A 288,358-nucleotide genomic window follows, 5' to 3' on the forward strand; every position below is an offset into this window, starting at 1 on the left:
CAGCTATGAAGTTTTCGCCATGTTACTTTGTGTTTTACTGTGCAATTATTTCTTTTTTACGGTCAAGGACTGCATTTTAAAGATATATTTGTATATTTCCTGTCCCCTATGTATTTTTGCACTTGATTCATGTGTTCTCTGACTGCACAAACCAGAAATTGATTCTCGTGGATGCTTTCAATTATAAAAAAACATTTAAGCAGAGGGCATGGGGCAAGGATATATATAAAATAACTGAAATCGCAGATTCTTTTTCAAGTCGGAAGCTGTTCGGTTTTTCTCAGAATATTTGTTTGACGTGGGTTCCATCTAGTGGTCGGACGAGGGGTATTCTGAAGTGAGCGTACATGGAGTGGATTGCTTGAACAAATCTTTAGGGAAACAATTTCTAAGATTTGTTAAATCACCTTGCACTTGAGGGACATTTGATCATCGATTTAGTGGTAAAACATTCAGTTTTGCCGCATCGGCACAAACAAGATTAGGTTTTATTGACACCGTAAGCATGACGTGGGGTAAAATGGATCTGAAAATGAAATGAACTTCTTTTGCTTAGTAAATGAAAGACAAAAATATGTTAATGCGTAAGCCACAGATATTGATGGGCATGTCATTTTATTGATAAAATAAAATATTTGTTCTTGTACAAGACAAGTGTCACATTAAAAACGAAATAAGCTAATCACTAAAGATAAAGCAAACAAATGCTTCAACATAAGTCGTGCAAACACACCAGTCAAGAGGTAGAAAACTACTGTAAAGCTCAGAACACATTGTTGAAATCTATCAATCTATGTCTTTATTGTTTGAACTCTTTGAAAATGACCAGAATGAAATAAGTAGGCTCTCCATATTTGATACTTAATAATGTTATTACATATATTGTTATATGCACTTTTAAGTAAAGTGCTCCTTGTGGAAAGATTCAGTCACTCTCATCAATTCGGAACTGCCATTCGGTATTTGCCGTTATATTTATTCAGTATGCCAAGCCTGTCTCTTAATAGGCACGCCATGCTGCACAAGTTCCCTGTCTCCCTCTTCACTGCGGGGTCTTACTGGCAAGATCACAACCCTCTGAGATCCAGGCAACCTTTGTGCCGTGTCGGCGGAATGACATGTCATCGAATTCCAGGCTCTACGTCTCGGAGCTCCCACGATTCCAGAGTTTGCGCTGTCTTTTCTTCCATCCAGCGCTGAAAGAATTCGCTTACTGAAAGGAAAGCTCGGACCCAAGAAGGAAGATTCTGATTGGGTACCACGTCGGCGTGGAAGGCCTTTGGAGGTGCCTTGAAGAGAAGATGGACTGGAATTAGATTCCAAGAAAGCAGCAGATGGGGTTTGAGCGTGTAGTGGCAGCTTTGGAGTTGGGGTGCGTCCCTTGGTGGTTACTTGTTGAGAATGTTTTCTTTGGGAAAATCTTTTCTGGGCTTCTTCGAGTTGCAGCTCAAATTTATATACTTCCTCAGTCACCTGGTTGACGCGGTCGAAACAAGCTAAAAGGCTATCGACAACAGGCACCAGGCGGTCCACGTTTAAGTCCAAACTGCCTGAATTGACAGTGATGTCAGAGGCTATGGATGCAGGTGATGCCTGGCGGGGTCCCATAGGACTGGTGAAGTTGGAGGCTTGAGAGTCCTGAGAAGATCTGGAGGGAGGAGGAACCATTCCCTCAAACTTGACTCTGTGCCTAAACTATAAAACACACAAAATTAACTTTTTATCAGAACTTTATTTTACATTTTTATCATCAAATTGATGTCCATTCAGCACTTACAATTATACTCTTTTTATTTTCAGAATTAATTATTTTAAGTCCCGCACCTACAGCTCAAATACTCATTATTTTATTGCATTTTATAACATAATTTCTATTCAATACAAATCCAAAACAAAATCCTTCCTAGAAAGTATACCCTCAAACCTGCTTAAGCACCCATTCTAGTCTGTTTATTCCTAGTTGGGAATCAGTGTTCTGAATAAATCTTGTTTATGGCCTTTAATGTTGATTGATGATTTATTTCATACATTGGATAAATAATCTGTAATAGTCAGACATGGTATTTGTACCTCTTTGGTTTTGCTGAGGCCCATCCATAGCTTTAGACGTTTAATGAGAAACTGTACCATCTCATAGTCCTGTGGCTCGATGGGCGGCCTGTTGATGTCTGCCTGTACCATTCGGTACGTTTGAATCAATAAAGCAGCACACAGACGCCCAACTACCCAGAAAGCAATGCCTACGGCACACAGGCAGTAGAGCGGGCCCACCACTGGATGTTCCTCAAAAAGTCGATGCAGGCTGTTGTGTCCCCTTAACAAACATAGCAGAGAGTAACTCGCCTGACCCAATGTCCTAAAGCCCTCCACTGAACTGGAAAAAAGCTGAAAGAGAGAGAGATGCATGTGCTCCCTTTATGATGAGATCATACTGTATGTTGTATTGTAATGACCATATAGTTTTAATTTACAATACCCGTCAAAAGTTTTACAACAGATACACACATTGTCATTCGTATTTTGTCACATTTTAGATTTTTTTTTAAACTAATCTAAACTGGAATAATACAAAGGCAACTATGAGAATTATGTTGGGATTAAACAATCCGAACAACAGATGAAACTTATATTTAAAACATATATTTTAGCATCTTCTGTGTAGTTTTAGGGGTTTCTAGGTGCTTTTTAAAACAATATTCAAGGAGTTTCATCTTTTACTCTGATTGGCCACTTTTTCTTCATTATTCAGTCAAATTCATTCATTTTAAAGACATTTTTAAATAAAAAGTATGAAATACAAATTTTACATTTAATAAAATTTTTGGTGCAATGAAAAAATATTCTTATCACTTTTTTTTTTCGGTCAACTTAACCAATTTAAGACATTTAAGCATACACCTTCACCTTTTTAACCCATTTCACAAAAAGAAAATGACTCAAGTGTTCTAAAACATTTGACCGGTAGTTTATACACTATTAATGTAATGGAAATAGTGGAAAAACACTATACCAAAATGCCTGTATGAGAGAAGAGAAGTAACAGGAGCAGCAGCAGAAGGACTACGGTACAGATCTGAGGGAATACTTGTCGAATAACCCGTCCCAACACCAGCCATCTTCTGACAAACCTCAAGACCCCCACCATCTGTAAAACAGCACCTCTCAATGGAAGAATGCTTGTAACTAAACAGTCCTTGGCCACCATTGACTCCCATAGGACTCCCATCATTTTTCCTATGGGAGTCAAAGGTGGTCAAGAACTGTGCATTTTTTCAAATACCTTTCTCTGTGTTCTGTCCTTTTAACAGTATTCTGTGCACTTTTCTTTGTTTCCTACAAGACGTTCACATCTATTTTTAGAATCATGCTTATTTTAGGACCAATACCTTCAAAACCAAGAGGGTTAGTAAAACAGCTGAGAGCTGACTGGATTTTCTGGCCAGTGAAGCAGCACTCTGGAAGTCTGTAAAGGAGTCGGGCTGCAAGCGGTGTCTGGAGAGACAAGATTCTGCCGTGGAGAGGAAACACAGTCGAAGGACAGCTGACACTATTGTCAGAAAGGCTAACAGAAGCTGAAACCAGCAGCAGGTCTGTCTCAGGTAATGATGTGGCTTCCTCATCAAAGTCCATATTTCAGCACTCAGAAAACACAGGCCAAACAACAGAAGCAGAACCTAGGAAAGATCGTAGCATTGTAGCGTGTGACCCATAAAATGTAAGCAATGTATTAAAGTAAAAAAAGGTGTAAGCCATCATTAAAATGATCACATTTAACCAACAGTTTGCAATAGAAACAAGACATTGTTATCATAAGACAATTTGTGTTTTAGTGCACAAAAAGCGTGCCAGTACCGTTAATGTGGCGTGCAAGCCTTCACCAGAAAACGGAGTTACGTGAAAAGGCTGGATGGAGATGAAAGCAAAGATTCGGCCTGTCTGCTTCTGATCCAGAAGAATAGAGATGGGTGCCAGGATACTTGTCTCTTTGTGATACTGAGTGAACTCAATCAACACCGCCTGCGTCCTGTTCCACAAAACAAATCACATTTATTCCAAAACCAGGATTCAGCTGATGTGATTTTTTATGGAGGTGAGCAAGATCACATATTCAATAACTGACGCTGTGAGCTTGTGACTTATTCCTGGCATTATAAAAATGCAGTGGAGTACAAGACTGGAAATGTTTGGAATAGCCGTGGTATTTCATTCTGCATTGATAGCTTGCGTGTAATGACATCATGCTCACCCTGTTGTCATCCAGTTCGATATCTGCAGTTCCGACAGGACCCGACGTGCAGATTCACTGCTGTTTCCAAGAAATACTTTTTCTCTCTGATCAGACGCGCATAAGACGTCCTTAGATGACCTTTTCAGAAACGTTGTAGCAAAAATATTAAACGGTATTAAAGGGATAGTTCACCCAAAAATGAAAATTGTTTTCATTTCTTCCAAAACTGTGTAAATGTCTTTGTTCTGATCAACACAGAGAAAGATATTTGGAAGAATGCTCGTAACCAAACAGTTCTTGGCCTACATTGACTACCATAGTAGGAAAAATGGCAATGTAGTCAAAAGTGCCCAGTACTGTTTGCTTTTCTACATTCTTCAAAATATCTTATTCTGTGTTCAACAGAACAAAGACATTTATAAAGTAATTTTTCCTACTATGGTGGTCAATGGTGGCCATGAACTGCTTGGTAACAAGCACTCTTCCAAATATCTTTCTCTGTGTTCATCAGAATGTATACAGATTTGGAACAACTTGAGGGTGAGTAAATGAAAGCAGAATTTTTATTTTTGGGTGAACTGTTCCTTTAAGAAAATTGTAAAGACATCACGACTACCAAGCTCTTCTAGTCCGGAAATGACAAACAAATGGAATCATAGAGCCACAATGATTTAAAATCACAGCTGACCAAAAATATGAAGTAAGCCTGAATGGCATAGTCTATATATACCGACTATAAGTAAAGCATGTCCACAAAACAGATCAATAGAATAGATCTTCTCTTTAGTTACACATTGACAGGTTCTCTGTTTCTCGCCTGTTATCTCTCACCGAGTTAATAGAGCTGGAGTGTTCCTGATGGATTCTGAAGATCTCTGGTGTCCAGGGTTGGCATGGGATGAAAAGTGAGAAGCCAGCATCAAAGGAAGTCGACCAGATTGGAACAGATCTCTGATGTTTTGACTGCAGACTTTGAGAAAACGAAAAAGATTCAGCTTTTCGGGACAAACAAAAAAGCACAGACAACTCCAAACAACTTCACATTTTTAGCTATGTTAATGAAACTCAAGTAAATCCTTACAGTCCTGAGAATGAACTTTCTGAAGACGTGGCAGACCGATCAAAGAAAGAGAAGGGTTTTTATACAAATGCGATGTTAATTTCTTGTCAATCCACTGCTCAGCATTCATCCATCTAAAAGGAAATAATACAAATTCTTGGAATACTTTAGCAATGTAATATATTTCAAATTGATTAATCTATTATATGCATCATTGTTGTATTTTACATACATTATAAGACATATTGAAAAAGCCATGATTTTGTAGTATGAGACATACCGTACACATACAGTATATGTGGATTAATAGTGAATGTATAAAAGCGGGATGGATTTACCCTGATAGTGCAGTGAGAGCGGGCTGCTCTGGTGAAGCAGTGATCAGCGTGTGTTTAATGGCTGAGTGAAGCAGTCTGCTGCTGGTCTCCTGCACATTTTCCTGGTAGTTCACCATAAGAACCACTAACAGGAACAGCATGTTGACTAAGCAATTCTGAGTATCAAGATAAAGCATAAGAACAGACCATTAGAATAAAAAATGAACAGGGGCATAGAAGAAAAACCCTGCTGTTATCTGTTTCTGAGGAATAAACGAGGGCTGGATGAATTCTGGGAAAGTGTCAGAAATGTTTTTATTTGATTTATTTCATATTTAGTTCCTAGAAATGGATTATCAGGATCATTTCTACTTTTTCTGACCATATTGGACCACCATTTATGTTGTATTGACTTTTGTAATTTAAATAAAATCTGAATAATTGAAAAATCACCCAAAAATAAAACCCTCGAGTTGTTCCAAATCTTTATATATTTCTTTGTTCTGATAAAAACAGAGAAAGATATTTTGAAGAATGCTTGCAACCAAACAGTTCTTGGCCACCATTGACTTCTATAGTAGGAAAAATTACAATGACAGTCAAAAGTGCACCAGAACTGTTTGCCCTCATCTTCTTATGTGTTCAACAGAAGAAATAATTACAAATGTTTTTTTTCTACTATAGTAGTCAATGGTGGAAAAGAACTGTTCAGCTACAAACATTTTTCCAAATATCTTAATAATTCATACAGATTTGAAACAACTTGAGTAAAATATGTTCTGTAAAGAAAGACAGGTGAACTGTTCCTTTAAGTGCAAAGTTAAACTTTTGACTGTTCACTGTATGTCTTTTAGCTTCTTTTTTAGGACACTTAATAGACATTTTTTTTCTGAATAAATTGAATGGAATAATTAAAACAATTGCAGAAGATATCCTTTTACAGCCCCAACATCCAGGCCATTTTTTGTCACATTCTGTGGCATTTTGACACTGTGCCCTGGTTCATTTCTTTAAAAAGCCCTGATCTGTGCTCACCCTCATTAAAACTCTCAGCTTTTTCAATTTCCTTGCTTCCTCTTTCGCCTGCAGGAGGCCGTATCCAGAGGGAGGGTGCACCTTATCACCTACATCATCTTCAGTCCTTCTCACTTCTGTCTCTTGAGCCAAACGCTCTTCCACCTCAGGGTCCACTGGTCTCACCACAGCAGCCAGATATAGTGCCTGAACACATATCTTTAGACAAAAAAACTTGTTTTGATACACCATTTTTGTCTTTTATCCGATCTTTCCACAGAACTGAAATTGACTGATAACTCACTGCAAATGGTTCCAACAGCAGGGAGGAAGTGAGGAAGGCGGACAGGGCCGATACAAGCCACATGAGAACCACAGAGCTGGAAAACCTGCTTCCATACAGTCCCACCAGAGCCAAGCATGTTCCCAGCAGAACAGCCACCAGGAGATGAACAACACGCAGAACCCAGGCCGGAAGACTCGAGGCATGGACACCACGAACAACACCTGAACAAACCCAGTCAAAAGATCACCTACTGCTAATTTCACATACAGTATGTCAGAAAATCTCAAAATCATCAGGGACATGTGTGTGGTTTCCACTCACCGATGCGTGTGTTGGACGTGGTGCTTATAGAGTCAGGTGGGAGGCTTGGAAGGAATGTACTGGCCTCACTGAGAACTGAGAGAGTGGAGCAGGACTTGTGGAAGTCAGTTTCATAGGTAGGATTATCCAGGCTCACATCAGACCAATCACTACACAAGCTGTCCTGACTGGAGAAGATGATAAAGACAAGTGTGACCTCCCATCCAGGTAAACTATAAGACACAGCCTGAACACAGCACTCACTCTTCCGACAGGGTGCTCTCATTGGGCGTAAAATGGCCGCTGTCAGATACTGCTGGTTCTGAGGAGAGAGTGTTAGTGGGATCCATGTCTCCAGATAGAGACCTAAGATCTTCCTCTAAAAAACAAATGTCCCATATTTAGTAAGATTCTGAAGATTTGTGTTGTTTGACAACACATTAATATTGTAAAGTACAATTCTAACCAAACAGATGAGGTTGTTTCTTTAAACCTGGAGACTTGGTTGGTTCCAAAGTGTCATGGTCAGAGGTTGGAGTAGACAAATGTAGCTGTAGGAGGGCTTTTTTTCTCTTCAGGAGGTTAGTAGTTCCTGGCAACTCAGACAGGCCAAAGATACTGTCACATGATGCCCAGTGATCCAATCTGTGACAAGTTTTAAATGATTATTAAATTAAAATATATATTTTGATACAGACTGTATCAATATAATTTACGAAGAGAGTCCACCCGAAAATAAAAATGATCTCATTTATTGTTGAAGAATGACTGTGGAACACAAATGAAGAAGATGTTTTGAGTAATATCTGAGAGGTTTTGTGTCCATATACAATGGAAGTCAATTAGGTCCAATGTTGTTGGGATACCAACAATCTTCAAAATATGTTCTTGTGTTGCGCTACAGATTAAAGTCATACAGGTTTGGAATGACATGAGGGATGAGTAAAGAATGACAGAATGTTGGTTTTTGGGTGAACTGTCCCTTTAAATACTGTAACAGCAGAGTAGACATCTTAGTACCGGTCATCGCTGTGATCTGAATCTTTCCAAAACTCCGAATCTAGATTCTTGCTCTGCAAAGAGTTCTTAAGGGAACAAATTAACAGTGATGCCATTTATTATATTTCAACAGAATTACAATCTTTGTTCCATGAAGAGATGAATGTTTGGAACACCATATGGTTGAGTAAACTGTAACATAAATGTGATTTTGAGAGGAACTATTCCTTCAAAAGTGGAGAGTGAATGACTTTCTCTCACAGTGAAAGGAGACGGTCCATCATATATGGAGGAGTCAGGGCCAGTGGGCAGTGACAGAAAAGAGGAGCAGGAGAAATTGGGGCCATTGAGGAATACATCCATCTCCACGGTGTGAGACACAGGTGATGGAGGCCGAGACAACTCCAATGTTACCTGGAACACAATCCATCAATTGGTTATTAATATCTCATGTTGCCTCCATGAGCATCAATAACTGCTTAAAGCTTTTTGAGAAAGTTTTGGACCTGTCCCTGCTTTGTTTTAAAGGAATAGTTCACCCCAAAAAAGAAAACCATTTATTCACCCTCATGTGATGACTCTTTCTTCTCTTGAACACAAAAGAGGATATTTTGAGAAACGTCTCAGTGGTTTTGTGTTCATACAATGGAAGTCAATGGGGTTCAATGTTGTTAGGTTACCAACATTTCTTTCCTGTTTTGCAGAATAAAGTCATACAGGTTTGGGATAACATGAGGGTGAGTAAATGATTTTGGGTGAACTATCCCTAGTGAATTACGGTTAATTATGGTAAATTATGGTATTGTATTTTGCTAAATAAATGCTAATATATGTTTTTAAATAACATCATCATGGCGATACTAAATAAAAAAGACGATAATATTTATTATAAGGGGTGGTGAGATTTGAGCACAATTGTACACACCTTGCTTTTGGTTTTTTGAAACAGCAACCTGAGAACGGTTTGTAGAGGAAACATTAAAGCCGCGACCGTCATTCCAACCAGAATAGTCTCTGCATTCATCAACATATGTGTAGAGACTGGGCCACTACAGTCAAAACATATAAACAACCATTTTCATTCATCTCAAATCAGAAAAAAAATATTCTTCTTGAGGATTAGTGACAAATAATATCTTTTTTTTACATGAAGCAATAACACAGACTTGTAGTTTGGTTGAAAAACAGAAACTGCTTTATTCTACAAGATGTAATTACAGTATCTGTGACTCTGTCAGTACCCAAGTATCTGTAATTTAAGCTCAATATGTTATCCATTCCCTTTGAAGTTCAAATCAATTACCTGCTACCCTTTCTGCCCACTGCTCCATACCACACTGCCCCAGCTGCCAGGTACAGATGTAATAAGAGGCAGCAGCATGTGACCCTCTGTGCTCGGCTAAAGCTGCTGTGGGCCGGCCGTTCCCATAATGAGATCCACAGATGGTGCTCTCGAAGCCCGAACAGCAAATGGGCTTGTAGGACCCTCCTAAACTGCTGCAGCTCCTGAGGACCTACATGAAAGACAAGAGTGTGGAATAAACAAACATGGGAAGCAATCTTTAAAATTCGGTATGCAGAATTGACTATGATGAATACGTACAAGAAGCTAAAACAACTTTCTCCACCCTTCCAGAGTTCCTCTCATTCTCCACAGATAGCCAGTCCTCCACGAGGAAGAAGAACATGTTTTCTGTCTGTAAATTCCAGACTATGACATGTTGCAGGTACCAGGATGGGTCCAAACCTAAAAAACAGATACGGTATATTTTCTGTATATTCTTCAATTGAAGAATCGCTTTTTAAGGACGCCGTGTAATCACTCACCTGTGTTATCATGCCAGATGCGTATTTTCCAGATCTCTCCAAGATTGGCATCCGTTTCAATTTGGAAGTCATCCAGTCTGTTCCTCTGGAAAGCTCCTTCTCTGTGGAGGTGATGTGAACCACTTTTATTCAGTCCGTGCAGGCTAATGCCAACATGAGCAGTGGTACCTGAAGAAGTCGGGTGTCTCATTACATGGTATGTTCAGTTTTAATGAGTTGCATTAATCATTTTAGAGGACGGGAATTCCACTCACCAGACCCTCTTTTCCAGCCTGTTTTGATCAGAATCCGATACTGGTAGCTGCCTTTTTGGCCACATAGTGGCACACAAGACAGGCGCAAACTTTCCAAGTGATCCAGTTTGTGGGCGATAAGACCAACCAGCAGATGAATCAGTAGCAAGACTCCACAAACTATTCCCACCATCACGTTTTTCACCGGCTCCTCTGACTAGTGACATGGAAAATGTTCATCATTATGTGTTTCATTTCAATAAGCTGTCTTGACTAGTGTACTACTAAAATATTTTCTACATACTGTACATTTCACTTAACGGTGTCCATTTAATTTCAGCGCCATGAGCGGCACCAAACTAAATTGCACAGATAACTCCTAACGCATCACCCCCATGTCTTCAATTGCTTGGATGAACAGGTAGCCCCCGACACAAGGAGGACACTATGGTCAGCCTATTTGTCCCATAGGTCAGTGGTTCTCAAATGTTTTCACTGTAAGCCCCCCCCCCCCCCCCTCTGTGTAGGATAGATAGCTTTGTGGCCCCCTAAATTAAGACTTTAACTTAGAATTTAAATGAAAGCAAAGACGTATTCATGTATGTAAGGCTGGAACCTCAATTCGTTTGGTTAGTAGTCTTATTGTTCTGATGTTTTATATGATCAATTTTACAAAATGCCACAAAAAATCAGGGGCCCCCAGTTTGAGAACCACTGCCATAAATTATACATCAAGGCTCTGCATTTTTAAAGCACTCTGTTTGTCCGATCATACAAAGATGTGGAAAATGTGTGAGACTTTTTTGCAATAATGGCACAGAAATGACATATTTTGTCTTGAAACAGACACATACAGGTGGCAGCAACAGAAGTGTCTCTGGATGAACGAAGAGACTTGCTCCAAACATGGTGAGATGCTGGGTGAGGCAGCGGGCAACGTGAGGGCTGCTATTACTCATGGGTCTCAAACCCTTGGTGCTCCAGCGCTTCTCATCCACACTGAAGAACCGACACAAAGCGCTGAACACGAGCGCAGAGATGGACACATCTGTATCAATGCTGCTTTTCAGGTTCACAAACAGATCTTTAGCAGAACCGTTGAAACTGTGAAAATTATAAGCAAAAGTTTATTCACTAACAATTTATTCACACTGACACAATATTCATGAGACAAAAGCGTGTTTACGGCACTCTCTAATAAATGTAAAAACAGAAAGAGCTCACAGTGGTGTGAGAAAGATGGTGTGCTCCAATGGTGAAGTCTCAGATGAGAGAGAAATAGTGACGGCTTTAGAATGAACATGATGAGATGAATGATCTGATTGGTGAGAGACAGATATCCAGACTAGTCCAGAGGTCGTCTTGCTAGGTCCTGCTTAACAACACAAGGTTACACTTTAAAAGAAAGGTACTTCACAGAAATGTCACAGAAGAACCATTTTGGTTCCCTGCTCTCCATCAAGGATGCATTGCTTATTCTGGAAAAGTGAATTTGGATTTATGTGAATTTAGATTTTTTTTATCTTTATTTACTGAAGGACATAGCATGGAATAATAAAATATGGCGAGATTGAATTTTATGTCGGCATAAAAGCGGGAAACCTCTCATTTATGAAGTAATAAAAGTTAAAATATTACTGCCTTATTAAAGTCTAACACCATGTCCTAACCAAACACCAAAAGCGTCCGGTGAGGCATCACTAAAGTCATAAGAACAGGATGCATCTCTATACATGTGGACTCTTCAGCTGCAGCTCGAGAGGGTGCGTGGACGGACAAAAACAGTTTGGATGTGTTTTGTGATTGATTGTCGCGTCCGGCCCAATTTTTTTCAGGTTCAGTATGGATAAACAAATTGCTTATCGCAGGAATCGCAGGAATTCGCGTTTGGTTAGGATCCGGTGTAAGATAAGATGTATGGCTGGTGTACCTCACCTGGTATGAGACTGAAGTTAAGTGAAACATAGACGCCAGCCTGAGGGTCTGTTTCCACGGCTTTGACTGTAAAATTTACACTCCCTTTAGTAGGCAGAATAAACTTTTTCCCAAGCAACCTCTCATCCTCCGTCTCACTTCGTTTTTTGTGCAAGGTAAATTGTATCGCAGTGTCTGAAGTCAGATTGGCAATCGGGATGGGCTGACCCTGTGCTGTAGCAAACTCCATGGCTGCAAGCGTAGTAGATATAGGCAGTTCTGCATCTGGAATGAATGGGTTTTCATCAGCTGCCATTTCCAGAAAGATCTGCAAAACTTCCTGGTTTTTTTCCTTCAGCTGAGAGCTCAGAGCTAATGGGACGTAAAACTGGCAGCGGCTGAAGGGATCAGTGCAGAGCAGATCTTTAGTAGGGTCACCCCGTATGCCCACTGCCCTGATCTTGGGAACGGCTAGGGAGAGAGCCTCCTCACCATGTATCCGCGACATCATTAATGAACGCATGAGCTCTGAAATCTGACTTAGCGCCGTTGCGTCCGTCTCTGATGTATGCCATTGCTTGAAGGCAGAATGACTTCTGTGGCTCTGATCAGCAGTCAGTGTGCTACCTGCAAGGATGGTATAGCCGTGGTTAGTTTACAACTTCAGACTGAACCTCTTAATATCGCTCTGAATGCGAAATCTGCGGAAGGCTGAACGCATTTACTTAAAACGCTCAGAATGTTCCTGCCGGTGTCTGTGGGGTCGATGTCACTCTGTCCTGTTTGTTCTCTCATCACTTTGATCATCTTCTCTGTGACTTTCAGAACCTGCGCGTGGCAGCTCTCGCACCGCGCTTCAGAGGGAATTGCCTGCAGACAAAAAAGCAAATTCCATTTTTCCTACTACTTAAAAAAAATGTGTACTTTTATTATCATCAGTATCAAGCAACATCACATGTGACAATAATTTGTTCTGAGGTAGCACGGATTTCTTCTAGATTCCCTCTACACCTCATTATGTTCAGTCCCACTGAGTGTTTTCACAGCGTGTTTTCACAGCATGAAGTCTATATTCAGTGATGAGCCCTTGACTCCCATGTCACATTGTATGATAGCGCCGTGCTGGATCTATAGGAAGCTGTTGACGTGCTTTGCGTTTAGCTCTTATTTATGCTGAAGGTGGAGGCACGGGGGCTGCCGTGTTTCACTTTGGGCCGTATGTGCTGTCTCTTTCCATGAGCTTTGAAGGTCGAAGACTTACTGTGGATTGAGCCAGGGCTGAGCTGATCTGAGCTGCATCTTGGATGGAAGAGACCGGCAGAGACGCCAGGGCCCGAGTCACATTTCCTCGCATCTGAATCTTGTCCTCCAGCTCTTGAGCGCTAACGGTTTTAAGCTGCTGATAATGAAAACGCAAAAATTGAGGACAACAGGAATGTTCTGGGTTCAGTGCAAGTTGACATGAAACAACAGCGTTTGAAAAGTTGTGGTAACAAGGCATTTATAGTTAAAGGGATTAGGCAATAACATCTTTTTTACTAACATTTTTACCAACAAGGCTCACATTTAAAAACACAGGCGCAATATCTCATTCCCATAATGACTAATCTACCAAGAGCAGTGCAAATTTAAAGGGCTTCAAACTTGCTTTTTGGGGTGTTAAATAAAGCCTATGACGAGCCCAAACCTTAGTAAATGGCGTTGCATGATTTATTTAAATACTCCAAATAAGTTTGGGTCTGAAAAGGAAACTCCTACAAATGGATTTGCGATAAGGTCAGTAACAAAAACAGCTGTATCCACGCTTTTTCATTGCTAATTTTTATTGCTTGTAAATACAGACAGCAGTTTTTTACTCCAAACGAGGCGTTTGCGCTGCTACAAGCTATTCGTAAATCTGGCCCATAGTAATAATATAGTTATTGTGAATGCGTAACACACCAAAACATTTGGTTGTAATTGACCGTAAGCTCAAATTGCATTTAATAAAGAATACAGTTACCTGGTTAAGTTGACTGGTCAGGGCAACAGAATACTGTATGATATCCTGCGGGTTGCCTTGTTGAAGTAAAGCCCTGAACTCAGATTGGCTCCTGTTCATCAACCATTCAGTTGAGTGACTTTCACAAAACAGCACTGTCAGGTTCCTGCAGAAGATGCCAAAAAAATACTTTGAAGCTGTGATGTGATAAGATTTTAACAAGCATCATGGAAGTGAAATATGTTTGTGCAGCCACTGATTAGCATTGACTAACTTTCTTACTGCGATGACAGAAGCCCCCATGTTGTCCTCAATCTTCACCAGCAGGTGAATAGCAGATCTGTTTTCCGTCTTGCTTGCACTACCCATTGGCACCAGGGAACCAAACATACTCTGAGTGCCTCTATAAAGGGTAAGCAAAGGACATAATGGTCCAAAATCTTCACACTGTGCCACCTGCAGTGAAAATATCAGCTGAGCTGACTCATCATCATCCATCCAACCTGCCATTGAGAAAAAAAGCAGGAAAGTATGTGTCAAATAAAAGAGCTGTTGCTTTGGTACAAAATAGCAATCTATTGAAACCACACTACCTGAGCAATTGTAAGAGGCCAAGGTTTCCAAGAAATGAAGCGAGTCATCTGGTGACAGAGTGCAAATACCCCCGTAGGGAGGGCGGTTGGGAATTAAGGTGATGCTTGCTGACCCCCAAAGCCCAGAGGAGGGTTCAGACACATTGAGAGTAAAAGCGTATTCATGACCCTCCATCAACACCCCTGGTCTAATGACAAGGTGTTTATAGTGTTTTCCTGTGGAGGTAGTGGCATCGTTCAGAAGCAGAGCTTCACCTCTCTGATTCTCTGCGACCCATGTGTACTGTAAAATGAAATGATTTAAAATTACTAGTGTTCTGTGTAACATTATGGGTTTGTTTGAAATGTGGGTCACTTTCAATGACTTTCTGTGACTTTCAAAGGTATAAGTTAGAGACCTAAACCTAAAAAGTATTTATTAAAAAAAGATATATATAAATATACTGTATATCATTGGTAAAAAGTTAAATGCTTATTTTCACATAATGTTCATAATCAACCTTGAGGGTGAAAATATGTCTTTTATGAGTTGTGATTGCCAATTTTCCTTTCTATTTTTCAACATAAATATTTATGGTTTTAATTAAATAACCATTTTAAATAAAAAAATTCCTTTCATAATGTTTCTTTCAAATAGTTTTCTACCCTGTTATGAAAATTATGAACATTATGCAACATTGTGTTTTCAGAACACATCTAACAGTTTTAAACCTTTCCTTCTTATTTTCAGGCAACAACCATTAAAAAAGAAATAATAAAACAACACTTTTAAGAAAAGGTGCTTCATCGTGTAACTTCTGAAGAATTTTCCTCTCTCACTAAAGGTTCTTATTGGTGAAAAAAGTCTCTTTAGATTATAAAAAAGTAAGAAAGACATGGTTCTATAAAGAACCTTTGTCTGAATGGTTCCTTGTGGAACAAAAAGAAAGTTCTTCTATGATATGGCTGTGAAGAATCTTTTAAACACCTTTAATTTTAAGAGTGTAATGAAAAAGGTTTCTTGCAATAATAGTAATAACAGCAAAAACATCAACAGGGTTAAAGAATTTAACATTCTTAAAAAATATTTAATGTGTTTAAAACTGGATCACAGTTTATCTAACTTGTCTTGTAGTAACCATTGGATTTGAATACCTGTACAGTGTCTTTACAGGAAGAACAATGGCCAGCCAAGACAACATTCCGGTTGGGACTCACATGGAACGAAAACAGAGAATTACAAGATGTGCACTCTACAGCCACAGGTAACACAGCGGTTTCGTACACTGTGACCTGAAACACAGATTTCAGAAGACTGTAAAAACCCAATATGGTTACAATGAATTATCAAATGGCTAAAAGCAAGGTTTGTAAAGCTTTTAGATTAAATAGTCCAAAGCAAGGTGAAGTAAAATAAGCACGCACTGTAAAATAAATAAAAGAAACACTCACTGTCTGTGATGCAGAAACAGGTTGCCGCGCATCTTTGTAAAGGGTGAGGGTGAAGTGATACACTATTCCTGGAAATAATGCACTTCTGGGAATAAGAAGAATACTGCCATTTTTTGAGATAGGTTGATGAAATGTGGAAAAGATTGAAGATGATGTTGTGGTGTTCTGAAAATACATAATCATTGAGTGTATAATATACAGTAATAAACTTATAAGAAGTATTTACTGTGTCTGTAATTCACCTGTATGGTGTTATCCCAATGAAATCGAAACAGGTTGTCATCCTCTTCTGAATCTGGATCATAAGACTCGGTGGCATCCAGTAACAGGTCTTTCTGACTTGACCAGATTCTGTGAGAACCACCTTTGATCAGAGGAACCAGTTGACTGTGGACTACTGTGATGTTTGTGGTTTTGTGGTGTTTTAGAGGAGTTCCCTGAAGTCTGGTGGTAAATGTCAGACAGTAGTTTCCTACTTTAAGACTGTGCTTTGGCAGAAAAAGAAGGGGTGTGGTTACATCGACCGAATCATTTACGGTTATCTTGACCATCGCTGAACAATCAGGGCCCTTGAAGATCTCCCACAGATATAATGCTTTACGTGTAATGCAACCTTTAAGGTCCACTCTTGCTTCAAATAGGCTTGATCTGGATTTAACTATGTGAGATATTTCTTCCACAAGGTAGACGTGAGGCTGTGTACATTCTAATTTTGTTACTTCAACTGTAATTTTCGTTGAGATCTGACTTATGTTATTGAAAGCTGTTAAATGCACCACAAATCGACCAGTTACCTTATATTTGTGGTCTTGTGTATTGGATACTGTAACCAGGGTTCCTCCACTGGGTTCACCAAAATCCCAAATGAATTTTAGGTCACTGCCTCCATCAGTGATAGCTACAAAATGTATTGGATAGTCTAAAAAAGCTCCACCATGGGAGCTAAGAAGCTTAACTTCCCTCACGTGCTTCTGGACTGTGGCTGTAATACTCAGGGACTGCGAGCAGAAGCCATTATCTGCTTTCAGTGTTATAGACAGGGATCCATTAGTAATAGGTGTCAAGTGAACATTTCTCCCGATTTCCTGTGAGGAAAAGACTCCATTTAATAGGAAAGTCCAGTGGTAATTGACTTGCGAGGTACTGTTTTCTACAGCTTGAAATGTAATGTTTTTTGATGCTTCAAGGACAGTGGAGCAACAGTTAATCAAATGCAAGTCTTTAATTTTTTCCACCACTTGTACAGTTACCGTTGCCGTTTGCTCGCTGACTTTATTTTTCGCTGTTGCTCTCACCAGGTGGTTTGCGACTGAAAGAGCTGAAGTGGTGAAATTCTGCTGAATGTCCATGCATAAACTTTCATTCACAAATTCCAATGTAAAGGAAACTTCACTTCCATGGGAGACCGATAGTATGAAGGTAACCAGATCATTCTCACAGACCACACTGTTGCTGACGCTTAGCAAAAGTCCTTGGATGGCGTCCTGAACCATAACAGTATATGAAACAATTTGCCAGCTAATGTCATTTGATGCATTAAGTGAAACATGGTGATCTGCAACATCCACAGAAGAATATCTGACCGTTTGGTTGTCAGATAGAAAAACAACAGTATTGTTGCTAAAGGTTATAGCCCACTCCCAGTGTAGCACATTTCCTGTCTTTGCAAAGCCTCGGAGAAACAGCAGGCTATGTGATGTCACAAAAAATGCTTTGGATTGTTCGTTGATCGTAAAGTCCACTTCAGAAATCCTTTCTTGAACATTGAGTAGCTTGGTTGCGTCAGCAGACCCGAACATATTCGAGACTGACACTTTAAGCTTGATCACACAAATAACATTGAAGGTACGCAGAATAAAGGGCACGTCTGATATTACAGGACTGTGCTCAGAGTTGAGAAACCACGAGTACTGAAGGTCTGTTCCAGATGCTACACTGACAGAAATCCTCACTGGCTTGTCTTTTGTTAAAACATTCAGTGGTGATGAAATGCTTACACCTGAAACAAACTCCACAGCTCTCAATGAAAGTTCACTATCTACCGATCCAATAACGTTGGCTACCAAGACTTTGACATGAATGTCACCGGGATTGTTAGTCAATAGCTCAAATTGTTTGCTATTGCTTACAGTTTTGTAAACACCACTTTGATGTGTTAGCCACTCATATGTTAAGTTAGAACCATGTGCTACAGATGCTGTTAATACAACAGTCTTATTGGTTAGGAAATATTTTGCAGACTGCAAGCCCTTGCATCGGATCTGAACTTCATGTATTCTCTCTATGACCTCAATATCAAATTTGGTTTCCAAAAGACTGACAAGATTTTGTACTGTGACTTGAACCTGAAATACCCCTGCTTTAGGAAATACATACAAAAACTCTGATGTTCCAAGTGTTGGAGGTAACAAAGAGTTCACAGTCCAGTGAAACTTAACATTGTCAATAATATCAGTCTGAGCTTTTATGAGTATCTCTGTTCCTGCCTCTGCAAATGGCCGACTGGTATTAACTGTAAGATATGTCAGTGGAGCCTGCACCTCTGCGTCCACAGAAACTGAATCTGAACTCACTGCATTCGAGGCAGTGACAGTCACGCGAAACCTCCCAGGAAAATGAAAAATGTGTGATTGATTTCGGCCTACGGTTTTTAACGTACCATCCCCAAAATCCCACTGAAAATCATCTATCCTGCCAGAAAACTCGGCCCAAAAGTGATAGGACTGATTTACAGTCAATGCAACATGATTACTTTCATATTCTATGGATAGATCAAATATGGGCCTTTGAACAAAGATTGTAATTTTTGCAGATTTATTGCTGACTTTGTTACCAGACAGGACTATCATTTCATAAAACCCATCTGCTGAAAAAACAAAGCAATGGTGTGACAAACCTATGACTTTGACATTACTAGAAAAGTTGTTGTTCCACCAAAACATATAATCCCCTACTTTGGGAGTCACAGATACATCAAAGCATATTTCCTCGCTCACGGCAACAGTACTTTTGGCTGACTGCAGTTCAACATCTGTTATTCGGCCTTCAACACATATGCTGGTTTGATAATAGACCGAACCCACTGGGCTACGAGCATTTACACCAACTGTAAAACTCCCTGAAATTAGAAAGGTATGAGTGACTGTGGCAGTTCCTTTAACAACAGACGTTGGCGTACCATCTCCGAAATCCCAGTTAAAAGACAACATAGGAATAAAGCCTTTTACCAAGACTTCAAAATCAATCTCAGTTTCACTCGCAATGCAGCCTGATGGCAAAATGTTACTTATAAATAACTTATAGACTTCCACATTGAGTGACTGCTGTTCCTTACTTACAGAATTATAAGCGGTAACATAAACCGTGTAATTTCCAGGAGACTTGTAAATGTAAGAGACTGAGCATTCAGAGTAATCTTTAAATACTGAACCATCTCCAAATTCAAAAGTCCATTTTAGACGTGTGCCTGAAGACACTTTGCCAATGATTTCAAAGATGCTGTTGAGTTCAATCGAACCAGTGTAATTAAGCCACAGACCAGAGACAGGCTCAACTATCTCCACATCTGTATAGTTACATAAGACGGACAGGGTATTGTTAGAACAGACGGTGACATTGTATGTATCTGGTCTTTTAAAAACATGGCTGACTTTACTGTTATATTCCTTAATTTCTTTATAGTCATCACCAAAACTCCAGAAGTTAAGCACTCCGTATGAAGAAGGCCATAGAGTGACATCAAACAAGATGGTGCGGTTGACTTGAGAGACATTGGGAGATGATGACACCAGCAATCTTGATAGTGGAGCTCTTGCTTTAACAAACACAGCCATTTCAACATGGTCATATTCGTTGTAAGCCTTTATTTTCAGCATGTAGTCACCTAAAATGTAAATGTGGTAGATAAATGTTACCCAAAGTTATGGAAATGTTATATTGTTAATATGCTTAAAGGTGATGAGTGTAATTTCTGCACCACTAAATAAAACTGCAGTAGTTATGAATAAAACATGTTAGGTTGCTCAAACAGATAACATATTACTGAAGTCTTTGCATTTCAGTTAAATTAACCAAGAATGGTTTAGTTTAAGCTTATTTGTTCTCATTCAACTGCTACAGGGATACAAATTAACATCAAAAGATTATACACATCACCTTGAAATAGCTACTGTATAGGGTCAGAGTTTACTTTTTTATATTTCTTCTATGCGACTTGTACCTTGGAAAGAATAGGCATGGTCTGCAGAGTCCTGGATATAGATGTGTTTGACAATTTGGTGTTCATAGCTGTCTTTCATCTGTGAGGCAGCTGAAACTGTGTGACTGACAGAAGTCGTATTATCACCAAAATCCCAACTGGAGAGATAAATCATTTCATAATTTAGCTCCATAAAGCATAATATTAAGCGTCAAATTCAATCTAATAACGTTAACTTAAATTCAAATGAATAATTAGAGATAATTCATTCAGAGATATTAACCTTATTGTAACACCTATAGAGATGTCAGCTTTAACTCGAATAGTGTAGACAGATGAGGTGTGTACAGCGATGGCCTCTGGCATGGAAATTACTGCCAGGTCAGCAAGTGGGGTCATTAGATCAGATGTAATCTTGACCTCAATTAACTGAGAGCTCACAGGGTTCCTTCCAATCAACTAGTCAAGTAAAAGCAGTACAGATTTGAGGAAATTGGGAAAAAATCATTTGTAACACCAAAAGGATCCAAAGACATTTTATGTAGCGATTTGGATTTTGCCTCCTGAGATATTTCATTAATATTAAGAGGTTTACCTTAAGGTTGTATTCTGCCGGTTTCTTAAAAACCACACTGTAAGAGTCTCCTGTGTGTGGAAACTGTGCCAAGTCATCAATAACCCACGAGAAGCTCACAGATGAGCCAGTGGCTACTGAAGCAGTAAACAGCTGTAGATGAAATTCATTAAATACTCAAAAATGATTTCAAATGTAATCGTGGCATTCTAGATGACATTCTAGAAACCTTTCCCACAAATACCATAAGCCGTCATATGCTAAAAGGTCAATGGCAAACTTCTGAGGTAAAATTACCTTGCAAAATGACAAAACTGTGTTGAAATTTGTTGTACCTGTGGAACGTCCACTAGAACTCTGCTGACGCCCTGAGGTTGGATGATCAGCCCAGTAACAGGAATATGACCTACAAGTCTCACGCTTAGAGTCTGGAAGTTGTTGCTGTTTGAAGCTGTGATGTTTAGCAGATGTTCCCCTTCATCCGAAAGCACCATGTACACGTGAGAGAACCATGTGTCTGGAGACCTCACGCATCCTACTTTAGTCTCAGGCATCTCAGCAGGGCAAAAGGAATGGAACACGACTTTATTCTTATAAACAGGGGCCGACCAGGAGCTGGTTGCGTTTTCTCCTGAAGTAACTTTGATGACAATAAGTGTTGGGGTGTTGATGGCAACATGCATTTGATTGTTTTCGTCAAGTTTTGGATGTAACAACTGTAACTTTGTGACAGGACTATGTGCTTTGTTCGGAACGTTGGTTTGTACAGTAGTCTGCATTGTGCTGGGTATTGTTGGAATGCCATAGTAAGACATAGAGTCCTCATAAATCACACGGATGTCACATACTACACCGTCTAGCCACTGGCCTTCTCCTGACTGGGCAGACAAAACCCCTTCGAACCAGCCTCCCCATTCAGGCCCATGGAGTGAGAGGTAACTCTGGCGCCAGGCCGAGCTGGTGCTAGCAACACAATTAAGAAATTCTCCTGCTCTTCTATTATGTTGCACTGCCAAAATGTCATCGGGATAGACTGTGATGTCTTTGTCTTGAGTTGTAACCTGCACAAATAAAGTTAGTTACAACTTATATAGTGGCATTGTTAAATATTATATAACAAGATACAGCAGGTGCACACTACATGTTTTTGTGGTCAGAAAGATGATGGTCGGTTAAAAGTATTGATGCTAGCTTAGTAGATTCTCTTTACAAGTTAATTTCTCATTTTTGCTTTTCCTGTCAAATTATCATTGTAAACATTAGCCCAAGGGCTTGTTTGGGTTTGTGCAATACCACATTCATTTTGTGTATAATTGGGGATGTCAGAACATACAGCACGTGGTCTCAAAAGAGACAATTGTGTGTGCTAATCGATACTAACATACAGTATATCATTCAGTGAGGACTCAAGGCCCAAACTAATTTGTAAATTAAGCCACCTTTTCCCAGCACAATGACAAGGTTATATGCTGAAAGAACCTCGTCCCAGGGCCCAGGACATTTCTGACGGTCGCCATGGCAATGGTTATGTGGACAGTTTTCCTGCATCCCAATTGGCATACTATCCATCCTAAATAGTATTTCAAATTAGAATTAGTAAATTTCAAATCATAGTATCAAAGATATTTGATACTATGATTTGGAATTTACGTACCATTAACAAGATGCGCCACTGCCATTACAATGAATGGTGAGGAATGTAACGCTCAATATGGTCAAGCTAGCGAAGGAAGTCCCGCCTTCAAGTAAAACGAGCCAATCGCCAATTAATGAAGACTGTTGATTCTCTGTGGTGGGGTTTTCGTGATACAGTAAACTGCTTATTAAAATAAAAAAACTATACTTTACTGAGTTTTAAATGTAAGTAAACATAAGAAATAATGAATAAATAAAAAGTTTTTGCTGTGCGCTATATTGTTCATAACAAAATCAGTACATACTTTTAGGGCATAGTGTAAGTAGGCAAATTGGGATGCAGTTTTTGATTTAAAAGACACTGTTTATTAATGTTGGACACTCTGTGCTTTCACCGAAACATTTCACTGGGGTCATATCATTTGGTCCAAACGATCAGAAACAATTACAAAGTCTACACCAGATTTAAGTCAAGTATTGCCACTTACACTGATATATGTGTGGTCCATGCTTGGTTCCAGTTTCAATGCCATGTCTGCCATCAAGTGAAAGTATGGTGATGTGGCAGGGTAGCGGGGTGGGAGTGGGAACAACCGGCCACTGTTAGAAGAGTGGTAAGGACTGCATGGACTGGTGACGGGTAGACAGATCTCCAGCAGATGACACCAGTACTGCCCACTGGCACAGGCACCAGTAGTGTTACACATAGGCATCAGAGTACAGCAGCTAAAAGCGTTCAGCAGAGAACTACAACCTAAGAGTCAGTGGGAGAGTAAATGAGGTTTGATGAAACACACTTTTTGATAAAATGACAAATTTTCAGCTGAAATGTCAGAACTCACCCGGTGGAACTAGGTGATGAGTTAAGCTGCAGTAGGGCCGTAAGATTTGCACTCTTGCAAAGGTCACCTGATCACTTGGCTGCGCCACCAAATCTAAAGATATAACTTGACCCTCATGACTGAACCAAAGACCTGGGAACAACATAATCTGTGTGCACACACACCTTTTGTTGAAATAAGTGATAAAATCAATCAGATAAGTTGTTTAACGGGCACCTATACCTAGTCAGTGTATGCAATTTAGAAAGTGTTTTCTTTTTATATTAGACACTTTATAAAAATTGTCCAAAACATTCCAGTAAAAAAACGTTAAACAAAATCAGACACATGATTATAAATATGCCGCTTAGGTCTGAAGTAGGCCTATTTGTCGCTTTGGAGTAGAAGTCCAATTTATTTGTTTACTTTTACCTCAACCCTGCGTTGTCCTGGGTCTGGTGGAGAAGGTAGCAGTTGAATCTGGGACACTGTGTAAATGGCTGACATTAGTGGTACACCTGTCACATAGCTCTCCAATGATGGCAATGACTCTATATAAAGAAAGTAACAATCATTTCTGTCAGTTAAGATCTCTGACACATGGCGTGAGTGGAGACTAAGTTGTAAATTAGTTTTTCTTCGTAATGTGCTTTGTCACCCCCTAGCTGCCTAAAGAAGACTAAACATAAAGATTGCAGTGCCCAAGGGAACATGTTTTCTATGTAGAAATATAAGTCATATCTGGTTCCCTTTAGTGAATTATGAATAATTTATCATTCATTGCCATTCACATATGCCCTCTCTCTTCAGTTTGCAAAGTTTAAGTAATTCAGTTGTCACAAGGCAAAAATCATAAGATAGAAATAAAATATCACTACTCTCATCTCTAGCCTTAAAGTGTTATTCATGTTTGTTCAGATTTTATGCAATGCCTAAGTTTATAAAAAAATACCCAACCTGAGATTAAGCACTACTAATAGTAGTGGAAAAGTCTACTAAAAGTAGGGGTCGATGTCCATCCTAATCAAATGTGTGTAAAACAATTTTAGCTCACCTGATATCTGTTTCTGACATATAATTAGATATCCGTCTTCACAATTTTTATTCATCCACTGTCCAGTGGCCAGAGCCATTGAAGTACACTGCTTTATTGCCCTGTCATCAGGCTGAAAGGTTATAGCATCCAAGTCATCAAACAAAGCCTGTGCCAATCCATTTCTCAGCCAGACCCAAATGGGGGCTTCCCTGGAATTTAAAGAGTGTAATAGCAAATAATGGATGAGCCCTGTTACAATGCCCTTTTTTTAGATTTTACTGAACATGTGTCTAACACACAATGTAGAATTTTTTTTTAAATCAATGCTATCAAAATTGTATAGTCTTGCAACCTCCTACATTTGAAATGAATTTTGTATGAAGGTCTGAACAGTCACGCTGTCCACCGTGGCAAGATCTCCTTCATTCACTCTTTGACAGATGCCTCTTGCTTCCAGCCAAGTTGATGTAAATGTTGGCATCCAGTAACAACGCAAGCCATCACGGTCAATTTTTGCTCCCTTTGGGCAATAATATTCTACTGAAAAGCATTTAAGAATCCTCACAACATTGTATTAAGTGACATCCAACAAATAGCAAGCATAGGCCACGCAAGGTAACGCTCTGATTGAAAACAATAACAAATAATGATATCCATTACTGAGGAAGACGGATAAAACATCTCACCACTGAAGCAGCTTGTAAACAAACACAGAGTCCAAATAAGAAGCAGGTGCACAATATTTGCCATTTTATCTGTTCCCATGGTACGACATAATAAGTATGGAAAATAATGAATCATACATGAGAGCAACTAGAAGAAAAATGTCCATGTTATGGTCTGGCTGTTTCCATCCATTAGACTCTTCTTTAACTTTCCCTTCTGTCTTTTTTGTCAATGCAATGCCCTTTAAATATATTTCTCACTCCCGGCAGCCTCTCTCTCTCCCCCCCCCTCTCTCTCTCTCTCTCTCTCTCTCTCTCTCCTGCCTCTGGCCTTTGTGTTTCTCTCACTTCTCCTTTTAGTGCTTGGTGACTTATTAGCATTGTCCGTTTCAACACATAGTCGTGCCCCCCATTAAACATTCGAATGACTTTTGGTGTGTCTCACAGCAACAGCAGAGAGGGGACAGACTGCTCATTAACATGCTGTAAAATCCCTCTCGATGAATAGGCTGTAAAACCAGTCATCCAGTCATCTACTTTATTACTTCAAATATACATTTTGATAATGCACAAAAAGAGCATATTCTCATTTAGGCATCTGCCTTTACAATAGAACGGCTCTTCAACCTTAGCAGAACCCTGCAATTCGTAAGGCTTTATGCCGGCAAACACTTGAAAATATATATTCAACCTTCAAACAACTGCATTTTCTAAGATGTTCAGAACATGCCGTCCTCTCCAATTTAAATGTATGAAAAATAAGAGAGTGAAATGCAGAAAGCAGGAAAAAGTGAATTCTTCTCAGGAGACGCAGAAGCTGTTGCTAAGCAACAAGATAGAGCAAAGGCTGACAGTCATTCTTTTCAAAGCAAAGCAGACAGACGTAACAAGGGTTCCTTGGCAGTACACAAGGGCATAGCTTTCAGGAGTGAACAATGGAGGAGCATCTAATAGTTTTTAGGCAAAGGCCAATGAGAATTAGATGATTGGATTCACATGACCTTTCCGCAAGGCTCTGTACAAGGGATGCTTTTGCGGATCTAGAGTTTACATACATATTACAACACATGGATAGGTAAAAATAAAAAAATAAAAATAGGACAGAATTTAACGTCTATTATGCATGTGGCAAGAATTACATTAGCTTATTTTCAAAATCATAAATTAAAATCTGATGTCAAAACACCCCTGTGCTTTCGCATTAGCTCACGTTGCAATGAACTTTGCAATAAAGGCTATAATAGGGAAGAGGAGGTTGTGAATATACCAGAGGGCAAAACAATTTATCCATGCTGAATCCCAATTAAACAGCTATTCCTGCTCCTGATGAGCGTGACAATAAAATGAATATTGGATTAAAACAACATGAAGCATAACAAACAGCGACAAGTCAAGATGAATAACGCTTCCTAACATTCTTGGAGTGAATTCCTGAATAGTCTTGGAGACAATTTTATTGAGAACTGCCTAGAATCACTGATTAACCTGAAAATTCCCTCATTCTTTTTCATCCATTTTCTATTGAACTGCTTCAGCTTTTTTTCTCTAATGTAAATAAGATGCAACAAAAATTCAGTTTTCCTTGTTTACATACATTATAAAAAGAGTTTTGAGCTTGAAGTGGTACTTGCTCAAGGTTCTCTGAAAAGTTTCCGCACAGTTCATAATGAATCCTCTCACAATACACAGAGAGATCTGCAGCTCCTCATTTGACATTTTTCTACACTGTAGTGGAAAAATCCCTCTTATTACTCCTCGGCCTTCTCCACCCTGAGAAAACTCTCCGGCTTCATTTCTCCTAATCCTGCCGATACGCATGAACAGCACGCTGAGCCCTAAGGAGCAGCTACAAAGATAGTCCTTGTCTAAATCCTTAAAGGCTCTGGATGTGCAGACGTATAGGACACACAAATAGATATGGAGTCAATAAAAAAGATTAAAACAACTAACAGGACAATGCTTATACTGTTTAATGGTCCATGAAAAGCAGATCTTCAGCAGTTGCTTGCAGCTCTCCATTGATCGGTTGAAGTACCGAGCTGCTTGGAACTAGTTAAGCAACATCTGTTTTAGATGTTATTCCTCTAGAGTTTTCTACTTCTAGACTGTAACATCACCTTATCTGTGTTTTTAATGTAAACAAGTAAATAACGCGGTGTTAGATACAACATTTTATTGGAGTAGCACATAACTGTATAAATACAAAGAAATTACATATTATATATGTTTTTTAGCTATAAAATACTGCAGACTCAGAATGGTTTACCAATCTAAAGAATCCAGATCAAAACATAGTTTGAGGGAAATTTACAGCGAGTTTTAATCAAACCAAGTCCACAAGTTTAAATGTATTTTCCTGTTTTGTAGGTATGACATTAATAAAGGTCTTGTACAGAACGGCACCCTTGGGAAGTTTTGGAATCACATCCCGGGCTTCAGCACTCCGTGGTGGAGGGATGTACACTTCCTTGGTGAACCGAACAATGCCATCTTCTAGGGCATAAATTGTTTTGTTGGTTCCAATACCAACCTGTGAAAATGGCAGAAAATTAGATGTTAATACAGATTAGCCAAATTCTGTCGACTTTGAGTTTCAAATAGTTCAGTTACATTGCATTACGGGGCATTTTCACTGTCAGGACCGTAGCCAGCCTTGTAGACGTGGACCTATTTTTTAATACCCCCACATTTATTATTTAATTTAAGTTCAAATACGTGTATGCTCTAACACCACTGTTTATGTGAAAGCCCCACTCTCCATACTGCTGCTGTTTTCATAATAAGAGTTTAAAAGGGGACTATAAAGCGATCTTGAATTCCTGTACAGATGACATAATTACTCACAATATTTTTTGGGGAGTTAAACTAGAACTTTAGGGGGGCTTTAGCTCCCCTTAAAAAGGCAACTTTTGCCCAGATTTTATGTGTGGACTTGTTGCAGAAAGTCTGTGGCAGTCTGCAGAGTTGATCAGTTAGTGTGTGTCTGTCTGAAACTTTGAAAAAGTCTGCAAGTGTATGATATCTAGTTTTTAAATAAATCTGTTCAGATTTTAAAAGTCTTGTAGTGTATTCCAGCCATTATTGCTGCACCATTGAAGCTGCTGATAAAGTGGTGTTGTTTTTGCACTCACATATTTTGAGTTTCTGATGCACATAATCCTTATTGGCAGTTTTTATTTACAAGGACACATTTTCATTACAAAAATTCACAAAAAATAACTTTCATTCTGCACCTTTGACAGTGAGGGCTGGGTCGTTCGAACCACCCGAACCCCCACCTGGCAACGGTCCTGACTGTTCAGAAACAACTTTAACATTAATAATGAAGCAATACCCAATCTCTTTTTCTTAAAGTAAGTTGCATTCATGTGATGTTATAATACATTTTAAAACATTTAAAAATCCATAAGAACTTATTAAATATTGCATTGTAGGCCACTGTTGTCTTATCGTTGTAGGTTAAAAACAGTTCAATAACGCTATTATCAGGAAAACAATACTGATAAAGTCTTACATGAGCTCCGGGATGCCAGCGCATTAGACCTTTACGTTGTGTTGCGAGGATGTTGCCAGCATTAACAAAGTTTCCTTAAAAAAAGGAAAAGACAAAATATGACACAAGAAGGAAAGCTAATGGGAAACTTTAAACGACATATTGTGTACACATCAAACGAAGGCCAGTAATGAGTAAAACCGTACCATCATGTTTCTTGTAACCATATCGTCGGCCAGCACTATTCCCTCCCAGGTTTTTGCTGCTTCCTCCGGACTTCTTTGATGCAAACCTTGTCAATACTACAGTAGGTGTCTGACTTGACAGAACAATACCTAAAAATCAGCACAGATTATTACTTGCAACGTTTGATGTTTATAACCTTCCGTCTCTTCGACTTGATATATCGCATGTGTGCGGTGAGAACAATAACAGTACTAATCACTAACGATCTGCGTTAACTTTGAAAAAATCTCCAAGTTATCAGTTTAAATGCAGTTGATGCTGTTGTCAAAATCGCATGCTTCCAAACCACTGCCATTATAAACCGCGAAACACTTGTTTAATCCACGACATCCGTTATCCATTTACAGAGTACTACGCATTACATGTATTAAAAAACAAAAAGCATATCATGTATCTTAAACTTACACGTTCTGGACTTGAGCATCAAGGGCAAGAGCGCCGCCATGTTGAACGACGTGCATCTGACGCAGCTGCGTCGACGTGCTTACGTCATCTCTCAGAAGCCGCGAACTGCAGGATTTGAATGGCGTGAGTAGAACTAACAAGTTTACAATAATGTTCATATGTAGACAAACGCAAAAGGATATTGAGTTAAAAGATCAGCAGTACAGCGATAGATGTATTTCATTCTTTGTTGTCGTATTTCTGTCTTTACGTGACGCAGACGCTGTTGTTCTCGTGTGGCTATGAATCAGTGGCTAAACAAACCAGCTTCCTTTCTCTTAATTTGATATATTTGGGTGATTTATCAACAAAATGTTTATGTACGATTACTTTAGTTAAAGTCTACAAAGCGGTTCTTTTATTTAAACATGATGAATTTCCATTATTTGCCACCGCAATATTGCAGCAATTGCAGCAGTTCTTACGTAATGTGCTACTTAACGTATGTAAGGATGCTACCTTTCTGTATGGAGTGTCTTCATTTTGTCTCTATGTCAGTGCATGAACCATCGATGTTTGTATGATGTGACAGTTCACCATGACCTGCATCAGCAGACCTGGATTTCTCATAAGTGACGGTGACTCCAGTGATTCAGAGCAGCTGCCTGTGTTTGATTTCTCACAGTCAAAAATCAAACAGACTGAACTGGTTGTTTTAGACCATTCAGACTCCGAAATGGCTCCTGTCTATAAACCGGTTTCATCAGAAGTGCGTGGAGCTGCTGGAAGTGATGTCTTAATGGTGAGCAGTGACAGCGAGGAAGAAGAGGCCATGATTCCTTTGGCTGTTAGACTAAAGCAGAAACAGCGTGGTCTGGCTTCAGCAGTCACTGGTCCTGAAAAGACCCGGGCTTCCAGTTCACTTTCCAATGAACGTTCACAGCTCTTCAATGTTCCGGTTACGTTACCCCCACCGTATATATCTGAGTTGGAGGACCAGCCAGAAGAACGTAGCGAGATCTGTACCAATATAACAAGGCAGTTCGGCTGTGACTACAATGCACCATACCTCACCAAAGAACCCGCAGGGGAGAATGGCCCGCACCTGGCCAAACGGAAGAAGACCCCTTCAGAAGTGGAGGCTGCCAGACAGGAAGCCCTGAGGAAAAGAGCAACGAGAGAGCAACAGCAGGAAGAGAAAGAGAGATTGAAATTGGAGAAGAAAGCTATGGCTGATGCTGTTAAAGCTTTAAGGCCAGAGGAGTGCATCAAACACATGGTGGTGACAGTGGACCCAGGTGGGTGGGCCAGTTTTGTAAACATGCCTGTTTTTAAATACAATAAAAGGACATACCAGACTTTCAGATGTATGGGTCCGATACTAAGCTCATGTGCTTGTAAAAATGCACCGATAGCTCATGTGACATAACTGAATGAAATCTTTTGTGAAATTTACGTTGAACGTTTGTGAAAAGAACATAAAATTATAAACAAAATTCAGAACGAGTTGTTTGTAATTATGAAGCTATTCTATTTCTATAAGTCTCACTGTGTTGTGAAAGGTACAGGCATCGGTACTGGCGAGTACTAGAAAAAAATATCGGTACTCATACTCTGCCTTTAAAAAATGGTATCGGTGCATCTCTAACCTGAACATCATGTGTTGTTTATTATCATCAGTATTAAATAAACACGTTGCAAGTTATATGAGGATGACGTTAAACTTTTTCATTTTTTAAAAATCTAAGTATTCGGATGTTTAAAAAATATTGCAATCTAGTTTGTGTTAAGCATATATGGCAAAAACATTTCTTACTAAATAACAACTTAAATGTAATGACATAATCGTAACTAGAATTATTACAATGATTTCTTTAAAATGTTAATATTGTGAATATATAACGGCATAAAAATATACAACATAGCAGGAATGACAGGAATTTGGTGTGACAAGTATTTTCCTGCTCTGTACTCTTTTGAGTTGTTAAAAAGCAACGGTATGAAGTATTAAGCCGCCTTTGCTGAATAGATTAGGATCGATTAACTGTCTCTCTCCCCACAGGACTGCTGCAGCTGGAAGGCGGAGGTGCTCTCCTGACATCTCTGCATGCCATGGGGTGCAGTTGTGCCATAGAGAAGCAGTCTCTTCCTAGGAGTGTTACTTGGGCTAGACGCTCACCTTGTCAACAGGCATGATAGTCCCGATTATGACACATACACAAATGTACACAACAAAACACGTATGAACCATGTGTCTTTGCCATGAGCTTTACGGTGGAGCGCTAATGGTTGAGAAAAAAGCCACTGATATATTGTGTTGCAAATGCCTCTATGATGTCTTGTTTCTGGGCAGAAATAAAGAACTAAACCCCTGTCACTTTGTTTTCTTATTATGTGCAGACCGGAGAGATGATGACTATTCCGGAGTCACATACTGTCATCCAGGTTCCGCTGGATGACTTTGTGACCATGATTAACAACTTCTGCAAGGTTGGCACATAATGCTCTAGCACAGTGTCTTTTCTTATTGGACCATTATAATTACTTAATTAACCGTTTATAAGATAATTGTTTGATTTGCTGGCTGTGACCTTTTTGAATGATGTGGCAACTGAAGATGCAATTAAGAAAGTTTGTTGGCCGAAAGGGCAATACCAGTAAAATGAGCAGTTTTGACCTTTCAAGAAGTGTCAGAGTGATTAAATGTAATGAATAGAATTATAGGATCACAACTGAATTATGTAAAATTATCCAGTAAGTCTTTAAAGTACTTAGTTGAATTCGTACATAGACTACCTGAGAGCTTTTCTGGGAATAAAGACCACAGTGTGGTTTTCTGTTTTAATGTACAAGCAAACTGACGCTGTGTTGACTGAAAGTGGCATATCTCTGACCTCCTGGACCCGAGGCCTAATGAGCAAGAACCCAGGCAGGACTCTCAGTATGGTCGTGATTGACATAGAGAAATACTTTAAGTGAGTAGTTTGCCAAGAACTGGCTTTGGTTTTAATATCAAATAATTGGAATGAGTAAAAATATGTGTTACATTTCAACTTTTTTTTTCCTATGTAAGAGTCGTGGTTTATTGCTTTTTTATATCCAAAATGATAAAATTAATTATCCAACAATTAACAAAATTTATTGACAGTCTGGTTTATTTTCAATGCACGACTTACCACTTTACCCTGTGCTGCTCTGACATGTTTGCATATTTTTACAATAATACATGCTGTTTTGAAGATCCCGGAGTACAAAATGTCAGAAGAAATACCGTGAGGCAGTGCTGGGCGAGGAGAAGGATGCGGGACTTGAGGGAGGGCAGAAAAAGAGAAGAAAGAAAGACTATATCAAGCAGCTTCCCGATGTCTCACGAGTGCAGGTGGAGGAGGTGAGCTGAAGAACCTCATTGGCAGTCGAATCAGGTCTGAATTTGCTTTTATACAGTGGCATGTAAGGTTTTCTGAGTTTGCTCTGCCTTTCTTTCCCTTCACCTTTCCATCAGGCTTTGGTAGACTTGCAGCTGCATACCGGGGTGCAGGTCCGTTTCCTCTCGACATGGAAGGACTTTACTGATTTTATTACCATGTCGACCAAGGCAGCAGCAGAGGCGCCATTCAAGTGAGCGGAAAACCAGTATTTCCATATTCATCACTTTCCAAAGCAGCTTCTGCTTTGTGGCTCATTTATTTATTTATTTTTTGGTTTGTGTTATTTTTCTCTCAGGCGTGAGCGAGAGAACACAGGTTTCACTTTTTGCTTGGAGAGTGAGTGGTCAGGTGGTCATAAGGTGGACCGGGCTGGGAATGGCCTACTGCAGGTTTGGAAGAGGCAAATCCAACAGCTGAACCGCGTCAGCCCTGATATGGCCAGTGCTATACTCAGCGTCTATCCTTCTCCTCAGCTTCTTGTTCAGGTTAGCACCCAGAAACAAAGTCACTGTTCTTCTGATATGGATACCTCTTATGGCTAAATTACACCACAAGACTTTTGCTCAGATAGACGGTTTCATCATGCGCCTGACCCAGAAGTTGACTTCCGGTCTCTGTTTGGTAATAATATATACATTTATTTTATATAAATTTATGTTGACATTGATTCATATGAATATTTTATGGTACATCAATTGATTGAAATTAAAATCAAATAAAACTACTCGACAGTTTTTAGCAGTGGTCTACCAGAAGTTAACTTTGGGCCACATAATATTTATTTACGTATGTTGGTGCTGCTGAAACTGTCTACACTCCCAACCTATTCAACAACGCACAAATGGCACAAGCAGTTACGTATATCAATGATGTTTTATATATAGTGAGTTTTGGTATGGCTGTGTGAGATCTCAGGTCTCAAATATATATATTGTTTATCGTAGGCATATGCACGGTGTAAAACGGAGCAAGAAAAAGTTGGCCTGCTGGCAGATATGCTTATTCGAAGAGGAGAAGGCGTTACATCTACAATACGCAGAGTTGGTCCGGAGCTTTCCAAGCGGTTGTATCTTTTGATGACATCATCTGATGCCCAGCAGCCCCTTGATTCCACTGTGTAGGTCTTTTTGCATATGTGAGGACAACCATGGAGAAATATCAAAGACACCTCTTTGTGACTGTTCTGGTGTTCATTGTGGTATATATTACAGTGCTTCAATTCTGGAAGTTTTAATCGTTTGTTCTTACTAATCATGTGTTGTTGTTGGTATTAAATATTTCTTAAACTACCTAAAGCATTTCACTTTCCTTCATTTGAACTAGTTTTCCTTGAATAACCTTGCTTCAAACCTTTAAGTACTTTTCTACACTGAAAAGAGCAACCTTGAAAGTTTCTCCAATCCTGAAATACTTCCAGGCTCTTTGTTTTCATCATCCCATTGGCAGACAACCTTGGACAGCAAGAATCCTTTTCATCGTGCTTTCATGCTGTACACTAAGTTTTTCATGTGACACCGCCATGGCTTGTTATGAGCTACAGGTCAAGGTGATTCCTCATGTTGTATCTCTAGCGGTGTTAACAGGGAATTGATTATTGCAGGAACAGAAGAGTTTCTGTTTTGGCTTCTTTGTGTATGACACTACAGCATGCCTTTCGGAACCAAAATTGCCCCTTGAGCATGCTGTACCGACTGGGTGAGGACTGTCGAGCCTCGTGGCTCCTTTCCAGCATATTAGAGAATGGCACCTGACCAAAAAGTGTCGTTTTGCCTGAAAGAAGCGGTGGGGCAAAGAGCCGTTAAATGTGCTTAAGAGATGAGCTGCATGCTTCATCCCTGTCTCTGAGGGACGGCATAACTATGGCTAGCAGGTGTATGCTTGAGCCCAGGGAAACTCTATCAGAGGAATTACAGCGGCTTGAAAAGGGATCACCTTGGAGTCATTGTTTTGCTGAAGAGTGCAATCCATATTTGTTAACTCTGAATGCAGATATTTACATTTAGTCATTTAGCAGACTCTTTTATAAAAAGCGACTTACAAAGAGTTCGGGGAGCAATAAGCGATATGTCATAAAAGAGCAATAGTACATTAGGTGCTAATACAAAGTTATTAGTTTCAACAAAAGCTGTTGAGAGAAGAGGGTTAGTGTACTTTTGTTTTCATTTGTCTGTCAAGTATTCACAGAAGAGATGGGTTTTAAGTAGTTTTTTGAAGGTTGTGAGAGATGTGGTTGACCGGACCGCGTTAGGAAGAATGTTCCTCCAGGAAGGTGTTGTGAAGGAGAATGAGCGGGAAAGGGGATTTAATGCACTTATGAGAAGGCAATACAAGGCGCCACTCCTGAACGCAGGGTTCTTGATGGGGTGTATGAGTTGAATAGCTTTACAACCTAAAGTCTGCAGAGCTAACATCTCCACTGGCTTGTGAACAAGTCAGGATTTTAAAGGTGCTTTGTGTAATTTTTGTTGGAGGCTCTATTGACAGAATAGCTATATAATATACATAACTATGTCTTCAGAAGTGTATAAAGACCTTACATATGTTTATTATTACCTTAGGATGAGCTATTTCTGTCTACATACAGCGATGGTCCCCTTATATGGAATTCGTCTTTTTGTTTCAACAGTAGCCCTAAACGGTCAAACTGCTCTTCAAAGTTTTTCATTAATATGTTATCTCCTTTGGCAAAAAAGCAAAAACTTGATGACATCTTAGTCCTCTGTCAGCCACTATAGATCTTCAAAGGGAGGTGTGAGAGCTGGAGTGAGCCGTTGGTTGCTGTTCGCAATGTAATGGATGTCAAAAAACAATCAAGTTAATGAACTACATGTTTTTGCGGAAAGAAAAGCATACTCGCTGTTCAGAATGCATAAAAACACAAGTATCTGAATGCAATGAGTGTGTTTCTCTTGCAGTGTGAAATGTGCATATATGAGTCATGACTACTCCACATGATAGATTGGACTCCTGTAAGCCATTTCTTTTCATCGGAGTAGCAGCAAACTCTCTCATTTCTGGTGCGCATCTGAGATTCCGCCTGCTTCTTGGAGATTAATAAGGATTGGAAGTGGCGGTGGGCCCCCTTCACTCAAAGTCAATAGAGTGGGTAGCAAAGCAGAGCTGTTAGTCACTGTCCCTCTCTGGAAATTCTCAACTCAGCTCATCTCGCAGAAAAATGCGTCTTCTTATCGGCTGCCACACAACACTGAGTGCCAAAGGCAGTGCTGTTTACGGTTTTGTAAGACCATTTTGTTAGTTTCACATTTATATTCTTGGGATGTGGGAGCACATCCAATTTCTCGCGCCCTGCCAAAATAATGCCACCTGTAGTCAGATGGCCCTTTGTCAACAGTGGCGTATTAAAATTTAAAGCCCCAGTTTCTCAATGGAAAATAAATAAAATTTTAGGCAAACAGTAGCCCGGGTTATGACAAGGCAAAGCATCCGATATTATCTTTATTGCGTTCAGTGTGTTTTACCTCTGTGTGGATTAAATCATAATTCACTCGGAGCCGCTCACTAAAACTAAAAGAGTGGGGATGTCAAAGCTTCAAACTATCTTATTTCAGAACATCATAAGCGGGCTGGCTGCTGTGGTATTGGTTTTCTTCGCCGCCAGCGTTCAATCAATGTTTTCTTATTCTCTTAAAAAGCAAATCATTATACTGCTCTACATTTTATTTTATTTATATGCAAGAGAAAAGTGATTCACATGCTCAGATCCAATTCTACAGGGAAAGGACACAGAAAACCCTCAAGAAAATGGCGTAACAATCGTGTATGCTGCTGGAGCTTGAGGCATTTTTAACCTCAAAAGAGAACTGTTGCTGCTGAATTATCTTCTACGTTGTCCTTTCTCACTAGTCTTTGAGATTACATAGCCGATGTACAATGTTTTTTTCCCTCTTTGTGGATTTCAGTTTTTTCTTCAGTCAGTTGGCTAAATTTTGATTGCCACATGAGGGCAGAATTGCTTCACAGTGACTACATGCTATCTAGACCAGGGGTTCTCAACTGGCCTTGCTACAGGACACATTTTCCATTGGACATCAAATGACGATACCAAGAATGATCATCCATGTTCAGATATATGCAACATTGTATATATGCAACTGAATGTATTTTATGGTTATATGATCTTTTTTTGCCTTCTATGTCATTGGTTCTCAAACCTTTTCATTGTAAGGCCCCCTTTGTGTAGAGTGCATCACTTTGTAGTCCCCCAAATGGATGAATGTAATTAAAATGATAAGTTTATTAAAATGATAAGAATTTAGAATTTTTATTAAACCAAAAACATTTTGTTTGGTGGTTTAATTTCTCTGGTGTTTGACTGCATAAAATCATCAATACATTTCTATATTTTATAAACTCAATGGAAAACCAGTTTGAAAACCACTGTTCCTTGTTCTTTTAAAGAATAAGGGCATTGCAGGCAATCTGTTTATGGAGGTATGTGGGTTGTTGACAAATAAATGTGTCCTATGGTGTGACAGCAATGTAGAAAAAACTAACAATGAAGACAAATCTCTAATGCTATATGATATTATACATTTTCATATTAATAATATACTATCATTTATTATTAACAGTTCTTGTTCAAACTTTTTTGCTGTCACACCACAGTAAACGTCACTCTAAAAAGTGCTGGGTTGTTTTTGAACCATGCTGGGTAAATATTGGGCAGTATATGTGTATAATTTTACAGAAATATCCTACCATCTTAGTCAAGAAACAGTTTTAAAAAAGTGCATGGCATTTGAGTCTCCTGTATCCTGCTTTGTAGCTGTTGTGTCTTTTTGGCTTCCAGTACCAGTAAATCCACAAATATAATTTGACGTTCTTCGTGTGATGCATCATCGGTTGTGTGTTTCATTATGTGCCATCCGGGTAACGCCCCTTTCCAAGTGCTTGGTCATTTCTGATCATCCTGTACCAGCGCAGGTACATTTAAGTAGCATTCATTCCATCCATCCGCATCTCAAGCACATTCCGTGTCCAATTTAAACATCCACGCCCTAATCTAACTGGCGGTTAAAATCCATCTTGGAAAAAAATTTGATCATTATTTCTCTGTTTTCTACTCCCTCTCTTTCGCTGTGGGAGCCTCTCCAAAGGGTGCTTGAGATTTGGTGCTGCTGCATGGAATCAGGCCAGGGCTCTATTTACTTTATTCCCAGACCTCAGCCCTGCAGGGATGCCCAATCAATGCCCGCCTCTCTCCCCCTTGTGATCCCTCTCCCGTAGCGCCCTGATGCGATGGCTAATTGGGCTATTTGTGTGGAGTCGAGCTGGTCGTTCCTTCTTCCCGCGTGTGATTTATGATGTATTCGAGTCGTTTACGTATTTACTTGAGGCATGCACCCTCTGGAGTCTGTAAGGTGACTTGATGGACTGCGTCCCACAGGGCTCTCGTCTTGGTACTCTGCTCTTGCGCTGTTGTGCCCAAGACACAACCGCGGTTCTGCAGGAGCATCTCGCACGCCTCAGCTCGGCATTCATTACACAGCATCACCCTCTGGGGCGTTTTTATTAACATTCCAATCAGCGGCGTGCCAGATTGCTCGATCTGCAGTTACAAATTGGGAATAGTCTTTGATATAAGGTCTGAAAACACTCCGACAAGAGAAGACACACAAATATGAATTCATGTGCACGGCACATATTGAGATTTAGTCAATCAGTCAAGTCAGGGCCATTACTTCTCCATTTTGTTTTCAAATGGCTTTACACACCAGTGGCACCTGGTGTATCGGTTTCACATTGCGCTCCAAAAAACGACCTGTGGGAAGCTGCTGGTATTTCCAAAGTGATAGACACTTTTACAGTTTACTCTTGTGCTCTATTGTGGTCTTTATTTCGTGTTTTCCCCGCAGCTGACTGATTCTCAGAATGGAGGTGGCTGACAGCCACAGTCGTCTGCAAAATACACACTTTATTCTCACAGGAAGGTGATGGCGAGATGGGAAGATGACGGAAAGACAGAAGGTGTCATCCATCACATCGCCGATTTCACAGGTCTGTCACATTCTCCTCGAACCCTGAATTCACTGAAGGCTTCGCAAGGCTTAGTGCCCTAGATTCTTTGGTCAACAGATATACTTGAGGTTTAACACCAATAAAGATTGTATATGTGTGTGTCTGCTTCCTTGCTACGTGTCATTCACTGTGTCAGGTATGAGTAATGCTTCTCTTGACAGGTCTTAGGATCAATCCTCATTCATGTCAGGAATAGCTTGTCTGACTGAAGTCGATGTTTGTGCGTTACACAGACACCCGTGCTCCACAGGATATGATCTGCGATGTTGATTCATATTAGAGGAATGAAAAGATAGGGTGAGAAAGGAATCTGGTGATGGACTCTTCAAGGTTACATTGAATCACTTTTAGAAATGTAAGACATCTGAAATTGATGTGTATGTTGCATTTTATTTTAAATGCATTTTTCTTAAGCTTCAAAAGGAAACAATTGCTTGAGCACTTGAAATTTATAACATTTTTTAACAGTCGATAACAAAGAAGCATTTACAAGAAGTATAAGGTATAAGGTTTTGTTTTTTGTTCTGCCACCTTTGTTCATAAAGGTATGATGAAAAGGATGTAGCAAGACAGAAGACACTAATGTCACTAAATCTGCTGTTCGACTAATGGCACCGGGGTCCCTCGGCTTTCACGCATTTCTTCTATTCAAATGTCTGAATATGTGAAATTATTGACCTTGAGATAAATATGTCGGAGCACTTCAAATAGGAGGAAAGGACAGTATACCCGCCAGTATTTCCATTAAAACACCAAAAAACTAAGACATGTTGATAGTGCTCCGTAAACCTTCATTCTATAGGAAGGGGAGTCAGAAGCACTGCAGAAAATGGATGTTCGCCCTATATACAAAAGAGCTTCTTTCATTTCAAAGGCCTTCTTAGCTGTAAACAGTAAACATGATGAAGCGCGTCCGGCTTTTTCATCATACATCAAGCTTCTGTGCTATTCAAATGCCTAAGCTGGTAAATAATTCAGGGTAGATGAGGTGCTTCATATTTCCTGAGCTTTGGGATTTATGTAATTTTCCCAACACCAAATGGTGATTGATAGACAGATAATGATGTAATTATCTTAGCAGGACTTGGTGCACTCCCATTAACGGGCATAATGTTGCTGTGTCCTTATGGAATTCAATTGCTAATTTTACCCTTTAAAACTATTAGGAGACAACAGCCGATGTCCTGAAATGAAGGGATCGTTTAAGGTGCAAAGTTTGATGCCGGTTGAAGTAAATTTTTTGAGGCATCTTCTGAAGTTCAATATGGATGCTTGCATGGAGCGTGTGAAGGATTACAGGCGCACATTGTTGTATAAAATGACTAAAAGGTCGCATGGCTTAATAGAGAAACCAATTACTTCTGCTCAACTTGATAATTAGAATGTTGATCAGTCCACGTTGAATGGATTGAACTCTCATTTGTCAGAATTTTGTTTATTATTTTGATTTGTATTTAGAAGTTTAATGAATTATTATTTTTACAGATTTTTACTGATAAGAAGTTTGGGTGTTTTTTATGCATATGCCAGCATACAGTTGAATCGATGTGGCATGTCCCATCCGAATTCAGTTGAATCTTGAATATATGATTTATTATCTCTTATTAACCCGAGCCCCAAATGACTAGACTTTTAGCTGTTTCAAATCATTTGAAACAAAGTTATATTGGTGTCCAATCCTGCTCTTATTGTGCACTACTGTCCTGCAGAGTTTAGTTGAAACCCATCAAACACATATATAAAAAGATATTTAGGAAATTATATGCAGTAAAACTGAACAGAATTGCAATGAAAGTTAGTAATTTCTGGCAATATCAGCTACAACTATAGTGACACAGTGTGCGGTGTCATGATGAAGGAATAGGAACCAAGACTGGGGGTCATGTAATCCATATCATGTTGATACTGTAGTCAAGTGAAGTTTAGACGGAGATGTTACTGTGAATTATTTTAATGTTCTTGTTTGTTTCTCCCCAAATACAAAGACAATCAAAAGAAATGATGTGTGAAAAATCCTCACAGGAATTGTCGGCATTCGTGAGTTTAATTCATGCATTGATAATCATTCATCTTGTTCATGATATGATACCTGTTGCACTGCTGCAGTTTATATTAAAACACTTTTCCCTTCAGAATGTTCCTTTTAAGTGGTAAGAAAACCAAGATTCCCTAATAAATAAAAATTATGTTTTTTTTTCCAGCAATAGATTTTTGAAAATCTGATTTTCGAATGCAGTTCTGCTACCTATAACATTAAGACATCCAGCAAAGGGAACACCCTTTGGCCAGAAACTTGATATTGTTGAGTAATGCTGTGGCCACACCAAAATATTTTTTTATTTTATAAGAGTTTAATCTGCGAGAGACCACAAACTTGAGAAAAAATCCTAGATTTAATCGTTTTGCTTCTATTATCTGTGGTGCGCCGTGATGTGACGAAGACAGCATACAACCTTCCCTGACACAGTCCTGACTGTGAGCATAGGAAATCTTGCAAATTCTCTCGAGATTTCAGAATAAGTTTTTTATTATTTCACTGTAGGCTATGTTTATTATACTGTATATGTGTTCAATACAAACAAATGTGTAAATATAAGCTTTTGTGATTTTTTAAAATAATTTTTATTGTTGAGAAATTGCTCAAGCAGCGTCATCATAAGCATTTAAGGTGGCACAGCACTAGATTTCATTTTAGTGCAACTCAAATATTGTTGTGTTTATGTCTTTACAGTCATTTAAAAAGAATATTAATACTGTTTTGTAAAAATAGCTGCCGACATTGTCACCCGAAAGAGTGTCTCCACTACCTCCACTGGACCTATTTTTTCTGTTCTACCTTAAAGCATCAGCACCTTCAGACTCCTACCACTACCGTCACTTGCACTAATCCGTTGTTTTTAATAGAAATTATTCGTAATTGCGACTATAGTGTTTGGAATGCTTTGACAGGAAAATCTGATTAGTTCATTTTTAGAGCCTTTTAAGATAATCTGGATTTTACCTAGGATTGTCGGAAGGGGAGAAATCAGCCCAATAATCTTGTGGTTCAGGCCCCGGTTTAAGGATAGTCATTTTGTTATAAATTGCTTGAAAATAAATAAAATGGATGCTCATGAAAGAACTCTATGGTCAGAGAGGCATCCTTATTTGTGATTCAGGGCCGGGGTTTTCTCCAACCCGCAGGTCCCGCTTTTATGAAATTATTTTGCAATACTGTATCTATGTTTACAACTGCCCCGCACCCACGACCATTAAATAGATATACTAGGCATTGTAATGTATATTAAAACAGACTTTATTTCAGCCTAAAAGTGCTTGGCCATTAGATTACATCGCCCTCTAATCTGGCAACAACACACGCTTATGAACCAATGAAACTTGCACTTCACGAAGCCGATATACTGCTGTTGTCTCCTGCTGCAACTATTTCTGAGAACAGGTCGAAACCATTTGATTTAGCAGTTTGACCTTCTTTTCTTTAAATGATGTAAATACCCTACCTTGATTTTACCCACACCTCATCTTCCATCTTCGTTTTTATGTCTTGGCGCTTTCGTGATGTGTTTGGTTTGGGGACTGCTACGTAGGCCTACTTAATGTAACCTTATCAAAGAACCTAATAAAATATGAAAATATATATTCCCAAATATTAAAATAGTCATAGGGAATTGCACGCAACACTTTTTTTTATTTTGTTTTTAATGACCCGCCCCGCAACTAAAGTGACAATTTCTTTACCCGCCCCAACCAGACACGTGGGTTACCCATGGGGCCCGCGGGTTATGAGACAACATGCACATTACTAATCCATTTAACTTTTTAAAAATATATTTTATCACACTACAGTTTTCCCCACAAGTTTAAAGAAACTTTATACTAGAGGATAAACTGTAAATGGGATTCGGGAGAACTGATGACATTAACCTTTTTTATCCATTGTGTAGTATCTAATAACATTTAGTATAAAACTAGAAAATAGTTTTCTGGCAGGATTATATAAAGATGCTTGATCAGAGAAAGACATCCATACGTGCATATTTTGAAGTTGTCCTGCCATGGATCACTTTGGGACTTCATTATTTTGCCTCATTGACAAAACCTCTACAATTGTTTTACCTAGAGATCCATTGATTTTCACCACATTTAACCAATCCGGTTTAAAAATCAGTTTATGCTGGGTTATGGTGTTTCTCTAGATAATCAGAATTCCTCAGGCAGTGCATAATGGCATGCGTGAAACATCGTGCATTTGATTATTTATGTTTTAAAAGGCCCTCAAAGCATTTTTCTTTCTACCTTTTCTTAAAAAAAGCAGCACCATAAAGCCAGTTCTAAAGATAAGATTATGTTCATGCTGGTTCAGCCTGGTTTATGCTGTTTACCAGCCTTTACAGGTTTTTTTTGCTGGTGAAACTATTCAAGCGGCCTGGTGGCGAAACTATAGTTAACAAACATCGCTTGCAAGGGACCAAAACACAACATATACTATAGTGGTGAACTGTTAGTGTCACTAATATTTTCATGCATAGAGATGACTACAGTGCACAGCTTTCAAATAAATAAATAGTTGTTTGCTTTGTTGGTATAGTTGAAGATCAACGATTGTATCGCATATACGCTGTCACTTCAAGTGAAAAATAGAGTGAAATTTGCGCACAAAAAAATATATTTGTCATGCCCTACGAGGAACAAAAACTAATTAACAACATCCTGGCTTAGGTTGTTATAATTCATGAATGAAAGGTGTAATATGGAAGATCCCACATTTTTCTCATCTCATTAAAAGCAGTGACATTTTTTGGTGACAATTTTGATCATTTAAAAAAAGATTTTTTAGAAAATTAATACCATGTCACCGTGATGAAAGTATTTCTCCAGTTATATTTCGAGCTTGCGTAGTATCTTAGACTTGGAGTCAATCCAACCCATATACACACAAAACATCTATTGGTGCACATACTGGGTAGTTTAGTCCAATTCACTGCAAACATTTCTATTAAAGTTTGTATTTCGAGGGTGAGTGAAAAGCTTCAACATTAGAGGTATTGTATTCTTGATGTGTATGAATGCACTACGTTGTGTTTGGTACCTTCCCTTGTTATCCAATTAGTTGACAACAATTCATCATATAGAAGCTTGCCACATGACCGAGAGTTGTTCAAACATCAGACTGGGGAGGAAACATGATCTATGTGATAATGACTGTGGAAAGATTGTTGGCGCCAGACGGGGCAGATTGAGTATCTCAGAAACTGCTGATCTCTTGGGATGTTCCCACCAACAGTCTGCAGAGAATGTTGTCGGCTCAGAACAGAAAACTGAAGCCACTGTGGAAACAACTGAAGATTAAAAAAATAAATAAATTAAAAAGTTGTGTATTATATTGCCGTGAAAAGAAGATGATAGGGTAAAACTTTGGCGTGATAAAAAAAGGGATGGATCTTGGCTTCCATATGGTGGTAGTGCAATGGTGTGAAGAATGTTTTGTTGATGTACATTAGAGCCCTAGACAGTAAATGAGCGTCGTTTAAATGCTACAGCACACCTGAGTATTGTTGCTGACCACATGAATCCCATTATGGCCACGTCTTCCTGGCTTCTAATGGCCACCTCCAGCAGGATAATGCACCATGTCACAAAGCGCACGTCATGGCAAGCTGGCTTTACGAATGTGAAAATGAGTTCAGCGTGTTTCAATGACTTCCAGTCACCAGATCACAATCCAATAAAGTACCTTTTGGACATGAAGGAAAAGCGGATTCACAGCAGGAATGTGTGAAGCTCTCATTGGACTGGGTTCAGTCCATATTGCGACCAGGCCTGTGAAAAGAAAATGTGAGAAAATAACATTGATATCTTTTATATTGACGGAATAAGTCTATGTCAAAGAATGAAATCATAGTCAAATGAATGCTTGAATTCAAAATGATGCTCATTATCTCAGAATCAGATCATAAGACTTTAGCCTGGATTTCACAAATGGGGTCAGGTTGGTAACGCTTTAGATTACGGCCCGCAATATACTGCATAATTAAACAGAATTTACAGTGTAACTAGTTGTAACAATAATGTACATCTACAGTAAATATCTGCAGGTAAAGGGGAATAATATGCAAAGTTTGGAGAATAAAGGAAAATTGTAACAAATAAACATCAAACTGATGTGATGTAATGTAAGTTTAGTATTTAATACTAAGTATTGTTAATTTAGCATAAATGTGACAAGTTGTCAGTTTTTAATACAAATGACATCTATTGTTAGGGCTGCTAGAATTTGATTTATTGTGTGTCTGATATTTGAACTGTGTTTTGACTTCCATAACCTTTTATGTTTTACTTATAGTCAGCTGCTTGTACAATGAAAATTGTAAAAAGCAATATATAAATAAAGCTGACTTGACTTGACTTGTTGCACAGCTACTAACATAATGTTTATTCAATGTATTGTAAATGTCTTTGACCATATTCCCTTTTTTTTGTAACAGTGCTGTTTGCAACTTAATTCCTTAAAGGCCCGGTGTATGAAATTCAGTGGCATTTAGTGGTGAGGTTGCGAATTGCAACCATTGGCTCACTCCACCCCTCCCTTCCGAAGCGGTATGGTGGCAGACAAAGGACTCAGATGTCGTTACGTTTTCTCTTCTTCCTCGAAGGAGATAACGTTTTTAGGTAACGCGTTATGTACAGCAGTATGTCCGTTTAGAGCTACTGTAGTAAGAGGACCTGTAGTGTATGTAGATAGAAATAGCTCATTCTAAGGTAATAAAAACACAACGCTTCATTATGTAAGGTCTTTATACACCTCTGAAGACATGGTTATGTATGTAATATAATATTTCTGCCAATGGACTAATAGATTAAATGTGTACAAAAAATGACACATTGGACCTTTAATATAGCTTTAACCCAAAACATCTGAATGTCTTCCATGTAGTTCAGTGTGTTTTTTGAAGGCATCTCCTTCTGTGAGGGTCAGCCTGTTCATTGTGATTGTGTAACGCCTTTAATGGACCTAAACAGAAACTAGTGTGCTTTAAAATATTCTAAAATGATTTTATAAGAAATGATTCAAGTAAGCTATATGATTTTTCTATAAAGATGAGAAAGTATAATTTTGGTCCTGATTTTACAGTATACATCTTAGAAATATACATACAATTGAAAATCAAGTTTTTAATATTGTTTAATGTTTTTGGCTAGCCGTGCATTAAAGGATTTAGGCTACCACTGTTCACACCATTACACTGTTCAGTGGTCAGGCCTTGATGCTCATCTTACACTGATGCTTATGTAAATTGTTATTTCCAACGGTTTCGCTATTTTGACCTCCGTTTATGGACGCTTACCAGTTTATCACAGTATATTGTGACACCCCTAAGTATACTTAATAGAATGTACTTGAAGCATACTTGTTTTTTATGTTGATGACCGCTGAATGTAATCTAATTCAAGATCAGGACTGCTCATTTAACTACAAAACTTTGAGGAAAGCACATGCATCACAGATTTAACAGTAGGGATTTTTGAAAACAGCTGACATGGTAGTGACATGCTGATAGAGGGAATATGTAGCCAGAGGACAAATGTGGCCGCTGCTGATGCATTAATTGAGAAGGCAGCTGTGGTGCTCACAGATCGTGCTGGGATCTCTTCCTCAGACTTATTCAAAACACACGCAGACAGGCACCTGCTGCTCCTACACGCGTATCGGGTGGAAGCGGGCGCAGGAGGAATCTGGAGGCTCTGCTTCACTGTTTGCCGTGTGTTATCTGACCGAGCTGACAGAAAACAACACAGTGTTTTCGTTCGTTTCTTTTCCCGCACCCTGCAGTTTCAGAATACTAGTTCCTTCTGAACGACCTGACAATAGTGATAAGTGCTGATCGTCTGACTCGGTCTCAGATCTAACTATATACACCACATGCAACAGTTTGGGGTAAATGTCACACTTTCACAGTACCATTGGGCTGGTTCATTTGAAGAGGAAGAAGCTGGTTTCTCACCAGACAGTCACAGCTAGAAGCCTTTAGTGTGATATATTCTCCAATACAAAATGGGTAACACATAATTGCAACCCAAATCTGAGTCCCAAATAAAAAAATCCTTTAAGATTAGACTTGTAACTTGGAGTCTTTTTAAAAAGTATGTATTGGGGGGGGTTTCCCGTACAGGGTTTGGACTAGTTGTCGACTAAAATAAATGTAAGAGCTGTCCAAACTGAAAACAACTTGCACTGACAGATGTAAAAATACATCAGTGACTTTGTGTTTCTCAAAATGGACACCAGTTATGTTTTTTGTTAGGCATGTTTGTAAGATACAAACAAGGCCTTGTCCTGGTTTAAGATAATCCTTGTTATTATCTTAAAAGTTAAACTTTATGCTTGTTTAAATGTTTATGTTCATCTGTTTATTTAAATTATTTTGATGTAATAAGTAGAAAATATTTATTTTGATAGATTACACTTGAGTGGAACATTTTCATTTCCAGGTTTGAAAAACAAGTTCATTTATTGATCATCGTTTTCAAACCATGTTTTTGTATCGAATAGCTGATAGGTTCTTGTGTTTGTTCTCACAGATGGGTACTTTCAACCTGCTTCCTTTAGCAAACTGCTGACCAAGAAAGAAAACAAAGTAAATCCAACTCAACAGACAAGTCTTCACACATTATTTTAAGGTAAGTAAACACCTTAATGTTAATGTAATTTAACGTAACATGTTATGCGACAAGCGTGAAGAAAAAGCTGGTGCATTGGCAAGCCTGGCCGTGAATCTAAAAAACAGCACATGTTTAATGAGATGCTGAATTATTGATTTTCTCATATAGCTCAAGAAAGAACACCACAATAAGTGTGCACCCTCAAATAATGTTATTATTGAATTAAATCATTTTGCATAACAACAGGCAAATTCAAGCACCAAAACAGCCTAACAGGTATTAAAATGCACTCCAAACAACAAACAAATCCAATAATGTATCTATCGACTGCCCTTTAGGCACATTGATTGTACATTGGAAGTCACAAAGCTAACAATTTATATCATGCCAACAAATGCTTTGTCTATACTATGGCTTAAACCCTCAGACTTCAAATCCTATTAAAGGTTACAACAGCAAGTTGATTCCGTAGGATAGCTTTGCTTTTTTTAGGAATACCTTGTAGAAACAAAATGCTTTTTGAGTCATAGGAGATGAAAGGAATAAACCAAAAATTGAAATTAGTTGAAGAAAAATCGAGGCTTCCAGACATTCGATTTGCAGACACTATCTGGGGAATATAACAGTGACAAAGGGTCTCTATTCAAACTCCTGATGTCCTATGCAAAGAAAAATCAAACAATAATAGGTTGGTGTCTTTTCAAATGTGCATTGCCACTTCAATTTGGCTGCAGCTGGGCAACATCTCTCTTTCTTATTACATGTGTGACTTGTGACACGCTCTGCAGGGTCAGCTGTCTATCAAAAGTTGCTCATCAGAATTTTACTGAAATTAATATAAAATATAAAAAATTGTATTATTAGCCACTAGTCAGACCGATAAACAAACATGGACCGGAAGTCAATTTCGAGTCAGACACGTGCATCTGATGAAACCGTCAATATAGTGCATTGTAGTTTCGTGTGATTCCAGTTTGATGCCGTTACCCTCAGTGAGATTTTGCTTATGGTTGTCCCCAGAAATGCTGTTTAGTTAATATTCTTTAAAAAAATTAAGAATTACTTTATGAGTAGAAAGCTTTTTTGAGCTTCCTTAAAATTGTAATGCACAGTATATCTTTCAGAGCCGTATTTCCAGAACACTTTCCATCCATTTACACCTGGCACCTAAAGACAAAAAGCAATGCTGTTTGCACCTAGTTTTCTCACTTTTTGTGGCAAAAGAGAAGCTCTGCTCTTGCAGTATCCACAATGCAGTATCCGTCATCATAAAACCTTATCTAGTTTTCAAGGGGAAGTGTGACCAAAAGAAGAGGTCAGCTGGCATTAATAAGATCACAATTCACAATTTCCAACAGTACCTTTCATGTTTAAGCCTTAACCATGCAGCACGTTTAACTCACATGCGTTATGTGAGTTTATTCCAAGCTCACGATAGACCTGGGGTAGCATGTGATATGCACATTACTTTAAATGTTAAAGCTGATGAAATGAACAGCTGTAAATAAATCAGATCCTATATTAAGAGCAGACTCATTTGGCAGGTGAGGAGGACAGACATGTTAGATGTGGTGCGACTTCTTATGTGCTCTTCAAATGATTGGAGCGGAGGGCATTACATTGGCTCGGCTTCAAGCTCGAGGTTGATGCTAATCACAGCAGCTGTGATCTTTTAGCTCCACCCAAATCTGACACTATCTTCTCTTACACTACCTGTTCTATTTCACTTTGGCCGAGCATATACGGTGTAGTAATTCAGGGCTGATTGCAGTAAAGGATATGGCCGCTGATAAGAGATGAAGGGGCTGTTCGTGGAAAGTGCACGGCACCGGGCACTCAGAGGATGGAAATGTCTCGTGGGAAGTGGGCATGTTTCCCACTGTGAGGCTGATTATGGCAGCCAGACCCTTCATAATAAACAGATGGCTATGGCAATCATGGTCACTTTATTTATTTATTTTGCCCTACAGCCACAGGATAGAATCGAGAAACATTTTATCAGGATTGTAATATAGCATAACATTCAACTTGACCTAAGCAGAAGTGGACATTTTTCATTAAATGTACACTTGATGTTATCAGAATAACAATTTTGGTAACACATTACAACAAGGTGGCGTTTGTTAACATTATTATTGTAAATCGTATTATTGTAAAATATGATTGAATTGAAAATATGATGTTAAGCAATGTAGCGTGTATTAATGCTTGTTAATGTTAAGTTTAATTGTTCAATTGTTCAAGTTAGTACATGGTGCATTAACCTTTTCCCAACTTTTGATTTAAAAAATCTATTGTATGCTGATATAAGAGAAATGAATACTGTTGAAGAATTGTTTTTGTTTATGTCAGCTAACTTGTTAACTGATGTTAACAAAAACAACCTTATTGTGAAGTGTTACCACAATTTAAGACAAAAGTACTTCTGAATACACTTATTTGAATAGAAACATTTTGTGTTCTAAGATCCTAAAACTTTATTTTTGTTTATTTTCAGGTTTGATATTGATTTTCATTATTATCTTATGTCAGTGTTTTGAAGCCAACTGTGTTTGTTAAGTAATAGTTCTAACCAATAAGAAAAGAGCAGTTCTTGTATTCTTCCTTTTAATTTTTCCCATATATCACGGAAGATACTGTGAGCTTAAAAGGACGACCGGCAGGACTGTTGACGAGTGAGGACCAGGCCTGGATTTTATGTTGTGGTTTGTGTTTATTTACATTTGATTTAAATTGATTCAAAGTTAGTTTACATTCGCCGGTTCCCATCTCCTTCCTTCCTTTTATGAATCTTATTACATTCACATATGTTTTTTTATAATATAATAGATACTGTATAATGGCTCTGACTTATACAGCTCCACCCCATGATTCAATCTAATCACAGGTTATAGAGAACACAAACAGACATTAGCAGTAGGACCCTGTGCATGGGGCGGCATGCTGGTAATTACAGGTTTATGTTTTGTCACAGCAAAGGTTGCAATTACTCAGGGTGAGGAATTTGAAGGAAGCTATGGCAACCTGCCAAACATTTTTTCTCCAGTCTTCTCAGGGATGTTACATCTCACAATTTTAATTTGCGTGCTTGTTTGTGAAAACGACTAAAGCAACAAAACATCTCATTAAAATAGAAAGAAAAAAATGATCATAACTTGGAATTTGGTGCAGAAGGTATTGCATAACTGTAATTTGTTTTTAATGTGTTTGTTTTGTTTACTGTGATGATTTTGGTGCTTTTGTTTTGTTTTTTAGTCTTGAAAGCTACACTTCCTGTTTAATGTAATTGATGAAAACTATGAGCACACATAAAAAATTTCATTTTTTGTGTTCCAGAAGAAACTCACATATGTTTGAAACACAATAGGGAATAAATGCAACATGTTTCTTGGAACCAAATGCACTCCAACAATAGACAATTTCGTTTAAACTTTGTTTCAAAAATGTATTTTCTGGTACATCCTTTTTTTATGCAAAACACAAAAGGTAATTTTGGGAACAATTCATGAAATTCGCTACTTGCACAAGATTGAAGAAGTTTTTGGGACACCAGTGTCAGCAGACTAATTTCCGGTTGTACAAGTATAACACTGTATTGGAAAAAATATAAGCGATACAACAGATCCTCTTTACTTTACTTTACTTTTTTCCTTTAACAATTTTGTTAAGCCAAATAAATTCAAAAGTGTTATACGACCAGAAATTAGTTTGCCATCCAAGGCGTCGCAAAAGCCCACCGACGCCATCTTGTGCTACTTGCCCATTATTTGACACTTGTGACTGAGTGTTTGCTCTTTCTCCACTTTTACATTCCATTGCAAATACATTACGGTGGCATCTGTAATAATGTGTGCTTGCAACGTGTAAAATAAGGCATATGTCATTTTGCATTTACATGCACAACCGCAGACAATTCTGAATGGACTTCAAAGATACTCAGTCTTAGTGCTTAATCAATATCCTTTTTTTTAACATGGCCTATCAAAATAATCCACATAATCCAATTAGTTTGCTCCATTAGTACATGAAATTGTAACCAAGTAATATTGCTCTTTGACCTATGACATATTAAGAACAACCTGTAGGCATTGATAAAAACATAATGCTAAACTGTATGCTAATTGTCATAATCATTGTTGAAGGTAGTGAGCCTGACAGAAATCCATTTATATGCACTTACATTTAAATAAGGATATCCGCCTTAAAGTTTTCTGCTATTTTTATTTGATAAACTTGAAATTTTCCTGTGGCATCATGGGATAGAGTAGTGTCCATCCAATGCACACTCACAAATCTCGGCAGAAGCAGTAGACAATCCGGGTATTTCTCGCCCACTCTTTTTTCCATATTGAAGTTTCGGACCTTCGTGACTCATACTTGTTTTCGCCTACTATATAGTATGGCAGTAGGCAATTTCGGACTCAGGGCAAGAAATTTGAAACACCACAATCTGATTCCCTCTGCAGTTGCTGTAAAGCGGCATGCATCACGAAAACAATTGTTTGTGTTTGGTTAGGCTGTAAATCTGACCAACAGAAATGTTTGGTACAGAAAGAAGACATCTCGTCCCGGGGATTCGCCTCACACTGTATTTGAAAGTAATTGTTTCTCCAGTTGTGATTGTGTGCGTCTGTGTGTGTGTGTGTGGTCATGAACTCCTGCTGCCCTCCTCAAAACCTTTTTCTGTGTTAACTGCCTTGTCCAATAGCAAGTTGCTGGTATGACACACACACACACACATTATGGCGTGGAGCGCTAGAGTGGGTGTGTTATTAGTTGAGGTCAGTCAGGTACACATCGCAGTATCTCTGAAAAACAGCAGAGATCCAGAAAGACCCCTTGACTGGATTTCAGTTAGCCAGACCACATCCTTACATGTTGCCAATAACAACGAAGGGGATTCAGGGAGCTGTGGATTATTACACGGTACATTGTACTATTGTTTTCTTCCTTGGGCATCTTGTATTCCAAGATACTAAGTGCACGAAACACTAAACATCAATCGGTGGGCCTCCCTTGGCCGAGGGTGTCTTGTGATACAGGGCAGTAACACCCAATGAGGCTGAGGTGCACAACTGACGATGTGTCGCATTGATGGGAACCATACAAAGGCCATTATCAGCAGCACCTCACCAAAAGGCATCTTTCATTCAGGATAATGTGATGAAATTGGGACACACAACTCATGAGATGTCTCTCTGATAACAGTAAAGAAAAAGGGGATGCCTACCCGACAGACCTCCTTTCCTCTATTCATATTCTTAACTGCTTCCCTCTGCATAAGGCGTGGGAAATGTCCCATTGGGCAATTCAACTGTGCTGAAATTGTGGATTTATAACACCTTGTCCTATTAAGCGAATCTACTAGCTTTGTTTTGCCCTTTGGTAATGTCAGAAAGTATTTGAATTATTAGATGATAAGATGATGGGATGTTCACGATTAAACACATAGAATGAGATACAGCACTGTTCCATTTACTGTTGTTGATGTGATGCCCACTAAAGTGCTATCACATTTGTGGTAGGTTTTGTAATTTTTATAATTAGTGTTTGAATGTTTAATCCAGGGTAACCAACCTGTTTCCACTATCCTTGCACTCAATTATTTTGTATAATTGTCAGGAGTAAATGTGGGGTCGCCAGCAGGGGGCAGGGTGGCGATAATTGTGTAATATTATAAGTATAATTGACATGTCACTGAATGTTTTAATGTCTGTACAAAAATGCTGTTTGGTGAATATGTGAACGTGTCGTATGCGAAAATGCAGCTAATGCTATGTCACCTGTTGCTATTAAAGTCACGTCAGTCAGAGTTTTATTTTTAGCTCCTTTAACATTTCTAGTAAAGTTTTGATCGTTTTGAAATGTAAGATATTGTGTAAAATGTGAAAAGCTATTGTTAAGAACAAATGTTGTATATATGAGTAAAAATTATTTCAGTTGGAAATGGAAAGTGAATTTGGGAACGATATAAAAGTGGTAACATACGTTATGTTTTAGGTATAATTTGAAAAGAGACAACTCACAGGGTAACAGTGGTTACTGTCATTTTGATTTAATTAATCACACAAAACTTGTAATGCAGTATTTGCTGAAAGATTGTAAAAAGACCGATTGTATTTTATTTTGAATGTGTGTTTTTCATAGAGAACAGTGCATGTTTGTAAAAGAGGATTTCAATGGTGAATTTCTTAATAAATCCTCTTCTCCCTCTTTCTGCTGAGCGAGATGGCCGTATAGTTTGCTTTGTCTCACTTCTTTCTCCTGTTTCCAGAGAGAGCATATAAGCTGTTTACGTGGTGCCAGCCGGTACCTGTAACATTAACATTCACAATTTTTTATTGAAAACATGTATTGTATGCTGGAATAAGATAAATGAATACTGTGTAAAGTATTGCTTTTTGTTTGTGGGGACAAAGCATTCATATTTTAAGGTATTTATTGGACAATTATTTTTGGTAAATTACAGTTAATCAGGAAATATAGGATTAATTCTTATAAATAAAAAATGCCTAATAACGCATGCTGGAAATCATCCATGTACTACAGTATTATCAGTTATTAATATTTGTTGATCTTCTTGTGTAGTAACATTTTCTAGTCATTCTCTTGGTTCATGACTCAGTAAACTTAGTACACGTGTTGTAGTTTTTTGCCAAGTCTCCGAAAATGATTTTTAAAGCTGAGCTTTAGATAACACCCTGTACAAAGATGAAATATGAATACAAAGTTTTGATAAATCTTTAATAATATATATGAAGACATTGATTTTTCAAAGGTGGAAATCGCTGTATATAGACCACTTCAGAAGATGTAAACGAAACTGGTCCAGAAGAACATTATTTTAAACATTACACAAAATGTTAGAACAAAACACAACAGCAGGACATTTATAGTCGAATCAAATTGTTAAACAAATTTTTTTAAGACTTAACTAGATATTTCAATTTTACAAATTATAATAATAAAATAGAAAACGAAACCAGAAGTGCTTGTGGACCAGTGTTTACATCTTGCGAAGTAGTTTTTAAAAACTGTTGTTCATTAGTGACCCACACAGTATATACACAAAGATGAACCTATATAATTACCTCTACACCTTTATTCACCTACAAATTAAAACAAAAGGTATGCGTGTCTTTTTCTTGAGCTTCATACCCATGGTCACTATGCATGTGCTATACTGTATGATAAAAACTGTTTTAGACTGTTTTTATAGTAAACCTAACCCATAGTACATACCATATAGTGTTGAGTAAATAGTACATACTGAACAGTATAATAAAATAAAGTGCAACTGCAATGTTTCTTGCTTCCAGAAGCTCCCAGAGCACAAAAGACTCACAACAAAAACAAATTAGTAGCCTATTTTTAAATTGGCATAAACATTTATTTACACAATGCACAAAATAGCCTATGTGCATATTGTGTAAATATGTTTATTGACAATAGTCTATTTTTATATAGATTATTTGATGTTTAGGTTGAGTCAATGTTTAAAACTCGTTCTGACTTCACAGTGTGATCGTGGCATAGAAAGTGGAGAATTGGTAAACATTATGTCTTTAAATTGCACATCACCACCGCTAGTGCATAGTTCTGCATGTAAGCCAGAGAACATACAGAGTCTAAGGAGAGCAGCTTTAGATCAATGGATGAGATGTGGGTTTGTGGGATTGAAAGACCGCTTATGCCCAATGCAACAGAGAGTAATGGTATGGGGAAAACTATCATGAACCTGATGGGTGGACAGTCTGTTTCCACTCGTGTCCCTGCCTCTCTTAAAGTGAACTGATCTAACTCTGTCTGTTCGGTTTCTCCCCTGCATTTGTCATGGTGATGATGGTCTGACAGACCAAGCTGGCCGCCTGGAGATGAGACTGCAGCAGCCTATTGTCTGCCTCCATTTCTCCCTGCTCCTTTAAGACAACAGGAAGGAAATGAAAGATAGAGGGTGCTTCCTTTTCTTCTGTATATTTTATACCAATTTACTTTAGTTGTCCTCCCATCCTCCTCCCTCTCTCTGTTTTCCTCCACATTCTCACAATTTTTCTGTCTCACTTACAGTTCGTGTACAAACATACTTTGTAAGAGGAGGCTCTGAATGGATTAAGTAATTCCCTTTGTAAAATCCAAAGGTTTTTTCTTCTACAAAGGTTAGAGAAAATGCAGTCCAAAACATCTCCCAGGAGCACTAAAACATTCAATAAAGGAAAAGTTTTTCTCCAGCAGTCATACTTTTTGGTCCCAGAGGACTTTATGGGTAGCTGTGAGAGCAAATCACTGTAAGACAGCAAATTAGGTGACTAATAAAATCATTGAGGGCTGACGTAAGGTTGAATGCAATACATTCGGATGAATCACATTTTTGTTTGTCTGGAGCATAAAATTATATTTTAAATCCGGTATTCCATCAAATATTAAACTATTGAATTACAAAGTTCGAGAAAACTTTTGCTCCTTCAGTCTTATAATGAAAGCAGCTGTGACTATCAAAGTTAGTTCATTTAGTTTAGCTTTGTGCCGCATCTCAGATAGTGGAATTTCAGTTTAAACAGGTGTCGGTTTATGGGTCACATTCACCGCCAGCTTATGAGTTGTGGGTGGTTTTTAAGTAGATCTCTATATCATCTTCCTCTCAGAGGTTCTTCGCGGTATCTTCAGCATCACTCCCCACTACACTGCTCAACGTCCAGCATCTTGCTGGTAACAAAATAAAGCCACTTAACAGACGTCCAGAGAAATGTCTCTGTGATGTCAATTGCGTAACTTGCTGGAAGTGTCCTTATGATAAGAGAAGATATTGAATAAAACATGTTCAATAGCAGTCAGGGCTGTTATATTATTAAAGCGGATTCCTACATCAAAGCACATAGTGGCTTAAAGCAATGTATGCATTGACAATGAGCCTGAACGCAATGGAACTGTTCAGACATTAAAGTATCTGTGTCGCCCCTTATCATATGTAAACAACAATCAGAATCTCATTATAAGAATCAATAAAAGAGAAATATGAGTTTGATTCTCAGGGAACATATATAATGGCAAAATGTACACTGTAGAAGAAATCCTGAAATTTTCTTTCAGCTGGGGCTCCAGAAATATTCAGTAAAAAAGAATCCTGTACAATTACATGGTTTCCTGTGTTTTTCCCGTAAAATTACATGCTTTTGCTGTATTCCTTTTAAATTGTCTTTGACGGTTGTTGACCGAAAATACGTGATAAATCTATAAATAAAACAGTTCAACTCTGTTAAAAAAGGTTTCACAGTCTTGAAAGCTTTCGCCTAATTCATAAATCTAAATCATAACTGTATTGTTGGCGCACATGCTCACGCGAAACGCACCATCAGGCCAATGCAAATGAGCATTTGATCTGTGAGTTTATGAAGGTAAATGTTGCGAGCAAAACTGCATGTGAAATATTTGTTGTATGTACGACACAATGCCCTTTTTGCCCTGGCTACTTTTTAATTGGAACAATGAACAACAGATAGGGGAAAATAAAGAGTTGGGAAGGTTGCTTTGTTAGTGCATCAATTAGTTGGTTGAAGTGCCTCGGAGTCTGGTTTATAAGGGTGGTCCGCAGAGACTCAAGGATGTATGTCCGCTGGAGATCGCTTATTCAATTATTAATATTCAATTCACATGCACCTGTATGTTTAGGGAAAGGAAAACGCTTGAATGAAAAAGATGATATAAATTCTGGCATTTTCTGGTGTGTTTCACAGACTGAGACAGGAATAGGTTAGAGGGGAGGGTGCGCAGGGTTTCATTTCTGTCAGGTAAATTGGTAGCGGCATTGAAAACCCTATTATAATATCACAACTGGCCAGACATGGAGCTCTCACCAACCCCGTCCTTATATGAATGAACTATGCTGTATAAGACAGGCCTGAATATTTATCAGATACCTGAGGAAAATGTCTGGCCTTTGAAAAATAGCTTGGAAACTGGCCTTTACGCAACAGTTAATTAATATTTATCAGAATAAGTGTGCGGGTCCACTGGAAATCCTTTTTTGCGGACTCAAGACTTTAAAGGCCAAATAACATTTGTGTAAGAACAACATGAGGTTGAAGGGAAAGACTGCTGGATGTCACATCTCTGTTCTTCTTCATCTTTTAAATTCTGTTTAAGGGTTTTTTAGACTTGTATAACATAGAGTTAGTTGGAATGAGTGTTTTGTTAATATCAAATTGTATGTCTATATAGTCTGTCACAATGTACCGGTACTGTCAATAATGAAAAGCCATGATTATTGAGACTGGTAATACTTTTACACTTTATACTTAGTATAAATATAATTTAGTGCTATAAAATATACTTTTTTCCATGAATGTCCTGTAAATAGCATCTGATTGATCTGATTTATTTTCTTAAGCATGTACAATATCCAAAATGTGTTTGAACCCTTTGATGGACATTCAAAGTTTAACATCACCAGTATTTTGCATCACCAGCCCTCGAGTTAAATAAAAATAACCATGTAATGTTCAATACTTAATGTGCGTGCATCTTACACTGTCAATGTCGATTGAAAACAAACAAGCGTGATGGGGTGGGCTGCCGGGTAGAGAGCTTTGGTTGACTGTTCATGTCACTAACCCCCTGCCCCCTTGACTTTCAGAGCATGCCAAAACTGGAGGAAACAACATTTGTTATGCAACTACAGCAGATAGTACAGTAAACAGTACTCCTGGAACAGGATTCCTGTGAACTTTGTTTCCCCTGCGCCACTGTGCCATTTCACAGCCTTCGTTTCCTGTCATCACCTGAGACGAAGACAGCGAGAGTGCAGTTGTGTATCTAAACAAGCGTGACATTGATGGCGCACCTTAAAATCTTCCCTCGAATTGACCGTTCAGCTGTCCTCAATCATGTCCCTGTTCATTACTCTCACCTCACTTCTTCCGGCCCAATCTCGTGAAGAGGTGCTTTACCTATTGTGCCCGGTGTCAATATTCTAATGGGCGGCAGGGGGATTATGCATGTGGATTAAACACAGGCCAGATTATCCAGGTGAGTCGCATCTAAGTAAATGTGAATCACTTTAGAGAATTAGACAGAGAGGACAAACAGTGTTCAACCACAGGACAAAATGGCAGCAGACGTTTGTTTAAAGCAGCTTTTTTAAGTTTTAGTATAGCTGTAGTCACAATAAGAGCAGAGTGAATTTTTGTACAAAACTTTAGATGCAGATATTTCTTAGATCTGAAGTGACCTTCATAGAAAAGTCAAATTAACTGAACTTCACATAAGGCTTAGTCTCTATATGCAGAACGAAACTTTCATTGACAGAGACCAAAGCTCTAAAACATCCCTGACTCTTTGCTGGGCTGAAGGGGGATATACTGTACTTTACTATAAATAGTGAGACTTCACAAGCGCAGCTGTATAGCAGAAAAGAAACTGCAACACCTAAACAAATGTATATAACCAGAGGAGAAGTTCCTCTTTTATTGCTCAGGAGAATTCATGGAGTTCTCAGTTATGTTTCATTTTAGTATGAAGTTAGACATTTCTCATAAACAAAAATAGAAACAGAAATAAAATATACCACGGAGCTGCGAAATATTTGTAGATTTGGATACATTTTGTATAATGTTTGAGTTCATATTGAATTCTTTGAAAGTATATTTAGTTGCAGACTTGGTAAATTTAAGCTTAGTGACATTGTTGACTTCTGAAACTGGAAAAATTTGTGCTATTTCTGGGCATTTCTCTCAGGAGAACACATGAGACTTTCCATTTGTTCCCTTAGTCTCATTGACGGACGGATAATTGAGATCTTAAAGAGATTCTAGTACGGGTATACCCTTAGTCTGAGGTTTTGTGAGGGATTTTTGAATGGGAAGTCACACACATTACAAATTCTCATCATCACAAATTTGACCAAATCCACTTGTAGGCATTAATCAGATCTTTATTCAGAAATGTATAACAGCCATACATGCCCACCATATACACCCTCTCCGATGGATTATATGTACGCAGGGCCCCGCTTCCACTCTTGCGGGAGGGCCTTGAACATAATTCAATGTGCCTCTTCGTTTCCTCGTTCCTCCGTCCTCCATCCTATGACCCGGAAACCGATCGACCTCAGCCATCTTTAAGGACATCTAAATTCTGTAATTGCATCGTGAGGAGGCGAGGAGAGAGGAGGCTTTCTGGGGAGTCATGAGTGAGGATACACATGTATTTCCTTTGCAGAAGTGTTTTATTGATTAAATCTGAAGTGCGTATTATTATCCTCCCCCTGCGCGTCGTCACATCCTTAGATCATATTCAAGCATGCATAAATGATATGATTCAGACAGTATGGTTAATATTCATATAGTTTATTTATAAATATAGTTGACATACCTTACATACATTTCTGACCACTTTTAAGCATTTTTTACTCATTGTATTGTAGTGGGGATTATCTGATTACATGCCTTAAGTATACTGTAAAAAAAGATTTGTTGGTTCAACATAAAAAAATAAGTTACCTGGTTATATATTTAACCTGGTTACCTGGATATTTATATGTATTTAACTTTATTTTTTATAATTCCTCCATCCTCGCATCTTTTCCTTTCTCCCTTCCCTCGCATCCCGAAGGGGTGGAGCTAAAATGCGAGGAAAGGAAGCGAGGATGCACAAATAAGAATTGAGAAGCACACCAGGTTTAAATCTTTCTCCTTAAGTGTTGCCATAGCATGACTCATCTGACCCCTGCCCTCTGTGTGTGCGCAGGTAAATCCCAAGCATAGGTACACAGTAAATAGTTAAAATATATTGATTCAAGTTGAAATACTACCATTTGATGAGATGATTTATCATTTGGCTATGGCAGGACACAATATAACTCTAATGAGGGGGCAGCGTCAAAGAGATTTTCTGGATTTATAGCTGTTTAATTCCAGCATGGGGACAATCTGAGATTTGTTCTGAAAAAAGAGGGCTCTGCCTTTTAGCGTCTGTTGCTAACACTTGGATTAAAGTATTATGCACAAACCAATGCTTATGGCCTCATTAGTTTATCAGGTAGGGGGTCAAAGCTTGTCCTTTTGGTTTGAATAACAATTCACACCTGGGGGGCATGAACTTATTGCTCTGTGAAGTGATGCACTCACAATAATTTAGAATAGATCATTCCGTACGCGTTTCGTGAATAATGAGCACCGTTCGCTTCTACAAATATCGCCTTGTCTGTTTAATTGTGCACACGCCGCTCATTTAATTAAATGAAGCTAATGCGCTCTGCATAAATATTATTTCAAAGTCTACGGCGTACATTTACTGAAGAATCTACACCAATTCATTCATCGTCTAGATGACTATAAACGGTTACACTTCAGAATAGAGGGCACGTTTATGAGTGCACTATGAAACAGATGTAGCAAACGTGTAGCTCTGACACAACGAAAAGAAACCGAGGAAGGACTAAGTGAAAAACGGTGACGAAAATATCTTGCTTTAATGATTGTGCTACTCGGTTACGTGTACCTTTCTTGTTACTCTGCTGTGTTGCTAAGCAACCGTCTCCAAGACATCTACTTTCTCCAGAGATGAATCTTATTAGTGTTTATTATAGCACATTTTTTAAGATCAAGGTCGTAAATAAGCATTTACATTTATGCATCTTTGAGGTGAGAGAACTCTCAGGAAGCACCCGAGGAACTAGAAAGGTAACAACCATCAAAACACACCTCTGCAATTCAACAACACTGTATTTGGGATTAGAATAAATTCAGCAGTTTTAAGGTCTCGTGGGTTTGATGAATACTCTACTATACTAACTGTAAACCTGTGTTATAGTCCAGGAGGAAATGTAACATTTGAGGTTCAGATTAATCTATAGCTATGTAGGCAATAAATATGTATGTGTCGAGGAAACACAAATCACAATGACAGTGGAGCATCCCGGCATTGAATCAAAGGGAATCCTCGCAGGGATCAACCAACCATCCATTTAACAGCCATGAGCTGTAACCAGTACATCACACCACCTTTAAGACCTCACCTACCGTGTAACACACCCATTAATGTAAGAGGTCTTTAGTTCCAATTGTTTGCACCTCTAATCTGAGGATTTCTACCTGGACACACACAGCTGCCCTGTGAGTTCAGAATCAGTTATATTGTGTGCTTCGTCTAATGGTGTTAAAGGGCACAGTGACATAACGACCAGCAGGATCGACTTCCTGTTCCAGGTCTCTTCTATTACAATTTCCCAAAAATCTGAATCGGTTCGACAGTGTCATCCTTATTCCTGTGATATTGGCTTATTGTACTAAAGACAAAATACTTTTTCTTATAAACATACAGTGCCTTGCAAAAATATTCATCCCCCTTCATGTTATTCACATTTTATTTTTCTGCCTCATCTTAAACTTTTTTAAATTACATTTTATTTTCCATGCACAGGAATGACAAAACAAAAAACAGATTTGTCAAATTAAAAGCTGAAATAAGTACCTTTTTCTGTGACACTTGAAATTGAGCTCTGAAGCAAACGTTTGGCTTGTTGATGTTTCTACACTTCAAGTGGAGGTAACCTGTGGCAAATTATATTTAATATGTATGATTTGGAGCAGCACATACCTCTCAATAAAAAGTGCAACAGCTGAAAATAATGCATGAATTAAAAACCAAGACATGAGGTCAAAAGAACTGCCAGTAGAGCTCTGAGACAAGATTGTATCAAGACACAGATCTGGGAAAGACTCCTGAAAAACATCTGCTGTATTGAAGGTTCACAAAAGCATGTAGACTCCATTAATACTTAATGAAAGAGGTTTGGAACCACCAGACCAAGAAGGGTCTTGGTTAGACTGGTGTCAAAGAAGCTGATTATCACTCTGGTTGAGCTCCATGATCTTATATGGAGATGGCAGAAGGACAGACATCAACGCAACACTCCATCAATCTGGGCTTTATTGTAGAGTGGCCAGACTCAAGCCTTTACTCAGCGAAGACACATGAAAAGTTTAAATATGCAAAAACGTATTTCAACGAACTGCCAGAAACAAGATTATCTGGTCTGATGAATCTCAGTTTCATGCATCATGTCTGGAGAAAACCATTCACTGCTCAACACCTGTACAATACCATTGCAACAGTAAAGTGTGGTGGATACAGTATCATGCAGGGACATGCATTTGTAAAATGAGTAGAAGTGCTCAACGGCACAAAATACAGAGATAATGATCATAAAAACCTCGCCCAGAACATTCAGAACCTCGGATAGGGCAGAAGGTTCATTCTCTAACATGACAATGATCCTTAGCACACAGCTAAAACAATGCAAGAGTGGCTTATGGACAACTCTGTCAATGTCCTTCAGTGGCCCAGCTAGTGCTTGAACCCAGCTGAATATTACCATGAACCTGAAAATGTCTGTTTACTTATTTGAACTTAAATAGAATAATGACTTATAACATAAGTTCTAAGTCACAGGTGACCACATATCTGTGTGACTATCACCTACAGTGTAAATGGAGTTGTCTTGTGGAGATGGAGGCAGGCGAGCTCTAACCTCGCAGTCTACTAGAGGAACTTCCCAGTGAGACTGGAAGTGGGGCAGTTGGCGGGAGCGAAAAGCCAATTAGGCAAAAGTGACATGTTTCCGCCTCCCACCCTCTGCAATGCAACTTTTTCATCTGGCTGTCTGGGCAAAGGTTGCTCATTTCCTGGAGGCAGATTCATCTTAAGAGCGATGCTGGTGAGATCCGTACACACTCTCTTTGAGTGGTGTGCAATGCACTTTTAACCGCCAACCAGCAAGTTCATCTGTGGCTTGAGACATTCCAGGGAATAGTTTATTATCACAAACATTGGATATTTAGGTAGATGTAATTTAGAGATTTTGACGACAGACCACTTCACAAGACACTGTTCCAGAAGCATTTATCATTTCATTTCATTTTTGGTTTATTTTATTTTTTAATCTTAGATATTTAGTTCAATCTTAAACATATTCTTTAAACATTTTTATTTGGTTCTAAATGTTCTGTTGGTTGTATTTTGTAAATTGAGTGTTTTTAACAGTTTTTTTACTCTGCAATACCCTTTTATGGCCATGAGTAATTTACAGAAGTTAAAACTGTACGAAAATATACTAAATAAATGTACTAATGATGATTACAGCACAGCCCTTACAAAAATAAATTCACATATTTGTAATGTATAAACACACATGACCAACATGAAAGCCACTGATTTTGCACTCGCATGTCTTCTGCAAGGGGAAATGCATACATTTTTAACAAACAGATTTATTATTCATTTTATTTCATCTTATTGAAAGCAAAGGTAGTATTTCAACCCCACTGCTCCCTCGACGCCCATCCTTTTCCAACGCTGTAGCATTGTTCTAATATGCTCTGTATGTTGGCATTATAAATGTACTGGGCAGTCGGTGTTTATGTTTGTATGTGTGAGCTAGCACGATGGGCTTTCATGTCTCTGGAGAGGCACCGGATGAAAATGACCAGGATCAGCACATCTGGCAGGGCTGCGGCTTTCCCTCTGTTTAATATGCGCAGGAATCCGCATGGATTGGGTGTAAAAACTGGAATGAATAATTGATGCGGCGTGGTGCCACAAAGCACTTTCTTTCAGCTAATTGGATTTAAAGAGACTGAGGGATGAAATATTATCATTCAGCCTGGCGTGTGCTGAAACGGTCGGTGAGGTAGAATAAAAGCCCCCCCATCCCGGATCATTAATCCAGGTTGCCAACTTGTTAGATGCAGTATTTGATGTTTTAAGGGGTACTGGCGCGTTATATTTTGGGATAAATGCAGAACTGTGATGACACCGTTGACCTCTTTTACATCATGTGGCAACTAATTTGTTGAAGCATATGACTAACGCTTTATTCTTCTCGATTTGCGTCACACTCGAAAAGGAATTACGGCTTTTGTTAAGATCCCTACTAGCGAATCGTCTACAAAATAGACAACAAAGCTCTCAGATGTAATGCCCGGGAATTAACTTTAAGAAAATCAGCCTGGAGACGACTCAACCCACTACATCTCCGAATAGACGCAGTTTGTGTTGAGTGCTTTGGCAAAACAGTGCAGTCTGGGCAAAATAATGAGACAAACAAAGAGATGGATGTAAGTGGGTGGAGCGTTTCTCTATATGTTGAGAAGATAAACAGGAGAATATACATTCTGAGCTCTGTTTGGATGTAAAAATAAAGGAAAATCCTAGTAAATAGGAGGAATACATTCGTAGCCATGCTCTAAAATATTTCTTCAACATATGTGCTGGCAAGAGCATTCCATTTGTTGACTCATTCCAATCGCTAGTACACTGATGCAAATCTGTATACTGTTTTCACGAATTTGGGCAAGCAAAGGCCTCAACTCATGACGCTTATGACTCTTTGGCACGATTATCAGGTTGCAGATTAAAATGAAGCTGCTATTTATATTATACATGACATTGTGCATCTTGCCTTAGGTGTTAAAAAGTACAGGGTGATTATGAAATGTGCGCTAGTCTTGCATTTTTATTAAGAAAAACAGATACTGTACATATATTATAACATTCAGAAATGAAATGTTATAAAAACTCGCAAAACAGACATATATTGACATACATACATATTAAGGAGAAAGGGTTTGATCTTATAGCAGCTCTAACTTTTGGTAAAACATCATTTTGTAACGTTACAGTTTCCTTCTTCCATGCGCTTTACAAATTGAAGGTCATAAAATGAATCTCTTTCGAAACAAGACAGAAAATAAGCTTTACACACGTGCTAGTGTTCTAACAACTCGGGAGACATGACCACATAACGGGAATTCCTGACTTTTTGATAGTATAGCTAATTGAAGCGAATTCGTACAAAATGTATGATGTTTTTATTAAATGCTGAGGCCCTTCCACTAACCGCACCCCTAAATCCAACCATCACTGGCGCAAACGCATGTATAAGAATAGTAAAATTGTTACAAACTCGTGTGAGCTTGTGTTGGGCTGACTAATTCTCATTCTTTTGTATGGGAATTTTTAGGTGGTATACGCTTTAGTGTTCATGATTGATTTTGATAAAGAAATGACCTAGAAATTTCTCCCTGGCCAGTGTCAAATACTGAAGGAAACGGATTGAGATACACTTATTTTACTCCACATAAATATCTGGGACATTTTTGCCATAAGCCTTTAGTTATATTCTGACCCGGTTTTATATTTCAGGTGTAAAACTCATGTAGTTCGGATGTGGATTGTTGTTGAAAGAGATGTTACAGTTAAATAAAGGGCCGTAGCTACTAAAACAACAGATCACAAGCACACAGCTAAAAATGTAATCTATGTTTGACCTTTCTGAAGCATGATTTAATAAGACAGGAAAAGTGGAGAAAATAACAGTAGGGGAAATGTCCATGATGTTGTCAAGGGCAACACTTTTCAAAACACTTCATGTTACCACGATGGGATTTTCGGGTTAACTGTGTGGTGTATTTAGGAGGGTGCATTAGTGTGACTATATTGACCCATGGTGTCTCTGTTTTTGTTGGATTACAGAGCTGGCAGAAGTTTGTCATTCAAACAACAACTATGAGCGAAAACATTCTCACAAACACAGATAAGATTCATACGGTGAAGGCCGTGAGAATCACAAAGGTGGGTGTCTGCTAAAATGAGAAAAAAAAATATTTTACTGTGTATAGAATCACAAGAGTTTATGGATTGCCATGAACAGATGATTTCATCGGACGCGTCGCTTGGCCCAAAGTTAACCTCCAGTCTGTGTTTGGTTATAATATAACAATTGTATTAATATTAATTCATATTGATATATTTATTTTATATTAAATGTATTCAATTAAATTAAAACTACTCAACAGTCATTGAATCTTCGTGAGGGTCTGTTGTTTCCTCTGAAACCGTCGATATGGATTTTAAAGTAAATAATGTGATTCACGCAATAAAGAAATTGGGTTCAATTATGCCACACTACTAGGTTTTACAGTATTTACAGTATTTTCTTTATGCAAAATCAAATAAAACATTACCTTTACATTGTGTTTTGACCAGATTTACACACAGGACTGGATGAGAATGAGAATAACTGACAGGTTATAGTCATCCAAATTATACCCAAGGAGAGGCCTGAAGTCTTTGAAAATGACAGCTGTCAACAAACAATATTGTTATTATGGGTTGTTATAGATGTTCCTTTGTGTCCTGTAACTCCTGTCTGACTGAAATCTCTGACCCTTTGAGCATCTGTTTCTCTACAGACTCTTTAAACATCATTTCACACAGCAGCTGTTACGCTTGAAATCTCTCAGAGCCAGAGACCTTTTCATTGCCTTATTAATGGAATATTATTAATATCCTCTGAACATCTGAGCGCCTTACATCTGGTTTTATGATATTTATAGTCCTTGGCAGGAACAGGAATCACATGCAGAAAAAGTGAGTCTGCCCCACCGAGATATACTGCATCACAGGTGTTTGGAGGCCCCGGGGTGATTATTTGTCAGGAGTGAAACACTGGGAGTATTTATCTATCAAAAGGTTCAATTTTGTTTCTTCCACTGCAGGCTTGATAGAAAAATGGCCACAATAACCACGAGCTCGAGCTGTTGAAACTTTCTGCCTGTCCTTATCTTTTTATTAGCCATCTGCAAGGTAGGGAGATAAAATACCAGACTCGCAGGCGGTGTTTTTCCTCACACCGGGGTTAAAACAAGAGGCATGCTTCATTGATTGAGATATAATTAAAACAAAAGGTGGGGGATCAATTCTGCCTCCATCTGCTTAAGGCGAGTAAGTCCACAGCAAATCAACACGAGAGAATGCCGCAACGCTTCTTTCAGCTGGATTCCACCTCATTAAATGCTGCCATTAGAAATCAGCTTTGTTTGCACTCAGACCTATACCACAACTGAATGTGTTTCGCAGCAAATAAAAATTAAAGTAGCTAGATATTCCGAAAAAAAAGAACGTGATCATCTGAATATGAGCATCCCAAAACAAAGACAAAGACATTGAAAATATTTACAAAAGTGAACTTTCCAAACACATTTATTGGGCCGATAACATTAATCAAACACAGTGTATGACCATTGTAAACAATGAAACAAAAAAGGCATCAGCTTTTCGCCGGAAATTCAAAGTGCGCCAAGCGTAAAATATTCAACTTTTTTCATTTATTTTTCCCTCTGATATTATTTTTTTAAATGTTTATTTGTATCTTTACATATTCATTTTCAGCATGAATAATTATATTTACAAGGCCAAGACACTCATTGTATCACAGACAGTATCAACCCACATTCTTCTCTAGCATGGTGTCGGCGGTCTCTCCCCCACAGAAAGATTAAGAATGCAGTGATGCTTTGAGGATGTCGCTGTATAGGGTTCAATGTCCTGTCCCTTTGTTCCAGATTTGTAGCAAGTTGTCCATATGTACAAAGGCTAAAAACATCCAGTTCCATTTGTGGCGAGGCTATGAAATACATGTTGTTTTTTTATTGTTTTCTTCCCAAAAAAGGTATCAAAACATTTGAGTAGTTGTTATAACTGTATGTCACTAGTTTTGATTGGATGTATGAAATTGGATCTCTTTGCTAATGGTGCAAAGTCTCTCCTGGGGTTACTATATTCTTTACAACGTCATGACTTTATCTGGCAGGATATATGTCAGTCTTGACTGCCCCATCAGCATTTCCCATCATTCTTTTTCTTGTGTTTCGTGTTCTTGGGCTGATCCGCATCCTGGCTTTATTTCAGCAGCCACTCGTTCACTGTGAAGGGAAAAATATGATTATGATCCTTGGTATGTACAGTGAGGGAAATACTTATTTGGACCCTGCTGATTTTGTAAGATTGTCTGCTTACAAAGATATTAAGGGTCTATAATTTTTATTGTAGGTTATTTTAACTGATAGAAACCGAATATCAACCAAAAAAAGGGGAAAATGTTTTTATAGGTTATAAATCGATTTGCATTTCAGTCAGTGAAATACGTATTTGATCCCCGACCAACCAGCAAGATTTCTGGCTCCACAGATTGGAAATGTGCCTATATGGACCACAGATTAGTCCTGTCACCTTAAGAAAGTGCTCCTAAATCAGCTTGTTATGTATATAAAAGATGCCTGCCAACACAATCTGTATCTTCCATTTCAACCTTTCCACCACCATTGTCCAAGACCAAATACATTTCAAAGGATGTCAGGGACAAGATTTTAGACCTGCACAAACATTGAATAGGCCATAGACAGAGGTTTGGTGTGAAGGAGACGACTGTTGGAGCGATTCTTTGGAAATCAAAGAAATACATAATAAATACCAATTGCCATTGGTCTGGAGCTCCCTGCAAGATTTCCCCAATGGGGTAAAGATGATCATGAAAAAGGTTAAAGATCAGCCCAGAACACGGAAGAAGCTTGTTAAGGATTCCAAGACAGTTGGGTTAGAAAACAAAGTTAGAAAGCAAACCATTGGTAACACGCTATGCCACAATATATTGAAAACCTTAAGCACCCACAAAGGTCCTCCTGCCCAAGAAGCCTGGCTTGTGTGAAGTTTAACAGAGAACATCAAAATGATTCAGAAAAGGCTTTCGAGACAGTGCTGCGAGACCAAAATTGACTGTTGTTTTTGGAGGGAGAGAAATGCTGACTATGATCCCAAGAACACCATCCCTACAGAGAAGCACAGTGTTGGAAGCATTATGCTTAAGGGCTTTTTCTCTGAAACGGGTACAGGGAGACTTCACCGCATTGGTGACAAACTATCGGAAATGTCTGACCTCTGTGCTTGCCAAAAAGGGTTTCTCCACCAAATACTAGTTATGGTTTGGTCGGGGATCAAATACTTATTTCAATGACTGAAATGCAAATCAATGTGTAACCTTTATATAACATTTTTCCCCTGAAAAAAAAAAAATTCTGTCTCTGTCAGTTAAAATAAACCTACCATAAAAATGTATAAAAAAATTGTTGTATGCAGGCAAACTTTCAAAATCATCAGGGGATCAAATAATTATTTCCCTCTCTGTATGAAACATATTCAGCAAATAAGCCCTTGAAGGTAAAATCAACTAAAAACATGAAAATTATTTCAACATGTATTCACCCTCATGTCATTCCTGTATGAAGAACACAGAAGATATTTTGAAGAACATTGGTAACCAAACAACATTGGCCCCCATTGACCTCCATTGTATGGACACAAAACCACTAAGATATTTTTCAAAATATCATAGAGTCAAAGAAGTTTTCAATGATATGAGTAAACTACCCCTTTAACACACTATCAATCAAATTCTTACAAAGCACTAAACTGAAATCTGATTGGCTCTCAGGAAGACACCTTTTATGATGGCACACAGCCCATATGCTGTCATTCTTTAGTGGAACACAAAAGCAACACCTAGCTCTTGATATACCTGTTCAACAGCCGTTTGTATCTTACGAGCTCCAAAATACCAAAAATACAAAGTAAACCACCATTAAGGTCCATGACTGTGCTATAATCCAGTTCTTCTGAAGCCGTACGTTAAAGAGACCAAAATTGAAGATCTTCACTGCTGAAATGCCTAGACCACATCCAGGAAAAAAATCCCATTTCGCAAAGCGCTAATGTTGAAGCAACGTAAGGCAGAAAAGACATGACCGAACTTTTATTTAGGCATAAACTATGGCTTTTAAAACAGCGGAAAACAACAGTTCATTGTTGAAGTTTCCGCAGTTTAAGTTTCATCACCCCAAGCTACATTTTAACATTCAATTATGCCTGGAGACACCTCACTGTGCTGGTTTTTACAAAGGATACATCGCCTAGCTTAAGACACATGACCTCAGATGCCTAACTTAACGCTAATTAAATGCTTCGTTCTGTTCCTTCACCCTCAAGATATTTTTATCTTTTAACAAGTTTATTATAATAAAGGAAGGAAGGGTTTTGAATCGCTCATTCACCCCCTGGGATGGTAAATTCAACCTCGAGTTCGATCCGTCAGTTCAAGGAAAACCCCATAATGAAATCCTGTGATAAGAGCAGGCTAGATAATATGAGTTCTTTATGTCCAAGATTCTGGAGTGCTACAGGGCTAAAACAGTTTCGGAACAGCATCACAGGAGACGCATAAACATATTGTGTGCATCTCAATCTGCTCATGTCTGCGAGGGCGACCTGCTTCTATACTGTTAAAGAAGCACAGACAAGAAATGCACATTTAAGATAAGCCTTTCAGTAATTATCTGAAGCGTCTAATATGCTACTCTACAGTATATAAAACTGTTTCTCAGAGTATGTGACACGTGATAAAATGGGATACAGATGTTTTGAGGCTAAATATTTGCTTGTGAGTTGTTGAATAATGAATTTAATCATGCTTGTTTATTTGTATGCACTCTCTCTTGCTTGTTTGCAGAATGCTTGATTTTAAACTCGCACTGTATCAGGTTCGGTGTAGTTGTTTTAGTTATTTGTGCTTCTTTCTTCCATTTTAACACTTTTTTCTCTTTTAATAACTTTTAAGCCCCTTAATATTATTTGTAACATCAGTGGTTGTCAACTGGCAGCCAATGACCCACAAAACACGTCTGAAAGCTAAATACTTAAAGGGATACTTTCCTAGCAAATCAAAATTTCCCCATTTTTCACTGATTTGCTAGTAAAGTTTCCCTTTAAATGTAAATATCAAAAAGCTTAACATATATAATCATGTACAGCTGTATGTAAAAGAAATAAGAAATGTTTACAAAATATTACCGCCTATTCAAAGCGAGTAATATTGTCATATTGTTTATTGTTGAAGTCAGAGACAATGCAGCCAATCAAATTAAATGTTTTTTTTTGTTTATCCAGGAAAGCTTTCTTTACAAAAAAATGTGCTACTAGTTCCCAGAACGTTTCTACTGGGGTTGTCAAATTTAACCATTTGATGTGTAAATTCTTGATTATTTTACAAAAAAGAAATCGTATTTAAATCTTATTTTTACAAGAATATTATTTTCAGATAAAAGAGAAGTTGTTTTATTTACTATTTTACAAAGAACATGCTTGCAAAATATAACAATGACAGACGGTACTTTGTGGTTGCAAAACAACCATCCGGGAAGTTGCGTTCTGTATGTTATTTTACAATTGCAAAAAGGAACCAAAAAAGAACCATGAGGGAAAGTTTATACTGCAGCTCAAGTATAATGGAGCGTTTTGCTAATAACGCCAGTGTTATGTCATTTAAATCCCACGTCTGGATAAAAGTACCCGAATCTTCAGCTCCCTAATTCTTCCTCAATAGCATAATTTAACATGTTCATTGTACATTGACCAATGCAATACATTTATCCATTTTGCCTGGGCATCAATGTTATCTTTGAGAATTGGAGGCATATTCAAGTTCAATGTACTGCCTTGCTCTCTAACTCAAAGCAGGCGGCGCATATGACAGAACAGAGACTGACCTCGATACTGCAGTTTCTGTGCCCTGTTGTTGGGACAGTCCTTGCCCTGCATGCTGAAATTGATGTTGGTGCGGATGCAGCGGTTGTTTAGTGGCTGCACCGGGCGCACGTTGTCGCTCATGCTCAGGAATATCTGTGACGGCTGGTTCTGACTCAGCAGCCGCATGGAGTGCATCTGCCGGAATAACACGGAAGGGGCAAACATTTCATTCCGGCTCTCTGATGGCAGGTCAGACAATTATCGCACAGTCAATCCAATCCTAGCAGACTCGCATCAAAACCAGTCTAGGGAGCAGATGTTTCCAAAACCGATTTATTACGCGACACCCACCAGCACACCTGTGGTTGTTTCTGCTACGTCAAGCTCTATACAGAGGAGTTATCTGAGTCCTTATTCATTTACCTGCATCTTTGTGACGTATATCGGCTTGTTCATCAGAATCCATGTTGCGGTCTCGTAACAGGGTGGGATTGTCATCGATCCTTCATAAGTGATAAAACTCGATGTCTCCGGATACACCTCCTCAATGTTTAGCCCCGAGAGAAGATATGCATCGTCTACACAAAACAAGAGAACATAACTTTAGAGCCATTTTATAACAACAGATTTGTTCTTTCAGTCATCACAATATATCACTAACCCAACTCCCTACCTTTCTGGCACCCTTTAAAAACGTCTTGAAATAACAGCAGCAACATAAAGACTCGAGATAATTTTACTGCATCTTTGCCCGCAGACGCTCCAGCCTCAGCGTTCTGTTCATGCTTCGTCTTTGATTTGTCGAACGGCCGGTGACAGCTCGTGTTATTTTGACTTCACAATAGCAGGTCTGCATTAGATAATACGCCGCTGAATTTATGAAGAGCAGGACATATTGAACTCACCTTTCGCTGACAACAGACAAGTAATGGGTTCCGACTCACGTCAGCCAGAGGAAATAGTTCATTATTCTGCCTCTATCCCATTGATTACCACTCTATCTGAGGCTGGGAAAAATCCCCGAATGTTTGCAATTCCATCGGCAACAACGCGCTGAACTTTGATAGCTTTGGTGGCATAAATAATTCCTTTTGGCTGTGGAGGAGGGGAATAGGTTAAAAAATACATGCGCTAGCTCCATAGCGCTGAAGTGAGGGCTGCTTGTGCGTTTCCAGAGATTCAACTGGGAACAGAGCGGGAGGCCGTAGAGACACGGTGGGGTGTTCTGACAGCTGTCAAAGCCCACGCTCCTCTGCCCTCCCACGGTAAGACTGTTGAGTCGTCCCTGAGCTCTGCTGGCCTATGTTCATGCACCGCTGAGGCCTCTGGGATATGCACCAACCACCAGGGGTCAGAAGGTTTTAACTATTCATCCAAACTTTCCTCACCCTTATTAATTCAATTATGAAAGGCCTTTTTACAAAAGTCCCTTTGGTGTGTAAAATGCCCCGGAAGATTTCCACTACGCTGCATTTCTAGTGTAGGCTATAAAATATTCCAAAACCAAGATGTGGTTCCCTGAAGCAGATGCGGTTTTTACTCAACACCTTCGCCTCGCTCTCACAGAAGTCTCATGCCGTCACACTGTTCTTTCAATCAGTAATGTTAAGGAGGAATTTGATTAACAAAACTGTATATATAGAACAATGGCGAAACCTTGTGCCGCGCATACACAATTGGCAAAAATGTTGTTTGCTTAATGTAAGGAAGTGTTGCACTAATAAAGATCATGTAACAATGAGTTTTAATCTAGGAGTTGTTGATTTAGGTTTCATTTTAATGTTCGCCGTCTCGCTTTATTAAATTTTAAACAAGGCTTAACCAATGAGTGATTAAAACTTGATCCTGCGATTAAAACCTTCACCTGCGATTAAAACCTTCACTTGTGATTCATTTTAATATTCTGTCATGATGGATAGACCACTGCAACTTCACTTTGTTTTTACCCATTACAAAAATCAAGTCTATAGAATGTATAGATCACTTTGGAAGATGTAAACAACGCCGTTCCAGAAGAACTTTCCGTTTAAATTATTAACACCACTCAAACGTTTGCACGGAATACAACCAACAGAAAATTTATAACCGAATCAAAATGTTAAACAAGTGTATTTTTTATATATGTAAGATTAAAACATATTATTAAATAAAAATGAAACCAGACGTCTTTCTGGACCAGTGTTTACATCTTGCGAAGTAGTCTATTAAAATAATCTAAAAGACAAATGCGCATACCTTTGTATAATGTTTACTGTTGTCTCCGAAAGCAAGATATCTTTCAGAAAATATTCATTTATTAAAAATCTTCATGTGAATTGGATGGAGCAACCTAAAATAAGCTGTTTTTAGCCGGGGGGGGGGATTTTGGCCGTGACACCCGATTTTATTGCTGATTTAAAATAAGGGTCTTGCATTATAGGCTACTGGTACTGACAGTAACCGTGATATGAATAATTGTAATAACTAATATCACATTGAAATTGAAAGACAACGCAGAGTTTATCAGAGACCGGTCAACAATATCAATCATGTTTTACTTACTCTTATATGTTATTCTTGTGATGGTGTCTCTGTTCAACATTCGATTCAGAAATGAGTTTGAAGTCTCGGATATCTGAAACAGAACAGGTGTCAAGAGAGGAAGGGAGGAGGACAGTGATAGAGAGGAGTAGACATGGGAAGAGGATTGAGAGAACAGAACAGATCATTAGTGACAACTTGATTTCTGGAAGGAAGACAACATGACTGAAGAAAAGAAATAGGAGAAACAAAACATCTCTTGAGAAGTGTAAGATATAATTTAGTTTTCACAATCATTTACCTGGAAAGAAAACAATATCTCAATTGAGGTGACAGCATTGAACTTTAACAGATACACAAAATAAACTAGAAAACACCTTAATTTATGTGTCGGAAACAGCAGTTTGTTAAACAATAACTTATGAGACACTAAGGTAATAAAGTTGTTCAATAATGGGGGCTGCTTTTAAGAATTATTAGTATGACAGAGTTGACCGACCCAACAAGTACAAGTTCTCTAGCTTTTCTTCGACTCCGCTCCTTTCATTGGTAATTTGAAACGCTCTCAATTTCAGCGATTTAAAGAAATGTGCCTTGGGACTACAACACAAATGACTTCTCCTTTGACCTGTTCATCGAGAGGATGCTGAATATTACAGTTTAAAAGTCTTACATCTTTTCGAGACTTTCTGAGAAAGAACCAGAGGCAGCAGCAGGCCATTATCTCTTCCAATAAATAATTAGGGTCGACTGCACAGCGTGTGAAAAGAAAAGAATGTGGCTATGAAAAAGGTTCGTTTTTACTATCAGTCACGATCATTGTTTTGCCTTACCGGGAACATTTTTGCTTCAGCTAACAATTTATTCTCTACAAGTAGCTGTTTATACCACAAGCAGAATGTGTGGTTCACACTCAACCTCCTCCATTTTGTTGCTTCCCCCTACAATGATGGTGCACATTTTGGTATCGCTTCCATTCATACTATTAGACTCAGATGGGAGCCTTTCCTGAAGGTGTGACGCCATAACAGAGAACACAGCGTGTGGGACCTTACAGGAAGGGCTTTGGGGATGAGTCATTTCTGAGAGAAAAAAATATGAGTGGAACGACTGTGCTTCTGTTCTGTCACATCATTGACAGGTGAGGACAAACAGTGAGCCAATCTGAAATGATCCTCAACTCGAACATAAAGAAAGTCTCTTATGAAAAATACCCCCAAAAGTAATTTCTTAGTCTTTTTGCTAGAAACATCCTAACTACTCTTCACCATAGTAAGAACCACTTCGCCAAAATGTTGCAATCTTTGTGGATCAAACAACATTTTCAAAAATGTACACAACGTAATGAAAAAATACATCAAATTTTTTTAATAAATTACAGATTAAGAACATGTGGATAAGGCTGTGTTCAGATTTTACTTCTTTTTTTAAGCTGCTTGTGTCTGTTTTACATCAAAATCCTATGGAGTAAACCGTGTTTAAAAAAAGTATTGAGCGCTTTTTTAAATGGCGGTGTCATCGTCTTTTTCTGCGATTCAGAGGGTCTTCTCTGTTGAAAGTTGAAAAAAGCTCAACTTTGTGAAAAAAAAGCCCCGCGAAAAGCACCTTTTTCACAGCTAACCAATGGCAAGCGAGTATCGAGACCTGTCGCTTCCAAAACAACACGTGAGGAAGATGATTGGTCAAGCAGGATTAAGCTTGAAATAATAAAATAGTGGATGAAATGTCGGCTGGAGCATAGTTTTGAATAAATGTATATCATATTTTTTGATCATCATTTCTGTCTAGCGAGAAATTTGTATTGTAGTTTTTAAATATGCGACCAGTTATTGTAAAGACGCTCTCTGTTTACTATAAAGTGCAAAAGCGCTGCCTCCGAAGTCATTGCAAGCTGCTATTTGTAACCCCAACGCTGTACAAAAAAGCGCCATTGTCAACAAAATGTCAGCCTTATAATTCCGATGTGATGATTTCAATGTTTCTGAGTATATCTGAATATTTCACGAGGGTCTATATCAGGTTTTAATGGCAAGGCTACATAATTCTTCGTACTGAGTGATGGAGTGAGTGCATGAACTAGGCACAGTCCATATGTTCAGGCAGCAGAGGTGAGTGCATCAGGCTCACATCCAGGGCAAAGATGACTGCGCCTGCCACTGACATTGAATGGGTTAATTAGCTTAGCTTGAACTCCAGGCCTGAGGGGGAAAATAAGGTAATGGCCTATAACAGCTCTCCAGACGCGCATCTCTTCACAGACATTTAACAAGGAGGAGAAAAGTTATTTGGTAACCTTGTCCTTCCAGAGTGACAGGGAGTTTGCCAGCAGTATCCTAATTGCATGGCTGATTGTGTCTGGAGTATTTATTTATTTATTGAATGTATTGAGATTCAAATCGAGCTATAATTTGTATTCATCGCAATAAGGATTCAGACATGCATTCCTGTCAATCCGTATTCACCTTCCTGTGCAACAAATGTCCAATAATACAACCTAAAATACTTTCTGTAGTGTCACTTTGAATAGGCATGTACTTACCTTCATAAATATAGACACTATCACCAATCCATTTGGACTTTTAGCAGCTTCTGTGTAGTTTGTGTACAGTTCATGGTTGTAATGTATAAGCTGCACCTGTGTGGACAAAATCAAAGGCAATTATTGTCTTTTTTGTTCTTGGAAATCAAGGTTTGTTTGTTGAAAGCATAAGGCATAGTTTGCCTGCAGTTCAACACAATGGTCATGAATTGAATTTCCGGCAAATGCACATACTAATAAAATGTAAAGACTAAGTGCACCAATTAAGACTCTGCCAAATTCCTAAATGTAATTTGAACACCATCACAAAAGACTGTCAGCATTAATACAGAGTTAACAATGACTGGCTATTTATGTCGATTCAGTGTCAGATGTTGTGATATGAAATACATACTTGAGGAATTTTGAAATAAGAAAAGCATAATTGGGAATAATTACCGATTAATTATAATTTGTTCTATAATTACAGAAAATCCCGTTTGTTTCTCAAACAAATATATGAAAAACCAACACGTCAGTTGAAATGAGTTGGTCTTGTGCCAAGCTAAGAGTCAGTTTGGATAACAGCCGAAGTTTGAGTCATTACAGATGGCTGCGAATCCCAATCGCGCGTAAACAGCTGCCTCCTTCTTTGTTTGAAAACGTCTGTCAAACGTAAATGTGAATTCATTGTGAGGCGCTGGCAATCTTCCTTAAGAAAGAGTTTAAAACGCAGGAGGGTTTAGCTAGGTGAAAAGGTCTCTTCAGGAGTCTGTTAAAAACAAGTGCGGAGACACAAAGATAACATTGTGCCGAGAACAACTCTTGGAAAATAACAATACAAATATGCATTCAGTTCGTATTTTTTTTAATGTCTTATCCATCGACTGCATGTTGTAAACAAATGTTTTTAAGTCGATCTCCTTTAAGCCTGCTGGGTGGCTTTCATTAAAAAAATTAAAAACTGTGTGGCTGCTCCTAATTATGAAATATGCAAAAGAAGACTCAGGCAGTGACAGATCGTCTATAAACTTAATCAGATGTGGAGAAACGTGATTACGGCGCGAATATGAATTTGATTCGATTCTTTGTGAAGCTGGTGTTTTCCCCAAACTTTCCACAGAGATAAGGAGTGCAGAAGATACATTTTGGGAAGCAGTATTAGATGTGAGATTTCCACCCGAGAGCCGTCTTAATCCATGGATTTAAACCCAAGGGTACACACTGGACAGGGAGCAAACTGCTCTGGGGAAAAATATACAGTATTTGTTTACGTAATCTAAATGACTTTATAACAGAAATAAGTAATGTCTTATCTGTCTGTCTAACAAACTATCTATCTATCTGCACACACACATTTATAGAGTTTATGCATAACTTTGGTTTGAGAAGTGGAGGGGGACACAAAATGGGGGAAGATGTTTTTGAAACATCAAATTAATGGATTTTTTAGGCTGTAGTGTTAATATAGTTACAAAAAGACAGGCATTGATGTAGGTGTGTGGATCTGTTAGTTTAAGAAACCAGATATATGTTAATGGTATAAACAAAACAATCGTGTCAAATTCTTTGGAGAAACCCAAGGCAGATGCTACTGCGAAGAAGGCAAGCCCCAGTCCCTTCTGTAAGTAGACAGTAGCATATGTTTAATTGTGTAGCAAAAGTTGATGTTTATGAAGGGGTAAAATGCGAGTATTGACTGAGAAACGGAGGAAAAAATGGCTGTAAACCTTAATCTGCGGTCGGGAGAAGACGAGCTGAATGACTTTCTAAAATGCTTTATTTATCAAGGGCTTGATCTTTTAACAGAAGCTAGGAGACATTTGTTAAGTTTGTGTTTGTGTTTTATGGCCGGCAGTCTACCGTGAGGTGTCTGCCGCTCTTTTACTACCGTGTTTATTGTTTGTTTTATTTGATTAAAGTTTTGTTAAACGTTTGCCGGTTGCCGCCTCCGTCCTTCCCTTTTATTGAACCTCATCACACTAGTTTATATAATGTAAGGTTTGACACAAATTTGGGCTTTCCTGGTCGTTGTTCACATCGTTAAACATGAGTTCTTTGAGTTTCTCATGTTAAACATGAGTACTTTGAGTTCCCTATCAAAAGCTACTCTCGATGCTGCGTTTCAAACGCTATGGGAGAACGTCTTTGTTCGACCGGTTGTGAAGCACGTGTGTCAAACACGGCAAAAATTATTTTGGCTTTAAATAACCTCGGCAGGTAATTTGGTTAATTACACCAACACCTGCAGGTTATAAATTCGCATGGCGCGAACGCGTCTTCAGGTTCTTTTGTCTTCAAGGACCGCATTGTATGCATGTGTCACCCCGCACATACACAAAGTGCATGGATGCAGCTCTGGCTCCTCTGCGACTCCAGGGCATCCACATTTTGAATTACATAGAAGACTGGCTGATTTTAGCTCAGTCTCGGGAGCTAGAGCTTCGACATCGGGATGTCGTCCTAGTTCATCTCGAGACTCTTGGGTTAAGACTCAACGTTAAAAAGAGTGTTCTTTCCCCTACACAGAATACAACGTATCTGGGGGTTATATGGGACTCGATCGCAATGCAGGCACAACTGTCACCTGCACGTGTCGAATCCATTCAGAGCACCCTGAGGAGCATCAGGTTAGGCCAGAGAGTGACAAATCATCACTTTCAAAGAGTTCTAGGTCTCATGGCGGTGGCTTCCACAGTAATACCTCTGGCTTCCACAGTAATACCTCTGGGCCTCCTGCATATAAGACCGTTTCAGTTGTGGCTCAGAGCCAGGGGGTTTCATCCAAGGGCCAACCCCCAGAGGCAAATAAGGGTGACGCACCAGGGGCTTCGCACCCTTTCTATGTGTTTCAGACCTCAGTTTCTGACTCTAGGTCCCACTCTCGGTCCGTGTTGTCGTCGCAGGATGTTAACAGCAGACGTTTCAGTAGTCTCGTACATAAATCACCAGGGTGGGCTGCGGTCGCGCCACCTGAACAAATTGGCCCAGCAGATCCTGCCCTGGGCAGAGGGCAAATTCCTGTCCCTCAGAGCGATTCACATCCCGGGGCATATGAATGTGGGAGCAGACTTTCTGTCCAGACAAGCTGTGACGAACGGGGAATGGAAACTCCACCCGAGATAGTGAGACAAATCTGGGAAAGATTTTACGAAGCAGAGGTGGACCTCTTTGCTACACAGGAGACAGCACAATGTCCCCTATACTTCTCTCTGAGTCATCCAGCTCCCCTGGGTCTGGACGCTATGGCCCACACGTGGCCCAGACTGCGTCTTTACGCATATCCTCCGATAGCTCTGCTCCCGGGAGTCCTAGCGAAGGTCCGTCAACAGGGGTATCGCCTCTTATTGATAGCTCCCCGTTGGCCAACCAGAATTTGGTTTTCGGACCTAATATCCCTCCTCGACGACACGCCATGGCCGATCCCAGTCAGGAGAGATCTTTTGTCTCAGGAACAGGGAACGGTGTTTCATCCCCATCCCGAGCTGTGGAACCTCCATGTCTGGCCCCTGAAGGGCACCAGCTGAGAGGTTCAGGGCTTCCGCCTGATGTAATAGAGACTATTTTAAGTGCTAGGGCTCCCTCCACTAGAAGGAGCTACGCCCTTAGATGGAGCGTTTTTGAAAGATGGTGCATGGTTCACCATGCAGACCCAATTCACTGCCAGATTGTTTCAGTGCTGGAGTTTCTGCAAGAGAAACTGTCCTCAGGGACAAGCCCTGGTACTCTCAGGGTTTATGTGGCCGCTATTTCGGCTTGCCATGCCCTGATTGGTGGGGTTTCTGTGGGAAAACACCCATTAGTCGCCCGCTTTATTCGTGGAGCGAGGCGGCTAATGCCTACTTCTAGACGGACTGTTCCGTCATGGGACTTAGCAATAGTGCTCGAGGGTCTGGTTAGCGCCCCTTTTGAACCTATGGAGTCAGCACCTATCAGGCTTCTGACCTTTAAGATGGTTTTTCTAATGGCAATCACCTCTCTTAAGATAATTGGAGATTTGCAGGCGCTCTCGACCTCACCGTCCTGCTTAATATTTGCCCCTGGGATGGTCAAAGCTATTCTGCATCCTCACCCGAGTTATCTGCCTAAAGTTCCGTTCTCCACCGTGCATCCGGTTGTTCTTGAGGCCTTCTGTCCTCCGCCGTTCACGACGTCGGAGCAGGAACGATTACACCTACTGTGTCCAGTACGTGCTCTTCAGAATTACATCCACCGCACTAGCCAGTGGTGTAAATCGGAGCAGCTTTTCATATGTTATGGGAGCCGCAACAAAGGGGCGGCTACCACCAGGCAAACAATGTCACATTGGGTAAGGGATGCTATTGCTCTGTCCTATGAGGCGCGCGGTAAAACTTCACCTCTGGGTATCAGAGCTCATTCAACAAGGGGGGTTTCATCTTCTATGGCCTTAGCAAGAGGTGTCCCCTTGCAGCAAGTGTGTGATGCGGCGGGCTGGTCCTCTCCGCACACATTTTTCAGATTTTATAGTCTGGATGTCCATGCTACTCCAGGCTCACAAGTCCTGGAGTCTACATCCCAGAGTCACGTCTGAGGCCTCCTCTTGGCTTGTGCACACATACCACACAACCTTGGGGGGTCCAGACACCTCCAGTGCGGCGGCGTTGGTATTCTCGTTCCCATAGCGTTTGAAACGCAGCATCGAGAGTAGCTTTTGATAGGGAACGTCTCGGGTTACTTGGCTGTAACCCTGTTCCCTGAAAAAGCGGGAACGAGATGCTGCGCCTCAATGCCGCACTGTAGGCATGCCGGACGTCCTTTCAGACAAAATTGGAACCTGAAGACGCGTTCGCGCCACGCGTATTTATAACCTGCAGGTGTTGGTGTAATTACCCAAATTACCTGCCGAGGTTATTTAAAGCCAAAATAATTTTTGGCGTGTTTAACACACGTGCTTCACAACCGGTCGAACAAAGACGTTCTCCCATAGCGTTTGAAATGCAGCATATCGTTCCCGCTTTTTCAGGGAACAGGGTTACAGCCAAGTAACCCGAGACGTTTCTCATGTTAAACATGAGTACTTTGAGTTTGTCATAGTGAGTTCCTATGGAGAAAAACGTCCATATGATTGAAAACAACCTCTCAGTGAGCTATTTTTAGAGTATGCACGCGACACCTGCATCGACACAGGCAGACTGCTCTGTCCTACTTCTCCATGGCGATGACGGCGTGCGGTTAAAAATCATAACAAAAGTGGAGGGGACATGTCCCTAGTGGATATTACGCCCCTGTACAAAATAAAGCCACAATGGTCTAAACGCTAAAATCAGTCAACAATCCCTTCTAATGGTAGATGAATCTCGAATGCATTCACAGAATGAATTTAAAATGAAATCAAATAACCCAAAATGTACTTATTAAAATAACAAAAGTGAAATTAGTGCCTGTATTTCTAAACATTAAAATCATTTAGCTTGTTCCTCAGCCAAAGGGAAACAAATGTGAGAGATGAAAGCGAGTGGTCATCTGCAGGTGCCGTTGGTAATGAAGCAAACTGAGATCCTTAATGACCGTCAAGTTCTTCAAAAATGAGTTTTTATAGACTTAATGCCTTCTCAAATATATACAGTAACTGCATATCCACAAAGGCCTTTCTTAACTACCCGTTTGAAGCTGTATGAAACTTTTTCTAGGATCTATGGACAGAAATGTAATATAATACATATAACTTATTTCTTCGGTATATAAAGACCTTACATAATGAAGTAAGTTGTTTGTTGCAATTCGCAACCTCACAGTGAGATGTCACAAAATTTCATAAACTGGACCTTTATAGTCACTACTAGATTTTATGAAATTGTTACTTTACTCACCAAGAATGTTTTTTTTAAAGACATTTGTCATTTTTTCTGTCACTGCAGTGATGACAGGTGATGCTAGGGCTGTGGACGATGAATCGCGATTCACATTAATTATACCCGTGTGGAACGATTCTGAAGTTACAAAGGCTTTGATTTTGTGTTTTATGCACAGCTCATCCATGAACTACGGCTCTTTGATCAGTAGGAAGTGATGCTCGATCTAAAATCACTACGAGATTTAGCCATTTATAACGTGCATTTGAAAAAGCAACCCTCGTCAAACATCCTCATTATAAATGTACTTATTATCATAAAAATATGCGAAAAGGTTTGAAGAACAGCGAAAAATACGCCCTTTGACCTTTTGTGGAACTTTTTGTGTCCCAATTTGGAGGCTGCGTGCTTCGAAGCCTGCATTTCAAGGACGATTGTGTCACAGCAGCGCGACTGAAGCCTGGTAAGGCTGTCCCATTTCGAAGGCTCTCTTTGAATGGGACTTTGTTTCCACGGGCTGACAAGGCCACAACAAATGGATCCTTAACCGCCGCTGCTATCCCGACATTCATTGTGGCTGTAACGGCATATTGTTAAATATAAATTCGAAACTTTAGTTAAATAAACGTATGTAATCTACAGAAAATCCTTTTAACTACAGTACACAAGAAGCTCTGTTTTTCCCCATGGCCCATTATTACTAACGCACAGCATGCTAAACTCTGTACATGTTTCAGGGCTTTCAAGTCTCACACATTCACCGTGAGACAAACGCATTTTAGTCTGCTCACACGCTTACAAGTGATAGCTTATTGAAATGGTGACCTGCTAACTCTATTTTGCGTCTGCGCTGAATTAGGACATGAACACATAAAATTCATCTCCAGAGTTGCTCTGAGAGTTTATTTCACAAACATATTTTGTATATTAAACAGTATTTTAGCATTTAAAAAGTACTACGTTTTTTAATTCCCTGAAAAACAAAAGGACATCAACGATATATTGTTTTCACAAAGAAGGGAATCGGAAGAGTCCCCTATGAAAAACTGTACCAGACTTCCCTTCTAGCTCGGTAACAAATTTGTTACCAAAATATTGACACCCAGCTAAGATGCTTTTCTTACCAGATCCATTGGTTTTGTGTTATTTGTCGACAGAGGGGAGGTGTTCAACAGAAGCAGGAAATGTTTTTCAAGAGGCACGCACACATGCAGGCGGATCTGTCAGACCGATGAGAGGTGTCTCTGCTACGATAGGAGCATGTGCCTCTGGTGGGCCCTCTGACAAGCTCTTTATTGTGTGATAGCTGGCTTAGACCTACGATGGGCGAAATATGAAGACAGCAAGTCGATAGGAGAAAGAGAGGTGGACGGCGCTAACTGGACAAATGAAAAGCAGTCGCCTGGAACCGCCATCCGATAGCAGATGAATCAGAGCGTGCACTCATAAAGCAAATAAACGGAAAGCCTGGGAGTACAAAGAGCCATGTGATTTGATTACGTGAGAGTTAAGCTACCCTGTAAAGGAGTATGTAGCGTATGTGCGAGAGGACCAGAGCATAGGGCATGACTTCAAGAGAAATGTCCAATTGCCTATTACTTAAGTGGTACACAGTAAGAATGTTTTTGAAGAAGGGGATGTGACGTTTACAAAGGAGACGTTCCTTTGTGCAATTTAGTCTGTGTGACATCATAAACCAAGGAGAATTTGTTACGCTGAAAGTTTGATGATTTCTTTCTGACTTTTTGACGTGGTACCTTGCTATATTTAGCGCGTGCGAAAATTGGATTTTAATGAGGAAATTTACTTGGGCTGCTGAGAAGTGAACAGTGACAGTAATGTGTTATTTTGCTCCCATTGATAATTGGAAATTAATGAAAGGGTGAAGGAGGAGGTACTAAAACAAAGTGTGTGGGTTTCTGGACAATTCAACAAATAAATTTTTTCGAAGAAACATTATCTATTTAATGTTTATGTATTAGATTGTTCTGTTTATTTAGTCACATAATTTTTAGCACCGTGGTTTAATATACAACTGTTCTGCAAAATTGCGCGTTGAAATGGTTTTCAAATGAGCACCATCACCACAAAAATGCATCTCTTATAATGAAACAAATCAACTGTGGTAATTCAATTAAAAGTCCAAGCTGAAAAGCTGCTATAAAAGAATCAATAGATACATCGATGGACGGATGTATGGATTTTTTTGTGCATTATGATGTACACAAACTACTTAAAAGACCATGCAATATTTTCAACAGAGCGCTGGCTCAGTCTGTAATAACACTAAGCACATCTATTCACCCAATGTGACTAGTGACTTTATTGAGTGGTGCTGAAGCATGGGAGATGGAATGGGAAACATAAAACAGACAAATATCAAATCACAGTGGAAAGATTTTCAATCGTTTGTCGGCGCTTCCAAGATTAACTAAAATGTAGTGCAGTTTTAATGTGCTGTTACGTTTTGTTCCTACATTCTTTTATTCAAGGTACCGGGGGAATAAAGAACTTAAACCACTTATGCAGGATTTTAAAGCAACATTGCTGAAGATCTTTATCTAAATCTACTGTATCATTAAACAAGTACATAAAAATGATGTGTTCAAAACTATTTTGATATCCAGATTTTGTACGAATAACAATTAGTGCTTTCAAATCGTGATTAATCTATTCAAAAATAAACATTTGTGTTTATATAATATATACAGTATATGTCTGTGTAGTGTATATAATGATACACAAACATACATATTTAAGAAATATGTGTAATATATATATATATATATATATATATATATACATATATATATATATACATGCTATAATCTAAAAACAGTTTTAATCGTTGTGCTGAGCCATCGGGTCTGATTTGCCTTGAGATTTCAGATGTGCTTTATTCGTTCTTTAATGTTTATGTCATGTTTTTAAGTGAGGAAAAAACGTCCAGTGTGTGACACTTTTGTGTTGCTGAGGCAAACAGAAGAGATGTCAAACGATTAATCGCATCTAGAATAAAGGTTTGTGTTAACATAATATACAGTATGTCTATGTATTGTGCATGTCCATTTATAAACACAAAACATATACATATTGTACATGTACGTACGTATATTTAGGAAATATTTAGATGTATTTATTTACATTTACTAATAATTTAAATTATATTTAAACATTTATTATTTTTATGTTTGTTTGAACATAAACATTCGATGAACATCGACAGCCCTACCAAACAGCATCATTTTCTATATTAAGTTTTGCATAAAATTGCGTTGAAATTTAGTTCACTAAATTGGGGTTTGAGCGTCATGATTTTTATGAAATATATTAAACATACTGATCTATCAAAGCCATTTATTCTTCCAATGAAAGCAACCAGCAATTTTATGTCTTAACTACAGATGACGAAGGCGAGGCCAAAGTTTCAAACAGCTTTAGGAGAAATTTCTAAGAAATGCCTTGCATATTTTGGCACTCATTTCATATGTGGTGTTTCATTTGCAGTTTCTGAATGAGTCTGGCCTCACGGTTCGGGGAGAATGAGCTACGCATTAACTCTGAGGTGTTGCAATGCATCTACAGCAAGGCAACTTTCCCCTGGGTTTCATGAGCACGAGTCAAATGTAATCTTCAGAACAGCTACTTCAGAAGAGCTAGGTGGAGATGTGTTGAATGTTACAGAGACAGACATCCAAATAAAGCTTAAAAGCTTGCTTGCTTTTGAATGCAAAACAGCCAGCGGTCGTGAGACATTGCGAATGTGTTTGTCGTTTTAAGTTTTAATATTCTTTCTCTCTGTTCTCATTTCAAGGACAGGCACGGTCAATTTACATTCTCAGTGCTTTGTAAGCGTGTACAGAAAGTAGTTCTTAAAAGCGCAGATTTTGGATGCATTTGCTTTCAGACCCAACTGTGACCACCACAAAAAGTTGGATTTCTTTAGAGTTTAAGTCTGTTCCTAAATTTAAACCACTGTTTGTTATATCTTATTTTACAAACTTGGATTGGAATTTCTCTAGTTTTTACTAAGATTGGGGGTAAATGTCTAAGATTATGAATAAGGAATGATTTAAATGACTAAAGTGACATTGAAAAAAAGGATCCATACTGAAAATACAAATACTGTTTCCCAGACACTTCACATAAAGGTGTACCATTTTTTTGCATCAATTATGACGATGTTTGCAATGGTCAAAATAATAGACAGTATAGTATACCACAATCACACTCATTCTTATCGTGTCTATAATTGGAGGTTAAGGTAAAAGGTTTAAAATCACCAAGTACTTAAAACCACAACGTACAATTACAACAGCAAAAACATTATTTGAGAATAAAGCCAAAACAATCTGTCAAGAGAAGTAATGTTTTAAATACAGTGTTGGCCCTCCGGTGTCAGAGTAATGCTTCGGTTTGCCCTGAAAGACCGTTGACACTTAAGTTTTACTATTGTTGGATTATCAGCTTGCTGCCGAAAGGGGAGAGAGGAAATTATAATCATTAATTACTGCGGATTTGCCTGTCAAGCTCATGCTTATTTTGTTGCCACACAAATCGTTGTTCTTATTATCTTCAGAAAGAAATGTCAAGGCTTTTCTGACTGGTGACTTTATCAAATGATGAAGGCTGCAGCGCCGTGCCAGTTAAAATTACACCCGGAGCGTAATTGAGACGCATTTTCCAGCTATTATGGCTCTGATAGTGGGAGACTACTTAAATTAGAGAATGAGTCAAATAAGTAATTATACATTACTAATACAGCCAACATATTAGCATTTTTCAGCATGTTCATTGTTCAGAAATTGCAAACAGGGGCTGCCTTTAAGTTTCTTTTTGCAGACTTTTATTTATAAATCTGATGCAAACCCGTTAAACATTTCATGAAATTCATGCTCCTAGGCACAGTTTTACTGTTAACCAATGCGTGACAACACCAAAAGGTATTTATTCTACAGCAATACTTTCTATTGCCTGCTAAGCATTGTTATCTGCCGTCGGCTACCGGTGACCTCAGAGGCCAGATTTATTTTACACTCTCCATAGACAGTGACCTCAAAATAAAAAAGAAAAAAAACTCAACCAGCGGCAACTTTTGGCCCCTGTGATCTGGTCTGCTGCCCACTCATGATGCAGGACACACAAGTTTCAAAGCTCACCTCCCCAGAGAAGGCCTGGCCGTTGAGCAGATGCTCCGAGCCCTGTCCATCCTCACTGCCAAAATGTAACCTTATCTCCTCAAGGCGGTGGCTGTATGTAACTGGTCCACCAGAGATGTTGACTAGATGCTCTTTATCCAATCGGAGTGATACATGGCGGCCTGTGTTGTACATGGTCCCTCCCACCTATAGGGGAAAGAAAATAAGAAAATGGTTAAGAGTAGAAGTATTTAAACTGTATTGCAGATACTCTGCATGTACATATATACAAATACAAAGATCATTTTACAGAAAATAGACAGTGGGAGGAAATTCATTCCAATACCACTGTAACAAAAAAAAGACTTTTGGAAACCGGCGTGACAGACGCGGGAATGAAATCAAAAGAACTTTGCCCTCGCTGCTTAAGAGCGCAAGAATCGGCCTGGAATCGATTACATCGGAAGCTTTGAAAAGAGAGCACAGAGATGCAAGAACTCCGGATAGCAATCTTTATCAGTGTATCCACTTATTTATTTATATTCAGGTTGTGGTCCAAAGTGAGCTATTGATATTCTAAACACAACGTTGGAAAAACTTCCATCACTCTTATCTATCTTTCTTTCTGTCTGTCTCTCTTTTTTTACTTTACGACTTCGCCTTCAAAATGATTTTCTCTTTCCAAATTCCCAAAGAAAGAGGCCTGCCCACACATCGTAAATATTTTATGGAACCACTGAAAAATCAATGATTTGTGTAGGGTAGAGGGACGAAGTGAATAAGAAAGAGAGAATGAAAGAGTGGGAATTGGGAGAAGGGGATATTAACCCGAGAGGAACGGGGTGAGCGGGGACTGTGTAGCCCAATTTAAAGGATTAGCCATCTGTAGGGTTACCTAGACTCCTCCAAAAAAAGGGCATAACCAATATTTTTTTAATAATTTGAAAACCCAGAAGAAGACATTGATTTACAACGATTATTCATGAACTACAGATGGCACAGATAAAAGAGACGAGCAAATTTCACAAAATGAAAACCCTGTTGACGGTACACGACATTACAGCCGATGTAGTGATAAACTAAGATGTGTCAACTACTGCCAACTACCGCACTGAATAGACCTCTGTATCACAAAAGCTTAGTATCTATTCAGCTATATGTTGATAACATGAGAGCGTTATTCTATTATTGATGGACAGTACACCATGGCTTTCTTTATGCCCCTGTATATGTACAAACTTCAATATTGTGTGTTCTCTCAGGCAGTTTTCCCCAAATGATTTCCAACATCAGACTACACACAATGCATATGAGCAAATCCAAGCAAATGTCAACACTGGGATGAAAACATAAAGTTTTTACCAAAGGTTTTATTCACCATACTGATAGGTCATATGTCTATATTTGGTGGTTTAAATACCCATGAGTTTTTAAGGCATAGTCAGGTAATTGTCACATCCATAGCTGTCCATATTCCTCATAAATGGGCACATTTATGTATAGTATTCGATGTCCAATAATAAGTCATCCATTCTCCATTTGTTAGGTATTATTTCTCTTGGTTTATTCACAGAAATACTACAAAGTATATTGTGTAGTATATAAAAATGTGCATCCCCATATGTCATATCCGTAACGCATAAATTTTCCCTCTTTTAAAATAGAAAACTCGTGCATAGACTGATATTTTTCTGATGTCTGAACTCTATAATCAGGGGGTTAGTAAAATATAAACAGATGATTCAAAATATTGGTAATAAATACATTCAACTGAAAATGTCACATCCATAACACTGTTTTCAGATTGAAGCAAAAACCTGTCTGACAGGACATTTCCATTTTCATGTAAATAGAAACATTTACATTAAGTGTGATTATATCTCTACAACATGAAATTGTCTATATAGTCATAGCTTTCAAGTTAAACCGAAGGTATGAAGTTCATTACTTGGAGAACATGCATGGAAATTCTCATAGCTGTGGTCGGTATTTCGTCTTCCTGCATTGTCCTGAATGTATTGAGCTGTTAGAACTTTCTCGATTCACCTCATAATTCGAAATCATGCTAGTTGATGCTCTGCTGCAATTTCATTCATTGATATGACAATACCGCGGTTAACACGTCGCATCGTTTCAACAACAGTCGCGAAACACCTCCCAGCCCGACACTTTGGATAGTTGATCTGCAGCTCTGCCTACATTATTATAGAGACAGCTGACAGTAGCAGGAATCATATACATAACAAAACACACATGAGAAAGAATAAAAAATAACTACTGCACACAGCCTACAGGCGCTCCAGCTGGGCCGCTCTGTGGCATCGACTATGAGCAATAACTTTGAATCTTCTATCCCAAGCCTGTTACATAAAGATAACGTAAACACAGGTTTAATTTATGGAAATATTGTTTCTGCGAGTATCAAGCTAAGAGCTGACTGTAAGATGCATGTTATCCTCTCTGGTTAGGTAATTATGATTGCAGGGTTTGAAAGCAATATCATGAATGTTATTGTTATGCTCTAGTGAGACCGCAATGAAATAAAGAAATTAGAGAAGCGCATGCTTTGTCAAGGGGTTTTGCATTATGAGCTTCTGTAAGGCTTTCGAAAGGCTCATATCTGGATGAAAAGGATGTAAACCGATTTATTCCACAGTCTCCAATGAGTAACACTGGTCGGACAGTGAATGAGTTATGTAAGCCTCACAGAACATAATACTCCAAACTCATGAGAAAACAAGGTCTTCAGAAACACTTTATAAAGTTTAGAGGAAGATAGTGATGCTTAAACATGTAGAAAAACTTTAAATAAAGAAATATCTGTAAAATTGACAGTAAAAATGTTGGGGAAGCTCATTTCCTAATGTTACTTATAATTTGTAGTAGTTAAATGCCATGGAAAGTACCTTAAAAGTACACCGCAGTTATTGAAGCTATCTACAGGTTCTACAAGTTACAGAACAAAAGTAGATAAACAATGGTTCAGTATAATGAAACTGGAACAGAATCCCTACAATGAATCAAACATTTGTATGACTGTTGCACAGCTCAATGTGCTGATGCCTGTGTGGCAAATGCAACAAAAAAGCTAAGCAGTACAGCTACACGCTACTATTTCTGATTTACTGTCATGCTGAGGTTTTAACAAACCTCAATACGCGCAAAATTTGGCTGCATGAATTCTGTCTGGGGCCAGGTTTAGTGATCATATTACTCCTGTCTTAGAGTCCTTGCATTGGCTTCCTATCAGGTACCGTATTGATTTTTAAATCCTTATGTTAACATTAAAGGCTTTGCATGACCTGTATCCCCAGTACTGGTCTGATCTTTTATCGCCTTACACACCATGTCGCAATCTGCGTTCTTCTAAAAGTGGTCTCTTAGTTGTTCCCAAGACACAGCTTCGCTCCATGGGTGATGGAGCTTTCTCTTCTTATGCTCCTGAGCTCTTGAACTCTCTCCCGTCAGACATAAAGGAAGCAAATTCACTAGCAACTTTTAAAACATTTTATTTTACGATTGCTTTTGCTTGATTCTTGATGTTATTTTGTATTGTTTATTGTATCACTTTTATATTTTTAGGGTGTTCTTATTGTTGTATTTCCTGATGTGATGTTTGCTGTAAAGCGCTTAGAGAAAGCAACTTTTAAAGCGCTTTATATCCCTGGGATGGAACCAATGACCTTGGCGTTTCTAGCGACAGGTCCACCGAGCTACAGGAAAGCCCAAAGATTTCAAACATCTTTTCTATTTGACGCCACACTTACAGTAACAAGTAAAGAGCCTGCAACTGTCAGTCAGCCAGAAGAGCCACACAAGAGTATTTAGTCACATGACTTGTAAATTGACTGGCTCAAAAACATATCTGCAAAGAATTATGTGCCAGTATGCAAAGTCTGCATCAATGTGTTTTTTCAAAAAGGTCTATGAGCTGAGGCAGCTGCCTTTGAAATGCTAATAGATAGCTGTCTACTGGTACAGCATTACAGACCTCCTTGTTTTACACCAACACAAGGTCATTACCTGCAGTGGATTGTGCTCTCTACAGATCTTCTGCATGGCTTCAACTGCAATAAACAGATTTTACTACCGTTTCTGCCCCCAGAAATTAATCGGGCTAAATCCATGTGTCTGAAATAATACGATTTGTGTTTCTTTTATGAAGGTGAGAGGCGTACAAATCTCTCACACATCACAGCTCTGGATTTGCCAGAGTAATAGTGTCAAATATGTGGAAGCCATGTCTAAACTGTCAAATTCATTTCACCTGCAAAGGAGCCTGTTAGTCGAAGCAGCGGCATAATGCTGTTTAGTGACACCACACTGGAGCCTTTTAAACCAAGTTTAAAATGTCAAAATGAAAGATTGCCAAAGGAAAAAGCAGAAAAGCAGAAAATAGCAAGACTTTGGCTGGGATGCAAGTGTCAATGTGAGGGACTGTTTACTATCAGAACATTTTGATTATAGCAATATTTTAAATGGGCTAAACTTCAATTATAGTTGCAAAGGAACCGTTTTAAATGATTTGGAGACAAGACAAACAAATGAGCTACATTTGCGACACATGTATTTATCATAACTTGAATATGTGAACAGCAATTTTGTGCATTGTGCTGTAGGACAGTAAAGATTTTTGATCTGTTGTTCCATGAAAACTTCCCAGCTTGGCAATTTCAAGACAAATGCTGCAGTCAATTTTTTACGATTAGTTAATTGTGTTCTGGAAATGATTTATTTGAATAGCTTTACTGTTTGGTCAATGTGTAGTACAGACGAACAAGCCTTTTGCTTTTCAGTCCACACATGATGTCCCTCTCTGAGATATGTGCCTTCAAATCTAAGTGAACTAAAAGGAGTGTGCAGTTTTCGCCCATGCTTCGTTACACATAAATGCAATTCTGATGTAATTGGACCATGGGTCGAATTTAGAGTTGATCCAGTTTCTCAAATGCGGGAAGTTTAAATTGCTAATATACAACTAAGCGGTAGCTTACACAGGGGTCTCAGCATGCCTCAACATGCCACACCATGACACAATTAAATGCGGACCGACCAAGCCCACAGATTCACCATTTCTCGAATTGTTGTACTATTTCAAGTCAGGTGTATCTGCTTGCTTATTCGCTTGCCTGATCTTTCTCTTTGTTTTATTATTTCAGCATCACTTTGTTCAAACACTGACTTCCAGACGTTGCACGTGTTTCTTGATCAGAACGGTTCGCAGGTTCTAGTCCCTTTAGAATCCGTTCACATGTATTTGCTACAGTACATGTGTATTTAGGCTGTAGGATTGCCTTCTAGTTGGTGTTGTTTGTCATTTTACATGTATTACATCGGGTAAAGGCATATGCACAAATTCCCTACCGCCTTTGCTTTAATGGTGCTTTTGTTGCAGAGCCGGTTCAAAGAGTTTAATAATGAGACCCTTCAGAGGAGAAAGAGAAACAGAAGCACATGAGGGCCGTGAGGGTCTAGTGGCTGTTCTGAAGCTGCTCACTCAATAAATGACTCGAAGCCAGGTGTCCCTGATTCAAGGTTCAGCTTTCAGGAGTATCATCATACCGCTATGAATCGCCATAGAAATACACGGGAATAAACACACAGGCGTTACATTCATTACATACAGACGAGGATGAGGAGGATGTGGTGGTGGAGGCAGATGAGATCATGTGGGAGGACTATTATAATTTCTTCTGGAATGATGATGTGGAATGATGATGTGCATGACGGGCGGTATATTGTGCAAGGGTACATGTACACTCGATTCCCTCACCCCAGGGTTTTATCCGATACTGTATTCTAAATAATAACCCACCAGCATATCTCAGCCAGACATCCATCGGAGACTTCAGCATGGATGATAGCCAAGCTGGAGCTTTTTAGCAGCAATGATTGCAGACCAGGATAATTCAGGAGGAAGTAAGGGTTTTATCCGATATAATATATGATAACAAACCAGCATCTCTAAGACAGACATTCACCTGAATCATACCGCAAGAAGATTTATATCGAGCACCAGCAAACAGTCCAAAGGCTTTCGAGTGACATAACTGTGGCAGACAACAGAAGGTTTGTTTTTAAATCACGCTGTAACATTCTGTGATAATGCCAAGCAAAAGCCACGCCTGTACGTAGATAGTTGTTACGTGGAGCGCATGGCGGAATAAAGTTGTTACTAAATATCCTAGCATCTCTGTCTAATGGTTACTTTCAATGCGAAGTGCAAAACAAGAACCATCACACACGCTTTCTCAAATACTCTTCATCCTTTTGCCATACAGACTAAACAGCCTTCATATCAACACCCATATCAGGTGTGTAAAATCCAGCACGCAATCTCCTTATACAAACCTTTTCAACAGAATAGGGGCATTTTCTATTGCCGCACGACAATGACCCCGTGAACACAAAAAAATATGTTAAGTGGTGATTTATTGAGTCTGGTGTAGAAGAACTTGAGCGGCCTGCAGGAAAAATTTAGATGTAAACCCCGGTGAACATCTTTGGGATGAGTTAGAGGACTGACCGTGAGCCGGACATCATCACTCAACATCAGTCTGACCTCGCTAAAGCTCTCGTGTCTGAATCTGAGAAAATCCTTGCAGCCATGAACTAAAACTTCAGAGTTTATTCTCTTTTAATGCCCACAGGAATTTAATGTTTCTTAAGCATATGTTGTTGTATAGAAGTGTGTATTCTTCTGATTATGTAGGCTATATATAGTGCATTTATTGTGTAGAGTAATAAGTTCTGTTTGTGGCAGACGGTAGTTATTAGGCACATCACAAGGAACAGCCCTGAGAAAGAAATCTGAATCCAAGCTCTTAGATGTCGAGTTTATCTTGATTATGCTGACAAACTAGATTAAGATTTCCATATTAAATTCAAATAGAGAAATAAAAGCCTTTAAAGTTGGTTTTACTACCCTAAACATTTCAGTGAAAACCATCAAGTGTATCGAGTGTATATCTTAAAACCATGCAGGAAAATAACCGAAAGCTTATATAATGTGTCATGAGAGGTGGGTGGAGGCGTCGTGTAAACAGTCACTGGGTCTGGTAAGAATGTTTAAACATGTGCTTGTTTTTGGTGATATCAGTTATTGGTTTCAAAATGAGATAACTAATTATTTATTATGTGATCATGTTTTTGTTTTATTTTTGTTAGTTAGCTGTATGTTTTAGTTATTATGGCTTAAATCAAAACAAACCAACCTCTGTTTAATTGATATTATTTGGAATGCACAATAAAAATAAATTTTGATACCAAACTCTTCAAATACACTATTACTACTAATAATGTCATAATCACATTTCATGTTAATTTCAACATTCATTTATACATTGTTAAAAAAAATTGAAAAGATTCTAACATTAACAATAGTTATTACACAGTGAAGTAACACAACAACTGCATTGGGGCAATTTCATGCAGATGTCAACCTTAAGACGAAAATATATAAATAGACAGAAATATAAATATCTAGTTTTTACCAAGAATTTTCACCAATTGTCACATCCATAATGGTTCATATTCCTCATAAATGAGCACATAATATTGTAATAAAATAACAATCTAATGTTCTTTGAAATGCCATCCCTTCTGAATTTGCTTCTGGTCTGTACGTTTTAAATACAGAAAGCCTACAAAGTATGTTGCCTAAAAACGTGCATCCTTCTTGGTCACATTAATAATTCTTCTCTTTTAATATCAGTCTATGCAGAAATTGTCTGATGTCTGGACCCTATCAACAGGGGTTTAGTAAAATAAAAACAGATGATTATATATTGGTAATGAATACATTCTCTGACAATTTATATTTCAAGTTTTGACAAAAAAAGTCCCATTAATAATGATGGAATTGTCCATCGGCATTAACTAGCCAAAATATAGCTTAATAAATGCAGAAAATATCTTGCTTATTGATAGTTAATGCTAATGTGTTTGCAAATGTTTACAAATAAAAACAAATAAATATACATAATATAAATTATATAAATCAAAGGTGTGCACTTATAATTATACATTTTATTTCTTTTTGTTTTGTTAAAATGTAAGAATGCTGTTTTGCATTCAAACATGCTTTTAAACTAAAGATTTCCGTAACGTTTGTACCATAATAAAAAGTAAGAGCAATCATTTCTGTTCCGAAAATGGGATAGACCTCCGGGACCAAACCTCCGGGACAGTGCACTGATTAAGCAATAAAATCTGGGGTCACAGGTGTGTGTTTATCTGCATCCTAACAAGGTCAATCCATAACAAGCGACAACTGTTTTGACAAAAAACATCAATGCGAAGCTATATGCGAATGCACAATTCAAATTAGGCAAATGAAAAACAACTTCAAGAGTTGTGGGAACGTTTATGCACAAGATTAAGTAGCCACCTCTGAAGTCCATCTGTTCCCGCTGCGTGCTCACCGCGCATACGCCAACACAAGCAACCGGACGCCGCCCTGCCGCAGTTGACAAATTAACACTTAAACACACCCTTGGCTCGCTCACAGCCCGAGAGGGCCGGAGGGGGTGGAGAATTCAATTAAAGCGCAGAGGAGCACGTGGCGAGACTCTGGCAACTCGACGTGAGAATCTTGGCCCTGCCGCTGACAGCGGAGCGGACTCATTGCTATGCAGGAGCAGGGGTGAGCTGTAAAACCGATGTCTTGCCACATATCATGGTGAGTCGGGGACGACAGGAACACATTTTCACTAGGACGTTTACAGTTCTAAGATATTGTATGCGGCTACGAGGGGAGCACTGGGTGGGTTGAGGATGTAGCCCGGAGCTTCCGCTGTTCCTGTAAACCAGCGCTCAGACTCCCCTTGTGAATTTACTGTCATCCAATGAATAAACAACAAACAGGTAACACTTCAGGGGACGCGTTGAGTAAATAACCAATTCTAAGTGGCTTAGACAAGCGAGATTTCATGTGGAGATACAGCAGATGCCATTACACAAGCATATTCATGGGCATAAAATACAGTAGCTCTTGAAAAAGATCTTAGGATGTTAAATTGCCAGGTGTGGCTTTAAAGTACGCTTCCATAGCTTTGCTTCTGTAACACGTCTTTGTGAAAAATCTTACCGCATTCTGAAACAAAATGATAACAGATGCCTGCAACAGATTCAGAAAGTCTTATTAATTAGCAAGTCTAAAGTATAAATAAGTATAAATCACAGGGTTGATATTCAGTATAAAAATTGCTAAGCATTGTATTCCGCTATGAAATTAGTAACACGGTGGAGACAGTTTCTGCTGTGCCTGTAGACTTTGTCTGCATTTTTTAACATTTGATTTATTTATTTGCCTTGCTGTTCAGATGAGTTCATTCTTCAAGGAACTGCCATTCTTGGCCCGAGGGTTTTTTTGAGACGGCACTATGTATTGTGGGCTGTTTTGAGTGGGAGAAAGTGGCAAATCTAGAGGGAATTCAACAGAGGTACACAACATTCCTTTTTGACTCACTACCGTTTTCAATATTTTCAAGCAACTCTGAGGGTTGAATAATCAGCAAGATTTCAGTTCATTGTATAACAATCTGATTAAGTGATTGATGGTTAGTAATTAAAATGTATGTAAGTATTAATTTTCAAGCATACATAAGAAACTAAAAACAGCTAAACAGAAAGAATACGCTACATCGATTAAAGCCTTAAGCACATCTTTTTCATGCCTAACGTGTACGGGTCATGCATTAAAAAGTGTGCTTGTGTAATGTTTAATTAAAAAGAAAATCAATAAGAAACTGGTCCATAACAGCTTCCACTCTTCAAAGGCGGCTTTCCATTACATATTGAACATGACTGTATGGATTTGCTTATACTAAGACACAAAAGCATTAGAATGAAACAGTGAGAGAATTAGAGAAGATCATGTCAGAACTGCTCCTCCTTTGGTTTTCAGGCATCAAAAAACGGAGGTTGGTTACCATGGTCTAACTTAAGAGTGTTACAATATACCAGTACTGTTAATTACTGTGACATTAAAAAAACATGATTATCGAAATTGTAATAACTCTAAACATGATAATACTGTAAACAATTCAGCACCTGTTAAAAGTTTTACCTTAAGAGCCACAATGGTTAAAAACTCTCTAATCGCTACACTCGAATCTTAATTCTGTCAGGACCACTGTCGTCAAATATTCAAACAATAGCAATATTTAAGGTTGGCCTTGCATGGACATAGCGGGAGCACAGCAATTCATGTCCCCTTACCTGGGTAACCAGAACAGTTCATGACGCGTAACAGGATTAAATAAAAAATATCCGACAGATACTATCAGTTTTGGAGGAGATGGGGATGGAGGTGGGTTTTGAGTGCAGCACGATTAAGCAGCTGATAAGGAGCAAAGACAGGCAACTTAAATAGGACACAGTCTAGTATGTGTTGTATGAATATTGGTTAACGTTGATTAGCTGCACCTGATGTGATTGCCTGATGCAAGCTGGACTCACGTGACCTGCCAGAACTGACGCTTGATATGTGATTTGTTGAAGAATGAGAAAACACAAAATTATATTAGTATTAAACTAATACAATAGTATTATTTGTTCATTTAAAAAACAAACATTTAAGGATGATATTGATACTACGAATTATTTTGGTCACGATAACTGTGAAGTGAAAAACCTGATATTGTCTGAAACAAACCGCGGCCAGCGCATCGCAAATAAAAGAGAAAACAAAAACTGTCCGCCATAGTTCATCAAATGTGAGTCATTATATGATTCTTGGATGCTTAAGAGCTGCTTTAAACCAAAGTACAAGGCTGCCGGCTAGATGAGGTGGACATGCATGAGAAGACAGTGGACACGGGGTCTAACTCTTTGTTGCAAGTGCGTGAGTCACAACCGTCCACATTATCTCCCTGAGATGAAGACTGTTTTAATGGGTAGGATGTGCGGCACTTGTACTTTTGTGAATAATATAAGCCACAACCTGGAATGAATAAATGCAAAGGGAGGACGAGGGAAGATTTAATGTCCTAAAAGAGCCAAAACGGTCAATATCTTTTATATCAATGCATGTCTGCCGGTTTCATTATTGAAATTAATCACTAAATGTCTAATTGATGGGGTCTAATGCAAGCATTACCTGAGATCAATGGATGATCAATAAAGGGGAATTATGGGTGTAATCATGTTGGTGTGGTGCCCAGGGGTAGTCTGGGTCAATAGATGTTCTTGCGGACATATGAATTGGAATTTGGGCCTGGACTGATAAATGTTACACGGATCAATCTGACAATGATTCTCCTCTTGATCAATATTTTTGCAATGTGCTCAGTCATGGTTGAAAGCAACTGAAGTTGAACTAGAAAGAGGAGAAAAACATATGCTTTGTTAGAGCTTATTATCAAAAACAGGTTTAAGTTTAAGAACTTCCTGTTTTTTAACACTACAGTCGTTTTAACAAAATACAACCAAATCAAAATGTTATATCTTTATGATTTTATTAGATAAGTAAGACTTAAAAATGGAATAAGTAAAAATGAAACCGGAAGTGATTCTGGACCAGTGTTTACGTCTAGCAAAGCAAATAAATGTTGCGATGCAAATAGATGTTTGTAGTGGGAGATTGTACAAGTACAAAGTATACAAAATGTTCTAAAAAAAGTTAAAGTCTGTATAAACTGAATTAAATGCAGAAGTTAAAAAGATTCTAAATAGAAATGTTTAATTCCAAAAGTTTAAAATTTTGATCAAACCCCTAACTAAGAACGTTTGGGTAATATTATTACAGGGCTGCACTTGACCGCATTGTAATAAAAAGTATAGGAAGATTCATATCTATACAATATTCTCTTCTCAAGTTCTAAAATGTTCTAAATTATTTTCACACTTTCCTCTGAATTCACTTTGAACTCACTTTGAAATAAAATATCACTGCAGTTGGTTGGGTGGGAGTTCACATGGGGTTAAGGATCTTTGAACCCATAAAATAGTCAAGAATCAATCCACCCACAACCACCATCTGCAACAATCCTCCGATATATATACATTGACCATAACATCACTAAACAAGTAAAGACTCACTCAGTCACATTTATCAATTGGGAAAGAAACCGATAATCTGCACACTGGAGAAAGATGTTGACTCCAGGAACCTGCTTGCATACCTGACACCTTAATCTTGGTTGTTACCTTAGAAAATAAACATGAAAAGTGGGTCATTGTAAGTCATGCCAGATGCCCTCTGGGAAATCTTCCCCTCGACTCTTTCTGACATGTTGCTTCCTTGGCAATGTTTCATCCCCGCTTCAGCACTCTCATACACAACACAAAAGCAAGAGCGCTGGCTATCAGGTAGGTATATCAGTTTATGGGTGTCCATTCTTTTCTAGAGCAGGTTAAAGATTAACTATGTGCTTCTCTCTGTGTCATGCTCTTGGGAGATAGTGACCTGCTGTTTTAGATGGATAAGCTACACTTTATTCGATCTCAAATGCCAAGGGAAGAGCGAACCTTTGAAACGGCTGACTGAACTCGCTCGCCGACGTAGCGATGGGAGTCGGCCTCAAAGAGAGCGGGATATTTGAAAGAGGCCGGGAATGTCAAGGAACAGCCTCTTCGTTCAAACAAAGTGGAATAAAGAAGTCAGGGTTCAGAGAAAAAAGCGTTAACAGATCTCACTTCATGATAGGCCTTTATATTATGAATGATTGTGTTCACTATAACATTTCACGAATACACTTTGATGTTCTTTTACTTGTTTTTAAAGCATTAGAGACACGAATTTCAAGCTTTTGAGTTGTTGAAAGAACAAGTAAATATGTTAGATAAAGAACTTTATCTAGAATTAAATCATTTTAGATGATTCCATGATCAGTAGATCTGTATCAACCTCTCTGAAAATGATTTTTTTTTATAATAAACTGCCCCATATTTTGACTATACATTTTTTTTATAATTTAATTTAATAAATTATTAATTCATTTTGTTTATTGAGCTTTTACAATGGTGACACCCACAAAATAACATTATGAGGATGCGTTTTGCAGCAGGTAAAGCAAAATATTTTATTTTAAAAATGTACTTTAAAATGATGCACTTTTTGCGAGTTTATTTTAAAATTCGAATTTTATTTTTTAAAGAGTGTACTTGACTCTGTAGATATCACCTTTTTGATTTCTTAAAAGTCCAAAATGTACACAGCGTAAAGAAAGGACATCACATGATATAAAAAAGCTTTCACAGAATAAGTTTGCAAAAAGTTGATGAAATGGCAAAAGAACCCCCAGATATTTCAGTCAAAGTAACAAAAACTGCAAACCTCATATAAAATGAATAGAAAACAAAGTTTGACCTCTTATGGTTGATTAGCCTCTCAGACTTAAGCACTTTGCACCGCTGACCATTTGTTTTTCAAGCCCTTTTTTGCACGCTTCTCATAGAAAGGACGATGAATGTGATCACCCTGCAACATACGAGTCTTCATATGTCTCTGCAAATGATTCAATGTCCTAAAAACACGATCCTGTACATCTGAGAAGCTCTGATGCCACGACAGCAGCTTAAAAAGCTGGCGAAGGGCCATATTAAATGTACAGGCAGCTTTTGGCTCAAAGTCGTAGAGATTTTCCATAGCCCAAGCCAGCTGTTCTTGTCTGCTCCCCATCTTTTCCAGATGCTGACAGCCATACTGCCTTTCAGATGACTTTCACCAGGGACTCATAGCTGTCACACACTGTGTATAGAGGACCTCCGCGCCTGACTCTGTTTAATCCCCCATTATAGAAACCAATGCTCCCGAGATCTGCTCATACTGTGACAAAAGGGATATTTGTCTGCAATGTGGTGGTTAGTTATAGATTTTTATTGTTATTTTTTAAAGTTTTATAGTTATTCGAAAATCACCACCACTTGCCTGATGATTTCAAGCATTTTAACATTTATAACAACAAATTATTAGACACTTGAAGACATAAGAGAACTTTGGGAATTCCTTACTTGTGTTTAGGAGTGCACAAGTTGATTCAGAACTGAAAATGTAGAAAAGTAAATAAAACATTGTTTTAATTGTTTCACCAAAAATAAAAAAGAATGTCATTATTTATTCAGCTTTATGTAGTTTGGAACCTGTATATATTACGACTATTTCTTCAGTAGAACACAAAAGAAGATATTTTGAGAAATGTCACAGTGGTTTTGTGTTCGTGCAATAGAAGTTTATAGGGGCTCATTGTTGTTTTATTTACTAACATTCTTCAAAGATATCCTTTTGTGTATTGCAGAAGAATGTCATACAGGATTGGAATGACACAAGAATGTGTTGAAAGGAATTTTCTATTTTAGGTCAACAATCGCTCAACTATCCCTTTAGGTCAAATTCCCCATTAAAAAGCAATAATTATCATCTCTTCTTTAAACAAGCACGTTTGAATTCACATCATTCATTTCACCATGAGGTACACAGGTGATGTTACATAAGAAACATGAATCACATTAATAAATAAACCATAGAAAAATATCACACAATCACTTTACCACAAAACATCTTGCACTGCTTGACGCAACTTTGGCTTGCAATGTGCAATAAGCGAGCCATAAACTGGACCATTTTCATTTTGAATGTTAAATATGTTTTGGTCTCTTGTGTAATGTGAGATGTTGTAAGAAGACACACAAGCAAGAGTTAGCAATAGAGGGAAAATGTAAGCAAATTGTAAGTAAAGGGATAATTCACCCAAATAATTTTTCTCATCCTCTTATCACTTCAAACCTGTACGGGTTGTGTTTTGCTGAAGAAAGAAAGTCTTTCAAGTATTAAAATGACAAGAGGTTGAGTAAATAATGACCATTTTTATTTTTGGTGGAATGCCTTTAACATTTAAAATGACAGTACGATTTTTTAAACTTTGCAAACCCTCAATGAACTACAGTATATGCCAGGAAAGCATTCACATCACAAAAAAGGCAAAGCTCTTTAGTATCATCGTCAGGCTATTTTCTTGATCTTATTGTAATTGTGAATTTGAACCGTTATTACTGTACAACATCAAGATGACAACAGTAATTTTGGTGAGTATATGAGCATTTATGATGGCAGACTGCTCGCCTCCTGAAGTGCAACCAGACATAACCACTGGAACAGAAGAATTAACAGGTTTTGTGTTCAGTATTGCAGCAGATGAGACTAGAACACATCATCAGAGACTTCACAGTCGGAGCCGTCATAAAAACTGAAACGGAGTCGCTGCCAACAATTAGCCCGACTCCGACTGCATGTGATTTTAAAGCTTGATAACTTGCACCCACATTGTATTCCCAGCTGTGGGTATTTTTAGCCGGAACTGCAAATTCCTGAAATCCTGAAATGCTTGGCAGCTAGGAGATCAGACACGCATTGTTTGAGCAAATAAATTCTTGAAAAGTGTGCATTGCTGTACCACAGCATCAGAGTACTTGCATTAGATAACCAATACAATTCAGATGTCAAAATACAGAAATGTTAGATTTATCTCTTTGGATCTTTGGTTTTACAGAAGATTCGGCAAGCAGAAGAGAGTTCCTGTTTTCCTGTAAACTCAAGAAGCATGGACACATTTTACTCTTATTATAGCTTAAGCATTACAAATTCATTTAGATTCCACTGAACAGTGAAGTGTTGAGAACATTTCCACAAAACAAACTATGCAAATTGACTATGAAACCATGCCAGCCAAACTCATTTGAGCAGCGATGTAAATCATTCATTAATGTTTTACAACGAAGAAAAAATCATTTTACAATTCACAGTTCGGAGTAAACGCCGTGAGTCAGGTTAGAGGGGCACAAGCCAGTCCATGTGTGACAAGATTCGCCACTGTTCAGAAAACAGTAAACACACTGCTACTTCTAAACAACCTGAAGTGAAATAGATTTTTACCCGCATTATTCCCCCTTTCCTCTGCATTACTCTGCTCTAATCAAGTTAAGCATTACATAAGAGGCAGACGTGGTCTTATTACAGCATTTCATAACAAAAACTTTCCGAAGTGGGATATTATTTTCAGATTCCACCGGCATCTCTGCTATCAGTGGTACTGGATTCCATAAGATTTTTGCATTGCGGTAATGACTAAGCATTACCGGGGCTAAAGTTTAAGACTGGTGTTCAGTTCTCATATGCATGCTTGACCCAGTGTGCACTGTGATTGATTTTCGACGGAGCAGAAATGCAACTGGGACTTTCCTTTCCAGCTGAACAGGAAAAGTGATAATCGTTGATTCCAAAACCATTATGTTCCAGCGCATCCTCGATTAATGTCCACGTTCATCTAGGAGTTTTAACACATAGGGGGAATGTGGAGGAATAGAACAGGACACGAAAACATCATCAATAATAAAATGAAAAAATGTTTAATTTGAAATGTTAGCCCTGGAGGGTTTGTTATATCAGCAAGGAGTCTTATAAGAACAGAAATAATGGAAAAGTGGAAATGAAAACAGAGTGGATTTAAAAAAAATCCTGGAAGTCTTTATATAATATCTGTCATATTTACAGACACATGTAGGGCCTTTATAGGCACAGTTCACCCCAAATTGTAAATTTTGTTATAAGTTGGGTCTACTGTGTCAGGTGATTTAACTAAAGGTTCCCCTGCAGTCGGTCTCTCGACGTTGTGTTGAGAGACTGACTGGGGTTTGATCTTGAGAACCTACCTTCTCCGAGATAATTCATTATAAAACGCCAATGGGCCAGTCTCCGCCCCGTACATACGGGTATAAAGGAAGATGGCGGCGGTCATTCACTCATCCTTTGTTCTTCGGAACCTGTGTAATGATGACGCTATCTCTGTCGCTGCGTCGGACAGCTGCCTGCTGGCATCGGATGCGGAAGACTCCTCTGATCTCCTGTCGTCAGGCAGTCGAGCTCCGGAGGAGACTGATGCTGAGATGTCGGCCATGCTTTCCCATGCAGCTCACCAAGTCCTGGAATGCGCCCCTTTTGGCGCGTTTCAGGCAGGAGGGCTCGGTGGCTGTGACTTCCCTGGTTGGTGGGGCGGCTAGAGGCTATGTTGACATCCCCCGGGTGGAGCATGCAGTCGCGGGCCACTTGTGCCCGCAGACGGCTGCCCCTTGGGGGCGTCGACCTAGACTCCCGTCCAGAGCATGTAAGCTCTCTTCGACACTCGTGTCGGAGGCTTGCAATGCTGCTGGACGAACCGCCTCTGCTCTCCACGCCATGGCGGTCCTCCAGGTTTTTCACGCAAAAGTGCTGAAGGATTTGGACGGCGGGAAGTCCAACCCAACTCGTATGAGTGAGCTGCATACTGCCACAGACCTCGCGCTACGAGCGACGAAGGCCACGGCACGTGCCCTGGGTCGGTCGATGTCCACAATGGTGGTCCAAGAGAGGCATCTGTGGCTTAGTCTTGCGCAGATGGGCGGCGCCCAGAAGGCCCGCCTTCTGGATGCGTCCGTCTCGCAAGCAGGGCTGCTTGATGATACCGTGGAGGACGGCAGTTCTCCGCGGTCTGGAAGAAGACTGAGGCGATCGAACAGATCCTGCCACGCCGCAACGTGCCCGCCAACAGGTCGGCATGGTCTCGGGCGCAGCCTGGTTCCCAGCAGCCCTGCCCTCCCGTGGCGGCCCTCCGGTTCCAGGATGGACTGGGCCGCCGACTGCAATCTCCCCCGGACGTTGCGTCAGGCAGCCGGAAGCAGGTAAACATACAGAGCCGTCAACCTCCCTGGGGGTCCCCCCTGTGCGAGGTGACCGCACTGTCAGCCACCGAACCAGCCTCCCCCGGCACGGTGAAGCAGATTGTCCCTCTGGTCCCGTTGTCGCGGTTCTTGGGCGCTTGGCAGCGCACCAGCCCGTCACATTGGATAGAGAGGACAATCCGTCTCGGTTACTCGATCCAATTCGCCAGGCGCCCCCCCAAGTTTCGCGGCATTCTGTTCACCTCGGTGCGAGGAGAGAATGCCTCCGTACTTCGGCAGGAGGTTGCCGCCCTTCTGGCAAAGGGTGCGGTCGAACCCGTCCCTATAACCGGGATGTCGTCCGGGTTTTACAGCCCGTACTTCATCGTGCCCAAAAAGGGCGGGGGGCTGCGTCCCATTTTGGATCTACGACGCCTGAACAAGCACCTACACAAGCTGCCGTTCAGGATGCTGACGCAGAAGCGCATCCTGGGTTCGGTACGTCACCGGGATTGGTTCATGGCAATCGACCTGAAGGACACGTACTTTCACGTCTCTATTCTCCCCCGACACCGGCCGTTCCTACGGTTCGCGTTCGAGGGAAGGGCGTATCGGTACAGAGTCCTGCCATTCGGTCTGGCCCTGTCTCCATGGGTTTTTACCAAACTAGTGGAGACTGCCTTAGCTCCTGTCAGGGAGAGAGGCGTGCGAGTGCTAAACTATCTCGACGACTTGCTTATCTTGGCACACTCGCGAGATGTGTTGTGCACGCACAGGGACCTTGTGCTTCGGCACCTAGACCGTCTAGGCCTTTGGGTCAACCAAGAGAAGAGCAAGCTCTCCCCTGCGCAGAGCATCTCTTACCTCGGTATGGAACTAGACTCTGTCCGTATGTCAGCACGTCTCACCAACGAGCATGCACAGTCGGTGCTGTGCAGTCTGCGGTTGATCAGGGAAGAATTCCTCGACGCCGCTGAAGAACTTTCAGAGGCTCCTGGGGCACATGGCGTCCTCGACAGGGGTAATCCCTCTCGGGTTGATGCACATGCGGCTGCTTCAGCACTGGCTACAGAGTCGGGTTCCCTGGACCGCGTGGCACGCCGGCACCAGGCGAATTACGGTAACGCCTTAGTGCCTTCGCACTCTCTCACCCTGGTCAGACTTGAACTTTCTCCGAGCGTGGGTTCCGCTCGGACAGGTTGAGGCGTGTCGTGGTAACGACAGACGCCTCCCTGCAAGGGTGGGGTGTGGTGTGCAAGTGGGCACGCAGTATCGGGTCGGTGGACGGGTCCCCGACTGCATTGGCATATCAACTGCCTAGAGTTGCTGGCAATCCTTTTGGCACTGAGGAGGTTCCAGCCCCTCATGCAGGACAAACACGTGCTAGTCCGGTCGGACAGCACGACTGCCGTGGCGTACATCAATCGCAAGGCGGCATACGCTCACCGCAGTTATCACAACTCGCTTGATGCCTCCTCCTTTGGAGTCAGCAGATGAAATCCCTGCGGGCCACGTTTCTTCCGGGCAACCTGAACCAGACAGCCGATGCGCTCTCTCGACAGGGTACTCCCCGCGGAGAGTGGCGACTCCATCCCCGTGCAGCCCGGCTTATATGGGAAGCGGTTTGGCAGGAACAGGTGGACCTGTTGCCTCCTCGGACTCCACCCATTACCCGCTCTGGTATTCCCTGACCGAGGGTCCCCTCGACACGGATGCCCTAGCACACAGCTGGCCGCGGGACAAGCGGAAGTACACCTTCCCCCCAGTGAGCCTCCTTGCACAGGTCCTGTGCAAGGTCAGGGAAGAGGGGCATCAGGTTCTGGTCAGTGGCACCAGACTGGCCCAACCAGACCTGGCTCTCGGATCTGGTAGATCTGACGAGGGCCTCCCCCTGGCCCATTCCCCTGACGAAGGACCTTCTGTTGCAGGGGAAGGGCACGTTGTGGCACCCCAACGCAGGCCTCTGGAACCTCCATGCCTGGCCCCTGGACCGGACTAGGGCTTGCCGTTAGCGGTCCGGTAGACTGTCTTACAGGCTAGAGCCCTACCTCTAGGCAGGTATACGCTTATGAGTGGCGCCATTTTGTCCTGGTGTTCTCCCCGGGAAGAGAACCCGCGGAGTTGCCTGATCGGATCAGTGCTGACCCGCAGGTAAGTATCTCCGTCAGCACGACCTTGTCACCAGGTTCCTCAGGAGCATGAGAAGGGTGTATCCACCTTGACCGTGCTCCGTACCCTCTTGGGACCCTAATGTGGTCCTACATGGCCTTGGTACGGCCCTGGTGAGCCCCTAAGAGTACCTATCTTCCTCAGTTGTTGATGAAAGATGCACTCTTGGTGGCGCTCACCTCCATCAAGAGGGTGGGGGACCTACAGGCATTCTCTGTGTCCCAAAGGTGCCTGGAACTCAGGCTCAGTAATTCTCACGTGGTCCTGAGATCCTGTCCCGGCGACGTGCCAAGCTTCCCACTACTCCCTTCCGGGACCCGGGGGGGGCTGTCTCCAAACAGAGGTGGCGCACTGGGTACCAATCCCAGGATCGCTGTGCCCGCTCGCAGTGAGAGCCCACTCCACCCATTGGCACTGGCACAGGGCGCCTCTCTGGCAGACATTTGTAGAACTGCGGGTTGGGCTACGCCCAGTACCTTCACAAGGTTTTACAATCTCCACGTGGAACCAGCTGCAGCACATGCCCTTAACGCCGCCAACGTTTAGGTTGGGCTCCTGGTTTGGGCGTACGCCTGCGAAAGCGCCTTCTCCCCTCCTCAGGTGAGATTAGTGTGCTATTTTAGCCTCCCTACTTTCTCCTCTCGCGGCGAAGTATAGGCATTCCATCCATCACTAAGCATTTGCACTTGGTAACAGACTGAGCCGAGCCGTCTGTTGGAACCAGGTCCGGTATAGGTAGAGTCATCCCTGCACAGGTAGACCCCTGTACTAGGACTAGTGCCCCATACGTAGTGACTCCCCTCTCGGTCATCCCGTGTGTTGAATTCCTCACTCATGATTTCCCGATTGGTGAATCTGTGACCTCCCTGCCGGTGGTAATCCCACCTGGATTTGTTCCCCTACTCGGGCTGACACCTTTTTGCGCATGTTGTTCTCCCCGCCGGTGAGACCATGTTAGTGTCTCCACATGTAACCTCCCCTCCGGGTAGGATGTGGCCTCCGTAACACACTCTTCTAATAGGAGAGCAGTGTTTCCCCATTGTTCGGCTCCGGACAGCTCCTCGCTACTAGAGGCGTACGCCACTGTCCGTGATGCCGTCAGTATAGGCTTCTCAGTATGACCAATACTATGTGACTGGAAGATTACATCTCGCGGTAGCACTCTTGTGACTCGCTAGCCTAGTCAGGGTCGCTCCGCTAGAGGTCGTGATATCGGTGCAAGCGCTGGGGCGTTTAGATAGATCCCCAGTCAGTCTCTCAACACAACGTCGAGAGACCGACTGAAGGGGAATGTCTCGGTTACGTCTGTAACCTCCGTTCCCTGATGGAGGGACGAGACGTTGTGTCTTCATGCCCCAACGCTGCGCCGAATCACTGCAGTGACCAGGATGCCCTCTCAGGTTCCTCACTACAAAGGGTGAATGAATGACCGCCGCCATCTTCCTTTATAGCCGTATGTACGGGGCGGAGACTGGCGTGCGCGTGCCATCCACCAAGCCCATTGGCGTTTTATAATTACTTATCTCGGAGAAGGTAGGTTCTCAAGATCAAACCCCAGTCAGTCTCTCAACACAACGTCTCGTTCCCTCCATCAGGGAACGGAGGTTACAGACGTAACCGAGACGTTTTCACTGTACTAATGTCAATATTTGGTGGTTTAAATAAGTCTCTCTTAAAGTTCAAAGCACTTTTTATGTTTTTCCATAGTCTGGTAAGTGAACTGTCACCTCCATAACAGATATGTCACTTCCACCATGGGCCATATTTCTCATAAATGGGCACATGAAAATTAAAACTTTTTTTGCGGTCTATGAGGAACCATCCCTTCTCCATATGTTGGGTATTACTGCTTTAGGTTTTTACATTTTAATTTAAAAAAAACCTACAAGTATGTTGTCTCTCAAAAACGTGCATCCTTTTTGTCATTTCTATAACGCATTAATTATTTTCTTTTTTTAAATAAAACACTTGTGAATAGACTGATATTATCTGATGCATCATTAGGGGTTTAGTCGAATACACACTTTGTATATTTGTAATAACACATTCTCTGAGAATTTATATATTTCAGGTTTCGACTGAAAATGTCACTTCCTTAATACTGGACAAAAAAAAAGCTGTTTGTGAATAAAATGCCATTTAATGAGATCCAATTCACAGGATTTCAATTGCGACATAAAATTTGGTACATTATGATGTAGGTCATACAGTCTGACACATGTAATCCAATGGCACTTTACACCTGATGTGACACTAGTCACAGTTCATTCTTCACTATTCACTTCATAATACATGAGTTACTATTAATGATGGAAGTTCTATATTTTTGTTAAACGTTTCTCTATGATTCCCTCAATAGCTCTTTGTCTTTAAGGGAATAAATATTACAAGATGCTGCAGCACATTAACAGCATCAGCAAATTCATGAAAATGTGCCCTGAATGAAGGGTTGCATAACCAGTAATTGAGTTTGGTTCCATACAACTAGATAGGAAATAAACCAGAAAGTAACGGCATCACAAATACATTGCATAGTGAAGCAAAGTCATATTAAATCCCTGTTCTAATAAAACGCGCAGAAAGATTTGTTCCTTCTTTAAATGCATCACAAGCTGGGCTCCAATGTTCTGACATTTCAGCAGAACGCTGGTCAATCTTCAGTGGTTGCCAGCGATCACATTGACAGGCGTTGGAAGTTAAATGTAAAGTGGGGTACGGTACCTCGGAGGGGTGAGCCCTTAACAAATAAGCATATTCATGCGATGGGAATGAGCGGTCCGTGAGGTGGACCATGATGATGGAGATGTGTGAACTGGCACAAAGCAGTTCTGCTGGCTTCTAATTAGCTACCTAGTGATTTTGAGGCCTCCATTGCTCTGCTTATCTATACACACTTTATTCTGTCATATTATAGAGCTTTGAAAAAAATTGAAATATGGACATTGGGGGATGCATCATTATGGGATGGGCAGATCGCTTCCATTAATAGAGCAAAATGTAATATTTAACGGGAGCAATGAAGGGGCGTGCACTTTGCAGTCTTTAACACTTTTGTTGGTAAAGAGCCAGTGATTATATGCTTCCTTTCTCTTTACAATAAAATGAATAGCTTTTTTATCATTCTACATTGCGGTTACGATAACAACAAATTGACTTCAAAATGCAATGAATGGCTAAATTGCAGCAATGAAACAATCACAAATGAGTGAATTGTACGTTCTGTTTTCACGTTGCATCTTTTCACTGCAAAGGAGCCCAAGTAACAGAGTTCACAGGATGTTTCTGATTCCTCGTTCAGATTGGGTAATGATGCCGGCAGACTTCATTGTTGATTGAACTGAAGGATACTCTGGAAAAGGGTGAGACATCAGAGCCACCCAAAAGCTATTTCAAAACAGCCGAAACAGACAAGGATCCTAATGACACACTGTGACACTGGCAATGATGTGTGCCATGTCAAGAGTGGAGACGCTTAATTCCATTCTGTGTGACCGCATTTGGAGGTGTTGGCAGGCAACTATAGAACTGAAATACACCAGTAGACCCACTGAGAATGGATTTTAGTATAAATGTTGCCCTGCCAACATTTTCACTGTACAGTTTGATTTTCTGTATTTGTAATAAAAGTGTATTTATTACATTTAGTTCAATGTTGAGATGAAGATTTCTAGAATCAAAGGGATAGTTCAACCAAAAAGGACAATTCTGTCATCATTTACTCGCCATCTTGTCATTTCAAACCTGTATGACTTACTTTCTTCTGCAGAATGCAAAAGAAGATATTTTGAATGTTGGTAACCGACCAATGGCGGTACCCATTGACATGCATTGGTTTTGTGTCTGTACAAAAGAAGTGAATGATAATTCTTGGTAATACTTTACAATAAGGTGCTACAAGTTAAAATAAGTAAATGTATTGGCTAACATTAGATAATGATGAACAATTTAGTTTTCAGCATTTTTAATCCTTTAACTAATGTTGACAGTGACCACGATTGCTTTTTATAATGTATGAGTAAATGCTGAAATTAACATGAATTAATATTATTTAATTCTCTAGAAGGGTTGTTCATTGTAAGTTGATGTTAGTCAATGCATTAACTTATTGTTAACAAAGAGCAAGTAGGGCATGGCATCGATTCTGATGTTCCGATTTGATTCCGATTCACAAGCTCTCGATTTCGATTCGATTCTTGTCAACGATTATAGATGTAATACAAATCCTATAGATATTTCTTTAAAAGATCAGTAAATATCACATTACAATGGTGAATAAGAAAATGAAATGAAAAGCCACAAACCTGTATATTAAACTTTAAACACACACAGATCAGGTTATTTTACATGTAAGACACAGTATAACAAACAAAATTTCACAAAAATAGCTGTAAAAAGGGGCTGCAATTATATGAAACCGCTGCCTTTTATGTGAAGGTGATGTTAAATTCGACAACACACCCGCATCCGCCATGTTATATAAGCAAGGAATGAACAATATTCTACGTATCGTAACATCCACACGTTGTAAAAAGAAAAGTAACATCTAGTGGATAGCAATAACATTCCTGTTAATGAATGTTCAGTACTTGCGGAAATATGAAAGAAAAAAAAAAGATTCATAGCTTTGGAGAATCGATATTGAATTGACCGCATTTTTAAAATGATTTGCCCAGCCCTACAGTAAAGTGTGACCAAATTCTTTAATATATCTTCTTTTGCAATCTGCAAAATAAAGAAATTTATGAAAAGAAAGTCAAATGATGGATTTTTCTTTTTTGGGTGAACTATCCATATTAAGTTATGAAATTACAAGAAAAGTTTTACCAATATAACAGGCCTTAAATAAGAATTAAGTCATACTTTAAAGAGTGATATAGCTTTACGAGAATTAGCGGTCCGCACTAAAAGATTACAGTCTTAATATTTGGTGAAACAGTCAAAGTAACATAAAATATCCGCTTTATTAAATGCTAACAAATATTTTGGCGTAAAGCTGAAGTATTATTTATTTGTTGCTGATTCTTACTTTGCAGGGTGCTAAAATAGTCATAATTTAATCAAACTTTCAAACATTTAATCGGTTAAATAACCTATTTCAGTCCGAATATTTCACAACATTTCAGTATGTCAAAGAAAACTAAAGTTTACATTTACATCATGCTATAAATACTGTACGTGTGCATGATGTATGGACTATACAATAAGGCCATTTGGTCAAGAAATGGTTCATTTAACTGGCCTGACATTTTTTCCTTATTCTTACTGGCCCCGGGTCATCCCTATTGTAAAGCCATCTGTCCATCTTCATTGCCGTTTGTGAACACTGCAACTTTACACTGAACTTTAGTTTGTGGCATGTACTGTATATGACACACCCTTGGTCACGTACAAAAAGCAGAAGCTTATGAGATTCTGGGAAAAAAGTCAAGTGACCTACTTTTCAGATCGCTTGAAGTATGTAACTGATGCAGTTTATGGCTAGTGAAATTCAAGCGCAGTCAAATTTTAACACTCCAAAAACTTGAGAGTGTGAAAACATTTACATATTTTCTTTCCCCATCATCAAAACCGCGTAGTGCCAAACTTTCTAAAGAAAACAGATTGCGGGGGAGGTTTTTATTGGGGTCATTAAAAAGTTAAAATGGAACAGATTTCCCGTAGCATGCAATGCGGTGGATCCAATTTATAGTCTTAAAATCTATGTGATTTTCACTATTTTTTTTCTTGCTTGTCTCATTATGTTGCATCTAGTGTATATTTAAACACGCATGCATCGTCTTGCAATCAAGTTATTTATGAAACGTTGTGACATAAGTGTCTTCACATACCCAAGGCACAGCTACATGAACACATAAGCAGCTCTAAGGCGAGAAGTAAACAAATAACCGAATCGACTGGGAATAAACCTGTTCCTCATGCAGCCTGTGGAACAACAAAAATCTCTCTATTTTTGAATGGAGCAACAAAGGACCAAGGGTAAATAAGTAAGCCGTTGACAAAGTAATTGCCTATGAATTGAAACTTCTAGCACCTGTTCGGATTCAGTTCCTCATTTGCATCTTTGCCTCCCTTAAAGTCCATTGATGAATGTGTGCGGAGAAGAACTGAATCAGCAGCGATCATGCCAAGTGTCGACCGCTCCTAGGTAGCTCATGTACAGTATATCATACGTCAAATTCCACTATTACATTTTTACGATTTTGCTGAATGGCTTAACTTCGCTGACAGTAATGAGCTTATTTCTGACAATAATCTATCATTGTGATGAAATAGTATGCGTAGTCTAAATGCACTTTTAATTTCAGTTCCGCAGGGCTTTGGGTAGAATCCGTATGTGAACGCAGATTATTCAAATGGCCCGGAAGGGGGTGAATAGGCATGTGGCTGCAAGCTGTATGCTTTAACAACAACATATTGGAGCAAAGGGCACCTTCTGTTCTACATGTATCTTCTAGATCCTTAAAGGATGTAACATTGTCCCGATGCAAAATAAAACTACTGCAACATCTGAGAAACGGCATTGTTAAAATACTGCATGATGGGGAGATTTTATTCTTCCCACCCCATTGATTTAGATTTTATTTCCGCATCCGATTCCCTGGAGATTTCTTCTTTTGCTGTGGTGGCAAAAGGATAAAATAGTTCATACTGTAGCCTGAACTGAGAAAAGGAGAAAAAATAGCCTGGAGTGGATCTTGTGAAGGGTCTCAGGGGCAGCATTTGCTGTGGAGTATGAAGGCGCATGATAAGGACATTGAGGGACTAATGAAAATCTGAGTAACTTTAATGCCACCGTGTGTATTTGCCACACATGGATCAGCAGGTCTTCCTCTCATTTCAAAGGATACAGGAACACAAGAGGAAAAAAGGACAACACGAGAATGAGATTGAGAAAACAAACTTTTTCAATTGCTAAGTCACATTTCCTACAATCTATAACATAGACCGCTTCATGTTTGCAGTTGAACACTTGCGAGACCAATAAATTCAAAACAAATGCAAAGAAACGTTGTATTTGTTCTTTATACAGTGGTTATTATTTAATTTTGTATTCAAGTTATATATTAGCTATGGAATTATCTGACACATATATAACATGTCACTCTTCGCAATCCTCCTTTATTGCCCATCTTGCAAAAAGCTGTAATTTTACCACTGGCCTTAAACTCAAAAGTGACTCAGAACTAAATTAATATATATGTAAATCACTACACATTGTCATAAATAAACTTTAAATACTAACCGTTACTAACCACCCCTGTTAAATGGTTTAAGCACACTTGTGTTCTGAGGTGTTTTGAGTGACTGTTTTGATGGGTTCAGAAAGAGTGTTGGACGGAGAGTATCGTGAGTTCAGTGTTTGACAAATGAGTTGTTTAAACAAAATGAATCGGTTCAAATGAGTCATTACATTGCAAATCGGACATTGACGCATTGTTTATTTTTCACGGCTGTTAGGACATCGCAAAAGATGGAAGTTTACACTTCACTGGATAGGATTTTTCCTTTATGTCAGCTGCATGTCAGAACGCTTGTCATGGAAGAAAAGGCAACATGTTTTTGAGCACATTCACAACCGGCTATAATTCAGGTAAAAATATTCTCTGAATGCGCCATGTGAAACATGGATTCTGTCTTCTGACCTCGCTTTTGATTAACGTGTGAGGGAGACAGACGGTTCAGAACCCGACGTGTTCGTCCGAACAGCGAATTAAGTCAAACAAACACACACTTTAATATGGAGACTCAGGAAGTACACAAGCTCTCTGCTTGCTCTTTCCTGCATTTATCACAAGCGCGTCGTTCACCACTCATACATCAAATTAAGTGTTAAAATAAATCTAAATAAAAGTTTTAAGCACTCAAACCAATGCGACCCTGTGATATTTGACCCCGCACGTTCGCATTTGCGAGCATTTTGGTCGCAGTCTAGAGCCCTGAAAAAAAAAAAAACTGTATTACCATGACCTTGTACTATTCAACCGGGTTATTCACAGAGACCAAACAAATTTTAAACTTTCAATTGAATCTACATCTTTTATTGCCCGTATGTAGGTGAAAAGAATACGTTTTTTTACATTTCCTGAAAATTCTATTACGATTTCTGTGTGTATGTTGACTAGAGAAAATTGATCATTACTGTTTTTAGGACAAAATATCTCTTCTACACTCGCGCGTCTCTGCCCCGTGCACACACAGCCTGTTTCGTAATGCTCGTTTATACTCGAGTCGGCTCCACACCAAAAGTGTCCGCAAGCGCTTCTGGCAATATGGGCGAGGCATGACGCACGTGCGCACCCTGTGTCAACTCACGCCTGGCTCCGCGTTTCTAATGGTTTTGCTTATTTCACTTGGATGAAATGAAACCTTCAACGCATATTCTACTTGTTTTTAAAATCCCAAATACTCAAAAATGAATAAATCATGTACTATTTTCATAGTTCACTAACAAAATAGAAAACTTTATGGATTTAAGGGTTATAATGGGAATTGCATTTGTTTTAATGGAAACGTGTATTGTCTGTAAAAAAAATTGCAATTAGATATTTTCCCCAAATCGCACAGCCCTATTTCTCAATATCTTCTTTTGTGTCCAACAAGCAATTTTTACTACTTTAGTAGTCAATGGTGGCCAAGAACTGTTACAAGCATTTATCCAGATTTGGAACAATTTGAGGGTGAGTAAAAAGACAAAATTTAAATTTTTTATGTCAGCTGTTCCTTTAACAAATCACCCAAATAAGTGTCAGATTTATTCCAAACTAGCATATTTTCTTTAGTCTGGGTCACGCCACAGATTATAATCTACATCAAATCTGTACTACTGCCCAGGCAGTGTAAATGTAATGTTCTCACTAGCCACCTACCTTATAAAAAAAAGGGCATTTCTAGAATTCTACCCTACACCTTGCACCTTCCGTAGAAAATCACATTGTCAGAAAGAGTAGCAGAAATCTCAGAGACAAACGTTCTTGGCCTTCCTTCACCTCCGCCTCTTCTTTTCTCATTGATTTTCTACTTGTTCTTTTCCTCTAATTTGAACACCTTTCACATTGTTTGGATTAAAGATGCTGAACAGCGAATGTGGCTATTTTTAAACATCTTGTGATTCAAACTACTACAAGTATGCCTGCGACTAGCGTTCCATGCTATGGTGCTGTAAAGAATGGTAGACTATTCAAATATATATATTTTAATGGCTTTATGGTTGAAGAAAGTTGGGTAAAATAAAGGTTTTCAAGTCTTTAGCACCTGACAAAAAAGCAAAACGTAAGGATACAGAAATAATTTAACCTATTATTACGTACCAACTATGGACAGAAAACATAAAATGGCCACCCTGACAACAACGATTACCAGAGACCTCTCACCTTAATGTTTAACACAGTCACACTTTAGAAAGCTATCAATGTTAATCTGATTTGTGCTGAAGGGCTTTGCATTTCACAGTGGAACATAACAGATTTCATTACGCTGGCACAGATGTGTCGCTTTTGTGCTGACATATCTGCCAAACAGACCCCCCCAATACCCCCGATACGGAGACTGAGCAGAGAGATGACACTATTTGCTGTCATAATATCTGTGAAATCATGTCGCAGATAGGGCCTGCAGATTGATTTTGTTTGTCCATTCTTCCCTATCTGTCGGCCTGCAGTTGCATACGAATAACAAATGGGATAATTTAGCCGGGAAATTGACAGCCGGTCAGATTTCTGATAACAGGACTAGGCCAGTACATTGAAAAACAGGATGAACGTTTTGGGATTGTTTCCAAATGAAATGACCAGCCACTTTGGCAGTACAAGTAAAAATCTCCACTAGGGCTATAACACAATTACAAAAATTAAGTAGCTAATACCAGTACCATGATCAACACCACCAGAAACTCTAGGGTTCAGTTAAATGAATAAAATACAATGATAAATGTTAATTTAATGTTAAATTAAATTAAATATCCGAGCCTTGGTTAATCATGAACGGATCAATATTTAGACACAAAACCTAAATCTGGATGTCTAGATATCTCCTGCTGTGTCCCAAAAAAGAACTGTTGAACACAGTTCTTAAATAATAAATAAATAACTGAGCCTTGGTTAATCATAAGCGGAAAACCGAAATGTGGATGTCTAGTTACCTCCTGTTGTGGAACAACATAGAAGTGAGTAAACAAAGAATTTTTGTGTGAACTGTTCCTTTAACATCCCATCTGTGACATAACCCGCAACCTTTACCTGAGCTATGGGGATTGAAAAGAACAACTCTGAATTTGGCAGATACTTGCCCATGCTGTAACTCACTTCTATCAGGAGCACAGCAGCTGTCATTGTCACATGATCTGTTGTGCATGACGACTGTTCTCACTAGTGGCTATACATTGCCAGAGACAGGCCGCTCCATCAGGCACAGAGATGATAGAAGCTTGTAAAAGCTCTGCAGAATAATTACTGCAGCTGTCTATAGTTTCCAGATTCGGGATAAGTAGGCGAGAATGTTCTAAAACAAGCAAACTCATAACGCATTGACCATATTTTCAAGAATGGAAAAACAAGACTAGAGAAATAGGCTAGTCAACGTAGGAACTTCAGCCTTATTACCCAGTGTTGAGAGTATGTTGAGAAGGTTGTAAGGCTATGCACGTTTCAGACCGTAATCCCCAGCTATGAGTTTTTTCCCAGCAAGCATCCCTTCTAAATTCCAACATGGCTGGTGTTTAGTCTGTCTGGGGCTTCCCAGGGTCCCCAGAGGGCCAGAGGCAAAATCCTAAACAAAAGCGTCCCCCACTCACTATCTCGGTCTTGTTCTGATAAAAGACAGGCTATACCTTGTTCTTTCCGAAGTGGATGACAGTTACCCCTGTAAAGAGACTATCTGACAAGGACCCCATGTCAAGGACACACTAGGCGAGACTAAAAAGAAAAGTTTATCTACAGCTCAGATATTTTCCTCTTTTTTGTGATGTATTACATAATCTAATGCTACACCGAGTCAGTGGTCAGGGTGGAGACTTATTGGGCAATTGAGCGTGGTGGTCTAATAGCACTGGGAGGGTTATTCCATCACTCTTAGCCCACATAGCTGAAAGGCAAAGGACTACTGCCAAGAAAGTGAGTGAGGAGCTGACAAACTACCGGTAAAAGGAGAAGCCAGGCTAGATGGTGGAACAGTTCGTCTGAGCGTGACATTTAGGACAGTGCAATGACTATTTTGGCCGGATCCGTCACATTGTCCCTAATGAGCCGCTGGCCGTGTTGCTGAAAAGTACTGCCCTACATTGAGTCAAGAAGGCGGCACTCTCCAAGGTGCTGAACACTGGCTGTGTTAACTCAATCATAAAGCTGTTTTTAATTACCTGCATCACAGAACTGCAGAGTTTATAATTAATATAATTCCAGGAGAAATTGTCTTTTTTGCAAGAGACAGGGTTCTGGTTGTTAGCATGGCTCGTGGGGAGAAGTGCTGCCATTTTGGCTGTAACTTGGCTCTTAAATGCTTATACACAGGGACTGACAAGCACATTAGAGAACGGACGCTGGGACCAGAAAAAAAGCCTTCTCTTAGACAGAGAAGCAGCTGCTTTGCCTCATTTAAGCTTTCTCTGTAACACGACCTCTCGGTTTGTCTGAGTGCTCATCAATGCACAATCAGCATTTATCTACCTGCTGGGTAGCCCATCTGTCTGCCTTTAAAGGTACCTCAATGTGAAGCGCGATATGATAAAGTAGGGAGAAGAATTAAAGTGAAAAGAAATCTTGAAAAAACAACTTGACGAGTGTGAGAAGGACCTTCAACTCATCATCCTCCTACATTTCTCAGATACCACCGGGGGAGGAAGCGCAGCTGCCTGTGAGCTCACGCCTGGGAACTTCAAAAAGACACCCAGATGCTTGTGTCTGCTTAGAGAAGGAATTCTGGAGCGGGCCTGTGATGACAGACTATCAGAGGAAGTGCGAGACATCCGTACAGGGGCTGAAACATACAAACCTTCCATATCTTGAAATGAATTAGGTTGATCTATTTTGCTCATAACTGAATTAGTAATTGTACTATGATCAGGGTTTGATATATGTGCTTATTGGTGGGGAGGTTATCAGAGATGAAGATTTGAGTTATTGCAATGCACCAGATGTTACATAAGCACTCTGCACCAACATCTACCGGGACCGCCACTCCATCTATCAGTTTCAAACGATCTCCAAATCCAGCTTTATATCCACCGTTTATATAACATTCATCACCCAAATGCAGTGAACAGACAAACACAGCTGAACTTCGCGAACATAGCTCTCTCTCTCTCTCTCTCTCTCTCTCTCGCTCTCTCTGCACACAACTGAAAGTGACATGTGCGCATGCTCCTTCTCCCGCTTCCCTTGGTTGATGCATGGGCGTGCCGCTTAAGAGAAGCTGTTACGTAACGATTTTTCATGATCGAAAAAACTTTCCGAGACCTGTACGAACACTGGGGTAGTGTATCTAGCACAGAAATACTACGCCATACGTCCAACTAATTTTTGGAGAAGTTGACCATGTCAAGCATTTGAAATATTCAATTATAATTCCAGAAAATATTGTTATTATTTGCAGTCATTTGCAGAACATTTAAACGGGAAAAACTGGTAAAAATAAAAAATGTGCAATGTTTGCATATCTTGAATACTGCAAATAAAACAATAGCATTTTTTTGTACTTCTTAATCTTTCACATTGGTTTATTTCTGTTGAAATTCAACAGACACTGGACTGGAATTGCCACAATAAATGCAGAAATTCGGTTAAAAGACAAAACTGGAGTGGTCTTAAATGTTTCCATAGCTGTATAATATACAAAAACGAAAATGTAATACTAACTGTATGTGTTAAATACACTATTTGTCCAAAATGTAAGTATGCTATGTAAATCTATATGTATAATTTCTCTCATGTCACCTGTATTGAAACAAAGTTCCCCTTCCTCTTTGTGCTGTTTATTTTCTAAATCAGTAACTCAAAAGGTTTTATGACGTTTCAGATGTTGCCACAGATGGAGCCTCCTATGTGGGCAGCTCAATAGGTTTTGCAAAAATCTCTCTGATTCATGATCTCAGATTTTCTGACTCTCAGCGTGCACGGAGAGCACTTGACCCCTCGTATTAATGATTCTATTACAGCCAGACTGAGAATCCACCAAAAACCTGTTAAAAATGCTGATTCACCTATCATTACTGCCTCATTTGATGCCTCAATTTCGGGACAGGTTGTTTGAGACCCTCAAACACACATTTGCTGACTGAGGTTCCGCCTTCATCTCTCTTGTTTTTTTTCCCCCTGAGCAGCCAGCAGAGGGAGTATGCAGACTAATAACTGAAGGGACGGTGACCTTCATCAGGCCTGCAGGAATAACAAGAGACTGGATAAAGCACCTCAGAAAGGTACACAGAGTGAACAGGCGAGTCATATTTGAAGGCTTTGATCTGTGAAACAATAGCTTCCCAGCTCTGAATTGTCATTTCATCCGGTGTCAACTCATCAAACTCACTACACTGGATCTTTTCCAACCATGGTAGGTGTTTCTTTTTTTACGCTTCTCCCTTCTGCCATCTGGAGAAGCTGGCGGTTCTCACCAGGATTTGGCTCCTTATCGAAGCTCATGTCTTGCTGCAGCGTGAGAAGAGAGAACAACGAGGGGAAGGTGTGTCAAAGTGTTTCTGGCAACTGTCTTTCTCGAGACCGTCGCCTATTGTGATGAGGGCAGACAGGAAGGTTGGCAAAGAGAAGCTAAGGTTTACGGGAGCCGTGGGGGGGAGGGGGTGGGCTAAGCTTGGTGGTGGCTGGTTGGAGCCCTGCTGAATTTTACATGAAGCTGTCAGTACGAAATAGCACTGAGGCAGTTTGGTGGCACCTCCTGGGAAACTATCAGTAGAGGATGAGACGGGGGTTTAGGGGGATAGTAGAATTATCTACTACTGGAACTGTATGGATAAAAGTATTGGGACGTCCCCTTCTAAAGAACAGGTTTGACTACTAAAGTAATTTCTGTGAGCACAAATCTTAATACTACAGCATATGATATTCCTGGAAAAAGTGTGTTTCAAATTTTATGGCAGTTTGGGAAGAACCATTTTCTATTCCAACAAGATAATAACCCTGTGCACAGAGCAAGATTAAAAAAAGAAATGATTGATTCAGTCTAGTGTGGAAAAACTTGAGTTGTCCCAGACCTGAACCTAGCCTACCCTAGACAGGGGTGAAGTCATTTCAGAAAACAAACATGGTTCACCAGCTGAACCAGCAAAAAACAACACAAACCAGCATAAACACAGTGTTATGCAGTTCAACCTCTACTGGTAGCTTTTCCAAGCTTTTTCAATCAAGAACGGCTTTGTTCAATAAACCCCACTAATTTAGTCAGAGCTGAATTAAGATCCAAAGTTTAAAATATGGAGCACTGATGTGGTTGGAGTGTTTACGGCCCTCTTTAACAGGCAGTGCTTCACAGGTTTAATCCCAGTGCCAGGCTCTAGTCCTGCCTTCCATCGACAGATTTGTGGTGTCTGCCTCCTATTGATTTCTCCCCTCTCTTTATCACTGGGTGTTTACAGTAAGTGAGTTGTGTAGCTCTTTGTGTCTCAAGCTTTGTTGCTCTGCGCTGGACATCTTAAACAGAAGAGCGAGAGAAGGGGCCGGCAATATGGCTCATGTTACGGAACACCTTAAAGGGAAAGAGTGAACGTTATAAGCAAATGTTAAACTTTTAATGGCTTTGCACTCGGTCTAAAATGGCACCCGGTTGGCAGCCTTGAGATATGTCTGTTTTAAGGGATTACTGTTATCGGCACTCAGAGGCAATTTGTCTGGAGAAACATCTTTCAGCGGGATAGAAATACACTTTGGATGGGTCTGCTTTCCATAACTTTGACAAATGACCTCATTACCTCACCTAGCTATGGATGAAAGTACAGGAACTATCACGTTCATCAAGCTCTGCTACCGAGGCTCACGTCAGGCCATTTTTAATACTGCTACAGCAACAATATGTGGCCACATAGAACACTACACATCGTTGCAGTCCTTCTGAAACCTTTTTTTGCTGTTTTTCGGGAAATGAAAAAAAACGTTACTTTTGAAATTATTACAAACTGTTGTTAAAGTTGACAGGCACTTTTCAATACTTTTTTAGGTATTTGCAAAACCAATTGATAAACATAAAGGGTGACTAATAATAATGAATTACAGCAAAAATAAAAATCACAAAATATGGAGATGCAAGGTTTCAGAAGGACAGCAGTAATATACCACTTCAAAAAAGTTTAAAAACATGAACATATTTGTAGAAAAATTGCTTAATTATTTACATATAGGAAGATAGTTTAAAGAATGTGGTAACCAAGTAACATTTGACCCCATTGACTTCCATTTTATGGTTACAAAACCACTCAAACATTTCTAAAAATATTTTCATGTGTGTTCTACATAAGAAATTAAATCATTCAGGTTTGTAATGGAATGAGGGTGAATAAGTGATGAGATCATTTAAAATTATTGGGTGAACTATCCCCATAATGATGTGATCAGCCAATACTAATCCAGTTGTGGATCCAGCTTGTACAGCTACAGTATATCATATACTTCAACATACTGTATATACACATGCATAATAATTTCTGTTGATGCAATATATTTCATAACCAGTAACACGGTAATGACTAGTGAATGACTGGTGTGTTTCTGTTAAGTTGATCTGTGTCGGCCTTCTGATAACTAAGAATTTAAGAGTAGATGTCTCTGTGCTGTTATAGTTGGATAAACTGTTACTGCTGTTATTTCAATAAACATTAATCTTCGGCAAGCTCTTAAAATGGTTTGTCGCAGCCTAGCGTGTGACAAGTGATGCTGAGTCTAAGTGAGACGCATGTGTAAAACCATCCCCATCAACACATGCATAGGATGACACTTGCGTTCTGTTAGTTTTATCCAGATTTGTATTTGCATGTTTATTAAATGAATTAGCTCTACCCATTTGCAGAAAAACTGAATAAGTGTAATTACCCTTGAAAATGGACAGATTACATTTCCAAGACATTTAAAATGTACGTTTTTTTTCAGAGGCGGTGGCATACCGAGCCGTGGGTGGCTATCCATACGAATGTGATTTTTATGGGCACAGTTTCACCTCTAACAGCTAGGCATTTTTGATACATTTACAAAATCCATTCTAGTTTTTCACAACCCTCTTCGAACATTTCTTTATGTGGGCTTGAAGACTAATAGGATCCAAAGGGGACCAGAATTGTTCACCAGGCTTTAGCACACACAGAGCACCTCCATTGAAATCATTGTTTTTTTATTCTCCTATCTATGAGTTACAAGCAATGCTATTCGTCTCAAACACTTTCAAGACAACTTTGCTACTCAATCTAACCCCGGTACCTCTTAAGAACAGGATGGGGACCGTCCATAAATCAAACACGGAATGCTGTTAAGTTCAACCTGTCCTGCACATCAATTCTTCCTCAGTCTCAGGCTCTACCGGGCCTCTCTAAATATTAGTTTGCTTTGACTCCTTGGTGTCTCCATCAATACTAAAATAACGCAGAGCTGCATCAATCAGCAGTCACTCAGATAACAACACGTTATAAACAATGCAAGGAGAAGCTCAATAACACAGGGAAAGCAAGCAGACCGGCGAGAGGATGGCAGAAGCACCTCTGCAAAGCAAATACAGTAGAATGAGGTGACTTCACGACATCTTTGACACAGCGGTTTCATCATTCGATCCCGCTCGCTTCCTTTGATGTGAACGGTTATGTATACTGAAGAATGGAATGCACTGCAATATTCTTTCTGTCAATACAGCATAAGGCATCAAAGCAAGGCAACCTCACATCCATCAGCTAGCCGTTTGAAGTCAGGAGTCAACACATGAAAAGCCATTTCAATGCTTGTGCCCATACAAGGAGAGCCAGTCAAATCATAGCGAGTCCGATGGGCCAAATGGCAATAAACATGATGCTCTGCATTACAAGCTCACAAGGAGCATTCTTATTACTGTGGCACAATGGCTGGGTTAATAGTCAATACTTGGTGTACACAGCCTTGGACTCAAGACTGCAGATAAAAGCCATGCGTGGGTTCTCTGAGGACGGCTGGGCTGGAGATCCGCTCGATTCTCTATGAGGTTTATGGGAGTACTTGCCACATTAATTACTGTCTATTCAAAAAGCATGAGAAAGGCTATTCACCTTCCAGAGGAGAAAGAATAAGAAAGGAAATCATTTCCCGAGCACACTTCTTCTTCACAAATGAGTGTGTAGGTGCACACAAGTGACAGGAAATGTATGGGTGATTCTTCAATTAAGGTAACTTTGATGACTTCTGTATTGATTTATAAAAACATTTTATGAAAACTGATTGAAAGGTCCGGTGTGTCATTTTTTGGAGGATCTATTGACAGAAATGTGATATAATATACATAACTATGTCTTTAGAGTTGTATAAAGACCTTACACATGGAAGCGGTAAGTTGTTATTACCTTAGAATGAGCTATTCTACATACACCGCAGGTCCATAAATAAACATGTTATCTCCTTTGGCAAAGAAGCGATAACGTTTCGACATCTTAGTCCTCGGCCACCCGCCTTAGTGATTCGAAAGGGAGGAGAGAGGCTTTATTTGTCGCTAAATTTCATACACTGGACCGTTAACGTATACAATATAATTGCTTTTCAGTTTTTTATTGTGTTCCTTTTTGTGAGTGTTTAAATGTGAAATATGATTTCAGTCCTAAAATATATTTCTTAATGATAAACTTTGGGAAATTTTACATGGCATTATTACAATAAGAACATGAACTCATAAATTGTATTCTTTGCTTATTTTATCTACATTTTGAAGCTGCTATAATATAGACGTTTCAGCCGCAACAACATAAATAAATGTTATGTAGCCCAAACTTTACAGTAGACCTCTGCAAAGAATCTATAACTGTTGAGTAGTTTAATTCAATTTAATACAATTAACATACAATAAAATGTTAATACGAATTAATATCAATTAACAGGGATTAGATAAAGCGAGGACTAGGCCTTATTTAATTTATCACATTTAAGAAATAAAAAAAAAAAAACTTTATGTGAAATAACTTCAACATAAATTTATGCCATGCAAAAAAGCAACAAAGCTCACCCTGTCATGATTCTGCCTAATCTTGTCTTGGTTTTCTGGTCTAGGGGCAGAATCATGACAGACCCACGTGTTTTATGTGGAGAGAAACATGTTATGGTCAATCAGGACATAATATGTGTTCTCTCCAGTCTCGTCATTGGCCCCGCCCCTCTCGTTCCTAGTATTGCTTTCCTCCTGTGTCTCATTACCCACACCTGCCCATTGTTATCTCCTTTGTTAGTTTTCCTATAAGATGCCCTCATGTCTATTGTCTTGTGCTTGTTCGTTTTACTTGTATCCTGTACATGTCCCTGCGCTGTATGTGGTGTTCCTGGTTCCTGTATCTTGTTTGTATAGTTCTAGTTTCTTGTTCTTGTTTTTCTAGCAGTTTGTGTTTGCCCCCCATGTGGGAAGTATTTGTTTTCAATTTTGTATTTTAGTTTTGCGTAGTGTTTTCTCCCCATTGCGGGTGTTTGTTTTGTGTTTTATATTAAAGTCTGTTTAACCCCTTCATCACCAACGCTGCCTGCAATTGGGTTCTTCCACCACGTTGTTCTTCTCCTCACACATCACGACAGAACGAACAAGCCATTACTGAACCCAGCAGGCAGCAATGACCTCACGGTCCCGGAAGCCTCGTCTTCTCTGCGGCGTCCAACAAGGGAATACTGACTTGGAAAGTTATTTGGGCAGGTTCCTGGATGTCGCAGAGGAGATGGTCCGGGGTGAGGAGGAGCTGGCGGTGCTATTTAACGCCGGTCTGAGGGACCCTCTTTCGCCAGCGGAGATGAGATCGCTGAAGCCGTTGGAGTTTGAGGATGTGTGGAGGTGCGCCGTCGCACGCTCGGAGCTCAGGATCTCAGGCCAACTTGACTATTCATCTCCGCTGGCCGTAGTTCCAGAGGGTCGTGCCCTGCAGATCGGGGTTATGGGCAGCACCACACCACCTGCTCCACCACCTACAGCCTCCTCACCCGCAGTCAGCTTTGGTGGCAAGCGTGGGAGACGGGAATCCTGGGGGTCCTCGTCCGAGGCCTCCAATCCCGAGCCGCCCGTGCCCTTCTCATCATTCCTTCAGCCGACCACCAGGCGGGTGGCTCGGCTGAGGAAGAAGAGGCAACGGAGGGCGGTCTCAAGTCCGGTGGTCCCGTCCAGTCCGGTGGTCCCGTCCAGTCCGGTGGTCCCGTCCAGTCCGGTGGTCCCGTCCAGTCCGGTGGTCCCGTCCAGTCCGGTGGTCCCGTCCAGTCCGGTGGTCCCGTCCAGTCCGGTGGTCCCGTCCAGTCCGGTGGTCCCGTCCAGTCCGGTGGTCCCGAGTCCGGTGGTCCCGAGTCCGGTGGTCCCGAGTCCGGTGGTCCCGAGTCCGGTGGTCCCGAGTCCGGTGGTCCCGAGTCCGGTGGTCCCGAGTCCGGTGGTCCCGAGTCCGGTGGTCCCGAGTCCGGTGGTCCCGCCTGCACCCACTCCAGTGTCAAGTCCTGTTCCTCAGCCGGCCTTCCAGCCGGCCTCAAGTCCTGTTCCTCAGCCGGCCTTCCAGCCGGCCTCAAGTCCTGTTCCTCAGCCGGCCTTCCAGCCGGCCTCAAGTCCTGTTCCTCAGCCGGCCTTCCAGCCGGCCTCAAGTCCTGTTCCTCAGCCGGCCTTCCAGCCGGCCTCAAGTCCTGTTCCTCAGCCGGCCTTCCAGCCGGCCTCAAGTCCTGTTCCTCAGCCGGCCTTCCAGCCGGCCTCAAGTCCTGTTCCTCAGCCGGGGACTCCTAGAGCCCCTGGGACTTCGCGCTCTCGAGTGCCGCCCCCCAGGGTGTCCCCTAAGTCCCCTGGGACTCCGCGCTTCCGAGCGCCAGGGACAAAGACAGTTCCCCCTTGTCCCAACACCTTTGGACTTCCCCCCATGGACTCATGTGTTCCCCCCATGAACTTTGTTGTTCCCCCTCCCCCCCTCCCTTGTTTGTTATTTTTAGTATGTCACCCCAACCCTTTTATCATGTATTCTTGTCTGCCCCTAATTGTGTTTACCATGTTTTGTTGGTTGTTGTCTGTTTCCCAGTCGGTCTTGTCTTGTTAGTGTTCTCCCTTGGTGAACGCCAGGGGGCGTTCATTAAGGGGGGGGTTCTGTCATGATTCTGCCTAATCTTGTCTTGGTTTTCTGGTCTAGGGGCAGAATCATGACGGACCCACGTGTTTTATGTGGAGAGAAACATGTTATGGTCAATCAGGACATAATATGTGTTCTCTCCAGTCTCGTCATTGGCCCCGCCCCTCTCGTTCCTAGTATTGCTTTCCTCCTGTGTCTCATTACCCACACCTGCCCATTGTTATCTCCTTTGTTAGTTTTCCTATAAGATGCCCTCATGTCTATTGTCTTGTGCTTGTTCGTTTTACTTGTATCCTGTACATGTCCCTGCGCTGTATGTGGTGTTCCTGGTTCCTGTATCTTGTTTGTATAGTTCTAGTTTCTTGTTCTTGTTTTTCTAGCAGTTTGTGTTTGCCCCCCATGTGGGAAGTATTTGTTTTCAATTTTGTATTTTAGTTTTGCGTAGTGTTTTCTCCCCATTGCGGGTGTTTGTTTTGTGTTTTATATTAAAGTCTGTTTAACCCCTTCATCACCAACGCTGCCTGCAATTGGGTTCTTCCACCACGTTGTTCTTCTCCTCACACATCACGACACACCCCTGCCAAAATGACAGATAAACATGTTCTATAACAAACAAATACATAAAAGCTCTATGCTGCAGTCGTCTTCTGCCCTTTCTTTCTTGCAAATTTAGGGTGTGAAACAATTGATTTGTGTGTGTGATGTCTGCATGACAGCTATCACTGGTTTTATGTTCTGCAGTCTCTGCTTTAACAGCTGTCTTGAGGGAATTCACCACAGATAATAAACTTTGCCCCATAAGTTAATAGCACGGGTAGGTCATCTATGGCAAGAGTTCCAACCTTTTCCACGATTTAATGGCCGGGAAGGGTCACAGCACACACATACAGTATAACAGCAGAGCTATTTCTGGAACTCTTCTGGTATGATTGCAACCTATCAGTGGTGTCAACAGATCAGCCCGCCAATGAAGGCTCAAAGGTCAAAGCTTTTAGCTGAACAAAAGGGCAATTTACAACCAATTCAATCTCTTCTCTCTTTCTGGATGCCCTTCTTTCATTCATCTATTCTCAATCTGTCATCCTCAGCCTATCTATCCTCCGCATTCATGTCAATCAGACTGAGGTGAAAACTCATAAATGTATTACAAAACTGTAAAAATGTTTATAAGTGGGGAAAAGGAACAATTGTTCATGTATGTATATTAAAGGGATATCTTATTCCTGCTTTTGGGAAACACAAAAAAAGAGAAGATAGAGAGAAGATTAGGGACTGCCAGCCTCAACCAGGATTTTTATTATTTTTACTCTAAATGCGTTTTCCAGAAGTACACCTAGGAGTGCATGAGGGTAAGTTAATAATGGCAAAAATTTAATTCTAAGGTAAACTTTTCTTTAAATTAACATCAAGGCATGTCATTTGCATAATATACTTCAGGAACCGTATATAATAATCTGTTATACAACAATTTATCGTGACTTACTTAATATTATACTTAAAAAACCTTTATATAAAAGTAATATCACACTTGCAGTCATGCTTTTCCGAATATTAGCACTTTAATGTTGCTTAGCAATTCTAATCTAACAAATCACATCAAGAACAACAAATTCATTTAATTACAAGTTCAAGCCGCTCTGAGCAAATTAATCTTTCAAGATGAATTTCAGCACCCTTTACTGCATCAAGAAAATGAAAACAGAAATGTTTCCATTTCACTTGTTATTCTGCCAGACATACCTGCTCTCGCATCAACATTGCCATGCTTGGCTTGATCATTGAACGTGCACTTAGTCCAAACTTGGATAAAAGATATCAAGAAGCAGGGATGCAAGAAGCAGGATGCACTTTCCGTCTCGTATTGCTGTAATTCGTCATGCCACCGTGTTTGCACCGAGGGATCTCAAAAGGTTTGCATTACAGTTCCACGAGAGAACCACTTACAAGCCGAGATTTATATCAAACAACAGATTGAAACGCTTCCAGTATCGGCCATCACATCACATACTCTCGTTTCAGAGATTATCTGATGGAACGCGAGTGAGACGCATATCGTCACTTAGCAGATAAGAGGAGAAGAAACGCAAATCTATTATTCATATTGCAACCATAGGCGGCCGCTGAAGAATAGAAGGAGGGACTTCTGCTTTAATTTCTCTTCTTTTGACATCAAGGTCATGCTTAACTGAGCTTACAGGAGATAAAAGTATGCAAGTAATAATACACGTGCGCGGGCACACACATGGCTCAAGTAGCATTTATAACAGACTCCATTAGGGGAAGGTGTAAGTGGTATGTTTCTTGGTAATGGGAGATGGCAATTCCATTTAGATACTGGAGTGTTTATGTCTAAACTTAACCCTGTATTCTTCAGCATGTCAAATCTGAATCGAAATGAGAGATACATGCAAGTTAACGCTATTACATCGTATATAATGCCTCAATGAGCACAGGAAAACAAAGAGGTGAACGATGAGAAAACACAGACAAGATGCAATTTTACGCCTTTAAACAAATCGCAACACTAATAATTTCCCACTGAATAAAACACTCCTAATACAATCTGTCAGTTTCAAGCGACTTTTAAGAGCCTTGTGTGCACCAGGGGCAGAACAATTTGTGATGCATTGTGATTTCTTTGCATATCTTATCATTTGCTTATAAGTTTGATAAAAGTAATATGTCAGTGTATTGGAAAGCATATGCAGAACCAAACATCAAAGATGCAGGTGAGTCTCATGCATCACGCAAAAAAAGCAAACAGACACAGAATGCAGAGTAGCACCATGATACGTTTCAGATGAGTTCAACATTTCAGATAAGTTCAACATAAGTTTAAACATCATCAATCAAGCAACGTTCTGCATTAAACTGTACACTACCTCACAACAATTGGAATCACTATGATGTTTTTATGTTTTTGTAACTGAAAAATTAAATGACAGATGTATTAAACTAAGATTTACATTCAATATATTTATAATGTTACAAATGAATAAAGGCTGTATTGGTCAAATGTTTTCAGAATCTTCCACTGATATTCGGGTAAAAGCTATATTCCATGCATTCTGCACCACCTCCCACAGATCATCCTTTAACTGTCAGCTTTAGAGAACGTTTTGAACCTTCGCCGTTGCCAAAACTGGTTTTTAGTGTGTTGCTGTTCAATGAAGCTGCCAGAAGCTACCTGTCCTGGGTCTGTTTCTCAAAGTAGAGACTGATGTATTTGTCCTCTTATTGCTGTGATTCAGGGCCGTCCATTTTTCTCTTTTTCCTGGCTAGATCCAGTTTGCTCTCTTTTTTTTAAGACAGGTCCCCTTACATGAAATTCGTCATGTTGTTTCTACAGTAGCGAACTGCTCGAAGAAAATGCTCTATAGAGCGAGTTTCGTAAACACGCTATCTCATTTGGCAAAGAAGTGGAAACGTGACGACATCTCAGTGCTGTGTCAGCCACCATAGTTTTTTCGATGTGGGGGGGCTGCAATTCGCAACCTCACTGCTAGATGCTGCTAAAATCTCCACATTTCTTTAAGATCCACATGAATTCAAAAATAAAGCTTTTCCTTTCAGTAAAAATATGTTAACCTAAAGGATACGGAACGTGCACCCAAGCAAATTGTTCACATGATTATTATAACATATATATATTTATATGTTTTCTGAGGTCTTCTACATAGGGAGACATAGAAAACAGTCTGGAATCACAACAAACCTAAAGATTCCCACTACTTTTTTGATCTTTCTGTACCAATCATAAGTTTTGAGGGTTTAAATGTAACCCAAATAAAAAACAATACCAGGATTACTGAGATTTAGACAGTTGTTTGTTTCTTGACACAGCATACTGCTTTAGGTCAGAACTAACTCATAAAAGATCTTCTCAAAGCAAAAGTATTTTTATCAGACATCATCATAATTATTGTCAGTAAGGACAACGCTTGGAGTGGTAGAAGATCAAAGCGTACACTAACAGTGGCTTCTGGCGTGTTCCATGCTGAAGAGGTGAAGGACACTTTCACTACAAGACCCAGGCTTTGTTCAGCTGCGCTTTGATGCAAACTTTGTGTCCTAATTTCACTGGTCACACTCGGTTTCTCAGACCGCCGTTGTATTCCTACTCAATCCGAGTCCAAGCGTGGGCATACGTGCGTGTGTGATATTTTCTATTCGCTCAGCATGTGAAGGACTTTTGTGAGAGCTCCATTCATATTTCCTCTCAAGACACTCTCTATAAAAGCTGCACAGGAAACAGAACTTCAGCTGATGCATGAAAACACTCGAACGTTCTCCTGCGGGTTGTGGCACGTGCTGCTCATATTGTGTGTGCTTCGATACGGTGAGATCGAAGAAGGGAAGGAGCACGCGTCTCGCAACTGCAGTGCGCATCTCACCTTGACCAATTACTGCCATGGGAGAAGCAGGAGAGAGATCAGGCATGATAAAAATATAGTGATGAGTCGTTTTTTTTTCGTCTGTATACCTTTCTGGTAACACTTCTCTAGGTAACACTAGGCAATACTCACTATTAACTAGTTGTTATTAGCATGCCTATTATGGGCATATCGGCAGTTTATTAATACTTATAAATCACATCCCTAATCCTACCCAATACCTAAACCTAACAACTACCCAACTAACTATTAATAAGCATCAAATTAAGAGTTTTTGGGGAAAACTCGTAGTTAATGGTTTGTAAACAGTGAGGATTGCCTCCTATACTGAAGTGTGACCCATTTCTTTGTTCTGATGTATGCTTATAACCAAACAGATCTTGCCCCGCTTTGACTCCCATAGTAGGAAAAATGGTGAAGTATACCTTCAATTCATTTTTCATTCTTCCATACATTTTTACTACTATTCTAGAACGAGGACGAAAATGAACAACACAAAAATGATAAAGAATGAGTCACCCCAAAACATAAATATGTACACATACAGTAAATGCGACATATGTATACTGTATGTGTGTACAGGTTGGGATGGATTTTTTACCGTAAAAACAAAACATGCATAAACATTTTTACTTGCAAGTATACATTGACTACAATTTTACCTATAATTAATGTTTGTTTATATTTTTCATTAACTATCTCTCCGAGTACATGAATGTCACTTTTTTAAAACAACCAGACTATTATATTTTAATAAAATTTCTCAAACTTTTACATCAATTTGACCAGTAGAAAAAAGAGAATGCTACAGAGAAGAAGTGGGATGAGACAAACATTACTAAGAGGTGAAAAATAGAAAGACAGGCAGAGTAAAGAGGCCTTTGCTGTCAATTTCTCAGTACAATCGATTCCTGACAGAGAGGCTTGTGGCAAGAAAGGGAATTAATAACCCTCAGCGGAGTCCAAACAGTGCTGGCTCAACGACTCCAGAGAGCTTTCTTCTGACCCTACACAGGGAGATTAGTGAGCTGTGACTAGCATTCCCTGATCCTGAATCAGTTTAAGCACATAGATAATCCAAAGTCTGAGGATTTGAGTCTCCCAACAATTCACAGGGGCCCTGCTTGTTTGGGCTCCTGGGTTTCAGTCGCAATCATCTGGGACGGGACTATAAATCGGTATTTAAAGATAACACTAAAAAGCATACCCGAAACATTTTATGCTTTATGCAACATGACATTTGTCTATGTGGATTTATGAGAAAAAATTGAGTAATGTGTCATATACTGATGATATAAAACAATGATCATTATAGGGATAGTTCACTCAAAAATGAAAATCTGTCATGATTTACTCACCCTCAAGTTGATCCAAACCTTTTTAAAGTTTCCTTGTTCTTGTGAACACAACGAAAGGTTTTTGTAAGAACGTAAGCAACTGAGATTTCTGGGCCACCATTGACAATTATTGAAGAATTTTTGCATATTTTTTATTCTGTTGAACACAAAATAAAATATCTTTGAAGATTTGAGGAAAAAAAACATTCTGGCACTTCTGACCACCATTTTAACCATTTCTCAGTTCCAAATATTTTTTTATGCTCAACAATACAAAGAAATGTATAAAGGTTGAGTAATTCATCAATATAACTTCTATCAAAAGACACTGAAATCTTTTGCAAAACAGAAAAGTTCATTTAATTACTTAAAATGAAAAGACACATGGGAGACTTAAAGATGAAACGCACCAGATTTCCTCACATTTTCAGAAGCATATGCGCAAAACCCATCTACTGTATTTCTGCTTTTTGTCAGATCCGAAAAATCTGATATTTCATAGCAGGCAGCCATATGGAGTGAGAGACCGGGGATAAATGGAGCTCGGTCTTCAGTTTGTTTGATGTAACATGATTTGGCAGGTTGAGATGCTACTTTATGAAGACTGCTGAAACAACCAGCGACTCTCGAAAGCCATTTGGGCTCCGCCTTGAACGTCTGTACAGCTATAGAACAGCCGAAATGAAATCTTAAAGTATCTACATGACAGCATGATTTAGACTTTTCATTCATTTTTGGGGATGCTGTCACGCCGGATGCGAGTAATATACACTAACAATGAAAAAAGATACCATTTGGGGTTCCTCAGAATGTCACGCCTTTGTAAAGATGCTGCAAAAACCCAATTGTGTATTCAGGGAACTTCAATATATCTGAACATTTTCCTTTTGATGAAGGGACTGTTGACAGTCTTTATTTCTTGAAGAAATGTTTATTTTTTATGTTTACAGTGTACAGGGTTTAAACCACTCTGTTAAACCTAGCATAAAGAAACCTTTTACTAGAAACAATAAGTGATGTATCCTTCAGACATGTGTCGATCGACCCCATAGTCTGTTTCTTATAAAAAAACCAACTGAAATCTTTCTTCGTGTCTGCTGAGACACCGCATAAAGTGAATACCATTCATTTTATAAAACCGAACGCTGGCTATAATCGTTCCTAAATTCACATCTAAATCCCTGCATAATCGTTTGCAATGGCATGAACATCGTACAACGCAAACTGATGTCTGATTGCTCTTAACCTTGACCCACAAATATTAAATTCTTGATGGCCGACGGTCCACGACTGAGTCACAGTTTCATTGCTTTGTTGTAGAACTGTACTTCCTCCGGCTAAATGAGTCACATTCACTGGAGCGACAAAATAATTACCGTATTCAACGTTGCCGCAGGAGCGTCTGCTGATAAAGAGAGAAGAACCTTCCTGAATTGCTTAAGATGTCAGATATGGCAGGTTCAGCAGGAACTGCGCTGCGTTGCAAGTACGGTAGATTAGATTAATAGCAATATATCAGAATGAAGAGGCGTTATGATGTGAAGTGGCATCACGCATGCACACATTCTCCTTATACTTATACACGCTTCGCATATAACATGAAATCACTAGTGTTTGAAGACAGCAGAGCATGCCATGAGTTTATTTATGTGAGATTTCTCCTCTACAGAGCGACGCCAGAGCAAAATCTAACACCAGCAGAGAGTTTTGCATGCAAGAGTTGTTTGAAAGGAAATGAATATCCCATTTTTAAAAATTCTGGTCATGAATTCTGCTCCACTGTTTTTGAGGATCGATCTATAACAAACGAGCATGTGACAGAAATGACAGAATGTAGTGAAGTGCATCTGCGAATACCAGGATTCTAGAAGCTTCCCAATGTAAAAATGGGAAGCAGAGAGAGACAGGGAGCGACATAATGAGATCGAGAAGAGCAAGGTGGAACGAGAAAGGAGAGAGGTGAAACAAAGAGAAACAGACCGAGAAAAAGAGAGCGAGAGAGAGAGAGAATCATGGTCATGCAGGAAAATGAGGAAGTGCCTCCAAACAGCAGAAACTTTGGGGAAGAATAAATGTCTCTGTTCCAAAAAGACTGAAGTCATATTAATCTCTTGGATAGCCTTCAAGCCCACTGCATATTAGAGGAAATAGCCCAGCTAGGCTGCCGACCCATTCAATCTTTCCTGCGTTCCTCTGAGAATCTTTTGTTAAGCCGAGGCCCGATGCAATAAAGAGTGATTGAACATCGCTTGCACCCATGGAAGAGCTGGTTTACATTTTAATTATATCAAACAATAAAGCGTGAGAAAATCGGTAGAAGCAGGTAAAGACCGCAATTTACAGCGAGGTAGAACCATTTACTTCATCAGAACGCAATGAATTTTTATTGATGTAAAGGGGGGTGATTTTGAGAAGTGCATTGTATAATTATATGACGTCAATCTCAGCTGGATAATTGAAATGATGGAAATTGTCAAACAGCGTTTTATATTCCGTTTTTCTGCCGAAACTCTGGGCTGTTTGCAGAGAACTGATCTGATTCATTTTTTTATTTGTTTCAAATGATTACATTTCTTTTTATACATTTCATTTATTAATTTGATGTCTTTCATAAATTTTGGTCTTTATTTATTCATTGGACTTTATGGCCCCTGGGCGCCGTTCGCTAAGTACCTGTGATATATTGAAAGGACACACAAGATTCATCTGTCAACCTGACATGTTGGACAACACTCTAACCCTTTAGCACAGAGCAAAAGTGAAAATAATTGCAGTTCTCCTCTTAGGTCCAGATGACGTATAAATCTTTTAATCTCCTCTGAAGTGCAGGGGAAATAGATATGCCCAGCTTGAACAGTGCAACTTCCTTCCAAGGATTTTTAATAAGTATGACAAATGAAGAGGTATACACATTGAGAAATACGGGCTGAGGAACACGAGGATGTCAAATCTTAGGTACGAAACGAAAAATACTGTAAAACATTACCTCCAGTTCGAATTTTTCATTACATTTTATGCTGACGCTAAACAGACCCTAAGCAGTTTAATTATTTTGACAGACGTGAGGTCAAAAGTCAAGAATCGATTGAGACGAAAGGATAAAGTGTGACTCGTCTCATCCCAGTCGTTCCAAAAACGATCTGTTCGAGTTAGAATATCACAATGCAACGCTCTGATTGGTTGACAGATGGACTGCTGGTGGGAGTCGTGTAGTGTACGCCTTCTGCCCTTGTATATCTCAAAGACTTAAACAGATCTTCTTTCTGACAGTCTGATACATTAGCGATACATCTTTTTCGTGATGCTAAACGCCAGCATTGTGAGGCATTGGCTTTGGTACAAAATCATCGATAAACATCAGCGAAAGGTGTACAGAAAACTCTTCGAGGGTCTTATGTCTTTCAGCCCCGTTTCCATCCCCACGGTGCAAAACATCCCCAGCGGTGAGCCTCTAACCCCCCGAGGTAGTGGCGTCAGGCTTCATTCTGACACAAGTCTAACCGCAGCAGGCTCCGACAGACAAAGGTCACGGTGGATATACAACACCGACTCCCTGCGCTGCATCTCATAGCAGGACACAACATCCTCTGTAATATTCATTAGGGATGCGGGGCTTCCTGCAGTTGTGGTATTATGTAAAATAAACAGATTAAATCTTCTTTGTCAGTTTACTTAAATATATGACAGCTGAGGTAAACAATTCATTGGTGGAGTGTTCGATGATTTTATAACGAGACAAATAACCAATGATGAAATGTGATTGGTGAGATCGAAAAACAGATTCTCGGTTGTAGCAGAATAGCACATTATGAGCAAAGTAAGCACTGCGAATATGTGCACAATATATTAGATGGGTGAGTCATGTAGTGTAGGATCAGTAGATATGCGGATGTTAGCATGCACAGAAATTAGTTATTTACCTAGTAAATGACAGTTAAATCATTGTTTCAAACAAGATTTATAAAAAATGCTTTATGTTGTTCAGCACTGTAGATACATATCAATGCTGCCACTCCAAACATGGATTTCCGTCAATGGCGAGAAAGCGTCTCACAAATGATGGAAAATTCCATCATTAAATTCAGCGAAAAGAGTTTCAGATGTGTTCTCATTGGCTGTGATTTTGCAGCATGACACGTGACGTCACGTCTGGTTAGGACACAATGTCAGGCAGAAGAGAATGGATATGAAAAGCTTATTTGTAACAGTTATGTAGACGGATATTGTGTCAGCAGAAACAGACCGCACTGAGGAACCGAGGGCTTTTCCGTTGTTCCTCTGTGTACACCTGGTGTTAGACGTAGTAATGGAGTCATTTACCTCAGCTGTCAGGGTGTACAAAATAACCGCCCTTCTTTGGATCCCCTGTGGTACCCAACCTAACAGATAGCATTGTGTTTGTTTTGCAATAAGCCTTTTGAAGTTGCATCCAAACAACTGCGGCACATGATGAATGTCCAGGTTTTTGCCACCTGGAGTTTTTCTCACTCTGTTGCAGTGTCATGTTTACGCAAGTTTCATAAAAATAATGGTGTAATAGAATGGGAAATATTTCTTCTTCTTAATATTATATCTCTGACTTCCAATTATAAAGCTTGTCATTTTTCAACACTGAGTGTGACATGTATATCCAAACAAAATGGCCCAGCTATGCTGTTGTTTTCAGCATGGGTAGAGTTTGTCTTACAGTTCTTCGTTTTCCTTCAGATATTTCCACACCTGTCTCTGTAAATGTTTCTCTTTGTTGCCTTTTATATTAAAAAGATTTTCTGTCACGTTGTTAAAATGAAATAATCCTTGAAAATATCAAGTGAAGGGGCACTTGTCACCAGCAGGCATTGGTAAGGCAATGCAAAGTCTTTTGAGGTAATCTGCCATAATTTGAAACTGTCCTTTACTTATGCTTTATATATTAAAGGGGGCAAAAGCATTTTGTAACGTGTTTTGTCAGCTTCTCTGAAACCTTTAAAGGGCTTGACTGCACATCACTGAATTCACAACACAAAACAGAGGACAGCAGCCCAATTGTTAAGTTGACGGGAAGCTTGATGGAGGGGACTGCGTGGCCGGCAAGTCTTCAGTTGCAAGAGGACCAGTTTGATGAGTTGATAGCACTGTGCATAGCAAGTGAAGCGTAAAGGGCAGAGTATGCCATCTCACGTCAGGATAGCGCTAACATCCCTGTAATCTTCTGCCCGGTGCACCCAGACTCAGCACCTTGCAGTAAAACATAAGTTGCGACCTAAATGATAGACTATAGTTGTGTCCCAAATGACATATTGTAAACTATGCACTTAGACTATGCACTATGCACTCTACCATGTGGTGTATGAATTTTACAAGGGTTGTATCGTCCAAAATGGATTATATACTAAATGGTTACTATCCATGGTCGGAATCACGAAATATAAGATTGTTGTTAAGATAAATTATAGGAAGTTTGTAAGAATGTTCGTAAGTGCTATTCTCAAACATTAAGAACATCTTAATTTAAGTCGTAAGAATAAAATAATATTACACTCGCTTGATCGTGAGCTAGTGTATGTTTATCTAATAAACTTAATGTAAAAAGCACATCACATTCTTATATAGCCTCTATATATCAGCATGTGATGTGTTAAGCAGAATTTACGAGCAAAGAAATACAATGTAATACGTCCAATAAATATTTTGACAAATTTACCATATTAAGCATGATAAAGACGTTTAACATTGTAAAGAAGTCAGAATGCATCACACCGTTGCACCACCCCTTTAACAAAGAACCATTCACTGTTTTCCATTTTCAGATGCGCATTTTTCTATACAGTATAAGCATTACCAACTACCATCATTAATAAAAACTGGAAAAAAGTTACAAAGCATTGTGGAATTGTAAAATGATCCGTCTCATTAATGAATTGTATCAAACTGAGTAAAGACGCCACAATAGGTTATAAACAACTGGTGTATAAACAGCCCATATAGTTACACAAACTGTGCCCCAGGCAACAGTGCTTTAACGCCCCATGCATTTCAGACCATAATTCTTTCCCCATAAACGTTCTTCTCATTATTTAACCTCTTATAAAGATCCTTTAAGATGTGCTACTGCACGACGGTTGATTTGAATTACTGTGGTCTTAAACTCCCAGCAGTTTTTCCCAAGACCTGTCAAAACATCGATCAGCACATCTGCATTTAATGCGCAAAGCCGACTGGTGCAAATTTAATAGCATTTCGGTTAAAAAATAATTTATTCATAATTTAGTAGCCCCTTTCAATACGACGTGGCTAACCAAAGGTGCATAGTTCATACCTGGAGCAACCTGGGGTTAAATGCCTCGCTCAGCAGGAGAAGAGGTCAAGTAGAAGTCAGCAGTTCTCTTGATATTTTTTAAGGATATCTCAGCCCTCCCGGGATTTAAACTACTGACCTTTGGATTACCAAGCCAAAGCTTTAACCACTACAATACCGTCGTCCAAAAGACCTGCAACAGAGCAGTCGACATAAAGAAGATTTAAAGAACCCAGCAGAAAAGCGTTTGAGGTGGAGCACTGCTACTAGAGATTATATAAGTTCTGTGTGCAATAGAATCAATAGATCAGTCATTAGTATAGGTGTATCATAATATTACACTTCAGGTGACGGTGTCAGGAAAGGCTCTGTGCTTTAGATATATTAGTTTGAGATGAGATTAGTAACAGAAAACCGAATCACGGCGATACCTGACAGACAGTGGAATATGAAGCCTCTGGGGAACACTTAACCGCCTGTTCACCCAGCAGTGTTTCCTTCAGAGAAGCAGGTGATTTTCTTCCTTTAGATTCCATCTACGTTCTGTTTGAGGCGTGATGTGGACTTCTAAAACCAAACAGCAAAGCGATTTCTTTTGCTATCCAGAATAAATTGTGCTCTGGTTCCATTTGACGTGACTATGGTTTGTGGGTTAAAGAAAAACTTTACAAAAAATGAAAATACCTGTCATTATTTGATCATGGCACACCTTTCTGTGTTTCTAAATGTCCTTTTGGTACCAGTCATTAATACCACCAACTAGGCATAAACTTGCATTCATTTTAAAGGTACAGTTTGTGAAATTTAGCAAATTACCACCAACAGTTAACAGTACTAAGATGTCTTTAAACTTCCACTTTTTTCCCGTAGGAGCTGACGTATTCACGAAACACACTCTATAGAACAGTTTGTCCGTTTAGGAATACTGTAGAAACAACATGGTAAATTCTACGTAAAGGGATCCGCGGGGCATAGAAATATCCCTTTCTAAGGACAAAAAAACATAACGCTTCATTATGGAAAACGCAAGGTCTAACGCAAGGTCTTTATACACCTCTGAATACATAGTTATTTATATTAAATTGCATTTCTGTCAATAGATCTTCCATTAGTATTACACATTGAACCTTTTTTCTAAAAGACAGTGTGCTAAAGCTATACATTTTATGAGCATTTGCATTTCTTGGGAATCAAACCAATGACCTTAGCACAAAGGCTTAAAAGCTCCAGCATTTTAAAAGCCAACAAAACTGACAAATTTCGGTCATCCTTTATTCACCATCACGTTGTTAAAAACCTGTATTAGATTATATTTTGCTTAATGTCTCAGTGGTTTCAACAGAACAAAGAAAAGCATACGTATTCAAGGAAAGGTTTGAAAAAAATCGTTTTGGGGCAAACCATCTCTTTAATAAGCAATTTTTGTAAATATTACAATATTAATAAATAAGTTCTAAAATGATCAGTATTATGTACATCTCATCATTAAACAGTAATACATGATGTACTTTAAAATCATCCAACATTTCTTTGTCTTTGTCCTGTTACTTGAAGGAAGGCACAGCCCCTCCGTCAGCGCTCGTAAAACATTCATTAGATAACTTGTGACACATTGTTTAACAAAAATCCTAAAGTTCACCTAAAGCAGAGACAATATTGCATTCGAATGGATCTTTCCAGTGTGCGCTCCATGATAATGATGAGGAAGGCATAATAATCATTCCATGTGGAACAAGAGGGAGATGATTTATATTCCTCTCTTCATCAATTTGCATTTTATTAAGTAACCGACTGCCTGTAATGGCCAGACAGAAATTACGGTACCAAAGATAGGAACTTTAGGTTAAGCATCATTACACTGGGAGAGATGAATTCTTTGATGAAGACGACAGAGAGAAATCCATTGAACACACCTTCATCAAAGTCTGCATTGATCTTTTGGCACAGAGGAACAGGGGATATGCATAAAAGTGTCACACGGTTATGGAACCTGGGATTGGAGCTGTTTCATCAAACACGCGAGTTAGAAGTTTACCTAAATATGTCATGGAAAGCCCGGCTTCAATGCAAGGTCAACTTCTTTTATTTTGACTCTTTAAGGCTGCCTGAAAGGTGTCTAATTGTTTTTGGAAGATAATGCCCTCTTGAGAGTTCTCGAGATCAATACGGCTCACCCACCACACGCCAGCCCAAATATATGAGGGCCGTGGAGGGCAGAGAGAATGAAAGTGTTGAGAAAACCATTAAAACTGGCTCTCCAGGCCTCAATGGCTGGATTTCGTATCCAAATCTCTGTCAGTGGAACAACTCTCTATTTCGCAAGGTATCAGACCAAGCACTTGGGCTGAATCGATAATTTAACAATTGCTTTGAAGTTTCTATTTTTTGTACAGGGAATGAATATTATGTTTTATTACTTCTCTTTTCCTCCACGTGCAAACGTTGCTCATAGACAACAGAATGAATTTTAACAAAGGTTGTAAAAGAGAGTCCTTTGATGATTTTAAACGCACTGTCGGATCACACAAATGATGAACGCGCAACTGGCAAGTTAAGAGTCTGCTGCAGACATTGATTCATCGCTTGAGTGGCTGTTGCGAAAAAATATCGGATAGAAAGGTGACAGGCGTAGAAACTACAGAGAGAGAAGAAAAGTTGGAGAACCGAGCATGAGGGTGAGAAGAACGGCTGATATGACTATATTTCAACGTGAGGATATTTCATAACGGATAAAAGGCTCCTCTTCCGTTACGGCTCTTCTTGGATGCTTCATTCTTAGACATTAAGGTAAGAGAGATGGGCATCTGAAATAGAATTTTAAGAGCCTCGGCAAGACATTTCAATCCTTTTTCAGAGCCAACTTTGCAAATGGATGGGGGAAAATGCAGCAATATTTAAAGCACGTTTGCTAGCAATAAGAGAGGGGAAGTGAATACGGGTGATGAATGAAATGAATAACCTTGATTTGACTGAAATACAGCCAATGCCATCCTAAAGAACCTCATTGAAATGTTTCATATTTACTTTTAATTAAAAGTGAATGACCGTATACATAAAGGACAGTGACAACTGTGCAATGTCTCCTGAAACTCATTAAAATAAATCATTTTAATTTCCTCCTCGATCATTTTTGCCCTGTGGTCTATCGGTATGACACCAAAATGGTAAAAAACAGATGTCTTCTTGTGAATTACCTGCCTGATATCATTTGCTTCACTGCATACAATGAAAATAGAAAGACAGTTCAAGGGGCAGTTCATCTTCTCTTGTTTTGGGCGGTTCTTATGGGGGAATAACATACCTTAAAATGTCACAACTAGCCATTAAATCCAAATATTCCAGTGTATAATAAGTAATTTAACAATAGTTTACAATTAGTCACATAACTTATACATCAGTTATATAGTTATACATCAGTATATTCATATTACTGTAATTCAGCCCAACATCACGGTTAGCAGTTATCTCAGCTTGATTCATTGACTAAAAGTAGCAGTGTGGTCATTTCAAAACATTGTATAAACTATGAATATATTACACACTACATAAAACTAGAATTATTTTGAAGTAGTTTTTGATTTCCCTTATATGTGTAGATTAAGCTGGCCCTTAATTTTGGTTTTACGGTTGAAGTGGTCCGCCACTTGAAAAAAGATTAACAATTCCCTTCTTGGATGAACATACTGTACTTCGGCTTTTGTTACACTCCAATAAAAAGAATGCATATTTTTAAGATTCTCATGAATAAAAATGAAAGTGCCACCTGGCAGAAAAGCAGATCATAGAGATGCAGGCTCAATATTCCATTGATTCAAAAAGAAGAAATCTAACTTGATAGTACAACATCACACTATTTGGATATCTACGCTTCACTAACATATATCAATAAACAAATAATGTACATTGAAACTAACAATAGTAGTATATACTGTACTGTACAAAGAGAATTCTTCGTCTCTTTACATTTAAGGACTTTACACTTTCTTAACCAATCAGTCTTCCTGACAGCTGGCCAGAGGCTTGCGGCTCATCCGTCAATCACGAGAGAGTATAGACACTGCTTAAATATTCTTCAGCAGGCTGATACTCAGAGTAGAGACATTTCAAACCTAGTTCTGTTTTCCCTTGATATCCTCATCGTCTACTTTTGCTCGTGTGATTGGTTTATAATTGACTGTGTGTTTGGTAATACGGTCACAAAAGTGACCATAACCTCAGCGTACCTACAGCCGCATCATTTATATTTTCATTACAAGCGGCTGCAGGTGAAGATTGCGCATTAAGGGATCGATAACACTTAGCTTTAAGCCACTAGCAGCACAGCATTGCTACTCATTATATACGTTCAGCCGCCGCAGAGGAAATATTATGCGATTAAGCAATAGAAAACTCTTTTACATGAAAATCTGCGGTAAATATGATGCCGGCTGTTTTTAGCTAAACAGTCAATTGGAACCTCCAAAAACAGACTTTATTTTTACGAGGCTTCAATGCAGCAGATTTCGACACTAACATGAAATTGTCGACATAAATAAAAAAACATGGACTAAAAATGATTACAAGGTCCATTTTCGCACCAAATGTTCGCACTAAAACTGCAGTACTGCATTTGTGTAAACATTGATAAATACGTTTTGTGTGTGTTCAGTGATGTATTAAATAGAAATATATTCGAAATGTCTCATTAGCATATTTTTTTTACATTTTAATTCTTAATATGAAGTTCTGATGAGCCCCTAACAACCCAGGGTGTACATATCATTTGCGGTATGTGATTTCTCATTTACAATATTGGCACGACATTATAAAACACTGCTAATTTATTTCACAGAGAGCCCTGAAGCTCAGCTGGTACTGAGGGAAGCAACCGAACCCAATACACCCCTGCTCCATTGTTTGCTCATTTTGGCATGAGCTTCGCAAAACCATACGTCTCGTAAAATAACACACGTATAATTATCGCAGTATGTATTCACATAATGCACACATGGTTCTAATATACAGCCATTACTGAGGCAAATATATTTAGCTAGAAGTTCTTACCCGACACATTAGAAGCGGAACCCGGTTGCAATGCAAACAACTGCAGTTTACTTCCCGAATCTGTTATTACTTTAAATTGGCTTTTGGAGGCAACGCAATGATCTGTCTTGCTATATTATATAATAAGTCATTTCGCAGGTTTGAAAAACAAGCTCATGTTAAGCAAACAGATCAAAGCAATCTAAATATAAATCTAATGAAAATGAATGGAGGCTCTTCAGATGCAAAGATTTTAGAATTGCGCCGTAACCATTCTGTTGCGAAACTGAGGTGATTCTCCATTCTTAAATCAGGTTGTTCACTGACCTTATAAAAAGCCAAAGTGAGAAAATGCTGGTTTATCCACTAAGTCAGAGCTTAACTCAGCCACCCCCTGTCACTACTGGTTAAGTATGTCCTTCACTTCCATTGTCAGTCTGTTGGCAAACATACACGCGCAAACATATGTTACATTTCCCTGCAGATCACATCTGATGGATAATCCATAGCTGCTACTGCGTCTGTTATGGATCGCCATAGAGCAACACAGAGAAATACAAGACAGATTGAGATGAGCTTGTAGGCCACAGAATGTAAAATGTAAAAAAAAAATCGCTACTTAGTTCTTATGAATATAACACTACCACTGTAGCGTAAAGAAGGTTTCGGGAAACGCAGCCCATATCTTTAAAGGTGCTATACAACACCTTTGTCAAATGGTGCCGAGTAGAACTATAAGAGGTGCCATATAGCACTTGAAATAAAAATGGTACTGTTCTTTGACTCATAAGAACATTTAAAGGGGCTTAACAGGTCCTATGAACGGAAGTGGTGCTAACCTTAACCACCCCAAACAACCACCAAAGAACCATACAGGGGCTAGTTCTTTAAATGGAAGAGGTACTATATAGCACCTCAGTCATCCCGCTGATGAACCACTGAAGCACCAAGATATGATGCTATATAGCACTGAAAGTGGTTATTTGGATCGTAATCAAAGGGGAACCACTAGGAGCTATATAGCATCATATCTTGGTGCTTCAGTGGTTCATCAGCGGGATGACTGAGGTGCTATATAGTACCTCTTCCATTTAAAGAACTAGCCCCTGTATGATTCTTTGGTGGTTGTTTGGGGTGGTTAAGGTTAGCACCACTGTACTGTCTTAACCGAACAAAGAAACGTATACAGGTTTGGAACAATTTGAGGTTGAGTATTTCATGACAGAATTTTATATATTGTGTGGAGTACCCCTTTAACCCTTATCCACTATCCAACTGCAATCCCGACAAATAGGATTCGTCTTCAAAGAGGACGAAAATACTAACATATCCTTTCTATTCAATTAGAGTTAATGTACTTCATCAATTTTCATGGCAGATATTTGTATTATATGCTGCCTCCATTTCAGTAGGTATACCGCCATAGAAAGCACCAGACTATGCTAGGATTTGGAACAACGAAAAAAGATCTGAATCGAGAACTCACATTGGTAGGGGTTGGCTCTGAAACGCAGAGGAGTACTTTGGCTTTGATGGGAGAATAGAGGACAGGAAACTACTGCCCACATTTTTTCTCTCCGTGACCCATTTTCCTCCGACTCATGGTACATTGAAATTGCCTCGCAACCCCTGGACCCAACGGAACTCTCCTATTGCAGATGCAAGTGATCGAATGTAATTATTTCCTAATCCTATTTTAACTCCTAGTTTACGATTCAGATTTATGTACATGCAAAGACGGTCACGGCGCGATCGCCGTCTTTGGCGGCGCATAGCAGGGATTCATGCGTTCGTGATCCAGCGGTAATTAAATCCAAGCAAGAGGCCACGGCGAGACAGCCATAATTGCAGTCTTTGAGATATTCATGCGCAAACCTCTTTGTATACTGTGACAGCTTAGCAGGTTCAGCCAACACAAACTTGAGTCTAATTAATTCAAATCAGTAATTTGCATAACTAAATCAATTCTCAAAATCACGAGGCGTTTCACACTCGGCAATAAACATCTGCGTTCTTTGTGGCTTATTAAATTCACCGTGAAAAACATACGTCGTTTTTTGATCATTTTAAGAAATGCTAATAAATTAAAATATAAATATTAAACATCATACTTTATGTTGATTTTCCCCCAAGTGTGTGCCAAGACAAAACGGCTTGCTAAGGAAATTAAGCATTCATGCCTGTAAGCCGCATGTTCTGCAGAGTTGCCACGTTAAAGCGGATAAAAATGTGTGTCTAGGAGCAACTTGGCATAACGTTTATTTAATATAAACATGATTATATATTACATAACTATTTAGTGCATGAGTGCAAACATTTGCAAGGAATTGAAAATCACGAACAGTGAAAAGAGCCAGAGCATGTTGTTGCCGTGCCAAAATAAAGCAGAGAATATCCTTAAAATGTAATGTGTTCCCCTGCAGATGACTGCAGATGTCATCCTGTGGCTCCATGTTTGAGGTTCCAGCATGGTCTTTGTGTAATTATACAGATTCAGGGCTGTTTTCTCACTGTGGCAGAAGAACTCCCCATCTGGTAATACATGCTTCTTGCATGTTAAATGGTTTCAGTCGCCTTGTCCCGCTGGACCGCTTACAGTACAAATGACATCGCTGTTCTCATTCTTTACATTCGATTATATTTCATTTTAAATATGTATGACAGTTGGGGCCCCAAATCAGATAATGAAAACAGGAAAAATTGTCTTGACATAGTGATAAAAACCTAACAAGCCTTTTCTTTTTTCAGAGACTAATGTACTGTACCTATTTACGTCATAGCAAGTCTACTTGAATGGGGGAAGGCATATATTTCTAAATTCACTTGAAAAAAATCACAATTAAATAGCATCTTTCAGATCAATAATAAAACATGACATGAACTGTGTCATAACTTTGGTTTGCTAAGCTTAAATTGCGCTAAAAATCCCCTTTGCCTCATCTACCGTGCCTGCGCCTTGTGCCCAAGATGGCAAGATGATTTAGTTATAGTACGCAATACTTTTTATCTTGAATAAGCTTACCAAGCATTTTTTAGGTTGCTCTGCAAAAATGGTCTTACAGTGTTACGGTACACAGTAACCAATGTCTATTGTCTTGTTTTGAAATGAAGATTTATGATTATGTTATTATTTGCCTGTAGGCTATAAGATAAATATAGGACAGTGTAAAATCCTATAGGATCACATGCAAAATGTGATGATATGTTACCCATATACAGCATAATGAGTTTTTAAACCTGAACACTTGTTTGGGTTGACGTTATCACATGTTTGATCCTATCGGTTTTTACTTGTGATTCACACAAGTGTTTAAAAAAAAACATTGTCATGTTAAAAACACAAGTCTGTAGTCTCAACAATAAATACTAATAACAAACATTAAAACTAATTAAAAAAGCTATTAGGGTTTTGTTTAAATGTTTAGGTCAACGAGCATTGGAAAATATAAGTAACAATACACATATTACTCTGTAATCATGATACAATATGAGTTTAATCTAGTCACCTAGTCAGGGTCTTCGCTATCAATGCTAAAGTATTATTGTGAAAAACACACTAACAACAAAAGTTTTGATTTGCTTATTTACTACAGACGATCTCACTGGGTCCCACCAGCATGTTAGTGCCATAGGAGACTTTTCACCCATGCTGTAGACCAGGCCAATCCTTGACATTGTTATTATCTTCAACGTCACAAAAATATTCTCAAAAGTGCCCTCTGAGAAGTCACTGAATTTAAAAAGAAAAGGAGACGAGTAATTTACTGTTCACACTTATTTTGCACCGCTTGTTGTGGTCTGTGAGTCACTTTAACAATGTTCAATATGAATGATAACCCGATGCCATCTCATGCTGTCAACTACCCAAGCTAATAAAATCGCAATGACAAGGCTGATTCAGTGAATAATCTAATATGATATTCACGTAACAGAATAAATTCTGTGTCATTGTCCCATTCAAAGCCCGTAATCCTATGTACTACAACTCTATTATGCTAAATGGCATTTGGCTGATTCGTTACGGTTATTAGGGCCTAAAGTATCTCGTATCTACAGCACCCCAAAGCTAATGATACTGAAAGAGAAATATTTTCATGTGACAGATCGCCGTCTCAGATTCTCCACTTTGCTGATTCGAGACTCCAATAAGGGAAGATACTGTCATCTTCCACCCTTGTCATTGCGATTAAATTCATTAAAGGCTCTTCAACTAATTGCGGCTCATCTACAGCAGTGCAAATATTCAATTAGTACAGACAATCTAATAATTGTGATTCCCTCAATCCGAAGCGCATAACCTTGATGCATGTCTGCTCTTGATTAATTGGTTTTCAATTCTGAGGTCATTTTAATTCCCTTTAACTATTCATTAGTCTGTTTATCACGCTGTGGACGGGCTGATAATGTAAACCTCTATTTTGACAGAAACTCAAACTCATATTTTGGTGGCCTCCATCAAGGACTACCTCAAGGTTTTATTGGAAACTATAATGGGTTCTACTGGTGTGTGATGGATTCTGTTGGTAGGATGATAAATCCTATTGGAAAGGAATTTTGTAATGGTGGGAATGGAAAAATGCGAATGGTTCATAATGGTATTTTAAAGGAAAGCATTAGAATTTCTGTAATGGTTTCTATTGGAGTTCTATTGTTTTTTTCAGCTGGGTGTTTATGATCGAAATCCCATTGGATACCCAAAACAATTAAACATTTTTTTTAATGTTTAATGTTTTTTAATAGAAATGATAAGATTTTCTGTGATGCTTTCAATTGTGTTTCTATAGATTTTCTTAAAGGGGCTGTATAATCCCTTGTCATGGGGTCCTTTTGAAACAATTAGAAAAAAAAAACATTCAAAACGTCTAATCCTATCAAATACCTTAACACCATTCACAAATGTTAGTACAACAAACAGCTATGAGCTCAGAGTAAATGGTTAGGGTTCTCAACATTTTAAAAAGAGACTGTTGATAAAATTACTAAGTAGAAATGGTAATGGTAGCTATGGGCTACTTCTAAAACAGTACAATTCAAACTAAACATCATAATAAACTCTACTTAGTCATTCTGCGTCTTACATAACCAACAAGCCAATGGAATCCATTTCACAGCAGATCACACATAGCACTTTGAGAGCGGAGACAATGTTTGCTCTCTCCGACAGTTTACCACACTGATACTAGCCATGCAGACATCAGATAAGACATGGTTTACCTTTCGTCCGCCAGTGTTGAGCCTCAGAGGTGTCAGAAAGGGATCAAATATCATATGGCTGGTCTCAATGTTGACTGGAGACTGTCTCTTCCCCACAGAACACAGATTCCATGCAGAATTCACAAGCCCCCAGAAAGATGGAACTGCAAGGTAAGGAAAATATATCCGATGATGATATGCGGCCATAAAACAGTCATATTTATTGGGAGAAAAATACAGCTTGATGGCGAGAGAGTGATAACCGAAAAACATCGTCTCCATCAATTCCCTCATTGTAATGGAGTAAAATAACAGTGAATTGTGAATGGCATAGTTTTAGCGATTTAACTATTCTGGGTAAGAAAAGCTATTGAAACAGTACAATATATTCTGGTGTTTTATGTATTTTAAGCCACCACGTATTTTAAGAGGAATCTGTGTAAATTATTAAATCACAAAGAGGAACAATTATAATCTTGTTGGTTACAGTTGCCACAATTCAGTTAAAAACAGCCTCGCTATTATACATTCTATTAATGTTATTACAGTTGTCAATTACAGTTACTTCTCTCTCTCTCTCTCTCTCTCTCTCTCTCTCTCTCTCTCTCTCATCCACACACACTGGTGACAGTTAGAGAGTCATAATAAATTAATAAATAATGTCCCTTACGCATAATTACTCCAGACTCACAGAATTCTTCATGAGAGAACGTCATTGCCACAGTAACCCTATACTGCTTTAGAGTTCAATATTCAGCATCTGACTTCCAGCAGCCCATGACATTTCAAGCAATTTAAACGATTTACACAAAGTGTTCTCTTTGGCATTTTCCTGTGGAGGCCGGGCTGGATCACAGCGTTGTGCTACATGCACCTCCAGCTGACAAAGCAATACACAAGATGATTGGCAGCTTGCAAAACAGGATTCTTTATCAATAATGTATAAGCAGTCAGCGATGTGCTTAAGCCTGCACCTTCCATCAAGTCCATTTCCACGCTGGAAAATGATGGTCCAGTGACTAACCACAGCAATAATAAGATGTATTTAAATTTATACATATGTTTAGTCTTGTAACTAATAAAGTGTTGATATAAAAAATCCATACCACAAAAAAGATTAAGACAGATGCTAAATGCTTCCATCAAAAGTTGGAATGCTTAAAACAGAACACTTCTTTTAACAATGTATAGCATGAAATATGGATTACTCCCAACTTTGATATTTGCTAAAAAAAAGTTGTTTAAAAGAAGTAAAATACTTTGAAGCAACATTTAAGGTAACCTTAGTAAAGATTATGTAAATTTTCTCTACTGTACACAACTCCGCTATCAAGACATTCAAACAGCACATAAACGGATACTGAGTAGTAGGGCTGCAAGCATCAAAACATCACAAATGAGCATACTGCAACATCCATATTACAATGGTTTGCAATCCCTGAATGGTTTTAATGATCATTTTAAATTATTTTTAATGATAAGAAATTAAGGAAAGTAAGGCCCGGCAGGCTCAACTGGGGGGGTGCAATCACATAATCTGGTTGGGCAGATATACACTGTTAGATGTCGCTGTAGATAAGCAGCACATTACTGTAAAAATCCACAGTACAATACTGCATCTGTATATTACAGTAAAATACTGCAGCTCATAATGCATTCTGGGTAATTTTCATTGAGCGGGAAACTTTTACAGTAAATTTTGGTCTCGCTGTAACCTCGCTGTAGCTTTGCTGTAATGTGTAACGAAAGTGCGCCACAATGTCATCACGTCAAATCACACAGAGCACATCTACTGGCTGCAGCTGGAGGAGGATAATCGATTTCTGGCAGTTTGGTAAGTTTTCAGTTTGGTTTATTTTATGTGTTTCATACAAAAAAATATTTTGTTTTTGTATTTTGCACAACAGTTTGTCACAGTGTTGTTTTAAACGTGGAATGAGAGAGATATGGTCGCCAACAAACGTTGCTTCTACCTCAGAAATTAAACTAAGTCAGCCCACTGCTTAAACCCGTTTTACACATCTCACTCAATGAATATAGGATTATTTCAACCATTTATTAGGGTTTTGGTAAGTTTATTTTCTGTCGAATAGTTTAAGTTCGTTTATAATGGCAAGCTAGGTAAACCGACTTGTATTTGGTAATAGATAAACTCGCGTTGTGTTCAAATAAAATAATCTTTGACCAATTCAACTAAGATTCCTCCTAAATAAATCTCGTACGAAATAACAAAGTCACTGTGAAGTAGCCCACACAGCTACCAAACTGCTTGACACAAAATGAAACGTCATATTTAACTGCGATGAGTGCGATCCATACAGATTTCATTACTAACAGATTTATAAATGTGTTTGCGGCGCTTATTTCTGTATTTACGGTATATCCGCAGAAGCAGATATGATGTTCTTTAGAGTTTTTTACATTCAGTTGGCCAAAAAGTTTTGTATGACAATATATTTGTAGCGATATTGCTTCCAACACCTCAAATCAATGCTCGTACTTTGCTAAAGAGCGCTGCTGACTCCGCCTTTACGTAATGACGCTGTACGGAAAGAGGAGCGCGATCAGCTTTAAATGCATTTCCAAAAACACATTGACTTTCGCTACACCAACGGTATAGAAAATGCAATCCCAAATATTTGAACTCTTAATGTTAAAGTTATACAGGGGAAAACATTTAAATGATCATTTTGCTACATTTTTGATTGACTATCTTAAGCGTATATAATAAACAGAATGGTTTCTAAATTTCAGCAAGTAACATATCATTATATATTTCTTCTTACAGCTCTAACGTCACAGTTTGGTCCACTTTTGCACCCTGGGCTTATGAGTTTCTGTAAGTATTGACCATGTATTTATAATACAACTTTTATTCAAATTTGTTTCTGGTTTTACTTCTGACTTTTTAGTAACACTTACAATAAGGTTCTATTTGTGAACATAGGATGTTAATGCATTTTAACATTTGGCAATACATTTTTAAATCAATCAATTTATCTCTGTTCACATTAGTTAATTCATAATGAATTCTCAAATATTATTAATGTTGAAAAATATATTGTTCATTGTTAGTTCATATTATCTAAACCATTAAAAAATGTTATGGAATAAAACCTTATAGTAAAGTGTTACTGAATTTTCTTTCACCATTTACTTCACAATTTGTACTTATTTCAATGGCTAACAGATTTTGTTATTTTTGGCTTTTTGTGTTATAGTCTCACCATTGATATTTTGGCTGGATTTGGTCATTTTTAAACCAAGCAAGTCATCCCAGGATGTCCAGTTACAACTGCAAGTCATGTAGTTTCTCGACAAAAATACCCACACCCACACAACACTCTCACACAACACCACACAACACTCTCACACACCCGCACACAACACTCTCACACACACACACAACCCTCTCACACAGCACCACACAACACTCTCACACACACACACAACACTCTCACACAGCCCCACACAACACTCTCACACAGCACCACACAACACTCTCACACACCCGCACACAACACTCTCTCACACACACACAACCCTCTCACACAGCCCCACACAACACTCTCACACATCCGCACACAACACTCTCACACACACACACAACACTCTCACACACCCGCACACAACACTCTCACACAGCCACACACAACACTCTCACACAGCCACACACAACACTGTCACTCACCCAAACACCAACACTCTCACACACAACACTCTCACTCTCACACACAACACTCTCACTCTCACACACACACACAACACTCTCACACACAACACTCTCACTCTCACTCTCACACACAACACTCTAACACACGACACTCAGTTTGAATGAAACATTTTAACAACAGACCAGTGTTTTCTTTGCCAATGTTAGATGACACCTGTCACTTTGTTGCTATTGTTTGTTTTGATGTGTAATGTATGAATATTTTTGCTCACTTAAATGTTGTAATATATATAGTATTCAACATTTGAAGTGGGTCAAAAAAGTTACAAGGATAGGTATTGTTCTTGCCTTTTTGATCCACTTTAAATGTTGACTATTGTACATAGTCATTATATGTTGTTAATGTAATACATCATTCTTCAATACTGTTTTAAATGTTTTAATACTTTTTGTTTCAATGAAATGATTCAATAAAAAATTTGTCTGGATTGCCTTTTGATTCATAATGTCAAGTATAGCAGTTTTATAATATTAATAACTACAGATTTATATCCAAACTAGCTAAAATATATAATAATATTTGTAATTATTGCCAATACGAATTAAATAGTAATTTGTCAATATAGGTATTACAGTAAATTGCAGTAAAAATATAGTAAAAATACAGTAAAGTACTGTGTTGTATCTATACAGCAATATTTTTTGTACTGTAGTAATCTATTACAGTACAGCACTGTAAATCAAAATACAGTAACTTACTGGCAACCGTGCTGCCAGTAACGTACTGTAAAAATACAAGCAAATCGTTAACAGTGTATAATCATAGTTAATTTCATGCATAATTGAAATAAAAAGCAATTCAATTGACAGATTGTTTTTAAATAGTATTAGTATTTTATGATTTATTATTTTAATTATCAGCTGGATATTTTTTTAGAGAGACACAAGAAAATTCTAGACCCCACTAGAATCAGCCCAGAGTAAAGTAAAGTTTTAAGTTGATCGCAGATAGCAAAGTAATGTAAAAAAAAATGTAAAACGTGTACAACGTTTACGTTTAAAAAACAGGTTTAAAATATATTTTCATGTAAAGTTTGTTCATTTTTAGAAACTTTAAAGGAATCTCATTTTGGAACCAAACGATTCAGGTAGAAAATATAAACAAAATAAATAAAGTTCTCAAACACTTTACAGTCTTTACGGGATAAATAGATGAAATACAGAAGAATCCTCATTAAAGTTACAAAATCTTTCATTAATAATCCATTGGCTAAAAGATGGCACTAGCAATGCCAATGTCGTGGGTTCGATCCCAGGGTATTTCACATACGTAGAAACAAATGTATAGTATCATGCAATGTAAGATGCTTTGAATAAAAGCGTTTTGGTTATCAACATTCTTCAAAATATCTTCTCTTGTGTTCTGCAGAAGAAAGAAAGTCATACAGATTTGGAATGACATAAGGGTAAATAAACGAGGAAAGAATTTTAAGCATTATCGTACCGCATATTGCATATCATTTAGCATGTTAACCCACATCGCATTTTACTTTAATGTCTTGATGCTCTACTGTACAGTATAGTTATGTGCAAGGAAATCAGTAGAAGTCCTGCAGAATAAAATAAGTAGAAATATGAGTGACCTGGGTATTGCACATGATTATACTGCACAGCGGAGAGATCTTGGAGGCAGTTTAAACTGTTCAAAAGATAGATGACTAAAGAACAAAAGTTGTATCCGGCTGGTTCTGCTGCTGAGTGCTACCCTACACTCTAAAAACTGCTGGGTTATTTTTTCAACCCAAACGCTGGGTTAAGACCGCTGGGTACGAAAACTGGTTGATTTGACCCAAATTTGGGTTGGCGACCGTAACCCAACAGTGCTGGGTTGTTCATGCGGACGTTAAAGAGAGCATGCACATCACGTTAAAAAGGTTCCGAAGGTTTCCTCGGTGTTGATAATACTCCGCCTACCGTTTGTGGTGCTTGACAGAATATTGCGGCTTTTGGCAGAATGTGTTTGGGGAAAAAACAACGAAATAGCGTTAAATGTGAAAATGCCTGAGGTGAAATTTGGGGGTTAAATCAGCCTGTATCCCGCAGTAACCAGTGGGAGGGACAAGTGAGAGGAAACTTGTAAAGTTTCTTGGGACATGTAATGAAAATAAGCCTTTTAGTCTCCTTTTCTTGACGACAATTAAAAACCCAACGCTTCGGGCTTAAGGACTATTTTTTTGTTGGCTGATGTACTGCGCAATTAGTAAACGGAGTCTGCTCGGGGAAGTGAGACGGCCCAAAAACTGAAGCTGAGTCCCGGCGTTGGATTCTTTAGGCCAGAAAAGGTAAGATGGTGTAAAATTACTTTAGTATTTCTTAATCGTATACTTTATATTTAAGATACATTTTGGTGTATTATAAGTCGTTTGTTATAATTGCGTTTATTTATACGGTTGGCCTTGCTGCCCTGATAATTTCCCGCCTAGCAAGTTTTCAGTTTTCGACAATTTTCGTGTAGTTATTCATTCATTATATCACAATTTATTTGTTCACACAGAAAATACTTTATTTTTAGCTGCTTTTAAGCAGACAGACATGATTAGACCCATTAAGATAACTAACGTAACGTTATATCATGACGTTCATTTTCCTTTCTCTTGAATATATCAGACATTCACTTCATTACATTTATTTATTTAATATAAGTTTTTAGTCGCCAGTGTTTCGATTTGAAAGTTTTAAATCTAACGTTAGCATGCTGCTGGTTCTGTGTGCATGGTATAGTTGGTTATGCTTCTATAAAAGATTGTATCGAATAAGCTTGGAATCCAACGACAGCGACCACAATTGTTATATGAAGAGTTAAGATGCAAAGTAAATGGAGGGGCCTGATTAAAAAATGGTCATTTAGACTTTTTTGCATCTAATATAGATTATTATTTACATGCCACTTTACGTAATTGAGGATTTATATGAATGTGTCTAGAATGCTAAGATGTCTTGTGACTTTTTTCAGATGGATGAATATGTAAAAAATAAGCTTAGAGAATGGAAACTTGACGAGTTATTTCCCACATTTGAAGGTAAGTGTGAATGTATAATATTTTACAGTGTTGTTTATAGCAATGCAAGTGTAATGCACTGCTTTATTCAAGGTTAAAGTTGTATTAAAAGGGATAGTTTATCCAAAAAATATATTTTTTTAATGTTTTGTCACCCACATTACACTATTTAAGACCTCCTAGCATCTTCAGAACACAAATTAAGATATTTTAGATCCACATCCGAGATATTCCATACCACCTAATAGACATCATGCTAATTGTTCCCGTCAAGGTCCAGAAAAGTACTTTTATCAACATATTCTTCTCTACCCTGTCAGTCTAAGATGTGCGTCCATGAGAGCACTTGAATACATTCGCATCCTCTCGGTGACGTACTTAGCATTTGTCGAATTTGTCTATCCAAGCTTTTTCACGATTTGAGAACAGTGTTCACAGGATTTTGACAGACTTGTGGCGCTGGTGACGTCACAAACACAAATTAATTAACGTATTTGTGACATTAAGTGAATGCATTGTATGGGTAACACTGGAGTATCCTCAAGAATCTGTGCGGACACGTTTGACATCATAAAGAGTATTGCGATGTCATGCACCTATCGATTTGCACAGCGACGCATTAAGTTCAACGCTCCCATATACACCAAATCACATATTGCAAAACATTTGAGACAACCATGGGACACTCATATCGGATCTGAATGGTTGCTAGAGCGTGGACAATCAATCATTTAAATTTTAGTCTGTGCGTAGCCATAGTGTTTTTACATGATTGTAATATCCTTAGTTTGGTCTGTTTCATTGTATCTACTTTCATCTAGCAGATGACAGACTCACTAACAATAGAGCGTGTAATTTCCCCCATCAGTATATAACAAGTTCTGGATGTCACTTCTTTTACAGGTGAGAAGATTGACCAAGAGACACTCTTCCTTTTAGACGACTCCACGCTGACCACGCTTATCCCTGTTATTGGACTTCGTCTAAAATTCAAGAAGTACCTCAAGAATTGATGTAAGTGCAAGGTATTAGGTGTAGACAACATGGGGTACATCTGCTTTAAATGCAAAAGGTCTTTAGAGCCTAATATCAGAGCTTATTTTATACTTAAGAATTGTACATGTATTTTCTACATCAAGGTTGTTTCAGTGTGCTCAAGTTGGATGTCATCACTCATATAGTATTATTAGATCATTTAGAAGACACCTACTGGAACATTTTTAAGAATTTACCGAAGAAGTGGTGGAAACCCCTTCAGTTGAGCCCGGGGACAGTTGTTGATGCTGTTGAACATTGTGATGAGGATTGTGATAACCTTTTTGAGGAATGTGATGAGTTGGATGAAGAAAATATGAAGGGTAGAGTAGCACTGTTTTTGGCTAAATTAAGGTCAAATTCCTCACTGACAATTATGTAGTTGAGCACACATCTGGGCTTATCAATGATATTGTTGGATCCCTACAGAGACAAACAGTGTCTTTTTTCAAAGACCTAATGGATAGAAGCTTTTAAAACATTTTGCATCTACTGCTCATCCATTTCAGGGCTTTGAAATATTAAACATGAACAATTTCTATGTTGCTTTGGTTGAATGTTTACTGATTCTGACATGCTGATGTGCATAAAGTGTAAAAAGTTCAAATGTTTTTAAGTCAATGATTTCTTTTACTCTACAATTGATTTTGCTGTGACAATTTCTCTAGTAGGAAATGTAGAGTTTATCCAGTTTGTTATTTTTACACAATGTAACTGATGCTGACATTGTGTAGAGGTGTGTTAAACATATTAGAGAATGTTTTTATGCCAATGTTTTACACTACAATTGATAAATTTTTACTGTGACCATTTATTAGATAGAATCCATGAATTTTTTTATCGCTGGATGTAAAATAAACTCGTTTTTTTCCCACTTGATTTTTTTCATGCGCTTCTCTCAGACCCCAACATACAAACACAACATTTACTTTTCACAAATAGACTATAAATATTCAAATTAAAATATTTTTTTTTTAAATTAAAATACCTAGTTGTAATTTTTAACCCATTTTGGGTTGAGGTTAACCCAGCAGTTATGTTTATTTTTAACCCAATTTTGGGTCAAAAAAATAACCCAGCATGCTGGTGTAACACTCCCGTCCGTTTCCCTGCCTGTTTTTCCCCATGGACTTCATTTCTCAATCTTCTTCTTCTTCTTCTTCTTTTTATATGGCGGTTGGCAACCAGCTTTTTGGTGCATTACCGCCACCATCTGGACTGGAGTGTGGATCAAATGGTCACCCTACACTTTCCTAAATTCTTTTAAATAACCCAGTTACCTTCAAAAAAGAAAACAAAAAGGAAAAACAAATTTCACCTGATTCTCTTTGCAGTATGTCATTCAAATTTAATGTCATCTGGATTTCCCCAAGTTGTGAAATAAATCTTTGTCTGGCTTGATGGTACTCAGGACAAAACATAATTACATGCTCTATGGTCTCTTGACTATTACAATATTCACACATTCCATCAACATGCTTTTTCATGGTTCATTTCTCAATCCCGCACCTGTCCGTCATTTGTAATCACGTCGTTTCCCGCACCTGCCAGCCATCAGTTTCATCACCAAAGACTATTTATACTCTGTGTTTCTGTTTTCCCTTGGTCGGTTATTGAATGTCTGAATGTCTTGTCTTGCGTTACGTGTACCAGTCTGTCAGTTTATTAAAAGTTACCTGTTTTTGGAAACCCTCGATTCTCGTCCGGCACGACACCGTGACAGAATAACCGACCCAAAAATGGATTACATCTGCATCTCTCCAGTGGACCAGCTCGTGGGTCTTCTTCAAGACGGACGGCCACTGGAGAGGTACGTGGAGGAATTCCTTGGAGTGTGTTACCGGGTGGGTTGGGACGATCCCACACTTAACAGTATGTTTTTGACCGGTCTGGACGAAGACATGCTCGCCGCCGTTCTGCTCCCGTATGCGGACGACCTTCCCCTGGAGGAGATGATCAGTCAGGTTCTCCCGGGGGAGGAATCCGTGAACCGCGTTGGGGAGCTGGACGGTGGCTTGAGCGGTTCGCGTCCGGTACCGGCCATCCACGTGGGGGTCGTTCCGACTCACTCCGGGACCGCGCTCCACTCCTCCACGAAGTCCCGTCGGCACCATCCACGTCGGCGGGCACAACAGCGCAAGCAGCGCGAGTGTGATCCCGAGATTCCGCAGCAGCGGAATATGGAAGGCCATGAGGGTCAAAATCTCCGGCCTCCCCGATGCACTCCCGTGCCTGCGCGCCAATGCACTCCCGTGCCAGCGCCCCTAAGCACTCCCGTGCCAGCGCCCCGATGCACTCCCGTGCCAGCGCCCCGATGCACTCCCGTGCCAGCGCCCCGATGCACACCCGTGCCAGCGCCCCGATGCACACCCGTGCCAGCGCCCCGATGCACACCCGTGCCAGCGCCCCACCAGGCCTCCGTACCCGTGCCCGGGCCCCACCAGGCCTCCGTACCCGTGCCCCACCAGGCCTCCGTACCCGTGCCCGAGCCCCACCAGGCCTCCGTACCCGTCTCTGAGCCTCACCAGGCCTCCGTACCTGTCTCTGAGCTCTCTCCAGAGTCCAAGGAACCCCAGGGGCCAACCCAAATGTTTTTTGCACATTGCACATTGCCTATCCGGGGAGCCCGGCACCCATCAGTCTTTCCATGGCCCCGGATAGCCCAAAGCCTCCGGACCCACAGCCCGAGCCCGAGCCTCCGGACCCACAGCCCGAGCCTCCGGACCCACAGCCCGAGCCTCCGGACCCACAGCCCGAGCCTCCGGACCCACAGCCCGTGCCCAAGCCTCCGGACCCACAGCCCGTGCCCAAGCCCCCAGACCCACAGCCCGAGCCCAAGCCTCCTGACCCCAAGCCAGGGGGAAGCCAGCTGAGAGACAGCCTGTCCCGTCCTAGTCTGTATGTCCCGCACGAGTCTCTCAGCTGCCCACCCCCCCTCCCTGGTGTTTCGTTGGCGCGTGGACGCGCCTTTGGGGAGGGGGATGTACTGTAACACTCCCGTCCGTTTCCCTGCCTATTTCTCCCCATGGACTTCATTTCTCGATCCCGCACCTGTCCGTCATTTGTAATCACGTCGTTTCCCGCACCTGCCAGCCATCAGTTTCATCACCAAAGACTATTTATACTCTGTGTTTCTGTTTTCCCTTGGTCGGTTATTGAATGTCTGAATGTCTTGTCTTGCGTTACGTGTACCAGTCTGTCAGTTTATTAAAAGTTAACTGTTTTTGGAAACCCTGGATTCTCGTCTGTCTCGTCCGGCACGACACCGTGACAGCTGGGTCAAAAAAAGGTTCGTCCCTTTTTTACCCAAATTGGGTTATTTTTAACCCAGCATTTTTTAGAGTGTATGTAATGCCAGCTAGAGGGCAACAGTTCAAAGAGTTATTGGCCTGGATATGTGGTCCTGAATATGCAAAACCATAGACAAAACCTGACAAATCAATACAAATAAAGGAAAATGATGTGACATCAGCTGATAAACATCCAATATCAACCCACACCCTTGAAATAAAAAAATATCAACTGATAATCCAGTACATTCCTGATATACTGTGCATTCCCTGCACAATTCACTTATGTGGAATATGCCGCCGCAACGGCATGATCGCTTTTGCCCTTCGTTCAGTCCTTCAAATACATAAGAATGTTGCATAAATCATGGCTCATACCATACTGATGCACCGGGAAGCAGGTGGCATCCACAACGTATTTTTCATGTTTTGAATCGCCGTAATTTGAGGCTGCATTTTCCAGAACAAGCACCACCTGCTGTTTCCTGTCATGCGAGCGTTCAACAATTCTCCTTGAGAAACGAACTTGACAAAGTAGCAGCATGTACACACACCTCCTTACACGGATAAACACCAGCTCAGACATACGCACACGGGAAGCATAATCTCCTCGACCCCCCGATGATATGCTAAGAAGGCTCGCATAGTTTTCAAAAACAATGCCCGATAAATCAAAACCGGTGCTTAACTGGAACCCAAAGCCGAGGAACTTTTTTGAGTAATAAAAGCACAACTGCGTGCTGGTCTCCCATCATCTTCGTATCTCACTGCTGCTTCAAAATACAACAGCATAACTCTATTCTGTTCTCATTTCCCGGCAAGAATACGATCCACGTGAAAGAACATCAGTCATCTCTTATTAAAGAAAGTGTTGTATTAAGAGATAACGTAGGAAGCTAATGGCAAATAGTTTAGATGCTTCTACATTACTCAACAAAACGACATGAAATCTATAACCGGAATGGGGAGGCAGTGTATGAAATCGATCCACTAAATGTAGGTCACATGTCATAAATAGTGAAATGCGAATTACCTGTTGGTAGCTCTTAAAGAACAATCACAGTGGCCGGCAACGTTTTTCACCTCCTGAGCATCGCCAGATATATACAGTAAATAGTTCTTACATTAAATCCCAGATTAGTACCTGAATATTTGCTTAAGATGCTATGCCTGTTCATTTTGTTTTAAAAATAAAGATTTTGGTTTTCACATTGATAAACAACACGTTTTTTTTTCTTAACAGGCAGTGCTGGTAAAAGCTTTGCCTGGACACATCTAAGCAGGTCTTTAAAACAGATAGAAGAGGTTGTTCTGTTTAATGACCGGTAAAAGCTCACATCTGAAAATTGAAGTATCCACCTTTATTGCGGACGGTTTATCAGGTCTCAAGGCCCATTTAAAGTTAAACAGCAAATGAAAATGATAAAATATCAATTGTCGGAGTATTTATGAGCGCAACATTTTACGTGAGTGTTTTATTTATTGGTTAAAGTGAGAGCAAAAACAGATTGGACATATAATATTTAAAACGTCTCAATCTGGTTTAGAAAAAGAGTTAAAGCAAAAACGGACCAACTTAGGCAACAAATATTTAAAATGCCTTATATTGTTTTTTACTCATTTTACGTGTAGATGCTGTATACGCATCGAATACAATATTTATGCATAGTAAAATGGTGAGACAAAACACATTATTTGCTGCTTTTCCTTTATCTAGCTCAACTCAGCAAAAATTTAGTTTTGTAGTCATACACACAGTAGGAAGCATTTATAGTTGTGCACTAAAAAATTTAGATATTTTTGCACTGGTGCCAACAGAATTTAAAGATAAATGTTTAAAGTTTTTGTTTAATTGAGATGTTTTCATCCAGTGAATAATGCTGCAAGTGACACTATGATCTGCTGTTTAATATGACAAAACAGCAAATAACTAATTGACCTTTCGCAAAACCCGCCCCTTTTGCTATGTCCGACCTCAGCCAAAGCGCTCCCACTGCACTAAATTAAATGTATAATTTATTCTCAGCAACACAAGGTTTGGATCTTGTTCTAGTTATCTGGAATCATAACCGAAAAAGAAGAGAAGGGCAGAATAATTATTACCTTCTCCTTTGTAATAGCTAAAGCTTGTGTTTTGGCCGCCCTCTAGGTTTATTAAACTTCAGGGTCGACTGAAGGCAGGCACCAGGTCTGAAAAGACACCTCGCACAAATTAAGACACCCATTCATTATTTTGGTTTTTCAGATCTTGCCACAAATTCATAAAGCCTCTGCCGCAAGATGAAATCGACTGAAATAGAGCTATGCACTAAAAAGAAAAAGAGTTTTGAAAAGCAGGCATTTCTGAAAGCACAGGGTTCCTAGCGTATGTCAACTTTACAGTGTGTTTTGATGTGCTAACATAAAGCGTAAAATGGGAATACTACAAGAAATCAAATAGATTGCCAGTAAATCCACTAAAACAAAGTTGGAAAATAACATCAGTAACAACACTGATGATACATATTCAGAGGTTCCATTAAGATAACTTGCACAACTTAAGTCTAAAAATTGAGAGATAGCACTGTGCCTTTAAAACAAAACCATCATAAGGGACTATCATCTTTCCCCAGGAAATGGTGAAACAGTAAAAGAAGAAAACCACAGATGATTTGCACTTGAAAAAAGGCAAAATTTAGAGTCAGGGTTTTCTAAACTGGGGTCCATGGTCCCCCAGAGGGCCACAAGCATATGCTAGGGGGCTCTGTTAAAGATTTGAGACATTTTAGCAGTGAGAAAAATACTATTATGCTCATATATAGTTTGTGGCCTTATTTCGTTTTATCACCACTAAATGTTTTGTTTGTTTGGCTGATGGCTTCCTTTTCTGTGGATTTTTTTCTTAAATGTATTATACGTAGGCAATAATGTATGCTTTTCTAAAATGGTCATCACACAAATAATATGTATCAACGCAACATTCATAAAGTAATATCACGTAAAGTCCAAGTGAAACACCTTGGAACGAGCAGCATTATTTGATGTGTGGACGTAATCTCAACTGAAAAATGCAGTGAGCGCGAGAGATATCGAGCGGCCCCGCCCCCTTTAAAATAACCAGTTTACGTCACAGTCAGTCTGGCAAAGCTCTGACAAAGCTGCGTGATAGCCACAGGGGTGTACAAGTTTATTGAAAAGAATAGTAAGATCAGTGATACCAGTGATGTGTCATTTGAAGCTTGTTATTTACGTTGGTGAGTGACACTGGTGTTTGTCTTCTCCTTTACTTATCAGGGCTGCAATGTCTGATCTCTTCCATAGCCTTAACATACTGTGCTATCATGTCTCCGAACCGGAGGACACTCACGTGCAATTGCTCGCATGACACGTGAAATTAAGATTTATGTTAATGTTTACACTGTCTGGATCATCCCCTATCTCCCATCTAGTGCACTATGCGTTATTCAGCAAGAAGGACATCATACATGTGCGAAAAAATGGCTGATTTGAGGAGCCATTTCCGCAGCTCTCATAGTGAAGGGGCGGGTCTCTTCGGATTCTAAAGCCAATTTGATTGGACGAGAACTTGGGCGAGAGGCTGAATAGTAGCGTGATGTAATGGAATTTCAAAACAAAATTTAGAGAAGACGCGTAGGATGTCAATTCTGAACGCTTATATTTCCTAAATGGCAATTTTGTCAGCGCGTAGGAGCATATCAGTTTATAGATCTCCTTATGGCTAACTTATTTTTTATAAAAAGGAAAAAATATATATATTTATTTTACTGGGGCTTTAAAGCCGTCTATCCAGTGGAAAAAATAGTCCCTGATCGACTGTGAACTGCAACATAATTTTTCATTTACGTTGTTAAGTATGGTTGCTTAGGAAGTGTAGTGATACACAGAATCATTAGTTGAAGCAGTCGTAACCATAGATATACAACTTGATTCCTCATGCGAGCATCCCAGACATGCAGACGTGTCCGGCATATAGGAACGGTCCACTGACAGTTTGCCAAAATGCCACAACAATTCACAGCCATGTCTGTGGATACCACAGGGAATTAAATTCCCCCAAAATTGGATATCGTGTGTTAGTTTTCCGAATAAAACGTTTGAGTTTACACAACAGTTAAGTTTTTATAATCAGACACGGGTATAACTAATTTCAAATGCACTCTAGCAAGCTCTTGAGTGTTAATGGACCAGCACTATAGGTTGCCAAATATTGATTTTAACAAAATCAATCATCACTAGTCGAAATAACAGAACTTAACTTTCATAAATTAAGTAATAACAACAATTTAATCGTGGCCCAATTCCAAGGGAAAAAACCCCAGACTTGGCAACAAGGACCGGCTCGCACCGTTGCAATATGGCGGATGACCTATGTATAGGAGCCCATAGAATCGGTTGCCAAGGTGGCATCTAGGTATTTAATTTCATTGCTTCATTGTGAATAAAACAAAGCTATTGACCAATCGGAATCAAGGACTGAAACTAACCACTTTTTAAAGTTGTATAATACACTATACAAACTACAATTTAAATTAAAAAATAGTACAAAAGTACAAAATAAAATTTTCTCAGATATTATTTGCATAGTTTGTTCTCGGTGACAAAAGGCAACAATTATTACAATGATTTAACTGGATTTTATTTTGTTTTTCAAACGCTGTATAAATAGATCTGCATACAAGAAACATGTATTACGGAAGGGGGGTCCCCTGCTAGGGAAATTTAATTGCATTTAAGGGGGTCCTCGGAATTAAAAAGTTAAAAAGCCCTGGCCTGAGTAATTGAGCTCTCTCTCCACTAATTGGTGTAGTTCATCAAAGTGCCACTTTATCAGGTGTAGCATAATCACAAACAGGAGTACCAGCCCCTCTTGTAATGATAAGCGGCCGAGAACGCGAGTCGTTCGAAAGCCATCATCACCGAGGTAAACGGTTCCAAGAAATAAAGTGGCAGGCAGGACAGGCAAAAACGGCAGAGGACAGCCGAAGCTCTTTGGATGTGTCCTCTAACGCCAGTGTAATCTCTGCACACCCGGCTGATGGGCCTCATTAGGCCGGTCCATCTTGAGAACAATAAACATGTCAGTCAAGTTAACCCCTCCTGTCATTTGTTAATGGGAAGGGATATCTGACCTGGCAACAAAGAGGACTTTTAACAGCCGAATACAAATGAGAACAAAAGGCAGATTAATCTGCTACGGTGGAGTCGCACAGAGTAACTGTGTAAACTTCGGCAGCACGGTCACCATGGGCTCCATGGTCTTTTTTGGTTCTCCGCAGGCAGATCACGTCGGTCGGAGAAACAACACCAGGACCTTCTCCTCTTGCTTGCTAATTGCTGCCTGCCTGTTTAGGAAGCTATGTATCTCAGAGGAGCCCTTCAGTGCTGGTCCCTTCAGGATACGCCGAAGAGTCGCTTTATCCTCGAGCACTTCTGAGCTGACAATAACCCCACAGAACCAAATGAAAAGCTATTTGAGTGGTTTCAAAGAAATATTAATATCTTTATGAAGATGTTGGATTCGTAATGGCTTTCATTTTCGACTGTAATAAAAATATGAAATCATCTATGTCCGTTATGTCCTTACTGAGGCTTGCCATTTATCTGACTTGTGGAACATCCCAGTAGGTTAGAAACTCATCTTGTAGTATTGACACCTCTGTAATTAACTATAAGTCCTATATCAATATTGATAATAATAACTGAATAAGCATGTGGCAGGACACAATTACTTGCAAGCTTGCTTTCGTTCGTTCAATATGTAAATACATGTCTGAACAGACAAAAGTCCAGTGTCTCCTCAGGGGAAATGTTGCATGCAATTGCAGAGATCTGTTTCTCCATCACTTAAGCTCTCATTTGCTGTCTGTTTACCATTTCAGGCGAGTCGGAGTGTGGATTTAATCTGAACCTCTCATTGAATCTGAAAATAATCCCCTATTCATGTTGCTGTTGTCATGTACATGGTTGACAGTTTTATGACACAAATTGAGAGATGCTGACCTCACCATTTTGATTTATTCATCTTCCTCTCGGTCTGACTATTCACTAACCTTTGCATTTGTCTCGCATTCTTTTGGCATCTCAATTAAAATACAGACTTCACATCATCTGTGAGGCGTTTCCTTATACAACATGACTGTATAAGCATACATAAGAGGGATGGTTCATCCAAAAATAAAGATAATTTCATCGTTCACTCACACCCGTGTAGTTCTTAACCTCTGTGACTTTCTTTCCTCTGCAGAACACAAGAAGAAAGAAAGTCAGATTTTAAACAATGTAATGGTGAATAAATAATGACAACATTTTTATTTTTGAATCTCACACCAAGGCTAGATTTTGTCCATTGGGTCTTGTTTGGATTCAAATGTGAGACTTTTATTGGTTATGTATATATGAAACGATTAATCCTGCACAATAAATCATCATACTGGCCTTAATAAATTGTCACGTCTTTAAATAGTTCAAACTCTCTACACCCATGCAGTGAATGTATAACCTGAAAAGCAGTCTCAGGTTCTGGAATTGTCACCGTTGTAAATTCACTTCCCCACAGTGAATCAAATGCCAAATGTCATCTCTACACGACTGTTCTTATGCGAGATGTGTCTGCTTTGTAATCCAACACAGTTTCTTTTTACAGCAGTGAGTGGCATTTACAGCACTGTGGGGAAATTCTGCTGTGGGTGGACACCTCAGTGTACTTCAAGTGGTAATAAAATATGTAGTGGGTGAGAGGGAAGGCTACATTTCACTTCAAAAACACCACTAGACAAGGAAATGCAGGTGCTGTAAAGGAAAAGATAATGGACATGGACGAAATACAGTAAATAAAAAATCGAATGCAAAAAATTTCCTTTTGGGGGAGTACGACACAATACCGGTGAAATACTGGAAGCCGGTGCACGGTAGTTTGTAATATTCCCTCACTCACGCACTATTAGAAACTTTTAAAACCTGCAATTTCTTCAGAAAAAAAAACCATAAACGAACAAAAAATGGAACAATCTGTTTCTAATAAAGAGAGGAAACCTTACTGGCTCAACACCAGGCTGTGATACTGGAAACATGGCACTGTTGAGTACTCTACTGGAGCACGGAGAGGAAAATATTAATCAGGTTTTAACAGCAAGGACAATTTTGGGCTTCATGCGGTGACCCCGGGAGACAGATGTGCAGATTTGAGTTCAAAAGCAATGTCGACAGCAGCAGCAGTAAACGCGTTGACTGTGTCTGATTGTCTGATTTATTAAAGCTTATCAGTAGAAAATAAAATGGTGGAATTTATATAATGTCCACTTAATAAAAATAGGTTGAAAATGACACACAACAGCTGAATATGGTGTGTCTCCGCTCCTGAGCAATTATTTATGTAATACTGTTCTGTGCACATATGGTTGTTTAAAGCAGGGTTTTTTGTTGCAAGGCCCCCTTTGTGTAGAGTGCATTGCTTTGCGACCCCCAAATAAACATACATATTCAGTTATACAATGCTGGATCATCAATTCTTTAGGTTGGTGCTCTAATTTTTCTGATGTTGGATTGCACGAAATTGATGGTAAATTTCTATATTTCATAAAATGCCACAAAAAAAACCTTTACAAACACTTTACAATAAGGTTGTATATGTGAACTTTAGTAACTTGATGGCTATGATGATGCTAACAATACTTCGCTTACAATGAGCAATTATCATTTATAAACCTTTATTTATGTTAGTAAACACCAATACAACCTTAAAACAAATACAACCTTAATGTAAACCCGTCCATTGTTAGGAAAGAGTTACAAAAAATGTTTACACAGCGAGGTTAGTTGTAACACAGTGTTACAATTAATCCCAATGTGTGAAAATATACACAAAACAAAGAGATGAAAAAATGTAAATTCCATTCAACGAAATCATAAATGTAATGACAATATTAGCGAGAGTAATTGACGATTATTTTTTTTGTTATAATTGTGCAGCATTTTCTCAAAAATCAACCCATATGTACTGATCTATAAAAGGACGATGGTTAGATGAGGGATGGCTGGATGATAGATCTACAGATATCTGTCTATTATAGACAGATGTACAAACAATATCCACCTGTAGTTTACAGACACATTAATATAGAGTTATTTGTGTTTGAACTGAATTTTCTAGCAAGTGTTACAACTAACCCTCTGTTTGTTACAATGAACCCCACCCATGGGGTAAGTTGTAACGTTTGCACTTCTGTCTGCTGTAATAGTACAACGGCTGTATGTTCTAAAAACAAAGATGTAAGTGTTCATTTGTTGCCGAGATGTTTATGATGCTTGTGTAAAAATCTGATTAATCAAGCTTAAATTTTTTTTATTGGGTGATTGAGCCATAACCAAAAAGCGTTACTTTTAACCCTGCTATCCCCTACAGCATGCTGACTTGACTTTGCATTTTAACGGCTGACAAAACAGAATCTGTTCTGTTTTTTTCTAGCGCACGCTTCACATAATTTGTGACATTCAGCTTTCAAGGAATGTCTGGACTGAAGGCTCTGCAACTTTAAATGGAAAAGTTATGTAGTTGTCGCCAGAACTATTGGCAAAGTGCTCTGATAAACAACAGTGCGAAATGCAGCAGTACCTTTATGCTGTAAGCTATATGGAAATGGATTGTAGCCGTATTATCAACACTGTCGGTACAGAAGTCACGGTGAGTGTATCCTCTGCCAATGATAAAAAGCTGACTCCAAGCATCAAGACTAAAGCTGCAATTGTCATTTGTTGCAAATCATACGTAATGTAAACGTTTAAACGACGTCATTTATTTTTAGTCTTAAAGGTCCAATATGTAAGTTTCGGGAGAATCTATTGACAGAAATGCAATATAATATACATAACTATATCATAAAGACCTTACATAATGAAGCGTTATGTTTTCATGACCTTAGAATGATCTATTTCTATCTACATACACCGCTGGTCCTATTACATGGAATTCGCCATGTTGGTCTACAGTAGCCCTAAACGGACAAACTGCTATACAGAGTGCATTTCCTAAATAAGTTATCTCCTTCGGCAAAGAATCGAAAACTTAACATCTTAGGCCGTAGTGCCTCAAATTGTAGATGGGAGGGGGAGCGATGAAGGGAGCTATTTGTTGCCTCACCGCTAGATGCCGCTAAATTTCATACAATGGACTTTTGAAGTAATGGTCCTATTTTTTTTATTTGTCCATTTAAAAAAAGTATAATGTAAACTGAAAGAGAGCCTGCGGTATCTACAATGCTATTATTCTCAAACTGCAGATGAAGATGTACCACTCACTTCAGTTTCTATGAGTTTGAATAAATCCAGAAGGCCTATTTTTAAAGTCAATCACTCTCCTCCTTTTTAAATGATCTAGAACCCGGACTGGGGATGTGGCTTTAACCGGGGCTGTGATACACGTGCAGCTTTTGATGTGTTTTATGAGCACCACTTAAATTATTCATCCCTTGCCATTCAGATTGAACCAGGAGATGTTGGAAAATTAGAAGAAGCCGCTGTGATAAGAAGCGGGTGAGACATGGCTCAAGGTTGCTTGCTGTTTGTCTTTTGTGTGTGTCCAAGGTATCACCACTGAAGCCTTTCTGTATTTGTGCATGGCATTAGATGCTAGAGGGCTGCCCGAGGCTGCTCTTGGCAGCGCCTATGTGCTAGGAATACGCATCGGGCGAAAGTACAGTGGAGACCGCAGCGCATCAACGTGCCCAACCTGATTAATATTTGAGCGCGTTAGACCTTGCAGCCGAATGAGGAGGCCATTTTATGAAAAAAAGGTCTCTTGATGTCGCTTGATGTACCTCCAGTTCTGACAGTCGGCCGTGGTGGTTGTATGAAGAGAGTAACGTCTTTCAAAGGTGAACCACTCTGATAAATGACTCACTTCGGAACGGATTACGCTCATACGCGGCACCTTTTATGGTTCGGTTTTATCTATCCGGCCCGACTGCTTGGAGAAAGAAAGCAAGAATCAAAAAGGCAGAAAAACACTGAAGCCTCTTTGATTCGTTTGCTTCAGACGGTAGATTGCACAAAGTCCACAATCACGCCGCAAACGCTAAACATCTCTTTAAGCGGCTCCTCTAATCACATGGATCTAAATACAAATTCAGTGAATGACCTCAAGGATGCTGAAAGCAAGGGTTTCAATCATCCGCACGACCTCTGTCACACATGTCACAGACTTGAGACCATGTGAGGCCGAGCTCCGCTGTGTGTTTTGTCAGGAAAACAGCTGCATGTGATAGATACGTTGGTTTTAATGTCTTGATTGGAATACTAATTATGTGCCCCAGCTACGAATCCTTTAAGCTTAGGAGCAATAAACAACCATGTGGTTTCTGAAAGGACTTTAAAGATCGACAACAACACAGAGCTCTTTGTACTTATTAGGGACACGTCACATTCGAAACACAAAAATTCTAAAAGATACTAATATGAGCCATTACTCATACTTTATTCACATGATCATACGAATTAAATAACGCATAAATGGTACCTGGGCCTTGACGAGTCATCTCCGATACATCATTCGCTCTTAAGTCCTGAAACTCCATTAGCCGCAGCTACTTAATCCAATAATTCAATAGACCCCACTGCTTTGTTTTCTGTAGCTCTCATTAATTGCGTGGAAAAGAGTGACACTGTGCCAAATGAGCGGGGCTTGATGGAGGGCACGGCAATGTGACTCACATTCAGGGGGTTTTAAGAGATAAAGGGTGATAATGTTTAGATCTGTGGGAGAAGAAGCACTGCAGTGGTGCCGTCCCTGCTGCCAGGACTGATCACAGGAACACATCTCTACTTTCATTTCATCTGATGGTAGGCTATATAGGTAATGATAGATATCCACATATGATATACTGTAGATAAAAAGACATGACAAAATATTACTATAAATAAATAAAGTAGACAACTTTTTACACACCGTTGAAAGATTTCACCTTTTTAAATCAATCAACTCAATTCTATAGCTTTATATACATTGCCCCTGATGCAGAAGTTACTGTAAAGAGATATAATTATAAAAATAAAGATGATGTAAAGTGATGAAACGTACATTTTTTTTTAGATAAAAGTAAGAAACTGGTATATCGGTGATATGACAGAACATCTTCTGTACGTTTCTGAGTACCTGGTTAAGCCAACAAAACTTTATATCACAGAAAAAGGGGCTGATGAAGTTTTATTCCAGTCTGTGCATCTCCCCATATCACCATATTCTTTAAGCAAAACAACATTAAACCCGTATGCACTGCTCATACATTTACATTTACATTTAGTCATTTAGCAGACGCTTTTATCCAAAGCGACTTACAGATGAGGAAACATTGGAAGCAATTATAACAACATAGGCAACAAAATACATAAGTGCATCAAACTAGTCCATTAAAGCCTAGCACAGTATAAAAAGCTAAGATTAGTGAGGTTAGTAAGTGTATTTGTTTTTGGGTTTTTTTAAAGAAGGAAAGGGAAGAGAATTAGGAAAAATCAATTAGCGACGTGTTGACGGAAGAGATGCGTTTTTAGGCGTTTTTTAAAGATGGCAACCGAGTCTGCTGATCTTGTAGCAGCAGGTAGATCATTCCACCAATGTGGAACAGATCCAGAGAAGGTACGGGAGAGTGACTTTTTTCCTTTTTGGGATGGTACCACTAGTCGTTGTTCCTTTGCAGACCGCAGTGATCTGGCAGGAACATAGATCTGCATTAGCGAGTGGCGATACGATGGTGCAGACCCGGTGTTGGTCTCGTAGGCCAGGAGCATAGCTTTGAACTTTATGCGGGCGGCAACAGGGAGCCAGTGTAACCTGATGAAGAGCGGAGTTACATGCGCTCTCTTCGGTTCATTGAAGACCACTCTTGCCACCGCATTCTGGATCATCTGGAGAGGTTTGATTGTGCAAGCAGGAAGTCCAGCCAGAAGCGCATTGCAATAATCCAGTTTGGACAGGACAAGAGCCTGGACTAGGACTTGCGTAGAGTGCTCCGATAGGAAAGGTCTAATTTTCCTGATGTTGTAGAGGATGAATCTACAGGACCGGGTGGTGCTGGCAACATGACTTGTGAGGTTAAGCCGATCATCGATTACCACTCCCATAACCTACAGAGGAGGGAGGGAGGCTGAGAGGGATAGAGAGAAAAAGAGGACGTCTTCGAGAAATGACACATGTACTCAGAGGACATCACTGAGGAAAGACGTCATACAGATCTGTGATCTACATAAGGCCTCTCTGAATTTAAAAACAATATTTAATATAAGGAAAGAATCTTAGGCTGAATTTAGGAGACCCTGGGGGGCGATTTTAGAGTCATTTCATGAAAGGTTTGAACAGGGCCGGGCACTGGAGACCGGAGATACATTAATAAAAGCCACGGAATGCAAAGCCCTGGCATAATAATCTTGGTCAAGCAATGACGCCACACCGAAATCCAATTCGCCTGGTGTCTGACATCATCACACTTACTTTATTCTTACAGCGTGTGTTTTACAGGGGCGCGCACTTGCAATTCACCTGCACACTATGACATTTCCTGGGTAGAAAGATTGAGATTAACGTAAACAATATTACTACTGCCAGAAAATAAAAGGTGTATATAAATATTAAATCAAATTTTGTATACCTTTTTCCAGGGAATTTCAAACTATCTGGTGTTCATATCCTGTTTATGCCTTTCTCGAAGTACATTCCTGTCTGATATATTCACAATCATGTTGAAAGCATTCGTACGAAATACGCTGCCGAAGGAAATCGAAAATAACAGAAAGTTATATAAGTAGCAAGTGGTGGATGTTCTTGCCTGATGAATCCTTAATATGTTCTGGAAGGTTTTATATTTAATATTTAGGAGTACATTCATATATACAAACATAGATAACACTCAGGATTTGATTGAATGAGATGGACCTGCATATTAGGAAAACAGACATGTCTTCTTACAATGTTATTAACTAACAGTATATACTTCGTGATGATACAACAGTATCAACTCATAGAAATTGTCCTTCACCGGTTGTATTGAGGTGTATGCACTATGTGACGTCACAGGAAATAGACAATAGTTAGAAAAATCTAAACAGGGTACAACTTTAACACAAAGGATGTACAGACCCTCCACCTGAGTGCAATGTACAGATCATGTAGCGTGAATCAGTTCGAAATATACAGCCGTGGAAGAATCAAGAGACCATTCCTAACTTTATTCTAGATGTATTGTGGCCTGTCCAGTACAGTGTATGTTGATTTTCAACAAACTCGGGAGTGACAAAGTCCTCCAACAGCAATGTGAAAGACTGACAGAATTAAAAACTGCCTACATATATAAACAAGTACAAATACTGCTACTGCTGTTTTAAAGTTGCACCCTGTTTAATTTTTTTCTAAATGTATATGACGTGCTGTGACGTTGACGTGGTGCAGTATAGACTAGCCTATAGTTTTTGCTTCTTTGCAGAAGAAGATGATGTATTAAAGAAACACCTTTTGTCGAGCAGTTTGTCCGTTTAGGGATAGTGTGCATGACAAATGCCACGGAAGGGGATAGAAATAGCTCATGCTAAGGTAATAAAAATATAACGCTTCATTATATAAGGTCTTAATACACCTCTGAAGACATAGTGTATATTATATTGTATTTCTGTCAATAGATCCTCCAAAAAATTACACATTGGACCTTTAATTCACTATAAAAAAGTACAACAATATATTTCAGGAAAAAGAAATGCAGTATATAATCAGCACACTTCTATGCTATAAAATCACTCCCTCTGTGAAAAGGATAATAATGATTTTGAAGAATTGTAAGATCTGTCTGACTGTCCTTGAGACTACTGTATAGTGATCCTACTTCATATACAACAGATTTGGGGTTTTCCTTTTCTTTTCTTCGTTCAGCCCCGGGAGCTCCAGTGACCTGATAAGGTATTTAGTGCTCTAGTTGTCACATCACAACAGACTGCTGAAGTTAACAGGGGAGGTTTTATCTAGAACATCCCAAGGATTCCACGCTGTCCCATCTGCCTTTCCTCATCAAGTCTGCAAATCTTCAGCCCAGTTTAAGTAGGTCTTTTAGCTGACCGACTTTATGAGAAACAGAAGCCCTTGCTATGGTGGATTTTCTGTTCTCCATGATATTTAAAATAAAGAGGTCTTTCATCATTTCAAATAAAAATGTCCCCAAATTATACACTCTACAGACCAGCCAGCTTCAGTAAAATACTTTATCATATTAGAGGGTTTGACAGTAAGATGACATTGCATTAAAGATTTAGAAAGATCACTTTCAACTCCACGATTATATTTCTTGAATAAATTCATTACGACTGTCAAAAGCCCCCATTAATATGTGATCAAGATATTATTTGATCTTTCCACTGTGAATATTAGAAAAGAGTTCCTTTAATACTGTGATGTCTGCAATGCTGAAAGCAAGACTATACAGGAATAAGACTACCAAGCTTATTTAGATTGCAGAACCAAAAAAGACAAAGATCAATAATAAATGTAGCGGTTGCATTAGAATTAAGTGCATGTAACAGCTCTAAGTAGGGGTGAGACGAGATCTCATGGCACGAGATCTTGCGAGATCCGATGTGTCTCGCGAGAACACAATATCCTCACGCAATTGGCATGACGGAGTGGTGGGCTCGAAATTGCGACCAAACCTGTGCGACCTACTTTTTACAACCTAGCACCACAGTCCCACCGTTTCTCTATGTAAACATACGTCTTTCGCGTCTGAAGCGCCTCAGGCATTATAGGTCACGTTGGTTCGTGCTGCTTTGAAACCACACAGCACGCTGTTCAACAGCAGGGGACTGTACCACAACAAGTTGATTATAGCAATTGCAAGTTTACATTGTTATTTGTAAATACATTAACAGGCAAACCTCCTCAAAAACTGATCATCTGTCTCTTACATCTGTGCAATGTTAGCATAAAATATGTCGTTTATGTTGCTGTAACTGTTTCTCTGAAGGCTATGAGGGTTCAGTCAGTGGAGGAAGGAGGATTGACAGTGTGATATGCTCGCCACCTCTGCTTACACGAGCACTATGCAAAAAGCATATAAAGAAAACAACCACAGCTCTTTACTAAAACCAGCACCATTTTTTCTCAGTTGAGTTTGTGACAAAACATCTTTCAGTGTTTACATATTGTGTATAACTGGATTTTATAATGCCTAAATCTTTAGCATTTTGTGTCTTTAAGGTGAATAAGAGACTTTTCCATATTTCATCATTCTGGATTTCTGGAAACATCAAAGAGACGTTGTGGGAAGGTAAGAAGTGAGCGATTGCTTGCATTGTCTGCCAAAACTCTGTAAATAAGTCTTAAGCACAACCTCGAAACAGTCAAACCTAAATCCCAGTATGTTTGTTAGTATCTTACCATGATAAAAAGTCTCATGTAAACACAAAGATGACAGGTAAGGAGAAAGGAAAGCTCCATATGGCACGCGTTTACTACATGTATAACGTGACAACTAAATACTACGTGTGCTGATCTTATGTGCATTTCAATTTAAAGACAATATTATAAAATATTATTTGGCAGTCCGTTGCCAGTTTTTTTTACCCGACTCTAGGACGTGACAGTCACAACAAGCCATTATACTAATGCAAGCGCTCATTAAAGCTATCATTCCCCTTTCAAATACAGCCTTACTCAGCTTAACACATTCACTAAATTGAAATTATGCAAAATTATTAATATGTCGTAAATTGCTTGGCTTTAACAGATCTTTGTTTATGAAAGGTTGTTTGTTTGGTGCCAATGACATTTCAAAGCAGCTTAAAACAACCATTGTACGCCCATCCTCTGATCACAGGCATATGAATGAAAATATTTAAAGTGAACAGAAAAAATTGAATTAGTCGCATAATAAATGTTTCTAGCCTTACTGTGAACATTTTATTCACACACACATATATTTTTAAGTTTACCCTTGTGCTCTTTAATCATAGTGTATAAAAGTTGCTTTTTCTCTGAAATGACATTACTTTTGTTTGACATTTGACAGGCCCGGTGACAGTTATCCCCGCCCCCTTAACCACCTGTCACATAAAAGCTACATAAAACTAGCCTAACGCAAAACCCAGAGATGGTGAGGAGGTGCGTTTTCGACAGTTCCCCTCCCTAAACCCTGTTCTCCATCCATAACCAACCCTCAATGCATTTGCTGTCAGCCGAAGCTGCTGAGAGAACATTTACAAAGCCTTATTGCTGTCCTGAACCGACAGCCACCAACAAGAGGATTAAAATAAGTTCCGCCCTAAATCTTTTGTTCTCATTGGATATGTCAAATCACTCAGAAATACATCACAATAGAAAAGTAGACTTTAAAGATGTCTGTGTGACATGACAAACTTTGTAAATGCCGTTCTAAATGAAAGTTCTGGAGTAATACCAATATTAACTATTGTAACTTCTGTTAAGGTGGGGGGCTTCCATGGACATACTATGAACAGCCATTTACTCAGAACACTCTCAGGGATGAGAATGAGGGTGTGAACTTATGAAATACATAATGGCTTTTCAGTGCCTCAGAAGAAATGGAAAATTACTGAATTTCAAGACCCTAGAGATGCACTTTCACAATCAGTGAAAGGATTCACTCTTCATTGCAGTTGCCGTCACACAGGACGCCCCTTTCCGATGTCATTTTAACCTAAGCCGTAATCATGGCTAGGTGATGAGAAGCTGGTTCCAAATCAGTGGCTAAAGGTAACAGACGCTCAGCAACGCAGGTCTGTGATTGGTCAAGGCTTGACCAAAGTAATCCTACGGTATCTATCGACGGTAGTAAACGCATTGCACTGCAGGGCAGGCTGGCCACCAGGACCACTCGGCTATCACCAGATCCAACTGACTGCACAACCAGAGCCTAGCAGAGCTTCATCAAATACTGTTGCTTATCACAAACTCCAGTTCTCAACCGTCTGTTTGCCTTAAAAATCACTTCCAATGCTACATATACACAGGGGCTCAAAAAAGCATATGGACACTTAAGCCGTACTAAAAACGTCAGAATGAAATATACTGTATATTTTACAGCATAATTTATTTAAAAAAAAACACAGCGACTAAAGAAAATGAAGACACACTTTTTTTTAGGTTTTCTGAATTTAGTATTTGTGTTTAGCAATAATGGTCATTTGTGTTTTATTTGCATCTATAAGCAGACAATTTTAATAGGGAAAAATTGGTCAAAATAACAAGACCTTGAATACTGTAAAGAAATAAGTTCAAGCATGTTTACACAACAAACTACTACAGTTTTTAAATGGGACAATAAAACAGTAAAAAAACTAATATATTATGGAATGAGTCAGATTTGATTCACAACTTTCATGCTGCTTCTACTGGAGTGGTCTATTAGTTTTATGTGCGGCTGAACATACAAACACAAAAAAATAAGTTTGTTGGGACTGAAGTGATAAAATTATAGATATTAGGCCCACTGAAGAGGCATTGTTTTATCACCCAAAGTCGCTAAAGGAATCTGTTCTGAACATAATTTGCACGTGGGAGATCCCTTTATAGGGTCTGACTGCTACAATAGTTTGATATTTTATGGTGCAATGCTATTTAAGCTATTAAAATAAAAAACAACTATAGATGGTTTAGAGTACAACATTTTTTAAACAATAGCACATAAAACTGCCAAAAATATTATTTAGGATGTAAAGAAATGGGAAATTCTTAGGGTTGGTTACCGAAACCCCCGCATTTGAGCGTGAGGTCTGGCTATGACCCAGTGCAGGATCGCGTCTCTATGCTGTGAGACCGGTAATGAGAGGCAGCACGTTCCACACACACCCGCAGATGACTCGCAAATGTGTACACTGTTGCCAAATATTTATCACTTACTTAATGTTTGGCCATTTAAATATGAATTCACACCTTTTCTTTAAATGCACGTAGTCCGTTACTTAGACTGGACTTTGTGGTGCATGATACAAATACATAAATAAAGTAAAATAACCAACATCGCCGCATTTAGCAAGCATGGCGCAAATCTTCTGAGCTTTTCATTCTCTGCACTGAAAGCAAGTGTGCATGGACAGAGAAAGAGTGTGCCACGGTTGGGTAATTCACTGACTCTTCCGTGACAGAGTGCACAGGAAAAAATGTGAAATAAGGTAACTTTATTGGTAGTATTCCCATTATTTATAATTATTGAGTAGTTTTAAGAATAGTTTTGAAGCGAGATCTGCTCTAGTATTGTATGGCACAGCATTGTAATGTGATGTTTAAGACAAATGTCCATTCATTTTACTATTTGTGGCTTGTCTTTTGAAAAATATGTTCGCCTGCATTTCAGACATTTGGCTTCAACATATTTATTTTGCACACTGTGAAAGTTTTCCTTTCTCCTTATGATGTTTAATTAACAAAGTTCGGGAGGAGCCGTAGCATATAATCAGCCGGCTGGTCCACAATCAGCAATCACTGCACATACACAATTAGCCATAGCGAGCTCGCTCATAAATAGAGAATCCATCTTACCTGCTCGATCTCCTAAGATTAAGCATCAACGCGATGTCTGAGACCCACGTCATCGACGACAACCTGTTAGCGCTGCCGAGCGCTCATCAATCCAGCTCAGGATCGGATATAGCGAGCGATTCTCCGGATTCATCACGAGGCCGCCCGCTCCGCTGTTCTACACCTCGGAAGGCTAAGCCCAGAGGTGGCACATCGTCTCCTGGCTCTAAGAGACGTCCACCTGCTTCCCCGGCTTCTTCCTACACTTCCGCTCACAACGCGATCCCCGCCATACAGAAATGGACCGTCCAGGGCTTACGACTAGCTCTGTCCAACGCGGACGTCCACTTCCACAGGCGGATGACCAAGGCGGAGCTTTACGGCCTCTACGCCTCTTCCCTGGCGGACACCGCCTCACCGAAGGGCGCTACGGGGGGTTCCGCCACCAAGCCGGGCACGGCTCGCGGTTCTCCGTATTCCCGACCCGGGCAATCCACCTCCGCAGCTAGTCGCGGCCGCCCGCGGGGAAGCCGGAACAGCAGGGCTTCCGCGAGCGCAGGTATCGCCACGGACCCACCGGTCCCTCTTGCCGTTGGCCAGCTTCGGCCACCTGCAAACACCCCGCCAGCAGTAGCGGGCCGCCCTCAAAGCATTGGCTCACCAGCACCTGGAGCTCCGGTGCTTTACCACCCATTTCCTGCCCCTGGCTCTTGGCCCACGGCGCCTGCGTCGACCTCTAGCGCGAGGCTGCCTCAGCTAGCGATGCAGGCGCCGGGTCCTAGCCATTTCCCAACCCCCTCGGTAGCCGCCGCTAGCGCGAGGCTGCCTCAGCTAGCGATGCAGGCGCCGGTTCCTAGCCATTTCCCAGCCACCCTGGTAGCCGCTGCTAGCGCGAGCATGACTCCGCTAGCCGCTCAGGCGGCCGCCATTCCCCCCCTTCTCTCTCTTCCACAGGCTCGATCGAGCTTCTCATTGGCCTCGGCGACAGCTATGCCAGCGCCAATCAACGCACCAGCCCTGGAACCGCCTCCTGTTTCGGGGAACATAAGAGCACAGATCTTGACAGAAATTCAGGCAGCTGGCGCCCGAAGCAGACCCCTTGCCAACACCGATACCTCCCTATTCGGAGCTGATATTCCCGTAAACCACCCACTAAAAACCCTCCTCGATGCATCTCGAAACTCCATCATCCAAGCCGTCTCCCTTAGGACCCTCCAATCTTATCTCACCGCATGGAAAAGCTTCAAGGCGTTTCACCACGCGTTCAACATTCCCTTTCCCTCATTTTCCGTAATCTCCATCACCTCCTTCATCTCCTTCCTAAACTTGTCAAAAAACCTCCAAGCAAGCTCAATTAAAGGTTACATGAGTGGGGTCCAGTTCTTCCACAAGCTCATATTCAACTCTCCATCCGCAGCAATAGCCAGCTCCCAAACATCTATGCTCATCAAGGGCATTCGAAGAACCCAGCCTGCTCGCCCAGACGCCAGGCAACCTATAACCCTGGATATACTGACCAGATGCATTTCCACCCTCCGTAAAGGATATCACTCCAAGCACGTCGATCGCACGCTCGACTCCATGTTTATCCTAGCCTTTTTCGGCTTTCTAAGATGTTCTGAAATTTCCACCACGTCCATCTTCAACCCCGTAATACATCCAACGTTATCCGACCTATCAGTACTCGATTCAGAGACGATCTCATTCTTAATTAAACAAAGCAAGACGGACCAAACCAGAAGGGGACATTTCATCTACATCTTCAACCTCCAGTCACCGATTCAGCCTTATCAGACCCTTCTAGCCTACCTTCACTTCAGGAAATCTCAGACCAAAACCACATCAGACCCTCTCTTCGTGGATGAATCTAACCGCCCAGCCACACGCTTCTGGTTCCAAAAACACCTCAAAGCCGTATTGCTCTTGTCTGGCATTCCCGCAGACCACTTTTCCGGCCACTCCTTCCGCATAGGCGCAGCAACTACAGCCGCCCAAAAAGGCCTATCGCAGTCTCAAATACAAGCACTAGGGCGCTGGACGTCGGAAGCTTTTAAGAGCTACATCAGGTCAGATCTCTCAATCATCAGGGAAGCCCATCGAACCCTCATTTCCCGAATCATCTAAGAATCCATCCTTCACCCACATGGGCTCGAACCTCCACTATTCAGCCTTCATCTCCCTAGCGGGAGATCTCACTGTCACTGCAACCGCCTCAGCAATCACCAGGGATTCAGACCCAGCATGCAGGGGCCATCGCCCAAGTCACAGGCTGTGCCACAGCAGACTCTTCAGCAGAAGCCTCCATCCAAGACGTCGAAGCCAGCGTCGCCGCAGCGATCGCCTCCGCAGAGGCCAGTGCTTCCATCCAAGTCATCGAAGCCAGCGTCGCCGCAGCGATCTCCTCCGCAGAGGCCAGTGCTTCCATCCAAGTCATCGAAGCCAGCGTCGCCGCAGCGATCTCCTCCGCAGAGGCCAGTGCTTCCGTCTAAGATGTCGAAGCCAGCGTCGCCGCAGCGATCGCCTCCGCAGAGGCCAGTGCTTCCATCTAAGACGTCGAAGCCTGCGTCGCCGCAGCGATCGCCTCCGCAGAGGCCAGTGCTTCCATCTCGTGTTCTGCCATCTACAACTTTCTAAGGATCAAGAACAACAGCAGCTCTCTCCCCAGCAGGAACCTCCATCAGGTGCTCTACTTCAGCTGGATCCCTCCTTCAGTAGCCCCCTCCCAGCATCAGTCCTCATCCAGGGACACCCACGAAGACAGCAGGCATCCTCTCTCCATATCAGTCTCAAACATCCTTGGAGGAACCCCTGCCCCAGTCTTGCCTCATCTCAAACCACACCTTCTAAGGAGTCACCATCCTCTTGTCCTTACCCGAACGCAGTCCACGCCTCCATACTGTCCAGCACCGCGTTTTGGGGGGGTATGCGTACTCCGGCGGCTGTCCAACTTCTTGCTTTATGGGGGGTGTGCTCTGGGCTCAAACCGGTTCCGAGCTCGGCGCACTCACCCTGACCAAGGTGTAGTGTTTCGGGTTCGGATAGATCTGGCGAGCTCGGAGCCCGCTTCCCGGACAGCACGCCAAATACGCATAACCTTCATAACCAAGCTCTTGCTTTATTATCCCTATCAACATCGCTGTTATCTGCGCAGGTGAACTCGTGAAATGATGTTTAATTAACAAAGTTCGGGAGGAGCCGTAGCATATAATCAGCCGGCTGGTCCACAATCAGCAATCACTGCACATACACAATTAGCCATAGCGAGCTCGCTCATAAATAGAGAATCCATCTTACCTGCTCGATCTCCTAAGATTAAGCATCCCTCCTCCACCCCGGCTCCTCTCCCAAACTCACTTTTCTTTTGCAAGAGCCCCGGGGGGTGTGCTCTGGGCTCAAACCGGTTCCGAGCTCGGCGCACTCACCCTGACCAAGGTGTAGTGTTTCGGGTTCGGATAGATCTGGCGAGCTCGGAGCCCGCTTCCCGGACAGCACGCCAAATACGCATAACCTTCATAACCAAGCTCTTGCTTTATTATCCCTATCAACATCGCTGTTATCTGCGCAGGTGAACTCGTGAAACCTGTCGTTTTGAATTTTTTAATTATAAAGGTATATTCTGTTCTAAACAAATTTGGTAAATGTGATTGTTTTTTGCTGCATCAATGTTGCGCTGTACCCTTAACCACCTGATGTCATCCCCGCAGCGCGCACACACACACGCACGTCTGATTTGACTATCAGTCGACTATAGGCAAGATGTAGCAATTCTGATTCGACTACGTAAATCCTTAGTCAGGGACACCCCTACTAATACGCATTTCTAGATGTATTCCAAAATCAAACCTCACGAGCGACAAAGTCATCCAACAGCAATATGAAAGACTGACCACATGACAAGACACTAAAAACTGTGATAAAAACCGAGGTTCTAACATAAAAAATATTTTTGAACTTTTCCTAAAAACATGTACAAATATTACTGTTGAATTGCTTAAAAGTGAACATGAATTGTTTATGCACTGACCTCCCCAAATCCCCCCCATTTGTTTATTTGCAAGACCACGCGTTACCCATGTTTTTTATACTGTATGTATATTATTTATGAAAATTAAATTTAGATGACTAAAGTATATGTATAGTGTGTACGTTTATATCTGTAATATGTCTTTTATGTCTCAATGTAACACTGTGGTTCTGTGAGACACGACATTTTGTTACACTGTATGTCCCAACATGTAGTGAAATGACAATAAAGCTCACTTGAATCGAATTGCACTTTCTTTGCAGTATTTGAGGTCTAAAATGTTTTTATTTTCTGTTATTTTGAGTTGTTTCTCCATTTTATTGTCTGCAAATAAATTCAGAAACAATCTTTTTAATTTGAAATTTGGGAGAAATATTGTTAGTAGTTCACAGAATGAAACAAAAATTATAATTTAACTGAAACACACACCTATAAATAGCACATTTTAAAATGAGATAACTCCATTTGTGATTATTTATTATGTTATAATTTTTTTTATTGTGTTAGCTTTTTTTGTTATTATGGCTTAAATCAAAACAAACCAACTGCAGTTGGATTCATATTAATGGGAATCCACAACAAAATAAACGTTATTTTTGTTCTCGTTTTGGAACTAAACTCTTCGAATAGTCTCTTCATTTTTTTCTGCAGCTGTATATAAAAAAAACATATGCATCAGTAAATAGGAGATTTATAAAAAGAATCCAGGGTGCCAATTCTCATTGGTAATTATTGAAATGATAATGTTTACAGTTGCTGTCCCCAATTCCTTCCTTTAACAACCCAACGTTTCCAGCGCTCAATTTCGAAACCTCCAGCCTCCAAACAACACATCAACCAACACATGCCTGAAACTTGACGTGCACATGAAAGATTTTTCTCGCAAAAACAAAGAACAAACTGGTAAAGCCAGGGCTGGATTAGCATTATTCACGGGAGCACAGGACAGACCGATTGACCGTCTTCCTCCAGCTCAGCTCTCGGGTGGCCGACGAGTCTGTAGAACAAAGAAATGTGGCGTAACACGGGGCAGTAATCCATGTGCGACTGGAGAAAGCATATTCCTCATTACACGGCGCTCATTGGTGACAGGGCTATAAATGTATGTGTAGGAGGCAGCAAGTTGTCAGATGCCTAGAGGGTGGTATGCAGCGACTGTCAAGAGTGCAGAGCTGTAATTGTGGAGGAGACTGGAAGGTTCAGGGTGGCAAATGGATCGGTCTTGGGATCAGCGAGTCAAGCTCGGTGAGACCAAAACGGACCGATTGAAGTACATGCAATATGACTATGGAGGTGGTAGGACTAGCTTTGATTGGTCAAGCTTTAGTGTTTTCTTGGAAGACACTGTCTATAATCTTTGGAATCTCTTTACAGTGTAGGTTGAACCAAGACATGCACGCTCGCAGAACATGACAGAAAAAACTAAAATGGTCCATTATAAAGCATAAAAGCAGATGCAAGAATAAAGTGGCTAGCATACAAAAAACAAGATTATTGCAAAGTCATACAATAATACAAGCATTCTTGGAAAAAGAAAAAACGCTGGGCCCTTTCCTTAAATTACTTTTGTCATTCCCATTTTTCTTAGTTCAAGTCATAGTTCAAGATTATTTTCTGAACTCATTCCCCTTTCTTCTCCCATGATGCTTCCCGACTCCACCTGATACAACTATTGCTATCATGTACAAGCAACAATGTAAATGGAAAAATGCATGTCTGTTGATTTCAACACCAAATTTGCTTGGCTTATTAATGAAATTTTAATCGTAGATCAGAATTTGAACCCTTAGAACTTAGTCTCAAACTCACAAACCTGTATGACTTTCTTCGGCTGAAAAAAAGAAGATATTTTGTATAATGTTGGTAACCAAACAATGGCAGGCAGTATCCATTCACTTGGAATACCAACACTCCACTTTGTTCTTTCGATTACCAACATTCTTCAAAATATCTTCTTTTGTGTTCTGCGGAAGAAAGCAAACCATACCGGTTTCACTTGACAAGAGGGTAAGTACCAATTATTTTGACTATCCCTTAAAGCAGGCTAGGGCAAAAAAGGTTTTTCACCGTTTTTCGAATTTGGTCAGTTCGCTTGATCTATTTGGGTATTTCAGCAAAATTACATTATTTCGGAATAATGTGATTTTCTTTTGCAAGATTTTCCTTTATGCAACCGAACACCTGTAGATTAAATATTTCAGTGCATTGTAAATGCAGGTGTATTAGCCTTTGTGTTTTTTTATATGAAGCCATTAAAGCCATCTGAAAGAGCATGCTGACCACCTCACTTTCTTGCAATAACATTAGTCTCCAACAAGGCACTATTGGTGAGAGCTTATTTCCATAGGCTTGTGTCCGATGCTCATAGGCTTGAAGCAAATCAGTTGTCTTTAACGTTTGGATATGTAATGTCTTAGCAAATCTATAAAGTAACCTGAGCCTTTTTGGACACGTTTTCCACATTTTTATACAAGTATGGGCGAAAACACAACTGTGGAAAGAGTTTTGAAACTAAAACAGCTTTTTTTGTATTCCGGATAAATAAGGATGTAGCCTAATTTTATCTCCCACACAAAACGTGTTTACAGCTCATGAGCATGCTTTCAATTGGTTAATTCTATGACTGTGACTCTGAAACATACTGAGCTGGTTTTACTCCAATAATCATCTGCCGATTGAAGTCCTATAAGAATATATTCAAGATTTATGGCACTATAATGCATTAATATCTGGGTATGGGCACAGAGCTTATTAGAATGTCGAGGAAGTATCCAAATCTGGAGCCAGAGGCAGATGTGTCTGACCCTCTCTTGGGACTTCTGGTTGTTTGGCAGCAGTTAAAAGGAAAGATAAAGCACAAAGTGAATCAAACGCTGCTGGTATGCAGTTAAAAGGCATGTTCTGATAGCATTCCATGTCTCTTTTAAATGGTAATACATGAGATATAGCACAGAGAATGGGCTAAAGCTAGAGAATATTGAGCATATTTGCACCTGCGTTGTTACGGAGTGTGTTTAGACTTTCCTCCTATCCCATCAGGCCTTGCCGATTTCAATAGATTCGATGTGCGTTATTGTACTTATATAATGATAACGGTGACCTTTTGGGTTGACTATCATATAGGGATTTTAAAATGTTATCTTAGCAGAAAAGCTGCATATTGAAACACATCAGCCATTTCAATCTGATGCTGAGAAACAGCACACGGGGCAGAGCCCATGGTTACGTATCTGAAAAAAATGCTGTATATGCAATACACAATAAAGCGCTACATAAACGCCTCATTCATAAGTTGGTGAAGACCCAGACTGCAAAATAATGAAACATTCAGAAGCAGTAGGACTTTCTATTCGGCGAAATAAGGAATTAGTGTTGTCAAAAGTAATCTTGTGTAAATGCAGTATAAATCCGAGGTTTGTTTTAAAGGGGCTATGAATAAAGACCAACATTTTACATTTACATTTAGTCATTTTGCAGACGCTTTTATCCAAAGCGACTTACAGATGAGGAAACATTGGAAGCAATTATAACAACATAGGCAACAAAATGCATAAGTGCATCAAAACTAGTCCATTAAAGCCTAGCACAGTATACAAAGCTAAGAATAGTGAGGTTAGTCATTTTTTTTTTTAGAAAACAGAAAAAAGTTAGAGAGCTTAAAATCAATCAGCTTCATGTAGACGGAAGAGATGCGTTTTCAGGCGTTTTTTTAACCCAAGCTTTTGTTATATAAGAGGTAGTCGTATTCAAGCGAACATCGAACATAGAATATGGCCTTTTACATATTGATTTTGATGTTTTAGAATGTAAAAATCACGCGAACTTCACTTCCACCTCAGACAACAGTATACAATAATACAAACGGCCAGTTCCGCACATAATATTGCATATGCATGTTTGTTCAGTCATTTGCCATACTGAAGTTTATTCTATTTGTCTTATACTGTCTATCAGCATGAAAGACCCCAGTGAGCACACAACAGTTTCAGCAACGATTAACTTGTATACTTCATGTATAAAACGGCATTGCTTTTTTTTCATTTATATTAACAATTAGCTTAAATAATAAAATTTTGTTTCAATTAGCATGTACTGGTGTTTTGCTTTGGTACCGAAATTGGTAGAGAGAACCATGGAATTTTACTGGTATTGGTACCGGCTACTGATTTTGTGTACTGTGAGTATAATGAATCACTCCATTTAAATGGCACCTTTAGAAGCAATGCAATCCATGCTCAGGTCCAGTTTCTTGTGGATGATTTCAAGATCTATTGCAGTGGTTAAAGATTTGCAAGAAAATGTATCAAACTCTGTGATTTCACGCTTGACTATGGCTTTAAGATTAGCATGTGAAACAGCTGCAGAAAACTGTATCATCAGTGCAGACACAGGAATTGAATATGTTTGCTTTGATTCATTGGATGCATAGCTTACCAGTCTGGTACTTTTTCTATAATGAGAAACCGGCAAAAAGTGAGATATTTACATGGGGGTGAGCTATAAAGGTATGAGATTAATACAAAAATAAGTATTGCATCAAGAATTCCATCTTTTGCTACCCACTGTCTTATAAATCATAAAGGTAAACTACTCAGATCTTACAAATCATTCCCAAAATAATATTTAGGAGTATCTATTGACAGAAGTGCAATATAATATTCATACACATGTCTTCAGAGGTGTTTAAAGACCTTAAATAATGAAGCTTTAAGTTTTATTACCTTAGAATGAGCTATTTTTATCTACATACACCAGAGGTTCCCTTACATGAAATTTACGGTGTTATTTCTACAGTATCCCTACACGAACTAAGCACGTTTCATACCTATGTTATCTCCTTCGGCAAAGAAGCAAAAGTGTGACGACATTTTTGTCCTGTGTCAGTTGCCGTAGTGCTTCGAAAGGGAGAGGTGGAGTGAGCCGTTGGTTGCAATTTGCAACCTCACCACTAGATGCTGTTAAAATCTCCACATTGCTCCTTTAAAAACATGAGACATATCAAGCTGAATTTAAATTTGAACAAAGTAATATTTGACCTCATTCTATGAAGACTTCGCTGAATTCAAATTCCCCAAACACACAGTAAAATGTTCTGTCCTCCATCCTTTCTGAGAATTTACAGTTTGCCATTTTGACACCCTTTTACATTCTCTTGCTCTTCACACTTTCAAAATATCTCCATTAAAATCCCATGAATCAATTGAATCTGTGCAACTATATTTGCCTTTTTGGTAAAACCAGCTCACAACTTTCTCACTGGTACACAACTGAACCCAGTGTTTACTTCATACTGTGTAAGATCATGAATAATGCCCTCGCCTTATACTTGAGAATCACAGAAAGTATGAGTGTGTTTTGAAGTGTTGAGCCCAGTGCTTATTTCAAGCAAGCAAAATCCCTTTAAGGCTATAAAACTATAGGGGCCATAGGGAGCAGGAATCACAAACTGCAGCATCAACAGTAAATATAGATTATGTCTCAGCATGTTGTTAAAGTAAATAAAATGATTAAATCTTAAAAGTAGAAATAAATAAATGGTTTCAATCATTGTTATATACTCAAAAATGTTACAACCCAAACTTGTGTGACTTTTGTGTGGAATTCAGAGGGTCTTTTTCAATTAATGATCTACAATTGTTAAAAAAAGCTTGGACATTCTGCTTAATATTTTAAGGTTATGTGCAGGAAAAAAGGCATATGGGTTTGGAACGACCTGAGGGCCCAGAAATGATTCAATGTTGGTCTAATGTAATGTTTTCTAAAGCTCGTGCAGAAAATAAAATAAGATTGAAAAACACAATGTACAGGAAAACTCTATCAAATAAAAGCAAGTGTTCAGACAGGCCTTGACCACACCATCTACGCTAGTGGTGCATGAAGTTAACAATATTTTAAAGATTACAAAAATCTCTACATTTCTACATTATTAACTTCAGTTTTGTTTGTTAAAAATCGAGTACCAAAAGTCCCAAAGCTGGATTAATTCACTCATGTAATTTAAAGTAAAAGGTGATAACACCTGCTGAGAAATGCTATTGATTTAATTGCAGAGTCTTTGTGATAGTTTATTGTGTATTCGAACTTTCAGAATATTGCTTTAGAAAGCACAGCGTAGCACAATGCACCATGACAATCTGAGTCAAATGAAGATGAAACCTTTTGATCTTTCGCTCTAAAAATCTGATAGCTCAAGTGACTCACTGGTATACAAATTAATAAACAGCTTGTTAAAAAAACTATGTGTGATGACTGCACCATCCATTTATCATCTTGTAGAAAGATAGATTTTTCATTAGATAGTATTGAAATGGTGTTTGATCCACTTGGCCATGCTAAAGCGAGAAAAGGTCAATGCAAAAGCCACCTATGAAAAAAACCTGTAGAATCAAGATAACAATCACCCGTGTTGATGCTATTTCCTCAGCTCCCCGACCCATATATTCACATTTCCAAGGGTGTTCTATTTAAACACACCTTCCCTTTGTGTGTATTATCCTGCAGGGTGTGACCGTCACAGAGAACACAGGAACTAAATTCAATTGGCAATATCGCCACAGCGATAACTTTATTCATACAAAGCTATCATCTTAGCGCTTTAAGATGTGCCAAGAAGATTTCCTGAGCAGTAGGGGTCATTTATTACAATGGGATTTAGAGATTATTAGTAATTTGGTTCCCACATGAAGAGGAAGTTCACCCTCTCAAAAGAGCAGCCAATGGAGAGCAAGCTTTATTGGTGCTGATAGCTCTTCAGTGGTCCCCCGTACTAAATATATCCATTCAGTTATACTTATCTCAGAATATTACTAACGTTAGACAAGGGCGCTGCAGACAGGACAAGATGGAGATGGTGTTTCTAAAAGCCAGTTCAGAAATCAATGTGTAGTCTAGAAAAAGATGTGTAGCTTGGCTAGTCAAATGTTAGTCAGCTGAGACAGAAAATATGGTTATGAATTATAGACCCCCTTTGTAATAACAAAGGTCTGCATCCTGTCAAAGCTGTTTAAGTTGGAGGTATAAAGCGTTTTTTGTCCATTTTTACAATATAACAATTTACAATAAAATTAGAATCATATTTAAAAAAATTACTAATTAAAAGCATAAGTTTTGAAATAGAGATTCACTGATACTAAATCTCTCTATCGATACTGATAACCGATTATTACATATATAGTGAAGATTTATATTTCTTAACTTTCTGAATGTTACAAATTCATATGATGATTATTAATATTAAACATCAAACTGGTGATGCTTCTGAACACCTTCTATCCAGAGCAAAAACTTATTGCATTTTCCTGTCTTATGATCGACAGGATCTTTCGGCCCTAATCATCAGCTACTTTTAAACTATCGTCCGATAGCGGATGCTGTAAAGAATCTCTTTTACCGACCAATAATGATTATTGGACATATACATACATATACACATTTGATCCTATAACAGAGCAGATCCTTAAAAGTTTCTAATTCATTTTAAGTCATAACGTTTTTTTATCTTTCTTTTTTCTAAATCCTAAAACATTATTTCTAGATTTAAACTTCATTTAAATCTTAGACAATTTAATGCAGCATGATACTTTCAAGCAAACTATCTGTTCAGTTTAAATGTGCTTTAAGTCTGTGATAGCAGGCATTCTGCTAACTTCCGCTAGTCTCAGACGCTGAATCTGACCACCCCAATACACCCCTCAGAAAGTCATGAATGCGCACAATGACTGACAGGCAGACCGTGTTTCTGATAAAAAAGCACAGGGCCGCTCCCCTGACATTTTTTTTTTGCTATTTACAGAGCTTAGAGCTGTCACAGAGACAGGTGTGAATTCTCAGGACACCTATCCCAGTGATATCCGTCAGCTTGGAGGGACAATTTATGCAGGGTAGCTGAAAAAAACACACTTAAAAAGCTTTTTTGTGATGTGATATACTAAATTATGTTTGTAATTTCTTTAAGTAAAACAAATATGAATATATACACTAGACAATTATACAATCTTCATTCATTTTCATTAAGAGATCTGTCTTGAAAAATAATGCTTAAAGGATTTACATAAAATCTTTATAGAATCACATTAGCACATCACATCACATTAGCATTCTATAGCTTTTAAGAGCATCTTCAAAGAGTCGTGTTTGAAACACGTACAAAAATATGAAACGGAAATATTTTTAAATAATCTCTGAAGGACACCGTCGAGTTCTCAACCTCACCACATACATTCTAAATGAGGATGGCGTCGGAAATCGCTTCCATATTTTTTGCACCTCCTGGAGTGAAATTGGTTTGATCTTGAGCAGACTGTGCTGACGTACTTGCTGAATAGTAAACGTTCAATTCTTATAGAGCAGAATCCACCACTGGTGAACCAGACATGAAAGTTCATCCGAGGAACTGAAATCGAGAACGGATTTATCTTCAATAATGAGGGCTCATTCAAAGCCAATTCCTGTATGCAAATGGTTGGATTTTGTTGTGGGTGTTAAGGGTGCCAGGTGCTGATCTACAATAAAATATAACAGAATATATCAGAATATCTCAGATCAGGTGTCTTCAACGGGGGGTCCGCGATGGTACCACAGGGGGTCTACCAGCTATTGTTTGATCTCAAGTAGATTTTTTGCAGAAAAACTAAAAATACAATATGAAGTTCATATTTTTTGTTTCTTCGACATCAAAATGCATTGACAGGAACTCTCATCATTTACTCGCTCGCGTAACAAAGGTTGAAGACCCTTGCCTTAGACATTTCATGCACGTCTTCCAGACATCACTTAAAGCTTTCAGGTTTCCAGCCACACCGTGAGCCCTTTAGCTTTGCGGGCACTGTTCTGATTGATGGACGATAACAGGCCATTCAGTCTTGAGTGACAGAACGGAGCAACTTAAGTTTCTCCCCCAAGACGTCCTGAGCAGTCTCGTGCACGTGACAGCCCATCCCCATCCACCTATCGTCAGTTCGCCATTCAAGCAACGGTAAATAAAGAGCAGGTTATGAGAGTCTTCCTCACTGCACCCCCATCCATCACTCGGTCTCTTAATACATACAGCTGTCACGCATTCCGAGAGGAACTGCTGTGTGATGTATTTCACCACCCTGGAGAAAATTAGCTGCTGTGGATATGTTTCTCTGCCTAAACTTAGCATTCCTGCATGCCTTCAGGAAAAGCGGGTATGACTGTCAATGAGATGAATTACCATTCAGCTGCGGTGGGGATTTTTGTTGTCGGGGCTCTCGCACCCGGAGATTGCTGCAGCATGATGCGTTTATTTACCTCGAAAACATTAGGAGCGCACCGCACGGCTTGTGTCTTTAATTACTGTACTGTGTTATACTTGACGACCAGTAGAGATTCTGTTATACATGAAATGATGTAAAGCTGCACTCACTTAATTTTGATGATGCTTCCAGTGCTGACAGCTCTGTTGTTTATAACAGGAGCAATTCAACTTTGATGTGTCCCTTGTTTGGTAACTCTTGGTTGTTTAGAGTTGCAGAGAAACTTCACCACTAATATAGATTTAAACGGAAGCACGGTTACTCGTTTATATTATTATACGTTACACAACTGGTCAAAAGTTTAGGATCACTTGGCAAAAATGTTTCTTTGTATATGTAGGTGTATGTTTTAACATTTGGAATAAATTAATGTAATTGTGGCAATATTTATGAAATTACAAAATTGCATTCTTTACATTTTTTTTTATGGTTTACGTGGACCAAATAATGAATAAAAAACAGCCAATAAGAGTCCAGCATAGTCCAGCATAAAAGCTTCCCGGTTTAAGACCTTTGAGAAGCTGGATGTGTTCCAAGTGTACAATTGTTTTACTTTGAAGATGCATAAATATAATTCATATCAAAATATAATGATCAAATAGTGTTCATTATTTTAATGATTTTTATTTACTAGATCATTTCCAAGGGTTACAGTTGTTATTTCAAGGTTTTGATGGGTTTACTTTTATTCTAAAATGTGGATAAATGCAAATGAGTAAGTGAGGCTTAACTTTTGACAATAGTGTACATAACTCACTTGGTATGTTTAGCAAAAAATTCATATATACATTATGGAATAGAGATGCACCGATATGTAAATTTTGGCCGATAACGATAACCGATGATTCTTTAACATTGGAAGCCGATAACGGAATATAACATTTCCTTAGACTGAAGCAAAAAGCTTCACACATTTTTAAAATATTTTTTATTCAACAAGCAAATTATAGATATTCCTCCCGAGCAATCCAGAAAAATGTTCCTTTGTAGGTTTAGTTCAATTCAAATACTGTTATGATTCATATTTGCTTCTTTGGCTTTCTGGGAGACCATCTTATTTATATTCAAATGATCTTGCATTTTGATAAAAATGCTCTCAAACCTTCTTTATATTACATATGTAGCATTATACCTGGGATGTACAAAAGAGGCAATAAGTGGAACACAATTTTAATATCCTGACTGCAGATCAACTATGGAAGCAGACCCATCGGGCTATTTAGTGCCCAATGATGCATGCGCATAGGGGAATCGCATAATATCTGCAAACTTCCTAATTGACATATTTTATATATATCCTTCATCATTACATCAAATGTGTGACTAATCTGTCATGAAATGCAATTCCGGAGACTCCAAAATAGGTCTTTTGCCTTGAAATGATTTTCCTCAAACTTTCTTTCTTCCATATCGCAGTTATATTTCCTTGACGGTCACGTCCACACAAACCGTCGCATCAGCTATACAATCTGTGTTGATCAGAACTGACTCAAACAGATTAATACGAGACTGTTCAGAGATTAGTGTGTAACTCGCAGAGGGAGGGAAAGACGTTTAACGCCATTTCCTCCATCTGCGACCCATTTCTGGCAATGCGCAAAATTTGTTTTGGCTGTCTTGAAAGTTGTGACAGTTGCTGATTTTACAGCAGCCATGTGAATGATATGAAACGCTACAGAGAATGCAACAAAGTGACCAGGAGAGACGGAATGTGCAAAGAATTTAAAATATACACAAATTAAATGGCATTTTAACATGCAGAGGTGAAATTAGTGTTCTGTCCCAGTGGTCACTTTCTCCATTTCAGACACAGCCCAATTTGTGCTCCAATAGACAATTCTTCTGTGTCCTTAATTACATTTCGACCAGGGGCTGTCAATCCTTAAACCGCTTGTAACTGCTAGACATGCAGGAACTACCTGCCTATTAGCATCCTTCATTGATTTAGTGTAACCACCACTTAAATTAATGCTTTAGGTGACTCTAGATACAGACATGTATATGTGTGCAATGAACTGCATCAGGGTGCACAGCCTTGTGTAACATGGCTGTCACTCAATGGCAAGACTGAATGAATTGAGAATTCTGTTTTGTCTTTCAGCTGCTACTCACTATATGGAAACGTGAACACATGAACTTCATCGCTAGTGGTGCTCTGAGAGTTTTCTTCAGAAAAAAAACTTGCAACAAAGACTAACTAAAACTCAAAGGTTTCTGTGCCATCCCGGCAAAATGGGGTGTTTTTTTCTCGTTTTGGCCCAGGTTTAGATGCACCCCACCCGGACAAGTCCGTATATACTGTACAAGACAGATCCGGCGCCAGCGGAGCTCTGAAGAGGGGGGACAGAAATACGAGAGGGCGATCATGTGATATATATAATCCCAGCTAGAAATGACATAAATTATATCCTAGGGTTGTTTAGTGATCAAACATGTCCCTAATACAAAAACAATTAAAGCTAGCAAGCAATTTGCAGATGACAAAGCACTGAATAATCTTACTACAAAAAAGATTATCACCTTTTTTCGGCCTCTTGCATCACAAACATTTCAGTCACACAAATTTCCTTAGAACATGTGATATGTAATTTGAAATACAGTACAACTATTTTTTTCTTTTGTTTTAAATCTTAGATATTTCCATGTTTTTGAGACCCCATTTCAGCAAAATAAATTTAGCACGCAGGGTCTGGGATCACTTTTTTTTCTTATAACGCAACAAAAAATATAATATTAAGATGGTTTTCACAGTGTCTGACTTACAAGTTCAACTGGATTAGTTTTTACTAGTTTTATCTAACCAGCCCTTTGCATTAGTAGAACTAAGAACAAGGCTTATTCACCATGCTTGGTTTAAAAGAAATGCTGGCAAAACTTGAATGTGCAGAAAATAGGTATAGGTAACACCATTACTGTACAATTCCACAAAAACAACATACCCGAGTCTGACATGAGATGGCTAGCACACATCCACGTTTCACCATTTCATTTGTTTCTGCAGCGATCCGTTTGCTTTTGTTTCTCTTTCGGCAGCCTGTAAAGAAATCTCAGATTCTTGCTTACTCCTTGTGTACAATCAATCACACTATAACTTTAGCATGGTTTAAATAGAGTACAGATAGTGTCAAGCGCTACTGCATTCAGTCTTTCTGCCACTCAGTGGGCGTGACTCCTGTGATGATCTCCGTGTGCGGTTACGTCACGTGGATACCCTTTAACGTAATGCCAACATATCCCATAACCCCAGTTGGGTTATTTTTAACCCAGTGTTTTTTAGAGTGTACTTAAATGGTTCGGGTCATACCTTAAAGGGAGAGGTTACTATGTGAACATAGGCAACCATAAATCTAACTGGACACCCATGACTGATGGTGTTCCACAGGGCACAATTCTTGCTTCGCTCCTCTTCAATTTGTATATGCTCCCACTTGGCCAAATAATGAAAAAGTACCAAATTGCCTACCACATCTATGCAGATGACACTCAGATCTACCTAGCCCTCTCACACAATGACTACAGGCCTATTTACTCTCTTTGCTAGTGCATTGATGAAATTAATAGCTGGATGTGTCAAAACTTCCTACAGTTAAAGTGGCCCTGCAACGGGGTTTCATGCATTCTGACTTATTTACAATTTTAAATGTGTTGTATTCTCATACTTGAAAAATGACAAGTTGGGCGTATGACGTAGTATTTCTGTGCTCGAAATACTCCCCCAGTCTTTGTACAGGTTTCAGAAAGTTTTTTTCGAACATGAAAAATCGCTACGTAACAACTTTTCTTAGTCCCTTTTTGGACAATTCTCCCCAAAAAAACAAGCATGCGGCACACCCACGTATCAACCAAGGAGAGCGGAAGGAGGAGCATGCGCACAAGTCACTTTTACTTGTGTGCAAGAGAGAGAGAGAGAGAACTACGTTTGCGAAGTTCAGCTGTGTTTGTCTGTTCACTCCATTTGGGTGATGAATGTTATATAAGCGGTGGATATAACGCTTGCTTTGGAGATCATTTTAAACTGATAGATGGATCTGCGTTCCCAGACCTAAACAATGCCGGACACAAACCACACACGGTAAGTGAAACTGTCTGTGTTTTGTTGGCAATGTGTGCGCACATGCTTTAGTTTCGCCGCTTCCACCTCCCCCATAGTTATGGCCGCTTTAAATAAAGACAAAACTGAAGTCATTGTATTTGGTAACAAAGATTAAACTAACAAGGTAAAACACATACCTTGACTTAAGACATAAAGGTAAGGTAAAAAATCTTAATTTTAGAGTCTGACCTTAGTTTCAGCATACATTTCAAAATAATAAGCAAATCAGTGTACTAATATCTCAGAAACATAGCCAGAATCAGATGTTTTGTCTCAAACCAAGATTTAGAGAAACTAGTTCATGCTTTCATCACCAGCAGGGTATTTACTGTAATGGACTCCTTACAGGGCTTACCAAAAAGACCATCAGACAGCTGCAGCTCATACAACACGCTGCTGCCAGGATTCTGACCAGAACCAAAAAATCTGAACATATCACTCCAATCCTCAGGTCCTTACACTGGTTACCAGTTACTTTTAGAATAAACTTCAAAGTATTATTAATTGTCTATAAATCACTCATGGTGATGGTCTAGGACCTAAATATATTTCAGATATGTTTATTGAATATAAACCAAACAGACTTCTCAGATCATTAGGAACAAGTCAGGTAGAGATAACAAGGGTTCTATCGAAACAAGGCGATTTAGCAATTACGCAATCCGTAGCTGGAATCTGCTTCCAGAAGACATCAGGTGTAGCTACTTTTACATCCAGACTAAAAACACACTTTTAAGCTGTGCATTTACAACCTGAGCACTGTGCTGGTTTACATCAACTGCACATCTATTTCTAATTTGTTTTTCTTTTGTTTTTATATAAACACTCACATTTTAAATCAATTTTATTGCTGTTTTATTGGTTCTTAAAATCTAAAGTTGTTTTTAAATCATTTGCATTTTAAAGAAATGTCTTAAATGTTTATATTGAAAACATATTTTCGGCCTACCTGAAAGTACTCATCCATACTCCCATTCAACACCTGTGATTGCATTTATTCTTTCAATCGAGCGATCATGTTTTGAAGATCTGACTCAATCTCTAATCTTCCTGGAACCAGGATTTCAAAGCTCCACTCTAGGGTAGACATTCTGGTGTTTTACACACTGTCACAGACCTCCAAATGATCCTTATCACTCGCTTACTCAACAAAACCAGGCTACTGTTGTGCAATATTAATAGCCATGTTAAGAACACAATCTAGAGTTTGACATGTTCCAGCTCATCAAGACAGTGGTGGTCAGGGGCAACATCCATTTCATCACCCTTTCCTGCATAGAACGGACAACCCTGCTGCAACATACAGTACAGGAACTACGGGGCTCTTAGATAACAGCCGCTTTGGATTTCAAGGCACAGAGTATTTAACAATCATCAAAATACAGCTGCCCCTTCCTCACCATGATGTCCTTCCCACACCTCTGGTGAATAAATAGGAACCAGATTGCCAATCCAACACCCCTCTCTGCAGCTCAAGATGGTGTGCATCTAAACCCAGCGTGGTATTGCACAGAATGTGACTCAGATATAGAGGCACAGGTTTAAACTGTTCCCTTGCTTTATCTCTTTAAAAATGCGTCTTTATGCTCTCCCTTGAGACCCTACCTATGCCGCCACTTCATAAAGAGGTTTATATAGTTTATAGACAGAGACTCTCAGAATATGATCATGACAAACCATATCATGTTTCGTAGCAATTAGTCATTGTGTTCATGAAATAATGCCTTTTACAACAAATTTCCAGCTGTATCAGGTTTGATGGAACGTTCTCCAGACTGCCAATTTACAGCTATTTCCATTGATGTTCGATATGATTATGATCAGGACTCATAGAAGGCCACTTCGGAACAGTCCAATGTTTTGTTCTTTTCCATTCTTGGGTGTTTTGGGTCCTTATCCTGTTGGATGACCCCTGACCTGTGACTGAGACAGGACTTTCTGACACTCGGCAGTACGTTTCGCTCCAGAATGACTTGATAGTCTTGAGATTTCATTTTGCCCTGCACAGATTCAAGGCACCCTGTGCCAGATGCAGTAAAGCAGCCCCAAAACATAACCGAGCCTCCTCCATGTTTCACTGTAGGTATGGTGTTCACTTCTTTGAAAGGTTGATTTTTTCATCTATGAAACACCGAGCTGATGTGACTTGGCAAAAAGCTCCAGTTTTGACTCATCTGTCCGGAAATTCTCCAAGAAGGATTGAGACTTGTCAATATGAATTTTAGCAAATTCCAGTCTGGCTTTTTTTAAATGTTTTTTGCTCAAAAAGCGACGTACCTTCACCTTAGAGTTCAGCTTGTATATGTTTGGCAGTTATCCTTGGTTCTTTTTCTACCATACGCACTATCCTTCTGTTTAAATTTTTAAGTCAATCAGAACCTATTTAACGTTTTGTTTAATTATAATTATAAGGTCACTAGGTGGCACAGCTCGACCGCCTTTTTTGTGTGTTGTCAGACTGTGCCCATATATCAACATGTAAAATTTGGTAAAGATAACTCATTTGGTTTAGAAGTCACAAGCATATACACTGCTTGTGTTAAAAAATAACACAAGCCAAACTTTTCCTGCCTTTTTCGGCCACTTACCATGTACATTTTGACATTTGGCCTGAAACACATAGTAAACCACAAAATGTTCTGTGTTTTTTTTATCTCGATCGGGGTTATGGTTGCAAAGTTATTCTTAATGGTTTTTGCCCTTAATCACACTACAGGCCAAACCTGGTATTTTTGGTATCATTTGACTCGGTAAGGACTGTCCCTAAATCTAAGAACATCTAAGAACAACTAAATCTAAGATTCCCACAAAAATGCGTCAATCGCAGACAAAGTAAATAGGCCTGTAAATATATATTCCTCACCACTGGGTAGCGCTGGTACCGAAACTTTACTGGCTCTCTCACGGCATGGTGCCCATGTTGCATTACTTTCTAGCTTTATATGCGCGATGATATTGAATGTCCACGCCAAAGGAAGTAGTCGTTTTTAGCAACTTGTTAGACACCGCCGTTATTAAGACACAATCAGGCTTTAAACAATCGCAAGTGGTTTATAATTAGGGTTTTTTATGTCATAGAATAAAACATGAAAATATTTAGAGGGTTTGTTTACCACAGACCTCATTTCAGGCGATTTACCAAAAACCCATTAAAAAACCCATAGACTTTGGATGCTTTGGACCGGAAGTCCTAAATTGCTAACTCGCTTCCGAATTTTGCATACAAAAATACGTCATCTCTGAGCCTCCCTAAAGGTGTCTAAGACCTAATTATTATGACAGTTACCTTCTGAAGCATGATTCACATATGTATCGCACCTTTGTTGCTCTGAAAAGCTGCTCCTGTAGAAGAGTTCTGGAGAACTCTTAATAACTGTGGTTCAGAATAAAGAAACCGGTGTTCCTCATTTTAATAAAAGCTTCCACTGCTGAACAAATGTAATACATTATGCATTATATTATGCAAAGAAATTCATTGTTATTTTGATTTCACTCAAGTTTACTCAATAAGTCACTCAAGTATAGTTTGTACTTTTAAAAATGTATTTCATAAGAAAATCTTAATACTTTCAATAGTACTGTATAGTATGGCAAGCGCATTTAATTTAAACAAGAATACAACCACCACAACAGCAAATGATTGCAAAAGAGTTATACATTATTCTAACCATGTTTATCTAAAAAAAAGAAAAAAGTAGACAGAAACAAACAAGCCTTTAGTAGCCGTTACATAACAACTAAAGTCATTTCTGAAGCTCCGTCCATTGAAGAGCTTAGAAAAACTAGTAGAATACTAATGTGGTTATAAGATAGGATATATATATATATATATATATATATATATACACTGTGTGTTAAGGCAGTGTAATTAAAATGGGTATGTAGTAATGCACTGGAAAACAAAATAAAGCAATTTTGATGTAGAGTATGACATTAGTGAGACTCATTCAATTAAGCATTATCCAAATATGATTAGTCTCTAACTATAACTAATAAATCCATGTGTAAGAGTAGACAGCTATACTGAAATGCAATGATTATGACACTAAGTAAAAAATATATAAAATGATTACCTGGAACAAAGCTCCCCTGAACAACTTCTTTGTAAGCCCACCATCCTTCGTGGATTTTTGGTGGATTTGGCTGAGCTGTGAGGATAGAAAAGGAAAATTGGTATGATTTACCTTAATTGTAAAAAAAACATATTATTTCAAAGGTTTAATTGAATTTGCCCATAATTTTGTTTTGTCTGGCATTCTGCATTCTACATTTTTGTTTGGCAAACATTGGATACGTGCACAAGAAACAAACCGAACTGAAATTAAAACATGAGGATGGAGACGCATTCTAGGTGGAGCAAGAAATCCAAGATTGAAGCTGGGACTGGAGTTTATAATTGAAGTGACCAAGCCGAGATCCTGCCGCGAAAGGAGGTCATGGCCTTAAATTACACAGCAAGGTTTTAGGATATTGCATTTTTACACCTAAACTTTCTTGTCCTTACTCTGCCACTGGAAAACATGACTACGGGGCCAGAGGTGGCAGGGCTGGCTTTTAATGGAACCGGAGGAGGGTGAATCCTTTCATCAAGGAGAAGAACTAGTGCAGGAGAGTAGTTCAATTTCACGAAAAGTGGGGGGTGGTAGCAGATGTGAAAATACTTTCTCCTCTGAGGGCTTCTACTGGTAAATCAAACACTACACTGAAGCTAATGATTTCAACGAAAACTACTTATCCAAATATAATGCTGTGGAAAGTCAAATTCAAGTTGGCTATGACCCCAAAACAGCTTGACTTAATAGCAGCTTTAATAGCAGCTTATGGAAGTTTGACGATGTTTTTATGTATTTCACTAGTTTTAATTTGCCATCTCAGTTTGAAACCAGAACATGTACATAACTATTATGAGCTTACAGCTGTAAATCAGGATGAAAACATTGATACATTTGATACATGTTGATTTATTTTCGACTGAAGGTCTACATCCAGACTCTCTCTCCAATCTCCTCTAGAAAATTTTAATTAGGATCTTGCTTATTCATTTTATTGGAAGTGAGAGTTACTGTGACATTTTAAATTTTTTGTACATTAAATGAGTTCCTTCAATGCGTTGAATCCACTTGTGCATGTCGTTGCCTCTCTTTCCAAAAACTTAGAATTCCAAATTCGCTCTCGTTCATGAAATAAAAAAAACTCTACTATTTAAATGATTTATACTGTTTTGTCAACATTATGGTTTTTATTGTTTAGACATTTTTTCAAAACCCATTGACAAATCTAAAGGGTGACTAATAATAATGATTTATTGTGAAAAATAAAAATATGGAGATACAAGGTTTCAGAAGGACAGCAGCGATACACAATTAACATATGAGAGTCGGCCCAATCCCACCATTCACCAGTCAGAAGGAAGAAACAAATCAAACATCATAAAAAACATAAAATAACATTTTTGTAGAGAAAAATGGCATGTTATTTTACACTAAACTTGTAAATTTGCAGTCTGTTTATGTAATCTGAGGTTTTTCTACTGTATTTCAAAAATATGTGAAAATTCTGTAAAAATACAGTTTTATAGCGCATTGTAAGAAGTACACATTAAATGGCAGCAAAATAATAAATTACTCATGGGAAGACATCTAACAGTCTATGCTGGTCGTTACATGGACAAAATTGTTTTGTGTCTTTCACTGTGACAGCCAAATGACTTTGTGACCCAATTTATCTCACTTTATCACAAGTGGGTCCTGACCCCCAGTTTGAAAACCCAAGTACTCGAAGACCATGATCAAATGGGCCACTGTAACAAATGGGGCCAGGAAAGCGCAGTCAACAGTAATGCCCAATATGAAGTCCATGAAAATTGCACAGAATTATTTTGAAAGCATATTAACATATATTTTCAAAAGGTTAGCACACAGTACATTTCAGATCTAAAGTAATATTGAAATGTATATAAAAAGAAAAGGTAGGTTATAAATAAATGTATATGGGAAAAGCATTCAAACATATTAAAACGCCCAAGCCTGGTTTCAGGTCAAACACCCTTGAAATTCTACAGATAAGGTACACGGTAAATACCATAGTACTTTTTCTAAATGTGCTACAGACTTTGAAATTGTAAAAATTTTCATATCTCATCACAAAATGATGAACTTTACTAATCCCCTCTCTTTCTCTCTCAGGTGGTCTGTCAGGATGTATCACCTAGCAGAAGTTAGTATGGAGCGAGAGGCAATAACAATTCATCAGCCATGTTCTCCTGAGGGACTCTGAAGTAATAATACAGGAGAGCTTTAGTGGAAGCTCCAGGACAAGCATCAGACGCTGCTGAACACTGCATCAAACCAGCTCTCTCACCTTCTCAGTGGGAAAAACAAAGCTCCCATCCCCGCAGCTGCTGTCATTAGCAGAGCCGAGTCTGGAGAAGACGACATAACTCCAATTGATCAATTCTGAAAGCATGAGACTCAAGCACCTCAGATTTTATGGGACAAGAACGCCTTACATGGAACATGCAAGAAAGCTTTTTCGGCCCATTGTGATCAAAACGATAGTTTTGATGAGTTTTATGTAAAAGTGTATATGAGTTTAAGCAAATATTGTTACACTCTGATCTTATGTGTGTCCTGTTTAATGTGTTGGCAGGCATGAAAAAGAGACATCAAACATTTTATTATGATAGATGTTTGGGAAAAGCAGCTAACTTCTATTCTATGTTCCAAACAGTTTGACTGTGATCCGGTAACATCCATAAAGAGAAAGAAAAAAGGGTGAGCGCAATAAATATAATGCTGTTAATTCAACTGCAATTGTTAACTATTTTACGAGGTGGCTAATTTGTATGAATTCATACAATCTCATTTGCACATTGTAATATGATTTGCTTTCGCACCAGTGATGTTAGGTCAAGGGGTGGGGTTAAGGAAGGGGCTTCAGTATGACGTTTTTCTAATAATCGTTTTTGCACGACTCTTATTGAACGAATTGATAGGAATTAGGCACCTTGTGAAATAGTTACACATTCAGACTGGTTCACTTCATGCCGTTTTATTGGAAACTGGATGATGAGCAATTCAATTTTATCGTTATGGATGACAAATCCATTAGGCGTATAGCGGAGGGATACCACCCTTTATAATTTAAGGGCCCTATGGTCAATGAAGACAAAGCAGGTTTACAATAATGATACTCTCTAACTGCTTGTACTACTCACAACTGGAAGGTGGGCTAAATACAATGAAAAAAGTAGACAATGGCCTCACGCTCTGCAAGACAATAATCAACAGATGGAGTCGGGACTGCCTGCAAGGGACAGCATCAACTTAAATCCAAGAGGGATTTAAACTTTATGGTTTAATGGGATTCATATGATTGGTTTAACAATATCATTCCGATGATTGAATGCTGCTGGCATTGCCTTTTCAGCATTTTACAAATGATGCCGCTTACCAGCAGCTGACACGCTCATGCATTATTCAGAGTCGAGTAATCAAATGAATATATGAGGGCTGTTGCAGCTCTAAGGTAACAAACCTATTGAATGTCTGCAGAGTAAGTGTCAATAGATCAAAAAGTAATTAACACTAATTTTCTGATCCCCGTTCCCGACGGGGTGACCCCACTTCTTGGAAGATTTTCAAAGAGGCGCTGAGCAACAGTTTCACGTAAACATAAAAGGCGTACAGAGACAAATCTGTCCACATCTACTAGTACTATACCGAGAAGAGATAAATGTACAGTAACATTCTTCATCCACAGGGTACTTTGGCATCTCGGGGGTGCAAACGAAATGTGTGTGTGTGAGGATGAGAAGCAATGTTCTTTATTAACAGCATCTTTCTTGCATGAGGGACATGTAAATGTGTATATTAAAGATCTCTTATTCGCGTAAAGTTGCAGAAGAAACCTGTAAAACCGTAAACTGTAAAAGGTGGGACATGCAATTGTGCCCCTGATAAACATGAATTCTGGGCACAGGGTTTGCTTTTTCCCAGCATTAGTTTGCATTAGTAACCACTACAATGAACAGGAAATTAAGAAAAAGGACCAGCCAAATAGAGACATCCAAATCATAAAACACAATTCATTAAGAATTATAAATGGTACCATTATTAAAAGGCAACACACTGTAAAAATGCCCCTGAGTTTTAATTACAGTTGTATTTTCCTACGGTATAACTCTCATTTTATTGTCTCTTGACTTCACTGGCTATAAAATGGATATACAGTATGATATTCCATACAGCAGATTGTAAGCAACTGTTATCCATTCCAGTGCACATATTTAATCTTTAGTGTGCCTTTTTACTTTTTGGTAAAAACTTTTTTACATTGATTTTGTTGCATGAAACATTTTTTTAACTTGATTTTAACACTGTCCACTCTATCTCAGCAAGGGTAATTTCAGGTTTTATGTTAAGACTCTGACCTTTTTTCTGCTTTTTCTGAAAGGTAAATTCTAGTCTTTTAATTGCTGACATGTACATTTTTACATAATTGAATTAATAAAAAAAATTCTACTATTCCTTCAAAGTTGCAGTAAAAGGGATAATAAGGGATAGTTTAGCCAAAAATGTTTATTCTGTTATCATTAACTTTTCAAACCTATACGTCCTTTCAAACCTAAAAATCTTTCTTCTGAGATATTTTGTAGACTGTTAGTAACCGAACAACAGCGGCATTAATTGACTTGCATTTGTTTACTGTTTATAGAAGTGATGGGTACCGCTGTTGTTCGGTGTGGTGAGCAGGGTGGGACGAGAGCCTTGGGGGTTAAGGCGCCAGGCCGGTCACGTGAGTAATAACCAGTATCAGTAGTGCGTGCACCGGTCTCGCATCTCTCACGGAGGAGCTCCGGAAGCATAAGAGAGGACCAGGCCTGGAGTTTATGTTGTGTTTTATTGTTTTCTTTTTGTTATATTAAAAGTTGTTTTACGTTTGCCGGTTCCCGCCTCCTTCCTTCCTTTTATTGAACCTTGTTACATTCGGTTACAAATATTCTTTAAAATATCTTCTTTTGTGTTCTGAAGAAAAACGTCATAAGGGTTTGAAATAACAAATGTTTCAGAATTTTCATTTTTAAGTGGACTAAGTCTTCATTTACAAAGAACCTTGTGTATGCAGGTAACTCTACAGAAAAGGATGCAACGGCACACATTTGAGCCTTGTTCACTCCAAACAGCGTTCCAGATGTGATAAACAACCTACACTTAGCACTTCCAGAAGTCCCAGAGAAACTAGGTGATGCCGTAAATAAACACATCGGAAACTAATTGTCAGAGGCGGCCATTAGTATTCATCATGGCACTGGAGCAGTCCTGGGGCTCATCCATGCACGGTGAAACGAGTAAGAGGCACAAATGCCGCCCATAAATGAAACTTGACCTTGCCAACAGCTGTGCTTACTGACTTATGAGATAATTGTCTTTCACCCAGCCTGTTTGTGGCACCACATTATGGATCCAGCTGCACCAGTATAATGTTTCGGGGCTCGTCCCCTGTGGACTCTCTCAATCAAGCCCAAGCATCTCGAAGCGTTTATCAATATAAAAAGGCCATGCAACATGCTGTATGTGTAATCATCCTTGTTATGTTTCACCAATCCTCTGAGCTTCTGAACAGACCTTGTTCTTCATTGCCTTGGGATCGTATTTTTACAAGTAACACAAAGACTAGGGTTTTGGATTCACAGGGAATGCTGCATGTGAAAAGTAGCTTTGGATAATAACGTCTGTCAAACCCATGAACACAAATATAAACGTATTTAATAATGCTGTATTTGTTATGGTAAAATAATTCTCTCTTTCAAAGACAACAACTGCAATATAAGTGAAGTGCTTCTTTGTATTGGCACTAAATCGTCGACAGCTGCTGCGGGTGGCTCGTGCTGACTCGACTTTGCAGACTACCAGTTCGCTATGAGCACATCATGATAGTTTGTTGATCGGCTCGCATATGTCGTCACCAGAGCATGCACACCTTCACACATTATCATTGTTAGACTTAATAAAATCATCATCTTTTAAACTTGTATAAAATCCTTACCATTACACGTCAAATTATAATATAAAGCTTACAAATATGTTGTGCAACATTTCGTGCAGTTCTAAATTTACCAGCAATAACATTACATCTGTTAGGGCTGTTAAATGGAATGTAGTACAAAGCCAGTGTAATGGGTAAATGCTTCGGACCAGCAAAAAGCTAATGATCTGAATCCTCTGTGGTTAAATACTGGTTTAGATTTAATATTGGAGGGTTTTTTCATGGCCTTGCTATGACCCCAGCACCACAATCTTATTAAAGTTATTAATTCCACTGTATATATAAAATATATAACAGATGGTATGAAAATGCTATTTCATACAAGCAAACAATTGCCTTGAGCAGCAAACAAAAAAATGGTAGTAATAAAAATGTGGAGAATTTAGATCCCTCGAGAAATGGACTGCTTGCATCAAGGCAAAACAGGCTGAATTTGAGAATATGTGAAGCTTTAGAACCAGATTTAACATTATCTGTTTCAACAGAACAATCAATTGCAATGATTTCACTTAGGGACAGGCATACACTTTTATAAAATGGAACACAAAAATGTATTATGCTTTCAGAGGACAATATTACGAGCAATTGCCATAATACATAAACGCTTTTGAACTGTGACATAAGCCCCTCATCCCAGAAAGGAAACGGATAAGCGACAGTCACATCAGGATGCTGACAATCTTGCAACTCGTTGGATTCTCGTCTCTCTCTCTCTCTCTCTCTCATCTTATTTTAGTCTACATGCACAGATGCACACTCACACACAGACACATCTGCATGGGATTATCAGATTAGTAGGCTGAGACAGTGCTGCCCAGTGTGGGCGGGCAGGATCACCCCGCCAGTGTAAGCCTCTGTACTACAGATATCAGTGCTCTCTCATGCGCTTAATGTTCTGGCCTTCGGTAGCAGCACCAGCCGGGCATTAAAATACCCTTTCTCTGTCACATCGCTGCAGCGTGGCTTCCCTTGCAGATGGAATGTAGATCGCTGTCAGGCTGCAGCGAGCGTCGCTTGTTGAGCTGAGAGTGGCCAGGTGCGCCGTGTGGTTGATGTGCCAGAGGGCACCTGAGAGCTAGTGCAAACATGTCAGGGTGTCTCGCCACTGTGGGTTTGCAGCAAAAGATTCATGACCAGCACGTTGCATGTGATAGTCGGCATTGTTAGTTACAACTATCCATCATGGAGAACTTAAAACTAAAAGGGCTGCCACACCTTCTTATTTGACTCAGACGTTTTGTGGGGCATTTGAAGCTTCAAGCATGTTACACTGTAGCTTTACTTGTGTGTGTGTGGTTTTTATGATTCAGATTTCACACATAGGGTAATTCACTCAGGATTCAGGTTCTGCAGGAGTAATTTTATGGAAGCATGACATTAGAAACATTATGTATATCAAAACTTTAATCGGAAACATTAACTCATATTTCCATTTTTTTCCATAAGGCCAAAAGGAAAAGATGCATATTTAATAAAATATTCCATTTCCAGTCGTGCATGCATAATACATGGTGTCTCACAGCTTCTCAACAAGTTAAAAACATATGAATTCCATTTATATGAACATCTCTTCCGTCAACACCTGACGGATACTGACTCGTATTTCTTTTCTACTCTTTTAAACATACTTTGTATACTGTGGTAGGCTTTATGAGACCAGTTTTCACTGCACTTCACTGCTTTTTGATCCATGTTGTTCCAATTGTTTACCTCATTTGTGAGTCACTTTGGATAAAACGTCTGCTAAATGACTAAATGTAAGAGCTGAACAGTTTAAGAATTCAGGATGTATAAGTATACATGGTTAAACACAAAACAAACTAAATAAAGTGGGAGAACAGCTAAATGAACATGTTTTCTAGTTACCTGGACGGATGCATTCCTTCATGTCATGTTCAAGGCATCTGCTACATTTCAATTGAGTTTTTCAGTCCCATTCAAACAGACCTGAAAAATGTAATCAAGTCTGTTTATCACCTGTGGCACAAGGTTTTTGCCCACCAAACTGATTGAATAAGCCTTTGGCAAGTAATTTGACACAACAACAGCATGTCCTTGCAGTTCTAAGGCAGCAGTCTATGGGGTTAATGAAGAGAGAGAGCTATTTTCCTACAAGTTGCGCACTAAAATAGTTTAAAATAACTTTTTGGTCTTAAACTTATTGGTTATTAAGATTTGCATACAGGATATGTATCCTGTATGCAAGGATACATTTTTCATTTCCACAAGTGTGTTGAAAACCTGATAACCCAAGATGATCATTGCTTAAAATCCAAGATATACAAGTGGTCTCTTCTGGACCCTTTTGTGTGTTTATATTTGGATATTGACATGAAATTTTTTGGGATTGTGGCTCGTGTGGAAATCATTCAGTATGGCATCAAGCAAACGTTAACTGCCATAACTAAACAAATGCACATGCTTTGCAAATGTCAGTTAAAATCTATGATGTTCCAGGAAGCCCAGAATCCGAAAAGCTGAGGAAGGTGTTACTTTTACGGTCCAATTGAGGGGACAAAATTAAACCTTCTATCTTCTGGAACATAGAATGTTGTCCTGGCAAACAAACCACTGAAATTCCATTAAATGAAAAGCTTTGTTGAAACCGACTAGAGACACAAAGAGGTAAAAATGTGTTTAAATAGCAAAAGACTATTTCCCATCTGTCATAAAGCAATACAACTGCTGACAACACACACATCATCAAGAAAACTGCTGGGGAAAATGTTAAAAATACACAAGGGGCCTTAGCCAATTTTCTACTGCCATATCTCTCCAAATAGCAATGCAGTGCTTGAAAATTACAATGGTGATGCATCTTGTATGGTTTAGCAACAACAGGAAATAGCTTAAGAGGAAGAGCAATAGTGTCCTTTGAGAAAAAAATACATCACACAAACGTCATCAGATTGAAGAGCCCTAACAATAAGTATTCACAATGCACAACATATTATACCCCAATATAGATTTACAAGTTGTACTAAATATAGGAAATCATTCTTTTAAGATTAGTATTTGTTATTTTGATCAGAAATGAGAAAGAACACAAAAAATCTGAATTCTCTGCAAGCATTTTTAATGAACACCAGTAAAGCCCATTCATCACTTGTACATGCTAAATTCTTCAGTGTCCTTTTATAATATTATTTATAAAAAATAAATAAATAAGCATAAGTGTAAACAGTCAGACTTCTCAATTCCAGTCTTTTCATGTACAGTACATGTTCACCATGACACCAAAAGCTCTCCGAGACTATAAACACTGATCAAGGACGTCAGCGCTGCCTATCCCACGCGTCAAGACGAATGCGATGCGCGCTGCGTTGCCATCATGTCCAGTCTCGCGTGGGCGATGCTGTTGGACGCGCTTCACAAACCTTTCAGGAAGACGCGTGAAAGTTGAACGAAAGAATAGCGCACTTGGTTTGTTTAGTCAGTTTATAATAATCCTTAATCTTATTTGGACGTATTCTGTCAGCCTTCAGCCTACTGAATAAGTTATATTGACGCAGCTCTCATTTTAATGTCTTAAATGACAATCTATAATTGATTTTATTTCAGCTCCGTATTAGCATGACTATGATAAAAACGGGCAACAGTGACCGCAAGAGACGTCCAGTTAAGGATGTGCGCTTTAAATCCGATTTCTATCACCAAGCTTTCATTCGAGTGCGCAGGAACGACTCTCAAATCATTGTTTTAAATTACCACGGTGAAAACTCCGTGTCCGTGACTCTATTTATTGTTTTATTCAATCTACGCATAATCCAAATGAGTTGGTATTTAATGGCACGACAAAAATACAACAGCCGCGCGTATAAAAGTAGCCTGCACCGTATTGCTCCGTATATAGGATAAGTAGTATTAATAACACTTTACATATTAAAATACATCCATATTCATTTCATGTTCGACATCATATGACACGGGATGCATTTTGAAAAAGTATGTTACACTTGAATGAGGTATTCATTGAATTTTGCGCATCCCCACAGTTTTATTTCACACGACAATATCAATTTGAACGTCGATGATTGGGACATTTCACTTATATTACACGGTTTACACTGTTTTAACTTTTAGCACGGTCTATCAGGAATATCAAAACACATCCATCATTGTAAGTGAATCCTATCAAAATCTTACCTGATGTACAAACGATGAGATTGGCTTGAAGAATAATAAATATTTCCCAGATTATATCCATGCTTCGTATTCATTCCAAGTCCATCGCGTTTAGAAAACGGGGATCAGTTGCAGATAAGTCCACCCAGTCTCTTCCCCACTGTACACCTTCCACGAGACGCTCTCCAAATCACGCACATAGCACATTACGCCACATTTCAAACAGGCTAAAATCCAGAGCAGGACTATCTTCAGAATTAAAGGGGGTCTGATATCCTCACTTTAGGAAATGTTTCGTTGCGTCCCACGAGCCTCCATAAAACGACTTCTTTGAATCGCGACTCTTACGCCACGGACATCTCTGATATCTAACCCTGTAAAAAGAGAGTGTAGAACTGTGAATGAGATCGGACGCGTCCTCGTACCGGGAAAGGTCGGAGCTCTGCGAGCGTAACAGTTTTACTCAGCCTGGTTTTAACAGGCAAATCACAGGAGCGAGCGCGTAGGGGGGCGTGCTTCACTCGTTCACGGCGTGCCAATACATTTAACAGCTCGCACAAGTCTTGACTTAAATGTCATGATTTATCTGCCTGCATTCGTCGTGTAGTCACATTAGTGAGAATGTAAACATCACTGAAAATGTAAATAGACGTGTAAACAAAGATTCTGATTTGTTTAAAACACCGGCGGGGTGTTTGTGTCTCTTGGGACAAAGATTTAAAGCAGGACAGAATGTCTTACAAACAACTTTGAATTCGCTTACAAACAACGAGGCGGAAGCAAAAATGTCAGTAAACAATTCTGAAGTAAAATGGTGATGGGGTGGTTTGCTTTGCTCCTACCTGTTACTTTAAACTGCTCAAAATCCTTAAGAAACTAAAAACCTGTGAAAATTCCGGTGCTTTATGAAAGAAAGAATTCTTGAGATTTCTTCTGGCCCGCAAGGTTACGCACGTACATCAGCCTCCTCTGAGCCGCGGGTGCGTGGAGCACAAACCAAATGCGCACTCCCGCGAATAACTGCGTGGTCACGTTACCTAGGCACAGGTGGATGGAGCGTCGGTGCCCACCACAGAGAGCAAAGGATGGGCGGATCAACAGAAGAGAGGCGGATTGTAGAGTGACACGGTTGAGCGATTAAACGTCATCGCTTATGTAAAAATCACAGTTATGATCGATATTAGGCACACGTGATAATATGGTGTATAATGAAGGCATAAATTAAAATATTTTAAGTACTGAGTAGTTTCTCATAAGGTTATTTATTTATTTATTCAACGTTTCCTTCAATACGTGACCTAACATTTGTCTGAAATTCAAAAATTATAAATGGTTTTCTGAATGGAATGCAGGGCATCTGAAGATCATGCAAATGAAAGTTGATACTCACAAATATTTAAATCTAGCTTTCACAAAGCCTGCACTGTTTAATAAAATCAGACTCTCGGGTAAGTCACACATTTTCCCTTTTCTCAAGGGCAATCACTTAAATGCCAGGGATGCCAAAACGAGCAGTGCGATGTAGACTGTTGTCTGTGTCTGGACATATGAAATATTTTCTTTAACAGCAACATATAAATCAACTACAAAAGGTAAAACATAAAAGACATATACTTTTATGGATTCCTTAATATTATTTCCTCATACACATTAAATTGATTAGAACAATTATAAGAAGGATAGCAACCGTTGTATTTTTGTTACAGTGTGTATGCATATGTGTGTACAGGTTTCTACGTCTCCATTCTGTACAAATCTATACAATGTTTCCTCTATGACGATTAAAGTTTTGCGTTGTGGGAACTGGTCAGTGGTTACCAAGATTCCAATTTATTATTAAACACTAAAAGAATGCTTATTTGAAAATACAAAATGATTCTGTGAGAGTTGTGAGCATTTTGAGAAACGGATAGAATATCATGAAATACGTAACAGGTTCATGCCACCATTTAAAGTTCAACAGCTGTTTGGCTGCAGGGGTTTACGGAGGTTATGATCCTATTGTGCCGGTATCTCCCCGCACTGCAGGCCAGGCCAGGCAGCAGCCCTGATCGATCGAAAGTCGACCTTAATTCTCCCATCACCATCAACGGCTCTAAACACACCACAGAGCCTCATGTTGGGAGGCTGAACCAAAGCTGGGACACATTAGCCCTGCAAATGGAAAGCGACATGCACAAGCAAGTTTAATTCACTAAGGGTTCAGAAACCAACCCTGGCTTTTAACACAGATCAGTGTTGTGAAGTGTTGCAGGTATTGCCAATCAGCATGGGATCAATGCTGTACCAGTTCAATTGACTGCGATAATGCAAATGGAAGACACTAATTATGATCGTGCCGTTTGTTAATGGACAAATCAAAACACATTTGGACTGCCAAATGATTTGATTTCTACCTCAGCCTTTCTGATGCAAATGGTCGTTGCATGCCAGCTGAAGGACATAGGTGTATACGAAGGCCAGCCAATGCACACAATCAACTCTTATTCATTATGGGTACGCCCAAATCCGTGGGGCTCTGGACAAAATTAGAGATTGGGTCCAAGCCCTCATACATACAATGGACCACTCTCGTATCAAAGGCCAGAAACAACATATTTGTACATTTTCCATTTTTATGGTTAACACAGCTTGCATGTGTGATGAATTAACTCATTAGGTGACTCAGACAGATCCTTATCATTTTCATATAACCTGATGCCAATCACAATGATATATATGGGTATGTAAACAGCTGCTTGCTATTCTTCTGGCACTCCTTCTCCAAACCATGTGCTCTTTTAGTTTTACGTACTCGTGTCAGGGGAACAAGCGAACCCGCGAAACACAATTAGCTTTTTGTGTTTATTTAAAGTTACCGTAAGTCTCCCAGACGACTCCATCATGTTCCATTTGGTTTAATATTTTCCAGCAAAAGCCAAGGCCTTGTGTGTCACTCACTCTTAGCTTCGCATCTCCCATACTACTGACAATAAGGGGATGTATTTGCATTCATTTGACCATGCCTATTTGCTGGAGAGGAAGTTATAAACAAGATCTACGTGACTGGAATAGAAATCGAAAATATAGTGCACTGTAACGTTTTGTTATGCTTTCAATAATAAAAGTGCAGGTTGAATTTGTCGGGACACCTCTCTTGGGTTGACAGGTATTAAGAATTAAATTATATAATGAAAGTAATTTTTTCTCCTCCGAGGAGAAAGTGGGAAAATTAATCTCAAGGTACAACAAGTTTATATTCTCTGTTGCACTCCTCGACCTCATTTACTGGGAAGAAGCTTTACTGTTGGCGAAATTATATACTTTTCCTCACAAACCTTTAAACACACTGCATTATAGGTCTTAAAAGTGACCACCAGACTGTTTGCCCTCTCTGTTGTAGCTGTGTTTGTATCTCTCAATAAATGAAGACTCTTCGTTCTTTCAATCAACAAATTGCAATGTGTTTAAAAATACCCCTAGTGGCCCAAATACCCATCAGATTAACAGCGCTAATGGGAATTGTTTCATCCACACAAATGGCTCATTTGTTTTATGTGCTTTTTGTTTTAGAGCTAGTTGATGCTAACCAGAGGTAAAGCATGTGGTACTCAATTATACGGCTGGCTGATGTTCAGATGTTGATGATGTTCTTAATCGCATCTATGGTTAAAGCTGTTTGCTTTTGATTAAACCTCCACCACCCAATCCTCACAAAACCATGCACTGCTTGATTTATTAATGATCTCGCTATGAATAAATTAAAACTTAAAATATATCCCATCACATACCACTTAATGTTTTAAATTATATTATTCACATTTACATTTCATTTACATTTAGTCGTTTAGCAGAAGCTTTTATCCAAAAGCGATTTACAGAGAGTTCAGGGAGCAATAAGCGATATGTCACACATGAATAATACAATAGGTGCTAATACAAAGTTACTAGTTTCAACAAAAGCTAGACCACTACCTGTTGAGAGAAAGAAAGAGAGTTTGTTTTTTCTCATTTGTCTGTCAAGTATTCACAGAAGAGAAGGGTTTTAAGTAGTTTTTTGAATGTTGTGAAAGATGTGGATGACCGGACTGAGTGAGGATATATATTTTGATGCTGTGCCCTTAAGAAACACCCTCTTCATGACGTGAAATGAGAATCAGCATGCACAGCAGCTTACTGTCGTGTCCAGTGCAGTTTTAAATAATTTATTCAAGCTTTACATTATGACAGCCTTTTTGATTTGCTAGTGTCTCGAGTCAGACTTAAATGATAAGGGACAAATAAAGCTCAACCTCTCATTTCAAACAATGGGTTCCTTCCAACACAATCTCACAGGAATTTGTAACTATTTCATGAGGCGGCTATTTCCTGTAAGTTTGTATGATATCATTAATGCGTTTTAGTATGATTTGCTTTCACGCCATTGATGCTAGGTTTAGGGGTGGGGTTTATAGGGGATGGGATTCACTATTTTTGTACGATTCACATTGAAACAAATTGAAACAACCCGTAAAGAAGTTACGAATTCCTGTGGGATCATGTTGGTTCCTTCACACCATCTTGAACTGAGGATTGAACACTTTAGTAGTTAAATCTTCCACTGTAGCTTTAAAGTCGTTCTAAAGGCATCACTAAAGTTTACATTTGAAAAGTAGCGTGATAATCTTTACGTTTGAAAGTTACAACAGTTTCAATATACAGTATTTTGGAGTTCACATCTGGAATTTACAGTATAGAGCTTGTGTTTTCCTTGTACATTTAATGTCCAGTGTGTGAAATCTAGCGGCATCTACCGGTGAGGTTACCAAATGCAACCAACGGCTCCCTCCCCCTCCCTTTCAAAGCACTACCATGGCTATTACAGGACAAAGATGCCATCACGTTTTCTTCTCTTTGCCGATAACGTATTTACAAAACACGCTCTGTAGAGCAGTTTGTCCGTTTTGGTCTACTGTAGAACCAATATGGTGAATTTCATTCAAGAGGACAGTGTATGTAGATAGAAATAGCTCATTCTAAGGTGAAAAAAACATAACGCTTCATTATGTAAGGTCTATTTACATCTCTGAAGACATAATTATGTATACTATATTTAGTTTCTGTTAGGGATGCACCGAAATTAGAATTATTGGCTGAAGCCAAATAAAATGAAACACTTGGTTCCATGCCAAATACCAAACACCGAACATGTTTTTTCGCATTAACTGAATTTTTGCTTTTATACTTTGTCTTACTGTTCATGCATTAAAATTAAATTGAGCAAAACTAGATAATTGAGCCCTCCCTTCTTGAATAGCCTATATTAGGCTTAGACATGTTTGCTGCATTTAAAAAGCATGTGCGTCATCTCTCATGTTCATTTTACTTTAATATAATATAATTTCGGTTGCCAAACATTCAGTGGATCCCTTAATTTCTGTCAATAGATCCTTCATAATATCACACATTGCACCTTTAAGAAAATCCACTCATGATACAATATGACTCCTGAGTTTCACAAAACAAAGGTTTCAGTAGGTCTGTTGTCTTATGGAAACTGAAAGGTATTAATTCAAATCTGAGTGGGATTTTGATTCACCAACATTAAAATCACTCATCTAAAAGCTTGGCACTTACATGCTATCGCTAAGAGACCTATGGGCACCATGGAAACAGTGTGCAATTTTCTTGCACGAATAAGTTACTTAACTCTATTGGGCTCCCAATGCTCATGGCTTTTTAGAGAAATACAACACCTACCAACAAAAATGCGCTTCACCCACACACCATTTGGTCTCGGAAAACAAGAAGCACAATAGTCTATGTATCATTTCTCCATTAAAATGTGATGTACATCAGTCCACATTATTTATGTTTCCTTGGCACTCTCAGTAACACACACCAACACAAACTGCTTCAGTAGCCCGTGTCACTATGCAATAACACTTTCCCATAAGCATTTTATTTTGAACTGTTTATGATTTCAGACCATAAGTTAAATAACAAAACTTCTGAGGAAAAGCAGTATTTTCCAATTGATCAATAGAGAAAAGACTCACTGAAGCCTTCATTTGGGGATATGTGGCCCTGATAGTTAGAGTAGTGTTAAGCCGGGACACCTGTCATAATGCTAAACATTTTGACTAATTAAACAATAAATGCAGATTATCTTCCTCTGCAGTGAACACATTGGCCCGGAGGGGATTAGTGTTAACTACTGAACATGCACCAAATATTGAGCACTGAATCAAAAACCGCAAAGTCATAAACAGTTATTAAAAGAACTGATGTCTAAAACGGATCTAAATGTTGTTTACAGTTTAGTTTACTGTAACTATATAAAGATGATATGAATGATTTTATGGTTCTTTAAAAATCTTGATTCCAATGAGCCAACTGCAGGGATCTGCTGTCAAACATTTTTATTTTAATATTAAAATATATATTCTACACTCTGCTACTTTTATGCATTTCTTATCACATAGTAGTGTATAGTTTCAAAAAACACCTCAAAACATACCTGTTCCGCATTTATATGACTAACCAATAACTGTGTGTCTTCTTCTCTACTTTACTCCAGCTTAAATCCTCCTAGGAGCATTGCCTTGTGAACTAACGGTGCTGTTTAGTGTGTTGACAAAATGTTAATATGCTCTCCTACTTGTAAGTCGCTTTGGATAAAAGCGTCTGCCAAATAATAAATGTAAACCCGGAACCTCATCATGGTTTGCTATAAAAAGAATACTACTGTAAAGTTAAAACAACTTTCATATGCTATGCTGCTTATGTGTGCAACACATATCAACAAGCGCTACTCTAGATGAGGGACGTCCTATCAGAAGGATGTTAATATTTTAGACCTCTCAGAGTGTGTGGTGAGTGAGTGAGTAGTCAATTTAGCAGATGCTTTTATCCTAAGTGACATAATGAACATGTAAGTCCCGCTGGAAGAACCTTGGGTTAAGTGCCTTGCTTACAGGCACAGTAATGAAAGCTCAAATGATGCTTCGAACCAGCAACCTTCTGGTAACTAACAACTAAGTTCTCATTTTCTGGCAGCGGGACAATGACGCATTTCATGCATTTTTATTTTCTAAATAAAAAAATCGTAGTATGATCTAATTTATTGTAGTTGATTGGTCAAAATCAGAGTAACATTGTCTTATCAACAGATCTAGAGAGCTGTAATCGTGAGACTATTAGTTTTATCACAACAAGCCTTTTAACTGAAATCTTGTTCTGCTTCTGATAATTATCTCAATGCTAGCACTCCGCCCGACGCTCTTTTCTTTTTCCATTTCATCGACTAACATTTCAGCTCAGCCTTTCTGCCAGAAAAGCTTATGAAGCACGTCTGCTTGAAAAGCCTTGTGGCAGGTCTATTTGTATTGATTAAAGCTGGCACAATCTGGGCTTCAGTACTAGGTGAAGGCTGCCTAATGTAGCCTTTTAGTCCGTGGTAGTGTCAAAAATAACAGGGAGACTGATAATGTTAGATTGATACTTCCTCTCATCTCTGCATTAGCTCCCTCTCTCCGTAGATGCTGTTAGGGTGCAGTCCACACATCTACAAAACATTTGTATCAGCACTACATTGATCCGGCCAGAGTCGGCATTCGAGGTAATACGACTATGACGATCTGGCACTTCTTCCATTTCTTACAAGTTAAATTTGTCGTCACCGCTGATTAACTTTTCTCTGTGCTGCCTGTGATGCGAGGTTACATAATCCAGTGTCAGTCAATGCTGTCTACAATAAAATGAGACGGAGATGCTCCAAATAAAGCTTTGTCCATTAACAAGTCTTTCATGCCCACTAATGTATATGGTTGGTTCAGTGCAAGATGTATCGGAGCATCTCTAATTCATGGATGTGCTAATGGAAATCGCTCACAATGCAGTGGATGGATGTATTTATTGGGTTGGTCTATTCTGCAAGGAGACTCCAGCATTCAAAACCCTCCAGGTTCATCATACTTCTCCATCTTAATTACTTCACAAACCAATATAAAGTCGCAAACTGCAAACATTTCTCAATGAGATAAATTGAAGGCGAGGTAAAAGAAGGATTTGTTTCCTTGATGCTGATTGCGATCATTTTCTCTGAGATATATTTGTAATGCTGTAACATTTCCAAATAGGTTTCCTGGTGCATCACCCCAAAGCAGCATGTTGTCTACGGATGTTCATGGGCTTTATAAACATTGGAAACATTTACTAGCCCAGTAGCAATTGGATGTAATCTGTAAAATACATGAATTCCATGAAATGGAACCGATGGCAAGAATAGGCATGAGGCGATTTCCGACCGGATAATTTCAGGATCAAAGTTCCGAAATGAGTAAAGAGGGCTGTCCTATTCAAACAAATTTTCCCTCAGGCCATTTCTCCGATCGTATTCGCACTGGCAAAACATTCAGCAAAATGACTGCTTACAATATCAGGAAACGCAATTCCAGATTTCAATTCCAACATTTCAGTGTCCAAGAACATCTGATTACTTTATAAGTCGTAAAGATCACCGTTGAGTCCAGCTGCTTGTAATGTCAGCAATTGATTGTTGTTTTAGTCCCGGTTACTCTTTTTTTCCTATTTTCCCCAGCATACCTTGCATACCTTCAATGGATACCTTCTATTGTATGGACACAAGTCAAGGGGTAACGCTGTTGTTGGGTTACCAACGTTCTTCAAAACATCTTGTTTTGTGTTTGGCAGAAGAAACAAAGTCATACAGCTTTTAAATGACAAGAGGGTGATAAAAAATAAGGACAGAATTTTCATTTCAGATATAATAAACTGGGATTTAGAGCTTAGTTGAGTTTTTGTACCGTTTGATCAAGTCATAGTCTATGTGGTGTGTATCTAATATCCTGAGAAATAATTACATCCTATTTAGAAAGAAAGTGTCAGCATGGCGACCTTGGAATGATGAGGACACCTTACAGGGAAAGGAGTGAGTTCATACTGTGGTGATAATTACTTTTCAGTATTTACCATTCTAATAAATGTGGTAATGGTGCCAAGGTTATTAGCCATGGAGATCCTACAAAGACGTTTTATTTAAGAGTCACGTAATATTTTCATGCTTGAAGGCTCCTTGGCAAATAAACAAACAAACAAACTATCAGGTGCAATTTTTGAACTTCAAACAATGAAACTTTACCACCCCAGGGCCATTGTTTCATAAAATGTTGTAACCTCATCAGACAGACTCATGTTTTAGTAGACATTTCCTGCTTTAATCTCTTTACAACGAACATGTTTATTAAAGCTGAAACACTCAACTTTTTTGGAAAAGTCCGGGATTAGCAATGCCCCTTCGCAGGATCCTGTAAGTGAACATCATAAATAACGTCTCGGTTACGTATGTAACCTCTGTTCCCTGATGGAGGGAACGAGACGTGTTGTCGAACCGACAGATGGGGTTGGCCCCTAAGAACCTATCATCTTCTGACTACTTTGAAAAGGCCAATGAAATTGGCGAATGAAATTTGCATGCCGGGCTCCGGCGGGTTCCCACGCTCCAATGTGCAAGGGGAGATTACTCCCCAGCCTCTCCTGCAATAGGACAGCACGTTCCTGAGCGAGCAATTCCGCGGGTCTTCTCCTCGACCAGGGAGTGCCCAGTGGTACTGGGTGGTGTTCAGGGAGGCAACAGGTCCACCTGTGCCCGCCCAAACCACACCCAAGCCGGCCGGAGTGGTGGAGTCGTCACTTCCCACGAGGTGTGAACTGACTAGAGAGCGCTTGGCTGTCTGGTTCAGGACAACCGGTGGACGTGTGACCTGCAGGGGCTTTGCCACCTGCTGTCTCCACCAGGGGTGGAGCCGTCACTTCCCACGAGGCGTCAACTGACGAGAGAGCGCTTGGCTGTCTGGTTCAGGACACCCGGTGGGCATGTGACATGCAGGGGCTTTGCCACCTGCTGTCTCCACGGGAGGAGGCGTTTGGGCAAGTTGCGATGACTGCAGCGAGCGAATGCCACCCTGAGGTTTAGTACGCCACGCCGGTCGTGCTGTCCGGGCCAGTATGCTGGCTCTGCACGAGAGGCCGGAGCCTCATCAGTGCAAGCAGGACAGCTAACAACTTGAAGGCAGTGATCTGCCAACGCAGGCGGGGGCCCGTCCAGCGACCCGACACTGTGCGCCCGTTGCACACCGCACCCGCACCCCGTAGGGAGGCGTCTGTCGTTACCACGACCGGCCTCAAGACCTGCTCGGGGTTAGGATGCGAGCGAGCACGCCGTCTAGGAGACAGTGTTGAGTTCTCTACCAGGAAAAGGGGAGCTCTTTGCAGGGAGAGCTGCTCTTTTTCCCGGCTGACCCATTACTGACATGCCAGCCCCTCGACGGTGCCGAGGGAAACTCGGAGGGCCAGTCGGCGGCGGCACTACTTGGGTCGGTCTTACCCCGTGGGGCTCTCTTTAGCGCCCTGGCCTGCAGGATGGCCATGGCGTAAGAGTGGAGGCAGCTTGGTCCACGCTACTGCCAGCCTCAACACCAGAGATGTCGAGACCTTACATGCCCTGGACGGTGAGTCTAGGTCAAGCTCCCCAGGTGGCTGCCGTCTGCGGATACCCGCGACTGCATGCTCCACCCAGGGTGCATTGACATAGTCCCTAGCTGCCTCCCTGCCCCGAGGGAAGAGAGGGCGATAGAGTCAGCTAGACGGAAGCGCGCAGAAGGGGGCGCTCCATGTCTTACTGAACTCCTTATGCAGCTCGGTAAAACTTGGCACTTGAGCCGGGCACGGCTTGGAGTCGCGCCCGGGCCCAATGTGCGAAGTACCCAGCCGCGAGCACCAGGGCTGCGGCGCACCATGGCTGACATCCTGACGTCTGCTCTCACCTGTGCTCGACCTCCCGAGGGAGGGAGCTTCAGGGAATCGCCAGAGTCTGATGCCAGCAGGTCGCGCTCCGATGTTGCAAGAGACACTTCATCTCCACGGCTCGTGTCCGAGCGTGTGGCTGAGGAATAAAATGGCTTAGGACCATCCTTGGGGAACTGCTAAACAAGCGAGACGGGGCGCGAGCGGTCCGCGAGCCGCCCGGCTGACGGATTAACGCTCACGATAATCCCCACATCACCCTCGCTGCTCGCCGCCGCTGACGGCAGGGCCGTAGCCGCTGCGGTCACAGAACGGGAAGCAATTGAGGTGGTGGCTTGATCTTGACAGAACATAGCCACCGTGACGCAACGTCTGAATAGCCATCCGCCCGCAGTGCGGGCAGGACGAATCCACGAGGCTGCCACAGTGGTCGGACCCCCGAACACCTGTGGCAACCACCGTGTCCGTCCCCGTCCTCGATGAGTGTACTGCAACCAAGAGATCAGCGGGCAATGCCACGCTGAGGAAATTGCTCTTTTAGAAAAATACCTCAGAAACTGCCAGGACGCCCAGGGGAATCTCCGCTGCACCGCATCGTAGAATTCGGCAATTCGAAGAATGTCATCAGATGCGAAGGCTCCGAAGAACAAAAGGTGAATGAATGAGCACACCCGCTCCCCTTTTATACCCGGATATCCGGGGGCGGAGCCCGGCATGCAAATTTCATTCGCCAATTTCATTGGCCTTTTCAAAGTAGTCAGAAGATGATAGGTTCTCAGGGGCGAACCCCATCTGTCGGTTCGACACAACGTCGAGAGACCGACAGAAAGGGAACAGATAGATATTCTCACACACAAGATTACAAAAAATTACAAGATAATTAAAAGAACAAGACTACTACTTGATTTACTTACTTGGAGCTACGGATTCTCTTCATAACATTACAGCAAAAGCATTACCTGGTGACTTGGACTTTTTGTACAATTGTCAACATATTTCCAAACATTTTTCAAAAGCACAGGAGAGAGATTATCTTAACAATAAGCACAATGGGAACCAGGCAGTTTACCGGACGAGCTGAAGTAGTATCTTGAGTCAGACTGCCTTGTATGGCTGACAATGGCCCCAAAATGCATAATACTCATCTGTTATCTAAACCCTGGTGGTAAGTGTTTAAAAGTATAAGAAGATCAGCTCCGGTCTTCTAGTTTATTGAAAAATTAAAGACAGCAGGAATATAGCAGAAGTGATTTTGCAGAGTAAAGCGCAAGTTATGGTGGTGCGTAGGACCTACACCGTAGGCAATGCGCCAGTTTTCCTTAAAACATGTGCGTCATTGTCCACGTCGACAGGCGTTTGAGTACAGATGACGTGATCATAGAGTTTTTTTGACCTGAGTGAGGGGTTCAAATAGAGCAATCACAGCATTTGCGGACCCTGTTGAGCTGCCGCGTTGTTACATTTTTGGAGAGGTGGCTACGCAGAGCCTACAGTGTAGGTCCTACGCACAACCATAACTTCAGCTTAAAGCATGCTCAGGGGTCTTCATTGGACCTGTAACAAAAAAGGAGTACTCTTCATCTACTCCTATTGACTGCTTTTTTATCACATTTTTATTAAAACATTTAAAGCTTCTGTTGACCTAATATATAATCAAGGTTGTCTTATTTCAATTAAAAGAACATTATCAAATGTATTTATTTATCTTATGACGTAATCATTGCACTATAGTGTTACCCTGAAATTGTGATGAACTGTCACGACCGGGGGGTGTGACAGAGGGATGAAGAACCCAATTGCAGGCAGCGGAAGGTGGTGGGGGGAAACAAAGACTTTAATTGTAAAACACAAAACAAACACCCACGATGTGGGAAAACACTGACAAGACTAAAATACAAAACTGAAAACTGAAAACAAACACTTCCCACAAGGGAGGCAAAAATGTAATAAAGACAACGACACAATGTCTTAAAAGGCAAAGTGAGGCAAGGGTAGGTAAAGGCAAGGCAGGGGTAGGTAATGGCAAGGCAAAATTAACGCATGGCTACAAGGTACATAGAACACGGAAACTAGTACAACGAACAAGCACAAGACAATAGACATGAGGGCATTAAGTAGGGAGACTAACAAAGGAGATAACAATGAGCAGGTGCGGGTAATGAGACTAACAAGGAAACGAGAGGGGCGGGGCCAAAGACGAGACCGGAGAGAACGCATATTATGTCATGACTGACAATGTGTTTCTCTCCACACAAAACATGTGGCCCTGTCATGATCCTGCCACTAGACTAGGAAATCAAGATATGAGAAGGCAGAACAATGACAGAAATGTATTGATTGTTTTTTTTTAATAAAACCTGAAATAAATAATACCTCGAGAATGTTTGCGACCGACAAATGCAACCTTTGGAAGACGTAGCCCTTGAATTAAGAAGCATGTCATGTTTTTATATTTCATAATATATTTCAGAAATGTGTGCTTAAACCTTAAAATTAAGTTTTTAAGGTCAAGATAAAGATTGAACTTCATGCAAACCTCTAAAACTAATTTAAGTATTAACTAATTCTTTCTTCCTATTCATTTTTTGACCTGATAAATATAAATGGCTTTAAACATTAAAATAAAATAATATTGTATAAACATGATACATAAAACTTAATGTGATATCAAAATGATGATAAATAACATGAATAAAACATGAATACAATTATAAATAATATAATAATAATGTTTTTTTTATTACAGCAAAAATCTAAACAACAGGCAGTTCATTGTTTAATGGATCCAAAAATAACCAATCTGTAAAACTATTTGTAACATGTAATTTTTTTCTAACAGATATTCAAATGACAGACCCAAACATGTCTTTATAAGGGTTTTCGATTGCAATTAAACTTTCTTCAACCCAGTCTTACATTATCATTGTTGTTTATTTGTACCATTGCAAGTGTCTGAAAACTGCGTTTCTCAAAGTGCGAATTGTCCTAACACTTCTCGTATAAAAATAGATTGTGTTCCACCATTCAGCTGAAACACTCCCTGAACAGAATCTAACTCTGTGTAAAATTCAGAACAAGACCATTACACTGAATACAGATGACTGTGATATGAGATCTTTTCACTTCCAGATAGAAATAACCCTTGAGATATTAAAAGAGCGATCAGAATACACACAATTATTTTGATAACAAACAAGTAAAGTGTCTCAGATACCCCAGGCGATGTCAACGAAACCTGTTAATCATATCCAGAACGTTAAGCTCATTTAAAATGTGGTTGCTATTCACTTTGACTGATCCTTGTGTCAGCTGAAGAGCGACTGCCATTGCTCATCAAACTTTCTGCATTAGTGAGACGACTTTTCATTTGTCTATATACAGAGAAAAATATTAACACCTGCTGTGATTTGACTTGTCAATTCATTGTGTACATTCTAATACCATGTATCATTTTATCACTGTGTGCCTCAGTTGTAATTAAAGATTGTCTAATTTATTATGCAAAAACATCTTTGTTTTACAATGAGCTATGGGGCAGTTTAACCTTCAGGTAGCTATGAGTCTCAAATCACACACTTCAGCAACTCATTAAAGGCATGGATATGTTAATATCAGCTCAAGGATAAAAAACAAGGTTTGAGCTTTCAAAATATTGGCACCATGATGAAATTTAAAGATTTTTGAATGAGGATGTTTTTTTGCTTTCCCAGTTCATAGACAACTATAAGTAAGCCATCATGATCACATGTTGACTCCCTTGAAAAGTGTAAACACTGAAAAAACTGAAAAATTACATCATGCCAAAGCTCAAATGTTGCCTAGTCTTTGACCCCTTTCATTGTCCGAGGCCCACCCAATAGGCCGTTTGACTGACAGGCAAAGCAACCAATCATGTTGCTTTTTGTGCTGCGTGACATGCTATGTTGAGCGGTGCGGAGTTCCTGCATAACCGTTGGGTCGGTTATGCTCCACAAGCCACCCTCGTGGAGCTCTTTCAACGCCTTGGCCTGGTGGACCTGTAGGATGGCCATGGCGTGAAGAGCTGTGGCAGCCTGGCCACAGCAATGTATGCCTTCGACAGAGATGCCGAAAACGTACACGCCTTGGACGGGAGTCTAGATCGACCTCTCCAGTTGGCCGCCCCACCTGAGGCACATAGCCCCTCAGAATGCGACATTCACATCTTCCGGAAATCCTGTAAAATTCAACCAATCAGATAACGACGATCAGAAGTGTTTCCAGAAAAGTGTGCCTTATGCATTAGACGTTCAGCCAATGGTCTGTGGGGGTGATATCTGAGGCTGAGACTACAGGTTACCAAACAAGAAAAGACCCAGGCCAGGTTGATGTAATTTCACTATGAAAGGGAGAAAAAGGTATTGACAGCTATTTAAAACTATCCATTTATCAATTAAACATTATGATTTATGATTGCAAAAAAATCTCCAGAAAGTCTGATTGGGGATTATTCTTGGTTTTCATATAGACAATATAGGAGACAGCTAAATGAATCATGGTCACTGGGTCAGCAGTCAGAAAAAACGATCTTACGCTTTGTCCTACTCTCTTCTGAAATGATTTTTACACCTCCGCTTCAGATGTGATTTCACAGAAAGAGTGTTATAATACCAGTGAAATAGTAATTCAACAGAGTCATGTTAGAGGGAAGCCAAAGCGATTGCTCCCAACTAGCTCGGCACCACACAGTGGATATATCAGAATCCTGATCAGACCCCGATATATTAAAAATCAGGGAAAATGTTGATCAGACCCAAGAGATTTGGCAAGGATATATATTTCAGGACATCAATCTATGTTCTCCACTAAAAATGAAACAAGAGAACCCGTCATTTTTCCAAGCTAATTTCTAAGTAGGCAGAGTACATCATAGACTGATTTATTTATATCTGCATTGCTCGTTGACCAAGCCAAGATTGCCATCTGCCCAATGCATGATGATGGGCTTTAATGGTTTCCCTAGAGAAATAACATTACACATTTATTATTACAAGCTCTCAGATGGACTGGGTCAATTCACTTTTCTGAGCAAGCTTCTCTAGGTCACAAAAGCACATAAAAAAAAAGTGTTATGCACACAGAAACACACAATTATGAGATCACAGTACTACAGTTTAGCATATTATTGCAGATGTTAAAGTGATGTATCACATGTGTTTTGTCCTGTGTATAAAATTTAGCTGAGGTATGAATTTAGGTGAGGTTACAAATTTTTACCAACGGCTCACTCCACCCCTCCCTTCCAAAGCACTATGGAGGCTGACACAGGACTAAGATGTCGTTACGTTTTCGCTTCTTTCTCGAAGGAGATAACGTATTTAGGATCAGTTTGTCAGTTTAGGGCTACTGTAGGAACAACATGGCGAATTCCATGTAAGGGGGCCGGAGGTGTACGTACATAGAAATAACTTCTTCTAAGGTAATAAAAACATAACGCTTCATTATGTAAGGTCTTTAACTCTGAAGACATAATTATGTATTTCTTTCAATAGATATTCCAAAAATGACACACTGGACCTTTACTGCATTATGATGTGTCACCATAAATTCAGATAGAAGTCCACTGCAAGAAAGTAACCCACCAGTGGAGAGTAGTTTACAGTGTTGAGACTGAAAGGTTTGGTTAAAAAAAGTGTTTAACACTTGCTCAATGCTCATTTCCATTTCTCTTTTAGTTTTGCGTTATTGTGAATTCCAAAATATGCCCATTAATTGAGCGACTGGGGTAAGAAGTCCTGCCGCTGCTTTCAGACGTTAATGAGATTATTGAACGTAATCCCCATCTAATTTCTTCTCCATTTTTTACGACCGTGTCCCAAAAGAGGACTTGTAATATGTGTAATACAATGTCTGTTATGTAATTAAGATTAATTGTAGCACCCCTTCACATGTGATTAGTGCATCTCATGGGGACCGAATCGCAAGACTACAAAAAAGCCAAATCCCTTGTCTAGGTCACGCGTAAAGAGACTTTATGTTAAAATGTATTTACACACTAATCTAGCGTATGAAGAAAAAAAAGCTTCAACCACATGCAAAGCAGGCATTTTCAAACTCAGCCTTTGTAATTGCACAGTGTAAAGTAAACACTTCTTTCTTCAGAGAACACACACCAACCATCCATCACAAGAATAACAGGAAACCACTAGCTTGGCATGATTGTGCTGAAAACAGCATTGTAAATACAATAGGCTCTCACCGCAGCTGAAGAGATGCTATGACAGGCGGTGCATGTCTAATTTATTATCCGTACTCTAAAATAAACAGACCTACGTCTTTTCTGAATGTGTGCTTCTGAAGTCTTTATCAAAAACGCTGCGTTGTCTAGACAGGCTTTCAAACGTTAGAAACAGAACAGAGAGTAGATTACAGTCTATCAGTCCCTTCAACTCAAAACCAGGCAGAACAAACATTCCAGTTGTTCTTAGTACAAAATCCATGTTATTCGCTCTGCCATTACTATTAAGTGTCCAAACTGCTGATCCTTTTCTATGCCATTTAACAATGTCATCTTAATTAATCAGCAGATGGATGGCGGCGGTGCACTGGCCTTCATTTGGATTATGTACGTACCTCAGTCGCGTGTTCCTATCCTGCACCCACCAAATGTAAGTTTGATTGACTTTTAGAGAATCGTGTACAATTTTCCGATACGAGATACGCATACATTATGGAAATACCTTTAAGTGATAAAATCAAGCCAGCTGCCGCTCACCCGTGCAAATGATGGACAATATTTCTGTTCTGGATCCTTTAAATATTACAATGATGTATAATATTATTTTAACTGTATTCTGTACCAGACAGATTATCGTTAAGGAAGGAAAAAATGAAGAAATTTGAGAGGAAAAAAACGGTAGTCTTCTAATGTTATAGGTAAAAGTAGTCTTTTATGTATATGTTTGCAATAGCGGTTTTGGTCTTGCAACTTGTTGCAACTTGCAAATGTTGGTCACATGATCTGAATAAAACTGTACTTTCAGATAAAATAGTTTTTGAGTTTTCAAAATGTTTTAAAGATTAAAAAAATAAAATGATATACATATTGATATAATGCTAAAGGATTCTTTTGTTTATTTATAACATTAAAGTAAGGGCTTTGCAAGATGAAATTATGACATAAATTAGGGTGACCATACGTGCCTTTTTTCCCGGACACATCCTGGCCAGGATTTCAGCTGCTTTCTCCGGAGGTCGCATTTGTCCAATGCTTTCGTCATCAAGGTTTATTATTTCAGGTTTTATTTCTGAAAAGTAACTGTTATGTTTCAAGGTAAGAATGAAACTACAATGACGATACATCTTTACAGAAACATTTTATAATGTTTTTTAAACTGAAATGTGAAAGCCTCGATGACGTATTCGGTCGACAAATGCGACTTCCAGAGGACGCACCCGAAATCCTGGCCAGGATGTGTCTGGGAAAATGGCACGTATGGTCACCCTAATATAAATAAAAGAATAGTTTGCTAAATGTTTCAGTGGTGGTTTTGTGTCCATACAATTGGAGTCAAATGTTGTTTGGTTTAAAAACATTCTTCAAAATATCATCTTTTGTGTTCTGCAGAAGAAGGAAAGCCATACAGGTTTTGCATGAACATGACATGAGAATGAATAAATGCTGAAATGATTTGAATTAATTTTTCATTTTTGAGTGAATTATCCCTTTAACACATTTCTGTAACCTCTCTCAGCAGTGTCTAGGTTATGAAACCAGTCAAATTCATCAGCTCACTACATACAGTCCAGCTTTCGGAATAAATGCAATTCCACGTGTTTCATTTTGATCACAAACTCCATTTTGAAAACAAGAATCACCAAAGACTCCCAATTTTGACCCACTTATGGTGCAAATGAGAACATTTATCAGATCTCTCATAAGAAGATGAATCTCATTTCAGCCCTGCCTTCGGTTTATTCACCAGAGTCACGTGTGAAAAACAGATGGACCCTCCATACTGATGCCCGGCACATTGAGGATGCAATGGGCGTCCATCTCAACCTCTCAGTTTCCTCCAGGTCTGCATCTCCATCAGAGTCACAGTGACATTTCATTAGTCACTATCGCCGAGCTCTGTCAGCCGCCTGATTAACGCCGAGGAAATGAGAGGGTGTGAAAGGGAGAGGTGTGATTCTCAAAAATGTGCGACTCCCACACTGTCAGGTCAACCAAGAGCTCTGCTAGGCCATTAGATCTGGTGTCTGACCTCATTGAGTGTCTGATGTGAATGCAGCATTGCGGATTGTGCTGTGAGACTCTGAGAAAGCAGAATGAATACACTATACATAGTAGTATACATTATCTAAGGGGTAAGGGCGCAATAATGTATTTTAGCTGGACTCTGACTCCAACCGCCAGACTGAGAGAGGTAAACAGAATTATATTGAGATTTTGATATTGAGATATTGCATTTATGCAAAAAAAATTAAGCAATGACTTCAGGGTGTTTTAAGGCTAATACAACAAACAAAAGTATACAGACAAATCCTCTATTCATTACCAATATTCATTATGTAATGTTACAAAAAACTGAATCGAAGTAAACAGAAGCATTATAGAACAGCTCAGAATTCTGCTATATAACACGTACAGTTCACAAAAAACTACGTTTTAGACATTGCAATGATGCACATAAAACAACCTATTCTTTGGTCTGTTTGCTTTGTCTGCCAACCCTATGGTTAGAGGCATGCACAGCAAAACTCACCAACACCTACATAAAATAAAATACTGATGCAGACAGAGTACAGAACAAGACACCACACACAAGAAACAGAATAACAGGTTGTATCGTTGATATTGAGAACACGTTTACATGCAATTATTTAGCAGACATTTGTTCTGATTTTCAAAAAAAGAAAAACCTTAGCTGTTTATATACAGTACTTGAGCTAACAGTGTTAGTTTTATTCAAAAATGTGGATTTTTTAAAGAATATATTGGCCAAAAGCAAGTTCAAAAAAATATAAGTAGGTGTACGGAAGTTTAACACCCACCGCTAGCTCTTCCTGGCGTATTCATGAAAGTTCACGAGAGAATTCGCTATGTATGATTCATGAATGAACAATCAGTTTAAATTAATCAGTTCACAAAAAAGATCTGAAATGATTCTTTCACGATTCAGACTGATTGCGGTTCTAAAGTTCAGGTCATTGTGGTGTGTTCCTCACACAATATGACTTTAGAAGACTTGGAATGTAGAGATGTTTTTGTCATTCACTTTCATTATGGATTAGTGGCCAAGATATTCTTTAAAAATCAATCTATTGGGTTCTTTAGGCATTTCATCAGACGCACACACCTGACCCAAAGTTAACCTCTGGTATATGTTTGTGTCATGATCCTGCCTCTCCTTGTCTTGGTTTTCGAGTCTTGTGGCTTGTGATCATGTCAGACCCATATGTTTTATGTGGAGAAAGGGCATGGCATCTTTTGGGTTTTGTCATGCCATGCTCTCTCTCCACGCCCCCTTGTTTCTCCGTTAGCACCCCATTAGTGTTTCATCCCTCTCACCTGTCTCTTGTTATCTTCCCGCCAGTCTCCATTAGTGTTTAAGTCTTGTCACCTGCCCATCACCGTCCCTGTCCTATCTTCCCTAGTCCCATATTGTCTTTGTGCCCTTTTGTTCCTTGTTGGTTCATTGTATGTAGTCTGTACCTGGTGTGCCTTCTCATTTACCTGCGTTGTGTAACCCTGTGAATTACCGTGTTCCTGCTTACCGTGTTCCTGCTTACCGTGTTCCTGCTCACCGTGTTCCTGCTTACCTTCACTGATAGCACACATACATCTGGCTTACGTCTATTTGACTTCTGCATTTACATCTGCAAGAAGTCTATAATACATCGTTTACTCATCTGCAATACGTATCAGAGATGTCTGTTGTCAGACCTCATATAGACATCTGTAAGATGTGTATGATTTAGAATGGATGTTTTCCAGATCTTTAGCAGACGTTCAGACGTCTCCGAGACGTATTGCAGATGAGCAAACTAAGTATTGCAGATGTCTTGCAGCTCTAAATGCAGACGTCAAATAGATGTAAACCAGATGGATTGTGCTATCTGGGTTGTTCCTGCTTACCTTGTTTCTAATCGTGTTTTGGACGTTATATTTGTGTTTTGAACTTTGTTTGTTTTGTCCCCCTTGTGGGAAGTTCTGGTCTGCCTTGTTTTGTTCATGTTTTCCCCATCGTGGGTTTTTATTTTAAATTAATAAAAGTTTATTCAACCCTTCCTCTGCCTGCGTCTGGGTTCTGCCTCACCTCACGTGACATTTTGGTTATCGGTCTGGATAGTGGCTAGTAATCAAACTATTTATTTAATTTCATTTATATAAATATTTTTTTGTGTGTAAATTGTATTAAATTAAAACTATTTACAGCTTATGATTGTTTGCGCAGGTCTACCAGAAGGCACACAAAACGTTTGTTTGTTTTTGCCGCTCCCAAAAAAAGTAAGCCATGCATGTTTGGGAAAACATAGGGTTTATAATGACTGAATTTGAATGTGAACTACTATAAATGTGAAATTTATTGATTTAAAGATTGTCTTATACTGAATTGGGTTCAACACAAGGATACAGAATAGGAACAATTCTTATATTTTATTAAGCAAAGTGGTAAAATTTTACAATAAGGTTTGATTTGTTAGTAAATGCATTTTCTAGCAATAAGCAAAACAGCTTTTCAGCATTTCTTAATATTTGTTAATGCTAGTTAAAATCTCTTACCTGGCCAAGGTATTGACTCCCCATTTTGAGCCTGCACAACTAAAATGGCTCTTACTCATGAATTCTTTGAAATACAGACTTGAAATTGATCTAATTTGAAAGAAGGGAATAATCACTAAAATAATAAAATAAAAAAGTAATTTGATGTTATGTTTATTGCTATAAAGAACTACAAAATGTTTATGTTATCCTTTTAGAAAAAAATACATTAAAATTACGTATCAGCCCCAAAATTTCATAAGTCAAAGTCCCAAGTGTCACCAAGTATTGTATGTAGTCTGGTCTTGATACACCAAATTTTGACATGTATGTGATATTTTTAGCTGCTCTACCACCAAAATCCACTAGGAGGCCGATGGGCTTCCATGGATTTCAACACTAAATCAGAAATTTGATCACAAGAGACATTCAGATGCTTTTTCACTGTTCTTTTTAACTTTTCCAATTAACAGACACAATGAAAAAATACAAAATCACAGGAACACGTAAACAAAACAAGTCATTTGCATGAAACATTTTTTTTTGATGCACACGTAGTTATGAATCAATTATCAATTATGAATCAATTACTCTCCCTATATAAATGATTCTATAAAACACTGATGAAAAGCCAATGAAGGTGTCCCTTATACGGGACTGTGACATAGGTGAAAGGACATTAAAAAATATATAAAAAAGACCCTTCACACTCCATAAAAATGGTGATGAAATATGTTTTCTAGAGACCATTCCAACGATATAAGGTTTGTCACAATCAGATAAAAAGTCACATGTAAAATCTTAAAGTAAATCAGGTGTCATGTATACGGGACGGTGCCGGTGACAGGAATTATACTACTACAATTGTTGGTGTTATGTGGATTGAAAGTTTCACTGAATATTACTTCTTCTTGAATTATTGTAATTATTAATTAATTATTTCTTCTTGAAGAATAATGCAGTCTGAGTCATAATACCACACACCATTTTACTTCCAAGCGGTAGAATGGGAGTGAACCGGGGACAATTTTATGAAGCTCCAAAAAGTGCATCGATTGATCAAAGATCTGATTAACAAAAGTATTTTTGACAACGCTATTAACGGTAATGTCCAGCTTCCCTTATCCCTTGGCTGCACATGAACCAGAGGGTTGTTGTTTCGGCAAACGATGCAGGTGTGTCATATGTTCCGGTGGCATTTTTCATTTCGTTCCAATAGGATACCGTCTCATCTGTGCGGGAGCTTTCGTCACCGTCATTTGTTGAAAAACAAGCCTCTGGTTCACTCGCAACAGAGAGTTATGGAAGCTAGACATTATTGTTAATAGCGTTGTCAATATGGATATTTCTTAAACAAATGCATTGAATCGCTTCAGAAGACCTCTGTTAAGACCACAGAGCCGCGTCGAGCCGTTCTTTGATTGATGGATGCACTTTTTGGTGCTTCAAAAAATGGCCCCATTTACTCCCATTCTACCGCTTGGATTAAAAGGATACGTGGTACTGTAACTCCGACTGCACTTCTCTTTAAGAAGAAAGTCATATTCAGTTAGGGTGCCTTGAGGGTGAGTAAAACGTGGAAACATTTTCTAAGCTGAAATATCAATTTAACTATGTTAACAAATAAATCCTCATCAAACAAAACTAATAACTAAACCAAAGCATCAGTGTGGCTTTGGTACCAGCTTCACAAAACCAACGAAGATTCAGCTTCCATTATTGTAATTGATTTTACTCAATCTACCCTGTTGACTCTGTTCCACCCTACAAGACTTTAACAACAGAAAATCTCATTACTGTAATTATTCGCTGGGAGCAAAACAGAAATTGAACATATTTGTTTCTTTAGGTTGCTATTATTATTTCCAGACTAATGGTGTCATGCCTTCAGCATAATCAGTTAATTGTTTCCCTTCAGTTATACCACAGACATCATTGCATCTTTACAACGGAAGAATCTGGATGAATCAAACAAATGACCTTTTTGTGCTATAAACTCCTGATGATTGTTCTAGTCATCAAAGCTTAGACAGCGATGTTTCAAATATGTTTATTTCATTTTGACACAAATTGCTAATTTGTTTTCAGCGAACTGGGAAATGAAATCTATAAGGCTTTTTTTGGTGGCAGGAAGTGGTACAGATCAAATGTTTTCAGATGAACCAGTCCACTTCTAGTTCAGACTTAGTTCAGTATTTGATGGAAATATAGGGGTCGTTGTTTGATTCATACAGCTAAACTTAATCTTTGCTGTCAGAAATCTGGAATGAATCAACAAATGAATATAAAAAGGTTATAACTTTGAATATTGTAGTCAGACAGCGACAAAAGATCCAACCGTTCTTCATGCTTTAGTTTTTTTTGTAGCTCTACACAAATGTTTGAACAAAATAAAACCAAAGAACATTTAGAACTGAATCAAATAAATATTTAACATCTTTAAGACGTAATTAATTATGTGAAATTTATAAAATACACTAAAGCCTGAAACAGGAAGTGCTTGTGTTGAAAGTGTTGTTACATCTTGCAAAATGGTCTAGATATAAAAGGCTTTGAATAAATATTAACTCATGGGAGGTCATTAACAGTTCATTTTACGTTTATATTAATCGTACATGCTTTAAAATGTCTTCCATCATTTGTTTTCATGAGCAGTGTGGTGGTACACTGCCTGTTCAGATTTTGTGTTTCGCACACATCAGACATTTTGCTTTAGAATACCATCCTTTAATTATTCATGTGGGCTGTCCTAACTTTTAATATTTTAAAACCTCTGCATGAACAAGGCTTGACTTGATGACTGCAATATGTACAATCTAAGAGTGGGTGTCTGGCCAAAAGAGATATACTGTAACAATACAACATTTACATTGAACACATGGTTGAAACATCCTGGAATTTCATTAGAATTTTAATTGACTCATTCTTCAAAATGGAAATCTAGCCTGTCTATTTAAATACAGCAAACCACAGCAGTTTTAATTTAAACGTTGAGCGATCACACCTGGGTCTAAACAGGGAAGATGCTATTCTGGGCTGGCACATGACTATGACTCACTCATTCTCATGCCTCTGCCATTCGGTGCCATCAAAGCACCCGCTTTTCAAAAGTTTACCGCCGAGGGGTCTATGTTTATTTACCACATAACCAAACCCCAAATCTAGCTATCAGTGTTCAGCTCTTGTGAATCAAAAATACTGTTTTCTAAAATCAATTTTTATATCCCAAACTATGTGTACACCATTTTGATGGCAAGCCCCCAGGCTCCAATCCTTTGAAAGATTCCCATCATGAATGCCTGAACCCAGAGCCAAAATATTTAAATTAATCAGATGATGTGTGAAACAAACAAATCGATACTCATTTACAAGCAAACCTGAGCTGCAGAGTCCTGCGAGAGGCAAAGAAGCTGAGATGATTATACAATTATAAGCTTTACACCAAGAGCTTATCATCCCGGAGAAACAAAATACTTTATTCAATGACTGTTGCTCTATTCATTTCTCAACCTCAGGCCAGGCCTCTGCAGTCCACGTTTTATCATCTCAACTGTCATTAATTAGATCCCTGCACAGTTGAAAAAATGTAATGATTTGGTCTGACTCATTTGACACGGCAATCTCATTTTAGGAAGAGCATTACTGGAAACAGTGAATCTCTGGCCACTGTCCGAGTCACAAATTTAATTCATACAAAACCAGATTTCTGGTCCCGGTAAGCAAGCCAGCACGGCCCTGTGGAGGGGAACCCAAACTCCAATGATAAATAAAAAGAGAAAAATAAAACCTCGGGAGAAACCAGTCTCAGCCGGGAGGGCCAGGTCCCCTCTGACGTGTCACAGCTGCACTCTTAATTAAAAGTTACAGAGTAAATATTTATGAATAAATAGGGAGAGTTTATTAGTTGTGATTTAGGAAATTTAATTTTTCATCAACTGTTTAGGTCTAATTTTGTGATCGATATAAAACAACAGAGGAATTTTATAAGCAGGGAAAATGGTAATGCCATAATGTAACACTGCAGCTATAACTTGAAACTGCTGTCATGGGATGTAAGTTTAGCATTACATACTAAGTATTGTTAATTTAGCATTAATGTGACAAGTTGTCCGTCTCTGCTCTTGGTTGGTGATGTAATTGCCTGAGTTGGGATGGTCGGGTGGTCACTTTGCTCTTGGGTGGTGATGGAATTGCTTGAGCTGGAGATGAATGGGCAGTCAGTCTGCAGGCTCTCGCAGGAGGATGACACGGCATGTTCAGATGGAGCTGGAGTAATCTCTAATTAGGGATGGGCATATGACGTTCATCTGGGCCTGGCGTAATCTCCCCCTACCTGGGGATGGGCATCCAGAGGCGGGGGAGGAAGGCAGAAAGAGAATAATTAGCGTAGCTGCTGTTCATTCATTAATTAATTTAGCATATTATGCATTAAGTGAATGCTTGACTGAAAAAATGTGTCTTTAATCTAAATTGGCAGTGTATGTGTCTGACCCTCGAATAGTATTGGGAATGCTATTCCAGAGTTCTGGCGCTACGTATGAGAAAGCTCTTCCCCCTTTGGTGGATTCAGTTATTCTAGGTGTTTTCAAAAGTCCCCTTCCTGGATGATAAGGTGATAAGCGTTGGGGATAGGTCTAACTTGGGGAAGACCTGGGCTCCCTGCAAAAGTTAAAAGGCAGAAGACATGAGAGGTAAGGGAATACCTGTCCTTAACAGTAATGTCATTAAAGGGATGAACCTGCACTAGCGGGGGAAGAGGAGTGATGATTGAGCCAGACCCTAGCCAGGAGGGACTACTGACTACACTTGTCCGTAGCCTCTCCTTCTCCTTGTGTCAACAGTGTTAGTGGCATTGTGTGTAAATGTCTTTGTGGTATCCAGAAAGCACTTTCTTTGTACTAGCGGAAGATGTGCAAATCACTCTGACACTTTTAAAGCTGTGAAATCAAGCCGGTTTTCCGTTGACAATATGACTTAATGCTTGAAATTTGTACAGTAGTGCATCTGTTTTTACAAATCAACTAAATTGGCTACAATCCTATCAATTTGACCCAAAATCGGGTTTCATTCACATATTATCTTTTGTATTTTGTGCACATAATAGGTACAGGATTATAACATACTCTACTATATTTAGCTCATCCAATTCTCTTCATTAGATCACTTTGAATTCAGCTGTCACTCTCCATAATATCTCTGTCTCCTGCGAGTATTGATATTTAATCCATTACAAGTATATATGAATCTCTTTTATAATTAAATATTCAGATATGGATTAGCATTTGGAATTTGTGTAGGGAATGACAAAATTTTTTAGACACGGCAATGTCACAAAACCTTTTGTCAGAATGGCAATGCCATGTCCCCCCCTGACTACCTCACCCATGAGGTCAAATTAAATTTGAGGATATCGGGCAACTGGTGACAGAAGTGGGCGTTACACCTTAGGGACCCCTCCAGTGCACTTCCCAGTCATCTCAGTTGCAATATTCATGAATGAGCGTTGTGAGTAGATGAACTGTGACAGGTTAAAAGACTGTTATGCTCCTACAGCCATGAAGTTTGGGGACCTCGCTGTGTTTCTCAAAGCTTCAATCTGCCCGCATCTTTTGATGAACAGCACCTCTCATTCACACTCTCTCTCATACACGCATATATCTTTAAACAATACCTAACGCAGATTATCATATCTATTTTTAAATACATCACTGTGTCTTTTGAAAAGCTCAGTTTCTCAGGGGCAATTGAAGAAGTTGCTGCATGTTGTTTGTTTTATTTGGGATAATATTTTTGCCCTCCTGACCTCAGAATAATGCAAACTTTTCTTAAGGTCCTGCGCTGTGACTTTGAACTCAGAAGGTTTTTTCTCCTCATGACAGAACGTGGGTTTCCAACAATCTGCAGTCCTTCAATGCATGTCTTAGAAAGCTGTTTTGTTGTCAAGGATCACACGTGTCACTTTTATTGAGCTGTAATCTTGAGTGGCAGCCGGTTGTGTCTCTCCAAACCACGGGGCCTGCGCTCGAGACATCTCCCCTGTGTGATAATGCTGGAAAACAAGGCTCTCTGTCACCAAAGAGTTACAATGTAAAGAGAGTGAATGGGGAGGGGAGATAACCAGAGCGTGTTTGTTATCTGATGCCGAACGCTACAGGCGATGATCTAAAAAACATGCGTAATCTAAATTCAGAGCATACTGTATGTCATGTTTTGATGTCGGTTTCATTTTATGTGGCAAATCACAAATCATATGTAGTTTCAGGTATGGAAGGGAATTATATGGTGTTTTTGTTGTTTTCTAAAAGTGTGAAAGAACAGCATATCAAAAAAGACAAAATGCATTTGGTTTCTCCCTGTTTCAATCTTTAAGAAATGTAGATGTTATCATGTATGTGTCAGTCATGCTCTCTTTCTCTTTTCTTAGACTTCATTTTATGCTACAGAACCGTGGTAGAATCTGTGCGCGATTCCCCATTAACATTAAGTACACACCACACTTCTCCGCCTCACACAGAGCTCTGTCAATTCCATCATTGCGTGTATGCCGTGTGTTTTACCCCAATTTTAAAATGCATTTATTCATAACAGCCTGTTTTGCATAGAGCCATGAGAAATGATTGAAAATGAGTCTGTTTACTGTGCGCCTCTGAGGTGAAGATTATGGAAATGTTTAGCGTTGTATCCGTGGAATATGTAATAAAATCTTGGCCTGCCTTACAGTTTCTGCTTTAGTAACGCTCTTCTGGAGTGCCAGCACTTGAAAATGATCTACATTTCCTCTGTGTAGGGCAAGTCAACCCCAGGCTTATCCCTGTGTGCATGTGCAAGAAAACCAGTGACATGATTAAATACCGAACTGTAATTATTTAGCAAAAAATAGTTACCAAACTGATTCAAGGCAATAATATGTAACAGCCGTCTTCTAGGATTTGCCTGAAAAGGAAAAAGGAGACAGAAGTGGAATTTATGAGAGGAACGGGTAGAGCAGAAACAGATTTGTTCTTATTTCGGTTGTGAGGAAGATCTAAAGGATGTTAGCAAACAGTTTAAACCAGGGGTGTCAAACTCATTTTAGGGTAAGGGCCGGATGGAGAGAAAAGTGACAATGTGCGGGCCGAATCACCTTTTTTAAACCATATTGCACCAAATTACAAATGAATTAGCAAAAAAACTAGAAAGACATACTGTTCTGTAAAAGGTGCATTTAATAAATCCTCAGAACGGTTCAATAACACTCTTATTCCTCTTTGAAAAAACTATTTTGTTTAGGTAAAGGCAATCAAAACCCTTTCCTTTGAATATGAATATTTTTTGTCAGATACTTTTTAAACTAGTAATGACAAAAATGCAACAGACTCTATTTGTGTACAGACGGTCACATTAAATATGAACCATACAAGCTATACAATATAATTCACTAATAGGAAAAACTGCCTTAACATATTTAACAATTAGTACAGTAGTACAACTTCACTTTGGATATGAACATTAAATATATACTAGAAATTTCCTTTAACAACAAAAGATCTAGATCGCATCTGCATTATGATTTTAATTCCTGACATCTCTTTTCTTCAACCACATCAATCTCATGATGTCATTTAGCTGTCTGTTTGTGAGTCGAGAGCGCAGGTTGGACTTGTTAATGTTCATTACCGATTCTTGACGAATTCTCCCTCTGAAAACGGCTTTGATCCCGCTGCGATTTCGTTGGCAATCAAATAGCGTTACAGCTTCATCAGTCTCTGTTCTTTTTGTGAACATTGACTGCTTTTTTCCGAGGCTAAAGTTAAATTATTGACTTTTCGAAGTTGTCCAGTGTATTTATCATATTTCTCTGCGTATATCTCATAGTGCCGTTTAATATTGTACTCGTTTTGCACAGCCACGGCTTGTGAGCAGATTAAACATACCGGCCTACCGTTGAACTCACAGAAGAAATACGTCTTCTTCCGTCAGTTTTCTTTTTTTGGACATTTTAAAATCACTAGTCCTTGCCGCACAACTTAGCCGACTTTGTTTTCGAAATGTAGGCGGCGCTTTAGAATGCGCATGCTTGTTAGGGGTTCCGGCAGAAGCCCAATTAAATGATCAATGATAAAATAAAAAATTTAATAAAACAAAACATAATATGGCAGCGAAAACCTGATTGTATTAATAAACTTTTAATTAATTAAAATAATAATAAACTTTTATTTCATATTTGTATTATTTTTCAAATCTTCCCTCGGGCCGTATTGGACGCCTTATCGGGCCGGATACGGCCCGCGGGCCGTATGTTTGACACCCCTGGTTTAAACCAATTAAACCTGCATTGTGTTTCATTAGCAGACAGATTTCTGATGCAGTGCACTTCCACTAAGATCAAAGAAAATCCCTCTTTTCCTGCATTGAAATAGCTGGTACTTGTGATCTACTCTTTAGAATGCTTGCGTAAAAAAATCCCTAACTGTGAACAAATGTTAAGAAAATTGCTGCCTGAAATAAATCAATCTAAAGGCAGGTTCACACTATGAAAAACAAAAACTTTTTTTTACATGAATCACAAAAAATAAGCAAAAACACTGTATTACACATGTCAGCCAGATGGTGATGTCACTTTGGAAAGAAACACTATGTACCTTTAAACATATGTACAGTTTATAATGTGTCTCCACTGTTTTTAGTGGTGTAGTGAATCTACGTTGCTCCAATTAACCATTTCTAGCACCTTTATTTTTAAGACTGTGTGCCAAGCTACAGCGAAAAATACTTTTCTAAGTACAAAATAACAACAAAAGGACAGGATCAAAAAGAATGCCTATGCTAACATGATTTTTCAGAGAACTACCCACAAAGCTATGGCTCAAAATATTTAGATCATTAAAAGTTTGTGGACTTAAAACATAACATAATATATAAACTTTCCTAGGTTTCCTAAGTAGTAGGTAACTACAGATTACACCTGCTCCAGCTTGTATAACCGAGTAGATATTTTGAAGTATACCTATTCATTGCGGGTCATCGTTTTCAATTCCAGTTGGATTTCGTCCTCAGCAAAAACTCTTAATAATGCTGGACCCTTTAAAAATAGTTGTTTGTTTTTACCGGAACATGAGGCGGAAAAACGTCACCTCCACTCGAAGCCCGAGCGGATATACGTCACCTAATTCTGACCTCAACCCAGAAGTAATTTATGAAACGGCAATTTTTTAATGGCAATAAAGACTTGTAATGTTTTAATGCTACAAAATTATTGTTGCTTCCAGGTTTGAATTTAATAAGTTAAACATTATAATAGTAAACAGTGAACAATGAAAGAAACATCAAATAAATTAATGTTAAAATGTGAACACAAATAACTAAGAAATTTAACAAAATAACACACAAAACAACTACAGTAAAATATTGAATAATTCCCACAAATTAAAATTTAATTATTTGAGTAAAACAAATATATTGACAAAACACATCAACTGCAAGTAACACGCACACACCGCACGCACACACACATGTTCATCAAAACATTTAATCATTTTAAAATTTACATGAGAAATTACATGTGAAAACAACCTCCCTGTATGACATTTTAACCTTAGCGAACAGTTAATAACAATCAACGTACATACTTCTCCTTCTTCTTTCCTTTTAGTGGCTGTTTAAGTGTATATCGCCACCTACGGTACTGGGGTGTGTAACATCATATAAAAAAATCAGATTTTCTAAACCTGCATTTTAAAGAAATTCATAGAACATCAGTTTACATTGGCGAGACATTGATCGTCAAAAGGAGTAATTTCAAAGAAACTATATGCGTTGTGCTTGCATTGCACTTTAAGACAGCATCAGTCTGCAAGTAGTGTAGGGATGCTGAGATAAAATTACCTGAGTTAAAGTTCGAACTTCGGAAAGCTCAGCGACGACATTTTGCCCCTTCTTTATTATTTAGTGGAGGAAAAGTACTTCCTCATGAGCAGGGACTGTCTGGCCGGAAAATCTTTACCTGGAACTTTGTTTTGATCCCGGTTCTTGTGGAGGAAACACTCCCCAATTGTGGAATTCACTCACTTCTTCACTAATTCACTATTCCCTATATAGCGAATGCTAAATAGTCCACTATATGGGGAAGAAGTTCCGGACACTGGCGTAATATATCCTGTCTCTGACAGTACTTTCGCTGAAATTCGTCATAACGCTTGTATTACACCTATGTGGCTTTATGGATTATTTTATAAAATGCTAAAGTTAATATTTACATTATTTGTTTCGTTTATTGTATTCGTTTTTAATAAAGAAAACAAAACGAATGTTTGCCACATTTATTTACTATTACATTTATTACGTTTAATACAATTACTTAATATTTTAAAAATAAAACACCGCTATAAATTCAATTAATCTGTTTAGAATGATTGAATTCAAAAACCTCCCCTGACATACCCGGGTATCTTAGTTTTTTAACTGTGCATGTGTGTTTAAATGACTTTAAATGCTAGAAGCTGTTTTGTGAGCTATACATCGGTTGTATTTACAATAGGCTATACGTTTTTTAATGAAATAATTAATTTAATGTTTAAATGAAAAAAATGTATGAAAAATTGTTTCATACATTGCTTCTGTTATGTAGTTTTTATATATGAATTGAAACAATCATGACTTTAAACGGACACTTTTTTCTTTTAAAAAACGTTTTTGTTACGTGAATGTAATCAAATTTAAATAAAAAATATATTTTTTTATTCTATTACTTATTTTCTTTGGTAAATACAGACAACAAACAGTTATGATATAAAATAATGTAACTTGATTACACCATCTTAAGCTAAATATTGTCAAACAATGTGTTGTGCACCAGTGGGCCACCGTACACTTCTGTATTAAATCACAAAAGAAACTTGGGTTGGTACAGGCAGGCTCACAATTGCATCACCTTTGTATACTCGACTATGAAGGTATTACAATTTTAACTTAGATTCCGACACTGCAAAAATACGACTGGTCAGATGTACTTCGCTTATATGAAAGAATTTCTTGATTCTGAATATGCAGGTGCACTCGGTACTGTAGAACTACATCACTTAAAATGAGCCATTCTGATACCACAGATAAAAGCTTAAAATACTCTCCAGTAGACAGAGGAGGCAATGTACTTGACCTTTCATTGTGAAGCCCATTCCACCACCCAAACACACAGCACTTTAAATTGCTAAAAACATTTCTTATACTATATATTACCACAGCTCTGTTAGCCTTCTGCTAACCTCACAGTTGCTCGCTGGCTTGTATGTTGCTATTGATTTTGATTTTGTTTCAACCATTTATTGAAACTCTGGGCCATAGTCTGTATTTGTGTGTGGAGAATGATTGCATTTTAGATTAACACTGTAAGTGACTGTAGCGCAGGTACTCGTGGTGTGAGAGAGGTGCTGGGGTTAACACCTTGGAACATTGCAGATTGGTATCTTCACTGTGAATTTAAGTGGAAATGGGCTCTCAAGAGACTCAAAGACAACATGTGCACAAAAGAGAGACCATCACTGAGAGTCACCAGCATCAGGAGCGAAAATGGCCTTTGCCACTGACGCAAGATGAAAGACAAGCACAGGCTGAGGTTAAACGAAGCAAAATCCACCAAGCTTTATGAACAATGGCAGCCGCGATCCTTTCTACGTTTTCTGGAAGTCCACTTTTGTGAAATATCAGTCATTTTTGTACAAAATCTTGATGTTGATTATTTTATATCAGACAATGTGGCAGATGTCTAAGGAGCCAAGAGCACAACATTATTGAATATTGATCATTTTCAAAGGGAGTCAGTTGTTGCGATACTTGGCAGCAGGGAGTACTTTAAATGATTTTGTTTTGTTAAATCTGTTAAAAAACAGATTTAAAATAACAAAAGTAGTCATTTAAAAACAAAACAACAACAAATCTAATGTTATAAGTTTTATACATTTGTCTAGATGACACTCATTTAAGTAAATAATATGCAGGATAATTTGAGTGTCGAGTAAAGTCTCTTCAGTCAGGTTTTTGTGTGAAGAGGTACTTCTCACAGCTATGAGAAACAAAAGTAAAAAAGTCAGTACAACACTGTAATATTAAATATGTTGTTAAATAATTAACCTGCCACACAGAGTTGTGGTCAAAGTATGTTTCTTTGGACCCAAAGCAAGACACAGCTCTTTGGTTTTAGTCAGATTGTTCTCTGCCCTTATATTATACTTATGCATTCAGACAGGACTGCCAGTGCCCAGTACGGCAGGACGGGTACTCTGGCTAGACCAGTCTGATCATGCTAATGCGGCATCTGTCAAAAGCATGACTTGGAACACACTGCTGTCTCACCACTGAGTCTAATATACAGCACCCCGAGCCACAACCGATTTGCTTACTTCACACAAAAAGTGTCAAAAAACCATTTCGTCCTGCCATCTCGTCAGGCTGAGAATGTGGGCGCAGAGGCATAACCAGAATTTCCCAAAGCACGGAATCATAATAGTAACTTCATGCGTAAACACGGCTGTTTGCCCCCTTCTCCGAGCTGCTTGGAATTCTTCTCAGCGTGCACCTCTCAGATTTATCATTGTCAACACAATCTATGACAGATGCGAGTTAAAACTCATTACGGGGGGGTCGTCGAAAGGTTACGAAGTTTCTTGTTGATATGCTAGGCCGTCTTCCTCGGCCCGTGAGTTTTTCGAGATTAAACTCGGAGGTGGAGGAAAAGGCGTGAAGACATCTTATTTTCTGCTCTCGCCGGCGACGCAGACGTGCAGATAATGCGTCTCTCATGCATTAATGGATGCTTTACAGACAAGAGATGTAAATCAATGCATCAACGTTAAGTCAGAGCCATCGGCAAGTGTTATCTTACCACTGATGGAAAGGAGCTGATAGCCCCAATGGAAACCAGAGGGATGTCAGGGGGGTGTATTTTCTTTACTCGCTAGCTGAAATCAAGCCCCCCTGTGCTGGTTGATGATGTCGCATGGCGAGCGGTCAATCCATCTGCTAAGACGAGGCATCAGTCTTGTCTAGCCACATCACTGCTCTCAGGTGTTCAGAGCCCCCTTGTGGGACCGCTAAGTGCTCGCCATCAATCAGATGTGACATTGGAGTCATAGATGGAAATTCTGGCAGAGGAGGGAACTTATGATGAAATAGACCCACATTGGCAACCCTTTTGTTGTGGTTTTCAAGTGATAAATATTTGATAAATATTATAAAAGCAAAAAGACAGCTTATGATGTCGCATTAAAGAGGATCTGGATGTTACAAATGACAATATCGCTACTCCTCTGGTTTATTTGGAAGAACTGGGCTGCGTTTCCCGAAACCTTCTTAACGCTACGTCGTTCTGAAGTGATACCTTAAGCTGTACCTTATCATTAATACGTGTTTTCCGAAACCTTCTTACTTAAGTATACCTTCTGTAAGTCATCATTTCATAAGGATGGTCTTGACCGCTCTTAGCTATACCTGATCACTGTAATGGTTCATTCTATATAGCAGTTTAATTTCACATATAAATGTAATATAATAATTTAATATAAACTTACACTTATATTTTTACTTTAACTTAGTTAAAATTTTACAAATAAAATAATGACGGTTCTTAACTCTTTTAATTATAGCCTATTATCCCAAGGCACATCAGCTGGCAAACCATTTTACAGGAAAGGCTTAGGAGTCAAACTATGGCAGCGAGACAGCGACGGTGCCGTCCGCGGAACCAGTTAGTCTATGTGCACTATTTCATAAGAGACCATTTTTGTCCCCTGGCTACCATATCAGAAGAGACGATTCTACAATAATTTCGCCTGCCACAGGAGAAAATTTGGTCCTCCAACCGTTCTTTCCCTGTCTTTCCTGACTGCAGCCCCTCTTGCTTTGGCAGCGGTCGCAAAATCGTGCCATTTTTCACGACCCACTGTCTCGGTTAGCAGGAACAAGACGCTGCCATTTTCATGGCTATGCTTTCCCAGATTTCTTTTTTGTGTTTATTTTACACTGTTATTCGGAAACTAGAAAAAAGTACACCTTTGAGGTGTCCCACCTCATCCAGCAGTATGTCTATTTCGGCAGAAAGCTGGGTGTTCTCTTCTTGCAGTCTTTTTTCCCTGCCATAGTGGTTGTTGGAATGTCTCACATGTTTGCGCTTTTATTGGGTAAGTCATCACACAAATGAGTGATTTAGGCCAATAATGTGATACGGCTGGTGGGTAATCAAAACAGATTGTGAAGAAAAGTAACACACTATGGAAAATTATGAGATTATAAATGACCCTTCCAAAAGCAATAGAAGCCATCAGCCAATTAATGTAGCTGAATTAATGTAGCAAAATTATAAATAAATAAACACATATTTATTTATACAATTTTAGTGAGCCCTGATAATTGCCATTTCAACTTCTAAAGCGCTTCTTTATAATCAACATAGTTTTCTCAATACTTAACACTATACACAGTGAAGGTTAGATTGAACAATCGATTCTCGAGGCATCTATATCAAACTATTCAGGACCGCCATGGACAGCACCTGCTAATGTCGCACATAAGAAGGTTTACCTTAAGCAAAATCCTAAACTATAGTTCAGGGAACACATGTAGAAACGGTATAACGGGAGTTAAGGTGTACCTTTAGAGTCTTTGTAGTGCGCTTAGAGACAACGTTATTGGGAAACGTAGCCAAGGTTTGTTAACAACTTATCTCTTTGGGGATCGTGAGGGAACAAGGGATATGGTTTATATTCCAGAATTGACCATTTTCTGTTACACTGAACAATTCAATGACCGAATAACAGATGCTTTCCGAATAATGTGTACACAGCTAATAAGATGCATAAGTACTATTAAAGACTAGAAGAATATCACATCAGTTAAAACTTTTACAGTATGACAAATGTCAATAAACATTGTACAGATCATGGAGGAAATATGAAGAGTTTGGCTCCAAAATAAGATAACTCTGTTAATATTTTTTTCCAAATCATGTTTTTTATTATTGATCATGTTTTTGTTGTGTTTCATTGTGTAAGTTAGCCGTATTTGTTGTTATAATGGGTTAAATCAAAACAAAGCAAATGCAGTAAAAAAAATCTAATTTTGGAACCAAACTTTTTCATGTCATCGACACATGGCCATGGTCATTGCAATCAATAAAGATTACATTTTATTATATTCGTTGCTGTTCTGTGGTTTACCTCCGAATTTTTACCTTTAGCAGTGCGTTAATATTGATAGAATTTGTTCAGATCTGGCAATCCTATTGTTAAGCTTCAATAGACAATGCAATATATGAAGAATTTGGTGCCAAAATGAGATAACTCCGTTAAAAAAATCTAAAATCATGTTTTTTTAATATGTTATCATGTTTTAATTGTGTTAGTTAGCTGTATTTTTTTGGTTTTTATGGCTTCAATCAAAAGAAACCAACTGCAGTTTGATTTATATTAATTGTAATGCACAATAAAAAAAAATGTTTTAACGGAATTATCTCATTTTAGAACTAAACTCTTCATAATTTAACTTTAGTGTAAATTCAATTAAATTGATTTGTATACAGTGCTTTTCACAATATTCCTTGTTGCAAATCAGCTTTACATACAATTAATGTAAAAGATAATAGTAATACATGAATTAATACAATAAAGACAGTATATGGGATTGATGCTTTTGCTGCTACTGCTGGAAGGAGTGAGTGAGTGAGTGAGTGAGTGAGTGAGTGAGTGAGTGAGTGAGTGAGTGAGTGAGTGAGTGAGTGAGTGAGTGAGTGAGTGAGTGAGTGAGTGAGTGAGTGAGTGAGTGAGTGAGTGAGTGAAGCTCGTATAGTGAAAGAGCAGATGTATGTGATGTAGAACCGCATTTATTCAATGCCAAGACAAACACCAGCACAGCAGAAAAATGGGGAGCTAGGAAACATTCACTGTTAGAGAATGCAATATCTGATCCGACTGTTCTGTGGTGGCCAGTGAACACATATTTCGCAGGAAAACTGTAGTTTTATTGTTTATGTAGTCATGTACTGTACAAAAAGAAAATGAGGTCAGTGCCACGGTGGTGTGATGAAATTTCCTCCCTTCCTCCCAGATACAGTGCAGAACTTTTGGGGTTGATCTTGACAGTTTAAATGATGAGGAGGTGGTTCACTTCCAGGTGTGCTCGGGGAGGATAAGACTTATTGCCCTGCTGAGTTGAATTCAAGCGCATGGCTCATCTGCTGATTCTCATGGTGCAGCCATGCAAGTAACAAATTTAACCCTCTCTGAGCCAGATAAAGGGACACCCTGCACAGCCTGCAGATGATTACCAATTAATTCATTCATAGGGCTTTTTGCAGTTCATATTGTTATTTTGCTTTACAAATTGTACAAATCCCAATGAGAAAGCCAAAGAGAAAATTCAATATGAATTTTGAGCAGATGAAGAAGAAATCTTGGAAGGAACCAAGACTCAGCTAGAAAAGCCCTCTTCCTAAATCAAAAGTGTACAAAAGTGCTGGGTCCAGCAAGAAAAGTTTAAATAATGGGTCTTACCCAATGCTGACCATCCCCAGGTGTTACTCAAGAAAATATACTGTAATGTTACATCTAATGTGTTTTATATCAAAGTCTGCTTTATTGTCAATTCTGCCACATGTACAGAGGATTGAATTTGCGTTACTCTCAGCCCCACAGAACACAGAATAAAAAAATAAATACAGATAATACATATTTGTCAAATACAACTATTACAAGCAGGGATATTAAAAAAAATTAAAGATAGGTAATGGCAGATAGAATGCAAACCAGTGAAATATACAGCAGTGCAGATGTAAGGTAGTGAAAATAGCTTAGTAGTCTGTTTAAAGTGACAAGAGAGTAGGCTTTGCTTAACCTGTCAGACGAGGTAGTTGAAGAGGGGCAGACCGATCCTGAATGAGGTAATGAGCAGTCCAAGGCTGCATAAAGACTAGTGCAGGTCAGTGTATGTTGTGGGGGGGGAGTGGGAGGACCTTTAGATGAGGTCAGAGTTCAGTGGTGCATGGGGCAAGAGAGGGAAGGGGGGGCAAGCGCGAGAGAGATTTTAGCTTCCAGACTGCCTGGTGGACGAAAAACTCCTGTAGTCTGCTGGTCATCCCTGATGGCAGCAGCCTGAAGAAACTGTGTGTCGGCTGGGATCACCTGCTGTGCAGCGGGCTTTGCGTGTGAGACGGGTTCCATAAATGTCCTGGGGGGGAGAGAGACACCAATGATCTTCTCAGCTGCTCTCACTATGCGTTGGAGAGTCTTGCGGCAGGACGTGTTACAAGCGCCATACCACACAGTGATGCAGCCAGTCGGAAGGCTCTACATTGTGCCTCTGTACCTCTGTAGAAGGTGCACATGGTGGGGGCTGGGGCTCTTGCTCTTCTCAGTTTGCGGAGGAAGTAGAGACGCTGCTGTGCTTTCTTGGCCAGTTAGTCCAGGAAAGATCCTCAGTGATGTGCACCCCCAGGATCTTGGTGCTGCTCACTCTCTCCACAGTTGCACCATTGACGGTCAAGTCAAGTCGAGTCAACTTTACATACACTCCCCTAAAGGATTATTAGGAACACCTGTTCAATTTCTCATTAATGCAATTATCTAATCAACCAATCAAATGGCAGTTGCTTCAATGCATTTAGGGGCGTGGTCCTGGTCAAGACAATCTCCTGAACTCCAAACTGAATGTCAGAATGGGAAAGAAAGGCGATTTAAGCAATTTTGAGCGTGGCATGGTTGTTGGTGCCGTGACGAGCCGGTCTGAGTATTTCACAATCTGCTCAATTACTGGGATTTTCACCCACAACCATTTCTATGGTTTACAAAGAATGGTGTGAAAAGGGAAAAACATCCAGTATGCGGCAGTCCTGTGGGTGAAAATGCCTTGTTGATGCTTGAGGTCAGAGGAGAATGGGCCGACTGATTCAAGCTGATAGAAGAGCAAGTTTGACTGGAATATCCACTCGTTACAACCGAGGTATGCAACAAAGCATTTGTGAAGCCACAACTCGCACAACTTTAAGGTGGATGGGCTACAACAGCAGAAGACCCCACCGGGTACCACTTATCTCCACTACAAATAGGAAAAAGAGGCTACAATTTGCACAAGCTCACCAAATTTGGACAGTTGAAGACTGGAAAATGTGGCCTGGTCTGATGAGACTCAATTTCTGTTGAGACATTCAGATGGTAGAGTCAGAATTTGGCGTAAACAGAATGAGAACATGGATCCATCATGCCTTGTTACCACTGTGCAGGCTGGTGGTGGTGGTGGTGTAATGGTGTGGGGGATGCTTTCTTGGCACACTTAGGCCCCTTAGTGCCAATTGGGCATCGTTTAAATACCACAACTTACCTGGGCATTGTTTCTAACCATGTCCATCCCTTTATGACCACCATGTACCCATCCTCTGATGGCTACTTCAAGCAGGATAATGCACCATGTCACAAAGCTTGAATAATTTCAAATTGGTTTCTTGAACATGACAATGAGTTCACTGTACTAAAATGGCCCCATCAGTCACCAGATCTCAACCCAATAGAGCATCTTTGGGATGTGGTGGAACGGGAGCTTCGTGCCCTGGATGTGCATCCCACAAATCTCCATCAACTGCAAGATGCTATCCTATCAATGTGGGCCAACATTTCTAAAGAATGCTTTCAGCACCTTGTTGAATCAATGCCACGTAGAATTAAGGCAGTTCTGAAGGCAAAATGGGGTCAAACACAGTATTGGTATGCAGTTCCTAATAACAAGACTTCAATAAATAAATACAAAACAAACACCCTCAATGGGGAAAACACTAACCAAACTAACTCTCAAAAACTGAAAACAAACACTTCCCTCAAGGGGGCAAAAACAACCAAACAAGGAACTTTGAAATAAACGTACAGGACCATGAACTTGTAACACACCATACAGGGCAGGAATCATCTAAAGGGGTAACAAGAACAGCATACAAGTACAACGAACGAGCACAGGACCATAGACACGAGGAGGCTTTAAAGGGAAACAAACACAGGATAATTGACAAGGGTCAGGTGCGGGTACTGAAACACTCAGGGAAGGTTAATGAGGAAACGAGATGGCGGGAAACACTGACGAGACACGAGAAAGCACATGGCAAGTCAGAATCAAAACAAAGCCATGTCTTTCTCACACAAAACCTAAGGCTATGCCATGACTCCGCTGCAAGACCAAGAATAAACATGACATGATAGCGGAATCATGACACAAAACACTCCACACAACACGCACCAACACACACACAGACACAGAAACACACGCACAGGGGCCATCACCTAGAACCACACACCCAAGATAAGAAGAGAGAAACACAGGTCAAATATTAAACAGACTATAAATTCCTATATGCAGTGTTAATTAAATAAAACTTTAAAATTCTAGCAGCCCCCCGGCCAGCAAACAGTATGCAAGCGGTGAGTGAGGAACCCAAAACTTCATTGGAGGTAAAAAACCTGGAAAACCAGGCCTAACCAGGGGATTCCAGTTCCCCTCTGGCAAAAGCAGCAGCCTCTGCACAAGCTCGACCGTGCTCGCAAAATAAAAAACATCATTAATAATATAATAGCAGCTGAAATTTTGTAGTGAAGATGTGTCAAGTCACCACGTCCTTCTTTATCCAGCTCTATCATCTCAGCTTTTGTCAGATCTGGCAAGGTCCTGCCCACTCTGGTAACCTTGTAACAATGAGGCAAGACTGGCTGAGAGTAGAGTACTGTTCTGCAGTCTTTGATGCAACAAATACATCAGTTGTTATTGCAAGTGTTCCTGGTTCCGGTTGATCTAACTAGTGCAGCCTAAACCTTCTGAATATTTATATCATGATAGTTTAGTGTATGCAGGATTAAAAAGATGCGTCTTTAGTCTAGAGTTAAACTGACAGAGTGTGTCTGCCTCCCGGACAGTGCGGGGAAGACTGTTCCAAAGTTTAGGCGCTAGATAGGAAAAGGATCTAACACCTGCACTTGATCTACACAACATCCTTGGAACCCATCATACGGGCACACGGCTTCTCGTATCACTGCTGACAACACCCAGATCTACATCTCGTTTCACCCAGACTTTACCACTATAGCAGCTCAAATAGCAGCCTGCCTAGAAGACATCCCAGCTTGGATAAAAGAGCATCACCTCCAGCTGAACTCGGCCAAGATAGAACTACTCGTGTTTCCGGCACACCCCCACGGTGCAACACGATCTCACCATCCAACTTAGCAATACCACAATCACTGATTCCAGAAACCAGCCAGGAACACCTTGAGTCATTGTGGGGAGTCGGGCCGTTCCCAATCAGCATCGCCATGGAGACAGAGGAAATCAACGCCTCCACCTGCCGATCGTCAGCACCTGCGACTAATCCCCAGCAGACATAAAAGCTGGAGAGAGCAGAGAGAGAGTGAGTTTCAACTCCACAAGTTGCATGACATTGCCCCTGTCGCTCTCTGCTTTCTGTTTAAAAAGTCTAGCACCTGACGATCGACAGCCCTACAAAGACTGGAAGAAAAGACACCCACATCACCAACACAGAGCACGACTGCGCACCTTCACAGGACCGGACTTCCCCGCTGGCACCATTGTGGAGGAGCACCTGTTCACTGTTTTGCACGTGTGTTTTCAATAAACCACCCTCCGGGGCTGTTTTCAACCACAACGTTGACTGTCTCGTGTCTTGCCCACTACAGTCATATTTGATGAACAGCTGTCCTTCAATGATCACATTGCAAAGACAGCACAATCATGCCGATATGACTTATTATTATTCAACATTCGAAAGGTTAGACCCTATTTCACTGAGAATGCGGCGCAACTCCTTTTCCAGGCCCTGGAAATCTCAAGGTTGGACTACTGCAAATGGTCTCATTGGTGGTCTTCCTGCAAAGACTATAAAACCACTCCAGATGGTTCAAAACGCAGCAGCACCCCTCGTCTTCCAACAGCCAAAAAGGGGTCATGTGACACCCCTTTCATCGCTCTCCACAGGCTACCGGTTGAAGCCCGTATCAGATTCAAGTCACTGATGCTTGCCTTCAGGACTATCACTGGATCTGCACCGGCATACTTTCACACCCTCCTACACCCCATCATGAACCATGCATTCAGCAAATGAGCGGCGTCTTGTATTGTCTTTTCATAAGAGCAGTTAATCGCTTTCCCACTCATTCTCCTTCACAACTCCTTCCTGGTGGAACATTCTTCCTAACTCGGTCCGGTCAACCACATCTCTCTCACAGCTTCAAAAACCGACTTAAAATTCTCATAAAATTCCCATCACTTTTGAGAATACTTGACAGACAAAATATTTAATGTACACTAACCCTCTCTCTTTCTCTCAACAGGTAGTGGTCTAGCTTTTAATGAAACTAGTAACTTTGTATTAGCACCAATTGTATTATTGCTCCTGTATGACATATCGCTTGTTGCTCCTTGAACTCTTTGTAAGTTGCTTTGGATAAAAACGTCTGCTAAATTACTAAATGTAATGTAAATGTCCTAGTGTCAGAGATGAGTTCACAATGCTAAGAAGAGGATCTATCATTTCTGGGAGCATCTCTTTCAGAAGAATTGTAGGTATAGGGTCTAGCATGCATGTTGTTGATTTAGATAGTTCATCGTGATCCACTGTAGAAAATAATAGCAATTTCTCCTTGGGCCGCTGTAGTTAGTTGTTTGTTCAGCGGGTTTTACTTCTGGTTGCATAGTTATAATTTTTTCTCTAATTTCTTAATCACTGCTATGCTGATCTACAGAGTCAGAATTCGCTGACGATTTATTTTTTGTTAATTTAGCCACTGTGTTAAATAAAAACCTAGGGTTGTGCTGGTTTTCTTCTATTAGTGATGTAAAGTAGGTGGATCTAGATGTTTTTAGGTATTTCCTGTGTTTTCGAATACTATCCTTCCATGATGTACGAAATGCCTCTAAATTAGTTTTTGTGGTGCTGAGTGTGGTTATTATCATTTTAAATCTTCTTCAAGTGCAGCAACTGTGTCTAGCGTTTCCGAGAGGGTGGTGTTAAAATTTTCAATGGTAAAGTCAAGATCTTCAACGTTATTAGTCATGCTAGAGATTTGAGACAATTCAGGCAGATTATCAAGAAACGCACCTTTGGTATTTGAAGTTATTGTCCTTACATATTTGTAACAAGGAGTTTGATTTCCAGCCATAGGCCAGTGAAGCAAGCATGATACCAGATAATAATCCGAAATGTCTTCGCTCTACTGAAGGATTTTAACACGTAGACGTTTATACCGTAAAACAGTATTAAATCTAGATGAGTGGGTCCTGGCACATGTTGTCTAACACCAATGGAGTTAATAGTGTCTTTATAAGCCATTCCTTAAGCATCTGTATCGTTATCTACATGGATGTTAAGGTCAACAACAACAAGGACTTTGTCTGCGGCCAGTACTAGTTCTGATAAACCAAGAACCAAATTCTTTATTAAAATATGTTTGGTGTCCTGGAGGCCTATATACAATAGCTTTATACAGATTATCTGTATTTTGTCCATGTTTAATTTGTTTAACATTAATCAAATTACCTTTGAGAGGTTTATGCATTATTTCATGTGTGCTAATCCTGTGGACATACACGGTCTTTATTTTATGATGTTTGGGAGAAGGGATTATTGCATGTTGTTTATTTTGTGTATTCTGCGACGTGAGACGGCAAGCAGACCGTTGGTTATGCCATTCTGTCTGCTTCCTGACCTTGGCCCCAGTGAGTCAAGTTTTAACATTAAGACTGTGCCATATTTCTAGACAGGAGGAAAGCACCATCCCAGGAGGGGTGGAGACCGTCAATTTTCAACAGGTCAGGTCTGCCGACAAAACTCTTCCAGTTATTTATAAAAACTATGTCATTCTGCAGGCACCACTCAGACAACCAGCCATTTAGTGATGATAATCTGCTATGTATCTCATCACCAGGGTAAACAGGGAGGGGGCCAGAGAATATTACAGTGTCTGACATCATGCTTGCAGCCTCACACACCTCTTTAATATTATCTTTTGTGATCTCTGATTGATGGAGTTGAACATCATTTGTGCCGACGTGAATAACAATCTTACTGAATTTACGATTAGCCTTAGCCAGCATATTTAAATTTGACTTGATGTCAGGCTCTCTGACTCCCAGTAAACATTTGATTATGGTGGCTGGTGCCTCTATGTTAATGTTCAGAACAATAGAATCACAGATTACTTGGGCACTTTCAGCAGGTTTCTCAGTCGGTGCGTCACTGAGTGGGCCAAACCTATTCGAGACTACAATTGGAATGGTTGAGTGATGTTTTGACCTGCGACTACACCGTCTCACAGTAACAAAGTTTCCCAGCTGCAGGGATCTTCAACCTGAACCGAGTTGTGCACGCTAACTTTGCTCGCATGCAAGACTCTAATTCTGAGATCTTCTCCGTCAGCCTCGCTATTTCCCTGCATTTATGGCATGTAAAGCCCTCGCCGCTGACAGAGAAGGCTAAGCTAAACATTTGACATGAGGTACAGGTTACAATAATAAGAGGAGAAGACATAACTCACCGGGTTTGAAGAGTAATTCCAATTTACCAAAGTTGCTCGATGAATCCCGAAGACAGGAACTTACAGGCAACAGTCCACAATGGCAACAGCACGATGGCGGTCACATTCAGAGAGAGATTGTTGTCACTCGGAGGAGGGGGCTAAGCGCACATCCTTGGGGGCCCCTGCATTCAGTGTGATGGTACTGGATGTTTTACTGCCGACCCGTACTGCCTGAGGTCTCCCCGTCAGGAAATCCAACAGCCATTTGCACAGCAAAGTGTTTACTCCCAGCTGGACCAATTTATGAGTGAGCTGTTGAGGGATGATTGTGTTCAATGCTGAACGGAAGTCTATGAACAGCATTCTGACGTACAATACTTTTTTTCCAGATGAGTGAGTGCAGCAAGGAGGGTAGTGGCGATGGCATCATCGGTCGAGTGATTGGACCGATATTTAAATTGGAAGGGGTAGCTCGCTTTTTTCAAATGTGGCTAGACCAACAAATATTTAGAGAAGTAGTTTGATAAATAATTATGTACAAAATGAGCACAAACAAATATGTAGCACATACAAATATTGTCGAAACGCTACGTGTTTACATTAAAGCAGTGGTTCTCAAACTTTTTTGGTCATTCCCCACTTTAGACAAGGGGGAATTTTCAAGCCCCACCTGCCCCCATCGCCCCAACACAATGCTAATGAAATGCGCAACAAGCTTAACATGTTCCAATTTATTGAACTAAAAAGTAGTATCAGAGTAATAAGTTGTATCTAAAATACAAACTATATACATCAAATAACAGAAAGTTCTGAAAAAAATAAAATAAAAGTGCAGCTGTGCACTAATAATTTCAAAAATAGAAAATATATAAAAGTGCCATTTTGAAATCTGTAAAAAAAACAGTTAAATATGGCCGCGAAAGTTTGTTCCGTTACAATTAATATGCCGATGTCACGTTATTTTGGCACTTCGGTTCCAGGTTATATTTTTCTCGGGGTCTCATATCTAATGTTCTTTAAATATAGACTCAATGTAGACTAGTAATGATTCCCCTTAATGTTTCCATGGCGACGCGTCATATTTGTCACGTGACACACCGCAGCCACGTCTTAATTTCCTTTTTTATTTCAAAATATTCACAAACTTGCCTACCACGTCATCAACTATCTGATATTCCGATTCTCAAAAATGTGTAAGTAAGTGTGTTTGGTCATTTATAAATAATCTTGATCTATGAGACGGGTGCCACCATGTTTCTTTGCGACGCAGTTCAGTTTTGTCTGTCATCAGTTTCTCCCGAAATACATGCAAGAAAGTGGCCGGTGAACTCCGAGAACTTTAACTCTTGTAAACTTTATAGTTACTTCCACTATGTTTGTCTGATGTGAATAACACACGTCGTCAAATTATATTTGAATAGATTGTTATTGCTGCTTCCACAGACATGAGTGTGTATCTTACAAACTCCAAATGTATTGTTTTACTTGTGCTTATGTGTATTTAAATGGCTGAAACCTAAAATAAACATTATTAGGTTGAAAACACTGCATAGTTTTGGTATATGACAGCGCTGAGCTCGTCCATCTCTGGCTCCGCGCAAACCAACGCGCGAAAGCACAATTTGAATCTGGCAGTCACTGAACATTCTAAATCTCATATCTGGGACCGTATTCTCAAGGGCACGGAAATAATATCCCATATATGGGACCAAACCGGATACCGCTCCAAAGGTTAACAATTTCTGTTGCGAGGTAGGCGGGACGAGAGCCGGGATTCGAGGCCGGTGCGTGAATGATAACGAGCGTCAGCTGTACGCGCACCGTACTATTGGGTTTCGACACCAGTGTAAAGTTCCATGAAGGGAAGGAAGAAAGGAGGCGGGAACCGGCGAACATTTAACATATTTAATCAAATCAAATAAACAAGGACGTAAAAGACAAAACACAAACACATTTTCCGGGCCTGGTCCTCTCTCGCTGACGGTCCTGTCGCTCGTCCACTTATGCTTCACAATCTCCATCGGTGATACCAGACCGGTGCGCGTACAGATGACGCTCGTTATCATTCACGCACCGGCCTCGAATCCCGGCTCTCGCCCCGCCGACCTCACTACAATTTCATTTGTAACCATGAATACAAAATTCCGGAAGATTTGATCTCACGTTTCCATATAAGGCATACAAAGGAACATTTCCTCCCGTTTGGCGCGCCCCACCTGCCACGTCTCTATTCCCCACCAGTGGGGCGCGCCCCACAGTTTGAGAAACGCTGCATTAAAGGGACAGTTCACCCAAAAATTAAAATTATGTCTTCATTTATTCACCCTCAAGTTGTTCCAAATCTGTATACATTTCTTTGTTCTGATGAACTGATGAAATATATTTTTAGAAGAATGCTTCTAACCAAAGTTTTTGGCCACCATTCCGTTGAACACACAAACAACTAATTACTTTATATGTAACACAATTTTAAATATTTTTCCATGCATTCTAATTCATATACATTTTCAATTTGATATGAATGAGCATCTGGCTCTACTGCATATTGCTTTTATCAGCAATGCACGGCACGAATCAAATCAATTCACGCTGATCAGAGGGTGCACACCTCAGTTCAGCCTGCACATAAAAAAACTAAATACTGATGAGGGTGACAAAAGGGTACGATATTATTGTTTGCTTTAAAAGTCTGTAAGCGGCTGTGATTTCCTGAGGGCATGCAGCTGTGAACTTAAGCACTCACCTGCTGTTTATTCTGCTGTTTATTCTATGACGCTATGTACACAAACACTTCCCCAATTTCTACCAAAAAATTTAATATTTTTGTGCATGTAAGGACTACAAAACAAAACTGTGTCAAGCTGATACTTGGATGTTCTGAATTGATCAAAGATGGTCTGTAAAGGCTGTTTACTGCTCAAACTGAATGTCTGAATTGGTGCTTTTAATGTTAAGTTCGAAAAATTGCTTTACTCTGTAATTCTTCCTTTCTGATGAATCACTGGAGTTTCTGATGCTTTGGAGTTTAGGTCTCATTTTCAGGACGTGTGGGCTGTATCTCAAAACTTGCTGGCTCGCTCTTTATAAATTTGGCTAGACCAACAAATATTAAGAGAAGTAGTTTGATTGATTATTAAGTACAAAATGAGCCCAAACAAATATGTAGCACATACAAATATTGTCGAAACGCTACGTATTTACATTAAAGGGACAGGTCAACCAAAAATCTAATTGTGTCTTCATTTAATCACCCTCAAGTTGTTTCAAATCTGTATACATATCTTTGTTCTGATGAAATCAGAGAAATATATTTGGACGAATGCTTTCAACCCCATTCTGTTGAACGGTGCACTCTTTACAACAATTGTCATTTTTCCTACTGTTGTTGTCAATGGTGAGCAAGAACTGTTTGGTTACAAGCATTCTTTCAAATATCTTTCTCTGTGTTCATCAGAACAACTAAATGTATGCAGATGTAAAACGATTTGAGTAAAATATGATTTAATATTTTGTGTGAACTGCTCCTTTAAGCCATAGAATTATAGCCTAAAGCTCAAATAATAGAGACTTGCCAGAAACACTAGTATCATGGGCTCAATTCCAAAAGAACACCTGAATTGCGCATGAAAGAAAATGTGCAGGTCTTCAAACATATTTTATGTTTTGGTTTGAAATGTTCTTGCATACTGTAAGTCACTTTGCATAAAAGCATGTGCTAAACATAATTGTGGTAAAAAATAAATACTATAATATATACAGAATGAAATGCATTAATCCTTTGCTCTAGGCAGCACACAAGTTGTGAAAATTACACAGAAATGATGTGTCAAAGTCACCGTGCTGATAGTCAGCCTCAGACGTCACGCCCACAGATTGTTGACTGAACGTCTGATGCATGTGGCAAAAACTGGAAACACTTCAGGAATTCTGATGTTGATTGGTTGAATTCTACAAGATTTCAGGGAGATGTGCCATGGATTTCAGACTACAACAAGAAGATACCATTCTGTAAACAGCATTGTTTGACATCCCTTCAGTCTTTAAAGCAACAGCTCACCCAAAAATCAGTATGAGAAGAGCAAATTTGCATGATGAATATATAAATACCTTGTCAAAGTCAATCGGAATAGAAACATTACAAAGACATAAAATAGAAAATGGAGTTTCATCTATCACAGAAAATGAAATTCTAACTATTTAATAAAGAATCACACATTTACACATTTAAAGAGGATGTGTTTGATAGCACAAGACTGCAAAAAGACTTCCAAAACACCTCTTGCTAAACCTTCAATTTCTCAAGTTTGGTTCAAAATGTCTGACAGCAAGGTATGTTTGCCAAACTTGCTTTGCAGTTGCAGTTGCAACCTGACTGTGTCCAGGAGGTGTCCTCATTAGAGGATGTTTCATCTGAGCTCTGGGCTTTGTTCTCTCCATATACAGTGTTAGATAGCTCATTTGCATTGCACTATAATGTACACTAGTGCTATTATCTTAATCAGGACCATGTATTTGTTTCAATCAGGGAAGCCTTGAGTTAATTAGGCATGTGCGTCTAAATGTGTCTCTATCTGGGTTTTTATGTGTTCCCACTTAACCACCCATTGGGTATAAATGTGTTCCCAAAAGTTTACTAAATTTGTCCAAATTTGTAGTGGGGATAAATGGGATGTTGTCATTTCTAGAAATATATACATATGTATAGATAGTCTTGTAATGATTTTTTTTTTAAAATGCTTAATTTTTAGGTAAGGATCAACAACACTTGACAGACAAATGAAGAAAAAAATAAAAATAACCGTACACTAACCCTCTTCTCTCAACAGGTAATGGTCTATTGTTCTTTTGTCGAAACTAGTAACTTTGTATCAGCACATATTGTACTATTGCTCTTTGTATGATATATCGCTTATTGCTCCCCGAACTCTTTGTAAGTCGCTTTGGATAAAAGCGTCTGCTAAATGACTAAATGTAAAATGTAAATGTAACAATATTGAAAAACAATGCCCATGAAGTCTATGAAATGTCCCCATTAGATAGCTAAGCAAAGTGTATGTTTGATTAAGCCAGAAGCTCACAACATATACATTTCAGCATCAATATTTTGGCAGGACTTGAAGTGTGTGTAAACAGTCTTCATTCACTCATAGTGGCAGTACTGGGGGCAATGCCAGAGGCTGAGAACTAGTAGACTAATGCATGATTCTTCACTGTCAACATGTGCACTGTTAAAAACCCACTCACTGTTTTACATTAGCAAAAAAGTTCACTAGGAGGTTACAAAAACCTTACCAATCTTAAGAGCTTGCAAAGAGGCTTTAGATTTAAACATACACGTTTATGCATGTACAGATCATCATGCGCTTAAAGGGACAGCTCACCCAAAAATAAAAATTGTTCCACATTTGTGAACATTTCTTTTTTCTTATGAACAAAGAGCAATATGTTTGGAAGAATGATTGTAACCAAACAGGTCTTGGCAACCATTGACTACCAAAGTAGGAAAAATTACAATGGTAGTCAAAAACGGACTGTTTGCTTTCCAACATTCTTCAAAATAGAAAAGTATAAAGCAATTTTTCCTACTATGGTAGTCAATGGAAATTTAAACAGATTTAAAACAACTTAAGGGTGAGAAAAGGAAGACAGAAATAAAATTTGGGGCTAACTGTTCCTTTAAGGCAGTGAGCAAAATACATAGACTAGTAAAACTACAATTGAATGGAAATGTAAATCTCTGAAATGAAATAACTGTCTGTAAAAAAACTCCTCTTAAATCACGTCCACAGAGGCTGCGCTAGCGCTCATATCATCAAGAGTCCGACACGCTTGCAAAAGTAGAAGATCAAGATGAATAATGAAAAAGTAGAAAGAGATGAGAGAGTGAGAGACTGTGCTGCATAATATAATCCGAATCAAATCGAGCGACTGTGAACAGAGGCTGTTGACGTACGATATCAAAACTTTATGTCAGGCATACTAAAGATTTTGTGGTCAGTGTGGGGAAGTTTTTAAAACAGTGGGAATATAAACCTTTACACCATGTCTACACCGGACGCGGCGTGTCCAATGGGATTGTCGCATTGCACCACGCCACATCCAGTGTGGACCACATTTTTTGGTATTGGTGTTGAACACTTGGGCTGCGTCCGAAATCGCCTGCTTCCATACTATATAGCAGGGTTTTGGACTGGAGTCTTATCATTTGGACTTGACTTGGACTCGAGTCACAAATTTGATGACTTGTAACTCGACTCGACAAAATCAGAGAAAACTTGAGACTTGACTTAGACTTGACTTAGACTTGGACACCAATGACTCTTGACTTGACGTGGAGTTGAACGCTATGAGTTGGCACATATTTACAGTATATATTTTAAAACCAAACATCGAAGTTGTGAACACGGTCATCTGTTCTCTGGAGCGCATCACACAGGTAAGAGCTGCATGCTGTTTGGCAACTTGAAGTGCAACGCACAGTCCTAATAACATGGCATCAAATTATCTATTATCTGTTTGTTTTTATTTTGGAGGGTCTAAACTTCATCTCATATAAAACATTGTGAAGCCTTTCTGACATAAATCAATATTATTCTACTATACTATTTATTATTACAGTGAAACCGATTTGGGGAAGAAAACTAATGACTTGTTAAAGACTTGAAGTTTAAACTTGAGGAGGACATGGACTCGACTTAGACTTGATTGTCTTGACTCGAGACTTGCATGCAAAGACTTGAGAGTTACTTATGACTTGAAAAGTAATGACTTGGTCCCCCAAAATGTCATGAATGGTATGTCCGAAACCTCAGTATGCAAAAAAAAGAAGGCGGGATTTGTGAGTGTGAATTGGTTGGAGATTTATCCATCCCATGATAGATAAGGTCAAATTTCAAAAGTAAATCAAATAAATATAGCAGACAACTTTAAGGCGGACGTCCGTTTTTAATGTGAGAGCCAATAAAGTTCTTTTGACTAAATTATGTTTAAATACAGCTTGGATTAAATGATCGAGGGGTGGGGGATGTGTCCGGCTAGCGTCATTATGAGATTAATTAAAATGCTCGGTCCATGCAAGTGTGCGGGTTCCCCGCCAGTGTGTTTTCTCTGTTTTTTCCAGATTAGGTGAAACCTTTGCAGAGGCACTCGTGCTCCAGAATAAAAATGACTCCTCCAGGGGTCCGCCGCGCACACTCAGTCATTTTGCCGCGAGCATGGCAGAGCAGGTGTGGAATTTTAATGAAGGTGTTTGAGGAATAAACAGACAGGCTTTTAGTCATCTACACAACTTCACATAATCCGCCAAATATCAAACTATACATTACCATGTCAGATGGAGCAAGATAACAAGTTTGAAATGCTGAAAACACATGATTATAAAATCACAAGTATGGACCTCACAGGACATAACTGAGACTCACGTCTAACTCAAAATGTGTGCCGTTGATTCAGCCGAATTTAAAGAGCGTTGAAGGCGTCAATAATGGCAATGGGTGCAGTCTGGAGGGGGGAGTCGTTGACATTTTTTATGGGTTGTGGGCCTTGAGGTGAGCAGTGGTACTTTTATAGGCTTATAGGAACCTACACGAAAATGCACCGCCAAACTGTCGACTGTACACTTAATGCTTTCGTCACCAGGGATTGTTTAACCTTGACATTTCTCCAGGAACAGCCAAGAGCGTCTCCGCTCCACCGATTCATTTAGACGGACGCCCAGGGAGTTTTGACACGGAACAGAAACAGGATGGCAAGGCGACATCATCTTCGGGCTCCGAAACCTAATTTGATTATCAGCCTTAGTTATCGGTGCATTTTTTAAGAGAAGACGAGAGTAAACCTCTGGCAACTGATCATGATTGTGTTACAAATTTGCGCATGCAATAAAAGAACTTGGAGATAGTTATTTCAATGTTTGCATATTTGATGTCATCTAAGCTAATTTATCATTGTTGTTTGTTTGTTGTTTTCAGAAGTTAATTAAATATCTGACATATCGCATCTCAAAATCAAGGCCGTTTCTAAGCTTGTTGTTTAGATCTTAGTATATTTACTGTTATTACAAAAATGTGGAATAAAATAAAGAGTCCGTTTACATGCATCGGCAACGCAGAAAAGCGCGTTTACATGGAAGTTTGAGACTTGCCGGGTTTCTCACCTGCAGTGAGGTCACCATCAATTGTTTGTCTAGTAATGATAAATGCTGTGGGAAATCAGTCAGAAGCTGTTTTTTTATATTTTTCCTCGTGTCAACAGTACCTGCATATGCAACAATAGTTTCATTTTGCCGTTTCTACATCAACTTCATGATTCCAGAGCGGACTTTTATGCATTATTTTACTGTTACTTCCATTTAAGACTTTTATTATTGCACTGTCAGACATGCGCACAAAAACAAAACTGGAAACTTTTGCCTGTTTCTGGAAGAAGCGTCTCTGACGAGCAGGTTTTGCTTACGCCGTTTATTTCCTTTCCCCGATAAGAGAAAACCGTTTCACGCGTTTACATGACATTACTTGTTGTAAGCTTATCAAGCATACTCAGAATAAGACTGTGCATTTAAGCGCACTCAAAGTCACTGTTGTTTATCTCGTACTGAAAAGCATGGATAAAAAAAGTTAAAGTATAATAGGACATTTGAGGATGTCTCCAGCGTGATATTAGGGTGGTGTTGGAAAGCATAAATCCTTTAAATTTTGATATAAATTAATGAACTAGTTTATTGTGATTTACAGTGGATTTTAAATATATTTAAGGTTAGTTTACAAATAAATATGTGAATGTGTCCTATTGTGTGCCAGACCAAAATGTACAAAAATGTAGAAAAAAATAACAATGAAGATAAATCTCTCTTATGCTATTTTATAAACACTATAGGACACATGTATGTTGTATTTGTCAACTACTATATATATACTGTATATACAGCCACGGAAACATTTTGAGACTATTTCAAAATATTTGTTTCTGATTTTAAAATGTACTATTTATAGGTGTGTGTTTAGGTAAAAGTATCCTCTTTGTTTTGTTCTGTGAGCTGAACAACTAACAAAATTTGACCAAATTTCTAATAAAATAAAGAAAAGTAACGCTTGTGTTATTTCCTATAAACTTTGTTGAGTTTTTGTTAAAATCCAAAATTATCAGCAGTGCCAACATTTGTATCTCGGTTGCACTTTCATCTAAGAATGATGCCGCATACACAAAGTAATAACCACAGGCAGGATGCCAGCGATATGATGATACAAACAGCACAGCTCTAAAATATGCAGCATGAAAACTGAAATTTAAAAACTGCTGATGTCTTCATTTTTTCCTGCATGTGGCTCATTTTGAAATCAGACAGAATAACAGGTTGACCCTCTACAAAGAAAGTTATTCTTTTATATTTGCTTTTAGAAAGTTTTTTGATAGAACTATATAAACCCATTGTATTTGAGACATGAGACATATGTGTGCAGTAACCTACTCCACTGGTGCCTCATGAAATGAGAAAACTGTGTCTCTTTATTGACCTGGGGAAGGCAATATCTGTGGTACATGCCACTAGAGGTTAGAATATCACTGAAGACAGTAGGTATTGAGCAGGTACTCAACCAAAGACAAGATCCTTTGGTTTATTTATTACTGGGGTTTTACAATCAAATAACTTTTAATCAGTGTCTACAATGGACGTGCCAGTAAATGTGGGTATGCACATACTGCAACTTGTCTTTATGTTCAATGTTCAACAAGTACGCTCTATTTTTGGAGAGATTCGTTTACACCATACTCACGCGGCTTTAGCAAGTAATCTAACCATTACAATGATCAAGACAGGATGTCTACGGTCCCTATGAAAAAAGTAAGTTATTCAACCCGTGTAACTAAATAGACTCTCTGACAAGTGAACTTTCCCCCAGTATATAATTCTCGCTTTAAATGTTAAAAATGTTAATCTCGCTCTGCTTAGATCAAACATTTCATGAAGTACAAAGCATCAAAGTGCTCTGCTCAAGTTCACACAGAGACAAACATTGTTTGTGACAACAAATGTCCAGATGAAAATGGTGGAGATCAAATTGTTCTGCTCTATTTCTCTCTATGTCCAAAGGCCACAAATCTAAATACTGGATGCATGTATATAATGCATAAAACAAATATATATATATATAAATGCATTTTCTCTTTCAGAATTGTAAAAAAAGTTTCAGTCTACGGTTTGATTCATGGTAACTGTGGGTTTGGATTTTCACACATCGCATCCTTCAGAAAAATGTTTTGCTTTCCTCTTCCTCTACACATTCTTCAAATTTTTCTTTTCACTGAGCAAGCAACACCACAACATGTCACACTCTGAAAAACATACTACATCACAGCATACAGAACACATGTAAATACGCAACCTGCCAAAAGGTACGTCTACATGCCTGAAAATATCGATTATCAAAGTGTTTGGCATTGATGAATGAGATATATGCCTTGAGGGCACAGCAGAATATATCCACCTGACAAGACTGTTCGTCACGCAAGGAAAACCAGAGTAAATTTCAATTTTGCTCATTTCTTTTGTCTTTGTTTTGCTAACAACAGATGGATTGCTTATACGTGTGACAGAGATAACTAAAGTTTTTTACTTTGAAAATTAGATGAAGATTAGATTTGGCATATAAATCAACTGTCAGCATAGGAAGAGTCTTTTCAAGAAACAAACATGAATCAAATTAACAACAGTTGAAAAAACAAATTCATATTTGAAGATTAAAAGCAAGGCAGCATTCTGACCTTAAGGTTAGTTGGACATCAATCTATATTAGAAATCCATTAATAAATAAACAAATCATCAAATAAACACTGAAATACATGTTTTGGAGATTTAAAGAGGTCTTTGTGTTTGTTTGTGTTGCACATAACTGAAAACATTTTAATTGTAGAAAAAACATGCTTTATTCATAGTTTTACATTTAGCTCGGTTTCCATCCAAATGTGATTGATTCTATTCAAATTCGCAAAAAACAAACGAACAAATGCAAATAAGGTGCATTTCCATCATGTTGTGGATGATGGTAGTATTGGTAGCCTAGTAACCAACAGTAAATAAAATGTTCGCTACATCAAAATATATTCAGCATATCTGTTTTCATTTACTGTTAAATGCTTAAACTTTATTCAGAGTCAAAAACCACTTTAAGCCAGCATACAAACCTTTTTTTAAAGAAATTAGCTGTTTTCATCACTCGTATCTGATAAGATATTTCAAAATGTGCATGATAATAAGTTACTGGAAACATTATTTTATGTCAACGTAGCAGGTTTTGAAGAATGTTTCTTAGAAAATACCTTACATACCTTAAAATGTTCACAAAGAACATCTTGCAGCTGATGTTTTTTTCCTGTTTCAAACGTCATGCTTCTCAGAGACCCCTATTTCTGAGAAACTGTTACAGAGACAATTAAAAGGTGTCATTTATAAGACATCTAATTATGTCGCTGTCTGGGGTTTGTATATTTATATATATACTCCTCATAAGCCATATTGTTTTTTCCCACTCTTATTTCAGACTCATTCCACAGCATAGGCTAATATGACCTTATAAGAGATTATGACAACAACATTTCCAGTTGACTAATTTCGCAAATTGGTCATGTCACCAAACACTTTGCGAGCTGCAGAATCAGCAGCGTGTGGGGCGTGGCATGCCATATAGCTACTCTTTCCAATTACGGATGCCTGTCACCAACTTCCAGCTCTGAAGCAAAAGCATAAGCTTTGCAGCGATACACACATGGTTTGAGCTTGACAGAGTGGATGGATGGCTGAAGGGAGCCTGTTTCCCTCGTCGCCTTCTAAATGTCCATATTTATTTCGATCCTATTTAATACGATGCAGACACGTTTTGAAAGGAAGAAAAATGGGTCCTGGCTACAGAGTCTGCTCAGTGGCATGTGTGGTTTTCAGCATTTCAAATGAGTTAGAAAAGTCATTTGAAATCTCTGCCATTCACCTCAATACCAGCAGCCCTGCAGTATTCTAATTCCATTCCTTGATCCCAACCTTTGTGTTAGTGGTTTGTTGTCGTATAATACGCAGGTCATTTCTTAGGTCACTTCATGCATCGCTGTGGTCTATTCGAATAGCGATTGACTTTTTGTAGAGTTAAATGAAATAACTATTTATTCTATACCATATCAACTAACTTTACATTAAAGAGGTGATGTTAAAGGTTAATTAAATGTTTTTATGTGTACTTACATCGTACAGCACTACTTAATGTTGTTCTTCAGCAAAGTACTTAAGTATTTTTCAAGTATATGTACTTTTTGAGAGTGTTTTTACTTTGGAAAAAATTACTTTAAGACACGAGAATATAGCAACATTAATTTACAATAAATACATTTTAAATGTTTTTTTTACATTTAATACAGTATTTAAGTACATACAAATTGTCATACTTTCCCTCTGTGAAAAGAAAAACAACATTTATTTATGATTGGTAGTGGAGTAAAAAGTATGATATATGCTTTATAATGTTGTCAAGTATTTTGTTTTCAAAGTAACACACTCTCAAAATGTACAATATTTAAAATTTATATAAAAAGTTAAAACATTTAAGTGGCTGTCCAACTCTTTCCACTGTTACTAATATTATTAGCCTATTCATATAAACAATAAAATATAAATATTATACAGTACAAATTTAAAAATTATATACATTAAATAAACTAAATAATATTTTCGCCATTTGTTCGATAATAATGCTTCTGGTTTGTAAATTTTATTTCACAGAAATCCTACAAAGTATGTTGTGTATGAAACATACATCCTTTTTTATATTATTTACATTTATAAATATAGTAATGTAATATAGAATATAAAAACGTATAGAGTAAATGTAAATATTGAGATAAATATCGTTTCAAGTGTCAGAAAATGATGGAGTTCACACCATAATTTTAACAAATAGAGATACTGAGGGGGGATATTGTTGTGATCAGAGCGATTTTTTCTACTTGATAAAAGATAAACCATAAACAGTCAATCATGTATTTGAATTTTAAAGGCAAACTGAAATAACAAGCTCAAAATAAACAACGTTGGTGTGGATGCCAATATAGTTGTTATTTTTCATTTATATATATATATATAACTTTGATACTAACATTCAGCCAATCATATACACAGTTTAGTATAACACAAAACATGTCTTAGTGATTCGTAATCACTGGTCACATTACTCTTTCTGCATCATCTTTCATCACTTTGAAATGAGGAATATTGCATAAATGTGTCAACTGTACCAAGCTGCTAATACGTTCTCCAATTTCCCATTGATGTAGGGCCATGCATTCGCTGCACTTGAGTAGCTTTGAAATTGAACCATGAAGTGTAAAATTGCTTTGGGTAAGAAGCAAAACTGCATAGCGATCGCGTGCGGCCCGGTGTATTATTGAGACGTGCAAGCGCATGCTTTGAAATAAATGTGCGCAGAGTGTGTTGTTTACAAAGCTTTGTCAATTTGTTCAGCTTGACGGCAGCAGTCGGCATGTTTTTGGTCGTTACTCATGAAGCAATGGTATCAGGCTGGTTTGAAAGAACATAGGCAATGTAGTCGAAACAGAACCGTTCGCCAAGCGAGGATAAATAGTGAAGAGGCTCAGCTAGTGATTTTATTCTTCTCTTTCTCTCAGTATGGGCGTCCTTTAGCTTTGAAAACACAGACAGTGTACTTCCATATGCATAATGGCTCATGCTTATCTTCTGACAGTACTGTGACAGAACGAGCATTCCTATATGTTTGAACAGTTATTTAAAGCTCTACTAGAAAGACTCAGGAAACATAGGACGTTAAATAATATTTATTTAACAATATATTTAAATTGTATTTTTGCAGATGAAGGAATCATGATGTTCCTGCCTGAAGATAAGGCAGGGGCGTAGCCTACCCCCAGACTGAGGACGGGGCCAGACCTGGTGGTGGTGGTGGTGGGGAGGATGGAGGTTTCACTCATGCGTTAGTTTCTGTGAACGAAAGAGAAGGTAAGTACAAACCTTTTATACTACGTGCTGAGGGATGATAGGCGAACCGGTAATTGTTTGTGCGTGAGGAGTCTTCCTGATAGAACTTGCACGAAAGCTTACATTTCTCCCTGAAATGAAACTAAAACTCTTGTCGTCATTTACTCACCCTTTCTTTTTCCAAACTTGAAAGACTTTCTTTATTCCCTAGAGCAGAAAAGGAGATTATAGTCAGAATGTTTGTAATTGACATCCTGCGGTCCTCACTTTCACAATACAAAAAGAAAAGCATCAACATTCTTCTCCTTGTGTTATGGAAGAAAAATGTCATGTGGGTTTGAAACGACATGAGAACATGATAACATCATTTTCACTTTTGTAAAAAACGTCCGTTTCACGTGAATCGTTTAATCCTCCATGTAATAAATATGAAGTATTGCAGAAAGTGTTTATAGCAGAACTATGGTCTCCAGGAGAACTGGCTGATTCCACAGCCTCTGGATTAGCTGACATGCACAAGTGATCCTGTTTTGCTGCAGGTAACTCATATCCTTGAATATGTCTGATGCTGCAAGGTTCAACCGCAAAGGACAGAGTGCAGAAGCCTTGCCATTTGAGACAAACAGTGTCTTTACCACTTCTGTAAGGCACACATGGACAACAAGACCACATGAGAATCCCAACCAAGGCCTGGCGGTACAATTGTATTTGGACAATTTGGCCATACAAATGTCAACCATAAGATGAAAAATCACCATACTGATAGGTCAGGCTTTAATACCCATGTGAAATCTCTCTTAAAGGTTTTAAACATTTTTGTGTGTGATTTTGAAGCATATAGTCTGGTAAGTGGATTGTCCATAAAGGTGCATATAGCTTATAAATGGGCAAACGAAAATGAAAATATATTAAATATTTGATGTTCTACAAAAGAGCCATCCATTCTTTATTTGTTGGCTATTATTGCTTCTGGTTTAGACATTTTAATTCACAGAAATCCTACAAAGTATGTTGTCTCTTAAAAACGTGCATCCTTTAAAAAAAATCCTCTTATAAATTAATAACTTGTACTAACTGATATATATACTAAGGTCTGGACTCTATCATTAGAGGTTTAATAAAATAGGATCAGATGATTTAATATATAGGTAATAAATACATTCTTTAGTTTTGATTGAAAATGCCACAATCCATAAAACTGGAATTGCACACTTTCTTTTATGAACTTTTTATAGTCCATATAGTATAAACTCTTAAATTGCAGGGTTTTTCAACCCAGCGTTGGGGTTAAAAAGTAAAAAAACAAAATCCATTGTTGGGTCAAATGAAAACATTATCTAGGTCTCGCAGACAGGTGCTTTATCATCGATTATAATGGAAAGGATTTCGTTTTTACAACATGGTGAGTTGAGAGGGTCACAGGTAGGGCATGAAGTCTCATTAAAAGTTACGGAGCAGATGTATGTATTTGCAAAGAGCCAGACTTGCAACATACTGTCACTCATATAAACTTCCTAACACCATCAGATAAGATGTTATACAGTATAAGAAACATATCTAGCCACAAAGAAAGAGTCTCCCTCCAAGCCCACTTCAGATCACAACATTTTGTTGAATGTGTTCTCCTCCCCCTTAAGCCTCATTACTTAATGGTAGGCTTAGACAAAAAGCTTTACAAGAGTGAGCTGTGTTATAAATATAAACCTATTCGTCCAGCCCTGATCAACACTATGAGGCGAGTCATTAATAAGGTAATGAAGCTTTTGAGAGAAATGGGCCAGGGCATCGATTCTGTGCAGGCTGAGAGACACAGCATATTCAATTCCATTTTACTATACTGCATATGAATATGTTTCCTCTGTAACTCATACCACATTATAGATTTTGTCATAAAAGAATGCCTTCCACGAATCACAGACCCCCATCCCTTTACATCCCCGAATATAGTATACACCAAGAGGTGTGACTGAAATCGAAATGTTTCATACTACATGTTCCATTTCAAACTTTCGATTTAGGTGCTTTCAGCGTTGGGTTTCAGAAGAAGGACAAGAGATTGAATTTAAATGACTGTGTGCATAGTTTATCTACCTAATGCATTTCAGTCAATATTAGAATCATTTGCTTTCAAATGTCTCCTCTCAGATCGATGCCTCGTTCACTAAATTTAGAAAAAATGGGCTGAATGGTTAAAATTAAGCACATTTGCAGTTGCGACACAACATGAATGATCAATATTCTGAGCTGAATCAGGGAATTTATATGTTAACAACTGACATCATTGACAACCTTAGTAAGAAAATATGATTGCATCTTATTGTGTTGTTGTTTAGATATTTTGAAGAATTAAGGAAAGCAAACAGTTCTAGGGCACCTTTGACTACTATTTTAAGTTTTCCGACTATGGTAGTCCACGGTGTCCCATAAATGTGAGTGGCTAACATTTCTCCAAATATATTTCTTTGTGTTCATCAGAACAAGACATTTATACAGGTTGGGAACAACAATGGGGAAGTAATTCATGACAGAATTTTCAGAGTACCCCTTTTAGCTTTGGCAATTGGACGCACAACAAATGTTATTCAACAAATTGTGTCTCATATGCCGTGGATTTACGCAAAACGACGTCACGAATGTGATGTCGATTCCAAACATGCATAATGAAGTTTGTTATACTCTCAGCGAGTCATAATCACAATAATCACAGACACACAGGATAATCTCAAATTTTGATGTATTGGGCCACAGAGGAGAGAGTTCAAAGCAAATAATCATTGCTTAAAATCTCATCAACAGAGCTTGTCTGTGATGAATTACTCTCTAATAAACACAGCCGTCATGGTAATTCACTTTAACTTTGAGTGAGTTCACAGAAATGTATTACTTATCACTACTTAAGCTTTTTGAGAAGTTTCATTTAGCCTGCTTAAAAAAATTATAGCTTTCTTATTATAGATGAATCGGATAAAAAGGTTAAAGAGAGTTTTTTTGTTAGAACTCTTACTAAAGTTGGCTGTGAGTAGTTGTCTGCACCAAACCGTAATTTTAATCGTTTTTTAAAGCTGTGTTGACTGGGACAGATGTAGCAACTTTGGTTCAGCCAATGATATGAGTTTAGGTCGGGACTTTTGCTTTTGCTTGACCAATGAGACGAGGGGAAGTGATAGCAAGTTGTCTTAAAACAGTTCATATTTTTGCAAATTCTTTGGTGCCGTTCATGACAAAAAAACTGTGAAAATTTCGTAGCCACGCCAGCGTTCCATTTACGTTCTCATATTTAACACAGATGTCAGTCACGGGTTTTGACATGATGTGATAATTACAAGCCAGGGTTTTTTTTATTCTCAACACAATTAAAGGAACGTGCGCCTTCTTTTAAGACGGTTGTTTTGCACAGGTGATACTGCTAGATTGAAACAATTAAGAGATTCAACAGTCAATATGGTAGGGGCTTATTTAAATGTTTCGCTAAACGCTATCAAAAAAAGATGAAGGCATAAAATCGTTCTAGCAAAATAATTTCTAAAACCGCCCTCGTAACAAGCGGTTTCAAACACTTGTACTGGCTGCGTATCAGACAGAAAACGTCAAATTTGGAAAGCGCATGCAAGCTGAGGTGCACGGCTTAAGAATATTGTGTCAAAGGCTGTCATGCTGTAACGCTCTGTACTATTGTCATAGCTCATCTTGTCTTCTCACTAACCTTTACTCTCTGATCACACAAATGCAATCTGAAGCAGAAGACACCTCGAATGGCGATGTTTCAGGAGGATAATGTGGACTTTTTAAGCTCAAGCTGCCCTTGTGAACGTCTGTCAACAGTAATGTGAGGTGGAACGCTTCAGGCTAGCAATATATTTGCCTAGACAGAGAAATACACCGACAGGGGTGACAATAATTAGTGTAGATATGTACACCTCGCAGTTCAATTACAAGATCATTAGCGTGAGGATACCCGGCTAACTTAGCGGTCCGTTTCAGTCCAAATCCACAGACCTGCATTAGCGGAAATTCATCTGTATTTTTGGATTTATTTGATTTTGGGGGGAATGAAACATTGTGAGTAACACAGATATGCACACAGATAAAAGCCCTGTGATAACCTCAGTCATTTCAACTCCTCTTTCTCTTAAATCATTAGCGACCAGATGCACAATACGATGGTTAGGCTAATGCATTGCCAAGCGTTTTAGACTATGTACCCATAATTCTGTTGTGTACAGTGCTCACACAGTTATCTCTACGCTTTCAGTTGTAGGTTCTCCACAGCGTGTTTGAACTGCTATTTTGTTCTGCTCTTTTCAGAGTGGTTTGCGGGTGCAATCTCTCCAAATGTTTACTCCACTAATTGAGTTGTCGACCCCCCTTGTTAAAATTATTCACAGCCTTTATCAGTGATGTTTCAAAGAATACAGATGTTGTTTAGCGGCTCTCAAATAACGCTACTTTTATTATTCAAGCAAGGATATCATTACAACAGATACCTCCAACTATCTCCGGCAGTGTTCGGTAGACGGCACATAACTTACTCTTATGGCCACAGAGGCCCTCACAGCGGAGATTATATTGCAGTAGACTGTCTGTGATCTGTTACATTCTCTTTTTAATAACAGGTTAAACAATGCACGTTTTGCATAAATGACATACGGGACAGTTACTTAAGAGCCTTCTGATGCGGTTTCTGCAAACAGTCATTAACATGTTCTTCTCTTTTTCCCCTTTGTGTATACCCTTGTCAAAATACAGTCGTTGTGCAGGCAAGTTAGGCCCGAGTAGTTTCAGGTCAAAACTGAAGACGAAATTGAGTAGAAAGTCAGATTTCTGTCCGCTCTGATCCACCTCAGCAGTGTCAAAGGCATTTAAAGTTTTGTTCCACCTTGTGTTGTGTAAATCTGTCTATTGCAAACTAGTATTTGTCCCATCATTGTCTATGTCTCATGACTGCTATGTTGCTCGGAACTGCACCCAAGATTTTCACTGAGTAAAGAGATTTTATTTAAATGTCTTACGTGTAGCAGGGTTAAATCAAGATGAAACCAAAGATTATAGCTGTTAACAAGATACCGTTCTATAATGAATGGAATGTGAATAGTGATGGAATAGTGATGGATGTCCCGCCTTCCAGTAAAAAGAGCCAATCATCAGTCATTTAAGACTGAGGGATGTGCTCAGAGTTGTGAGGTAATTGAACCTTATTAAATAATATCTATGGTACATTTAATGTCAGGTTAAATTGCTGGTCAGAAATGTCGTTGACCTTTGATCACAGCCAATGATTTAGGACAGTGGTTCACAACCCTGATCCTCAGGCCCCGCTCCCAGAATGTTTTAGATGTCTCCATATATACACCTGATTAAACTAGTCAAACCCGCTCTGAACGTTTGTTAGTGTGTTAATGAATCACCCTAATTAACACACTAACCAGCTGATGAAACAGGTGTTCTATATAGGGAGACATCTAAAACATTCTGGGAAGGGAGACACATTTTTTTAATCTCCATTTCTAGATATAATGTGGCCATTCCAGTCCATTGTCTGTTGAATTTCAACAAAATCAAACCTCGGGAGTGACAGCATGAAAAGACACACGAAAACTGTCATAAACTAAAAAAAATATATAAAATATATAATAACTTTGCATAAATTAATAGAGTTCAAATATTACTGTTGTATTGCTTAAAAGGGAATATGAACGTGTTTTTTCCTTGCAATATTTGAGTTTTAAAAATACACAGCATCTTTTCTGTTATTTTGACCTAGGCTCCAGTTTTCATTTTCTGCAAATAAATGTAAATAGAAACAACATTTTTGTTTGAAATTTGGCAGAAATATCGTTAATAGTTCACAGAATGTGTTTTACCAAAACACATGTACATGTTCACATATATGAATAGAAAATTCAGTAAAATGAAAATAATTTTGAAATGGTCGCCTAATTCTTTCAGCCGTTGTATCTGTCTTCCACATTCATGTAAGATAGGACATTTCAGCTAATGGCTGCCCAAAGGCATTGTAAATACGACTGCCAAATGGGACTTCCCTAAAGGGACTTTGAATAAACCCAGCAATTATCACCATCAACAAGGATCATCATTACTAGTTCAATTCCTCAAAGCATGTTGTTGAGCACCAACTGTGGTTAAAATTGTCTTGTTAAGTAAATACATACAGCTTGTAAAACACAGTTTGTCTAGGGTTAAATATCCTATTAAATACGGTCATACTGTACCACCAAAGCGGATAATATTACACCTAAAAAAGGAGCAGACTGGTCATATTTCAAGTCGGATTCTAGTACTCAATAACTATTCAAACCTTTTGGGCGTAACAATAGTAAAAAAATTACACAGTTGGCTGAATGGGGATGAAAATTATACTTAGACTTAAGTGTCAGACAGCTGTAAAAGTAAGTCCATGAAAAGCGCAATAAAAGAGCTACATTAGTGTGGTGTGAGGGACTCACTGAAAAGCTTTTACTGTTTAACCCATAATGTATGTTAACAATTTATTATATACAGTCAAAGTCCTACATCTAAGTCCCTTAATGTCTTTAGACTCCTCACCATACTTGCTTTGTGATGTTTGTGTATTTTCCATGTCAACAGTCCACATTGTATTGCTGTAAAGGTGCTAAATGCAAATAACACCTCAAGGGAAATATTATATGCATTATGAAATAGTTATGTTAATCATGGAGTGAAAGAGTGAGAGGTCTATCAAATCACACAATTCCTATCGCAGAAATAGATAACTCTATGAACTATGACCCTTCTATCACAGCCGACAAAAGTGCTCTTATTCTTCACTTCAGCAGATAGATTCAGTCGAATGACAGTGATGCTATTATCCTGTAAAGTTGTGGCTGATAGTCACTTTATGTTTGATTGTCTCTAAATCTCTGAATAGAGTAGCACTCTGACTTCCTGTGTGTGACGGTTCCGTGGAGTAAGTCAGTCAAGATTCTCAATCGTCTACAAAAAATATATAATATCTGAAAATCTGAGCGATGTGCAAATGGCTAAAATGTATTAACAGTTTGTTGCAACAAACCAAAATCTCACAGTTATTATACAGAGAAACCGAAACGAAAATCAAATTATAGCAGGAAACTGAGTTTTTATGACATCATTCATCAAATTACATTGGCTCTAAACAAACACGCTGGCATCATAACATACTAACTTGCTTACTCAAGTCCCCTTTTGCACAGAGGTTAATGTAGTAGCCATTTATTTTCATAATTGGTGAGGCAGGGCTAATTTTCTCAAGGACAGGAGTCTTACGCAACCCCTCAATATAGAGAAAGTGTTATCATATCATTAAACATAATTTTCACCTTTACTTTCTAACCCTACTATTATTTGTGAATATGGAAGTATGGCAGTAAGGGAGAGAGAGAGAGAGAGAGAGAGAGAGAGAGAGAGAGAGAGAGGGAGGGAGGGAGGAAGGAAGGGAAAAATAAAGGAAATAAAAGAAAAATATTGTACTATAGAATAGAATAGAATAGAATAGAATAGAATAGAATAGAATAGAATAGAATAGAATAGAATAGAATAGAATAGAATAGAATACTCACTGACTGAGTAAGACTATAAAAATCAATTACTGCACAACGATTTCTTTAAAAAAGCACCCACAGATGGCTACATTTTTGTATTTACACTAGCTCGCTAACCAGCCAATTGTAAATCTGTGAAACTCAGAATGATTTAAATAAAGGAGCATTGTTACCAAAATGAGAAGCAGAGGGAAACACATTGAGAGGTAATTGCAATACATTTCAGTATGTTAATTACCTTTGTGACGAAGTGCATGAGAAAAACTGTATTTCTTCCACTTGCAGATACAAACAGAAAACATATAATTCAAATATTTTCAACAACATATTACCAGTGGCAGCTTGTCAGAGGCAAGAGATGCTAATCCTTCAAAATACTTAAAAATTTATGCTCAAGCCAAAAAACTAACATTTATTTAAATCACTTTCTGGCGAAGTCATACCTATAATAATGTATATTTTCTATCCTGCGACTGATCACATTACATGCAAGCACCTTCACGAATTCATGAATTAGAATGTGCTTCCTTTCCTAAAAATTGCCATTCATAATTAAAAGCATTGACTTGAAACTCACAACAACAGCTTTTATTATCATATTCGAGCAAATCTGCTAATCTTGTCAATGCGGATGCAAACATTCGGTATAATGGTAATGTGGTTTCTCTCCTTTTTATGATTTTTTTGTGGGGTTTCATAACAGAAAATATTTTTGTCCCAAAATGTAAAGATTTTTTTTTCAATATGTTATGAATAAATAATCAATTTCTTCATCAACTTTTTATAGGTCTGTGGTCCTTTTTATCGAGGTAATGTTTTTTCATGTATACAGCATCAATGTTTAAGTGTATATTTAGTTCAAGTGAAAATTTGATCTTATTGTCATGATTCTGCATGCTCTTGTCTTGATTTTCTGGTCTAGGGGCAGAATCATGACAGACCCACGTGTTTCAGGACATAATATAAGGAAATAATATGCGTTCTCTCCTGTCTCGTCATTTGGCCCCGCCCCTCTCGTTTCTAGTATAGCTTTCCTCCTGTGTCGCATTACCCACACATGCCCATCGTTATCTCCTTTGTTAGTCTCCCTATATAATACCCTCTTGTCTATTGTCTTGTGCTCGTTGGTCGTACATGTTTCCTGCCGTGTACGTAGAGTTCCTTGTTCGTGGTCTGATCTGCTGTATTAAAGTCTGTTTGTCAACCCCTTCATCACTGCGTCTGCCTGCTTTGGGTTCTTCCACCACGTTCACCCTCGTTCCTGACACTTATATCATTCATTACGGTATATCGGTATATTGCAAATAAACAAAAACTGCACAAATTTTCACATATTCAAATTCTTATTTCCAATTGTCACTGTCAGGGAAGGCGGGGTGAAGCGATGATGGGTCACTTCATCTGGAACTTGGTTTGTGAGGACAGTATTAATCATAAAAGACAAAAACTATCAAATGTACACTTCTGAAGCTTTGGAAGGTTTGTTTATTTGTTAAACTGTTGTTTTGAGCTCAGTGTTATGCCAGTACCTTGTAATTTCTGAGTACGAGTAACAATAACGAAATGTCAATGTATGAAAATATTTGTTCCTTTTCTTGTGAGTACCGTACCACATTCGATGGTGCAAAACGAATGTGATTTTATCATTCAGCATGTTCAACTTCATAAAGAAACAGTAAAAATAAAGCGAAACAACTTGTTTACATTGTGTAATAAGCAACAAGTAAAAAACTTAGCATAGTGATGTGATAGTAAGGAGATTAACTGTTCTATTCTAAAGTGGGTTTACTAAATTTAAGTTACAGTTATTTAGATGTACTGCAGTGAGAACGCTACAATGTCTTTGTATTCAGAAAAGTATTTGTTATTGATGTTCTGTTGCTGGAAGATTTCGATTGCTTATCAATTTACATGTGGTGAAGGTAACAGCACTAGTAGATCATATCACGTGCGACCCTGTTGTTTCCTGCAGGGTAAAGTAACAGTCATACTTATGTGCAGATGAACACTTGTCGTCATGACGACCAATAAGACAACTTGCTATTAACTTTTCTCTGTTAATAGCTGGAGGCCCAGGGCTGAGCAGCATTATTGAATGTGAAAGTATATTGACAATTCCCATTAGACATCTTGAAAGCGGTGAGTCAAAAACAGACTCACCAAACCACACAGAGCCAAACCACACAAATCCAATACTGGTCTCCACTCATAACAAAGCATTTGTTCTGAGAAGGACGATGAAGTGTATTTCAAGGGAATTACGCGAAGCTGCCTCTTGGCTGACCCTTCATTCAACTGGCAATTAATGTTATAGAATCAAACGGAAAGTTCATGTTCATGATTCTTCCCAAATTGCAAAGTCAACATGACATTGAAAAGGACCTTATTTAGAACTTTGTTTTTTGGCTTCTCTCTCTGTTTTTTAATGGCCGAAACATTCTGCCATTGCACGATTAAAGCTAAGATGCGATCGGACGTAAATTACTTCTCCGCTACAAACAAGTTCATTGACATCCTACACACTGATATTGCTGCTGCTCCGGCTCTCAACATCCACACTGCCTAGAGCTGCTCTCTTTAAAGTACCCGTGCCATCACTGATGTCATCAGTCACGCGGCATCTTTGGAACCCCATCAACTGAGCCTCTCAAATCCCTCTTGAAAACAGAGAGACAAACAATATGAAGTTTCTAAATGGGAATGAGCTCCAATTAGCTCCAATATACATAAAGCACTAGAAACTGCTATTTGATCTTTTGTACAATACTTCAATTCAATTATATAGTTAACTCAAATACAGAGAATGAGAGATTTAAAGAGAAATTATAAGTCAGAGGCGGGTAATAACTACTTTGTTTGAAGTTCAATGCAAACATAACTGTCAAGTCGAGTTTGCATTGTATGTTTCACACAGATATTGGCAGGAATACAGCAAGAGTCTTAAGACTGGTCTCAAGAGCATTTTTGATGGTCTTGGTGTCGAATGCAAATGGTCTCATTTTCTTGGTCTCAGACCAAGAGGACTCGTATTTTATTTCAAGACAACAACTCCAGGGACCAAACAAACAAAATTAAAACTTCGTTAATAAACAAAATTATTACAAAAAAAGTATTTGTAAAATATATTCCCTTCCATTCCATATGCTTTCATTGTTATGCCTCATTTGTAAGTCGCTATGGATAAAAGCGTATGCTAAATGACAATTTACTCATTTTTCTTGTTTTATAACCTCTGATATAATATAATATATAACTCAAAGTCTTGGCTTTGGTGGTCTTGAGTTACTAACTCAAAGAGCTTTGTTTCTGTGTCAACACTCATGCGCTAAAATTGATTACTGACTTTTGCGTCTAAAAATTAACCTCTATAGGTGTTTGCAAAATATATTATCAAGGAAAGCACCTGACGTAGAGGGTCTTCAGTACAATAAATAGAAAGTCAATTTATTTGTAAACCGTACATTAATGTTAAGGTAATGTCTTCGTGCATATCATACTGAATATCAAGTTGGCATTTTTATTAAACATTTCCAACTCATAATTATGAGTTCAACACGATTTCTTTTTTTAAATCGTACAATATGTTGATGTCATATGAATCATATACCAGCACTTGTAACTAAAAAATGGGGACGTTTTAGAAAACCTCACTTTCTGTGGAATGAAACGTGACATTTCTAAAGTGTTCAAAATGTGAAGTCTCAAAGGAGTGGCTGACTTGAACCAGCAGACTTTCTGACAGCTGAATGAAACGTACTTGGTCATTTTTTAAATCCTTTAATTATTAAACATGGCCTATGGAAAGAAGATAACATCGGCTTTTACAAAAACAAGAAAGAAAATCCTATTTCTTCATCCTCCGCAGGGATACAAAGAGAGAGATTAAAGGAAAGATCTTGGTGCATCTTAATTGCCCTGATTTAGAGGCACAGGAAATTTATCTTAATAACTCTGTTCAACAGCGTTAAAACAAACGCATTACATTAAGGCACAAAATGGGAAATAATTCATGCCTGCTCTCTTGTGCTTATGATTGAAATCATAAACTTTTGCATGGTAATTTAGCACACATTTTAAATGACAAACTGTCATCACCTCTTACTCGCCTACACGCCTCACCTAAAGTTATCTCTACTGATAACAATGAATTTACATGTTTTGACAACCTTAATCCTTTGACAGATGCGCCTTTCTGTTAAATACTGGAGCTGTGGTGTTTTTAGAGGCCCTGTGCTCACACGCACACACAATCGCACAAGGCCATCTGTATAATTCAGCCATGTCTATTCAGGCCACAGAGCTCAGAGGGAATACTCAATTCTACCCACAAGGCCTGGTTATGGGTTATGCTTGGCTGGTGTGGTCATAACAGCGCAAAAAATATAAAATCTACAAAGCTAACTAAAAACCTTGTTTTTAATGTTTTTCAGAAGCACAGTTTCATATGATCAGCATTCGCTTTAAAGGCAAACCTGTTTGGTTGAACTGGTTTCACAACAGGAAACATCTTTAGGCTAGTCCTGCCAAAATTTGTAAAAATTAACGTTGAATAAATAAATAATCAGTGATTTCCTTTTTTTTCATGTGATGTTATTTAGATAATGAATATCAATATAAATGGCAATTACAAATCTCAGCATGGTGATGAAACATTATCTTTTTAAAACATGTGACTAATGGACTCGATTATCATATCATTATGTTGATCCTCTTAAATTTTGATTAAAGAAGTCTCGTGTTGAGAAATGATTTAAACACAAATTAATATAGGGTTTTATCAAACACCAAATAAACATTCAAGTTTTTTTACCAAAATATTTAGATAACAATGCCCTTGGTACACAGAATAAGCGTATCTTTATTTTAAACTAACACAAAATTCACACATGCTACATACTTTACTTTAATAAATACTGTAATAAATTACGGCCAAAATAAATCTACAGGTATGTTGATAAATCTGAAATTTGGATTTCTTGTTATATTAATATAAATACAAAAGCTAGATTTGTATGATTGTTAGTCATTAATGTATGCACAGCTTTAAAAATTGTGCTGTTTATTGTTGGCATTTCAGAATTCTGAAATATATAACATTCTTCCAACATTAAATTGTGAAACCAAACCACGAAACATTAAATTGTGAAATAAATATTTAGCTTAGTTACCTGAGCTGCCATTTGTATAGATTGTTTTGACCCATTCATCAGTATGAAACTATAAACACAGCATTTATAAGCATTGATTAAACAAATCTGATATTTTTGAATAATTTTCCTCCTCTTTCTCCTTTTTGGATTTGTTCAGGCTTATCGTGTACTAGAATGGTTTGCAATTGTTTACATTGAGCGACAAAACACAGCGCTACTGTAAGAAAACGTATTAAAATGTCTGGTATTAACACTTGCTTATAGGCCACAGTGTATTTAATAAACAATACGGTACATGCATACTGTATTAAAACAGTGTGACTGCTGCGAGGAAGGCTTAGCTTTCAATAAAAGGCGCGTAAAATGTATGTAACAACAAACGTTTAATTTAGCCTCCCTTACAGCGGTCCGACTGTACAGCAGAAAAGTCCATTTTATATTTATTCTACCACCAAAAGGAAAATTATGTTGAAAAACCATTGAACAATCATTCAACTAAACGCAGGCGTATCTTGCCAAGCTGTTTATGGCATGTTGCCCAGGCAGCTGAAAGAAAGCCTGTAGCAAAATGTAGATTTTGGAAAGCAGAGAAGTGACTCTGATTTTTCTTCACACGTTCCTGAGGAAATGTTAAAGGAAGCAGAGCTTACAAAACATAACACCTCTATTTGGGCGGCACTGGAGGAACATGTTTCCTCACTTTTCAGAATGTTCTCCAAAAGAGTAAATTTAGCTTCTTCAACTAGTAGTTTTAGTGCCTAAACAGAGGTAGAAAGAATCTACTACAGATAGACTATAGAAGATTGTGTATATAAACATTGTCCTTTTATCTATACCCTTTTATTGGGTATAGATTGGATAAAAAATGACTGCAGTCAAAATTCTACATTTACATTCATAAATATTCATTAAAAGATGCTTTAACCCTATAAGCTAAAATTGTCACTTTCCATTCCCACTGCCCTCCAAAAGTTGATGGAAATAGGTTAGCTGGCTCCTGGTGTTTCTTCTAATCTGTGATCATCTCTGTGGTCTTGCTAGAAAAGTTGTTTTCCTGCAACCACACTGCCAGGGTCTTGACCTTCTCTCTGGATGCTACACAGCCAACTTACCCTTCATGATAAGACCTATGGTTGTTGTGTTATCTACAGACATAATGGCAGACTTCGAGATATATCCAGCGACTAAATCCTTAGTGATTACTTCAAAACAAACACAAAAGCAGAATTTCACCATTTCCTTGATGAAATATTTAGGTTCCTTTTAACAGCATGAGTGTTAATGGCTGAAGGGCAACTGAAGAGGACTCTAACATTTAAAAACACAAATTTGCAAGATAGTTTTGTAGTTGATGTCTAATATTGTGGAATTATACTAGCACTTTTGTCATCTGTCATGTTTGTTTGCAGTGCAAAATAGAGCAGCATCTATAGTTTGGTCATATAGCACAAACAGCACAGAAGTGTAAAAAATCTAGATCACTGTAATCCAAATTAAACAATCTGTAATATATCAACACATACAAATGACCACTGATTCATTCTTATTGATACAATAGGTGAACAATACCAGAGAGACCTGCTGGTATCTGAAGTGTGTACCCAGCGGTCACTTTGCTGTGCCATGATGCCAAGGCACTGTGTAATATTTGCATACAGAACAGTCTCTGGATGCACAAACCTCCTTTCTACACTCCATTCTGCAAATCTACATTCGCTCCAGAAGACTGAAGGTGAACAGAGGCTCATGGCACCACAATAAATAGGCACAAAATAACTTTTCCCAACTTTCACAATCACTAAACATCAATGGTGGAATGACCTTCCCGGCTCTACGGGACAGCCAAATATCTTTCTACCTTTAAAAACGCAACTCTCATGTTTCTGGCTCCCTAGGATGAATCACTTTTCTCTCATTTGTAAGTCACATTGGATAAAAGCATCTGCTAAATGAATAAATGGAAATGTATTTTCATGGCTTCACTAATTGTGCCGATTTTATTCTGAGCGTTTTGTGAACATTTAGAATGAACCAGAAAAACATAAACATGAATATGTTTACAATAACGTTTAACAATAAATAAACATCAAATATAGCATAAAGGATACAAATTATTGTGCATTCTACTGACCTGGGACCCATTTCAATAAGGAGGTTCAAGCAACACTGAGTTAAAATATGAACTCTGAGTTGATTTACTCAGATAATCGCTACTCTGAGTTTTCTGTTTCAGAACAGCTGGTTTCAATGAGTTCAATCCACTCTGAGTAAATTCACTCTAGGTTACGCGCGTTCATCGCGGCATTAAAAAGCCATCATCAGTTGAGCGAAGATAACACGATTCACCATGGCAACGCCACGTAACAGAAAGCGCTCCGTTTATTTCTCGCCAGTCGAATTGGAGGCACTATATATATATCTATATCTATATATCTATATATGTATATATAAACATATATACCTACGATTTTTGTCATGTAGGTGCAATCCTTCTGCAATAAAAAGAACATGGCAGAAGCTGAAAATGAAATATATAAACATCATTCAGTCCGGTGAGTTTAAATGTTCTTGCTAGTATGCCTGACTGGGAAATGTTTGATATATTTAATAAACTGGCATTGAAAGTTATGAGGACATGAGAACCGAGAACCTGGCTATAGAAGACAAAAAACTGGCCATGCTCGCCCCTGCTCCAGCTATGTGTAACGGAGGCCAGCTACACCCTAAAAAACGCTGGGTTATTTTAATAACCCAAATGCTGGGTTAAGGGTGTTGGGTTATAGGTTGGGTGGATTTGACCCAACGTTTGGTCAAAGATTGTGACCCAACGCAATGGGTTAAATCAAGCCCCCAGGAGGAGCGCCATGTCTAACAGCCATGTCTAACTTTAAGACGGTAAAACAATACAAATAATAGGTATAAATGTGTAGTAAATAATAAATAATTATGATAATAAATAATGATAGTGTGAACTGAAAGACATGTTAGCATTAATGTATCTGTCTGGTTAACCGTAACGTTAGTTCACATTAGCTAGCAAGCTAGGACATTAACGTTAGCAATTAACCATTAGCTCAAGAGTCCATAACTCATGTTGAAGCTAGCTAGCTAACTGCCTGTCCTCTAACGTTAGCTACAACATCTCTAGTTTTTCTATATTACTATTTTTGGTTCCTAACTGTAAACACACATTACTCCTTACACGGAATTAATTAACTATATAACGTTAACGTTATGAGTATTATTTAGCATCCCGAACGTCATGATTGATTGACGCACTTGACAGTGAAGATGACGGAGATGACGGAGGCAAATAGGACCGTTAGCATAATGGCCTGAGCTCTCGGACGTTTTATAAAACCTGATAATAACGCAAAAGAGGACAATGATAAAGTAAAGAGACTTGCCCCCCCGTAAGTGTTAAGCAGTCTAACAGTTACGAGGTTTGTTTGTGTTTAGGTTTATTTCTGTATTGTTAATATGTAGCTATGGTAATGTTAGCTAACGTTAGCCTAGCCTCGAGTGAGTCAGCATAATCAAGCTAGCGTTATTTTACAATAATTAGAAGTATAATGAGACGATTGTGTTTCTATAATATTAGCGCATATTTAAACGTAAGTGTATTGTATAACATGACGCTTAATATGGATAAGCTGTAGCTACATTTTCAAAATGTAAAATGTGGATGGTCTGGCAAAGCAAGACTAATGTTGAACTAAACTTAGCAGAAGCAGCAAGTATTGTCGGCTTACTTAAATTCAGTCTTTTTAACAGTTGATTAGCATCCCTAGACTTTGTAACCTGTGGTCTGAAGAAAATGCTGTACTATGGAAATATGTATTAGAGTATCTTGGATGACACATGCTTAAAAATGATGGACAAAGTTGTGTTTTAAGATTTTTTTACTGAATATTTTTTAGTTGATTTGTAGTCTTGAAAGTGACAAATCATTTCAGGGATGCTACAGTCTGTACTGCACATACTCCACTATGCTGGGCTACTAAGGCTGTGCATTATTCTGTTATAGATTATGTAAAATATTTCTATTCTTCTAGGTTAATCTAAAAATGCAATGGTTATTACCCTAGAAAAATACCGGTGTGAATGTACACTATTATTACAGTTTACTTTATGCAGTAGTATCCTTATTAATGAATACTTAATTAGATTTGTTAATATTTACATCTTGGACTCATTGTTCTCATTTGTTATATCTAGGAAACAGACAAGTTGTTTTGTCATTTGGGTATTTACCATGCAAGATTACACAGTGTTGAATCTAAACAGTGAACATGAGCGCTTATGGAAATTCTAGTTGTTATGATAGTACTTCTTCTGCTACTGCTACTATTTTGGTCAAAATGGCCAATGAGATATAGGCCTATAGAATAAGTGCAAATTCATATGTTACCCTAAAAATGTCTCTATTCATTTCTAAAAGATGGATGATTTTGTGAAGGAGAAACTTAACGAATGGAACCTGGCTGAGCTGCTCCCTGCTTTTGAAGGTATGTAAGCTCACTTTAGTTGGGCTCTGGGTGGTTTAAAACAAATAAATTAATGAAATTTAGGTAAAGACCATCTTGCAGCTGGTAATAAATACAGTGTAGCTTGCTTTATACATGTTTATATGTGTTTGTTGTCAACCTAATAAAAAATGTTCTGTAACTATTGTTAATAAATACAATTAATGTGTTTTGCAGCTGAGCAGATTGATAGAGAGTCCTTCTATCTCTTGGACGGAAACAGCTTGACCTCCCTCATACCTCTCCTTGGGCCACGGCTAAAATTTCAACGCCAGCTCAAAAAGTTGCTTGAGGTACACAAGTCATAGTTCTTCACAAATGGGTTACGTGTGCTTTAAGTGTAGAAGATCTTTAGGCAATGACTTAAGAAATTTTTTTGCCCATCTGAGAGTGATACATAATGTATACTCCACATCAACATATTTCCAGTGTGCTCAAGTTGGGTGCCATCGCTCATTTAATCATATGAGATCGTTTAAGAGACACCTACTGGGGCATGCTGATGAGTTTGACGTTGGAACAGAGGAAGAAAATTCTTCAGTTGAACTTCCTGAAAGGTTTGCAGATCCACAAAGTGATGTGGATCTGTCAACCTGTGAGGTAGATTGCAGTGAGACTTCAGTGGAGGAATGGGATGAATTAGAAGATGACAACATAAAAGACAGAGTTGCACTCTTCTTAGCTAGGTTGAAGTCCAAATCGTCACAGACATTTAGTGGGATTAGGGATGTTGTTGAACACACATCTAGTCTAATCAGAGATGTAGTTGGTAGTCTGAAGAGAAAAACTGTCTGTTTTTTGAGAGAGATAGGCCACTCTGAGACTCCTAAAGCAGAGGAACTGCTAGAGCAATTTGCATTAGCCGCTGAACCATTTCAGGGCTTTGAATCAGAGTACAGGCAAATGAAATATTTCACCCAGTCTGGGTACTTTGTACAGCCAGAAACCGTAC

General features: G+C 39.1%; 4 protein-coding genes across 12 annotated transcripts; 1 reads left to right on the forward strand and 3 right to left on the reverse strand.

The window, feature by feature from the left end:
• Positions 1 to 975: 975 nt before the first annotated feature.
• On the reverse strand, positions 976 to 23,577 carry pkd1b (polycystic kidney disease 1b; the record flags this gene model as incomplete). Its single annotated transcript, XM_079476903.1, has 38 exons — positions 976 to 1,695; positions 2,071 to 2,385; positions 3,011 to 3,145; positions 3,387 to 3,674; positions 3,853 to 4,024; positions 4,247 to 4,366; positions 5,060 to 5,198; positions 5,310 to 5,422; positions 5,627 to 5,781; positions 6,641 to 6,838; positions 6,924 to 7,126; positions 7,227 to 7,393; positions 7,470 to 7,584; positions 7,699 to 7,850; positions 8,226 to 8,290; positions 8,466 to 8,618; positions 9,130 to 9,253; positions 9,508 to 9,718; positions 9,808 to 9,951; positions 10,032 to 10,199; positions 10,286 to 10,481; positions 11,119 to 11,368; positions 11,489 to 11,636; positions 12,200 to 12,805; positions 12,904 to 13,048; positions 13,440 to 13,574; positions 14,181 to 14,325; positions 14,434 to 14,662; positions 14,753 to 15,035; positions 15,887 to 16,024; positions 16,426 to 18,615; positions 19,834 to 20,066; positions 20,403 to 20,539; positions 20,665 to 20,840; positions 20,977 to 21,108; positions 21,291 to 22,016; positions 23,079 to 23,344; positions 23,433 to 23,577. The coding sequence occupies 38 exons, from the start codon at positions 23,575 to 23,577 to the stop codon at positions 976 to 978; spliced, it is 10,137 nt and encodes a 3,378-aa protein (XP_079333029.1).
• Positions 23,578 to 27,271: 3,694 nt separating this feature from the next.
• On the reverse strand, positions 27,272 to 29,922 carry mrpl27 (mitochondrial ribosomal protein L27). 2 transcript variants are annotated; one of them, XM_079475699.1, is made up of 5 exons: positions 29,755 to 29,922; positions 29,257 to 29,361; positions 28,812 to 28,940; positions 28,627 to 28,700; positions 27,272 to 27,642 (listed from the first exon to the last, which is right to left on the reverse strand). In XM_079475699.1, the coding sequence occupies exons 2-5, from the start codon at positions 29,294 to 29,296 to the stop codon at positions 27,436 to 27,438; spliced, it is 450 nt and encodes a 149-aa protein (XP_079331825.1). In that variant the 5' UTR covers positions 29,297 to 29,361; positions 29,755 to 29,922; the 3' UTR covers positions 27,272 to 27,435. The 2 variants fall into 2 exon arrangements, with proteins under 2 accessions (XP_079331825.1, XP_079331826.1); XM_079475700.1 differs by having other exon boundaries at positions 27,273 to 27,642; positions 29,257 to 29,755.
• eme1 (essential meiotic structure-specific endonuclease 1) lies at positions 29,264 to 33,955 on the forward strand. Of its 7 annotated transcripts, XR_013787717.1 has the most exons (11): positions 29,277 to 29,379; positions 29,828 to 30,533; positions 31,298 to 31,425; positions 31,636 to 31,725; positions 32,089 to 32,210; positions 32,476 to 32,623; positions 32,738 to 32,853; positions 32,959 to 33,148; positions 33,235 to 33,284; positions 33,396 to 33,516; positions 33,608 to 33,951. XR_013787717.1 is itself a non-coding variant. In XM_079475697.1 (10 exons), the coding sequence occupies exons 2-9, from the start codon at positions 29,834 to 29,836 to the stop codon at positions 33,253 to 33,255; spliced, it is 1,515 nt and encodes a 504-aa protein (XP_079331823.1). In that variant the 5' UTR covers positions 29,277 to 29,379; positions 29,828 to 29,833; the 3' UTR covers positions 33,256 to 33,284; positions 33,608 to 33,953. The 7 variants fall into 7 exon arrangements, 5 of the variants coding, with proteins under 5 accessions (XP_079331822.1, XP_079331821.1, XP_079331823.1 ...); XM_079475697.1 differs by lacking the exon at positions 33,396 to 33,516 and having other exon boundaries at positions 33,608 to 33,953; XR_013787718.1 differs by having other exon boundaries at positions 29,364 to 30,533; positions 33,608 to 33,950.
• Positions 33,956 to 67,368: 33,413 nt separating this feature from the next.
• Positions 67,369 to 212,143, reverse strand: ca10a (carbonic anhydrase Xa). Of its 2 annotated transcripts, XM_079477064.1 has the most exons (10): positions 211,982 to 212,143; positions 211,161 to 211,513; positions 201,041 to 201,115; positions 150,035 to 150,177; positions 87,785 to 87,970; positions 76,834 to 76,929; positions 74,316 to 74,388; positions 72,198 to 72,352; positions 71,795 to 71,969; positions 67,369 to 68,122 (listed from the first exon to the last, which is right to left on the reverse strand). In XM_079477064.1, exons 2-10 carry the CDS (start codon positions 211,219 to 211,221, stop codon positions 68,100 to 68,102), a joined length of 987 nt encoding a protein of 328 aa, XP_079333190.1. In that variant the 5' UTR covers positions 211,222 to 211,513; positions 211,982 to 212,143; the 3' UTR covers positions 67,369 to 68,099. The 2 variants fall into 2 exon arrangements, with proteins under 2 accessions (XP_079333190.1, XP_079333189.1); XM_079477063.1 differs by lacking the exon at positions 211,982 to 212,143 and having other exon boundaries at positions 211,161 to 211,589.
• Positions 212,144 to 288,358: the final 76,215 nt, after the last annotated feature.

This window comes from Barbatula barbatula, assembly GCF_947034865.1.
Source record: "Barbatula barbatula genome assembly, chromosome: 16".
NCBI lineage: Eukaryota > Metazoa > Chordata > Actinopteri > Cypriniformes > Nemacheilidae > Barbatula > Barbatula barbatula.

What these genes read in the sequence shown, in the direction of transcription:
- mrpl27 (XM_079475699.1), bottom strand. Translation starts at nt 29,296, where the DNA reads ATGGCGGCGCTCTTGCCCTTGATGCTCAAGTCCAGAACGT. An exon ending in GATGCTCAAGTCCAGAACGT is followed by an intron (nt 28,941 to 29,256) that starts GTAAGTTTAAGA and finishes GCTGATTTTTAG; the next exon opens with GTATTGTTCTGTCAAGTCAG. An exon ending in GCTGGCATCCCGGAGCTCAT is followed by an intron (nt 27,643 to 28,626) that starts GTAAGACTTTAT and finishes CCATTTTCACAG; the next exon opens with GTTGGTATTGGAACCAACAA.
- eme1 (XM_079475695.1), top strand. Translation starts at nt 29,834, where the DNA reads ATGACCTGCATCAGCAGACCTGGATTTCTCATAAGTGACGGTGACTCC. An exon ending in GACGCTCACCTTGTCAACAG is followed by an intron (nt 31,426 to 31,635) that starts GCATGATAGTCC and finishes TATTATGTGCAG; the next exon opens with ACCGGAGAGATGATGACTAT. An exon ending in CACGAGTGCAGGTGGAGGAG is followed by an intron (nt 32,624 to 32,737) that starts GTGAGCTGAAGA and finishes CCTTTCCATCAG; the next exon opens with GCTTTGGTAGACTTGCAGCT.
- ca10a (XM_079477064.1), bottom strand. Translation starts at nt 211,221, where the DNA reads ATGGATATAATCTGGGAAATATTTATTATTCTTCAAGCCAATCTCATC. An exon ending in TCTCATCGTTTGTACATCAG is followed by an intron (nt 201,116 to 211,160) that starts GTAAGATTTTGA and finishes CTATCCTCACAG; the next exon opens with CTCAGCCAAATCCACCAAAA. An exon ending in GCCAGGCCTTCTCTGGGGAG is followed by an intron (nt 76,930 to 87,784) that starts GTGAGCTTTGAA and finishes TTGTCCACACAG; the next exon opens with GTGCAGCTTATACATTACAA.